Source organism: Dermacentor variabilis, chromosome 4 (genome assembly GCF_050947875.1).
Source record: "Dermacentor variabilis isolate Ectoservices chromosome 4, ASM5094787v1, whole genome shotgun sequence".
Lineage (NCBI taxonomy): Eukaryota > Metazoa > Arthropoda > Arachnida > Ixodida > Ixodidae > Dermacentor > Dermacentor variabilis.
In genome coordinates this window covers 123,599,912-123,888,269 of record NC_134571.1, presented here as the reverse complement: position 1 = coordinate 123,888,269, position 288,358 = coordinate 123,599,912, and the positions used below count along the sequence as shown (strand labels likewise).

General features: G+C 48.0%; 4 protein-coding genes and 1 pseudogene across 8 annotated transcripts; 1 reads left to right on the top strand and 4 right to left on the bottom strand.

Annotated features, from left to right (window-relative positions):
- Positions 1–4,682: 4,682 nt before the first annotated feature.
- LOC142577924 (uncharacterized) lies at positions 4,683–13,779 on the bottom strand. Its single transcript, XM_075687362.1, has 3 exons — positions 13,566–13,779; positions 11,160–11,449; positions 4,683–5,250 (listed from the first exon to the last, which is right to left on the bottom strand). The coding sequence occupies exons 1-3, from the start codon at positions 13,743–13,745 to the stop codon at positions 4,977–4,979; spliced, it is 744 nt and encodes a 247-aa protein (XP_075543477.1). The 5' UTR covers positions 13,746–13,779; the 3' UTR covers positions 4,683–4,976.
- A 5,190-nt stretch (positions 13,780–18,969) lies between these two features.
- LOC142578319 (uncharacterized) lies at positions 18,970–45,177 on the bottom strand. Its single transcript, XM_075687719.1, has 7 exons — positions 45,063–45,177; positions 42,604–42,648; positions 29,909–30,009; positions 27,528–27,618; positions 22,149–22,310; positions 20,209–20,347; positions 18,970–19,184 (listed from the first exon to the last, which is right to left on the bottom strand). Exons 2-7 carry the CDS (start codon positions 42,646–42,648, stop codon positions 18,970–18,972), a joined length of 753 nt encoding a protein of 250 aa, XP_075543834.1. The 5' UTR covers positions 45,063–45,177.
- A 33,931-nt stretch (positions 45,178–79,108) lies between these two features.
- On the top strand, positions 79,109–96,909 carry LOC142579712 (thymocyte nuclear protein 1-like). The gene is made up of 7 exons (XM_075690200.1): positions 79,109–79,309; positions 87,746–87,855; positions 89,374–89,442; positions 91,262–91,357; positions 93,271–93,332; positions 94,031–94,221; positions 96,714–96,909. Exons 1-7 carry the CDS (start codon positions 79,261–79,263, stop codon positions 96,758–96,760), a joined length of 624 nt encoding a protein of 207 aa, XP_075546315.1. The 5' UTR covers positions 79,109–79,260; the 3' UTR covers positions 96,761–96,909.
- A 3,286-nt stretch (positions 96,910–100,195) lies between these two features.
- On the bottom strand, positions 100,196–262,357 carry LOC142579710 (CD151 antigen-like). Of its 5 annotated transcripts, none has more exons than XM_075690198.1 (8): positions 261,900–262,357; positions 149,395–149,549; positions 112,608–112,799; positions 111,822–111,896; positions 111,286–111,384; positions 103,266–103,421; positions 102,581–102,664; positions 100,196–100,837 (listed from the first exon to the last, which is right to left on the bottom strand). In XM_075690198.1, exons 2-8 carry the CDS (start codon positions 149,482–149,484, stop codon positions 100,763–100,765), a joined length of 771 nt encoding a protein of 256 aa, XP_075546313.1. In that variant the 5' UTR covers positions 149,485–149,549; positions 261,900–262,357; the 3' UTR covers positions 100,196–100,762. The 5 variants fall into 5 exon arrangements, with proteins under 5 accessions (XP_075546313.1, XP_075546312.1, XP_075546310.1 ...); XM_075690197.1 differs by lacking the exon at positions 261,900–262,357 and adding an exon at positions 218,535–218,628; XM_075690195.1 differs by lacking the exon at positions 261,900–262,357 and adding an exon at positions 196,757–196,911.
- Positions 262,358–277,138: 14,781 nt separating this feature from the next.
- Positions 277,139–277,344, bottom strand: LOC142580576 (U2 spliceosomal RNA; annotated as a pseudogene).
- Between the last annotated feature and the right edge of the window lie 11,014 nt (positions 277,345–288,358).

The window sequence follows — 288,358 nt, the reverse complement described above, 5'->3', positions numbered from 1 at the left end:
TATTAATAGATTGAAGGCTGTACATACACCTTGTGTCAGCTTGGCACATACATAACGGGCGATTGACCGAGAATGAGCACATACCAATATCTCATGCGCAGTGCCGAAGTTCTCTGTTCGAGCCAATACCCATTGGCAGATACCTGCAGTCACCCGAGTTGTCTACTACGCCAGAGAGTAGCCAGCAGCAAGTTGTCTACGTATTCGTGCACATAGTCAGTGGTCATGTCGTCTGCTAGGAAAGACAACAGGCAGCACACACGAAGGGGGCGAATTTGAACCTTCTCCCATAAACGACCAGAAGCACCAAAAGCGCAAAGTTGTGGGACGCAACATTAAGTTGCTAGGCAGGCTGACAATGAAAACTCAGTGTAAACTGAAAAAATTGAAATGCGAAGATTATACATAGCGCGAAAATAGTAAGTTGCCCATACCATAGAACGGAACAAATGGCACAACGGATCTTAAAGTCTGCAAAAGAAATCAACTAATCAACAAAAAAAGATCTCTAATACACGCTGTGAAGGTGGTTAAATAGCGAAGCTGTAAACGACAACTAGAACAATTACCGATTGCGACGTGGCTTGAAATTTTTCACATGGCGACCTTCGCATACCCTTTACTTAATTGTTAACCTAAGAGGATTCAAAGGCCTGCGACTTGACTTGTGCTGCTACTTCGTGCACCTACAAAGAGTGGACCAGAGACAAGAGAAATGCACTTAACACAGTCGCCGCGCCTCTTATGCAAGCTGCTCTTTAGGAGTCCTCACTATACGTGGCCTTCCCATACCATAGGCACAACAAAAGTCAGTTGCTAGACGGGTCCTTCTTTTAAATCGAAAGTGATGTTACGTCACTCCTTCCTGCTTCGTATGCTACAGTTGCTGCTTCCTGGCAACTGCAGTTTATGCACCCTTAATCTTACCGGGAAACATTTGCGGCGAACGCTATGCGCGAAGGCGAGCTTTCTCATTCTTTTATTTCTTTCCCTCGCACGGCCGGCGCCGCCGCTGCGGCGCATGGGTGGAGGCGAGCGCCATCTGCTGGTGCTGCCAGAAACCCAACGGCGGATACGGCGCGCCCCTCCCGAGTTTTTGCCTACGGACGCGACAGACACATTGGGAGGTAACGTCTATGCTGCTTCGCGGTGAAAAAATTCGCAAGTTTGTGTCTGTTCGTCGCGTCGTAGACGTCGTTCACCGTGTTGAAAGAAACTTTCGTGTGAACGTTTATAAAGGAACGTATTAGCTTCCTACCTTCATGACATCGATAGTAACATATTAACTTCCTACCTTCAAGCGACATATTTTGACATCTGGTCAATATTTGTCGTTGGACCATTGACTGAAAAGATTCGATTGGGACCTTCGCCTGATCCTCGTCATCAGCCTGATAGTCTGAAGGCTCTCAACAAATTTTTATATGGGAGTGGACTGCGCAAGAAACTTTTAAGAGTCTTGGAGCTTGCAAGATTTTCACCACTATCTTCGTGCTCATAAACAGCATCTTCTCTATTCTTTCTGTCTACACCCCTTCTCCTTCCCACAACTCCGAGTAGCAGGTCAGAACATTGATTCAGGCCGACCTTTGAGCTTTTCTATCATAATAAATACCTCTCTCTTTCTCCTACCTTCATGTACGGTGAAGGGGCCTGAAAATATACACACACACACGTTAGTATACAGAGAATAACTTACGAAGGCTGTCAGCGCTTCTCAATACTCGCACTTCCAGGACGTTTGAGCGTGAGTTGCGAAGTAAACTAGATATAACTGCGAAGTGCAGCACCATGCACCAGCCTCTCCGACGCAAGTAAACCTTCCCGATGAAGTCCACCTTAGTAGGTGACTTTACCAAGTCAGCATCGTTCGGAGACAATCATAAATTAACCGTTTCGAAAGTAAAGCCTACCAATCCATCATGCACTCGTCACGTAATTAACTTTACTGAAAACCTGGTCTCCTGTGAGTATAGACGGGACTCATACAAAGCAGCGCTAATTGCTTTGTGCTCCCAATTCTGTAACCTTTTTCGCGTGCCCCGCGATGTCACAAACACGTGGGTCGGCACCGCGAGCGTTCTCCTCTCCGACTGCAGCTTTCACGAAATGTTGGTTCACTCAAATCAAGTCAAAGTAACGTAAAGCAGCTAAAGCAGCATAGCTACCCTGCAGGTAAGGAACGTGAAAAGATAAAAGAAAGATGCGAAGGAAGGAGAATCAGTGTGCGCAAACACGTGGATGAATACTGACTCGTGAATATATGCCACAAGCGTTCGTATAGCCCAGTTACCTTCAAGACCCGCATTAGCGCTTTTGCGGCCTTGTGTATACTATAGTTCTTCAGCCAAGATCCCAAGACCTTTGCTTCTGAAAAAGGTCTGTCGTCTAGCGGCCGAGCCTAGTACGCAGAGTATATCTTGAGAGTCGAAGGATGGACAGAGGCCACAGAATGTGTTCTATAGTTTCATCACATCCGCGAGAATGGCTTATAGTGCTGCTGGCTATTCCGGTGAGGAATGAGTAAGCGTTCATCGCAAGTGATCCCCAACCACATGTAGCACACTAAAGTTGTTTCACAACTGGGTAGCCCGCGTAAATGCTATTAATGGCTGTTTTTCAGTAAATACAATCAAGCTATGTTTACCAATGATTATGACATGGAAACTCCATAAAGTGACCATACCTACCTCCCTACAGTAAGGTGCCTCGATGGTTGATTCTCCTGTCAAAAGATTTACTGGTAAGGCTATCAAATTTACGTTGAGGACAGTTGCTTGTTTAAGGACGTGATCCCACAATCAATACAAGCTTCTACACGTCCGTTTACAAAATCTACAGCATGCACAGAGTTTGACTGAGAATTGGAGATGCTTCTACACGTCTGAGAGCGGGCAGGTGGTAGAGATGCTCAAAATCTATACGTTATACACCAGGGAAGACAGGTGCGTAGAAAAGAAAATTCAGAAAATCATGGAAAGTCAATTAAATATCAGTGAATGAAGATCTTTTTCGAATGGCGGGCCACTAGCAAGCCTTCATCTCTTGTGTGGAGAACTTCACTAACTTCCACAATAACAGCAACTTTTCACTGCTCTGGCTGTACATCAATCAATTGATCGCTTGACGTGGCTGGTGGATTTTTATTGTGATAGCAATTACATCGACATTCGAAGCGCGTTCGCACTATTAGCGCAAATCGTCACGTTTAGCGCCACCGTGTTATACCGGTATTGATGGTGCAAGCGCGTCTCACATGGAAGTGTTTAGAAGGCGTTCCACAATTTACAATGTCATCGATCTCGTGACCTTCCTGCAGCAGCAAAAATCTGTAAAGAGCGTCTCTAGGTCACGGTATTCCTACGTAAAAAGCTCGTACAACAATCTCACCTCTAAAGTCTGCTGAATTTGAGAGCCACTTCTTTATATAGGTTAGAAACAACCTTTCCAAGATATCTATGTTCGTGCTTACGAAAGCTTGCCCGACAACTAAGCATCTTTCGCGTCGTGGTAACCCAGAGCTGGTCGTGGTAACCCAAAGCTATTTGAGCTCGACTCTTTCTAATCTGGCTCTTGTAGGGCTCGCTGAATCGCTACCACCAGGAGGATAATATCGCGCTCTACGCCGATATATCCATCTGAGCCACTGAAGTGGCTTAGTTGTTTCCCCCACTGCAAAAAGAACATAAAAAGGGGGGGGGGGGGGGGAGGCCCGCACCACCATGAGGTATAATGGGCTTAGAAGCCAATCAAAATATAAAATATTGAGGGATCATCACGAATGATAATCCAAAACAAATTTGAATACAAAAGCCAATAAGGTAAGAAAACATTTTCGGAGCTGAAGCCAGAGGTATAATTAGGGATGTATAGGAAGAGGGAGTAAGTCTGCAAGATTATCAGCTTGGATCTACCAAGTATCTTGCTCCTGTATGGTGCATTGAGCCTTAGGCTCCGGTAGTGATGCGCTGTCATTTCGATGCTGCAGCTTTATTGCATAAAGATGCGATATTTTAAAAGGCCATTCATCTTCCGTCGGTTGTGCATCTTCTGGCCAGGGGACAGAACTGTGCGCACCCTTCCTGCTGCTGGGGTCCAGGTACATCGCATATCAAGGTGGCAGGAGGCTGGGTCCGTGGTAGGCCGAGAGCAGCATGATCTGGTGATGACCTGAAAGCTCTAGATCATACGTGCCCGGGATGGTCAGCGAGCAGGCAAAGATAAATTATGCATGCTAGTATGGGTCAGAAGGCAGTATGTTACGCAGCAGAGTGATAGAAAGAGATGTGAAGAGGTGGATAGGAAGGAGGGAGGTAATGTAGATGGAGCATGGAGTTAGTACCATAGGCAAGACCTCAAGCGCACAAGAATTCGGAAGGCCGCAATATTGACACCTATTTACCTACCAAGTGTACACTCTCCTTGCAGAAACCGGCTTCCCTTTAATTAAGAACTGCAATGTTCTCGCTGTAGTTTGTTATTAAAAGTATAAGTATTGTAAAGTCTACCAATTGAGATCAAATTAGGTATTTTTTCGTTTACTTATTTCGCCAAGGGGTATATTGATTAGGTACTGGGCCAACAAACGCAGTTCAAGCACGGCAGAGAAGCGAGTGCAAGCCTCGCCTTTTTTCACACACACTAGCACATAAAGGCAGACAACAAAATGCTGTTTGTGTAGGAACTTTATTCAGCCCCATATCACACACTCTGTTGTCTCATGCTAATCAATAACACTATGTGCGCGAAACATCAAATCTCGCTAAAATGTGCACATTACGTCATCTTCCGATGAGGCGTCGTCTTTGCTTCACTAGGCTCCGACTCCTGAATATGTTTCAATGCTTCACGTGCCATTCAAATTACAATCTAGTATAAATAACACCAGCCCTTTATGAACGTTCCCGACGAACCAAACCGGTATCATCAGGTTTCGCGGAAGTATACACAAGCACGCGATCCTTCGTCCGCCCATTTTAGCACAAAGGAGGTCGCTCTCCGACTAGGCGTCTCGCCCGGAGACCACGAATGGCTCTATGCGCTTCGATCAAGCGGTGAAGGAGCAATTCGCCGGCGAGCGCAGACAGTGCCGCACTTAGCCCCAGTAACACCATGTAGAACAGGGCCACGGTATCCTCTGCCGAGAGAGAGTGAACTTGAGACGAGGAAGGCCGCGTGAGGTACCAGGAGCGAGGCAGCAGCTGCAGCCGTTTCCTCTCCGTCAGTCCTGACTCGTGCATCCAACGGCACCTGCGATAAAGGGTGCGCACAGGTTGCAGAACAAAGCACGCTGTCGCTTTCCGCTTTATGACATGTGCAGGTAAATTCTCGAATATTTATGCAGTTTTTATTTTCTGCCCCAGTGCCGGAAGTATCAAAAACATACATAACAACGAATAAAGAAAATTAAACGATAGAACGGTATGCGTAGGTAAATGAAAAGGTAAATGTAATATTCACATATATTTATTCCTACGCATGTAGAAAAACAATTCACCAATCATTCTCCCTAATGATACTCCCTAATGCGAAATTTGAGCGCAACTCCATACTTGTTTTCATTTCGCGATATATTGGCTAGCGCGGAGAATCTGTCTCGTGCGGCACATTGCAAACGGAGCGAAGGTGGGATGCGGCTGCCTCGCTAATCGGGAGATCGCCAGAGGCAGCGCGCGCTTGACGCGTGGCTGCAATTCACAGCAGCTGCCGAAGACAGACCTCCGCTCATGCAGTACTTTGTTTCCGTATATGGTGTCGGTGGACGCGCTCGCCGCATGCCATCTGTGAAGCGACGATGGCGCGCTACTCTGGCGCCATCTCGTAGTGGTCGTCGCGCCAGAGCCCGTCTTGCGCTGCACTACGCTTTTCTTCTCACGCTTTCGCAATACCCCCTCCTGCTCTTTCCTTCTCGCGCTCTTTTCGCTGTCGCAGTCTTTCATCCCCCGCTGCGCTCCGCGTTCGTGCTTTCATCCTTTTCTGTGTTCGTTCACTCGGTTCCACAGAGGGGTGACGCCAACGCGAAATGCAGGAATGGGCGCCTAAGAGTTGCGATTTAAAACTGCACATATCAGTTATCCACGTATACCCCTGCATGACGATACACTCTTTGTAAAATTCAATCAGCTTCCGTGGCCCTTCCGCGAATAATTAAGGTCTCAGTGTTGCTCTCGAAGCAATGTCTGCATCGCTTGCTGAACCTCGTCCCCTGACCTTAACCTACAAGACCATGTAGCGCCTCCTTCGAGAGACCGCAGAGCGGAATAATCCGATGGCCCTGGTTCAGGTCTGTAAGGAGAGAGAAATAGCAAAGAGAGGAAAGGCAGGGATGTCAACCAGACGAGCGTCTGGTTTGCTACCCGTTACTGGGGGAAGGGAAAGGGTGAACAGAAAGAGGAAAGCGGGATAGAGGGAACACTGTCTGTGCATGCAGCAAAGCGCCTTGAAATCAGTCATGCCCAAGCAAGTGCCCCCCCGATACATTAGGCTGCCGCCATTCTGCTGTCTGAAGCTAATCAGGTGCTTCCCCATAGCTGGTGGTGCACGTTGAAGTAACCTGCGAAGACCAAGGAGCCACTGGTCGTCAGCAGTACGTTGCAGTACGTGTCATCATAATCATAATCATCATCATCATCATCATCATCATCATCAACCTGGTTACGCCCACTGCAGGGCAAAGGCCTCTGTCCAAATACCCGGGTCATGTAATAATTGTGGCCATGTTGTCCCTGCAAACTTCTTAATCTCATCTCATCCGCCCCCTTAACTTTCTGCCGCCCCCTGCTACGCTTCCCTTCCCTTGGAATCCAGTCCGTAACCCTTAATGACCATCGGTTATCTTCCCTCCTCATTACATGTCCTGCCCATGCCCGCTTCTTTTCTTGTTTTCAACTAAGATGTCATTAACTCGCGTTTGTTCGCTCACCCAATCTGCTCTTTTCTTATCCCTTAACGCTACACCCATCATTCCTCTTTTCATTATTACGTGTCAGTATGACAGTAGGTGCCAATATATCGTTAAAGTAAAACCCAGCCTTTTCTTACTTCAATGCGAATAGAATGCTGCGGGTGAGCCATGATGCCTACTCAAGACTTGCAAGCACTGAATTGACAGCATCCCCCCACCCAGCACTTGCATTGCACTTCGCGCTGACGGAGTGCGCAGGTTATTCAAGAGCATTCGAAAAGTATTCATCAGAGACCGAGAATCATAATCACTTGCCGTCTTCTTCGGGCAATTTGTCAGGAACCCGCGCTGTGCGCAGCTTTATCACTTGGCGTGGCTCCGGCTCCGGCTGTGGCATCGACTGTGACATCGGCTATGGCATCGGCTGTGGCGTCGGCTGCGGCTTTGGTTGTAACTTTCGCTGTGGCTCTGGCTTTGGCTGTGGCTTTAGTAGTGCGGACCAAGTTGCATTGGTCTCCGCCATGACCTTGTCAAATTTATATTCGATTCCGCCAGGCCTAGGGGGCAAAGGGGGAGGTGTTGTCGGATGGGGCGTACTCTTCACAGAGGCATCACCGTTCTTTCAAGTCGGACGGCGCCGGGAGCGTCGCTTTCTAACGGCCGCAACAGCTTCCCGACGAGACGAGCGGTCTCTCGCCATCTGCTTCAAAACCACCTTTTCCTCCTTCATTTTGGGGCACTCCTTCGAGGAAGCATCATGGGACCCAAGGCAATCGATACGCAAGAAAGACTCTGCAGCGTGGGGCTCGCTGCATCGTGAGCAAACTCTCGTATTCTCGCACACGGCGCCCACGAGTCCCAGCCACATAAACTTGTGCAATTGGAGTGGCCTTGGGATAAATGGTCGCATAGGGTTTCTAAAGTGGCCCACCCTAACGTGTGAAGGAAGAGCCTCGCCCTTGAAAATTATTTTGGCACAGCGGGATGTGTCGAGGTGATGCACATGGGTTATGGCGACGTCATAAATGGCAGGCTTCACTAGAATCGGCAAGTCAGCGCTGGAGACGATGGAGTTCACATCGTAGATGACACCAGTAGTGGAACCACTCACCAGTGGAATGTACGAGTGGAGCTTTATGCCACCAAGTTCTGTAGCTTTACTCAAATTTGTCAGCGCAGACTCATGTGTGCCGCCAATAGCTAACACATATTTTCATGGGTTGACTCTAACGTCTGTGATTTGATCTGGCGCTACTGCTTCGAGTCCCACCGAGACTAACTGTCTGTTGCATCGCCTAAGGTCGTCGATAGCGAGTTCTGGTACAAATAGAATCGTACTGCATGCGGTATACCGAGGTGGTCTTACAGCTGGCGTGCTCGAAAACATGGACGTCCTGGTGGTGTGCCTGCGTTTCGCCTTGCTACATCACACAAGCTCGAAGGCGTCATTGGAGAAGTCCTCAGTGCTGAGCGAGTAGACACTGGTGTCATCGCCGTCGGTGTCGCTCTGAAGACCGGTCCACTTCCTAGACGCAGCTACCGCTGAAGTCGTCATTCCCGGCAGAGGCACGGGGACGTCAACTTGCATCCGCGCCAAGAACCATGGCAGCTCTACAAAGTTGTACGCAAAAATCAGCAGAAAACAGTTGAGCTAGAGAAATAGCGTCCTGGCTCACAGACACTTCGATTTAGTCTTCGTTTGTTGGTTTCAGGGCTGTAAGGAGAATGTGGAAGCGCTAAGAGCTGACGGTGGTTGTACCGCCGACCACGACAAGCGTACTACGGCGCGCCGTTATTCGTTGGTGCATTGCTGGAGTGGTGCATCCATACATTAGCTCTTTTTCCTCCGCGGCACTGGATTTTGTGTACTCCTACTTCCACCCCACTCCAAGTATACACGTGGTGACATCTAACCACGGAGGAAGACATTTAGGAGGTGAAACTCCCATCAGCGCGAGCGAACGCGGGCGACTTCCTCCGTGCCCTCAATGGAAGTCAGGCGCGCGCGGCCGAACGGGAGCAACACGCTCGACCGGTTGCCCTGGCAACCGAAACGGCCGCCAGGTGCCGCCAGCATGATAGTGGCTCTAAAGTGGCTCCGCGGGCTTGTGACCTTTTCTAGTCGCCGCAAACAGCGGAGTTTCCACTCCTAAATGTTTCTTGCTCCGTGCATCTAACCCACCCAGATTTCGCGTATTCTCGCCAAGATGCAAAAATTTATTTTACTTCTTTATTTACCCTCGTAGGTAGAATAAAGAAATAAAATGTCAGGAGATTGCACATTCGTTTAGGAAATTAAAAACACTATATAACATGAGCTCGGCATAAATCTGCAAACTATCATAGAAGGCGAATGCAGACTCAACGCATGACCTGTGAAAAGCATGTGTAATCTCTGCTTATCCTGAATTAGTCATGTTCACAGTATATCACAAAAGAAGACACAAACGCGGAAGAGTAAAACATGTTATAATTACATTGAGATGAAAGAAAGAACGTCACGTCAAGGCACACGAAGCATCACTGACCCAAGAATGTCATGACGACATTACTTGTGTAAAGAATTATCAGCGCCAGCCGGAACCATATACGTAGTAAAAACTTGTATTCGCGATTTGCGCTTCCTCGGTGTCAGCTGAAAATGATTCGCCGGAGTGGTCCTTTGTCATGTGCTATGCAGACGCTTAGTTTACATTTTGTCGAGATGCAAGGGGGTTCCTAGTTTCACCATCTTGAAACGCCGAAAGCGCAGAGGGCTATCGGCCAACACAATCAACGACAATACCGATCGCTTTAGCAGGTGCCACTAAGACAACCTTGAGATTTTTTGAGAAGCCGCACATTACTGTTGTTAAACGAGAAAAGTTTGTTAAGGCTTTCAGCAACAGGTTATAAGATATTGGAAACACATATAATGGAAGTAATTGGGAAAGCGGAAATGTGCATAAATATCTGTTAATATATATATACAATGTGAGTCGATGAAATCATAAAAGTATTTTACGCAATACGTTACTGGTAAAAAAACCAGACCATTTCTGAAATAACATGTGCAGGAACAGTGTACAAACAGAAATGTTTACTATACAGACCGGACACCGCAAGAGACTGCTTGCATTTTTGTGCATACAAAGAGCTCGAGATAACAGCACCCAAAATTCTCTAGAATAAGCCAAATATATTCGTTAAGCTCGAGAAAATTTGGCATGAAATACTTCATCTCAAGCCAGCACGAAAAAAAGAAGGCTCGCTATCCACCCCGTGTGCATTTCCGCCGCTAAACAAGTCCAAAATCCACTACATCCGAAAAATCCGTTAACATGGAAGTATTTCTGCAGACAAGTGTCAGGCCAATTTATAGAACGAAATAGAATGGATGTGTGGTGCATGAAATCACAAATGCGTCAGGCATTGGGCGCGTTATAAGCTTACCGCAACACATACAAGGTAGTTTTACAGGGTTCAACATTCAATAAGTTTGGCATATTGCACCCCTCAGACTTCATCGGATAGTGTTCGCCGTTGTTATACCAGTCATGCTAGATAAAGACCTGGTGTCGCAATGAAAAGAAAAACACGTAGTGAAACGACCTTCTCCGCTGAATAACTTAAGCTAATTCATAAAAAATTAATTATTACGACTGACCAAAAGTGTAAAATGAACACGCTTGGTGGCATGCGCCACTATTCCGTTTCAAAACGGAGGGTAATATTGCGTTTAATGGGAACGGAAGATGTCAGCCCTGCTATAAGGAGGGATCGCCAATGCAGGTGTGTCTGAGATGACAGGGAAATGCGAACGACATAAATAAAGACAGAAAGCTAGGAATAAATCAACGGCACGGAATGAAACAAACACACGCAACCGCCCTCGCGGCATCCGTAATAATGAGGCATCGCGATCGGCGTACGCGTGAGAAATAGATCAAGTTTTTCGCACCGTCAAACATTAGGGCACGTGCATCAACCGGGTGTCGGTACAGCTACCAAGAGGCGAAATAGCTTTTATTGGTGGCCCACGCTATTGCTGTTCCTATGAAGTTGAGGATTTGTGTGTGTGTGTGTGTGTGGGCGCGAAGCATGGCTCATTTTACCTTTTTTTATTATAAAACTTCAGTTGATAGACAGCGCTCGTCGTGTGCTCTTTCCTATGCCCTCGTCGGTTCGCGCGCAGCTCAAAAGGAAAATTAACAAGGTTACTCGTTCGGAAAAGTAACGCACTGGATGTCACCCTGGGTGCTCAAATAGGTGGTACCTGGTGTGCAGAAGTTGCATGGTTTTCGGATCCAAACTTTTGCGCATGAACATGGAGAACTGAGCCGATATGGTGTGCTGCACGGCCGGGTAGATGATGCCGAGTCCCGGTTTCTGCGGATACAGGGACGCGACGAGGCTGTGCATCGCGTTGTCCTCCAAGAAGATGACCGCGCGCTGAGCGATCAACTCGTCGAACGTTGCGCGCGTGAACACAACCGATGCAGGCAGGATCGACCCCCGACGGCGCGCCGTTGCCAGAATCTTCTGGAGATCCGGTTCGGGAGACACCTGCGCAAACGCCCGTTTCGTGCACACAGATATTTAACTAACTCGAGTATCTGAATACAGCAACTTGCGGCTAAAGGAAACGAAACAATATTTTTTTTTCCTTCAAGGGCCCCTCGCCAGGCCTGGCCACTGCATACAATGTGCGCTAACGATCGTGTCTGCTAAGTATTGCATCCCTACGCGCCGCGGAGAGAGCTTAGATTTCAAACGAAACGCCGTTGGCCCTTCTCCTCACGGACTCCTCTCTGCCGGAGAGTCGTCGACGTCAATAGCACAGGTGCGCCTACGTACATGGCCGTGCTGTGACGTCACTCGCAGTGACACGCGACTTCGAAAATTATTCAAGGCAGCATCAGCTATTTGTTTACCATCTGTTGCTTTAATCGACCAACTATTGCTTAGTGAAATAATAAAACACACAAGCCGAACGTCTGCATGTTTTTGTTTTGCTTCGTACCGCAGCAAGAGAGATGTAGTTCCGTATCGTCTCTTGTTCCCTCGCCTGCACTCACAGAACGAAACTATGTCAGATAATTTTAGTGCTTCCGGTACTCCGGCAAGCGCGGGCGGTTTGCCGGCTGAGAGGGCGTGTAAACGTGACCAGCCAGATTGGTGGCGCCAGCTGACGGTGCAAAGCTCAACCACACAAACGCAAAGCCAATTACTATATTCTGCTTAGCTGCTGGTGTAAAATTTCGACAGCGGCGTAATCGTGCTCACAATTGCGCCCCTCCCGAAAATTTGCACAAGCAGCGAAGCAGGATATAGTGGGTTACTGCAATTTTAGGTCTGTGTTTGCCTGGTTGAACTCTACGCCACCTAGGCGGCTGCACCGCTCCGGGCGCTCACGTTTACACCCCCGCACATCCGGAAATCCGCCCAAACCGCCCCGTCTTCAGGAATAGCGGACACGCTAAAGGTCTCTATTTTCTACCGCATTCCAGCGAGACGATCATGCCCTTTCATCCCGCCGCGTCTGCCTCAGTGCTCGTAACTGTGACACTGACTTATACCATTAATCAGGTGCTCTTCAAAATCGTCCTCTGCGCGTACCGAGACAGACGCAACTGCTCGCGCACGAGACCGTCACAAGAAGTGCGCCATTCAGCAAAAACACGAGAGGGAGAAAAAAAAAGGAATGAGGCAGGACCCGTGGCGTATTCGTCATGCCATCTTCCGGCTCCGGTATGGGAGAACGCAAGGAAGGCATTTAGCCTTCGAAGGCTATACGCGGAAAATGGAGAGAGTGTCTACGTTGGCGATGATTCTCGCCTCCTGAAATTAGGGGTTTGCGGCATTTCAAATATTTATATCTCTTTTATTAATGGAACTAATCTGAAAAAATGGTCTAGAACACACCTTGGAGGGCAAGTAACAAGTTTCAGGGTATAACCAAAATTTGCTGTGTAGTCTGGGGAGCGGTCTTTGAAGAATGCCCGCAGGGCCATAATAAAGCCCACTTCGACTAAAAAAAATATGAGGCGAAGGTTGCTTTTGCACCTGTGTCTAGGCAAATTTTACCGTCTCTATCACATATTATAAAGGTGAAATCACTGTAAAAGTGACGCTAGCTGCCTCACTAGAAAATATTACCAAGAAACTTGACGGTCCGATGTAGCGAACTTCGTTACTCAAGCCGGGCAACTGCTTGCGCGAGCTTGTACAACGACTTCTCGTCGAGAGGCTAATTCTTTGCACAAACCGTAATTCTATAACAGTGGTTTTCATGTCCGCCACAAAGGAAATAATTCATCAGCGTCCCGAGCGGGAACCTTAACCTTAAGCAGCTTAGTCTTGCGATCCGTCCGTGGTACTTGTTTTCGTTTGTTTTTTTTTTTGTCCTCTTTCTCACGGCGTGTTAAAGATGTCGAGGATGAGAGAAATTTTTGCGCACCTACGTGTAGTTACAACGCTGTTCTAAGAGTTGACACCCAACGCAAAACCTTGTTATCACTGTCAATGCTTCGCCCTTTTTATTTATTTCTAGTACCTCAAAGGCCCCAGAGGAGGGGCCTTTGAGGGGCACTTAAACATCGCCAAAGTGGCGATTTTTTTACTTTCTCTTTAACGCTGGAGTGTATCCTTGACCAGGCAATGTAGCTTTCTTCTCCCTGACCTTGAACTGGTGCTCGAATGTAGTTCCTCGTACGATGATTGGTTTGAGGTGCGGCCTCTCGGCAACATCATGGAACGTCTCCAGGCGTTCGGTTGGCGTCTTGACGCTCATGCTGGCCTTCATTGTGCCCTGGAACGAGTTCATCAGCACCAACACCGCCAGCCACCAGACGGCGAACATTACGCGGCCAACCGCGTCACGCACGGGTCGAACTGTGCCTGCGTATACAGAAGGACTCTATGACACAACAAGAAGGACGAGGAACCTCGTCGGCAGCTGCGTTCCAGACGTTGTTGCGAGAAGAATAATCGCGAAGCGTTAGTCGTTGTGACTGTGAACTTCATCACCGCTAATCATTACGGCTGTAGCAGCTGCCCTGACGTCTGATTGAAGCATAAAGGGTCATTACCTTTGGAGGAGATTTCGGAGAGAGAGAGAGAGAGAGCAATACAGAAGTGATAAAGGGAAGGCAGGAAGGTTAAACAGGCTGGACCCGGCTGGCTACCCTGCACTGAGAACTGTGCAAAGGGCACTATAAGATGAGAAGTAAGCGTGGACACATGCAATGAAGCGTTCATCGTGCAGTTAATCACAAGTGGTCAGATAGGCTGGCGCATCTCAAGAAGCGCAGGAGTGCTTTTGGGACTTTGTATATCACGGACGCACGAGGCCACAGTCCCGGGAACTTTCCTTCTGTAAAAGCTTCTAAGTCTAAAGCTGTCCGAGGAGCGAGCCTTTCACCGATACACCACGGGCTGCAGTCACACAGCTGTTTTAAGGTTTATTCTACGTCAGGTGCATTACAATTGGCACTGTGCGTCATTCTATTAAGGAAGGAATAGGAGTCCGGTGGCAGTTGCCAGCCTGCTCCTCGCCTTCCCTTTCCTGTTAACTGTATATATGTGTATATGTGTTCAAAACAAATAATAATAATAGGAGTTCGCAAAGCGAAATCCTGCTTGGAGGAGGCAAAGTGCGAGTAACGTTTCTTTTTGTCGAGTGAAACTAGGTAAAAGTTGTAAACCGATAAATGGGGTCAGTTTACAGAAATTTAATTAGACTAGTGAAAGATACAAAAATATGCGCTGAAATCCTCACAGGGCCAAAGGACACATCAGAAACATATTTTTTTATTTGGTTCGTTTCACGGACTGCTATGTAATGAATGTCAAAAAATCTTTTTTTATTTCAGTTCTCACAGTTAGATGCCAAAAGCGGCATTCCCCCGGTTGTGTACACAGTAACCGCCTCTTCGTGTGTGCCTGCAGAGGCTTACGTTTAAGAAATTTCCGGCGAATATATTTTACGCATCAGCAATGGCAAAATAATAAGCCCATGCGGAAAGGAATATCGCCTGTGGAGTCCTTCGCTTTAAGATGATTGTGTTCACTTCAAAGGCCCCGTCTTAAAATCTAGACGTCCGCATCAGCTTCCACGTCACCTTGAGGCAATGTATCGTCAACTTCGATCAATAACGCCTTGTACCACCAACCCCTATTGGAATAAATCTGGTGCGTTGAAAACTGTGAATGTCCAGGTTACAGACGTGAGAGACCTTGTTATTTCAGCAGAATGGGCTCTACTTCCCAGGAATCACTAGGTCTAGGAAAAATACTAGGCTATATGACTTCTCCTTCGAAGCAACGCCAAGCTTTGAAATTTATTTTCATATTCTGTGAACATATTGGCCTAACTGACGAGCTCTAACCTGTTTACATTAACACCATCACTTTTGCTTCACCTATACTTACCATGATCAATATTTTCTTGTTTTGTTTTGTGTTGTCTTTCTTCCTTTTCCTACCCTGCTCCTTCCTCCTAGGGCTTTTCTGTCCACGATACAGTTCCCTATGCAGAATATCCCTTCTGGGCGCCTACATATAAGCCATAAAATTATCTGCATTTCAATAAAAAAACATTCTGTCTTTCTCTCTTTTCTATGCCATACTAAAAAAACTCTTCTTTCCCTAAACACTCAAACAAATTCGGTTTAACACGACAGGGTGGGCTAGCATTTTCATACTGCATCCTGTATTTTCATGTCGTCTCGCGATATTGGAAAACGTACATTGTGGATGCGTTGTCGTCTATGCAGATATAACAGTCAACCTCAACTTTGTCAATTTTCTCGACCAGCTGACGACAACAAGATCAATAAATCGCGTCCATACAGTTCCGTATGCAGCTGAGCACTGGCGAGTTAACTAAGGAAAATGATTGAGGGCATTGCAATGTACGAGAATATTTTGGAAAATAATTATACACTGCTAAGCACGAGGTCGCGGGATCAAATCCCGGCCACTGCGGCCGCATTTCGATGGAGGAGAAATGCGAAAGCACCCGTGTACTTAGATTTAGGTGCGCGTTAAAGGACCACCAGGTGGTCCAAATTTCCGGAGTCCACCGCTACGGCGTGCCTCATAATCAGATGTCGAATGCGCTTTTTCGCGACCTAGCTGTGCATTCCCTAGACGGTCGTCACGTGGTGCTTAACGGCCATATTGTGGGTTAGATACGCAAGCTGATGTGCTCGGTGAAGGCTGGAATCGACCTGACTGGAATGCGCGTGAGTCACGTCGTGTCGTCCAACACGAAATTTTCCTTGCCGGATGCACTTATAGAATATTACGCGTACAAGCATCTCAGTTTCATTGGACGAGCGTGGGGACTCGTCGTCTAGCAGGTTGGATCGTGCCTATTAACCGAGTATTTAAGCTCCGTACGCATCAAGGTCTGACAATTTGACTCTACCCTCGTCCCCTGTTATACTTTTGATCATCGGCCAGCTACGCTTCAAGATTCCTTCCCTGGTTTCTCGTCACTAAAGTCTTGGCGTCTAGACATCAGCGTTCTGTATGGCATGCGCTCACGTTTCGGCTTATCAAAATCCTTATGCGCCTCTCTCAATGGATCTGGCCCAGAGTCAAAGGCCGCGCTTAGGTGCCATGGCGTTTACACTGTTCCTTTGAAGGACGTGCCCTTGAAGACGCCGTATGTCAGAGGAGCTGGTTGACACTGCCGCGAAGCTCCGTATTGCTCTTCGAGTTGAACTACTCACCACATCTCTGCGGACATGGCAGCGGAATTTACGAAAACGTTTCGTACATCTCACCGCTCAGTTTGTCTTTATAGACCGCGGCCTGGAGGCGCAGACGTGATCCGTGTGCACAACCTGAGGTTCTGCGCTTTGCAAGAAACTCGCTTCTTAGAAAGTGGAGTACATGGGGTTGCGCAAACGGCGAGTACGCTTCCTTTCACGTCGCTTCCTGCGCGGCCTTCATCAGCCTTTCTGGCGAATTTTGAGACCATTGTGCGTATGACTATGACAATAGATCGTGGAGCTCCTCGATCCCATTCTATTGGGAGTGTGCGCATAGTGTTCTTTTTAGACCGAATCGAATGCGCATCGAATTGAGTATCGAATGCTTTTGGAATAGCTCTCGAGTAATAATTTGGCTTTATCACAATAATATAAAGCGATGTTCACATCCCAGCACTCTTAATGTTAGCAAGTTTCTATCATTAGATAGTACGTTATGAAGCGCTGTTTATGAGAGGCAAGCCTTACGAGCTAGGAAGTAGTTTCTTCGCATGCACAGAGCACGTCAGAAAGTGAGAATGATCACTGTACAAACTGTGCAGTATGGCTACCTGAATGACGTAGCCTGTTTCACTACGCAAGTTGTCATATTTTATGTCTATACTATGCACGCGGGGGTGAAAACTTACCAACTTTTGCTCGAAATTTTATGCTTATTTGGGTGCAGTTGACATTTTGGAATATTCGCAAAGTGTGCGCAAAATATTCGCATTTACAAAAGTGACTATTCGACTCGAAGACCGAATCAAATAGGACACTATTCAATTCGCATATTCTAAAGTTCCGAATATTCTCACACACCTACATAGCACGCTTACTGGGCTACCCCAGATTCCAACTGAAGGAGCTACCGTCTTTGTGAATGTCCATCAGCTGATGAGGTGAAGGCAGTGTTATTTTTTTTTTTTTTTTTTTTGAAGCGAGGGTCGACTCCAGGGCCAGACTGGTCGCCCGTTCAGTTTTATTTAACCTTCTGGGTGCCGCATTGCACCTCTGTTATTTGTCGCTGCTTTGAGGACTTCGATTTTCCGGCGACCTTTCGCGATGGTCGCATTGTACTAATACCCAAATTTAAGCCATAATCAGTTCGTCCTGACGGATGGAAGCCAATCATTCTTCTCAACGTTGACTAGAAAATATTTGCAACTGTTAACCCGCGGCGCTTGGGGAGCCCGATGCCTTCAGGCGTGTTCGATCCCTGGCAGATAGATACAGTCTGTCGTTTGTTAAGCTCGACATTAGGCGCACACACTGGTAAGATCGGTACGTGGCCTCTTGGTTTCGTTAGACCAACAAAAATAGTTTGATCACCTTGAGCATACTTACATATTTGAAGGATTATTTGGGTGCAATTGACGTTTTGGAATATTCGAAAAGTGTGCGAAAAATATTCGCATTTACAAAAGCGACTATTCGACTCGAAGATCGAATCAAATAGGACACTATTCAATTCGCATATTCTAAAGTTTCGAATATTCTCACACACCTACATAATACGATTACTGGGCTACCCCAGGTTCCAACTGAAGGAGCTACCGTCTTTGTGCATGTCCATCAGCTGATGACCAATTCTCGTCGCACTTGGTGTACGCCAGGGTGCTTTCTGTCGCCTGTATTGTTCTTGCTTAGCCTTGAGCCGTTTTTGCTCGCAGTGCTGAGAGATTCTCATGTACGGGATCTCCGATTGTCAGTAAGCGGTGTCGTGAAAGTTACAGCCTTCGCCGACGACAATACATTTCATCTAGCACAGGAAGAAAGCTTACCTCGTAGTATTTGTCTTTTCACTGAGTACGGTCATATATCAGGTGCTGCGCTAAATTTGGTTCCCCACTGTCCCGGCTCCAATCTATTTTTCCACCTTCAAAAAAAGCGACAGCATTCGTATTTTAGGCCTGCGCTAGAATTATTATGGTATAGCGGATTCTATGTGGTTTTCAGTTCTTGAGTATGTACGGCGAAATATTCAGAATGAGCGGTACTTGCCTCTGATAGAGAGAAGGTACCTAACACAGTCGGTATTTTGTAGCCAAGTATGGCACTTTTGTCACATTCTACAGCCTCTATCACGCGTAACTAGGTTCCTAAAGTCTCTTTGCTCTTTCTTCTGGTCCGCTGGTTCAGGATTGATCTGTCATGCGGCGCTCAGTCAACCGCGCTCTCGCGCTGTGTTCTCGTTTCCTTCAGTGCCGGCTGAACGCTGCTCGATTCGTGCTCGAGCTGTTGCATGGAGGTCAATGCCCTGAACTTGTTCTCATCCACCATTTTCTCGTTACTCAGCTTCACCACATGTTACCGTGCGTAAGCCTAAACTGCGAGCCACGGGCTTCTAACGCACCTCCATTTTATGGTATGGCAGTGGCACTCCATCGCCACATGCGGCAGGTCTGACCTGACGTAGATCTTCTGGATAACCACGTTGTGGCTACAACGGCAGCCTTGCTGCTTCAGCCTGGTCCTCCCAGCAAGCCTGACGCGCTCCAGTCGTGTGTCGTGGGGAGCACTAACGGCGTCCTTCTTGCCTGGCCACATCCGCGATTTCATGTGGCGTTTGGGGTGAGGTGTGCTCCCCGCGCATTTGAAATATTATTAATAAGGATGTTTTACTCTCTCTCTCCCCACGCATGATAGGCTCGAGTGGCGGGGCATAGTCCCAAATTCGGAGTGCCCAAACTGCTCACGCGAAGAGTCCAACCAGCATACGCATGAACAACATTGTGTCGTAATTAAGGTTCTACGGAGGGCCGTGCATGTTGGTTTCTATGGCCTTTGAATTGCCCGTTTTCTTATACATCTGGTTACTGCTCTCGTGGTCGCTTCGTGCGACTTCTAATTGCTGCGGGGGCCTTCTGACTGCGGCGCCACCGATGTGAGGCACTTTCTGCAGGACACCGTCGCATCGCTGTGTTTTCAATTTTGGAGCGGTTCTACTTAGAACTATACTATCTTTTTTTTTTTCGACGAACTGTTCTTCCTTGAAGGAAAATAATTTCTCCGGCAGTGGTCGTGCCCCTTCTTGTCGGTGGCTGATGGGTGTGTACGGCTTTTATTCCGGCCAACCTAGTTCTCCTCACCATTTTGTTTTGTTTGTTTATATGAAACTGTGTTCGTGTCCTTTATTGCTCTAAGTAGCAAAGTATAGTACACCGCGCCAACGGAGTGCAGCATTCCTGTGAACACTTGTCTCGTGCATAGTTCCCAGTTGCTAATATTTTACCGCCCGAGTGTTACTACGTCGTCACCGTCGCAGTGTTGGTATTGCCATTTGTTGCAATAATTTTGTTTCTACACAGAAACGGATACCAAATTACGGGAGTGATGGTTAAAAAAACATCGCTTTAGAAAAGTTAGTTTTCTTTGATTTCCTTGCAGCCACAGGTAACGGGGACGGCTTCCCCGAAGTTCATCAGCCCCAGGACGGCACATTTCTTAATCCAATCTTTAAAAAGAAAGCGTTACTAGTGGTACCAGAAAAAAACACTGTATTCTGATGCAAAGTAAGGCAACATCTCGCAGCCAGAAACAATGCTGTGCAAGAATGCTTGCCTTCAAACATCATGATCCCGAGGAGGTCAAAGAGGTTGTCAGTGATGGTGTCCCTGAAGCCCAGTGGAGACCGCGCCGCTTGGATTAAGGATATGAAGGCGCTCACCAGAGGCCAGCACAGCAGCAATCCCAGCCACACCTGCGAACAACCATTTGTCGCAATGAAGCGCCGTTATTCTCTGGTGTGAAGTGGCGGGCATGAAAAACACAAGGTTGATGCTACATTATGTACAGTGACGCTTGCAGAGATTGTGCATAGCAGCTACAGATTACTGGGCCAGACTTGTTCTTCAGATATATATAAGTACTATAAGTGCGGAACTTCCTTTATCAGTTGCTACGGAAATTATACTTGCGCTATATGAACTTTGTATTGGTTTTGTCATACTTTCTGTCGAGGAGCAATTAAGTATGATGCATGAGCACCATTGTTTTCATACTTCCGCCGAAATAGAAATTTGGGTAGAGTCAAGTGCAAAGCTAACTTGATGTGGCCTTATCTTGACTATCTTGACTATCCCACACCTCTTTATAGAACAATTTAGAAATTGTTACGTACTGTGTTCGGGATATATTAGGAAAACCCCAACAAATACCAATTGCTGCCATTATCGACAACATTTTAGTCTTCAGCATTACCTATTCTTTATCATGATGAAAAACCCGCCGTGGTTGCTCAGTGGCTATGGTGTTGGGCTGCTGAGCGCAAGGTCGCGGGATCGAATCCCGGCCACGGCGGCCGCATTTCGATGGGGGCGAAATGCGAAAACGCCCGTGTACTTAGATTTAGGCGCACGTTAAAGAACCCCAGGTGATCGAAATTTCCGGAGTCCTCCACTACGGCGTGCCTCATAATCAGAAAGTGGTTTTGGCACGTAAAACCCCATAATTTAATTTAATCATGATGAAAAGGAACAAACATATTTTGCTTCTAACAATGCGGTAAGTGCCACTTCAAGAATTAACGTTAACATTGTCCCACTGTGAGGAGCGAATTCAGTGTAGATTGTCAAGCACACAAACAGACGCTACGTTTCCATACCTTGAAAACCACAATAACAAATAACCTATTTTACCTTTCTATAGACACACATTTATCTATGACGCCTGCAGACGATCCAGAGACGATTGCTATAGAATGGGTTAGGCTAGGTTACGTTATGTTATGTTATTTTAGGTTAGCTTATGTTAAACTAGGGTAGGGTTTCAAGGTTGCAGAAAAAGTATCGGTTCGGTTCCGATTCAGCTTAAGGTAACAGTTTAGCTCCTGTTTTCAGTTCAGTTCGCATTCCGTTCGACGCTCTGGTAGACAGTTCACGAAAACATCTACAGAAAGTCTCGAAAGTATAGTTGCGCAATTTTCTAAGCGATGAACTGTTCTATAAAGCGGCGCTTCTCAAAATGTACTCCGGTAGTTTTTTTTCTTCTTCTATTTTATTTAAGACGTCCTCAAGGGACCAGTGTAGACACCCCTATCCGATGACTGTCATCTTCGGAATTTGAGCCAACGGGGCACTTGGCGAGACATTTGTGACATATATCCTCGGAGCGGTGCTCTCTGCACTTGTGCATGTAAATTCGGAAGCGAGAAGCATGCCTAGTGTAAAACCTGACTGGCTACATCGACGGCGCTTGAGTGGATGGCTCAGCAGAACATTTCGACATGCGCTCATAACGCTGCTGATGATGGGATACCGGTGAAGTACAAAGCAATTGAAATGCAACGTCGCCGGTTCGCACAGACTTTGTCCCCTCAAGGCCATTTCATACAGACATAGCCCCCCACCCCAATCGTATGGCACTTTTGTGAGGGCAGGTAACGTCCAACATGCGTGTCCGTTCCAAATCGCACTACCAACGTCGGTAGCGCGCTCAAGATTGGGCGCGATCGCGAGCCGCAGCGGCGGCACATGCATGCACGCTCGCGCAGCACCACTCGCCTCCAGGTCGAAGCTCATCAGGTATCCGAACACGCTGGTCATGTAGGCGTTGGGCGCGCCGGCGTAGTATCGCGGGTTGGAATACATATAGGCTGGTAGCGGTGTGCCGACTGTCAGGCGGTCAGCCGTCGGTATCACCGGGTGAGCCGTGATGTCAGACTCCTGCGAGCAAGTGCATGCATTTAGCTTGAGCACAACCGACGGAACCAGCCAGAATTTATCTACACCCGGAGGTCCAGGGTAGCGGGGCAGGATCGCAACCGCGTAGGAGCTTTTATTTATTTTATTTATCCTACCTTGGACGCCGAGACTCGGCTAATCAGAGATTGATAAAGAAGTGTTGATTTATTTATTTATTTATTGATTGATTGATTGATTGATTGATTGATTGATTGATTGATTGATTGATTGATTGATTGATTGATTGATTGATTGATTGATTGATTGATTGATTGATTTCAACAAATGAAAGCGCATGTGCGATGTAGGCCGGGGACTAAGGATGACGGGCTAATTTTTGCCATGCACCCATAGTTATCTAGAGAGGCCTGACGGGAAACTAATTTTAGCTGTACTTGTAGGTTATCTTTTCACAATAAAAAAATGATCAGGCGGCTTCATGTGTGAAAAAACGACACTAAAAGAAAAAGAACACGAGCGGTAGGTTGTCTTTTTGTTGCGTTTTTAATGAAAATAAAAGAAAGAGACGTAGTCACCTTATAATGGTGACGGCTACACCTTCTCTCATAGCGGAAACAACAATATAAAAAATATGTATGAAAATGAAAAGAAATCACTTCATACGTAATTCAGAAATCCGCAGCACAGTCCTATACGCCCATGAACATAACAGTATAAAAGTCAAATGTAAGTTGCACCTCAAGAGTTCGTAAACAAAGTCACAAACACACACAAATGGCCGTGATGTAGACATCGATGAGCGTATAAACAGATGAGGAATTACACAGTGTTAAAATTATTCACGCACAAAAAAGTATAACACGTAATATTCAAGCACTAATAATTACAAATAATAGGAGAACGTTAGAACATCGTGTGATTATTCAGTGCAATACCTAGTATTCCTTAAGAATGCCTGTTTATCCATAAAAATGTTCAAGTGCATTCAATGCTTTTCACTGTGCTATTTTCGATGGCCATGGGCTCAGCAATTTTGCGAGCGAGAAAGGCCGGTGAGGATCAGTGGAGCTTAGCTTTTGTTCTAGCTGCAGTCTTTGCATCTCGTATATGGGGCATTCGAGGAGTAGATGGCGAACATCGTCATCGCCTTGGCCACAGGAGCAAGCCGGGGAAGAAGCCCGTTTGATGCGATATAGGAAATGTTTGGTGTATGCTGTCCCAAGGTGCAGTCTATGAATTAGTGTCTCGGTACTTTTAGAAAGTTGTACATCCAGCTGGTATTGGAGTTGAGGGTCCACTTCGTAAATTATTGATTCCTTAGTGTTTTCATTAAACCATGTTGACATACACAAGTCTTTCTTTAGTACTCTCAATATTCGTTTAGTGTCCATTGGTGATAAAGGGATGAGTCGAATTTCTGCATCTTTATGGGCCGATTTTGCCAATGAGTCCGCTAGTTCGTTGCCTGCTATACCAGCTTGGCCCGGGACCCACTGTAATATCACTTCATGTTTCCTTTCATTAGCCTGAGTTAAACTGTTGAGTTAATTTTCTCATCAGCAATGCAAGACCAATAGCCCAATAATTGATTCTTCTCAAGCTATCAAATTTTCAGAACATTTACTAGGCCAAAATGGCGGAAATACGAGAGAGCACGTGAAATATCTCAGAAATTTGGTCATTGTTCCTTCAGCTATCCATCGAACTTCACCGTAGTGCACCAGCGTAACTCAGCTAGCCCACCAGTACGTCTTAATGAATAGGCGGGAACATTAAAAATTATATTTCAAAAGGCCACCCGAACTTGAACAACTTTCACTTAGAACAGTCGAGGGTGTGGGCCTTTCTAATATGATGCGTATTTACGGTACTTATTTGTAAATTTCCTACAACATTACATCAGTGTTTTCATTCTCACCAATACAATCCTCTAACGCAGCAAAGACGTTATGACTAAGTACCGTAAATACGCATGTTAATAAAACGGCGTACCCTCTCGACATTTCTAATTGAAAGTTGTTTAAATTCGGCCTGTCTTCTGAAATACCAATTATTAAAAACGCTGACCTTTGAGTTACGCTGGTGCGGATGCGGTGGGCTTTTACAGGTAGAAGAAGGGGCAATGTCTGAAATTTTGGGGCAAGTAGAAAGAAAAATCTGTACGATAACACAAAGGACAATGCCTCACTTGCTATTTGAGTCTCGAGCTCCTAAGGACAAAAACATATCGGAGAAAATATATGTAAGAGAATGAGCCGTGTCTCTGCTGCTGCAAAAACCCGCAGTCAACTCAGCAGATCCTAATAGAGAGCGAAGGTATCCAGACAGTTAGACCGGTTAGTAACGTTCACCTTCGAGCAGCGCTGGGATACAAAGGGGATGGAAGCTTTAACCGTTCAGCAGTCGAGATAAGAAGTTGTCTCAGTATTGGCGCAAAAAAAAAGAGGGCACGGGATTGGTATAGATTGGATCCGCTAAATCATTATCATGTTAATCATCAGGAAGGAGGATAGCGGGGTTGGAGAAGGAGGGAAAGCGAAGAGCCTCCGGCCTCCCGTCTGGGGTGCCCGAGTCTTGGGTGTGTGTTTTGTAGAAGCCGTAAACACTCGAGACTAGTAAGCACTATGCCTTACTGTAGCGTGAAAGAGCAACAAGATAACCGAAGCCAGGTGCGCGTAACAGAGCGTCAAACGCTGGAAAAAAAAAATCGCCGACGATTACGATATTCCCAAATGCGAAATTTGAGCGCAGCTTGATGCGTGTTTTCATTTCGCGATATATTGGCTAGCACGGACAACCCGTCTCGTGCGGCACGTCGCAAACGGAGTGAAGTGAGGCGTGAATGCCTCGCTAATCGGGAGATCGCGAGAGGCAGCGCGTGGGTGACGCGTGCCCGCGATTGACAGCAGCCGCCGCAGACAGACCCTCCCTCGTAATGCTTCAGAAGATAATGGTGTTTATGTGCAGAACAAAATATTTTTGCGGAAACTTCAGGTACAGCTTGAGCAGTAATTATGGTTGTGAACGATATAGCACGGATGAAGCAAGCAATCAGTGGCGCTATCGAAGGCGTTAGAAATGTAACTATGTCGTTCCGTTGAGAACGGTGACCAAATGATGTGTGCCGCTCTGATCGGTCTAAAAACGACTTTCGTCGCTTAGCAAAAGTTGCTGTGGTTGAACGCAGTTAAATTAAGTTTGACAAGCGATAGCTCGGTTTGCTGGCTTTGGAGAAAGGACTCAGAGGCGGCTCGGCGCCGTAAGCAACTGGCGCATCTACAATTGCACCACAACACACAGACGCTGCTCGGCGCGGCAGCAGCAGCGAGCGAATTGGCATTTATGCTGCATGTCGCTTCAACGCGAACTGAGCGTCGAAAGCACATCGCATACGAAGCTACTAGCACTTGGCGTAGTTTGTCCGCATCGCAGATTGCTTTCAAGATATGGGCGCCCACGCGACGTGCGCAGCAGCAGCCGCTAGTGGCCGGCCCAGTTTGACTTTAGCTGAGCTCGAAGGTCAGACTTACAGAACCAGGCGTTTTCTGGGTTTGTACCTGGAGTAGTAGAGCTATTGCTCTAAAAGCATCGCTTGTCGCAAGCCAATCATAATGCGAGATTACGAGAGAACGGAGGGGATAGAGCTAAATTTGCTGGTCGTTTCTGAGCACTCTGGAGCGCTCTCGCGAGTGGCGTTGTCTTCGGCTGGTTGAAAGAGGGTGCGCGCCCTGCGTTCGGCTGGTTCTTCTCGATTGCTCTCCTCTATCTTGGAGCGCACTGAGGCGCTCCGAGCCCTGTCTTCGGAGCAGTCATCGAGACTGAAACGTCATCGCAGCGCCGCGTCGCTGCTGTTGGCGACGGCCCATCGTAACCTTGGCAACTATAGGCCACTGCATGCTGGCGTCTCGACGAACGTTCGTCCCGCCGGCACGTCCGCCGGTTTTCCCGGCAGCGCCGGGAGCTTTGGATAGGCAAAACATCGGACGTTGGCAGTAGTCACGTGGTTTCGCATCAGCAATTTCCTCCTCTGAGAGCGAGTCGCACGTTCGGCTTGCGCGCTTGTCCCCTACCTTTGAGCTCGGGAAACGACCGATCTACCCGACTCTGTTTCGGGGCATTCAGGCGACCAGTCGAAGATATCATTAGTGTTCCTGTATATGCTCCCTGCGGGAGCATATAAAGGGACATTATTCTTTCTGGCCTCGCTGCGCTACCTAGTGGCGCTGTCGAGAAGTCCGCACGTGACCTCCGAGACGAGAAGCGTAGCGCGCCGGTGCCTGCAAACAATGACAATTGTTCCCTCGCTTGCCGCACACCCAGTGGCGCATACTCAGTGGCTCAAGTTAGCGAGAGATTCATTGAAGGACGATACAATACCCAGTGCATTCGTGGTGCAGCTTGCTAAAAAGTTGGCGCGAAAGACGTTCATTGAAAAGCGGCGCATACCCAGTGCACTTGTGGCACAACCTGCTAAAGCGTCGGGTGTCTTTCACTGAGGATTTCTTGTGACGTTCGTTCGATAACGCTGAGCATCGAAGAAACTTAAGGGGTCGTTTTCATCATTGTATAGCGGCCCGTTCCCAGTGGTTACGCGTACCTAGTTACCCAAGTTGGCGTCAAAGGCGGTCGTTGAAGACCAGCGCAGACCGAGTGACACGTACTCAGCGCTCCAAGTCGACGTCAAAGGGTTTCATTAAACAGTGGCACCTACCCAGTCCTGCATATACCAGTGACACATGTCGCCGGGAAAGAGGTTCGTTGAAGTGCGGCACATATATGCACACTGCCACATACTCAGTGGACCAAGTTGATCCGATAGTTGGTTTCGAGCCCTGTTCCCTCAGCACAACAGCCCGACCATTCGACCATGGTCTACCCAGTGACCCAGGTAGGCGGGAAAACATTTAAAAACGTTTACGCACATGCATACATACATACATACATACATACATACATACATACATACATACATACATACATACATACATACATACATACATACATACATACATACATACATACATACATACATACATACATACATACATACATACATACATACATACATACATACATACATACATCCCCCGGAAAGGGCGTGAGGTACCTAACGCTTTCATTTATTTTCGAAAGAATAATTTACAGGTGCAAACTGATGAAGTGTTGCCATATGGTTTCCTTTCAGATTGCACTGGGTAGGGCAACCATATCGACGAATACGTGCGCTCAGCCACTCACATTTCGCTCCAGCATTCCCAGTGGACCTCCCCACTCGCCGGTGGAACGTCGGCTGGACCAGATCTGTTCGTCCGTCGTTTGCAGCTGCGTCCTGTCGTGCGTTGCAAACCGTTCAACCAAAGAAAGACATACGTTTACGTGAGTCCAGGCGGAGACAAAGCTGATGCTGCGCTCCATGTGTTAAGTAGACGTAAGAAACAATAACCGGAGTGGTGATTTTAGCAACTCCGTACTTCTTTGGGCCCTTTGGGACCTTTACGCGTAATTTCTCCCTATTCCACGTGAGGCTAGCTAATACCAGCATCGTCCTGTGCACTTCTAGTCTCTCTGTGTGCGTCGAGTTGACTGGTTCATTTTCTTGTTCAATATGTACTAATTGACACGAGCACTTAGCCTTACTGGCTGATTCCTGACTCTGACATAGGTTCATCCGAAACTAAAAGTAGTTTTGATTTTCGGTCTGGTACATATTTGAGTCTACACAATGCGTGCAAGTGCCACTATTTTTCGTATTTTCTCATATTATTTATTTATCGATGTCAATTTAAATGAGACGTCTGCGTCTTCTGGTGTTCCCACTCTTCGTCGCAGAGTAAACGAAAAATAATTAAAACACAAGAGCCCTTCTAAAAAGAGCTAGAAAGAGATGGATGGATGGATGGATGGATGGATGGATGGATGGATGGATGGATGGATGGATGGATGGATGGATGGATGGATGGATGGATGGATGGATGGATGGATGGATGGATGGATGGATGGATGGATGGATGGATGGATGGATGGATGGATGGATGGAAGAGATGCCCGTTTATAATGAGTACTGAAGAGGTTTGCATGGCGGTACGCCTAGTAAGGTACTGGAGATAAATGCGATGATAACTGAAATGGCACTCACGGGACATATACGTCACTTAAGACACACATGACACAACATACAATGTTAAAGTAACTCGTCGAGACCAGTGACTCTCAGAAAAGTTAAGAGAACCTTCGTAGCGCGGGATGCACATGCGGCCACTAACCCATACCATCATATATGTTCTAGATATTACACGTGAGCCTTGAGGTACGTAATCACTGAAAGCTATTTAACAACACGAACCCGTGCAATGTTTTGCATACGAGTCAATAAAGACACAGTAGAGCGTGCAGTAAAAGATCGGAAACCTGGGCAACTTGGTATACGTTCATCTTAAGAACAAAGCGTCCACAAAGAAAGGACGAAGTAAAGGAGTGTCCGTCTCCTTCACTTAGTCCCTTGTCTGCTGGCGCTTTGTTCTGAAGATGAAAGTAAACTAAAGTTTGCAAACAGGCACATTTTCATAATCGAGACAACGTACTCAAAGACTCCGTGAACAGGCGCAGAAGTTTTATAACCTGCACCATTACAGCTTCTGCACCCACCAGAAGCCACATTTCCATAACAATAATGTTTATTCCCATGAACATGTACAAATTGACAGAGCAGGCAGGAATAAAAGCGAGAAAACGCTTGAAAAAAGCTCGCACTCTCTTTTGCAGTTCCTTTCTACATCTAACGGTATATAGAGAAAACAATTAATGAAATTGCACAGACAGAAAGAAAATGGAATGAACTACCCCTGGAATTAGCATAGACAGAAAGCTTAGTTATTGTTTTAAAATTCTTCATCTGGCTAATCAGTACTGCTAAACACTTATTTTTTTCTGATTGCAACTTTGTTATGTTGCTTGTTATATATTGTAGTTATGAGAATATGAACAGGCCTTTGTTGTGTTTCATTACTTTCTATTACTTATGGCTATTTGTTGCTACAGCTGATCTCCTTGATTTCCGTTTTCATCGAACAGACTGCTACGAAAGTAGGCTGTCGGTTGATAGTTATGTAATGTTTCTTGTTATTTAAGAATGCAGATTGATTGATTGATTGATTGATTGATTGATTGATTGATTGATTGATTGATTGATTGATTGATTGATTGATTGATTGATTGATTGATTGATTGATTGATTGATTGATTGATTGATTCCATTCTCCGAGCACATTTATTTCATACGTTCTGTGCCAACAATTGACCGATTACGACAATATCGAAACTCCGGTTTCGTGCGAGTCACTGGCGTAAGCTAAAGAGAGCAGAAACTGAGAATAATTTTACAAACTACGGTGCATGAGCGATATTTGTGGCACTTTCACAGAAAGAGGCTGGCAGTTAATGATAGCAAGCAGGAGAGTTGAAGTTTAAGTCTTTGGTCTTCTCGAGGAACTCGAACAATTTACTCATTTTGTAGCCGCGTGAAAGCTTGCAATAACATGACTGTATGACAAAAGTTAACTCCACATAAATCAAGATTGCCTAACAAAAGGCGAACACGCATGAATATCGAGAATGCTCACTTGAATCGGAGGGCCTGCTGCAGACATTGGATGATGTACCAAGCCAGACCGTCGAAGATGACTTTGCCGTCGACCACAGACACTCCCAGACTGGGCCTCATCTCGAAAATAAATTATCAGAACCGTTATTGGATGTACATTTGCGCACAAAAAATAAGAATACTTGTGAGGTAGCAGATTTGATCGTAAACTACAATCATGACAGCATTTCCGATATTGAAATTTATTTTTATAAACGAAAAAAGGAAAATACACCACAAAATTTTGATATGTCCGTACCAAACGTGCTTGCATCCTCGTGGTGAAAGCGACCTTCACCGCATTGCCTGTGATGCCCGTACTATTCCGAAGTATCATAAGAACGCAGATTCTTTAACGGCTGTTGCATTTCTAATGCAAGCTGTTTTCCTTTTTTTACATCAGCATCAACAGCAGCAGCAGCAGCAGCAGCCTATTTTGTGTCCTCTGCAGGACGAAGGCCTCTCCCTGCGATCTCCAATTACCCCTGCCCTGCGCCAACCGATTTCAACTAGCGCCCGCGAATTTCCTAATTTCATCGCCCCACCTAGTCTTCTGCTGTCCTCGACTGCGATTCCCTTTTCTTGGCACCCATTCTGTAACCCTAATGGTTCAACGGTTATCTAACCTGCGCATTACATGACCTGCCCAGCTCCATTTTTTCTCTTAATGTCAATTAGAATATCGGCTGTATACCCGTTTGCTACCTGATCCAAAACGCCCTGTTTCTGTCTCATAACGTTATGCCTAACATTATTCATTCCATCGTTCTTTGTGCAGTCCTTAACTTGTTCTCAAGCTTCTTTGTTAGCCTCCTGCTTTCTGCCCCATCTGTCAGCCTAACTAAAACGCACTGATTGTACACCTTCCTTTTCAATATTAATGGCAAGCTTCCATTCAGGAGCTAAAAATGTCTGCCATATGCCATCCAACCCATTTTTATTCTTCCATGAATTTCCTTCTCATGATCAGGGTTCCCTGTGATTAATTGACCTAAGTAAACGTACTCCTCCACAGACTCTAGAGGTTGACTGGCGGTCCTGAACTCTTGTCCCCTTGCCCGGCTATTCATCATTATCGTTGTCTTCTGCATATTAATCTTCAGCCCCACTCTTACACTCACTCTGTTATGGTTCTCAGTCACTTGTTGTAACTCATCTGCATTGTTGATGAATGGAACCAGGCCATCCGCAAACTGAAGATTGCTGAGATATTCGCCGTCGATTTTTACTCCTAAGCCTTCTTCAGTTTAATAGCTTGAATACTTCTTCCAAGCACGCATTGAATAGCATTGGAGAGATCATGTCTCCTTGTCTGACCCCTTTTTATAGGTATCTTCCTAGTCTTCTTGTAGAGAATTAAGGTTGTTGTGGAATCTCTGTAGATATCTTCCAAGATATTACCTAAGCGGTCTGTACTCATTGATTACGTAATGCCTGTATGACTGGAGATATCTCTACTGAATCAAATGCCTTTTTGTAATCTATAAAATCCATATAAATAGGTTGATTGTACTCTGCGAATTTCTCTATTACCTGATTAATGACATGTATGTGGTCCATTGTAGAGTATCCCTTTTTGACGCCAACCTTGGTTGACTAAAGTTCAGTCTTGCCTTTATTCTATTGAAAGTTATCTTGGTGAATATTTTATATAATACTGGGAATAAGCCAATGGGCCTCTAATTTTTCATTTCTTTAACGTCTCCCTGTTTATGGATTAGTATAATGTTTGCATTCTTCCAGTTTTCTGGGACCCTTGCAGTCGATAAACGCTTCGTATAGAGAGCCGCCAGTTTTCCAAGCATTATGTCTCCTCCATCTTTGATTAAATCGACTGTTATTCCATCTTCTCCTGCCGCTCTTCCCCGTTTCATGTCTTCTGAGGCCCTTCTGAGTTGAGTTTCTGTATCCCCGTTTCATGTCTTCTGAGGCCCTTCTGAATTGAGTTTCTGTATCCTGTTCATTACTATTTCAAATGTAGGTATCCTGACTCCTCTGGGTACTGTACAGGTCAGTATAAAATTATCCCGCTGCTTTTGCTATACATTCGAGATTGCTGATGATATTTCCCTGCTTATCTTTCAGTGCATACATCTTGGTTTATACTATGCCAAGTTTCTTTCTCACTGATTTCAGGTTGCATTCATTTTTTACGGCTTCTTCAGTCTTTCTCACGTTATAATTTCGAATATCACTTATTTTCACCTTGTTGATCAGTTTTGACAGTTCCGTGAATTCTACCTTATCTCTTGGGTAGGACACTTTCATTCTTTGTCGGTTCTTTATTACGTCCTTTGTTACTTCGGAGAGCTTGTCTACTGGTTGCCTTGGTGCCTTGCCTTCCACTTCAATTGCTGCCTCTGAAGCCAGCCTAGTTACGGTTTCATTCATTACCTCTATGTCATCTTCATCTCTCTGTTCTAAGGCTGCATATTTGTTTGCAAGCACCAGCCTGAATTTATCTGCTCTTACCCTTACTGCCTGTAGGTTAACCTGTTTCTTCTTGACCAATTTTACTCTTTCTCTCTTCAAGTTGAAGTAAAGCCTAGCCCTTATTATTATCCTATGATCACTGCATTTTACGCTCCCTATCACTTCTACAGCCTGCAGTATGCTGGGATCGGCAGAAAGTGTGAAATCAATTTCATTTCTTGTTTCACCATTAGGGTTTTTCCAGGTCCAATTTCTGCTGCTACGCTTCCTGAAAAAGACTTTCATTATTCGCAGCGTATTCCTTTTTGCGAATTCTATCAGCCTCTCTCCTCTAGCGCTCCTTGAATCGATGCCATAGTTGCCAATTGCTTGTTCACCAGCCTGCTTTTTCCCCACTTTTGCATTGAAGTCGCCCATTACTACAGTATACTGAGTTTGTGCTTTTGTCATCGCTAATTCAACATCTTCATAAAACTGATCTACTTCATCGTCATCGTGACTGAATGTTGGAGCGTATGCTTGGACTACCTTTAATATATACCTCTAATTAAGTTTCATTACGACTACTGCTACCCTCTCAATAATGCTGTAGAATTCATCAATGTTGCCCGCTATGTCCTTATGGATTAGGAATGCTACCCCGTATTGCTTCTTATCTGGGAGACGTCTATAGGAGAGTACATGACCGTTAGTCTGCACTGTATAAGCTTCACCAGTTCTAATCTCGCTAAGGCCAATGATATCCCAAACAATGTCTGATAGTTCCTAAAAGAGTCCTGTTAAGCAAGCCTCACTCGACAGGGTTCGGCTGTTAAAGGTTGCCAGGGTCAGTTTCCATTGGTGGCCTGTCCGGACCCAGAGATCCTTAGCACCCTCTGTTGCGTTACAGGTCTGATCGCCGCCTTGGTCAGGTGCTCCGTAGCTGCTGGGGACTCATGGCGATGGGTTAATTGTAGGAATCATGAGGGAGGGAGTGGCCGAATACTGCACCAGAGAGGCCAGTTCCTGTACTATTGAGGAAATGTCTTTTTTGAAGCTTAGTGGGCCTTCCTAATTTGGTTGTACCGGGATTAGTACAGCCCCACTTGCTCTCGGCATCTTTTGCCTGTGTCAGACTCCAAGCCTGCAGATGTAGTGCACCAGAGGAGGTCAAATTCAAGCTCACCATCGTCACATTAAAAAAAGATATTCATAGACGGATTCGAACTTCTGACTATGGTAACCGAGAACTCAACATAGCTCAGTCAGTCCCGCAGGCGGTGAGGCTACTTTATCGCCGAAAAGTACAGTTTGCTTACGGGCAATCATGTTGAGAAGTATACTAACCGCGAAATCAGAAGCTATAGGAGCGTTGTCTCAGGAGAGGGAAACCAATGTTACGTGCCTGCGTCACGTGTGCCCGAAGCACCCATGGCGATGGATGGATGGATGGATGGATGGATGGATGGATGGATGGATGGATGGATGGATGGATGGATGGATGGATGGATGGATGGATGGATGGATGGATGGATGGATGGATGGATGGATGGATGGATGCAAAACTTTAATGACCCATGGCGATGAAAATTTTCTTTTATCAGGAGCCATGCAACGGTAGAGCGCTGCACGGGCCGGTTTTTCAGGCCCAGGCCTGGCCCGAGCTCGAAAGTACCACGCGTTGGCCCTCCCGCGCCCGGCCTGGTGATTTTAAACTTGGCCCGTACCCGACCCTGCCCGGCCTCGTTCTGTTCGACCCATTAGCCCTTGAGCCTATGCGAAGGTAGGTCGACTTCTTGGTTGTTGTGAAGACACTGTCATATGATCAATGGACATAGGGTGGTCTTCAAGCTGCATCAAAGTAGCTTATTGCCCTGCGTCCCCATCTTACTGGCTACTTTGAGAGAAATAATTATTTCATTTCGTTTCGCTGTTAGCCGGACACGCACAGATTATTATTCGAATACTTCGTACGAGAACACGCATATACAATAGACGGTTAGAAAAACAGGGAGAGATCAAGGCGGAAACAGCCACAGGGAGTGGCACAAAGCCTGCTTTCATTTTGGGAGGAAGATATAGAAAATTGCACCCATTTACTACCATGCCCCTGCTTTAAACTGTGATATGAACAGCCCTACTATTTTCTACAGTGTTGCGCGGAGTATACTATAGCAAAGCCATAGGCGAACGCTCCCGTACACACCGCCATCCTCTTCGTCTCAGTATTGAATATCATACAAACATTGGGATGTACAAGGATGAAACGCGAACCGATAAATTTGGGGCGAAGGTAAATATAAATAAGCTGGTCTATTGGCTGTCAGGAATACCATAATACATGGCCACTAGCTCTTTTCATTAAACAGAAACTGGTGATCGCAAGGCTAACGCTCATGTGCAATCATATTTTCACATGTAACACGCCATTTTATAGCTTTATTCGGCTTCCTTATAATGGCGCCAGTTTTTTAGCCGACCATTCAGGTATCCTTGTTTCGCAATACATGCAAATTTGGACTCTGTCTACAACGTAGGCAAAGTAGTTTTTTTTTTTCTTTCGTCAGATTGAAATATGATCTCTTTTTCTGCTCCCGTAAGTTAGCAGGAAATCCCCCTAATCCTACAAAAACATATGCAAGGCTGCGAACACGAAGGTTGCGCCGCTTAACGTGTGAAAACAGCGTTTTTTTTTTCGAAGAGACAATAAAATTGTCTGCGTTTGTTTTCTTTTTCACATCCCTATCACCAACGTTGAGAAATTTTGCAGCATCCGCGTAGGCTTAAAGAATTTATCTAAGAAGTATGGACACTTGAAAGTCTAGCATTATTTGTTGGATTGATTTTGCGGTAATTACGACGGAAGAAGATGCAATTCGCCTGAAAAATTAATGAAGAAGAAGAATGGAAATCAGCAGAGAGCTGCACTATGCCTTAACTCACAAAAAATTATGAATTAGCGTTTCGAGAATTTTTTCGCCGCCACATTATTTACACACTCTATGAGCTTGTTCAGCATTTGTTTAAATTTTATTTTTCATTTGAATTGTTCCCCGAAAGCAGTGAAAAGCGAGACATCAGCGACCACTGTTGAAAATCTACATATTAATGTGCAGAAACAAAGTATTGGAGCCCACTATGCCTCTAGGCACGGCTTCTGCTCTTGAATAATGTAACCATATGTATTAAAGCTCCTCTCATTGAATAAAAAAATTAAATTTTGAGGTTTTACGTGCCAAAACCACTTTCTCTTATGAGGCACGCCGTAATGGAGGACTCTGGAAATGTCGACCACCTGGGGTTCTTTAACGTGCGCCTAAATTTAAGTACACGGGTGTTTTCGAATTCCGCCCCCATCGAAATGCGGCCGCCGTGGTCGGGATTCAATCCCGCGACCTCGTTTTTAGCAGCCCAACACCATAGCCACTAAGCAACCACGGCGGGTCTCTCTTCGATTCACCTGGTGGTTGCTATGCGATGGATAGCTCGGATACCTGAAGACAGTCTAGTGAATTTTATTGCAGCGAGTCTCGCCCCAAGCAAATAGTTTCCAATCTTTTTAACAAATATCTTTATAACGCTTCGTCATTTTGATTTGACTCTGCGATGCCTAGCAACTCTTGAAGTTCGCCTTTCGGTGCCACGCCCAACCACCCCGATGCGCCATTTCAATTTGTAGCATAACCATGGCGTGCTCGCAGTAACGCCAGACCAGTGAAGCGTCGGCGTAGTCAGTAGAACAAAATGCACGTTTATTCGAAGGTGTAGAGCGTGTTTATAGGTAGCCGAGTGGCAGGAAGATAGGAAGGAGCACGTGTTGGTAGTGATAGTCCGAACTCTGAACGATCGCCAGATGAGGCGATGAAAGGTGCGCGCACTTCGAAAACACGTGACTTTGCAACACAATTCCTGTTGGCTACGACGCATCGTTTCAATGACAACGCCGCGGAAGAGACAGCACTCGGAGAGAGAGAGAGAGCTTGCAGGAACAAGACGGATAGAAACGCAGTTTTCATTTCTTTTGTTTTTTTGTTTTAATTTGTGCTGCAGAAGTTTATTTGGATACCACTGATATGCTGCTACAAAAGTCAAGGGTTACCCATTCAATAAAATTAATGGTATAGCCTGTCTAGGTTGTCTGTGTTCTTCTTCGTGGCGTCTCTCCTGCTAATACGTTTGAATTGGCAGCCTGGCTTCTATGAAATGTTCGTGGTACTCGTCCCTCACCGTGCCGTATATATAATGTTCGAGGTGAGCTTCTGTCTGAATTTGGAAGAAATTACACGATCATCGTAAATGTTCAAGGAACACAATATTGCCTATTGGAAATTCAAAAAAAAAAAAGAATTGCCGCCCCCGCACACACCCGCACTTTTTACAAAGCCGAGTTGCAACCCTAGTTGTGCACGACTCAATCAGAATCAGTCACCTTTCGCCATGTTGGCGCTGGTATGTTCAGCCAATCAGGGAGGACGCGGGGTGGCCCCGTCAGCCAATAAGAATTAAGAATATGGCGAATTCGGCAATATGGCGGAACTCAAATATGTTCAGAATAGCACCCCTAGTGTTACAGTAAGCTCATGTGCCACTAGCGTGCCTGGAGGAAGGAAAGGCTAATAAACAGCTACGTCGATAAAGAGGGCGCGCGAAGCCTCTTTTATATTTGTGCCTGTTAAAGGTGAGCGAAATCAACTTTCTCGAATGCGAATCAAATCTATAAAACTGCGCCGCGGTAGCTCGATTGGAGAGAGCATCGCACGCATAATGCGAAGAGGTGCGTTCATATCCCAGCTGCATTTTCATTCACTTTCATTTCCATCGAATTTATAACTTCTTTAATTGATAAGTAAAAGTGATTTTCTCTAGACTGTCCTTGTCTGTTTGTTGGCGTCTTATGAGCAATAACACTCGGACGCCTCGGTTTCCTTTCTTCTCGTTATAAATATATATATATATATATATATATATATATATATATATATATATATATATATATATATATATATATATATACATATGTTGTTACGTGTGGAAAGATACAAACGAAAGATATTTACTCTCTATGTGCACTGGAGCCAGGCAGCCAGGCTGACACTCGCTCGTGCCAAGGGCACCGACCAACTTCGTCGTTCTCGCGGCGGCTCGTCTCTCGCAGCGGCATCGCTCAACGATATCGTAATATTAATCCCCGGCGGCAAAAGCACCGTCACGGTGCTGTTAAATATCCAAGGTGCATGGAGAGTTGTAGGGCTTGAGTCGGGCAACGTGGACAATGTCACTGGTTGTCACAGCGGAAGACGCAGTGGGTGTGGCTAGAACGATTTCATAGGTGACATCGGTCACTTTGCGTATCACTTTGCGTATCATGCGTATCACTTTGCGTATCAACAGGAAAGCAGTTTTTCACAAAGGCCGACTTTACGCGATGGTGACCAAAGCAACACGAGGGCGCCGGGCACAAAATGGACATCACGGTGACGGAGATCGTCGCGTTGTTTCTGCTTGTCTTGAGACACTTGTAGACGAGCGCGCGCAAGTTGGCGAGCATGGTCAGCATGGGCGATTGCATCACGGGCATAATCGCTAGTTGAAGCTGTGGCGGACGGAAGCACAGTGTCCAGTGGTAGCGTCGGTTCGCGGTTATACAAGAGGTAAAACGGGGAAAAGCCAGCAGTTTCGAGACGGGAAGAGTTGTATGCAAAGGTAATGTAAGGTAGAGCCAGGTCCCAGTCACGGTGGTCGTCTGAAACGTATTTGGATAGCATGTCTGTAAGGGTGCGGTTCAAACGCTCAGTGAGGCCGTTCGTTTGGGGGTGGTAGGAGGTGGTAAATTTATGCTGTATTGAGCAGGCACGCATGATGTCGTCAATGACTATGGCCAAAAAGGTGCGGCCGCGGTCTGTAAGCAATTGACGCGGAGCACCATGCATCAAAATTATATCATGTAGGAGGAAGTCCGCAACATCAGTTCCGCAACTGCTCGGAAGAGCACGGGTTACGGCGTAGCGGGTCGTGTAGTCCACCGCGACTGCAACCCACTTGTTTCCTTATGTAGATTCCGGAAATTGGCCGAGAAGGTCCAAGCCGACACGATGGACGGGCTCGGCAGGGATGTCGAACGGCTGCAGGTAAACAGCGGGGAGCTGGGAAGGCTTCTTGCGTCGTTGGCAAAGTTCACAAGCGGCGACGTAACGTCGTACGGAACGGGCAAGGCCCGGCCAGAAAAAACGGTGACGTACACGGTCATAGGTTCGATATACGCCGAGGTGTCCTGCCGTTGGTGCGTCGTGAAGCTCTTCTAGAACGGTTGAACGTAGGTGTTTAGGTATGACAAGCAGGAACTCAGAGCCGTCCGGATGAAGGTTACGACGGTACAGAGTACCGTCGCGGAGGACGAAGAGGCGTATAGCAGCATCGGCCGGAGAGTGTTCAAAACGGTCGATGAGTGCTCTGATGTAGGGGTCACGGCGTTGCTCGTCGGTGAAATGAAGCAGCTGGGATACAGCGAATACGCAAGAAGCACTGGCAATATTGGAGGAGTCAGAGTCGTCAACAGGGTAACGCGACAAACTGTCAGCGTCTTGGTGCAGGCGGCCAGACTTGTACACCACGGAATATGAAAATTCCTGTAACCTCAAAGGCCATCGACCAAGCCGGCCTGTAGGATCTTTTAGCGATGAGAGCCAGCAGAGAGCATGATGGTCAGTGACTACGGAAAAAGAGCGACCGTAAAGGTAAAGACGGAACTTCGCAACCGCCCAGACAACAGCAAGGCATTTGCGTTCCGTAATGGAATAGGTGGTGTTAGGAGGCGGCTCGCATAAGCAATAGCGCGATCCTTGCCACGCTGACGCTGGGCTAAGACGGCACCTACGCCATGACCGCTGGCATCTGTACGTAATTCTGTAGGGGCATCAGGGTCGAAGTGGGCGAGAATTGGTGGTGAGGTTAGAAGAGTGACGAGACGAGAGAAGGCGGTGGCTTCTGCAGTACCCCACGAGAATTGTACGCCTTTTTTCAAAAGATTAGTTAGGGGCCTAGCAATTGTCGCAAAATCTGGAACAAAACGACAAAAGTACGAGCACAGCCCTACAAAACTTCGAATGTCTGCGGCTGTCTTCGGAACCGGAAACTCTCGGACAGCGCGAGTTTTGTCGGGATCAGGCTGTACTCCGGAAGCGTCAACGAGATGGCCCAGAAGAGTAATTTGTCGGTGGCCAAAACGACATTTGAACGAGTTAAGTTGCAGCTTCGCCTTTCGAAATACATCAAGTATAATTGTGAGACGCTCAAGGTGAGTGTCGAACGTTGGCGAGATGATGATGACGTCGTCGAGGTAGCACAGGCATGTGGACCATTTGAAACCTTGGAGCAAGGAGTCCATCGTACGCTCAAAGGTGGCAGGGGCGTTGCATAATCCAAACGGCATTACTTTAAATTGGTATAGGCCATCAGGTGTGATGAACGCGGTTTTTTATCTGTCCATATCGTCAACAGCAATCTGCCAATATCCCGAACGAAGATCAATAGACGAGAAATAGCTGGAACCGTGCAGGCAGTCAAGGGCGTCATCTATACGTGGGAGCGGGTAGACGTCCTTCTTAGTAATGTTGTTCAGATGACGGTAGTCTACACAGAAGCGCCACGTGCCGTCCTTCTTCTTAACCAACACCACAGGTGACGCCCAGGTACTCGAAGAAGGCTCAATGCTGTTTTTATCTAGCATTTTGTTGACTTCATCTTCAATTACTCGGCGTTCCGACACAGAAACTCGATACGGTCGTCGGTGAATAGGCGCAGCATCGCCAGTAAGAATGCGATGCTTCACCGCGAGCGTCTGGCCTAAAGGGCGATCGTCAAAGCCGAAAATATCGAGGTAGGACGATAATACTTCGCAAATGTCTTCAGCCTGCGTAGAGGACAAGTCCGTTGCAACCATTTTCTTTATGTTGGGATCAACGCCCGAGGCTGGTGCAAGGGGCATGCTAAGCTCGCGAGAACCATCGGCCGATAACGCTGCCACGTATTGGTCGCCGAGACAATCAATGGTGGCAAGGCAAATACCCTGCGGTAGAATTTGCTTTGCCAATCCAAAGTTACAGACAGGCATGCGAGTGTGCTTCGCAGTAATAGTAAGTATACTGTGAGGCACGGTGACATCATACTGTATTGGGATGTCGGGCAGAGGAGTGACGAGGTACTCGCCATCAGGAACTGGTGGGAAAGACAACAGTTCAATGTAGGCTATGGACTTTGGCAACAGGCGAAGAAAGCCGGTGGAGCGTAAGCGGCAGTGGAGTGCGTCAGAAGGCTCTGCGAGCATCGGCAACTCAAGGCGAATGGTACTGGAAGAGCAGTCAATAAGAGCAGAATGGGCGGAGAGAAAATCGAGGCTGAGAATAAGGTCGTGGGGGCAATGAGCAATTACGGTGAAGAGGACAGGAGTGTGGCGGCCGGCGATGCTGACACGTGCCGTACACATGCCGATGATAGGCACAGTAGCGCCATCAGCAACGCGGACGACGCGTGCCGACGCTGGGGTGAGGAGCTTGTTCAGTCGTCGTCGGAAGGCAGCACTCATAATAGAAAGATGTGCACCTGTATCGATGAGTGCCATGACAGGATAGCCATCAACGTCAACGTCAAGAATGTTTCGGTTAGTAGGTAATGTGAGCAGAGGACTTGAGGGCAGGGTCGACAACGTAGCTTCACCTCCAGAAGCTGCAGTGCCTAGTTTTCCGGCTGGGTCCGGGAGGCGATAGGCGGCGAAGAAAAGCGGCGGGGTTGGAGCAAGCGAGACTGGTGGCGTCGAGGTGAGGGCGAGCGGCTGTAGCGAAGGTTCGGAGCAGGGGCATCAGCGGTAGTGGGTTCATGGCGGGTGGCATAGGGTACAGAAGGTCCAAAGGTGCAGGAATAAGCGGCGTAAGTCCGAGGAGGTGGCGGCCATCGGTTGCGGCAGTGACGGGCGACGCGGCCGATGCGACAGCAGTGGAAGCAGATCGGCCTGTCATCAGGGGTACGGCATTCGGACAGGTTGCGGCGAGATGTGGCAGAAAAGGACTGCCGGGGACGAGGAGGGCCGCTAGATAACTGGGGAACGCTGGGTCGAGACGTGGAACACACGGTGTTCAGACCCATGTTTTCAAATTCCTGTCTGACGACGGCCTGAATCATCGCAATGGTGGTTGCTGGCGGATCGGGAGGCGTCGTGGAGAACGCTGGCGAACAGGCGGCCTCGAGTTCGCGGCGAACAATACGGGTGACGTCGTCACAGGTGGTGGTCTGACGCGGTCGACCCTCACATGTCGACGTAGCAGCAGTGTTGGGTAGCCGCGCAATGTGGTGTGAGATAGGGCGGCTCTTAGCCTGTTCAAGGCGACGGCATTCTTTTATAATGGCGTCGATAGTCGAGACGTTTCCGAAAGCAAGCAAATTGAAAGCGTTGTCGGCGATGCCTTTTAGCACATGTGCCCCTTTATCTGCTTCGGACATATTATCTCAGCTTTACGGCATAGAGCCAAGACGTCGAGGATGTAGGAAACGTATGGCTCTGTAGATGACTGAACACGACACGCAAGAGCCTTTCTCGCGGCAGCCTTGCGCCCAATGGGGTCGCCGAACAGTTCCCGTAGCTTTTCTTTGAAATTGTCCCAACTGGTTATTTCGTCATCATGCGTTTGGTGCCACACGCGTGGGGTGCCGCCGAGATAAAAGATGACATTGGCGAGCATAATCGTTGGGTCCCACCTGTTATTAGTGCTGGCATATTCATAGAGGTTGATCCAGTCGTCGACATCCTGTCCCTCCAGGCCAGAGAACACACCTGGGTCACGATGTGGGGCAGCTGGGACGATTGGAGCAGTCGGACAAGGCGAAGCCATCGCAGAGGCGGGCTCGTCACCGGGAGGCATGGTGACAAGCTCGGTGTGCCGACCACTTCGGAGTTCCGTGGCGAGGACGGGGATCATTGACCTCCACCAGAAATGTTACGTGTGGAAAGACACAAACGAAAGATGCTATTTACACGCTATGTACACTGGAGCCAGGCAGCCAGGCTGACACTCGCTCGTGCCAAGGGCACCGACCAACTTCGTCGTTCTCGCGGCGGCTCGTCTCTTGAGCCCATCGCTCAATGATATCGTAATATATATATATATATATATATATATATATATATATATCCAGCCAACTCCTCCATTCATTACTGATAATCGGCTACTTAAACGTAACGCCCTATCAAAATGCCGCTACAAGTGTACTCACCGTAAGGCCGACGAATCGCAGAGTGACGTTTTGTAATTCGTACATCTGTGAAGGAAAACATAAAGAAAGGGAAAAGGAAAAAGGGGAACTTTAAGATAGGGAAGTAGGAAAGCTTATAGGAAAAGCGTCAGGTTAGCCTACCCTATAATGGCAAGAGGGGTGGAAGAAATATGAAGATTTGAAGAAAGAAAGGAAGAGGTTATGTTATTTTATTTTGCTTTTGTTTGTCGATTCATTTATTGCATAAACATACAGGAAGGCAATCATACAAGGAAATACACAAATGATGGTCCCAAAATCGCAAATTTCACCGTGACGCTCAACAGCAATTACAATTGAAACCCAACAAGCAACCTAAACTAACTGTAAGAATAAATGTGAACAGCCTCAAATAGCACACTAAAGAGAAAAACTTACTCAGTGCATACTGATCAAGTTTCCTTTCAAGGTCTTCTTCATTACTTTCGCGGTAATGAGGTGATTAGTAGAAGCGACGACGACGGCCGAAGTTCACTATCTTGAATTTAGCGCCGAAACACCAACGCCGTTACGTCTGTGTGACCTCACGAATTTCAAACCGTTTCCTCGTATTTGAGCACTTGCAGCGCAGTGAAAGTTTTTGAAACGTGTCAAATTATATCTCTCCGTTTCCTCGTATTTGAGCACTTGCAGCGCAGTGAAAGTTTTTGAAACGTGTCAAATTATATCTCTGGCTTCATTAGAATGCAGTGTAGTCTAAATTGACCGATGGAAAGTTTACTACTGCCCAGCAGACGTCGTCGAAGTCTATGACGTCACGGTGGATTGTTTCGGGAACCCTGAGTCAGCGTCGCCACCTGCCTATTGTGCTTTCGTCTATCCCGGGGTACGAAGCCTCCTCCCGCGTTAAGAGCGGCGTCTTGTTTGGTGTTGAGGAAGGTAATCACTAATACAGTTCAAATATCTTTTTCTCTCTTATTTGGGCCCTTTAAGCAGCTCAACGACAACTTTTTTTAAATCTTATATTATGCCATACAAACGACTAAAGGAGAGCACATACCAATGGACATCTAAGGAATAAAAAGTATTACAAACAACTAGCTACGTCGAACTGATTAACGTTATGCCTAATCTAAAAGGAAAGCTATAAGAGGCGATTTCATTGTAGTAAATCATAAGGATTTCAATGCATCTGGCAAACTGTCCTACAATTTAATTGCCTTAGATACTGAAGTATTCTTATTTCATAATTAGCACACACTGGAGTAAAAAAAAATTGGCAGCGCATCTAGTTGGTTTGGCATTTGTTAGTGGAGTACTATAAGTGGGTACACACCGAAGTTGGTCATTAAGTATTATAGAAGCTTACTTCTAAATCGTGATAAAAAGGCCCTTGTGCAGGCGCCCACAATGAAAGTAATACATAGAAGGCGATTACATGTGCCCAAGCCCTTTGCTCAAGAAATGCCATAGCGCTTTCAGAAATAACGCTAGCTCCTATTCCCGTTGCGGGGAATTTTGACAAACACGGAGAGTTGAAGTCTGCCTCACGACGCTACGTCGCCGTATTTCTTCCCTGGACTTATATCTGCCCGGTACAGCTCGCACACAGTGCAACGCGAGCGCTTCAGCGATAAGCATCGTGAACATATAAGTATTGCAACAAGAAAATAGCTTACTCTTTTAGCCAAGCATCGTTTCTTCGAGAGCTTGAAAGATTCTTCTGACCAGTGTACCCGAGCCGACAAATTAAGTTGAAATCACAGCTGAACAGTACCAGGAACACGTGAGTAGCCTCTTCACTCAAGGTGTACTCAATTGTGAATGCAACTCGCCCTTGCCAGTTCTGTCCAGTGGTATAGCAAAGAAAAAAAAGGCACGGGGTGTGCGAGTCATTTGAACCATAATTCATACTCAGTGCACCCTATTTCACATCACTGTGCTGTGCATTCTCTGTGCCTCTGAAGGCGCTGTAGCATGTTGGGCGTGATGCTCGATGTGCCACATTACGTCAACAGTGGCGGAAAAAAAAGTTTATTTCTCGTAACGCTGGCTGCCAACAAATGTGCTCATGTTGTTGGAACAGGTGATTGAATTCCCTTTATGAAAAACTCCAACACGACTAACTGCAAAAAAAATTGACAATAATTAGTTACTCTGTAATCATGAGGATGCACAAGAAATGCGCAAAGCATCAATCTACTACCCCTGATTTCTTCGCAATAGTCTCTCCAACGCATTGGAATAAATTATGTAACTTTTGCACATTCGTCGACAGTCCGTGACGATACGTAAGTGAACGGGATAGAAACGCAGAAGGACTGAGGAAACGTGCCTGGGAGAGGCAATAATTTGCGTAGCATGTGCCTATAGTATACAACCCTGTACTTTTCTTTTTTGCAACGAATGAACAATCCTTGAATCGGCTCAACGGAACGGACGTCCACCACGGCTCAACTATGAAAGCGCTTCGTACCCACCTTCGCCAGAGAATCCTTAGTGCGTCCTTCCTCGAGCAGAGAAGGTGGTCGAGGCTAATACAACACGCTTTAGCTCAACATAAGCGAGCAACAACTGCGCAACCTATGTGACACTAGGAGGGTGTACTCCAATTTTCTATTCGGGCGACCGATATCATTTGCAGAACGGCAACGTGCGCAGTACACACAGTCATCGACAGTTCAACCGTGACTTCGAGATAGGCGCAGCCACCGTTCACGTGACCTGTCGTTAAGCGCTGAAGGCTTAGAAGCCTTTCTTCGATTAACGGTGGGGCCAAAGAGATAAGGTCACCGCGCTCTCCCTTTCGTTATAGACAACCCTCCAATATGCGAAAACCACTGCGCACTGCATGAGAAGGGGACACGCGAACGCTTGTGTCAGCCCTTGAAGTCTCATCAGGGATAGACAAGCTGCGAAAAAGTCATTTCTTTTTGTCCGCTAGTTCTATCTGGATAATGTTGGAAACGTGCAGCTTGTATGGACACCGTAAGGGGCCTCTTGACAAAATAATATTAGAATATGTCCAGTCCAATATTTTAGTAAGTTCTGGCGCCTGTAGAAATGACCGAATTATGCTTGCTTACGAAATGTGTCGTTCAGAAATTAAGACCTAAACTGCACTGCTGCGGAATTTCCCATTTCGTTTATTTCCACTTTAAGGGCTCGAAAGGGCCACTTTATGCTTAAAGGGAGGCATTCGCATATCTCTCTTCGAATACTCGAAAAAAATTCATCGCGAGCCAATAAAAACCACAAACAACATAAGAAACGGATGAATGCAACTTTTCGCTAGTTACACATTACTAGTAAAAGAAGTTTTGTTACATTGGGGCAATAACTACACAGCGCTAGCGGCAGATTATATTACAGAACCCTTACTTCAGTAACAGTTCTGTGGAATACTAAAAGCAGTACATGCAACAATTTGCACAGGATTCCAGGCCTGTGCACCGTAAACTTCTAAACTATTTCGAAAGCGTACGTGCTTTATTTGTAAGGCGCATGCTTACGCGAAAATGCCGTGCTATTATTTCCGGGAATTTCTGGTGGTCTGAACATTTGACGACAGTGTCTCGGAGGGAGGGAGGGAGGGAGGGAGGGAGGGAGGGAGGGAGGGAGGGAGGGAGGGAGGGAGGGAGGGAGTTGCATAGGGTTACTGTTTGAAGGAAGAAGAAACTGTTCGTTGCTGGAGTGCGGCAGAAAATGCACGCTAAGGGATGGCTTTGACTAATTCGAGCAAACGTTAATCATTTCGTTAATCGTTTCAGCAGTGCGTCTTGATGGCGGGAGGTTTGTGTTGTCTGGTTCTCTTTTGTTGTGTCCGTGTCTGCACGGCTTACCTTCTTTCCCGAAGAAAGAGCGAAGTAGACAAAAGCGCGATATGAGACGATGGGATTCAAGCGACTGTGAAAACCGAGTGCGAGCTTTAACCGAGTGATATATGCTAGAGATTATCTTAATTAGTTTGAGGTGATCAATCTGGTAGCGCGGTTTCGGCTGGCGTCAGAATCGGAGGCGTGATATATTTGGGCAGGGTGCCCGAGAGATGAAGCAAACTTAAGTGTTAGTTTGACGAATGTTAGGTTAGCTAGCTTTTTTTTTTCATCTGTAGTGACGAATTTGTCAGGTTGCGGTACAAGCAGCCTAGCTTGCGCGATGTCTCGGAGCAAAGTTGTTTCGATGCGTCGTATCCATAATTAGTTCAGTAACGTGAAATGCACTCCGGGATATGTGTATGTGGACGTGGTGACGGAGTGGAACTGATTTAAGGTGATATGTACGTCATAATATGTTATGTAATCGAGAAAATGTCGCTGTTCTGCCCTTCAAAAGGTTTAATGACAATAACCATATGTATCGCACCACGTGGTTATGATGTCGAGGTCATGCTGGAGGTCAGGCGCATTGGTTTAATTAATTATTGCGCGGTAAATGACGCAGTCGTCAGCAAAGAGTCCTATAAAGTTGACGTAATATGTTAGCCGGTAGATTATGCGTATAGATTAGGAATAAGAACGGAGATAGTCCGGCACCTTAGGAACACCTGATGTTACGTGAACCAGGGGAGAGTTATGATTATTAGCGCGCCGGTATTGAAAGCGGTGTTTTAAGAAGTGTTCAGTCCGTTTCGCTAGGTTATGTGGTAACCCAAAACACGACAATTCATCGAGAAGGTGATTATGGAGGACACGGTGAAATGTTTTTGAGAAATCTAGGTGTCGATTTCAAGGTGCTCGCTCATATGCAGTAATAATCCACTCATACATTCGGCGACTTGGGTTTAGCGTGATCGGCTTTCTAAAACCGTGTTGCTTGGAGTGCAAGAAATTTATTGATTCAATATCAGCCATTAGGTTAGAAGCAATTATGCGTTCCACAAGTTTTGAAGAGATGCTGGTGAGAGAGTTGGTATTATCATCAGCGTCAGAGCGGTTTCCTCGTTTCACGATATAGGTACCACCTGAGCTTCCTTTCTGTCGTCTGGAACAATGGCTATGTCGAAGGAATGAACAGATATTAGGCTAAGTCTGACTTGACAGTGAAACGCCATTCTTACGAGACTTATATAACGTCAATGACCACAGCGCGGTTTGCGACGTGTAACGCGAAATGTACGCGCCGACGCTGTGCTGACGTCGGTAATACGCTTCGCGCGATGCGTCCTCATTCGCCTCCATGCCAGCCGGAGAGCCCGTTGTGGAGGAATATACGGAGGACTCAAGCAAGGCAAGGCTTTTGAATGCTTACACAAGGCACCATAGTAAAAGGCATCGAATTACCCACAAATGTTACTGCAGGGAACCGTGGCGCTAGTAGCTGGAGGTACGCCGGTCCAGTCAGTACGGAAATGACGGGTAGAATAGTAACTTGGCTGTATATATTTCGTCTTTAATGCTTCCAACGATTCTGTGACTTCGCAATTGGAATATTTTCAGAATATTGCGTTGTATAAGCAGCAGTTCGCAATGCTTATACATGTGCCCAGAGACTCACTGCATTTCCGTGTTTGGAAAATTGATTCCCTGAAAACTAAGAAGTACAAGGCATAAAAGCAACGCCCAATGAATTTCTGAAGCCACAGGCACAAAGTTTAGAGAAATCCATGTGCTACGTCCGTCGTTATCGTGGTAGCTGAACGACTGCAGCGCCACAGCTACCTCTAGTAATCTAGTAATATGTAGTAATGCATATTAATAATAATATATGATATAAGTAAATCTAGTGATATATAGAAAACTCTATATAGGGTGAAAGGGATTTATGAGACCAATGGAGGCACCGCGGCAGTGTTTATAGATGCACATGCGGAGAAAACCATTACTCTAGTTATCGCGTGTTCTGCATCAGTTGCGGGCTGTGGCAATGAGCCATTGAATCGATGTTTTCTCACCAACCATTTCCCGTTATCTGCTTGCTTATCTCTCAGTAGTTCTCCAGCGGTCAGCTACGACCCCCTTCGCTTGAAAGTTCGTTTGGCAGACCTATTCACTTTCTCGAGTCCGCAGACATCGATCTCACTCATTTATATAAGCTTACATGCATGCTTCAGCGTTGGCTCAATAGATATTGAGCGCGGATGCCACATCGCAATTGCTTCCGCGCTATCGACACTTTAAACAGCGACGATTATTTTTCGGCTCGCCATATACACGAAAACAAAGGCACAACACACTATTAAGCATGGACAAAGCGTTTGATAGAAACCACAGCTACAATTCTTCTGACGCGTGACCCTGATAATAACGCTACAGCAAGCGTGCTTTTTCAAGAGGTGAAAAACTTCAGAGGGGACAAGGTCGAGCACTAATTTACATTCGTGTATTCTCTTTCTTTTTTTTAATTTAGCTTCGTTGGTTTCAACTGTTGTCGCTAGTACACTCTATAGCGAGATTGAGTGCTAATTTGTTGAGAATACGGTGTAAAAGGCAAGTTGGCCGCACGCGAAGTTATAGGCCAGCTCGCACATTTCATGCGTAGAAGGTGTCTGCGCATGTTTTCGCAATAAGCACTAAGGAATAAAAGCTTATTTCCTCCACAGTAGCAAGGGTTCATCTCTCGAACACAGGAAGAACAAACGATTTGGAAAATTTGTCCTCATTATTGTTTGCCTCGACTCCATACGCTGGTGGGTCGGCAACTCGTCCTGCTCACTTAGACGAGAGAGAGAGAGAGAGATAAAGGGCGTTAGTGGAGTGTTGACACAGTTTAGAAGTCGTATAAACTACACCACACGCTTTTAGTATGCAAAAATAAAGATCGAACTTCGGAACTATAAGAAAGCTGGGAAACACTTATGTGAAGCCAGTCTCGAAATGCCGCCACTAGCGTAATGGACGCTACCGAGACGTAAGGCCACGGAACAAGTAAACATGTCTCTACGGTTTGGCTGCACTTTTTGTACTAGTACTGGTACTGGTAGTGCAGCACTTTTGTCCTCGATTGTACAATGCAGCGTGTGCAGCGCACGTCGCCTGCGCCAAGTTCTACACCAGTTCGCGGTTCCCCTCTGCTGTGGACCAGCGTGAAACAAACTTTCCTTTGCATGAGGCGGCTTTAAGGACAACCCAAGGGAGTCGCTTGGTGAAGCCAATGTAACGAAGACGATATGCGTAGCATTTTTGCTTATAACCTTTATTTTGTTTTATTTAACATACCCTCAAGCACGTGCCTAGGCATTGTAGAGGGGAGCGTAATCTTACTGTGCTCAGGCACCTTACTTCGATATCGCTTTGCAGAAGAAAGAAGCGATTACTCGACCATGCATGTTCCGAGTACGTAAGATGGCGTCGTCATCTCTTTACCCTAGTGCCGTACACCATCTGCAGCACTCACGAGACGTTTGCCTACGCCGTTGCGGCAGCGTTCCTGATGCAGCCTACCCCTTCTTTTACAGCGAAGCTGTTGCCCTCTCCTTGGTCGGCATGTTTCGTGTCGTCGTCCGTGGGCAAAAATGTGGGCCGATCCCGGAGGTTTTACAATACTGCGTGGACCAGCGGCGGAGGTGTAACAGGCTTCAAGCACTTGGCAAAGTGAAGCGAAATGTGCTTACATTCTTTGGAATCACGCACACAGCATACGGAACAGCACTCATTTCAATAAATAACAGGCACACAACAAGCATCCGAACCCCGTAATTCATGATAACGCGCTCCTTCTAAGTACGTAGCGCTCCCCGCATACGTTTCCCGTTAAAGATTACTGTTGTGCAAGCTGCCGCAGCGACGGCAGCTTGCGACAGGGGGAGTGAGGTCGCTAGCCTTTTTTATACAAAAGAACCAGCTTACCAACTAATTTCAGTGTTGTTGCAGCGCGGCTAAGGATAGGCAACACATAGTTAGGACTCCCGAGAAGCAGCATGAATACGAGGAGCGGCAAAGGAAAAAAGAAACGGCATTACGACCTGCAGCAGCATGCTGTCAAAATTACTATTAGTCCCATTACTATCATTACTCTAACGCAATAAAGCATTGCACACCCCTCTCAGCAGTCGTAGTGGCGGTTACTGGCAACACATTTGCTGGACATCCAGCTCATCAGAGTATCGGCATATCAGAGTGTCGGCATACGATAAGCCGTATGCCGACTCTCGGAGAGGATTGGGGTTTCTTTCCTATGTGCGCTTTCAGCGCCTCGCTAGCACACACATATGCAGGCGCATATATATATATATATATATATATATATATATATATATATATGTGTGTGTGTGTGTGTGTGTGTGTGTGTGTGTGTGTGTGTGTGTGTGTGTGTGTGTGTGTGTGTGTGTGTGTGTGTGTGTGTGTGTGTGTGTGTGTGTGTGTGTGTGTGTGTGTGTGTGTGTGTGTGTGTGTGTGTGTGTGTGTGTGTGTGTGTGTGTGTGTGTGTGTGTGTGTGTGTGTGTGTGTGTGTGTGTGTGTGTGTGTGTGTGTGTGTGTGTGTGTGTGTGTGTGTGTGTGTGTGTGTGTGTGTGTGTGTGTGTGTGTGTGTGTGTGTGTGTGTGTGTGTGTGTGTGTGTGTGTGTGTGTGTGTGTGTGTGTGTGTGTGTGTGTTTGTGTGTGTGTTAGCATTCTTATGGCACTTCATGCACTTTCTGGGGGCTAAGTGTGTTTGTGTATATGTACCTAACCGTTCTTCCGCCAACCTGGGTCACAGTGCTCTCAACATCAAAAATGGGAAAAGTCATTATTAAACGCTCGCTAGGATTGTCCTAAGAATAGCGATCTGTGCAAGAAATATGAATTGCCGATGTTCACGATCTCAACGAATTTGTGAACCTGGTGGTCTAGCCGGCATATCGCCAGGGTCTCATCCGAAGTGGGACAAAAATGTTGATGGCATCCTTCGAGGAGGTCAAGCCTGTAGTAACAAAAGACGTATTTCTCGAAGCTCGGATATCCTCATGCTCAGTAGATGTCTACGAAAACAAAGTGCGGGACGTGTTTTCAATGTTGTGGCACTAGTCATCAGTGAAAGCCTTGCCGACTGCGGCCGAACGCGGGATAATTATTGCTGTTTCTGATACAACGTAATTGACTCGGACACCACCTCTAAGGAAGCAATTGTTGTTGAGCTCTGACAACTTTCGGAAATAGAGGCTTCCAGCAACGAGGATGACCAAGAAAGCAGCATGCAAACCATTGGCTTCGACGTACTGACATTATATTTTCGACTGGTTATTTCTTGCTTTAAATGAAAGTCCGAGGCCTCCAAACCCTGCAAAAATCTAGGTAAACCACGGAGCAGCCTCAATAACTTTCCTAATATAACAGCTTTGCTACAGCCAGTTTCTGTTTCATTTACAGAAGGTGACTGTGTCATGTCCAAATACGTTATATACTTAGACTTCTGGGGTGGAGATGGCTCTTCAAAAGTAAACCCGGTTGCCGCCATCTTGCTAGAGACAAAAAGCGCGAACCGGCGTAGCCGTCGTTGCACATTTTGTAGTGCGTTCGTCGCATTTGTTGATTGGGCGCAGTTGGAAGAGTGCTTAACTGATCGTGGCATGCTCTCTGCGGGCTTTATACCATCTTAGTAGCTCATCACTGCAGCAGTCACAGAAAGTAGACGCCCCTGGTATAACGCGCCCACTGTGACGTAAGCTCGCCTTGCTTGCTAACGACCGGATCTCGTGCGTACGTTTGCTTCATTCGGGTACGGTGAGGAAGGTGCTTGTACATACGCGTATGAAATTCACGCGTAGAGTAATTTTTGGCACGTCACTGCGTTTTGTATGCTGTAGCGCATGTGGCTAGGGTTCCGAAGTGCGATGCGCACTTTCCACGACCTTCTCTTTTTGGTTTGCACGTATTGCGCAATGCCTGCAGTTCTGTAATAGGGAAACCAGTGAGACGTGTACACAAGAAAGACGAGCTCTCTATTTCCGATAAAAAAGAAGCGATGGGTTGCAAGTGCGACGCTAATTCATCCCGAACTACGTGATAAAAGCAGTAAATTGAAATTGAAATCCAGTCCAGTTCTTACCTCGTATACGAGCCTGCATGTCTCACTGGCTTCCTGTTTATTCACAAATACGCATAAACTCGCCCAGCAAAACATTCTAACTGTATTATGGCCTGAACACAAAAGCGGTTGTGCCCTGCACCAATCAGAAGATTGCAGAGTGGGATATGATATTTCGGATACACCACATCGCTCAGAAATCTGATCAGGTGCATTGTGAAGAGCGGGAACACTGCGTTCGAGACTTGTAGTATTTAAAAATCAATGGACACCGAAAGTAAGCTTCAAATTTAACTTCTAGAGTACGAATATACATTTTGAGAACTTCAAGCGCCACTAAAAGTGTTTCCATTGTTCCTGTTTGTGTAGCACTGCTGACATGTTTATGCTGTCTGAATATTTCCAACCGGCCCAGTGCATTGCGTAGGTTTAATTAGCAAATGTCCTCGACGCGACGGATGGGTGGCATCAATTTCTTTAGGTGCATAGGAATTATAAGAGAACATCCAGAGTAAATTTCAGTGATGCAACCTCTGAATTCAGCATATAAATATCAAATGTTTCAGGATGCTAAATTGGCTGATTTGCAGTGCCTTTCGTGAGAAAACCAGCTTCGCAGTTTCGTAGCAAAATTAAAGAGATCGTAATAAAGTATTGACGTAAATTAATGTCTCCAACGACGTGAGGGCCTTTCTGGAACTGCCTGGAGCCGATAACATATACTAAGTGCAGTCTCTTCACACGTCTACAGCCACGTGATAACCCTCACGAGACATACTGCACAATAAACCAGTAAATGAAGACAGTGGTCTCGCCGTATAATCAGAAGTTGTTGGTGGAAGGTGTATTGTGCATTTATAAAAGGTGGCTTAAAACCTTTTTTTGGCAGAAAGTGAGCAATCAGCATTGAATCATGAGCAGTCGCCTCCCACTAGAGACCGTTCTTAATTTAACACAGGGAAGTGCGATTTGCGAAGCGTTCCACCGGTTACTTTTATCGAGACTGCGGCAATAACTATATGCAGATTTTTTTTTTACAACAAAGAATTGTAAACTGATATACATCTTAAAGATATCTCTTTTCAAGTTTTTGTTGCGGAACTACAAATTCAGACAATTTCCACGCATATTCCGCGGCCGCCTGTGCGGGGGACGCGTCCTCTTTTGTCTCTATGGCCGCCGCTGCTTAACTCGCTCCCGTAGGCGGCGGCAGGGACTGCCACTCCAGAAGTTTTATATAACCTATTTGATCATGACGCAGAAGATGGTCACGTGGAAGCAGGATATCTGGATGTTTTGACACTCGCGCAGGTCGCTCAGTCGCATTATATGCTCCCACTCATCTGTCGTGGGGTCCGATGCTACCTCATAGCAGACAATGAGCGAACCGGAGCGTCAAAACATCCCGATGCCCTACTACCGGGCACGTGATTACCTTCTACGCCATATCCTCACTGCGCAGTCCATGGATACGAAGCCTAAATTTACCGTAAAATGCTGTATCACATTATTCCCTGTTCAGTGCGCTCTAATTGTCAGTATTATTTTGTTTGGGATTTAGAAGTCTAGGATTTCCATCTAACGCAAGAAAACAAGAGTCGAAAACATCATATATATACTATGTGGAAAAGACTTGTTACATGACTACGTTCACAGTCTGTCAAACTTGGAGAGCGCCGCTATCAAGTCGATACTATTGCAACAAGCTTTAATCAGTGATTTTAGCCAGTGTAATCGCAGTGTGCGTTATTTTTGGGAATAAAGATGTTCTGTACCACAATTTCGAACAAACTCCCCATACAGCGAACACATTTTGACCAACGAAAGTGTACGTTATATACGGACTCGACTGCTGAAGTCGGAGCTGACAGCTGTAGTTGGAGCACGCAGTATTTTCGTCGAAAACGCACGTCTCGAAGTGCAGAATTAGAAACAATTGCTTTTGTACACTTGGTAGAAGCATTGCGTCTCGCTAACTGCTATGTTCAAAACACAAGCCCCACATATTTTTCATCCCTGTGCAAATTAATGTTTATGTCGTCCAAAGAATTCGCGCGCACCATCACACGTCCTTGGGCCTCTTCGATTTTCGCAGTTCTGGCAGGCAGATGGCAGCCAGCTAGTTTCGGTCATGATAGGAAGTCACGTGGACTGGGAACCGGCCCATTTCGTAGTCGGCCCATTTATGCATTGCAAGCTTGAAAATTTATAGTGTGCCCGTAAAGCCATGGTGCACTTATGACCGGTCATACGAAATCAACGAAACAAGATAGAAATGTGAAATCTTCACCAAATAACAGGAAACCTCTCCATATTCACGTTGCACTCTTGTCACGGATTCGAATTTAGCAAGCCACAGGACACGCTGAACATACCTCTGTACCGTCCAGATCTCGACTGGCATGGACGTGGGCTGATCCGTTGCTGCGCAGTCTTCATCTGTGTGCGCACACCTTTGCACATCATACTACGGAAACTTGGAAAGCTTTCCTTTTATTTGGTGAAGATTAAACATTCCTGTCTTGTTCTGTTGCTTTCCTGACCGGTCAAGAGCACACACACCATGACTTTGCGGACACACTGTGGTTGAATTCGGGAATACGATCACTTCAGCGAGATTTCGTACAACTCGGCAAAGGACGCGCACTGGCCACACCACTTTGAACAGCGCAACAAACGGCCTCCGACGCGCCCGATGCCAAGGCGCGAAATCGTGCGTTAGTGATCGCCAAAGTGATCCCACGAGGACGCCTGTTCGAAGCGATCGCATCGTCCACCGGCGACGTTGATGAGTAGCCGTTTTCTGATCATTTGACGAGACACGAAAAAGCAGGATATCGGGTATGTCTTATAAGCATAAAATTTCCTGCAGACATGCTTGAATTCGATTTGAGAAAGTTTATTTCGGCGGATAGTGTTTGTCTTCTACCCTTTACTGAATGAAGGAGCTGAGGCTGTGCTTTACACACGAAAATGCACGCCGCCTGTCACCAGCGAAATGTTTCACACGAAAAATAGTATCAGTCTATTATGAGGGCAATAAGCTAATGTACGTGTGGCCATTACCCAACTAGTGTATTCTTCAGACACCAACGGCCTAGTTACAACCCATCGGTTTCGAGCTGCCACCCAAATGTACGAGGGAGAGATGGAGCGGACACTAGCTAGCTCCGACGCTTTCGCTGACTGCAGGAAAGGATTTACCACCGAATACACGCGACAGATGTCAAAAACGATACCACCAGAGAAAGAAAACTCTGAAAGGTACTGCAATGTATGGGAATGAGTGTCTACAACTTCGTGGACTACAACTTGCCCAGGACACGAAGCCGACAGCACGCACGCATAATCGAGAGCGCGGCGCGCTGTTCACGGCCGGGAAGAAGCCTTCGTGGGACGCGCGCGCACACACGCACACGCACACACACACACACACACGCGCGCGCGCGCGCATACAAAGAAAGCTTCATATCGTTCACCGCCGCTTGTATATCACCGGCTCACAAGGCAGAACGGTGCGTTAGAACCTTAGAAAGATAATGCTAGAAATAATTCAGTTTGGATGTGTCACTATCCAGTTGGCTGAGCGAGTTAAGAGTCCTCAGGCGCCCGCGTTGCAATCCAAGTCCCCACAAAGATGGCAGCGAGGGCTCATCGCCTTTTTTTGTAGTTTGCTAGGTAGATAACGTCCAGAGGGCAGCCAGACCAAAATCGTCCTGGCTGGTTCTGGCAGCCCACGAGTAGCCAGTACATTTCAGCACGGCTGAAACGAACTCGCGGCGGAAGTACGTTGCGGTGGGTGGAGCAACCAGAGAAAAACAAAGGCGCTCTTGCTGGCGAAGGCGCTCTTGCAGCCAGAAGCGGAAAATCGAAGAGGCCCACTTTTGTTCACAAAGTCTCTTTAACTTTTTCTCATCTACGACATCAAAAAGCAGCCATGCCTCGAAAGGCGCGAAATCCGCGGCATAATAACTGCGGGATCATGGCTAAGAATGGGTTATCAGCAATTTGGTTAAGAAAACGGTGTTCTCGGCCATCTGCATAAGAAAGTGCTTTTCAGAGCCATATGGAGTAGAAAGTGTTATTGACGAAGAATACATTATCAGCCATCTGGATGAGATTCCTGACAGAAAATGGGTTCTCGGCTATCTGGTTATGAAAGTGGTGTTCTCGGCCATACGGCTTAGAAAGCGGTGTTCTATGCCATCTGAACCAGGAAGTGGTGTTCTCGGCCATCTGGATCAGAAGGTGCCATTTTCGGCCGCATGGCTTAGCAAGTGAGGTTCTCGGCCATATGGCTTAGAAAGTGGCGGAAGACGGTGCGCTTCCTTCCCGCTTTCCTCCCTTGCGCACGCGAGATTGAGTCGCGACCGTCGGCTCACCCTCGCACGCCTTCACTCGCACATGCACCACACGGCGCGCGGCGACGGGGTTATCTCCTTTGGACTTTATAGAGAACATCACGGCAACGATGGCAGAAATGCGCATGGAGAGTCCATGTAACTGTTGTCTCAAGAAAAGGGGTCATGTTTCAACTGAGAATTTGTGAAGTTTGTGGAAAGTAAATAAGCTGGTAAGTCTCATTCTTGTTTGCAAGTCTGGTCTGTCAAGGCAAGTTTTAATTGCTGGGATGTTTGCTGTACAGGAACAAGTAGCTACAATAGTAGGCGAACGTTGGTTTTGCATGGCTTGAAGTAAATATGAGAGTTGGGTTCTTTGTAGATATATCCCAGATCGATTAAGTATACTCCATTTACGATCTTGCAAGCATCTTAGAAGCACTAGTTTAAGAGAAGCGGGAGCCCAAGAAAAATTACAACACACCAAGATTTCGTTCACCAGCATTAGTCACGTAATTGATGTCACTCTATCAAGACTAAATTAGAAACATGAAAACAGATTTGATGTTGAGAGATTATTAGGAATATGGGTACCTATCTACAATGTGGCAGGCTTGAAAAGAACAGATTCGATAATTTTTTGGTAAATGTGCTAAGAAGAGTAGCTTAAATGTGAAAACCTCTTCATTTTATCTTTACTGACGTTACATTTTTAACTAGTGAGTACATTCCGAAGAGAAATCAGCTTATTTGAAGTGAAAGGGGATCGCCAGCATTTGGTTGTTTCACGATAAATCACATGGGCACCAACAGAAAGATTAATGTTAGAGGTTAAGTTGTTTGGACGATCTAAAGTATGAAATATGAAGAGCCTAAACACTCAGCATTGTGGCATGAGAGCTTACAAGAGGCAGGTTTCTGAATTGGAGCTGTTAAGATATGCGAATTGTGCTTGGTCACGAAGAAAGCATTCAGTGCATTTTAGTAATTGCATACGGATCAACATTGGCTTAACTTCAGGAGGAGGCCGTGGCACAGAGTATCAAAGACCTCCAAAAGCTAAAAGGATACATTCATTGCAAGAACCATGGTCGATAATTGAGAACAAGCTGTTAGTGAACATCACAATAGTTGTGTTTCGCATGAGAAGGTGATCATGAGAACTCTGCTGACATTTGTTGAGGAAGATTTTTTTATTTGTGAGGATTATTGCGAGATTGGATAAGCATTATTCTGAGATTGAAAGAAATGATATGGTGGTGGTTTGTAGGGTTAAAGAAGGTTTGATCTGGCGATCAAGGCCAGCAATTGCTCCGCCTGAATGTCTCTTACAATGTTAGTGCGGTACGTCACCACATGCATTCTGTTCCAGCAAGCTTACAGGGAATGCTAATTTGTGTAATGGGTCTGTCCAATGCCGACCACAGTACGATGATGACGGAACGACAACGATGACATGATCGACGATGGGATGACTCTTCTGGAGTCATGATGATTGAGGCATAACATTCCTGTTTGCAGTTCCTGTTTACTGGTTTATTGGTCCTGTTTATTGGTCAAACTCTCCCTAGCTACTTCAGTACTTCCATCACGTTTTGCAATATTTAGTTGCCACATGTTTTTCTTAAATTCTGCCGCACTCAATGCTAAAAGTTTGAGAACCTATATTTTTTTTCATTCACTTCTTTCATTGGGAGGTGCTGCGGTCGCTTAGGTGTGCGGACGTCTTCTTATCGGCTCCGTCGTAATCAATGTTCTGCAGCAGTTTTTGGATACCGATCACCAAACTTTAATCATCGCCGTATCCGACTAGTCACCGTGAACACGTGGATTCCCTTTTTCGAGGTGGGCGACCTTTTTTTCATCATTTTGGAGGACTTTTCTGCCAGCGTCGTGCGGCGGCCGAGCTAAGCCTGGGTGCTCAGCAATTGAGCGCTGGCGTTCGCGACAGCTGCGGAGTTTCGCGGCGCGTTCCCTCATTTCGCCCTCCTGCAGCCACGTGTGCCATGTACGTACCAGTGTCGGTATGCGAAGAGGATGTCTCTCCTGAGGAACTTCAATGCCCTGGTTGGACCACGGCTGTCAATCGACGCAAAGTCAAAACAGTGCCCGATGGCACGGGCGAGGCGCCGAGCGCGAAGCCCGGCGTGGCGACGTTGTCGCAGCCTCGTCGGTCGCTCACGAAAGTGAAAAAAGCAAGTCATAGCTGCGTCAATAGTGCTATAACTTCCGATAGATCAACTGCGGATAACTGTCCGTCCTAGCAATGGCTTCGACATGAGGTGTGTTAGCCAAATCAAATTCATCAAATTCGCCTTCGCCCTGGCCAGGTCGGCGGGTCTGGGCGAGGAAGACATCGTCGAGGACGTAGTTTGTCCTAACGTCCATGCAGAACATTGCGGTGGTGAGCACCCTGGCGGAGAAGAACGCCACGGCGTATGCCAGGATATCCAGTATTGCCTTGGGCAGTGTGGAATACGAAGTCAACGCATATACGGCTGCGCCGGACGACACGTGCAAGGGGGGTCACACGAGGGGTAGACTTCGACATCGATCCAGTGAGACTTCAGGCGCTTCTTATTCATGACAAGAACCCAGCAGCTCTTACCGCAAGGCGAATCAAGATCTAGAAAACGGTGGTGATTCTTTTCGACGGCCTCAAGTTTCCAAATCAAGTTATTCGCAGCGCGAGCATGTTCCACTGCACACTGTTCCGAAAACAGATATTTGCTACGCTTGCGGTAAGGTAGGACATCGTGCTGATGTATGCCCTACGCCAGATGACGTCATATGCAGGGTATGCGGCAAGTAGTCCCCATCGGAGGAGCACTATTGCAAGCCGATGTGCAAGCTGTGCGGCGGCGCACACGTCACAGTAGACAGTAACTGCAAGCAGCGCTTCGAGATCCCATATGTAGTGCGTCACAGAAGAAAGGAGAGGCAAAAGCAAGATTCTAATCCGGGTTTCCAAAGAGGCCATGACGCGGAAGAAGACTTCACGCCACTGCACATGGTCAAGCCAGGGGTTACCAGCGTGAATGAGCGTGGGCGCTCCCAATCCAGGGGGGACGATTCCGATCCAGGGGGAGATCAGCCTCCATAGCAAGATCCCGCTCCAGGATTCCTGCCGTTCGCATCGCAACGCAAGGGGTTGACCAAGGAACTTGGGCCACCAAGGTCATGCAAATGGCACAGCCACAGGTTAAAGGGGGTGCTGCTTTAGAGCATGTTAGCTTTCAGCTAGTAAGTCGAATCCAAAAGGCGAACGCTGCTCTTAGAGGCATCGTTGAATAGCTCAGGGCTGAGATAGCAGAAATGAAGGGAGCTAAGGTGGCGAAGGTTACCCCTCCCTCGCGGCCGAACAGGCTCGTCGAGAATTTAGGGCAGTTGCCAGCAGCTGAGGTTCCAATGGATACCCATTCTGAGGTTAGGCCGGCAAAGAGAAAGGCAATTACTGAGCAAAGCCGGAACGAGGACCTCGATTTTCTGGTACAAATCACGGATTCCTTGGCAGAGATTAACGAGACTCTTAGGCAAATGGCGGAGGCTATGGCCTCTCTTAATGCAAGGACTTCCAAGCTTGAGGCAGAGGTAGGCAAACTGAGAGCCAAGAAGGGCGTCAAGCCGCTGGTTAAGAGTACGGCTGCTTCCTCGAAGGAGCCCCATGGTAGCACATAGGCTGAATTGACCGATATCTCCAATTATGGCTGTGAATAACGGTGTATTGAACTTTACGATCTGGCAATGGAACTGTTGGGGCTTCTCTCAAAAGAGGGCGGCCCTTCAGCAGCTCCTCAGATCGAGAGATTCGAGACCGCAGATTATCCTATTACAAGAGGTACTGGTGGATAGTGTTTATCTTTTGGGCTACAGATCGTTCGTAAAGAGCCGGAGGGTAAGGGGGGTCCCCACCCTAGTCTCTAACAAACACACTTTTATCGAACATGACTTAACCGTCGGAAGGTGCAAAATTGAGTACCTTTTTTGGCAAGATTATCCCGACTGGCGAGCTCAGGAATAGCGTGTTCATACTGAACGTGTACAGTTCCCCTAGAGAGGGCCAGCATCGCTTCACTTCATTGTTGACTAAGGCGGTTTCTATGGCAGGCAGGGCCAGGGCCTCTATTGTTGTGGCCGGGGATTTCAATGCCCAGCGTCTGGCGCACGAGGGTGAGAACCTCTGGCAGGTAGCGACGGGCCTTGGCCTCACGTTAATCACCGATTCCAACTTCTCCACCAGGATTGGCAACTCTGTGTCGCAGGATTCGACTCCGGACCTCACATTTGTGGGGTCACCAGCGGAATCATCCTGGGCTAACCTGGGGGTGGAATTGGGAAGATACCAATATATTGTTAGCACCGTGCTCCAAGTAAGCAGAAAGTATCCAAGGACATTCAGATACATAGAGTGGGATCATTTCTGTAAGATCAGGGAGGAAAGAGGGGGTGATTCTCCGGAGAACTTCCAGGAATGGTTGGATAGAGTCATAATGGACGTAGAAGAAGCGACCAAGCCGATACACACGGAGCTAGAGGTAGATAAAATGAATAGCAGATTAGTACACTTAATAGAGGCCAAGGAATCTCTGCTTGCTAGGTGGAAAGCACAAAAGCTCAATCGGAGGCTTATAAAGAGGCTAGCCGAGCTAAACAAGCAAATTATGGCACATTGCCAAGTGCTTGAGATACAGCAATGGCATGAGACTTGTAACGTGGTGGATGGGCAGATACGAAGAGGTGGGAAATTGAACCTACTCAAGCACCTGCTCCATGAGAATAAGATCAAAACCAATCAGAGTTGTGTGGTGGATAAAATTCTCCATGCGGAAAGGCAGCAGCATGAGGATGACGAAATCGCCACGCGCTTTGCACGGAGGTATCTTCCCCTGGCGGACGAGGCTGGGACCCCGGGCCCGGAGGCCCCACGATATCGGAGCAAATCCGCCGAGGGCCTAGACAGGCTGCTTCAGGGGGCGGACGTACGCGAAACACTACAGTAAATCACTGGCAGATCAGCCCCGGGACCGGATGGCGTAACTGACAAAATGCTGCGCAATTTAGATGACAGGTCGATTAAGGCCATAACGGCAGAGATCAACCGCATTTGGGAATCGGGTGTATTTCTATATCAGTGCAATGTCGTGTCCGTGGTTCTCATTTCCAAGCCTGGGCGCAGCCCCGGGGCTCAGAATCTCATTCCAATCTATTTCACGTCTGCTTTGGGCAAGGTGGCGGAGCATGTGCAAAATGATCGGATATCTAGCACATTGAGGACGAGGGTCTCTTATCCAACAACATGACAGGCTTCAGGCCTCACCTCTCCACGCAGGACGTCATGCTACTCATCAAGCACGGTATATTCACTAAGGACTCGAGGGCCATTATCAACCTCGATTTGGAAAAGGCCTTCGACAGACTGTTGCATGGGCATATTCTAGACCCGATCTCCCGCCAAAGCTTGGGGGAGAGATTCTACAGATTCGTGCAGTCCTTTCTCGGAAGTAGGAGGGCCACAATCGAATTGTGTAACCTGAGATCGGAGGCTTACCATCTCGGGCAAATGGGTACGCCACCAGGGGTCGGTTACCTCGGCTTGCACGGCTTGGCCGGCGAGCCTGACCAGATGGATGCTAGGTGGCTTTGATGGAGGGCATTGGCTCCGGAATCTATGTAGACGATATCGCCCTCTGGTGTTCTGGCGGGTCGGACGGCCACGTTGAAGACGAAATGCAAGAAGTGGTGCATTGCATAGAAAAACACGTCAGTCGTATGGGTCTGCGGCTCTCACCTTCTAAATGAGTTACTTCTATACCGTCCCACTAAAAGAGGACCAAAGCCTCAAGGGTGGAGGCTTCCCGAGAAGATTGATATTGGGGTGCGAACGTCGTCCGGGTGCGAGATCCCCTGTGTTTGTTCTCTCCGGCTGCTACGCGTCATCATCGAAGCTAACGGTCAGCATGGGCATGCTATAGATTATATACAGGGCATGCTGAAGGAATAATCAGACTTATTGTAAGGGTTTCGAACAGACAAGGGGGGTATAAGGTCGCTCTGATTGTTCGTGTTCTTAAGTGTCACGAATCGGCCACGTGCTTTGTGTATAGAGAGGGGGTTCACTTCCCCCCATGTCAGCCGGGCGACAGTTGCTGTGTTATGTGGGGTCACAGGCACCGCGCGGTGTTGGGTGACGCGTCGCGGCAGGTGCCAGGAGGGCGAGTGCCGATTCCGGGAAGTCGGCATTGTGCGCACGGTGTTGGCAGTCCGCCGACGGTCACACGAGTCCACACAGACCAGCCTTGAAAGGGACCGCTGTACAAGGTATTGTGGGTGTGGCTCCCGAGTGCCTGACTAATTGGAGGCGCCGCCGAGGTTAAGAAGGGCTTAGCAACTCTGACCCCGTTCCGCATGCAGTGAGCATGGACCTAATCTTCTACGCGTCCGGAACGCAATCGCCAGCCTTGTTGTTGGGTGCGACTGCCTGTGTGGTGTCGAAGGCCAGCTTACAGTGCACGCTGTAGGAATGCGGTGCACACGTAAAAAGTGCATTCGGACGACGGCGTCTTGGAAACACGCACTCGGAGAACTTTGTCTTGTTTGAAGGACAAGGAAGTTTGAAGGACAAGGAGGGCCATCAGTCTCCCACGCGGACAAACTTTGAGTACGGCCGCACTACGTGGTATCGATGCCCCTGCTTCCGAGACAGTTGCGGCCCAGAGACGCCGTTGGGATTTGAAACGGTCTAGCGATAACTTGTTCGGGCCTGGCGTGTTTTGCTGAGCCCGTCACTAACTACGGAGAAATGAGAGGGCAACGGAGTTTTGGCGAAGAAGGAAAAGAGCTTTGTTTTCCAATATGTTTATTTTTAAGAGTAAGCCCATCCCTGTGGGTTGTGGCTTAACAAACGGTTGACTCTGATTGGCAACTGAACCTGTGGAACGGGCCAACGGCCTTACCGCCTTTTTTTTCTTTGTATATTTGTGCTATAAAAATCGGGACGACATGCTGTCCCTCAGACTTGGCTGAAATCAGGATTGCTGATAGATCAGTGAGCCTCCGTACTATGTACGTTAAAACGAGTCTGGGCTCTAACAGTCATTGAGACAGTCGAAGAGTGAGACTTTGTTTCTCAATTGTTCAAGTTTGTAGTGTATTTGTTTTACCTGCCATGTATATAGAAAAGTTTACCTATAAATATTTCTTGTACATCTGATCTCATCGCTTCCTGCCTGCGTTTGATCAACAACTGCCGATCATCGTCCGAGAAGCTTCAAGTTCCAGCAGTGAAGCGAGGACAGAGAACGAACGAAACTTTACTGGGGGCTTAAGGAAAATAATCTCCTCTGGCTTTTTCATGCGTTCCTCATGAATCATGTGAATTATATTACTCCTATGTGCAGATGGCAGAAACAAGAAATAAACAAGTTTGAACAAACATGAAAGAAAATAGAAAATGAACAAGGAAGAGTATTAAGAGAGTCCTAGGACTCCCAGTGCGCACATATACAGACAACATAGCAAGCCTAGGCGTCTAAAACTCGTTAGAGAAAGTGATCGATTCACACCAGTCCGCACAGATTGCCCGACTCTCGTCTACGGTGGCGGGAAGGGGGATCCTGCCTAAGGTCGGGAGCAATCCGAAGACGTTAAGGGACAGGAACGTTCAGCTTTCAGGCAGTGTGAGGCTGGCTATTAAGGTCTCCCCCATTCCGAGGAACGTACATCCGACTTTGAACACTGGCAGAAGGACGGCTCGAACCTCTGCGCTTCTGCGTAACGCGCGTGTGCACGACGCAGAGTCATGTTTTCTAGATAATGTCCAGTACGAAGGCAACTCCAGTCGTTTAGTTGCTAACGTCGTGGACATGAAGGACCGAGTATTATCGACCGCGTCAATTAGGACGTCGTCGGCTTGCAAGGCGAAGCAGCTGGCCATTGCGCTGGCGCTCCTTGGGTCGGACAGGGAAGAGATTTATAGACTTGAGATCAGCCCTTCGAGCTTTCTCGACTGGGAATGTTTGTGAGGAGGTTGCAAAGGCACTTGAGGGTAAGGTGCTTACTCATCACGTCATTACATGGTTTCCGGCGTACGAGGGCGCCGAAGTGTATAGGGGGCTAGCCAACGTTAATGATTTGGCCCATGTCCGGGCGCGAGGCTGGTGTGCCGGGTGGGACGGCCGGTGGTGGGCTTAGTCCAACCTTCCCGGAGGCAGATCCCCCCGCTTCAGGGATATTCTCTCCACCTTCAACGAGATAACTAGCCACTATCAGACGAGACGCAGCGCTTTCCCCTTGCCACATCGAAATCTCACAAGGCCTCAGGCCGCGACTCTCAGGCTAACCGAAACGAACTCGTATCCCACTCTCTCCGTTGTCAGTAGGTACACGTAAAGCCCCTGCATCTACGCGCCACCGCCGCTTTCTTAAGTAGCGACAACCTTTGTTGTGCGCCGCATTTTTACCTCACACCAAATCCGGTTCCGGTATTTCCGGTTCCGGCATTTCCGGTTTAAAAATTTCCGGTTCCGGCGTTTCCGCTTCCTGGAGTTGCGCTGCGGGAATTTCCGCTTTGACTGCTGTTAGACGATGGTGAGACGCCCGCGCGTGCTTAGCAGAGCTGTGACAGTCACCATAAGAAAAATGCAAAGGGGACAAGCTGTTGTATTTCGCTGAAGTAGTAGTTCGCGGTCGCTGTTGTCCAAATGCACAAAAAAACGGCAGTGGTCTCCAAGCGCCCAGGCACTACATTCCACTGCACGTTGTCGCTCGTGCCACAACCTGTCGCAGGTTGACGTGAAGCAGCGAACACGAGGAGATCGCTAGTTACAGTAGGCGGTGGTTCTTGGATGGAATCGCATTCACAGTTTCAACCGCAGCTCGTGCAATTAAAGCCTCTCCAGCGACGCGAAAGTAAACAACGCTAAAAAACAAAGTGTCACTTCCACTCGGAACAGGAAGCTGCAGCTACGTAAGTTCCGCTTGACGCCGGAAGCTAAGGGGGTGAGTGGGAGAGGACCGTGGAGGAGGAGGGTAGGTTGGCGGTACTTAACCTGGTCGGCGGAAACGTGCATGGAGGGGCTTTAGGTACACGGAGGTATCCCCTCTATGTCCCGACTGCGGTGGAGTTAGCGACTTTAAGCACATGCTCTGGGAGTGCCCCTCTTTACAGCACCACACAGACCACGGATTTATGGCGGAAACATTTTATTCATTGGTGTAGAGCCACGACTGGATGATCAACTGCGGGCTGTCCAGAAGGCCCACGATGCGATTGTGAGGCTTGGCCTTCCCGTCCCAACATGGGTGCGGTCCGCAGCCTTGCCCTATAAAAACCGGGTGAATATTCTTCCGGACCTAAATAAAGTTTACTTCCAACCTACCTACCTACCTACCTACCTACCTACCTACCTACCTACCTACCTACCTACCTACCTACCTACATACCTACCTACCTACCTACTTACTTACCTACCTACCTACCTACCTACCAGTGGCGTAGCCAGAAATTTCGTTCGGGGGTGCTCACGTTTCAGCTTGGCCTCCTCCTTAAGAGGAAGCTTTATCTCGTATGCTCCTATCTGAATACACGTAGAAGGTGAATTAGTTTTTCTCGGCAACCACTGCACAAAATATGAAGAGGTTTGTTGCATTTTAAAAAAAACTAAAATGTAAACTAAACTTAAACTTAAACTTAAAACCTTTGTGCATCAGGTAACTAATTCACGTAAGATACAAATTGACATACCCAATTTGTTCGCTTTGACTCTTATAATAGATGCCGTTTGAAGAACCGCGATATCTGTTTTTGATGAAGAGCTTTTAGTTCGTTTTTATTCTATTTTATTATTCTATTTCTATTTATTCTTCTATTTTTTCGCACTTTCAAGTTTTTCAAAATATTTTAAACAAAATTCAGGCTCTGAATCGAACTTCCGCTTCCAACATATACTAGAAGTTAACTTTCTGAAATTCAGCAAATTCCATTAAAAGTGATCCAGGGGTTATCTCAGAAAAGCGTTTCTGCGTTTTTAATTTATTTGAATAGGCCGCGTCGGAGTTGGGCCCGAGCTAAAGGTTCCTCATAAACAATTTGTCGAGAGATCAAATACATGAATAATAACTGCATTGCCATTGCCCGAGATGCTGCAAACGAATTCTTGAACGCTACGCACTGTCGAAACAAGTAATATATGTATTTTTTAATAAAAATATATACTCGTATGTTCCGGAAATTGCGCTCAAAATAACTGATATCAATGCTTCCATGTTATTGTCTATTTAATAAGTAAATAAAATATCACACGATGCTTAGAACTATATCAATTCGAAAACAACAAAGCAGTGCATGCCACTGATATGAAAAATGTAAAGGTCATGAAATGAACAAGTTGAGGACAAATATGGTAATGAAACTTTGTAATTCAACAACCTTGTTTACATATTTGTACATATGCAACGGCCAGTGAAAAATCTCAATGACGCTGTCACTTATTCCAATGTATTACGCAGAAGCAGCTGTCACCGGTCATGTATCGTGAGTAATTGCACCGAAATTATTGTCCCAACAGAGAGCACCTATATAAGGCCGTTCTGCAAAATATACGAGAGCGAATTAAGTGAAAGTGAGCCAATGCAAATATATGAAAAACGGGGTACTTAATGTAAAAGTAGTCTCCATGAGCATTTAGACATTTATTCCATTCACTAACGAGTCGGGTGATTCCAGTCTCATAAAACTCCATAGATTGCTGCTTCAACAAATCTGCAACTGACTCTTTCACGTCATCGTCCGACACGAATTTGTTTCCCTTGTTTTCCCGAAAACACAGCTAAGCGGCTGTGTTTTCACCGCTTAACTCGCGCTGAAACGAGGGCCAGCACGAAGTTTAATTCGCTCGCTGCTGCTGCCCTCTTCCTCACGCCAGCGAGTGTCCGCGCTCATCGAGTGAGATGAGTCTCTTTGCCTGCACGCGCGTGACACAATGCTTGTTAATTTAGTTAGCAAGCAAATGACTACGAATTAATACAGCTGATAAAACTACTATCCTTACTTCGTATAGCTGTCTACTAATTTGCTATCGCAATCAATGCTTCGCCTCTCGGTCGAAACTGCGGCTCCGTATTCGAATTAGCAAATTGCACAATCATATACAGTTAACTTCCGTCAATTCCATCTTGACGGGACGGGCAGAACTGGTCGAATTATCTGGCGGGGAGAATTAAACAAAAGGTAGAAAAGTACGCCGAGACGCTTCATTGATTCACCTGGCAGTATTTGCCTTTAAAGTTAGCGTGTTATGCGGTGAAGCGTACCAAGCGGGGAAAGGGATCACTTTTACGAGAGAGAGGACGTGTTCCTTAATTTGCAAACGCACATGCGCCGAGCGCCAAGACACCTAATAAGTTTACCGGCAGGCCTTCAGACCTCTTGTAAGGACCCCCGCTCTTTTGTTGTCTTTAAACGTACCCTTGCCTTTCTTGTGTTTTTTTTTTCATCTTACTGCCTTCCTCTTCGCTGCCTTTCCCAAAACAGACAGTTTTTCCCTGATTTTCTGTGGACGGCGCATGCGAGCGCGTATAATTAAGGAATGGGTACTAGGCCCCGTTGACGGATACGAGACACGCATGGCGGGCAGAACGAGGGCTCAAATCGCCACAGCAACGTCAGCAACAGCTCTGAATAGCTGGCAGTATGCTCATTAGGCGTCAAGGTGCACGCACTGTGAGCGGAGATAGCGCGTGCGCGCCTGTACAGTTAAGAAACGTGTACTATGGCCCATGACAGTGGGCCTTTTCTAGTCTTAATATGCTTCACCGCATAACATGTTCGTATAGCGGCGAAGCTGACAAGTCAAGTTTGAATTATCCGGCGAAGGCCAATTTTGATATACAAATAACGGAAGTTTGGGCCTATATAAATGTATGGGCGGTGACCGGAACCTTCGATCGGGATCGAATTAACCGAAAAATTGAATTAACCCTTGTCGAATTCACGAAAGTCTACTATATAGCACACTTTGCATTTATTGAGCACAATAAAAGTCATTTCGCGAGCAAAACGTCTACTTTTGAATATCAAAGCTTATACTTTAGTGTGTGCCGTTCGTACACGATTCTTTACAACTACTTGACTATTACAAATGTGTGACGTAAAATTACTCAGCACAGTAGGCAGATTCAAGCTGTAGCAGAGTGGTACTTACCATGTAATGCAATATAATCATGCTTCAAGATTTTAGATGTGGATGCCAGGAGTACATATCAGTGGGTGAGGTGACTTTGGCATGAACACTGGTAAAGGAAGTACTATTGGCAGGGGCGCACGAATAATCTAGGTTTTGAATATGAATTCATTATTATACTATTCAAATTCTAAAGCGATTATAATGATTCGGTATTTTTGATTACGTATAACTAGCCATATAGTTGGAATAAACGTGCTAAAATTGTTACTGTTCTCCGTCTACCAACAAAGTATAACAAATTACCAGAATTTAAACAACAAATCTTTTCGAAACAATGCAGAAACAAACAAGCTTTGATTTTGGTTTCATGGTGGAAGCCTACAGACAACCCCTGATTTTTGCTTATAGTCTATCATTTAATATTATTGGCAGTCTAGTCATGCAAATTTTTAATAAGTTATTTTTCTTCTTGAGACATGTCCGTTTACATGTCTTTACAGCAAAAAAGCCCTTCAGCAGCTTTTGTTTTCCGTTTTCCCTACTTCTGATTTTTTTTCGCCAAACATTTTTTACAGCTAGTCATACAGCAGCAATTCATTCTTAGAGGCTATTTGTGCAGTTCTTTAAATGACAATTAGTGATCTTGTGTTTAAAAATAATCCCAATCTTACCTGGTACATATCAGTCTTCTTTTTTACTAGTCAGCACAAGCATGGTAGTTAATTTAGAGCTGAAAGTTGGGCTAGTCGGTTCAGTGTAAAGTTCGTTATGAGAATTTCCAGCGGATGAAAAAAACTAGGAAAGGAAGCAAATGGACAGAAAGACACTAGACTTTGTCGTGTATTTTGGAAAGATGTATTTTGCTTGCCTAGCGTCATTCTGTCCACTTGCTTCTTTTCCTAGTCTTTTTCGCTAGAAATTCTTATATTGTACTAGCCTGGTGGTCCACTATAACGAAGTAAATATGTCAGCTGAATGCGTCCGCATTGTACTATTCGACACTTACTATTCGTATTCGATTCGTATTAGAAAATTTTTATATTTGCCAATCTCTAATTGCTTACATTGAAGTAGCAAAAGTTTGATGGAAGCGCGCCTGGTCTGATCGAAAGGAAGCGAGGTAAGTAGTTGAAGATTGGATACCGACCGCACGATTAAAAATAAGAGATGGTTTGACTGGATCTTTGTTCACAATCATTGTGAACAAGGCTATCATGTGGGAGCCGAAACCATCATCATCATCATCATCATCAGCAGCAGCAGCCTATTTTATATCCACTACAGGACGAAGGCCTCTCCCTGCAATCTCCAATTACCCCTGTCCTGCGCCAACTGATTCCAACTATCGCCCGCGAATTTCCTCCATGTCACCGTCCCACCTAGTTTTCTGCCGTCCGCGACTGCGCATCCCTTCTCTTGGCACCCACTTTCTCACCCTAATGGTCCACCGGTTATCTAACCTGCGCATTACATGGCCTGCCCAACTCCATTTTTTTTTGTTAATGTCAATAAGGATACCGGCTATACCCGTTTGCTCTCTGATCCCAAACCACTCTCTTTCTGTCTCTTAACATTATGCCTAGCATTCTTCGTTCCATCGCTCTTTGCGCGGTCCTTAACTTGCGTTGTCCTCTCAAGCTTCTTTGTCGGTCTACAAGTTTCTGCGCCATATGTCAACACCGGAAAATGCACTGATTGTACACCTTCTTTATCAATGATTATGGTAAGCTTCCAGTCAAGAGCTGATAATGTCTGCCGTATGCACTCCAACCCATTTTTATTCTTCTGCAAATTTCCTTCTTATGATCAGGGTTCCCTGTGAGTAATAGACGTAGGTAGATGTCCTCCTTTGGAGACCCCAAAGGCTGACTGGCGATCCTGAGCTCTTGTTTCCCTGCACGGCTATTGATAATTATCTTTGTAGCCTGTGTCTTCTGAATATTAATCTTGAAACCCACTCTTACACTCTCTCTGTTAAGGTCCTCAATCATTTGTTGTAACTCGTCCCCAGTGTTGCTGAACACGACAATGTCATCTGTAAACAGAAGGTTGCTGAGATTTTCGCCGTTGATCCTTACTCCTAAGCCTTCCCAATTTATTAGCTTGAATACTTCTTCCAAGAACGCAGTGAATAGCAGTGGAGAGATTGTGTCTCCTTGTCTGACCCCTTTCTTTATAGGTATCTTCCTACTTGAGGAGAATTAAGGTAGCTCTGGAATGTCTGTAGATATTTTCCAAGATATTTAAGTAAGCGTCATGTACTCATTGATTACGTAATGCCTCTATAACTGCTGTTATCTCTACTGAATCAAACGCCTTCCGTAATCTATGAAAGCAATATAGATAGGCTGATTGGACTCAGCGGATTTCTCGGTTACCTGATTGATGACATCGATGTGATCCATTGTGGAGTATCGCTTCTTGAAACATGCCTGTTCCCTTGGTTGACTAAAGTCCAGTGTTGTCCTTATCCTATTGTAGATTATCTTGGAGAATATTGTTGCAAGCAAGGGGAAAGGGGGTTTATTTAGACGTGCGAGAGCAGGAACAGCAGGCTACGAAAGGGACACTAAAGGTTACCAGAAACTCAAGTTAAAGTGGTAGAGCAATGTTCTAGAACGTCTAAGGCGTCAATATAATCGCGAACAGAGCTTTAGTAACCGAGAAATTGAGGTAAATGCATGACACGATTTGAGACCCCCCAGCGACATTCCGGTACTAGCCCGATGACGAAAGGACTCCTCATAAATTGTGTTACTAATACTCAACTACTCGTATTAAAAATATCATTGCATTCGATTATAAGACGGAAAAAAATGCTACTTGTCTACGTCTATTCGATTCTAAGAAAAAATAACATTTTGACGTTACCCTTCAGTAATATGGGTGTTCGAAAGGTTTCGTTTTCGCTCGACTCTGCGCGCTCGACTCTGCGCCGCGCACGCTTTGGAGTTTCAGTAGTTTCGTTATCGCGTCGTGCTGTGAGGGTTCTGCTGGCTCGCGAAACTTTCATTTGGAACAAGCAGCGAGAATGCCACGTCCATGTGATGTCGTGGAAAGCCCTCGTTGCTTTCCCGTTCCGGAGAGCCGGTGTCGAGGCCGCCGTCGTAGTACGCAACGACGCCGGCAGTGCGAGCCCTCAGCAGCAGGTCGCGCTCGTCGGTGCTAAAATCGCTGAAGTTGAGCCCACCATCGCGAGCCAATCTGTCGATGTCAGGGTCCATTGCGACGAGCGTCGAAGTTAGCGTCATAGAATGAAGTACCAGCTTATGGGCGTCTTGCGCTGGAGTTTGAGGTATAGTAGCGGCGCCTGGTGGCGGTGCGGGAAACGACATCTGGGTCGTGCTAGCTTGGGTCGTATTGAGCCCTGGCTGTGGCGAAGCACGTTTCTAGGCCGAGTTTTGCGTCGATTCGCACATTTTTATGCCCTGTTGCGAGTGCAAAAAGGCTCGTCGCTTCTCATAGACCACGCTGCGAGCTCGCCGCAGCCTATAGTTTAACGAAAGCGGACTCTCCGTGTGCCATGGATGTGGGACGTAATTCGTTTCTCCTTCCGCTAGCCACCATACTCTCGCTTTCGCTCTGCTGTCGGCTCTGTCTTGGCTCTGTTTCTGGCCGCGCGTTCGCGTTTTGCGCAGAAAAGCCGTAGCGCCGTCTGCGGACGCCGTTCTACTCACCGATGGCGCAACGTCACTATGAGACCATGATGTCAGTACTCCTCGATCGGAGGGCGGGCGATTTGAACTGTGCTAGAGGTACGCGGACGCTTCAGAACGCATTTTCTCTTAAAATAAGTCTCTCCTTGGCACGAAACAAGCGTTTCGAGGTTTCTGTGATGGTATTTCAACAGTCCGCGTTGACTTAATAGTAACCTTTAGTGTCCCTTTAATTAAAACCATCGCGCACTGCGTGCCGCAAAGGGCACTCCTGCCGAAGCGCACCCGCCTTGGTTCGTCTCCTCCGGCGGGCCCATAAAACTAAGTGCGGGGATGGATTGTGTCTCCGGCGCCAGCCTGTCTTTCAAGAGACCGCGCATCGGGTCACCGATCACTCTGGCTTTAAGTTGCCCCTTTGTACCCCAAACATGCCCATTGACGCCCTAATGACGCTTTCCCCGTGGTCCGTCCCAGGCAGGGCGCCTCCGTCCGCGCTTACGGGCCAAAGGGCCCCCAACGCCGCACCCTTCCCACGTTTCCAGACAGCCCGTGCGACAGGTTAATGTCCCGAGGTGGCCACGCGGGCCCTTTGCCGCCAAAGAGCGCCTCCTGACTCGCTACCCAGCTGGTTTTACTCTCGGCGAAGCCCGAAAACGGCGATCTTCCACCATTCTGGGGCGAAATTACTTCTCAGCCACCAGGCCATTTACAGGCGGCATCTGGATTTCTTCAGCGGCAATCGATGCTTTTCTTTTCGTCGACCGCAACGCGCTACACTATTTCGCTGCGCTAAAAGGAAATGTTCATAACATTCGTATTAACACTGGTGCGCATTAATGAGGCTGAGTGTGCTCCATAGGAACTTTATCCTGTGAAACACACCGTAGGAATGTTCGTGCGATATTCGTACCGCCGCAAGTGGACTTCTCCGCATACCTTTACTGCTTAGTGGTGCAGGAAAGAAGGAACGGAAGGTCAGGGAGTGCGTGACTGCTACATCAGGTTGCGCTGGCATGCTGCATAAAGATGTGCTTAGAAATAAATTATTTGACTACTTACTGGAACCCGCTTCACATATATTTTTGTGCGCCTTTTCTCTTTTTCAAAGCTTAACTGGCAGCTCAACGCGGCCTGAGGCAGGGGTAAAATCGTAATAATCACAATTTTTCCAGTCATCGAAAAGTGCGCTGACATAGCGGAATGCTCTAGCACTATTATGCACATATTATTGATGCCTACGGTTGCATAGATGATAAAAACATAATTAGAAAACATAGGCAACGAAACAAGCTGTTGGCGATTTGCGAATATAAGATGAGAAACACGCTGCAACGGCACGGACGACCGGTTAGACTTTTAGCCAAAAAGCTGGCCCCTTCATTAACTGGTGCAAAAATACGAAATGCAATACCACTTGAAATTATAACAACTAACAACGTTTCCCTAACAATTAAAATGTTCTATTTCGGAAACATATGAAACTATTAATGTTATTTCATCGCCTGTCGCTATTTATCTTCTGCTTCAATAGCTTTCATATAATACGTAAATTCTTACATACGTAGTGTTTTTTAGATGTGACTTTTATTTATTTTTCTTTGTTTTGATTTTTAAATACGTTTTTATAACTTTGTCCATTTCTGCGCAGATGTCTTTGGACTGATTGCTTAAATGTAACTTGGTTGCTTTAATCATCACTTCAACGCGCTGCATACTATATAGGATAAGCACTGTGGTGCTTATCCTATATGTACAAAGACACATGTGCCAAAAAATTTTTTCTTAAAGTGTCATTATTCTTCTTGCAATGTTGTATTAGCGTTCTAGACTCTTGCGTGCATATTAATTTTACCAGTGCACCTCGCCCCTCCTGCTTGGGCCACGAGGCCTGTAGCGAGGTCTAATTTTTTTTTATGTGCTGTGCTGCCTGTTGTGCGTGATCACGGGCCTCCGATAGCTTCGGCTATTGACCCATCAGATTGCTGCTGTACTGTGCTTTTGGTGTGATCACATAAAATGAAATGAAACCTCTCTGGTACGTTGTAGTCGCCCCACTATGGTGTGAGAGGAAACGTCCACGTATTAAAAAAAAAAATGTGCGGATCCCACGCCCTGTGGGAGCCGACGTAAAAGCGACGCTTTCCGTGCTGTTTGCTCTGACCGACGGCAATTAGCGGTGATGTTGACGGCGAATGTGTAATTTCTTCAGCGTTTATTGCAATACGAGAGTGGCGAGTTGTTGGTAAATACTACTTTGCGTGCTCCACTGCCGTTTGTCTTCGTAGTACATAGAACACAGCGAGACGTGCTTGCTCGAGGCGTTGTTGTGCGCCATTGTTCATAACCACCGAGAAGGTTAGCGTTGTCACTGCCTCACACGGCACATCGCATCGGGGCAGAAGTGTTAAACAAATTTACTTGAATTGTGGTACTGTACGTACCAAAACCGCGATCGCATAATGAGGCACGCCGTAGTGGAAGACTAGGATAAATGTTGACCCGTTGGAGCTCCTTAACGAGAGCCTCTAAACCTAAGTACGCGAGCGTTTTTGTATTTCGGCCCCGTCGAAATGTGGCTGCCGCGGTCGGGATCGAACTCGCGACCTCGAGCAATTCCATAGCCGCAAAGCTACCACGGCGGGCACAGAAGTGTTCAATTGAACTGCGACGCCTAGACTCTACGGTGACGATGCCGCTTACAGACGCTACGGTGCTTTAATGCGGCTTTGAGTCTGCACGCCATGCGTCAGTAGTCCGCTTGACGAATTTGCATGATGTATATTTTTCAGAAATAACAGAAGCGTACCATTACTTGAACTTGAACTTATATAGTTTGCTTTCAACCGGTGTCGTTTCTATAGTCGGGTACAACTTTACATCACGGGCGAGGCCCCGCTGTTGCGTACTCAAGGGTAGCGTACCGTACTGCTGCCGAGAAGTAGCGGCGCCTGCCTAACGAAGCTCGACCGACATTACTTATTGGGTAGCGTGGCGTTGTCGGCGGGCTGCAGGCATCCGGTAGATCATGGCGACCAAGAAGGGGCGAGACGATTTGCTTGTGCGAAACTTGCACTGTTTATTCAAAGGTAGTTGAAAGAAAATAAGAAAAGCATGAAGTATGAAGTCTCAAGTAAGAAGTATATCAAAGTACATTTCGGACTCCCTTAAATAGCTCTCTACAAGTGCGGGCGGGATCTTGCTTCCATCGATGACACGTGACAGGCACGGAGAGAGTGCCCCTCCTCCTGCAATACCAAGCACGGGGAGGAGAGGTCGATCCTCTCATCGACGAATCCGGGGAGAAGGTCGGGTGAATGACCCCTCCGGTGCACGTGGGCTCCGGTTCAGGGGAGGGGTAGGGTGAATGACCTGTCGCCACGTGGTGTTAGACGCCAACCCTAACACCGCCCAGATGAGCGAAGCGAGGCTGCCGGTCGTCTTCGCTACTGAACTAATAGTCCCGCTCGAAAAATCGTGCGTCTAAAACGCGTAATTCTCAGCTAAATAAGACTTTTGCATCCTGATGACCGGTTTGGTAGAGCTCTCGTGATAGAAATACTACAGCACATGCCGGATCGCCACAGAAAAATCTGCGGATCCCACGCACTGTGGGAATCGATGTAAGCGAAACTTTCTGTGCTGTTCGCGTTTATTGACGATAATTAGCTGTGATATTAAAGACATTATGGCGCGAGTGATATCTTCATGATATAACCAAAATTCAAACGCCCCGCGGATACGTTCAAATAAGTATTCACGGATACGTTTATATAAGTATTGAATATCCGAAAGAGGTCCGTGAACTGTTGTGTGGAGGCACGTATGCTGGTTTCCAACGTTTTGCTGACAAACGCATATCGTGATCTTGTACGTGAAAAAAACAAGCCGTTGGGAGCGATGTATAAAGTTCATCTACAAACAAAGGGTTGGCTTTTCACGCGCCAGGAGGCGGGGGGTGGCGGTGGGGGCACATTGTGTGCACACTTCAAGAGAACCTCCACACTGGCCCATGAACAGAAATGGCGACCCTGCCAAATCTCATGTATATATACTCACAATGCCTGTCCCGCCCTTTAGCTGGCATGTAATGCATGATGTGCGCTGCACGGTAGTCGAAATCTCCCCATTGAATTGCGCTAACAGGCGCTGTTGCAAATATCGTAAATACACCAACTAGTCCATCTTTTTTTCCCCGCGCTTTCATTGTTCCTTCCAGCAGCTACAAACACTAATAAGTCATCATCGTCATCATCATCATCATCATCATCATCATCATCATCATCATCATCATCAGCCTATTTTATGTCCACTGCAGGACGAAGGCTTCTAAGGGTAAATTCTTATTTTCATTCTGAACTGACCTTATATAAAGAAAATTGGTCAAAAGAAACCGTACTGTTTCTAAGTGTGAACGCAGCCACTGCAAAAAGTTTCTCTAGCCTCCACAGCATCGCACCTGACGTTCCTGAACAAAACTAAACTCAATCGACTGCCGTGTGTCCAGCTTGTGCAGCTTCATAATGTAATCCTCTTAGTACCATGATGACCGAACGCGAGGCGTATGACGTACATATTCGCCTGAATAACGCGAGCGTCATGTAGAAACGTGCGCGATGAACGCGGAGCATCTAAGCTATTCTCGTCGTTTCGTCATCACGCTGGCATCTCTTCATGCAGTGAAACTGGTCCTACGCTTTTATGATAAGCTGGCGCCGTTGGCTCTGAAGTGCAAACATCACAGTGGAACCTGTACTTTACTTGTGAACAAAGCGCATGCAAGGACGGAAGTTACACATAGAAACGATTTCCATCAATGAGCACTTTACACCTTCGCGCAGTTCCAACAAACTCGCGCACCACTTTATCCTGCTGAGACGGCAAAGCAAAGAAGGCCTATTCACAACAATCTAACTCATTTGCACTGGTAGTGAACAGCTTGTCCTCGCAAAATATATTTGCAGCGCCTAACAAAAGCATGGACTGACAAAGCTACGCAGCACTACAACAATAACACGTGTTACGCTTCTAGCACGATATAGGCACTCCATAGCTTCATACACCAACAAATCTGAACGAGCACCGAGAATATAAGCACCCGTGCATAAGCTTACCCATGCCTGAGCTTCGTGCCCCGTCAACAAAGAAAAAGCGACGTTCGTACACGTTTGCACCTTTACCACTCTTAAAATTAATCCCTGGTGGTGACTCGTAAGCGCGCCGAGAAGTGAAGAAAAGTAGATGAAAGGCGCGAAACATACCACGTGACGGTGTTCAGCCAATTGGTAGACGGAGACCTTTTCTCCTGCCTCCTCGCAGCGACGACGGTGGCAAGATAAAATGTAACTCTATGGATAAAATCATGTCGCTACCTTTCAGCCTTATTCAGGAACCTTAGCAGTAGTGAGCCCTAGCCATCTCATGTAGCCTTCGCCCCCTCCCGGCCTCCTCACTGGACGGTTGCACATTACTAGAAAAGTAAGCGTTGCTGCAATGCTTTTGCGGGGAGGTCAGGAATAATTACAGCTGTCAAGAGGCTAACGTGGCGACGCCCAGGGAGCTCCAGAGGGCATTGTGCACATTCGTGGCGATGCAAAGGTGAAAGGTCCAAACGATCGAGTTTCTCGCGTCGGCTTTTCTCTCTGCCGCGCTCCTGTCATGTACACACACGCTCTGAACTAACCCCCGACACGGTGTGCCAGACAGCAGCAGCAGCAGCAGTGGGAAAGTCGAAGGAATAGGCAAAGAAAGTTTCGAAAAAAAGAAGAAGAAAATGAAGAGGGACAGGGTGCTTATTATGCTTATCCTAGACAAACAAGTCGTATTATTTTCGTAATGTTTCGCGCAGCATAGTCGACGATTCGCTCGTACCATATTTTGTACTCTTTCTTATTGTGCACGCTAAATTCAACAAGAAAATGAATCAACCTTTTCAGTTAAAACAATTTTACAAAACAAGAAAAATTATGAAGATGCTTTATTCAAATGTTTTTTGCTAACAAAGGAAGTATGGAAGATTTAGCGCTGATTCAACCTGAGGAGTTTTGGTTAACACGATCTGGAATTCGCGTCCCGGCTTCAGTTCACACGATTCAATCCAGCATGATTGGAGCACAGAGCGTTAGCCAATTTGCGCATTCGCTTGCGTTAGCTAACTAACATTAGCGTTAATTGCATTTCCTACAGCTGATCACACAGAAGTAAGGCTGGATGAAGTAGCAATGGTTTCGTATTCGTGCGCCTGTCGCTGAAGCTACGTGCGTCATCTCGTTTCTCTAAAACAAACTGCTCCGCAAAAAGCATGGCCTCCAAAATTACCTCCGCGCCCAAAGGTGATCTTAAAGGCTATGCAAAAAGAGGGTCAATAACACATAATGATACCGACAGACGGCAGCACAGTTGACACAGTGTCCAACGACGCGCACGAAACATTGCATGAGCGCGCGTTTGAACTATTCCATCTTTTACTGATCACCTGCGTTTTGAACTTTTTCTCCTCGAAATAGATCAGCATCTTCTTACTCGTCTCAAGAAATTTTCCCCAGTACATTCGGCTTCCAGATGCCTCCACGGAAAAAAGCAAAGATTGAAAGTGCTGCTGAGAAAGCAGGCAAGTTCGTTTGCCTTCTGTTTGAGCGGTTGATATCAACACAGAAACTAGCATAGCTATAAAACGAAAATAAGTATCAGGAGCGCGTTGACTGTCGAAGAACTCTTATGTCCTGTAGCTCGAAAGGACACCCGAGTTGCCCGTTCGCTACTTGGTAACACGTTTCGGCCCAACACGTGTAAATTTAGTTTGTTGATGCAAAGCCTCAGGTAGTGCTGTTTCATACGCAGCTTTTTTTCCCACAGTCACAGATCAGAAGAAGAATAGAACTCGCGAAACAAATCTTGCACTGCGTCCTCTCGTTCCCTTCGCGTTTCACCAACACTGATCGTCGTTGATTTGCCCGTATTTAGATTAGATTACCTCATTCTCGCCTTATTGCCTGTTTCACGGACGACATGTTCTGTGTGGAGCTTCTTATGTATTCATGTGGATGATATGTTATAACCAGTGGTTAGAGCCACAAACAAAAGACAAAATAGAACGTAATGATCGACTTTTTTTGTTTCTCGTAGAACAGCTGCAACTAAAGTGTGAATGCTATCAGGGGGCTCTCATAGGCATTATCCTCGCAAGGTAATTCGATTATCATTTGTTTAATGAAATGCTCAGATGACGTTAATTGAATTAACGCAAAGTAGCACTGAATTTTTTGGCTGCATAAAGTAGTCTAATTCTGTAAGTTTTATCTGCACCACTTCACAACCCTGTCAATGAATGTTAGCAGGCATCTGTGCTTTGCCTTCCGTGAATCATGTACTAGTAAGCAGAGGTGATCAATAATAGACTTACCTAGTGCATCACTTCACTGCTGCAAAAACAATTGCATGCTTTTGTGGCAAATTTTTCTTCTTCTTCTGGTGCATCGCTGGTTTTAGACATGAGCGAGTAGTGGGGCACGGTGTAAGAGATGAGGAAGAGGAGCTAGAAATGATGGAGTAGATCAAGTAAAGGGACGTACAAATAAAACCCCTGTGCTCTTAACTGTGCTTGGTGGTTCCAAAATTACTGGCGGCCTGGACTACGAACGCGACCTTCAGTGGGTCAAACCCAGACTCCAGGCGACTTCAACTCTGCACCTACTACTTCTGTAACCGGTCAGGTATCTTTTACCGCTGTTACAGGAGCTACAGCTACCATTACGCTACCACAGCTAGGGCTCACCGATCCCACATTATCATTCACACACGCTGAGAACTAGTTCCGCAGTCATCGCGTCACGTCATAGTTTCGCAAATATGAGCTCCTGCTTGATGCTTTGCCGCTACAGGATGTGGCCGAGATACACGACATCCTCGTACAGCCACATGAGGAAATGCCATATAGGGCAATCAAAGAGGCTCTTCTTCGCCATCTTGTTCCGCCTGCGCATCAGCGTATTCAGCAGCTCCCGAATGACGAAGAGCTTGGTTACCGACGTCCAACTCAGTTTCTGTGTCACCTGCAACACCTCATTGATGACCGACTAGACTTCTTGAACACGGCTGTATTAGTGAGTTGTTTCTACAAAGTCTTCCAGCCAATGTACTCATGGCTCTCGTCACAGCTAAGCATAAGCCCTTGTTGGAACTTGCCGAACTAGCCGACGATATGATGGACATAGCTCCGGCAGTCATAAACGCTGTCAGTAGCTCTCCACTACCTGAAGTGGATTCCGTGCGAGAAACAGTAAAAAAAAAGTCACATCTCAAATCGCTGATTTGCTTCAGGAATCGTGCAGCACTTGCAACTTCAATGACCAACCCTATCCAACTCATCAGCCTCTCACGCCGCCTTCTATGCAATGGCTGTTTCAACAACCTGAGCACAGTTTTTCATCACAGGGCCTGTGCTATTACCACCAATGTTTTCGCGCTGCAGCTCATCGATGTGTGTCACCCTGTTCGTGGCACTCGAAAAATGCTCAGACCAGTCAATAACAGCAGCGGGCGATCATGGCCGTACGTCAAGCCGCCTTTTCCATATAACTGACTGAACCATAGGACTGCACCCGTTGGTACACACTGGCGTGGAGGTCAGCATAATTCCTGCATTCAAAGCTGAGCGGCGTCTCTGCACAAAGTCAACCCCCCTGCCAGCTATCAAATCTGCCATCATCGCAATTTATGGGCAGAAGACTCTTGCCCTCGGTCTCGGTATTAAGAAAAGGTTGCTGTGGCTATTTTAGATAGCAGACGTCCGCTATGCCATCTTAGCAGCTGATTTCTCGAGCCGTTTTCATCTGCTCGTGGACATGAGCCACTGTCGCCTGGTGGATATCATCACAGGTCTGTCAGTCAACAGTTTTCTGTTGTACGCTACTGCTCTCAACCTTACTTTCATCAAACTGTCTACTTCACCATATGCAGCTCTACTCAACGCATTTCTGTAGATTATTACGCAGTCTCTGTTGGATGAAACTCCCAAACACACTATAACCCATCGTATTACTACTGCAGGCCCGCCCATTCAATGCCTCCCCCCCCATTAACTCGGTCCTGATAAACTTCGAGTTGCCAGCAGTGAATTCAAGCATATCTTGCAACTAAATTTCATTCGTCTTTCGTAAAACTTGTGGTCATCAGCACTACACATGGTTCCCAAGAAGAACGATGGTTGGCGGCCCTGTAGTGATTATCGCACACTGAATTTGGTAACTGTTTCCAAATGATATCTGCTACCCAATATTCAGGATTGCACTGCCTTTTTAACTGGCGCAACAATATATTCGAATATCGATCTTGAAAAAGCTTATCACCATATCCTCATTGAGCCAGCTGACATTCAAAAAACTACTATAACCACCCCATTTGCCCTTTTTGAGTATTTACGCATGCCTTTCGGTTTGTGCAACACAGCTTAAACCTTTCAGCATTTTATAGACGAAGTCACCAGAGGCTTACCGTTTTGCTTTGCCTACATAGATGATCTTCTCTTCGCCACCACCAATGCTGAAACCTACAAAGCACATCTATGTCAAATTTTCACTCGACTTCGTGCTTACGATCTCGTCATCAATGTTGACAAATGTCAGTTTGGGCTCCGGAGATCGATTTTCTCAGACATCACATCACCAATCATGGCATCACTCCACTGCCTGACAAGGTTCAGGCCATCGTCGATTACCTGCCACCAAAGTCCACACATAGTTTGCGACGTTTTCTTGGACTCGTCAATTTTTATTGCTGCTTCATCCTCGCATGCTCTAAGTTGGTGCAGCCCCTTGAAGCATTTCTTTCCGTTTCGAAAGCTGAGTCTACCGCACTTCCTTGGGACACGGTCGTTGATCAAGCTTTTGCCATTGTTAAGACCAAACTAGCACAAGCTGTCCTCCGGCATCGCCCTTCACAGGCCGTTGCCACTAGCCTTATGGTGGACGCTTCTTCGGAAGCCATGGTAGTCGCTCTTCATCAGTGGATTAATGGTGCATGGGCCCCCATCTCCTTCTTTTCCTCCAAGTTATGCGACACTGAACGCCGATAGAGTACATTTGGACAGGAGCTCCTTGCGGCCTGCCTTGCAGTGAAGCACTTCAAGTGTTTCCTTGAAAGGCGACAATTTTTTATTCTCCCCAACCACAAACCACTTGTTTCAGCTTTACGTTCATGCACTGCCACCCATACTCCTAGAGAGCTCCGGCATCTTGCTTTTGTTGCCGAATTCATGACAGACATACGTTACGTCAAAGGCACCCTTAACAAGGCAGTGGACATGCCGTGTCATCGGAAGCCCGTTCATCACACAAAGTGCGCATGCTCGACCAAACGCGCACTGCATAAAAGCAGCCATGCTGTCTACAATAAACTGTTATTTGGCTTGTGCCTACTGCATGTGTTGCTGTCACTCACATTACTACAGGCTCTCAGTCGTATTTCCATCAACGCCACGACAAGTTCTGTCCACCTTTCCTTGTTTTCACTTGCAGCGGCTCAAGCATCCGACGATGAATCTCCATGACTCCGATCATCTACATCCCTCTGCTGGGAGCAAGTCAACTTTCCCAACCACGACGTTTCGCCCGACAGTACCCACATTTATGTTCCTGTTCTTCTTCGTCGTGCTATTTTTGATACACTGCACTCAATTTTCCATCCATGCGTACATGCCAAGCAGCAGCTTATCACCAAACGTTACGTTTGGCCACCCATACGCGCTGATATGCGCAACTGGATGCGCACTTGTACAGCGTGTAAACGTATCAAAGTGCAACGACACACCAAGCCTCCACTGGAAAAATTCCCTCTCCCCAATGCACGTTTCGACGCCATTCATTTCGACATTGTTGGACCTTTGCTGCCATGCTGTGGTCATATGTATTTGCTCAAGTCTATTGATAGGTATGCACGGTGGCCTGAAGCAGCTCCAATGCCTGACATAATGGCGGAAACAGTTGCTGATACTTTTCTGTCTACCTAGATAAGCTGTTTTGGTGTGCCGTCAGCGGTGACCACTGATCGAGGCAGACAGTTTGAGTCGACACTTTTCATGACTTTAACATCCCTTCTGGGTTGTGAGCGCATTCGCACAACTGCTTACCATCCTGCATCCAACAGCATCGTCGAGAGGCTACATCAACACTTGAAAATTACACTCGCTGCTCAGCCTCACGCAGAGGATTAGATATCGTACCTTCCAGTCCTGCTGCTCGGCCTTCAGTCAGCACTCCGACCAGAACTCACCTGCTCTGTAGCTGAGATGGTTTACGGCTGCACCCTCCGTTTTCCCGGTGACTTCATCAACCGTGTATGTATGCTGAATGTTTCTGATCCATCTTTTTCCGTCCAGTGTCTATTCATTTTCATGCACACTTGTGCCCATCGCCAACCTCTGCTCACACAAATAAGCACAACATTTTCCTACCCTCAAACCTGCAAGCATCCTGACACATTTTTGTCTGTGTTGACACACCTTGTCATCCTCTTCAGCCCTGCCTTGATGGTCCTTTCTCTGTCATCAAATGTCCTGAATACCAATTCACAATCTTGTACAATGGGCATGAAGATGCAGTTGCTATCGCAAGGATCAAACTGCCTCCCATTATCAGCACCTCTGTCTGACCACCTCTTCAAGTGACCACGGCCACTTGTCCTCAGGGGGGGGCCCATCTGTGGCAAACTTTTCTTCTTCTAGGGCGTCGCTGGTTTTAGACATGAGTGAGTAGAGGGGTACGGCTTAAGAAATGAGGAAGAGGAGTTAGAAATGATGGAGTAGATCAAGTGAAGGGACGTACAAATAAATCCCTGTGCTCTTAACTGTGCTTGGTGCTTGGTGGTGCTGCTGGAAAGACGTGTGATTGCAGTCCAGTCAGCCTGATGGTAGCTATTGAATCACCAACAAACAGGATCGAAGGTCTCTAGATTTTTTTATTAATGCGGCCGTATAAGGAAGCAGCAGTGTCCACATCTTGATTTTAGTTGCAGAGGGCTGAAAGCTACAGTACGCAGCTATTGAACATTATCAATAAAGTTGCAAGTGGGGACAGCGTTATTGGTTACAGTGTAACATCGTGGTCGTACCCCGTTGCTCACATTCACCACTGACTTGCCGATTCCCTGTGGGGAGTTTTAAAATTAACTCTGTCCTCTGAAGCCATTGTACATAGGTCCGCCATAATTATTGCTTTACACTTTGCCCATGCACCAGAACTTTGGTTCGTGAAATTGCACCTTAGGCCTTTCTTCATTTTTTCAGGCCACTTCTAGCATGCAGACCGAGATCTTTGTACATATTTAAGGAAATAACAAGCCCCAGCCTCCACCACTTAAAAATCCTACCACTCAAGAAGGCTAGACACACTTTTTTCAAGATCACAATGTTGTACAGTAGGCTATTGAGCATGAACACTGAAGGATCCTGTCAGTCTAGCCATGTTTTCATACAAGTACCCAAGAAAGTATGGACTAATGATGCAGACATTAAAAATGGTCCTCTCTGTTGGTGCGGACTACTGGGGAGGAACACCCCACAATAACTTTTCTGACGAGATTTTTAAGGTACAGGCCAACTACATTGTTTAGTGGCCATGGTGTTGTGCTGCTAAGCACGAGGTCGCAAGATCAAATCCTGGCCACAGTGGCCGCATTTTAATGGGGGCGAAGTGCAAAAGCATTTGTGTATCTAGATTTAGGTGCACATTAAACAACTCCACGTGGCCAAAATTAATCTGGAGTCCCCCACTACGATGTGCCTCATAGTCAGATCTTCGTTTTGGCATGTAATGCACCATAATTTAAAAATTAAGGCCGACCATCACTCCGTACTCATGTGATATCCTTGTCACCACATCTAACTGAATACAGCCATTCGCACGGTTTTCATAACTCTCATGCAGAATTTGTTGTGGCGCAGTATGAGATACCTGCCACAGGCAGAATTCCTGTTGTTTTCACGTGCTGAGCAGGGTTCAATATTCACACAGTAACAAAACATTTTTGATCAAGTGCTACAACCTATTTTGCTTCCTGTGTTAGTGGAAAATGTTTGAATAGAGTATCTTTCCTTTTCTTTTCTTGTTTTGTAACTTTATTTTAACTTAAAAGTTTCATTCATTTTCTTGTTGAATTCGGCATGCATATTTGAAGAGAGCACAAGAGAGCACACAAACAGATACACTGACTCACAACTCATTATTTTTTTATTATTTCAGGGACATCATTGCTATTTGAATTAAAGAAGAGAGAGGGCATGTGGTACCCACCTATATGCATAAACGGTAACAAGCCTGTGAGCAAGGTGATATCCCCATGGGAAATTATTGATATCTTCTGGTGATGACAAGGCACAACAGCATGAAACCCAACATTAACATTCTGTTCCATATGGCAAACTTCTAGTGTAGCAGTGGTCATCTCATACTTTGTTCACCACATTGCTGCTGGTAATGCTTGTCAGCTTGTTTAAAAATTTTCATTCAGTTGCAATAGTTCCATGCACCTAATGATGGCACCACATCAATCCCATTAATTTCCCACAGATGAAGAATGTTGGCATTCCCTGCCTAGAAATACTGTTGGGGCTGATGAAAAAATTGGTAAACCTTCACGTAAATAATGTAACAAAGTAATCTGAGTATCCTTGTAACTTTCAAGTGAAAGTAATAGTTGGCTAAAAGAGAGAAATGGTGGAAATATTTCATTTAAAAATTTTTAGTACATTCACCGAAAAGAACTGATATTCTGTCTCCAGATAATGCCTTGAATGTGTGTCCATTTTCTTATATAGGGATCAAAGACCTTAGCCATGAACGACATTTGTGTCCCTTACCAACAAACTAGAGAGATCAATGCACTTCCTTTCCCCTACCCTGTGCACACAATGAGCTATATGGTAATGCGTATGTGTTTCCATCGCACTGCTGTAAATGGCCTGGAAAGCTTAAGAGGAGAACATTTTGGTTAGCCACATTGGACAGGGCAGACAACATTTAGAAGTGAAGGTGCGATATCAAATTCATAATAAAACAAGCAATATTTTGCAACTCTTTCCATCTGTCATTGCAACAATAGCCCACAGGCATTAAATATGTTGAGTATGAAGGGAAGCTAAGAACCCCCATGAGTGTTTTGGCAGCCGGGCATGCATTACAAAAAAAAAAAAAAAAAACTGAGGTTGGACAAGTGTTTCTTGCTTGTCTAGCTGGTGAAACATAACTACTAGAAGGGGTGCACAAATTGACACACATACACATGCAGAGAAGCAAAGACAAGAACAGCCTGTCCTTCCATGTATGTATCTGTCAATCTGCGTACCCCTTCCCACAGCCGAGGTTGCATTCTTCAAAGAGCTCACCATAGAGTGAAAAAACTCTCCTCGACATATGGAACATAGAGCACTTCCATTCAATCCCATGGAGGAGTTAATTTTTCTGCAATGACACTAGATTTTCAAGATAGAGTTTTTTCTCCTCCTAGTGAAGTTTTCAAGAGGCATTGATTTGTTAAATGAGGGAGGACATTTAACAGTACTTGCTAATCATCTCCAGTTGCTTAATATAGTAAGACTGGACCGTCCAGCGAGCGTGGGGTTGACACCTGGGAAAGTGCAGGAATTTTACCTTCCGTTCATCTCATTGCCTTGCTTATTCCTCTTGGAAATGGTATGGATATGGGACAGGCTGATGCCACAGCTCACTCTGCAGCATGCTTGACATTAAAATATGAGACACTCTGGTGGAGAAATTGCTGGAATAGGGAGCATTTGCGTGGCGCCATGTACACCATTTTCTTGTCCTATCCACAGCTTCCACTGTGTTGCTGGAGGTAAGAGGATCAGAATAGGCTTTGCAATGTGCTCACTGTACAACAATATGGTGGCTTCGATGATGTCAGGGCCATACCCTTGTACATCTTTACAAAGGCTGCATCTGCCTGTAGCTTGCACCACTCCTCTTTATCAGTCATGTGTGTATGGTGCGTGTGCTATACCTTCGCTTTTTTGGTTTCCTTTTCTTTCTTTAAGGTCAGCCCGATAAACAAGCATCAAGGAATACGCAAGAAGCAGATGAAGTGGTTCACTGGCTGCTGAAATCTGAACCAGAAAGTCGGATAGAAAATGGTATAGACATGAAGGTAGTGTCATGTTAACCTGCAATTTTTTTCTTTGGTGACCTTTCTCCTAATAGAGGTACCGTCTGATGTTCAACAATGCCATCTTCCAGCAGTGTCAGCAGGTGCAGCTTCTCGGATAAGTTACTGAAGCTTGGGCCCTAATAACACCGATTCCATTCCAATGCTCTTCCTCTTCGTCAGTGGCGCTCGGCGTACCAGGATTGGCAGGTTGTTACTGTTGAATAAGAATTGAATATAAGCCTCTGTCTTCTCCTGTTTCAATGTGCTTCTTAGTTGTGTTTCAGTTGCAGCTAGTTCTCTAGTTATGTTATTCTCTTCTTACATGAGCACTGTTTTACTTGTATTTATTACATCCACGTCTTCAGTTGCAACTTGTTCCTTTTTTGATTACTATTCTGTATAACCACGTACAACCAACTTTTTCTATATTACTTACTGCCCCCCCCCCCCTCTCATGCTTTACACTTACACTGGAAGCGTTACAACACCACACTTTTCTCACGGTATGGTTGTGAAGCCTGGAATTGACAGGTGCAGCACAGCTGTACACAAACATGAAGGTCTAGGTTTCTTATTCCTACGCATCGTGATAAGACCATTACAAAATTTACTTTTTTCATATCCTCCCTTCTTGAGAAAACTCTAGGTTTCTCATTCCTACACATCATTAAGACCATTACAAAGTTTACTTTTTTCATATCCTCCCTTTCTGAGAAAACTTTGATGCACGAAAATAAGCATTGCCAATAATTATTAACTTGATCGTTTTCTAATCATGGAGCATAGTTTCTGCTTTTGCATTGGTCTTGATTACAGCTGTATTGTGTGGTTTGCAGCATTGATAATGTTAACCGGGACAGTGCACAAATAGGTAGCAAAATCACAGAGAAGCATCAGAGTTTGTGCAGAGGGAACTTTCATGTTAAGAAATAACAGTGAAAGCCATGGTATTCTGCTAACAATTATTGTATCCACTTGTTCCCTATGTCTAAATTACATGCTAAAGTGCAAATGGTACTTCGACTAGCATGACCATATTTTGGGATCAATTCAATCTAATCAAAGGTCGTACACTCGGCTATCATTTGTCCTGTGTGTTCAACGTTTAAGACTTCTGATTCCTTTATTCTAAGTTAATCTTTGAATAATTACAGTGAACTATCACTGATGTTTCAGTTTAGCTGCATCTTGCTTAAATGTCAAAGCTCTTATTTCTCTACTACAGAAATACGTTACACTGCTAGACAAAGTCCTATCTCAGGAATATCCACTTTCCCTTGTCCTTTGTCAGCTGATGCTATCCAGTTCCCTGCCACCTTTGACTACGTTTCCCATTTGTCACCCATTCAGTTACTCATGATAGACCATAGGTTGTGCCTATATCCTACGCACTACATAGGTGCCCAAGCCCACTACGATTCCTCCTTATCTTAACTAATATATTGGTTGCATTTGTGTGCTCTCTTATCCACACTTAGGTTTTCTTTTTCTAATCACCTGTGTTTCCGCTCACTGCAGTTCAGCATTGATGACCTAGTTGAGTGCCCTGACAGGACATCATGCTGGGATGGAGTGAGAAACTATCAGGTAGGCCCCGGCTACAGGCGGCGCCACACCATGTTCAGTACTTGTGCAATTCGCCGTGTGTGCCGAATGTGAATGCTTTGTGTTACTGTATTTACATCTAACAGGTCGTCTACAGGGGAATACTTGATTTATAGGGTCTTGTAGCGCAATATTTCTCATTAAAATAAGATGTGCCTGCAGCGTAAAAATCCTTCTTGGCCACATTTAGGTTACATTACAGTGCAATATTTTTTTGGAGTTTAACATGGCTAAGAAAGTGGTTTATGTGGTACAGAAGGTTGCTTATCCTCAGCATCAAGAACTAACAGCACTAAGGCCCAAATTTTCATACCTTCATTACTTTAGTAAGGAAGCCTTCATTGCAGTTAGACTTCCTTAAATCAATTCTGAAAGCTTCCTTTTTGAGGCGTCCTTAGTAGAGGCTTCCTTGGCACTCCCTTACTGTAAGGTAACCCCGAAGCTACCTTCACGCTTCCTTTCCTCACCTTTTTGCCCTAAGTGGGCTTCTTGGCAATGCCTCTCCTCACTGATTTCACAAATGCATTATGTGAGGGCTTCTTCGCAATGCTTGCCCACGTGATGCTTGTCTGCGCATGCGCAATTACCTTCTGGTGGCCGGCTGGCTGGTGACAAGAAAACGGCGGCTGCAAGTTTGAGTGAAAGTTTGAGCAAATGGTAGTGCGCTCTATGCGAAGTGCAAAGTACAAGCAAACTTTATGTTCCTGGCTTCCAAGATACCGCAGTGCGTGCGGTATTGTTAAGCCTACAGCAACGAAAAATTGAGAACGTATCTGAGGAGCAGCACCCAACTGTCACCAATACCTTGTTGTCGAAGCATCATGACAGAAATCTAAAGCAAACACAACTATCACTTGAGAACGAAAGTGTGAAACAGCACAGAACGAAAACTTAGTATATACAAAGCATCCAGTATCTGCCACAAGGTGTCCACGTTGCCCTCCACAAGGTGTCCTTACATGCGTTAGTGTCGAATGTTAATCAAGAAAAAGCGCATGCGTTTACATAATAACATTACAACACAGGGAAAAGTATTGGACAAAATAACTTTTTTTGCTGAACAAAGACGTTCGGTGACACTTATGACGAATACCCTTGAACCCTGGTGCATGGAATGTGTTCTTTACCTTACGAAAGGGTTCCTTTCATGAGGGCAGGTAAAGGGAGCTTTCAGTATACACTTGCTTCCTCCATGAATCCATTGTGGTAAGGAAACATGCAAGGCTCCTCAAATAAGGTTGGTAAACGACCCAAGTAAAGAAAAGTTGTAGAACTTGGGCGTCAGTCATTATCGTAGTGATTTATTTTTTTCTTGCAATTATGTATTTTACTGATTTCAGGAAAACACTATAACCAATGAAAAGCACAACAAGGTACAGACTAACACTGATCTGCAGGGGAAGATTTCTCGACTCAGGATTGTCTGATTGTCAAACAAGGCACCTCGAAGAAATCATCATGTTTAAACCACAATATATGGCAAAAAGTCACACGAGCCAAGACCGTGATTTTGCTCCTGAAAGTGTTGCAGGCGGGGGCTCGTTATAGAACATTGCTTGTGAAAAAGGCTGTCTGCACCATTTGTTTAAAGCCCTGAGAGTCACTGATACTATATGATTTAATCATCCAAATTAATCAGACATGGTAAAAAACAATTATATTCTTCTAGTATTCAACACATTTCCATCGTAAATGCAAATTCTGAAAAAATATTTTTGCCAGTCTAAACTGATTTAGTAGTGCTGTTTAGTCCCCTTTAAAGAACTTCACTTCAATCTTCGCGGTTTCCTACCGTTTCCAGGCACGGAACATCTTGCGGGACCAGATGAAGGTCGGTCACCAGTGCTTCTTCTACCATAGCAATTGCAAGACTCCTGGAATAGTTGGCATTGTTGAGGTATGGACACACATGCGGAAACAAGGAGTGCGATGCAAGACACGCATGTCATGCTTACCTTCTCGCTTGGTTTGAACGAAGTCACAGTTTCACATCATCAACACTTTACGGACAACAGGTTGTGAGAAAGCATCAGCCTTCCTAGCAGTTTGCAACCATAGCCAGTAAAAGTGTACAGCTCTTCATGAAGTTAATTATCTCACAAGAGCATAGACCGACGTGATGGGTCAGCACCATGTCGTGGAACACAGCTAAAGATTAACGACGTCAGGTGCATCTGCACACAGCATACTCTTGTGCAAGCATTGCGTCTAAGCTATAGCCCCTGCTGCTCATCCGCTTCCAACGCAAGCAGAAATGTACACACATGCTCCTGTGGACACAATGGTTACAGTAAGTGGTCGCAAACTATTGGTGTGCTGATAAACAGCAACTGCTATGCTAGATTCATTGCAATAGCCTAGCAGACGATGCTCAAACACTGGAACGCTCTGCAGCCCGTGTGCCCACCCTCACTACTTTCGAAAGTGCGCTGCTGCATAACACGGCACTGACCGACATGCTGGTCGACGCTTCCGTGAGATTATTACAATGTTGGAGAGCTGTAAAACAATGTTGTTCTAACATCCTCTTCAGGTGCAGTGTGCACAATGGTGCACACCAGGAGAGTGCGCCAAAAGCAAGAACACTGATGAAAATGGTTATATTTAAAATTCGTCGCATATATCTTGAACCTGATTGGACCTGTGTCTAAGTTTGAATATGTGTAAAGTGTTTTTTGTAAACTGAGTTGGCTGGGTGTTTACTCTCAGCATCAGTGTGTTGTCATGTAGCAGGTTAACTTTTCATTGTTTTTCACAATGTTTTGTGAAAGGTGCTCATACCTCACTGTGCCTCATGCCTCACGTACTTCATGCCTCACGTCTTTCTCCGGCGCAATGCCTTCAAGGCACCTTTGATGAACAGCCTAGTTGCAACAATTTTTCAACATGGTTGTGAGGAGGTCTTCAGTCAGGAGCACATAAAACCCACCGACCTAGAAGCACCTCAGCACACCATACCTGTGGACATCGATGTCACAATGGTCACTTCCCCATGCACAGTAGACTTGACATCATCTCGCCGCCGTGTTCGTTTCGACGACCCATCTAGGTGGGGGGCCCTGTAGCACCCTCTTCTGACAGCTTAAGGGTGCGTGCAGGATTAGCAAGCATAAGAGTAAGAAGAAAATTAAAGAAGCACAGTTCGTGGCACGCACACGGGCATGACACGGCTGGCAGATAGGTTTCGGAGTCTTGTCCTGATGTGCCATTCCTGCAGACATAAAGAGTGTGCAGTAAAATCCCGAAGACCATAATTAATTACCAAAGGTACAATGAACCTTCATAAAGCAAGCAGAAGCCAATGGAGAGCCTTCTCAGTGTTTCTAATGGCCTTCCTATTGATCTCTGCAGACTTCATATGATCCCTGCAAAGACTCCAGCATCAGCATATGATTGCATTTGGAGATCCTTGTGGTCCTTTTGTGATTTTGTCTGAGCTGGTGGTGTTCTTGATGTGTACCTAACAGTGTGCTTATGTGTTGCCTGTGTGCTACCAGCATGATGTAACTTTCTCCTGCTTGACGGTGGTTTGTGACTGTATTGTGTGCCCAGGTGCACACCACAAGAGCTGCCATACATGAGCCATCACTGCCCTTGGTATCACTCTTCGTGTATGTGTCATAATGGCAGAGCTGGCTGTAACGATAATCATTATGTAAGGGCGACTGTGGTGAAGGCAACAACACATCACAATGCTGTAATTGCAGCTGTGTTGTCCCTTTAACGCCTATCACTGAGAACAACTGCGGGTTGTCTGGTGCACATGTTTGCTTATGGAAATAACAGAATATCTTTATTCGTGCGCGCTAGGTTGTCAGGGAGGGTTACCCCGACTACACACAGTTTGACAAGAAGGGTAATCACTATGACAGGTAAGCTGAGCTAGAATATGTGTATCGAATTCATTAACTGCTGATAGGAAAGTGATGCTTTGTCAAATCACTTAGAGTTGATTTTTTACGCCTTTTTTTTTTAAATTTTGTGCTTCATGTCAGCAAAATCAGCAGGAACATGTCACTTTTTAACTCTCTGCCTGTCCATAATTTTCTTAACCCATTTGTGTGATGTGGATACTATTTCAATGAACTATCAACTCGCCCAAGCTGTCTGAAGGGCTATTAATACTCTGAGGAAACTTTTTGGCAGCTCGGTGTCAGTGCATTAGCTTTGGACTCTTCTTTGTTCCATTCAGGAAACCCACACCTAATTCTTTTATGTATACCTTCTGTTATTGTAATATAGTCATATTTAACTTTGTAATGCACAAGGTGGGAAATGCAGTTACGGTGAAAAGTAATGCATCATCGGTGTCATACCAACCTGTGCTTTTATACTACATCTCGGTTGTCACTGTAATGTTATTTTTTCATTTGGTGCATTTATCAAGTGCTTCTAGCACCAATTCTTGATGATATTCACATAAAGGCAATGTTAATTGTTGAAACCTCTTTGATAATATTCACTCTTCTAACATTCAGGAGTGTCTGCATGTGTTCATTACTGCTGTGTCTGTTACTTTTCTTTGTTTAAGAAAGTTATTATTGTGGTACTTTTTTTTCTCTGATACAAGACTTAGCACCACTGAAAAACCGAGGTGGTTCATGGTCGACGTAAAGTTTGTCCGCAAACTGGATCGCCAGATCACTTTGGCTGAACTGAAGACACTTCACGAGAAACATAAGTCTCAAAATCCCAAGGGTCCTTTGGCAAACATGGCTCTAGTTGCGAGGTCACGTCTTTCAGTGCAGCCAGTCAGGAAAGGTATGTCAATGTTGAATTCCTAAACCTGCAGACTAATGCAAATGTTGGTCACAAAGAAGCATTGTGAGCATTTATATGAGCCTCATCTTCCTCATCTCTATATAATCATCATCGCATCGTCATCGTCAGTGCACAGCTCGCTTTTGGAATAGAGCTTTTGCACAACCGTTGCTTTTCATGTGGTGAAGGGCTCGTCTTGTGCCATGTTGATGAGCACTTGGCAAAAGCGGTGTCTTGAACACAGCTTTTAGGAGGAAATGAGGTGAGACAGACAATGGGGAGATCGTAGAGCACCTCCCCCCATTGAAAAGCAATGGTAAATTATAGTATATAGATTTTAACCAAAGCTGTTTCTTAAAGGGGCCCTGAACTAGCCCTCGGGCTTGATGAAAAAACACAGTCCGCAGATAGAATACGCTGCTGTGAACATCCCAACCAAATTCTGTAGTCGTGCATGGCACATGGATCTCACAAGTGGAGCGCGAAGTCACTGTTCTCTTAAATGCTCTCTTTTCAACAGCAGCCCTGCTCCTCACTCTTTTCTCTACGCTTTATTTCGTAATATAGCAGATTCCCATGGTGTGGCTGCTATTGGTCGATCGCTGACATCAATTAAGAAGGGTATTTGGATCAGTACGCTTCTTCCTACTGTTACTACTTATATTTATTGATGCAATTTAATAAACAGGCCAAAGTAAGCAAAAATCTGGTTTTTAATTTTGATAATAATTATGTACTTCCAGAAGAAACCAACTATCATCTGCTCATGCTTGACTGCTGCTGCCCGCGTCGGAATTGAACTTTGGCCACTCTGCTTATCGGTGTTGTAGTCATCGGGTTTTGATAATTTCAACTAGTTTTGAACACTCAACTAGCCTTGAATGCGAAACTTAAGGTCAGGCGACACGCACTTTCCAGTACACACTCACTCCTGGATGCTCCTGGTTAGACACCTTGGCAGACTTCGCCTCATAATGAACTTCAAGGTGTGCAAGTTGGATGTGGCTACTATGCATCGGTCAAGCTGGTGCAGGACAAAGCAGGTCCGCACCACGTCGTAACCACGTAACACAGCCAAGCAGGAGCATATGAATGCAAGAGCACACTCTAGCCCTGTCGTGCACAAAGCAAAAGCTGCAGTTGCATGTAGATGCGGTCTGCCACGTAGCGTAGACACTGTGGCCGCTATTGGGTGCTGCGACGAGTCCACTGGCTGGGTGCACTGCAGCTCGTTGAGGTCAACCGCATTTGGAATGTTGTAGGCGTCAAATCATAAATAGTGATGTCTACGTGAACACCCAAAATAAAATTTGAACTGCGCGCTGCTGTGACATTCAGTAGGTGGAGCGTTGTGGGCAAACCCTGCTCAACCATAGCCTTCGTAATGCAAATCATTCAACAAGGAGCATAATCACTGCGAACGGTATGTTTGATTGCCAATAACTCCACTTCTGCTTAACACATTGAAGAACTTCTTGCGGCAATGTATTTCTGAAATAGTGTAATTTAACTTCAGATGCATTTCTCGACTTCGATAAAAAGTAGTTCGGGGCCCCTTTAAAGGCTAACTGCAACAAAATTTTATTTTGGCTAAATTGGTTATAAACAAGTACTGTAGTAAGTACTGTCGTAAGTACTGTCAAGCCAGTCTCGGTAACGCTGCAAAGCTGGTAATTGTCTAATTTTCTTATTAACAGCCTTTAAATGGCACCTAAGCAGATGACACACGTATTTGGCATTTAGCGTATTTGACATAGACCTCAGAATGTTGCCTCCGAGACTGTCAGTGTGCCCTAGGCAGTGCTTGAGCTTGGAGGTCATGCATGGGCACCACACTGGACTGGTTTTCAATATTCCGGCTATGATGTCGACGAGCGGCAATGGTAGCGTTTCTGCATTGGTGTGAAAGACGAGTATTTTTGCATGGTTTTCATGATGCATACACTTGTATTCCAAATGCCAAATTTTGCAGCGAGGTTGCTCTGTGTCTACACTGTCTAAATGTAAGCTTTTTGCAGTCAAATTTTGCTGCAGTTGACCTTTAATAAAGCATTTGTGTTGTTGTACCTGCCCTCTGTCACTAGTCAAGTTCACTGCAGTTGTAAACGGTCACATCTGCACCCAGGATAGAATATTTATGCATGAAGAATTCTATCTTGGAAAGCATATTTAGTGCCAGCGAACAAGGACAGAAGGAAGACGACACAAGGGAATGAGCACAATATGTCTTCTGTCCTTGTCCGCTGATGCTAAATATGCTTTCCAAGTCAGTTTACCAGCACACCCCACAAATGGCAATGCTGAGTATGTATGTATGTATGTATGTATGTATTTATGTATGTATGTATGTATGTATGTATGTATGTATGTATGTATGTATGTATGTATGTATGTATGTATGTTGTGTATATATGTGTGATACGGTTCCGTGCACTGTGCCTTTCTTTTACCGTTTTTCTTTTCTTTTTATTCTCCTCTATGGCCTACCACAGAAGAATGGGACTTCATCCTTAGCCTTGAGAAGTCTTCACCAGAGTAGCTTTTGATAAATTGGATGAAGTTAACAACACTCACCTTCACACAATATAGCTGTCACCCGACAGTGGCTGTTTCTGCTTATAACATCTTAGCAGCATGACAATGTTTTAATAAACATATTAAAAAATGTTTGACATTTTTGCCTCATTATCAGTTTTACCGACACATGCTTCTGTAGAGGAGTGATATAAAAGTGCATGCCAAATTTGCATTGAAAATTGCTCATTATCCTTAGCTCGTTTGGTAGACTCTCCAGAACTACTGAGCCAGTAAACAAGTACTGGCAAGGGACATTTTACCTCTAGCACATTCTTTCTTTTTTCTTTATATATATATATATATATATGTACAATGAATATATGGACCGATAGCCTAAATTGGCTAGTGGTCGGTCCAGTGCAATATACAACAAATATGCACAGGTCAGCTAGAGGATAAAAAAGCATGCAAAAAATACTAAGAATCATATACATTCACACACACACACACGTATATACATATATATATATATATATAAAATCTGTGATCAAATATATGCGAAGGGTTCCATTTTATGTCCGCTCGTATACGGATCAAGAACTGCTAGCACATGTGGATACCACGTTCCTGTAAAGCCCCTTCAGGCTCTGCGTGCACAATTGTGCACGCCAAGATAGTGCATGAAAAGCAAAATTATTGACCAAGAGAATATTTGGAATTTGTTTTGGGCATCTTGAAACACTTCTGATCGGAATGTTGCTGTAAGCTTGCATAATATGTGTAAAGTGTTTAATATGTGTAAAACAAGTTAGAAGGTAGACGGCTGTGTGCTTGCTCTCGGTATCGCTGTGTCATCACACAGCAGGTTCCCTTCTTTCGTTGTTTTTGACAATGTTTTACGTCCGGCACATGCATATGTGCCTGGACAGGTGCTTTGCAAGTTTGCTGGGTACGAAATAGCTGGTGTTTTCATATCTAACGTTTCTGTAGAGAGTCCACACATGAAGTACTCATTCTGTAAACTTGGCAAAACTCATTGAAGACTTGAAAACTGTTGATTCCTACTGGTGCAGTATGCCTTTTATCATTCTGCAGATAAATGTGGTGAAGTTAAATTTTCAATGGACAGAATTAATTCACGCCTGAGGAAGATAAAGTGTTGACAGAACTGTGTGAAGAGGTAGAACTTGCGAGTTTTTCTGCAAAAAGGAAGTTTTAAATAATGGCGAAGCGACGCTTTTCTTTCCTTGCATGTTGAAACGCAACATGACTTAACTTTCTGTAGTATTAGTGGTTGACTAGTTTGGAAATTTTAAACTGGACATTTTATGTTATGTGATCTGGGTTCTGGCAACTTCACAATGGTAGTGCCAATTCTGTGCTATGTTTGTGTCATTTTCTCGCTTACCAAAGCTCTCCTCTCCATAAGAATGAAGCACTGTACACCTTGATACACTAATATGTCTCTTTAGCTTGTCGAATTTGCCTTCACGGTACTTTCAAGTGCACAAGCACAGTTTGAACATCAAGCAGCATGGGAGCACTGCCTGGATTGCATTTGCGTGGCCCCTATGAACAATCACTGGTCAACAGAGCATCCACTAGTATTCTTTATAGCAGCACCACAACGCCTGGTTCACCTATGTGAGCGAAATGCAGAGGGTTCAATATCGGCATGTAATATGTGGACTCATGAACTGGAGCATTGTAGTTCAGAAATTCAATACAGCCACATTTGAAAGAGTCTACTTAAACTAGGAACCCTGTTTATAGCATCAGATACGAGAGACTCATCTTCAAAATGTGCAGAGTATAGGCATTACACTTCATAGCATTCTAGAGCGCCTTCATCATGGGCTTCAGGAGAACATTAACCACAGATTTTGCAGATATCTCTTAACTAGTGCCTTTCACAGGGTACCTAGACAATGAACGTGCTTTCAACAATTACTGCCTATAAGTGACCAATTACGTGGCCTCAAATATCAGTAACCGAAAGCTGAATTAGGGAATGTCATGTCATTAATGCGTTTAGCACCATCAAGCAATTTCTGATGTACACTGGTGCAAACTGTGTGCTGCTGGAGGAATGTGTTCATCTAAACAGCGCAAAATTTTTGCCAGTCTTTGCAGGAACTTTAGGTATGTAGCAGGAAGAGATAGGTTGACCTGAAAGGTGATGTTTCAGATGCTCCACATTTGCACAGGCAAGGAGCGAAAAGTCTTTTTTTTTTTCCCCTCAAACCATTCCAAGGTGCTAGATAATGCAAACCCTCTCGTTCACCACATTGAGCAGCCAAGGTTTAGTAGTTGCATGCAAACCTGTTGGTTCTCAACAGTTCTATAAAGAGCAGTTTGATGGACATGCCAGATTATTGCTAATGCACCACAGTTGTGGTGTGTGGCCTTAAAGATTAGATAGCATAAACAGTCACCTGCTTATCATAAATAACTGAATGACTAGTGTCTGTAGAGTCATAGTATCTGTAGAATCATAGGCATATTTTTTTGCCTTGATGTCACTTTGTTGTCATATAGCTTTTCATGGTTCTGCTCACATCCACTTACCACATGCCAACACGTCCAGACTTTCTGTAAGGCTTACGAATTTGGGCTCGTCTTACAATATTACAAATTTTGTGTCATGTTTTACTAAAAATAAGTTCTTGAAAAAGATTTCGCTAGTCAGTCTCCTAAGCTTCCATTGGAGGTGTTCTGACGGTGCAAGCACAACAGAGTGTACTTGAGAAAGTTTATGCAGAAAAGTTCCTGAAGCAGGTGAAATCGGCAACAGCAAGTCACTGATCTAAAAGCCATGTATCGTGTGTCAGACTTTGCTTTTCCAAGTTTGCGTCTAATGGGTAATTCATCGTTAATAAAGTATGTATGTGTCCCTCAGAAGTTGTGTTCTCAGGGCTACCGTTACAAAGGGAGCATGCTGTCTATTGCTCTCCAACCCTTTCAGTCTCATGTTAAGGGATTTTTGAGAATTGTACAATTGACAAGTTGGCAGGTATGCAGATGGCAATGCAGGAACTGTTAGAAAGATACAATACACAGGGTAGTTGAACAACTTTTTCTTTTTTTTCCACATGAGTAGGAAATTTGATTTCATAAAATACATCTTGAACATTATAAGCAAAAGTGATTATTTTTCTGGGTGGGCCTCCTCTTTTATGTTCTGGGAAACACTGTGCCAGTGTTTTAGGTATGTTACATACTGCTTTTATATACATTTATTTAAAGCCTCACAGAAGTGTAAGCACAAAGTGGTAAGACTTTTTTTTTTCCTCTGTAAAATTCATGTACCTGTAAAAGGACCCTCAAGTGAAAATGAACACTATGTTTACAAATAATTACACCGAAATAGGGATAAATTTTAACATAGCAGGCACAAATTTGGCTTCGTAGTGAGATGTCAATGTAGCAGGGGACAAAATAAGACATTAACTGCAACTTTGAGGAAACAGACTTTATTTACAACCAACAGCCATTATCTTCACAGCAAAGCTACATAGCTTATAAATAGAGAACGGCACAGATGCTGTACAGAAATAGCAAGATGTGACTCCAATGCCTCAGTACACTGAGGCCTACTCTCAATCACTTTTTTTCAAGTTAATGGTTCTCTAAGAAAAAAAAATACACACACACTTGGAAGTTGTAATGAGTTGACCATCGATGTTGCCTTAATACAACCTTGACATAAAGCTTCACAAAATGCATTAACACTACATTACACATTGCATTTGACAGCATTGCAGCCCACACATATGTACAAGCAAAAAAAAATAAATGCGAACGAGCACAACATGACACAGAGATTCTTTCCTTGGCATAGAGTGGACCAAATAAATAACCTACACAGCTGCAAGTCCTGCTATGTACAGAACAAAGGCCCGAGAATTCTCCGTTCTTCCTTTCTATGGGCACAGCACCTTTGGTATTGTGCATTCTGTGCTGCACGAGTCCCCTCTCTCATTTCAAGCAATTACCCCCCTTTCGAAGCTCCACAATTGTGACATCAGTAGTACTGCGGATGCCTCCTGTAGTCCCGTAACCTCAGGTACAGACAGCAGGAGAATATCATGCCAAAAACCTAGAAAAAGAGAGAAAAAAACAAAACAAAAGTGGACGTGAGTTGTCCCACAACACCAAGCATGCCTAGGCACCAGTTGAATTGATGATAATATAATCAGATATTCTATTGTTTGAAAGCTATGAAACTATATAGTATACTGAGTGGACATAGCCATCAACACCTAGAAAACTTGGTTCGTGAAAAAGGAGCCATGTATGCACATTTCTGGGAGCTAAGACATTGTGACTTCACTATATGACTGTTATAGTCTTTCAATTTCTATTTTATTCACATTCATTCGACTTGCAAAGTATCAAACTGGTGATGTAAATGTGTTGGTTCATCTTCAGAGGGAAAACCAGTGTGACATGCATTAAACACAAATCAGCAGTCTGCGCTATCATGTCCTACTGCATTATTTTCTTGCACTATTTTTCTGTACAAACCATTCCTGGTTGAAATTTTATTAATTAAATGAAAAATTTATATTTCATCTGAATTACAAAAGGCGGCCTAAAATAAAATAAGCATTCCCAATGGAGTTTTCGGCAACATATTGAAGGCTTTTTCTCGTGAACTGCGAACAACTCAAGGCATTGGAGACTGTGTGGTTTTTCAGACTTATTAATTCATGATCCTAACCCCATGAAGTATGAACACAAATTGTTTGAAGTTTTTTCTGCCAACCAAGGTGGGGGCAGACGGTTCCAAAAATATGTCACCGAAGGCCTAAACTCAGCATGATGCGATGCATGGGCATTTGTGAAATATGTACCGGGAAGAACCGTGTTTATCAGTGCACCAAGCCGACAAATCATGTTACTCAGATTTCTAAGATTAGTTTTGATGTTCATTTTTCTGCATGTATTTCTTGCAAAGAGTCATTAGGCAAGAAAAGGTTAAAAAAGAGTATAAGAATTTGTTTGCTTTAGAGCCATGAATTTCTGACATCACTAATGACAGGGATCCTCTCCTATGTAACTTGATGCTGGAAGGTCTATGCTTGAGTCAGTTAGAAGCATCTCAGATGTTCCCCCTGTCAGGCTCTGTCCACAGGCTTTTGCAATACTCGAAACTTGAAGTCCAAAGAATATTTTGTCACTTAATACACGCAACTACTTGTGGCTCACTTCTGGTTTCCCCAATGAAAATAAATATCCATAATGATAGCTTCATATATTGCAAAATAATAATAACATAATCTTGAAATGTCGTGAACTTTTTATCAAGGTGAACCAATTCTTCGTACAACCTGACATAATCTGGTACAGTTGATTTCTTTTAGCTGGAATTTTCTTTTTAGCCTGAGCAGTATAAACTTTATGTAAATAAGCAACCACTGTGGTCTAAACACTTTCCCTACCACAGGAAATGACAAAAATTGTACCAACTTTCCCAACAATTTCCCAGAAATACGATGCATGGGCACCCATAATTCCTATGCAAGCATGAAGCAGCCCACAATAAATAAAGAAACTACACACAATGCCACTAACACTGACAAGCACCGTCATCAAGTCTAGAAAAATGCAAGTAAAAGGAAGTTGATGGATATACTACTTGTCATTGGTTCATAGTGCCAGGTATTTCTGCTCATGACAACATTACTTGTCATCAGTTATACTAGTCCCAATATAGCCGCTAGCGGTAAAGAAAGGCTTAATCAGCTAATCTGCCCCTTACAGCAGTTCTGCGAACGAATGTTGTGAAACGATCTGTTTAACGTGATGGCTGCAGTGACCGAATGCAGATAATAGTTACCTGAACAAGGCATATTCCGAGCCCGACAGCACCTATGATGATTAAATGCTCTCGAATCTGCTCGTCAAGTGCATTGATGCATCCCTGAAAAAGACATCAAATAAAACCATCTTTGTTACAGAACGAAACACTGCTCTTCAATGTAACAGAATAAAATTGCAATGACGCTAAAGCATTGGCAGTAAACATGCAGTTCTTTCAGGTTACACCAAGTGACATGCCGACACCATATGGTTACCTGTAAATTCTCAAGCTTATAGATCAGGTCTGCAACATGTAATACAGTACTGCTTAGCAATTAGAAGTTATTTTCTCACTGAACGAATGATCATCATCATCACTCCTTATGCCTAATCATAGCGACCACAACTAGAATATTTTCTCTGTCCTTTTGCAAATAAGCATTTCGTAAAAGTAAGCACTTGTGTGCCTTGCCGTCTTTTTTCTTTTCTCAGCTTTGTGCCATTACTCTTTTGGCACTTTTGGAACTTTTGAATGCGGTCAAGTTGAAAAGCAGGACAAGTTGCTGGTGTTGAATGAACACAAGTCAGCCATATTTTTTAATATTCATGGCATTTCCTAGCTGGTTGAACCTTGAGGCACACAGTAATTGCATGGCATGAGTTAATCTTTAATAGCACAATTTATGCTAAGGTCATCTTCTACTGGTTCTTGTTGCGCTTACGTCATAGTAGATGTTTGACGGGTGGGCCAACTTTCCACAGCCCAGGCCTATGGTCTTGCAGCAGGAGTCCGGAACCTTGTTGTTGGTACGCGAGTGCTTGCGAAGCCACATGCTGAGTTTCCAGTCATCGAAGCCATTGGCTCCGCAGCACTTGAACTGAAAGTAGAGAATGCACGGTCAAATTTAAATCCACCCCGTGTGAAATTAAATGGCTGATACTTTCCTTGAGAAACCTGGTGCATCTAGTGTGCACATCACCATGTGCGTTGTACTTTTTTTTATTGCTAGCTGCAACTGGGCATGAGACCCTTAACAATGCTGGAAGCCTACCTTGCAGGACAGTTCTAACTCGTAGGTTAATGGAAACATGCATACCACAGTGTAGAAAACTGTCTTGAGACCAGAAAACTTAAGATAAGTTCACTCATGTATCCTGCTGCTAAGGAGCGGTTGCCTCATGAGGATTTCATGGTGACCTTGATCAAAACCAGGTTATCGTTCCGTATATCTTCTGCCAGTATTTCTTACAACAGGTAATACATGATGTTGTAAATTTAGCCATAGTTAGATTGACATAGTAAGATGACATTATAAGTCCCAAACATTTGAGAAAGCCATGCGCAAGAGGAATAACTGTTATTATATGCCAAAATTCTAAATTTTCTTATTTTATGCAAGCACTTATAAATTTTTTTTATAATCAGACAGTACTGTCTCACAGCAGCATCTGTGGTTTTGGGAGCACACGTCATTTTAATTCAGTCATTATTTTTTTGCCACTTCGCATTTTTTGATGCACCGTGATATTTCAGTTAGTGGGAATCTTGACACAGACACTGCAGATTTACAGTGAATTAAATTAGGAAGATTGAGTCGTCTTTCAATATTGTACTCCTATTTTATTTTGTGCCAAATGGGTCATTAAAGGTGTCAAAACTTTCCTCCTAACACTTCATGCCTAAACTGTGAAGGTAACAACATCAGTGTGATGTCACAAAAATTGTTTAATTTCAGGTATTTCAGCCATTTTTGTACAGAAAAAGCTTCCGAAAGCTGACAGGTTCCATCTTTGCATACCTTCTAATGTAGTGCAATCCTTCTTTGTGAATGAACTATTAACAAATTTCAGGCAGACACTGTAAAAATCTATGACGTTGTGGTAACTAAGTGGTATGAGAGCACGACTGGCATTTCCACCTGTTCCTTGTTTTGCATCCACCCCAAAGCAATAGCTTGCTTTGGCTGTTCTCCCGACTTTACGGTTTGTCAGTTTGTGGCTATTTGCTACCAGCTTAGGACAATGAATTTTACTAGCTGCTACTAAGTGCTAAATGAAAGTACTAGAAAACAGGCTTTTATAACCCTTGCATGCTGACCAAGTATGCCTGCCCCTGTGGTGTGTAACAAAAACAACTTCCTACATAAAACCAGAATATATAATCTCACGTCAGAGGCATCTGTAGCATTTATCTCTTATTTGAATTTTGAATTATATTTAACAGTTTCCTTGATTTATTTGATTTGATTTAGCCACTCAGTATGTGCCAGTGGGTGTGCACCTGTTGGCCAATCTTCAAGAATCGGCCTGTCCCACTACAATTACTACATAAAACTCATTAAATTAAATTAAACCAAACCAATCTCTATATAGCATCAAGTAGGCATCACCAATAAACAAAGCTTCACTTCACATGAATTCCAACATCTGCATCAGATTTGCGTGCAATATCAACAGCGCTGGATTAAGATGTACCAGAAGAAAATAAGGCAAAAGAAATAAAGAAGGAGGCATGCACATTTAGTAAAGACTATTGCGGAAAAAATTTACCTGGACATATGTAAATATGTAAAAATTTGGAGCATTCAAAGATCCACGAGTGCTCCTGATGTTTCCTGGCAACTGCAACTTATGTAACCGTAATGTCCACCGGAAAACACTGGCGGCGAACGATATGCACGAAGGCGACCTTCGTGATTTTTTCTTTTATAGTGTGCAAGGAACCGAGGAGGCCGCGCTGCTCTTAAGACCGACCTCAAACGGCAGCTGGAAAACGCTATAGCGTTAAAAGAGGGTTTTGTTTGAGTTTCCACGTAAGAAAATTATGTTTTCTCCTATATTCAAATTATAATCCGATGCTATCATGTCTCTAGTTTGTGTGTAAGTCATACTTTACAATTTTTCTGTGTACTATTTTACTTTGAGAAATTCAATTAGTTCAGTAATTTTCTTGTGCCACATGGAGTACCTACGTGGTTGGGTATGCGTGGTTTAAATTCTTTTTGCCAAAGCGGCGTCCAATGCTGGATGTGATACACCGGATGCCTATGCCGGATTTTCTTCGACACAAGGCCCTTAACGATATCACGTTAACATGCACATATATATATATATATATATATATATATATATATATATATATATATATATATAGTAACGAAGAGTAGCCTGCTCCTCAGCAGCATCGCCACTGGCATGAGCTCGTGGTTGCTGTCCTTGGCAGAATGCTTGTGACTATTGCTTGTTCGCCTGTGTCTGTTGCTAATAAATCTCTTAGCAAGTGGTGGAAGTGCTGGGTTTCGAATACCCTATAACTTCGGAGTCGCACTCTACCCCCATCAAGCCCGACGATGCATGCAATCCTCCAACGGTGCCGCCCACCCTGGTTTGTGCCGGTGCCATGCGTCAGCGAGATCCCCCTATCTTCTCCGGCACAGATGACAAAGACGTTAAAGATTGGATCTCCTCTTACGAGCGAGTGAGTGCCCATAACCAGTGGGACGATGTTACCAAGTTGAGAAACGTCGCATTCTATCTCTCAGACATTGCGAAACTATGGTTTCTAAACAATGAAGCCGACGTCACTTCGTGGTTGGTCTTCAAGACCAGCTTTATCCAAGTTTTCGGTCAGCCAGCTGTACGAAAGCTTCGTGCAGAACAACGTTTGCGTACACGATCCCAAGAGATCGGAGTGAATCTCACGAGCTATGTCGAGGACATTGCTGACCTTTGTAAACGGGTGAACGCGTCGATGTCAGAGGAGGAGAAGATCAAACATATAATGAAGGGTATTGAGGACGACGCATTCCAAATGATATTATCAAAGAGTCCTCACGCTGTCATCGAAGTGACAGAATTATGTCAGAATTGCGACGAGTTGTGCAGGCAACAGCTTCCCACACGACGTCCCAGTATATGCCCGCCGACTATCTGTGAAGCCTTGGTGACGACCATGCTACTCCGTTCCTAAAAGTGTAGGAGTTCGTTTGCACTGAGGTATCTCGCCTGCTATCTTTGATGTCTTGTGTCTCGGAACCACCACCACCCGCTTTGCCACCTACGGTCCGCGACTTTATTCAAGAGCAAGTTTCTCAAGCAGTTGCTCCAGCCCATGAACAGACACCAGTCACCGCACCTCTCACGTACGTTGAAGCAGTTTCCCGATCTCGTCCATGAACGCTCTTCCGTTCCCTATGCATCAACCGCCAACATTTTTTCCGCCATCTATGCCGCTTCCAGACCGACAGCATTTTCCGACTTCTCAACCATGACTCGGACCTTACCCCCACCAGTGGCACACCTTCGATGACCGTTCAATATGTTTTGCTTGTTTTGGTGCTGGTCACGTGGCGTGCCACTGTCGTCGTTGCATGCTTCTTTTCGTTGCATCCGTCTCGGAGCAACGTTTCATTGACAACCAGGTTGCTGACATGCTCAAGTGTGGCGTTGTACAGCCTTTAAACAGTCCCTGGGTGTCCCCAGTCGTTCTTGGTAAGAAAAAGTACGGCTCTATTCTGTTCTGCAATGACTACCGATGTCTGAACAAGCTAACGTGCAAGAATGTTTACCCGTTACCACATATCGACAGTGCCCTCGACTGTTTTCAGGGAGCAGAGTTCTTTTCTTCGCTGGATTTATGTTCCGGATACTGTGTTGATAGGCGACGTGCCAGGCATAAAAGAAAGAGCAGGGCGCCGGCCGGAACAATTCTCGGGGAGCGTGGCTGAAGCCTGGTGCGCCCCCCCTCGCCCCCACTCTGGCTTTGCCACTGGTTACCACACAACATGATATGCTGGGGGCCGCTTACAGAGATATCAACCCAATGTTGGTTCAACTGGAATCTTTGTTAACACATATACGCATTTTACTTTGCAAGTGTGCATGTGGGGATTTGTGCCTGCAGGAGCACAACTTGTGTTTGGTACATGAGTGTTATTACAATATCTAATCAGTACAAAAATGCACAAGTAAAAGAGAACAGTGCAAATCTGGTACTAAAACAAATAAATGGCTACCTGGGCAGAACAAGAAAACATGCAAAACAATAACATTAGTTTGCGTTTTCAGAAAACCCAGATGAAGTGTAGCGTGAACCAATATTACACAGAAATAATAAATGTTGCCAAAGTTTCATAGCAATAGCAAGTCCACAGGCTGAAAACAAGATTTCTTCGACAAGCTTAAAGAACAATTAACCTATAAATTTTTCTCCTGGTGTGCCAAGCTTCTGCCCTCAGTATGACTGGCCTATTTGGTATTCCAGAATTTAAATCTACCAGTTTAGACGAACTTAATTCTCTGCAACTTTTGTTGTGTGTTTTGTTTACTTCCATGGTCGCTGCTGACTGGTACAAGCTCTGTTAACACGAAAATGTTTAATCAGATTTAGTGGTGGAGCAATTGGATTATAAGCTAGAGCTTTTGTTACCACTTGTTCTGATAGTCCAATACTTAATGGTTCTTGGAAGGTCAGAAGGGTAAAAAAAAAAATCATCATTTGTGGTCAAAAAATATTCTGCTGTAAGTAAACCAATGTAAACGAAAGAATAGCTTTGGTGAGTGGATTATCTCGCATTTAAGTCTAGTACATCACTGCAATCTATGTTTAACAGTGACTTACAGTTGAATTCTGCTGACACAAAAATTAATAAAATACGGAATGTTCTGTTGGCAAAAAATGTATGATTACTAGTGATGAAGCAATGAAACTAGCATACTGCAAAATATTTTTACTTCCTGAGACTTGAAAGACTAGATTGCTTGCTTTTCTTCACATGTGATGGCGTGATGAAAATTATGTTTCAAGTAAGAACTGTACCATTGCAGCATTATCATCACAGGTACCGCTGAAGTTCCCTGTAATGCCCAAGATTTACTAGATATATATATATGTTGTCCACTGTGCGTGCTTGCAACGACTAGATATATCAGGCAAACCGATACAGCTGCGCAAAATATCAAATTTTAACTGTTACGGTTAATAACAACACGGGGGAAGCGGTCGTTTGATGGTCATAAAATGAAGGGGTGGGTAGGAATAGTATATCTATATAACGCAGAATAAGTCTGCGCAATGCAATGCGACCGAAGTCGTAGGCCTGAAATAGGGCGTCGCACCAAATCCGCTACAGTGATGCGTACTCGCGCATGGCCGCCTGCGCGTGCGCCGGTACAACATGCTTGAGCGCATGTTTGAGCCATTGCCCCTAGTAACCGCAGCTGCACTCTCACTTTATCGCAGGCGCTTCAGTGTCCCCCGGGACACTGAAGCGTCGGCTTTCCTGCAGAGCTGCGTTGTCCGGTGGATCAGCCCGCCGATGCCTAAAGCGATGCTACACGGAAATTTTGAATTGCGCTTTTCGACTACACTTGGACACGGCAAAGGTCAGCCGTGCCGAGAACGCAAGCTTGATAAGCCATGAAAGATACAGCAAACGAAAGACGGATGGAGTTCATTTATCGCACCTACTATAGTGACGTAGTATATTTAGACGGCGTCCGCTCCGGATTGTTTACCGAGAGGTAACGGCTTCATTGTATTTTAATGTGAAAAAATTTTCTACCTTTGATATTCTGATAACCTTTTATTTTGTAAAATACCGCTCAAATACGTTTAAAGGCATTGAAAACCGCAACGGCATCCTGACACTAGATGCCTGCCACATGAGCCGAGAAGCTGGTTCCTGCCCATCTCTTCTTTCCTCCTCTCCACACGGGTCGGCTGCGAGCGCTAGCTGCGGTGACCGCCGCAAACCTAAACCACGTAGCCCTGCCTGCGAGATTTTAGCGGCGTCTCTTGCGATCCCTGAGGCTGGGCCCGCGGTCTCTCGTCGAGCCATTGGTCGGGCGCGCGCCAGCCTAGTAATAGCCACTCCCACCGCAACAGGAAGTGGGTCGGCAGCGGGCGCCGTCTCTCCGCGACTACCCCGAACTACGGGAACCTCCGCTCCAATGGGAAGATTTTTCTTTTTTATAGTAAAGGAGGCATTGCCCTGACGTACCAGCTCTGAAGTTTCGGCGCGGATTTCGAAAGAAGGAGTTTAGCCCTCATTTTCTTCACTACAATAGTAATGAACACCTTTCCTCCAGAAGAGTAGAAATGGTTCTGAAAGAATACTTTACCGCTGTCAACACAAAGAGTCGGAGACAGATCTCGACCGAAGCGCTCTTGATAGTGTTTTTCTCACAATGATAACTTGACAGCAATGACTGCGTAGCAAGGTTAAGCGTCGCGCTTGAACTTCTCGCACCCTTAAAAGCCTTATCACGCTATGTAGGGCCTGTAACGACATCTCACAGGCTCCACTACGCTGCCGTAAAGAGCGGCGCCATTAAAATTACATCACTTTCCGAGTTTGAGCTCCGAATTGTTCTGCACTTTGAATATTCAATAGTCTGGCAATATTTAAGATAAAAAGCGTGCGCTGCGAGTGTTATGTTTCATGACCTTTCTTTCTTTTCGTTTTGTGGGCTGCCATTCTCAAAATTCTGAGGAATAATTTAGTCAAAAAATGTAAGACCTGCTACGAGAAACCTTAGGGATAGAATAATGTAGCAATATAAGCCGCATATATACACCATGGCATCACATATACATATGCCTAAACATATGCAGGCCTTCACGGCAACGTCGACGGCGTTAATACGCTTGGAGTGTCCATATATTTGCTACCGCAATAAAGAAGAATGGGTAGTTTTGCACGAAAGGCGGAAAACATGACAGCAATAGCGAGGTTTAGCGTTGCGCGAGAACTGCTCGGACGGCGTCCTAACTGTACGCGGGTACATGTTGGCGCGACGCAGCGTGCATGACAACTCGTTGGGGTGCTATCTTAAAAGAGAGGTTCCTTTTCCGAACCATCACAAGATCGCACCCTTGCTGGGCAGGAGGAGATTAGAAGTGCCGCCAGATGGCGTTGCGAGAGTCACACGACGTTTACACACGACGGTGTTCGCTGCGGCAAAGCTAGGAAACGATGCAGCATGTTTTATTAGAATGTGAAGACATCTGCCCAGCGGTCGATTTAGGCACCACTGGCTTACTTGAAGCCCTTGGGTTCAGCGAGAGCAGGGGAAAAGTAAACATGTCCGCAATAGAGATTAGTAAGAGGCGATTGGAAGATTGGTGGAAGTAGGTAAACGACAAAAAACGGAGGCGTACAAAAGCAAAATTCGCAATAGGGGGTCAGAAAATTTGGTTGTGGGGGTTCGTTGTGTTTTTTTTTTCTTTCTTTTTTCTTTCCTTAACTTAGGTAGGACATTAGACGGTATAATTAATAGCAAGAGCTTGGTGTCGCAACCCACTGCCCCGTTCCACAGGGGACGCTCATAACATCCTCGGTGGGGTACGAGAGGAGACCGACGGGAAACCATCGGCATTAGTCGGCGCCCGCTGAAATATCAGATAACGTCAGCTTGACGTTCGCTGCACTGCTCGGACCACAGCACACACAGAGCGGCTGTTACTTATGCGTGCGAATGCTCATGCCAGCAGTGGAAGGCCGAATGCTGCCCACGTTAGTAGGAAGTCCTGTGGTCCACTTGGCTTCGTTGTTTTCGCAGCCAAGCGCACTCCGCGTCTCCGGAAGCGTAACCCTCCGCGCATGCGCCGTCACACTGAGGCGGCATGAATGCTCCTCGCGAGTCCGCATAGTTACTATCGCAATAAAGAAATCCCCGTTATATTCGTGCAAATGTTATGAGTGCAATGGCTCAATGCTGGGCTACGTAAAGTGTACGTACGGTGCGCTGCAAATCGTTGATTGCCTCTGTCCTGCTTGCGTCGATGCCGTAGCTCTCGACGAAAGTTGTGTTCAGTCCATCAGCCAACTCGTGCCACACCTGAAACAGTTGTGAAAAAAAAACATGCTTTACGCGATCGATATTCAGCAAAACAGCCTCATGTACATCTTTGAAGTACACGCGAAGCACGTGCAATTCCTTCTCATCTTCTGCACGTTTTATATTTTGCTAATATGTTTGTTTGCTCCTTTAATAGCAGGTAGACAACCATTACTTCTATGGCTATAATCGGCACGCAAATGTTACTACTGCCAACTTGTGTCAATATGTCTGTGGACTAAGACAAAAGAAAGAAAACAATTTATGTGCATCCAGCATGCCTTATTTGATAACACAATTTTTGTTTAATGATTCGAACACGTGGATGTATAATGTGCAGGACATATTAATGTGTACACTAACAGGAGGTTGCTGCTGTTGTTAGCAGTTAACTCGCTCCCTATAGACTGGCCAATGAATAAAGACTCTTGTTTCACCTGTTCTTCATAGACGTAGGCAATGATCCCAGCAACGGCTTCCATCAGGAATATCAAAAGGAGCAAGAAGGTGTACTGCAAGGAAAACGATGATGCAGCATTTAGTCAAGCGCACGGTGTGGTACATACACAATCATCCAGAAGCGTGGTGTGTAATAGTGATACTCTATGTATTCGCAACGCATCAGTGTCAGTGCACACTATTAACAGCTGATATCAAGTGACCATGCACGCGTTATTGCTCCGCTGGTTCTGCTCACAATTTGCGTCCGTTTAACGTATCACTCTGCGAGAACGGGATACCCAGTACAGTAAGTAACCATCGAAATGTTGGCTTTAGGCTGGAGCTCCCTTTTTTGCTCGCACTGTCGAGCAATCAAGTCTCAGTCATCCTCAGACCCCTATGATCTACACAAGCAAGCAATTTACAGGATAGAAATCACGCGAGGTTTCTTTCTTTCTTTCTTTCTTTCTTTCTTTCTTTCTTTCTTTCTTTCTTTCTTTCTTTCTTTCTTTCTTTCTTTCTTTCCTATGACTCCTGGGGAAGTGGTTTTCAAAATACAGCCTCAGACACACACACAAACATGGTGCTGCAAAACCGCTCCGCTTAAACGATACGCTGGGTACAGCCGGCGGATATTTTTTCTAGCAAAGGTCTTTTAGTAGCCAAGATTCTCGCGGAAAGGAAAGGAAACGGTCGCTGATTGGACTACGGCCGCGCCATGTTGCGACCCGAAAGCAACGCTTGCAGTGTCAGGGCAAAGTGTGAACCATCGCCGCACTCACGGCCAAGAGGAAGCATCGGTGCAGGCGGCAGACGGCCACGCACCCGAGCGCCGTGACGAGGATGACCAGCGCCCCGGCCAGGACCAGCATGTAGGCCGTCGACGCGTAGGTGGCCGTGGTCAGCAGGCTCAGGTGGTGCCGCTTGGCCACCAGCGTCCACACGCCCACGCCTAGCACCGCGCATCCCGACAGCTGCGAGGGAGAGAGAAGAACTCGGTCAACCGTTTGCTGCGCACACCGTGTAGCAGCAAACAACGCAAAATAGCCTCAAGGCCCGAAACCCCCGAGTTCCAGGTTAAGTTCCCTTACGTGGTAAGGACTGGCTTGCATCAGACACAAATGACGTCCAGAAAACAACGCATGAATGGGTGCGCCAATGGGAAACGTCCAATGGGTGCGCCTTGCAAACTCACCGGCTACAATTCGTAAATTGCAATATGTGCCTTTAAGTAATTAATTAATTTGTGAGTTTCTGTTAATTAGTTGCATATGTGTTTCAATTTGTCGTGCTAGTAATGCACGCCTCTTCGAATACTCCAGCTCAAGGACAAGAGTTATGCGATCTGCTACAGGCGATTTTTAAAAATTCCGAGAAACTTAAAGTTGACCACCCCGTATATAATCGCGCGTTAGGTTGAACAGAGGGTTTGCAGTCTCGTAGAAACTTGAGGTGAAGCGCAGATAGGACGCTCCATAGCTCGGCAAAATGAACGGAACTTATTCAGACTCACTCACAAAATATATTCTAACACTAGTGTTTAACAATAGCGTAGACCTTCACTCCGATCTGCACTAGCTCGCTAGTGCTATGTACATCACATCACTAGTATATCAAAATCCGTCTATCTCTCGCTTACGCCCGTTAAATGATGCAGGACTCAACAATCGGCATGTCATATAAATTCGTGTCGTACCTACGCAGTAGTAACAATGCCGCTGCCGTCATACGATCGTCGTCGCTGTTTTGCAATTGTGATCGCACACAAGTATACGCTCGCGTCACGCACATATATAGCTACTCGATTTACATAAATGCGTTGGTCCCTATGGTAACGCTTCGCGGCACCCCACGCAATGCTTTACAGCCAATGACAACGTGCACAATGCTTCACCTAACATCGATTGCAAAATTCGTAAGATTTTTTTTTCTTTTCTTTTTCTTTCTTCTTTTTCATTTGTTTTATGTGTATGTGAATACGGACCACCATCTGTACATGACACAGTTCCCTACGCGCTGACTGCTCGTCATCTCGCTGTGGAGTGGACAGCATTCCCGAGAGGTTGACCTGCGCCCTCCAAATGAGGGTCTATCCTCGAGCATCCGAGACGCGAACTTCTTTTTTCTAAATTTTGTTTAGCGAGTCCTTCCTCGACGCGACCTCTATAATGTGCTTGGGTTGTTGCTGAAGGCGAACACACTTCGCCCGCGTTTATCGCTTGTATACGAGCAAAGCACTCTGGCAGATGATGTTTACTCCCTAATGTGTTTTTTTTTTTCTATCTTTCCTTCCTTACTTTTCTTTCTTTCTTTTTTTTAGATTTCGCTCCAATGCCGCAATCACCTATCTTGCACTTCTCAAGAGGACCGGGCACCTCGCACACATCCGGAACGGGCCGCGCGCGCGCTCACGCTTGAATTCGGCGCGGTAACAGCTCCCGGGCGTGACCGGACCGTTGTCGTCGGCACCTTCTTAGTGCGGGCGCCTTCGATTAGAGGAACCGTTAATCACAGAGAAAGAGAACCGGCGGGTCAAAGAGAGGGCGGAGGAAAGCCGAGGAAGTAAAACGTGACCTCCCCGGCCGCCCCCCGTTTAAGGTGGGTGCCGCGCACCCAACCCACGCGCCGCGCGGATTCGTTCTTGGGACGGATGTTTCTCGAGTCCAGGAATGCGCGTAGTGTCAGTGCCGATAGATTGCCCAACTGATGCCTTCGTTACTGGAGCTGACGTGCTGATCGCAGCACCCTGTCCGGCAGCGTCTGGGGTTTCTGCAGAGCGCGACCGGATGGATCAAACAGTTTCTGCAAGCCAAGCTGTGAGCACGCGTGTGTGACGACAGCAGCGAGACGCATACATGACGATGCTGTGACGACAATGGTATGACGGCGACGAAGGCAGTGCTATTCCGAAGGCGGCACAGTCGCAAGGCGCCTATATACTTAACTATATATAGCACTAGCTGTACGAGGAGCAGACAGGGAAGTGCGGGCCCGATTGCGAAGGCGGTGCACAGTCTTAACACAGCGCCTTATATGCGATATTTGCATTAATATATTTGCATAGTTGACGTGCGCATTTCGCGCATAAGATAACGGTTATTCAACGTCTGCGTCCTTTCTAAGCGCAACGCTTTATAATTGCTGCTACTCGGAGAAGACGTCCCGGGTTGGGGGCCAATGAAAAGCTGAAGGAATCGTCCGTGTAGGATTTCCTGGCACTGACGTCCAAAGTGGCCTGCGCTTTCGATACGTACACCGGCACCTGTTCACTTCGTCAGCCAACGTCTGGTGGAGCGTTAAGACGAGGAAACAAAATACCCCCGGGTTTGCTAGTCTGAACGGGTGCATTCGCGAGGATATTTAGTATGTGTGGCACGATCTCGGGCGTCCTATTGTAGCTTTTCGCCGAATTCAGGTTCTTCAAAGCTGTGTCGCTTGTTACAGCTCGTCTCCTCAGTAATGTAACCGGCTATACGTGCAATTGGTTGCTGGAAAAAAGAAAATAAATTTATTTACAGTGAGCGTTACCGAGTAAAAAAAAATATAATTACATTACAAAATTACAAATAATTTCAATTGATTACGAGTAATTAATGACAGGTAATTTGTTGCGTACAAGTCTGGCTACGACGTATTCGTCACCCGTCGCACCCGATGATGCGTTAGAACGTTAGAGCAGTGCAGCATGACTGTATACTTGCGACATCGGCACGTTGGTCAAGTGCGTCGCTACCGCTGTCGTTAGCACTAAAGCCTCTCCATCCACGTTTTCGAGCTAAGTCGGTGGTGGCGCGTGGGTGGAGGGGCTTAATTTAGTTAGCACTAGAAGACAGCACACCTCGGTGACGTCTGCGGCTGGTGGTGCCGACACCGCTACGCTCTGTTCGTTGTAAAGCAACAAATCAGCCGTCGGGGACGCCTCAATTCCTTAGCTGTACAGGCAAAATAATTGTTGTACTTCGTTCTAGAGGCGTTGACAATGCGTATCAAAGATATAATTTCGGCCGGGACATAATCGATCCTTCGTTATAAATGTAATTTGGTTGGGGAGGCGTTCGACTGTATTATATATACAGTCGAACGCGGGAAGCGGCACACTGCCCCTCTGTAGCGCGACTGCTCGCACGAAAAACGGCTCTTTACTCACTGCCTCGCCAATGGGAAGAAAAAGAAAGTGCCGCGGTCATTAGTGTACAATCTGTGGCAACCCGCTGGGCGCTCTCGGGCGAAGTCCGAACGTCTAGACAGGCATTGTCCGTTTATGTGCTCCCGGCGCCACTTGGTGAATTCGCTTTCACGGTCACTTACGGGGCTTGCCGAGGTCGGCGCGTGATGCATGCGTGCACTTGTCCGAGTCGCTAAAACGCGCTTAATGTCCCGGCGTTAAAAGGCACGGCGCACGCTTGCGCGCCCAGGCTATTCCGCAGGAAGGACCGGAGATATATAGGCAGGAGTTTTCGCTAAACGAAGGGCATCGTCCCCGCGACTTGAAAGCACACGGTGTCTATCGCCGATGATATGTCGAAGTGGCGCCTCAACGTTCAGTCACCTTATAGTTGTGCCTTTAACCCCGGGAAACTATAGTACGAATGTGTTAGCGTATTCCACCTCCCATCAGCTGGTCCTGGATCGAGGACGTCGAAAAAAGTTTTGCTTCTTGTTTTACACAAACACACACAGGCGCGCGTTGAAAACGTTTCTAATATACAGCTGCTGTATGGCGCAATTTTATTCAGCTAAGAATAGCCAACGTCAGAGGTTCAATCCCCAACCATATATAGAACGTCCCTTGAACCATTTCAGGTGCGCGTTAAATAACAACCGGTGATCAAAAGTAATCTGGAGTCGCCTATACCGTATAACGTGTCTTATGCCATGACTTGGAAGGTTAAACCTCATCAGTTCAATATTACTGTTACCTCGGCGACAGTAACACCCAGACACAGTGGGCGAAACAAGTATCCGCCGGCATGCGTTTTTGTCAAGCAAAACGATCGAGCAGCACCTGAAATAAAACCCGGGGACCACTCCCCAAGCTTGGCGGTGTGATCAATTGCTATAGTAGCGAAAGTCGCCATGTCAATGCTGCTTTCAGTACATGTATAAGCCTGCCACCATCGCAAGGAGTCGCATCCTCATGGATGTCGCCGCTTGCCTGCAACAGCACATCCACTTTATTTCTATTTTATTTTCCTGGTACCTTAAACTTATAGTTGTGTTCCCCTGCGCGCCAGCATCGCGATAGTTTCCAGCTCAGAAGCCTCCTCCTGTTTCGTCGCTGCTGTACGAAAATTTCGTAGCCTATAGATTAGGGTTTGTCGTGCGCACACCAAAGCGCAGCGTAGAACGATAAGGCAATCGCGCAGGCAGGTCCCTACAGCATACAACATGCGCTGGCATTCGGAGAAGCGCCAGCAACCCGCCGCCCCCTGAAATCGCCCGCGCAGGCAAGCAACCGTCGCGGAGGCTTAGTCGGTCGACAAACCGGCCACTTGGCGCGTACAGATATAGGTAGTGCATATCGAATTCACATAACAAAATGTATACGTTCAGCGCTCGTCTTTCGCGCCTATATTACGACGTCGAGATGTCCGAGGCCGCGAACCCCTTTCAAGGCGTCGCGAAGTCGAGGGATTCCATCGCGAAACACGCATTTCGAAGCCGCTATATGCACAGCGCTGCCTGCTTATACAGCTACGTGAGTTCCATTCACAGCATGCCGAAGCGTCAAAACTACGCAGAGATCCACATCGCCGCTGTGCCACTGCCTGGGTGTGCATGTTTCTGCATGGGCCTGTCGTCTCCTCCCGATAACGTATATGGACAACAGGCAAGAGTTGCCTAATGCGAATTCTTCATCGGACAACCCCGAAAGCTCGGCTTTCTTTTTTTTTTTCTCGTCTTTCTTTTTTTAATGTTATTGTGGAGACGCTTGTCCATCGTGTCGATAAGTCGTATGCCGACACTCGGAGAGGATTGGGATTTCTTTCCTATGTGCGCTTTCAGCGCCTCGCTAGCACACACATATGCAGGCGCATATATATATATATGTGTGTGTGTGTGTGTGTGTGTGTGTGTGTGTGTGTGTGTGTGTGTGTGTGTGTGTGTGTGTGTGTGTGTGTGTGTGTGTGTGTGTGTGTTGTCAGACGTCGACCGATGCCTTTATTTTAGAGCAGCCGCTATAGAGGCAGAGCTGAAGCACCACACGAGCCAAAAGATGATGAGTCGTATATACAGATGACGACGACGATATACACCAACTGCCCCACCCCCCCTCCCTCAACGAAAGCTGTCAGCAAGATCGCAAGCTAGAAAGGGTAGGTATACGACGAATGTATATAGTTTCAGGCGAGAGACGTAAACAATTTCTATAGTGCGGCGGCGGCGGTCAGTAGCTGAACTGACAGAAGTGACGCGATAGGTAATGGCCGAAGTTGTTTGCATAACTGTGTATGGGCCGAGAAGTCTATGAAGAATTTTTTTTCACAGAGCCCCGGTGCGCGAACAGGTGTCCACAAAAGAACTTCGTCGTCTGGGCGGAACGAAGCAACACGGCGCGTCGCATCATCGGACTTTCCTTTTGTGACTGAATGGTAGCGGTGTTGTCGCGGGCAATTTCACGGCAGCGGGCGATGCGAGCAGCGAATTCTTTAGGAAGGGACGCGGATGGAGCAGCAGGCATGGCAGTATGGATCAGTACGTTGGAGCGAGACGAAGTCAGTAGACGGGAGAAAGTCAACTGAGGCCACCGACAGTACCGGGCTACTCAGCGTATGTGCTTGAACGTTTGGCTAGATGGCGACGTGCAGACAAAAGGTGAAGCACTGGTGTTTGGCGACAGTGCGACAAAGCATCGGCATCTTGATGTTGTTTGCCGGACAGCGCTTAACATTGAAGTCACATTCCTGCAAGCACACTACCTAACGGCCGAGCCGTCCAGACAAGTTTTGCAGCATCGACAACCAACAGAGAGCATGGCGGTCGGTCACAATTGTGAAATGGCGGCCCCTAGAGATAGGGTCAAATTTTTTATATTTCCCATTGACATCGACCCGCGCCGGCATACCTGTATCTCCCATATGTGAGACGAGTGTCCACGTGACGTTTTTGTTTTAATTCGGACAATTTGCCCTGCGGCATATGCGAAATTCAAGAGAGAGTGTGCAAGCCCTCCATATGCGCAAAGTTTAGTACCTTGGCATAACTTATCGTCCACGAGCCAACGCCTACACAAGACCAACGTCGACAATCTCGCCGTGTACTTTGTCGAGCAATGTGAATGTGAACACTCAAATTGCCTTCAAGAGGCCGTAGTGGATATAGATACGTATGCGTCGTATAGAAGTGTTCTCTGAGAATAAATCATCATCGGGAAAGGCACTTGTTACATATCAAGACGTCATATTCGAAACCACAGATCAGGAGCAATCGTTGCTTAGAAGGAATTAGGTGTTCCCTCTCATACATCTAACGACTGTGTCGACGATGAGCACTACAATGTAGTGCCTTAGGAGAACTTATAGCGTTCATGAGCCAACGCGTACAACTTTGTCTGATCAGTTTGTATATCGACACCATCCGAGAATTCTCTCTACATGAGGAAACGGAGTGGCACAGTGAACAGAAAGCTGAAACGTCACCGTTTGTTGCTCGCAAGAAAACGTTTCCGACCACGCCACCTAACCACATTCAGGAGGTTACGGCACGTAGCCAATAAATAATCGTTTCCGAAACGCGTAACTATACAGGAGCGACATGCATTGCTTCGAACATCGCGTTCGTCCCGTGACTTGGATGGGCTTTCCCACGCGTAACAGTAACCCTGCGCCAAGACAGAGATAGACGTAAAGAAAAGCAATACAAAGGAGAAAGAAACGCGCCATAGCCAGTCGCCGACCAGACGTAACTATACACCGCCGTTTCGTCGCGGTTCGTCGTCGCCTTCACCGCGTTTTTATGGCCGCCTCTGCGTTTATCGTGAAAGGCCGGGCTGGATGGTCCCGTCCGTGTCCGCGTCGTTTGACCTCTCGCTAGGGGGTGGGCGGTACGGTAGAGAAGAATAGAGACGGCGCGCCGCCTTACACACACACACACACACACACACACACACACACACACACACACACACACACACACACACACACACACACACACACACACACACACACACACACACACACACACACACACACACACACACCACCTCTCTCTCTCTAAACGACCTGCGGCTGCGTTTTTGGAAAGCACTGGGGGTCGTCGATCCTCCTTTCAGCGCAGATCTCGGCGGAGATCGCGTTGATTTTCCCACCGCGCCCGGCCTCCGCTGCAGCAGCTCGCGCACAATGGACCAGGAGCGGTCAGCGCGCCGGCGCTGTTGTCCTTCCCCGGCATCCAGGATTGCGCGGGCGGAGTCGTACGACGGGCACCTGAGTTAAGCGTGGCGCGGCGTCCTTTCATCGCGTCGCCTTCTCGGCGACCCCTGCCCCGCTCCTCGTGCTGTGCCCTCCCCTTTGTGTTGTCGCCTACTCACGTCGCTCCTTTTTCCTTAGATCGCTTATATTGTAGCGTGCTTCGCGAACCGCTCGTGCTTCACGCGGCCGGGCGTCCACGGTTGATGACGGGATGATGATGATGATGACGCACTGTTGTGCTCCGCTGGAATACATGTGAAAATACGGTCGCGCGGAACGCATTCCTCGCGGTGGAATTTCTGGCCCGACAATTCCCACGCAGTTACGTTTATATCCCAGCAGAACGCGTTTGAATGAAAAGTCGAGCGTCTCCGAAAATGCATTCTTACGGGTCTGGCTGTATGCACGTAAACTATAGTTACTATCGCGATGCTAGATATTTTCTCGCTCGATCAGATTCTTTCGTTTTGAATTACTTTTTTTCTTTCACTTACTGCCGTGTGGCGAGGAGCCGCAGAGGTTTGTTCGCAAGAAAAGCAATTAGCTAATCAAAAACGCCATTTTTTAATAAAGTAGGGTCCTGTCGCATTCATAAACAAACGAGAACGGAACCTGGGCAATAGACTCCCATACGCGATAATAGGGATGAAAATAAAGAAAAGAGAGGGAGAGGATGTAGGGCAGCAAACCGTACGCGCGTCTGGTTGACCCCCCTGCCTTTCCTTCCTTATTTTCCCATTCCTCCACCTGAGCGATAACAGCCAGAAATTCCGCTATATCTGACTGTGACGTCACTCCGACGACTTCGGCGCTGCGATTTGGGCGCACAATTTTAAAAAAAGAACGGTGTTCTTTTTTGTCCGCTTATTAACCATCGTTGCTCTTGCCTTTCTTTCTTTCCTTTCTTGCTTTCTTTCCTTCTTTCTCTCTTTCCTTCTTTCTTTCTGAAGAGTAATGTCCCGGTCACCCCGATGTAGTATTTTTCCTTTTTCAAACGTTCGCGCTTTCCTGTGACGATAAACAGCCCCATTACGTGCACGCATATGCTTGTGACTCTTCAGTGAAATGTACTGGGCTCGCGGCTTATAAAGCTAATAAGCATGTGACCTTCAGCCCCCTTCACACCACCGCGTTGTTTCTTATTTATTAGCTTTTTTAAAATTCGGTAACTGATGTTTCGAAACGCAAACTGCTGACACTTTTGTCCGTGCCATGCTTCGACATGTGTGGCGACACCTTCGTCTGTCAAGCACGTTTCTGTCGCCCCCAAACATCGCGACCTCCTCGACTCGGTGCCTGCCACGTATGCATCCATCCTCCGCATAACGACGACGATCGCACCGAGCCCCTAGACACGCGAGCAGATGGTTTCGACAAACCGGACGACGGATGCCTTCTGTCGACGCACTGAGGAAACATCCCCGCAGGCTGTGCCCGCAGTTACGCCCCCCCCCCCTCCCCTCCATGTCGCACCAGCGTACAACATACACCGCTACGATATACGCCGTTGGTGTGGGACGCGGTGTGTTACACATCCCGTGTACACGCCGCTTCACGTTCCCGACGACTGAAACGCATATACGTGCGTTCTTCAGCGTTCGCCGCCCCAAAATCTCAAGTTCGTGCTATAGCTATATATATATATATATATAATACAACACAGCGGAGTCGGGGGGTTGTGGGCGCGAAGGTCTTGCCGCGGCTGGTTTTATTTTTGGAAATGCCGCTGGTACGTGGCTCGCGCCCATACCGCCGACGCCACGCTGCTGCCTCTGTTTATCTTGGAAGCTATAGTGCTTTCGCTCCCGATTTGGTTTCTTGCCTTTTATCTTTTCTCGAACTTACACAGCTTGCGCATACACAGGCGCGTATAGGTGCGGCATCGGAGCGGGCGCGCCCGCTGGCGCGAGACGGTTTCGAAAATAGTAGCTCAAGCGGGCCCTGCCAGGTTCGAGAGTTTCTCCAGAAGCTCGCCCGACATACGCGTGCTTGCAGCGTAATCTGTAGTACAATCTCGTGGACCCGCAAGGGCACCTCTTAATCCAACGGCGCTTACGTGACGCATATCCGGTTATTCAAAACATAATTTCGGTGCTATCAATGAGAGAGAGATTAGAGATTAGAGGCAGATAGGTTAGCCAGGGTAACTGTCCGGTTGCATGGCTATACTCTGACGGGAAGGGAGAAAAGATTAGAAAGAAGAAAGGGGAAGGAATTAATAGAGTATCTACACAGAACACGGCGGAAGCAACTGACGACTACAGTTCTTTATTAATCCCTGATACATTTAAAACAATAAATGGGCGAACGAGAACAGCCTCTGCCTGTTCACCCACTGTTAGTCACTTCAAGTCCACATCTTGCTGCGAACTCTTTGTATTGTTTACAATTTTGATGTGTGTTACGCGTACACGGTTATCAGTTTCATGGCAGTTCGAACCTATATAAATGAAGTGACATCTGGTAGCGAACATGAACCGTGGTCTGTTCTTCCCTGTATACTGGGAACGGTTTCAACTTTCACGGAACGCATTTCATGCCGGCGTGTAAAGGGGGGAAAAGCGGCTTGGATAATGAACGTGATTCCTTTAGCGGATCTTCCCTTAAAGTGAATCATTTTCGCATTCGTCACAGAATGCCCATGCATTTTCCTTCTGGCCGGCTAAGCATATTGCCACCCCAAGGCTTACTGACGTCATACGCTGGCTACTAACGTGGTTCAGTACGTCCTTTGTTGGCCAAGATGGGTGTAGTTTTATACCAAGTTTACCAGAAGGAACTTTGACGCTGCGATCGTTCAGCTATATATAGGAATGGTTGTTGGTACATATAGATTTGTCTCATCTTCATGCTTGCGACTCCAGATGTTCTTGTGGCATATTTATTTATTGTGCTTCTTACACATTTATTGGCCTACATCATTTAAATCAATCATTTTTTTCTTAATTTTTGTAAGCGCAAAAGGCAATCTGGCTCTGAGAACACGCTTAATCATTCAGAACAGTTGCATTCCTAACGCGACGTTTAGCTGAAAGTAGTCAATTTCCAAAGTCACAAAACCACTTGAAGCCATTTGAAGTACGAAGTTTAGGCAAATCCATGTACCAACCAAAGAGGTTATACATTAATGATCAACACACAGTTGATGCCGAACCGCCGCTGCGTGAACTTCCCATAGACAATACATATAGCGCCACAGTTCCCTGTAGTAAATTTTTGTAAGAAGGCTGTATTGGGAGGCAGGTGTCAGTAAATCTAGTACACGTGACAGGCGCGTCAGCTATAATATATCTAACAATCATTAGTGCACTGAATGCTCCGGCCATAATGCAAGGATTAATTACCCGAGACGCGAAATTAAAGCCAATTAAACAGCACGCGGGCTCGAGATGACCGTCAGCGTTCGTAACCTTGCAGGGAGGAACGAAAATGGGTCGCGGTCGAGATCGTGGTTGCCTCCGTGAAACCAACTTCCGCTTTCTGCAATGAGCGGCGGCTCTTTAATTATCCGGCCGGAGCAGACTGCACGCGTGCGCAGCGCACACTGTATACAAGCTCAGTGCATCACGCCGCGCTCACTAATTAAGGGAGCGCGCCGTTTTCCGGAGCAATTAGGTGGCCGCGCGATTAAGGTCAACGATATTCGAACGACCGCCGCATTCTTCGGACTGACCTTGCAGATCGGCTCCATGAGACGCGCTCGATATGGGACGAAACGCGTAGCGCTCCTAATGCATGCATGCCTAACGGCAAAACGTGCACCAGGTTGTCGAAGGAGCGACCGCTCTAACGAAGCTGTTAGGGCTGCTCAAACGTTCGCGTACAGCATTTATTTATATGCAGACCTTGAAGACCCTTAATTACAGCCGCTGTAGCTCGGGACAGGCGATCGGCGATTATCTAATCGATTAGCGCCAGAAACAGCGACAAAGTGATGCAGCGTTCGTGCTCCATTTAGCGCACGCCACACCACAATATTGAGTGCCAAATGATCTGACTCCTGACGCTTCCTTCTTCATTGCCGGGGCGCTTTTTGAGGGAACGCGTTAAATATGGACGTTACGATGAGCTGGCCTCGTAAATTATGAAACACCGTAATGGTCAGTGCTCCTACCTCGAGAGGTGGCTTATGTGGTATACGCCAGAAGAGACGCAAGAATGAAAGGCGCGTGCCATCTTCAAGCCCCCTGTGACGTCATAAATTTTAAAAGCGAGTACTCGGGACTATAGTTCATTGTGCTAATGATAACGAAGGATGCCATCGCACGAGAGACCCAACCTTACAATATCGTCTATATACTAAAGAGCAGCCTACATATGCCAAAATTTGAGCACGTGAAATTCGTTACGTCACGATAATTCCACCGGAGCTGAGGACTGATCAAAAATGTGAAGTTTGGCCTTTTTGTGCCGAAGGGCAGGAAGTATGTTGGCCTGGGGTGAGTGCGGTTGACGCGTGATCAGTGCAATCTAAAGCACCCTGACAGAAGCTTTCGCCCTGCAGCGAACTTGAACGGGCGGATCATGACGGTTACGATAAAGTAAGTTTTCTCTGTAATAAGTAAATCTGCATTTCGGGATCACGCGGCGCCGTATTAAGCCGGCGGTGCACCATTTGGCAAAGCCCCGCGCATACGCTGCCAGAATCAGTCATTCGGTCAGTATACATACTTACTAAATTCTCTCGTCCGTAGAAATACATTTGCGAGCACATGACGTCGGCGTGATTGAGCTTACACATAAGTTTGGTGCTATACAACATGTTTGCACGGTAACGCCGTGTCCTGAAAGCGATGTCCATCACCCGTAATGCCTGTGTTGCCGCGTTGTATTCATCTGTATACGATTTCGAACATTCAGCTTGTGCACGCGTATACGTGCTGCTCAGACCCGCGGACTTCAAATAGCCGAAGTGCTCTATTAAATTCCCAGCACCGCTTTTTTTCTTTTCACGCAAAGGAATAAGACCTAAAAAGAAGAAAGACAGAGAGAAAGAGAGAAGATAAAGAAGTAGGAATAGAAAAACGGAATACTTAAAAGAGATCGCGTTGTTCAAACAACGTGACCTCATTTCTTGCTCTTTCTCTCTCTCTCTCTGGCTTTCTCCGAGCTGAAATCTCCCAGGGTTACAACAACACTCGAGGCCACGCGATATGTCTGCTTATTGCTTAAACCCGAAACAAACGGACCCAGATCTCGGAGGGAGCCGGGCATCTCCCGTGACGGTCGGGCGTCGATGTATGCGCAGATAGCCAGACGTCCTTGAAGTTTAGAGAGAGAGAGAGAAAGGCGCCGCTCCAAAAAATGGATGAAAAGGAGGAGAACACCCCGAGTCAAAACAAAGCGATCCGGACGTCAAGAGGACGGCGAGACGAAAGGAAAGGCCGTACGATCTCTTGCGGCCGATGCTTTTGAATCAACGTCTTTTCTTCGGCTCTCCACTTAACAGAGGGAGGGCAATGTTTGTTGCTGGTGCGCGTAGCTCATCTCGGTCACCACGCATGCACGGATGACTTGCAAGAAAAGCAAGCGCCCCAAGGAGCCCTCAGGCAAAGCCGAGGTCGAATCGGGGTCGCGGGGCGGGGTGTGTGTATGTGTGTGTGTAAGAATGACGCGCTCGCTGGAAACGCACGCACGCGAGAGTTGCGGGAAATTCGAGACCTCGGGCCATGTGAGCGTGTGTTTGTGTGCCGCGCCGCCTCTGGGTGGATTCTCCTCCAGGCACGCGGTGCATAGCGCGAGGGTTGTTGCGCAAGCTGCAGGCGCATGGCTTCCTCGCCGGCATCGGCGTTGTCGAACCTTACTTATGCGCTGCGGGTCACGCGCATATGGACGCGGGTTTCGGCACGGCGGGCGAGTAGGTGGAATTATGCTAATTGCGTACTACCGATGTAGCACGGCTAAGGAGAAAAGAAAAGGGGGGGGGGATGGGCGTGAGTAGTTGAAGGCATATCATAAGTTCTATAAGCTGTCTCAAGATCCTGCGCTTACGCTAGAGATATTGATTACGGATCGCCAAAAGAGAGAGAAAGCGAGAGGAAGTGAAGATGACACATTAATAATCTTTCACGCCCCAAACGAGGGAGAGAGAAGTGATGAGGGACAGACAGGGAGAATTAACAAGGCTGAGCCCGACTGACTACTCCGCACTAAAAAAGGCGGGGGGAGGGGGGGGGGGAGGGGCGGTTGCTGAACGGTTCCTGAATCGATTTTGGAATACCTGAATATTACTGCACGCGGCAGTAATTAAGTCTCGGCCCATGGGCGTTTTTCTACCGCCAGCTAGCCCCAATAAATCAAGAGAATCCCTCGACTCTGTATACTGCCTTATAACGACGACTACGAAGACATTCACCAGCCTCTTTTTGTTTTTCGTACGAGCGCGAGTAACACGTCTTGCGCTGTATTGCAACCGTAGATGGCTTGCGCGGTATTACTTATTTTTAAACAAGTATTTTATCACTTAGATCATTTATGCAATTTATATTCTTTACGAACTAGCGCTTGTGTCGTGTTCATTTTCGCTTTCGAGTCTTCGCGCTGCGCCCGCCACGTTACAATCACGCTATATAGGAAGTCGTCACGCTATAACTTCCAAGGTATAGTATCGAAATTCGATATACACGTTTGCCACTTGTGCGCCAGCTCGAACGTTTCTCCGAACGACGCTGCGCTATACTTTTGCGGAAGCCCACGAGCAGTCAAGCATTTCCGCGAACGATGAGCAGTAGTCCAGCCTCCGGGTAGATCCTGTAGCAGGCAACCGGATCGCCGCATCAGGGAAGGAAATAAACGTCACTTCCGGTATGACACCCGCTGCTGGTCGCGTCTATGCAGCAACACAAGGACGCGCGCGGACGGCACCAAACAAGTCGAGAGATGCGCCTTGATGCGACACTAAAAAATGGGAGACGCTAATACCCCATAGTCGCGCGGCTACGTTTAGTGACCCTTTGGGCGAGTGTATACTGTGTCACAGTAAGTGTCCCCTTGGCGGCGCCTGTTACACGGGAGAGTAATGCTAATGCGACACTGGGAATTGATGGAAGTGTCGATCGATGGTTATGTCATTAGGAACGTTATACAGACTGAGTGAAAGTTGAGCGAGTAGATAAGGATTCGTTTTACCAAGGGCACGCGTGCGAACACGGACACGAGCAAGAACAAAAGAAAAAAGACAACACAAAAGCGTCTGTGTTCCTTGTGTCCGTGTTTGCAGGTCTGCGTTTCGGTAAGATGAACGTTACCTATATGTAGTTATTTTACGCAGTGTTAGCAAAATAGTACTGCGTTCTAGCTCAGAACAGTATTTAACGTCACAGATAATGTAAATAGGGTTATTCGTTGCAATCACATTAACATGATCGAGCCTTATATAACCCAAGACAAGTCAGCAGTGCATCCGAGGCAAGAACGGCGCTCTACAGTGCAGATGCCACAGGGAGGCTGACTAAATTTCAAAGGACAGCAAAGTGATCTCAGAATTAATGCTGCTCATGAATTCAACGTCATTTTATTTTATTTTTTAAGCATTGTTATCGACGTCACACACTTCGACCCGGCGAAGCGAATTGAACAAACGCACACTCTGGCCACGTGCGTTCTACAACGAATGTCACTAAACGTGTCCGCTTGAAGTGACACTAAACTGTCCCGTCTGACTTGGGTATCAGATAAGATTTCACATGCTTCTGAAATAGCCCTAGGTGACATTAGCAGAGTGAACTGTTAGGTTGGATGTTACATATTCATCGGAAGAAAGAAAAAAATGGTTTCACTGCGTATTTCCACCGCGGAAGGCAATAGTTGTTGGCGCTCTCTCTTTTTCCTTTCATATTTAGCTCTAGTCGTTGCTGAGCACACGTCTAATCTGCCCTGATACGCTTACTGTAATTACATTAGTAATACTAATACAGTGGAGCGCATCTACAACGAACGAACGCTACAACAAAGTGATCTATATAACGAATTATTTCGGAGGCCCCCAAGCACTTCCTTATAAAGGCGTTTGACTGTAATAACAAAATAATAATAACCATGGATGGCTGTTAGTGAGGGTACTAATCCGGACTGTTTTCTTGTCCTCGCTCAATTCATATTGCTCCATTGTCGAGACATCGAATCGGTGACGCATTCACCGAGAGCATGTCAGTAAATTATGCGAAGAAGAGACAGACGTGCGGCGGTGACGACGACACTTTCGAACGCCGCACTCAGCCTCTTGTTACACCATAGGTCGCGACAACGCCTGACTCTACTGAACTGTCGACTGACAAAAACGGACTGTTTCATTGCGTTAAATAAGAGAAAATTTAACCTGGCGACTGTTACAAGCCTTGGCTGCGGATATGGCGCGTATGTACGAAAGTGTTGCAAGCGGATCAGTGACTCGTGGGTTATACGTGGCGGGTTACGTTATGCAATTCGTGAAGTTAAGCGAATCCGGGATGCTGCTCGGGCGTAAAGTGGGAAAATGGAATTTGGGGCCTTCATTTTTCTTCGGTCACAAACCACCTTTGCACGCCGACCAAATGTTCAAAGGCTTCCGAAAGAGTAATCTACCTATCTGGACTTACTCAGTGTTTGCAGTCGACATTCATTTAATGCGGTTTACGCTTGGTGTCAGACGCTAGGAGATACGGCGTTCTATGTGGCAGACAGTCGCCAGCAACCACAGCTACTAGCGCAATTCTATTGTCCTTCCCTGTTAGCGTGTTGTTACTGCCCTATACGATATACAATTGTGTGCAATATCAATTAATGATCAGTTATCCGTTCACTGTTTTCACGTGCTTTGTTGCCTGTAGACGTCACTTTGAGCTCAGCTTACTCGTGCGCTTTCCTTCTATAGTGCTTCTTACCTGCACATATTTTCTTAGTTTCTTTAATTTATTTATTTCATTGTGTTCCTAATGGGCGATTGCTTTTCTTTCTAAGTGTCACGTACAGCCAAACGCAAAAGCTTCCTGGCCACAGGAGGACGGCTGGGAAGACAAGTTGGAAATGTGCCAGTCGTACTAGCACATTCAAAGAACTTTTAGGTTTGAGGATAGAGGAGTTTGTATGCTTCTAGTGCTTTTGCAGGTGGAAGTGCCCCCTGGTACAGAAGTAACGGACCCCGGGCTCAGCCTCCAGTTTCGATCTCACTTCTAGCAAATATGTCATTGTCTCTACTTGAGGGCTTTCTTCGGACGTATTACTTACTAGGCCTTGAACAAAAATCAACGCCGACTGTTACGTCAAGTGATGTCTAATCGCGGTTTGAAAAATGTTGATGTTTCTACTACTTTTGCACGTGGCAGTACCTTGAAAAACAATCGTGACGCCTTTCCACGACGTCCGCCTTACGTTTTCTTTTTTCTTTTAACTTTATCACCGTTTTCTCTTTTGTCTTTCTTTTTTCCATTTAGCCTTAATTTATATTCAGAGCTGTTTTCCCGCGACTTGTGAGAGATGTTTCTTGGTAAAGCCATTTCTGCTTCTGCTTTTCTAAAAAAAGAAAAAAGAAACACAAGAAAGAACACCTAGACTGGGTAAGGCTATTAGCGCAGCTCAGGACGAGCAAAAAAGGAAAGAGGTAGGGGTAATCAAAGGGAGCGGAAAACAGGGTGAGCGCTCCCTTTGATTACCCCTACCTCTTTCCTTTTTTTTTTTTTTTTTTTTTACCCGCCGTGGTTGCTCAGTGGCTATGGTGTTGGGCTGCTGAGCACGAGGTCGCGGGATCGAATCCCGGCCACGGCGGCCGCATTTCGATGGGGGCGAAATGCGAAAACACCCGTGTGCTTAGATTTAGGTGCACGTTAAAGAACCCCAGGTGGTCAAAATTTCCGGAGTCCTCCACTACGGTGTGCCTCATAATCAGAAAGTGGTTTTGGCACGTAAAACCCCAAATATTATTATTATATCTTTCCTTTTTTGCTCGTCCTGAGCTGCGCTAATAGCCTTAAACAGTTATGACATACCAACTCGCCCAAACTGCCACGCTTTTGACCTAGACTGGGGACTATACCTAGACCTCGCGGAAAACCAGCTGCGCAAGCCAACCGCTTTCAACGAAGTTGACCACTAGCTATTGCGATAAGCCGACACATCAGCCGACCTGTTTGAGACGGCGGCCCGTCATGAAAAGCATCGTGACTATTGCGTAGCAGCTAGTCGTCGAAATTTCCTTCGCAGTCATACCTTCCTTGCAGTGCGACTCTACGGCTGCTGCTCGCCGACGTGACCGTTTTAACACGTCCGCTCCAAAGCCGCCCCTGTGCCGACGTGCGCGCGAGCCGTGGTGCGCGCTGACGCACTGTAACGACCGGATGCACGCGTTGGCATAGGTGTTTCGCGAGTGTATGCGCTGACTGACGCGCAGAGCGAAGCATCGGGCTGAACGAGCTGCCGAAAGCAGAGGTGTAGAGGAGGGAAGGGGGCTATCCTAGCAGCGCAGGAAGCAAGGCCAATGGAAGCTCGAACGCTGGCTTACACTGACCTTACATTGGATCAGCGGTAGTACCACTTGTAGTACTACTTAGGTAACCGATGTCCACAGCCTGCCGGTCCACCTTCTTTTTCTTCGAGACAGAGTGAGTGAGTGAGTGTGAGAGAGTAAAAAAAAGGGGGGAGGGAAGTAGAAATGTGAGAACTGCCATTTCATCACAGATCGCATCACAATAAGCATGTGAGTGTCGGTCGGCAAGAATGCTGTCGTGGACCATAAAATTACAACATATTAGCATACCAAGTCATACCATAGTGTTTGGATCGGACCGCTGGTACGATCTGTTGGGAACTCGGCGCTGACGCCCGTGGTTGTACCTGGGTCGCAAGCCCCAAGGGTAGCGTTGGCCTGGCGGCCTGGGGTACAACTGGAAGCATCCGAAGGTCCCGGCAAAGCATGAGTCGACTGGTAACAACGAAACAACTTGTTTATTTTAACATCGCAAAGAGTTGGCGGTCAGGTTTGACCGTAGTAGAGAGACGGGAGAGCACTTCACTCAACAGAAGAAATCGGAGCCCTCCCTTTGGCGTCCGGGGGCAGCTGTTTTTATACTCTCGCAGTTGAGGGCAAGAAGGAACCCCTCAAAAGACGAGCACGTGAATGTACAATGGGCTAATGGTGACGCACACTGTCGTAGCGATGCCGTAGCACCATGTCGAGCACGATCTCGTAGCACCCTGTCGTGGCGCTGCCGGTCGGACACAATGACTGTAATGAGAAGATGGTCCCTGCTTTGGCATCGCCTGTTTCGGGCACAATGACTGGAACGAGATCCCTGCTTTGGCATCGCCTGTTTCGGGCCCAATGACTGGAATGAAATCCCTGCTTTGGCATCGCCTGTTTCGGGCACAATGACTGGAATGCGAGGATGATCCCTAGGCGGTCGCATCGCCGCAGTCGCGCCTGGAAACACCTGGCGATGAGTGTTGCGGCGACGACGATCGGGCCAAAATGTCTGCCGCCCCGCCGCAGTCGCGCCGGCAAAACCACGTGTCGCAGGCGAAACGCAACAGACCGCCCCGCCGGGGGAAGGAGATCCCGATGGACAGGGGACTGCATCCGCTGTCCGGAGGGATGTCGCTCGATGATGCTCATAACCGAAGTCGGGCGTCCCTCGACGTTTCTTGAGCGCAGCGCACAGAGAAGGCCTCGTTCTCTCGTTCAGGTTCGCACGGGACACTGCAAAGTGACTTCGGGAGAGTTCACATTTTTGTTCTCGTTCCCGGCAAGCGTTAGAACTACGCTGAAACTCAACCGCTCAGTCAGCAAGCACGGCACAACCCTCACTAAGCCCTGCCAGGCTCTTTCCCCTTTTTATACCACTGCCTAGTTCCTTACAGTAGTCTAGCATCACTCAGAACGCGTCCACAAATTGAAAAATTGCACTAGAAAGCATATCATCACTTTGAAACACTAAACAAAAGCAATATGTTAAAAAAAATCCTGCCTCAGGAAGAAAACATCAGTAACAAACAATTTTGAGGCTGATTCCTACGTTAGGGGCTTCGACTTAAGCCATCGGCGTTACCGTTGAGACACCCCTTTTTGTAACGCACCTCAAAGGAATATTGTTGTAAAGCGAGGCTCCAGCGCAGGAGGCGGCCATTTTTGGGAGAGATGGTCTGCAGCCATTGGAGAGGGCAGTGATCCGTCTCAATGATAAACCTCGAGCCGGCTAGATAGCATGACAATTTCTGAACGGCCCACACGAGACACGCACACTCTTTCTCGGTGGCGCTATACGCCTGCTCACGACTGGTCAGCTTACGACTAGCATACAGGACGGGGTGTTCTACTTCTCCATTTTCCCGTTGGCACAGTACAACGCCCATGCCTCGCTCACTAGCATCGCACTGAACAATGAACCCTTTTGTATAGTCTGGCGATCGTAGCACAGGCTGGCTTGTTAGGGCACTCTTTAGGGCGCTAAAAGCTCTTTCCTTGGTCTCGTCCCAGACGACTGTTTGAGGCTCTGTCTTTCTTAGAGCATCCGTCAGGGGAGCCGCGATATCAGAGTACCTAGGGATGTACCTCTGATAGTAGCCGGCGACACCCAAGAACGACCGAATATCGGTCTTGGTGCGCGGTTGCGGAAAGTCTCGCACAGCGGCCACTTTTATTTCAGAGGGGCGGCGACGACCCTGACCAATCACGTGACCGAGGTAGACAACCTCGGCCTGTGCTAACTGGCACTTAGGAGCCTTTACTGTCAAGCCCGCTTCGCGCAGGCGGGTTAGCACTGCCCGCAAGTGTGTCATATGCTCAGACCAGGATGCGGAGAATATCGCTACGTCGTCTAGATACGGTAAAGCGAATTCTTGCTGTCCCCGCAACACTTTATCCATGAGACTTGAAAAACAGTATGGCGCGTTCTTCAAACCAAAACTCAACACTTTAGGACGGAATGTTCCCATTGGTGAAATGAACGCCGCATACCTACTAGCCTCTTCTGTAAGTGGAACCTGCCAATAACCCCTGACAAGATCTAGGGTGGAAATAAACTGAGCGCTACTAACTTTCTCAAGGCGCTCCTCGATGTTAGGGATCGGATAAATTTGATCCTTAGTGATGGAATTAAGCCTGCGGTAGTCGACGCAAGGACGAGGTTCCTTGCCCGGTACCTCAACTAAAATCAAAGGGGAGGTATAATCACTCTCACCTGCCTCAATAACACCGAGCTGTAGCATTTTCTTTACCTCAGCCTCCATAATATCGCTCTGGCGGGGTGACACCCGATACGCCTTGGATCGTACTGGCTCTGTGGAGGTAAGTTCTATATCATGAGTAAGTACAGAAGTCCTACCAGGCCTCTCAGAGAACAGACCTTGAAACTCTTGTAATAGCTGGTGTAGTTCGGTTTTCTGCTCGGGCGACAGCGGTGCTTTACTGATAAGGTCACTAATGACTTGACCGGTGTCTTCCCTGTTCGTCACTGAGCCTAGTCCCGGAAGCTCGACTGGAAGCTCTTCAGGAACGTTTATCATCATGCACACCACTGCTTCCCGTTGTCTATAAGGTTTGAGCAGATTACAGTGGTAAACTTGCTGTGCTTTCCGCTTTCCTGGCAGACTTACCACGTAGTTAACGTCCGACAGTTTCTGAACAATTCGTGCTGGGCCCTCCCACTGCACGTCTAGTTTGTTGTTTAGCGATGTGCGCAATATCATGACCTCATCGCCAACCTCAAAACGACAGGCCCTGGCTGTCCGATCATAATAAACCTTGGCCCTCTGCTGGGCCTTTGCCATTGCTTCACCTGACAACTCCTGTGCCCTTCTTAAGCGTTCGAGGAGCTTAAGTACGTACTCCACCACGACTGGGTCGTCGCCCCTACCTTCCCATGATTCTCGAAGCATGCGAAGCGGAGATCGAAGCGAGCGACCGTACACCAGTTCAGCTGGCGAAAACCCCGTAGCTGCATGCGGCGCGGTCCTTAAAGCAAACATCACCCCAGGCAGACACAGCTCCCAGTCAGTTCGATGTTCAAAACACAACGCTCTCAACACGCGCTTCATGACGGAGTGGAGCTTCTCAACGGAATTCGACTGTGGGTGGTACACTGAGCTGTGTAGCAGCTTTACCCCACACCTTTCGAGAAAAGTTGTCGTCAAAGCGCTAGTAAACACTGTGCCCTGATCTGATTGGATTTCCGCAGGAAAACCAACTCGCGCAAATATGGACAGTAGTGCATTAACTATCTCAACTGAGCTGAGTTCTTTAAGCGGCACTGCTTCAGGGAACTTTGTCGCTGGGCAGATCACAGTCAAAATGTGTCTGTACCCCGTGGCTGTTACCGGCAGAGGTCCCACTGTATCAATAACGAGCCGTCTAAAAGGCTCCGTAATGATAGGTACCAATTTCAACGGCGCCCTCGATTTGTCCCCTGGTTTGCCCACCCGCTGACAAGTGTCACATGTCCTCACGAAATGGTCTGCGTCCCGAACACCCTGGCCAATAGTACTCTTGCAAGAGACGGTCCTTAGTTTTCTTAACTCCTAGGTGTCCGGACCACGAACCCCCGTGTGACAAGCGCAACAGATCCTGACGATAGCATTGAGGCACGACCAGCTGATCGAACTCCACTCCTCTGCGGTCTAGATACTTCCGGTACAGGACTCCACCCCTTTCCACAAAACGCGCAGTTTTCCTGGCGATACCTTCCTTGACATTGCAGCGAATGTTTTCCAGGCTGCCATCCTTTTTTTGCTCGGCTATCAAAGCCGTCCGGCTGACTTTTAGCAACCTATCAAGTCCGTCTGACGTAGGCGCGATGAGCAAATCAGTAGATAGCTCTTCTAACTTTCCCGCGTCGGGCGTTTCCTCTCCAGTATCTGGCGCCTTTAACGTTACAGACTCAAGTTTATTCAGTTCGGGCGTGCTCGGAATATCAGCTTGCTGCGCCTCTGACCCTTTTTCGTTGTTTGATAACGTCGGCCCCGCAACTACCGCCTTTGCAGCGAGCTCCCGAACCTTCGATCTGGTTAAGGCCTGAACACTAGCTTCACCAAACAAAAGCCCCTTCTCGCGCAGGAGGTGATCGGACCTGTTTGAAAATAGGTACGGGTACTGGGGTGGCAGCATAGATGACACTGCCGCCTCTGTCTCAAGCGCTCCGAAAGGTCCTTCAATAAGCACTTTTGCTACCGGCAGACACACGCTATGAGCTTCCACGGCTTGCTTGATCCACGCGCACTCGCCCGTGAACATATGGGGTTCTACGTAAGACGGGTGAACTACATCCATCGTAGCTGCGGAATCGCGAAGCACTCGGCACTCTTTCCCGTTTACGAGGAGGTCTCGCATGTAAGGCTCGAGAAGCTTCATGTTCTCGTCAGTGCTGCCTATTGAAAAAAACACAACTTTTGGTGTTGTTTCCGGACACTGCGCCGAAAAGTGACCCGGCTTCTGGCACGTATAACAAACGCCCGCTCGCCTCATCTCGAACCGCTTTCTGCGTTCGGCTTCGGCCGTCTCTTTACGTTTGGTCGGACTGCTTTCGCTCGCATCCGCACTACGCGTGTCCCCTTTTAAACTCATGGGCGTGAACTTCGGCCTCTCAAACTTCGAGCCAAATTCACCCTTTTGACCGTCCTTAGCTCCGCGAGCTCGACGCGGCACAAACTCCTCGGCTAGCTCAGCGGCTCTAGCCACCGTACTCACGTCTGGCCTATCCAAGACCCAGTATCGCACGTTCTCCGGTAACCGACTATAAAACTGTTCTAGCCCGAAACACTGCAGAACTTTATCGTGGTCACCAAACGCTTTCTCTTCTTTGAGCCACTCCTGCATGTTCGACATAAGCCTATACGCAAACTCTGTATATGACTCACTTCTGCCTTTCTCATTTTCCCGAAACTTCCGACGGAACGCCTCCGCAGACAGCCGGTACTTTTTTAGAAGACTCGATTTCACTGTGTCGAAATCCTCTGCCTCCTCTCTATCCAAGCGAGCGACTACGTCGGCCGCCTCGCCGGGTAACAAAGTGAGCAAGCGCTGTGGCCACGTTTCCCGAGAGAACCCCTGCTTCTCGCACGTTCGCTCAAAGTTAACCAGGAACAAACCAATGTCCTCTCCAAGCTTAAACGGCCGCATCAGGTCAGTCATTTTGAACAATACGCGTTCTCCTGCACCGTGTGCCTGACTTCCATTACGAGCGCGTTCCATCTCTACCTCGAGACGCTTCATTTCCAAAGCGTGTTCGCGCTCTTCTTTTTTCTCTTGTTGCTCTCGCTCTTTCTGTTCTTTACGTTCACGCTCTTCTTTTTCTTTCTGTTCTTTAAGTTCGCGCTCCTGTCTTTTTGACCTCTCCTCAATAGTCTCAAGGCATTCCGACAGCTCGTCATCCTCAGCCTCTAACTCAAGAATAGCCTTTAGCAGTTCTGGTTTTCTGAGTTTGTCCGAGACATCCAGACCCAACTCTCTTGCAAGCTCCAACAATTTCGGTTTGCGCAACGACTTCAAATCCATGGCTGCTCTGAATGCTGCTTTCTCTACTGCTTACTATTGTCTTGCCGCAAACTAACCCGGCAGCAACGACAACCACAATTACCAGCTCTGTTTCTGACACTAACAAAAGCCTGGCAAAGCTCAGAAGAAGAAAGTCCCGCACTCACCAAACCTCGCAGGCAGGAATTCCGCGCAGTCGTTCCGCTGCAGGCAACCAGTCGTCACACAGGGCTCGTTGCACTGCTCCCGGATCGTCGTTGAGCTGCTCAGCATACAGTCAACTGCATCTCTTTGCTGCTGGCCTCCGTTGTCGCGATCTCACCGCTGGCAGACAGTTGTTTGAAGTCGTAGGCGATCTCACCGCTGGCAACCAGATGTTTGGATCGGACCGCTGGTACGATCTGTTGGGAACTCGGCGCTGACGCCCGTGGTTGTACCTGGGTCGCAAGCCCCAAGGGTAGCGTTGGCCTGGCGGCCTGGGGTACAACTGGAAGCATCCGAAGGTCCCGGCAAAGCATGAGTCGACTGGTAACAACGAAACAACTTGTTTATTTTAACATCGCAAAGAGTTGGCGGTCAGGTTTGACCGTAGTAGAGAGACGGGAGAGCACTTCACTCAACAGAAGAAATCGGAGCCCTCCCTTTGGCGTCCGGGGGCAGCTGTTTTTATACTCTCGCAGTTGAGGGCAAGAAGGAACCCCTCAAAAGACGAGCACGTGAATGTACAATGGGCTAATGGTGACGCACACTGTCGTAGCGATGCCGTAGCACCATGTCGAGCACGATCTCGTAGCACCCTGTCGTGGCGCTGCCGGTCGGACACAATGACTGTAATGAGAAGATGGTCCCTGCTTTGGCATCGCCTGTTTCGGGCACAATGACTGGAACGAGATCCCTGCTTTGGCATCGCCTGTTTCGGGCCCAATGACTGGAATGAAATCCCTGCTTTGACATCGCCTGTTTCGGGCACAATGACTGGAATGCGAGGATGATCCCTAGGCGGTCGCATCGCCGCAGTCGCGCCTGGAAACACCTGGCGATGAGTGTTGCGGCGACGACGATCGGGCCAAAATGTCTGCCGCCCCGCCGCAGTCGCGCCGGCAAAACCACGTGTCGCAGGCGAAACGCAACAATAGGTACCGTAAAATTCACCATTGTAGCTTCCTCCGATTGGGTCAGAAGGTGGTTACGTCCCCTCTGTTACAAAAAAGAAAAGGTTGCGAATTTCTCACCTAAAAAAGCATAGCACAGGGTTTCTGCTTCGAGGTGAATCTTGCTCGACTCCTTCGTTAGTTTCAGAAGGAGAAAAAGAATGAATAAAGCCTTTATTTTAAGGCAGCGGACAGCTCTCGACCGCTGTTTGGTATTAGATGGGAAAGGAATCTAGGTTCCCGGATTGTTAGCTGTGGCACCATCGTCATATCAGTCTTTGATCTTCCGCTTCATGTAGACTACACTACACTCGAAACAAGCCACTTTGTCTGCCCTACGTCGCGATGGCTTTCTGTGTTTCAGGGTTAGTTTGTATTCGATTGCCTATAGGGTTCTAATGTCTTCGTCGCAGTAAGTGTTGAACGTCGGATCTCTCTTACAAGGAGAACAAGAAACACAAAAGAACAACCTTATGAGGCAGACAGTCGAAACTACAAGGTGCGGAAATACGAAAGGCTTGGCAGGAGGCTAAAGTTCGATGAGGAGGAAAGTGAGCGTCGCGTTCGTGGCGTTGGTACAGAAGGAAGCGGCGGGCGCGTCCGCAGCCGGAAGGGTCCGTTGACCCGCGCGTTTTCGGCGTCCCGCCGTCTTGACGCGTGAATAATCACCTGCCGCATTTGCGCGTGTCCCTCTCTCTACTTCCCCGAAGACGCCCGATAGCTTTTGTCTTTGAAGGGCCCCCGGAGGGAAAGGAAAGAGACAGAGGGGGGAAACGCCAGCTCAGTGTCAGAGAGAAGTGCCCGAAGGGGGTTTTCGGTTTTCGCACGGGAAAGAGGGAACGAGGAGGGTGAGGGGGTACCCACGCAGAGTCTACGTAGCGTCGTTGCCTGCCAGTCGGCCTCTCCACAGTGCAGACGCGTTGCCGGAGCAGCAGCATACTGCGTTCGCTGTGCCGCGGTCGGCTGTCACTCGCTTGATGAACGCCGACGCTGCGTCACCTCGGGCGCGTCTATCAGCTCTGCCTGCCTGGCTTACCTGCTGCTGCCATTCGCATGTGCCGCAACAGGTGCCCCCCTTCTCCTCCGTTCTGCGGCTCGCGCACGCGCGGTCCTGTTTTCAATCAAGCAGCAGCAACGTTCGCCCTCGCCGCCCTGTTGTTGTTGCCGCGGCTGCTGCCTCGCTCCCCGACTCGTCGTCTCAAGCTGAGCGACTGCCACGGTCCCCACGTTTGTCGAAGGGCGCGCGAATGAACGGGCGTTCGCTGCTTGCCTGGGTGACTGCGTTCAAACGTTCTGTAGTACGCGGAGACTTACGGCCCCGAAGAGAGAGCGACGAGCTGCGGCCTCGCAACGACTTAATTATGCGCGAAGGGGAGAGCGGTCGTGTACACGAGTGCGCGCGGCACATCTGCGCGGCTTTCGAAACGACGTTCCTTCTTCTTTCGCTTTCCTTTTTCTCCTTTTCATCGAAAGCAGTCGTGGGCCAGCTTGCTTCATTGGATTGCATTTCCAAACGCATCACTTTCGGAGCCGTCTCGCGATCTCAGGCGTCTGTCTCTCTCCGGTTGCGCCTGATGACAGCGACAGCTTTTTACACGCTGCGTCGTGTGGCGGAAGCCAAGGTCACTTTGAGGCGCTTACATGAGGCATTGCGTAACTGCGGTTAAGCTGATATGCCTCACCTTGAACCCATTGCAGCTGCGGGAACCACATTTCGCCCTGCATAACTCGAGTGGCAGTGCTCGCACTGGCATTTCATTTTCTCACGGCTGGCGCCTCAATTCACGTCGCGCCAATCCGTGGTATTGTGCTTTGTAACCCGCTTTGCTTAATCACTACACGTGTCAGGTTAGAGATCAGGGCATGCCAACGGTTAGCAAGCATGAACGTGAGGTTCAATTGCGACGTTATGCGTGTGACATGAACAATTATACGTAGATGTATGAAGGCGTAGGATATGTGAGCCAGGAGCAAATGAGGCTGTTTTAACGCCGATGCAACTCAGTGGTTGGACGTTGTAAGGGAGGTAAAGTGAGGAAGCGGGTGAGTGAGGTGCAACGTTTAAACACATTACACTTCAGTTAGTGCCCCAAGGTTAAAGAACGAAAATTTAATCAAAGGCTCAGGAACTTGCCATAAATAATCGCGGAGTAGTGGAAGTAATTGGTTGTCTATTAAAATAATAAGTACAATAATTTAATCAATATAAATAAATCAATTAAATTATGGGGTCTTACGTGCCAGAACCACGATCTGATTAGGAGGCACACCGTAGTGGGGGATTGCGGATTAATTTTGACCACCTGAGGTTCCTTAACGTGCACCTAAATGTAATTATACGGCTGTTCTTGCATTTCGCCCGCCCCCATTGAGATGCGGTCGCCGTGGCCGGGATTTGATCCCGCGACCTCGTGCTTAGCAGCGCAACGCCAAAGCCACCAATCAACCACGACGGGTAAAAATTAAGGAAGATAATTATCGCTAACCGCACTGTGACCATCTAGCGCAGTTTGCCGACACCTGAACCGCGGCGGGCACTGGGAGGACGACGGTAGAGAAAAGAACAGCAAGAGATGACGGAGACATAGATAGACACTATTTACATAAATATGCGTGCAGCGACTATGTATAAAATCTCATCCGTAGTTCGATCGTCGAGTGACTTCCGCAAGAGTTTTTGTCACCCGGCCCCGCACACAGGCACTGTTAGTTGACGTAGAGAAGCCGTGTGACGAGGACCGATTGGTCGAGGGAGTCACGCGATGATCGCGGACACCCACGAGCGAGGTACAAGACCACGACGTCAGCTACGACAGATACTATAGCCTACCATCAAGGAACGCCGAACGGCGTTGCCAGACTCGTGTTTGCTGTGAGACAGCGCTTTTCTGTATCAGGAGTATGACCACCGTTGCAGCAGCTGGCACTGTGCATCTTCCGGTGGTGCTGCCTTGCAGCCGTGACGCCGAACGTTCACTCAACGACAAGGGACGGGTGAAGCGGTCCTCGACACACCTGTGTTAGCAGACGAACCCTCAACCGCAGATTGAATCCGGAGCAAAGTTTCAGCTGCGCACGATGCCTCAACGCCTTTCCCGAGTGGCGACAGCCGAAACGCCAGAGCGCTCAGGCGAGGCGATCGGCGCGCGCGAGCGATCGACGCAGCGTCCGGAAGTCGCGACCAGCGGGACACGCAATGAATTTTCGTCGGCCATTCTCTACAAATGTGCAACGCAGCTAGCGCTCGTTAGTTGCTTACTTTTTTTTCTTTGTTTCTCCTGTCGTTTTACGAAGTCAGCAGCTTAGGTGTGCAACAAGTCTTATGTGATCTAAAGCCCGACAATTATAAACTTCGTCGCCAAAGCATGCGGGGAAAGGTCCTCCGCTGCATACGCTAGGCAGTGGAAAATATATTCAAAATAATAGCCAGAAGCTTCTTGTCGGCAATGTACCGACCGTACGCGAATGATTATATATAGTTATCGCCAAACGTGGTATAGACTATATATACGCTGTACCAATGTTACACGGTCTGAACACAGTATACTGTGTTCAGACCGTATAACATTCCTAACTATACGATCTTGACAGTGTCCTTCAGTGGATATGGCGTTCTGCTGCTGAGAGGTTGCGGGCTCGATTCCTGGCCACGGCGGCCGCATTTTTGTGGGGCGGAATGCAAAAACGCTTTTGTACTTCGATTAAAGGAACACGTTAAAAAGCCCTAGGCATCCCCACAGTGTTTCGTTGTGACGTTAAATTACTGTCAATTAACCGATAAATTAATCGATCAATCAAGAGATGGCCTCAATATTCTGAACTTTACTACGTGCGGACCACTACAGAGACAGGAGACAAGCTTGTGCCATATTTCGCAAACTAGTGTTGCGTTTCGCCTGCGACACGTGGTTTTGCCGGCGCGACTGCGGCGGGGCGGCAGACATTTTGGCCCGATCGTCGTCGCCGCAACACTCATCGCCAGGTGTTTCCAGGCGCGTCTGCGGCGATGCGACCGCCTAGGGATCCTCCTCGCATTCCAGTCATTGTGCCCGAAACAGGCGATGCCAAAGCAGGGATCTCATTCCAGTTATTGGGCCCGAAACAGGCGATGCCAAAGCAGGGATCTCGTTCCAGTCATTGTGCCCGAAACAGGCGATGCCAAAGCAGGGACCATCTTCTCGTTACAGTCATTGTGTCCGACCGGCAGCGCCACGACAGGGTGCTACGAGATCGTGCGCAGCGCCACGACGGGGTGCTACGAGATCGTGCGCAGCGCCACGACAGGGTGCTACGAGATCGTGCGCAGCGCCACGACAGTGTGCGTCACCATTAGCCCATTGTACATTCACGTGCTCGTCTTTTGAGGGGTTCCTTCTTGCCCTCAACTGCGAGAGTATAAAAACAGCTGCCCCCGGACGCCAAAAGGAGGGCTCCGATTTCTTCTGTTGAGTGAAGTGCTCTCCCGTCTCTCTACTTCGGTCAACCTGACCGCCAACTCTTTGCGATGTTAAAATAAACAAGTTGTTTCGTTGTTACCAGTCGACTCATGCTTTGCCGGGACCTTCGGATGCTTCGAGTTGTACCCCAGGCCGCCAGGCCAACGCTACCCTTGGGGCTTGCGACCCAGGTACAACCACGGGCGTCAGCGCCGAGTTCCCAACAGATCGTACCAGCAGTCCGATCCCAAACATCTGGTTGGCAGCGGTGAGATCGCCTACGACTTCAAACAACTGTCTGCCAGCGGTGAGATCGCGACAACGGAGGCCAGCAGCAAAGAGATGCAGTTGACTGTATGCTGAGCAGCTCAACGACGATCCGGGAGCAGTGCAACGAGCCCTGTGTGACGACTGGTTGCCTGCAGCGGAACGACTGCGCGGAATTCCTGCCTGCGAGGTTTGGTGAGTGCGGGACTTTCTTCTTCTGAGCTTTGCCAGGCTTTTGTTAGTGTCAGAAACAGAGCTGGTAATTGTGGTTGTCGTTGCTGCCGGGTTAGTTTGCGGCAAGACAATAGTAAGCAGTAGAGAAAGCAGCATTCAGAGCAGCCATGGATTTGAAGTCGTTGCGCAAACCGAAATTGTTGGAGCTTGCAAGAGAGTTGGGTCTGGATGTCTCAGACAAACTCAGAAAACCAGAACTGCTAAAGGCTATTCTTGAGTTAGAGGCTGAGGATGACGAGCTGTCGGAATGCCTTGAGACTATTGAAGAGAGGGAGACTGCAAAAGAAAAAGAAGAGTGTGAACGTAAAGAACAGAAAGAGCGAGAGCAACAAGAGCGTGACCGTCAACACGCTTTGGAAATGAAGCGTCTTGAGGTAGAGATGGAACGCGCTCGTAATGGAAGTCAGGCACACGGTGCAGGAGAACGCGTATTGTTCAAAATGACTGACCTGATGCGGCCGTTTAAGCTTGGAGAGGACATTGGTTTGTTCCTGGTTAACTTTGAGCGAACGTGCGAGAAGCAGGGGTTCTCTCGGGAAACGTGGCCACAGCGCTTGCTCACTTTGTTACCCGGCGAGGCGGCCGACGTAGTCGCTCGCTTGGATAGAGAGGAGGCAGAGGATTTCGACAAAGTAAAATCGAGTCTGCTAAAAAAGTACCGGCTGTCTGCGGAGGCGTTCCGTCGGAAGTTTCGGGAAAATGAGAAAGGCAAAAGTGAGTCATATACAGAGTTTGCGTATAGGCTTATGTCGAACATGCAGGAGTGGCTCAAAGAAGAGAAAGCGTTTGGTGACCACGATAAAGTTCTGCAGTGCTTCGGGCTAGAACAGTTTTATAGTCGGTTACCGGAGAACGTGCGATACTGGGTCTTGGATAGGCCAGACGTGAGTACGGTGGCTAGAGCCGCTGAGCTAGCCGAGGAGTTTGTGACGCGTCGAGCTCGCGGAGCTAAGGACGGTCAAAAGGGTGAATTTGGCTCGAAGTTTGAGAGGCCGAAGTTCACACCCATGAGAGCAAAGAGGGACACGCGTAGTGAGGATGCGAGTGAAAGCAGTCCGACCAAACGTAAAGAGACGGCGGCAGCCAAACGCAGAAAGCGGTTCGAGATGAGGCGAGCGCGCTTGTGTTATACGTACGTGCCAGAAGCCGGGTCACTTTTCGGCGCAGTGTCCGGAAACAACACCAAAAGTTGTGTTTTTTTCAATAGGCAGCACTGACGAGAACATGAAGCTTCTCGAGCCTTACATGCGAGACCTCCTCGTAAACGGGAAAGAGTGCCGAGTGCTTCGCGATTCCGCAGCTACGATGGATGTAGTTCACCCGTCTTACGTAGAACCCCATATGTTCACGGGCGAGTGCGCATGGATCAAGCAAGCCGTGGAAGCTCATAGCGTGTGTCTGCCGGTAGCAAAAGTGCTTATTGAAGGACCTTTCGGAGCGCTTGAGACGGAGGCGGCAGTGTCATCTATGCTGCCACCCCAGTACCCGTACCTATTTTCAAACAGGTCCGATCACCTCCTGCGCGAGAAGGGGCTTTTGTTTGGTGAAGCTAGTGTTCAGGCCTTAACCAGATCGAAGGTTCGGGAGCTCGCTGCAAAGGCGGTAGTTGCGGGGCCGACGTTATCAAACAACGAAAAAGGGTCAGAGGCGCAGCAAGCTGATATTCAGAGCACGCCCGAACTGAATAGACTTGAGTCTGTAACGTTAAAGGCGCCAGATACTGGAGAGGAAACGCCCGACGCGGGAAAGTTAGAAGAGCTATCTACTGATTTGCTCATCGCGCCTACGTCAGACGGACTTGATAGGTTGCTAAAAGTCAGCCGGTCGGCTTTGATAGCCGAGCAAAAAAAGGATGGCAGCCTGGAAAACGTGCGCTGCAATGTCAAAGAAGGTATCGCCAGGAAAACTGCGCGTTTTGTGGAAAGAGGGGGAGTCCTGTACCGGAAGTATCTAGACCGCAGAGGAGTGGAGTTCGATCAGCTGGTCGTGCCTCAATGCTATCGTCAGGATCTGTTGCGCTTGTCACATGGGGGTTCGTGGTCCGGACACCTAGGAGTTAAGAAAACTAAGGACCGTCTCTTGCAAGAGTACTATTGGCCAGGGTGTTTTCGGGACGCAGACCATTTCGTGAGGACATGTGACACTTGTCAGCGGGTGGGCAAACCAGGGGACAAATCAAGGGCGCCGTTGAAATTGGTACCTATCATAACGGAGCCTTTTAGACGGCTCGTTATTGATACAGTGGGACCTCTGCCGGTAACAGCCACGGGGTACAGACACATTTTGACTGTGATCTGCCCAGCGACAAAGTTCCCTGAAGCAGTGCCGCTTAAAGAACTCAGCTCAGTTGAGATAGTCAATGCACTACTGTCCATATTTGCGCGAGTTGGTTTTCCTGCGGAAATCCAATCAGATCAGGGCACAGTGTTTACTAGCGCTTTGACGACAACTTTTCTCGAAAGGTGTGGGGTAAAGCTGCTACACAGCTCAGTGTACCACCCACAGTCGAATTCCGTTGAGAAGCTCCACTCCGTCATGAAGCGCGTGTTGAGAGCGTTGTGTTTTGAACATCGAACTGACTGGGAGCTGTGTCTGCCTGGGGTGATGTTTGCTTTAAGGACCGCGCCGCATGCGGCTACGGGGTTTTCGCCAGCTGAACTGGTGTACGGTCGCTCGCTTCGATCTCCGCTTCGCATGCTTCGAGAATCGTGGGAAGGTAGGGGCGACGACCCAGTCGTGGTGGAGTACGTGCTTAAGCTCCTCGAACGCTTAAGAAGGGCACAGGAGTTGTCAGGTGAAGCAATGGCAAAGGCCCAGCAGAGGGCCAAGGTTTATTATGATCGGACAGCCAGGGCCCGTCGTTTTGAGGTTGGCGATGAGGTCATGATATTGCGCACATCGCTAAACAACAAACTAGACGTGCAGTGGGAGGGCCCAGCACGAATTGTTCAGAAACTGTCGGACGTTAACTACGTGGTAAGTCTGCCAGGAAAGCGGAAAGCACAGCAAGTTTACCACTGTAATCTGCTCAAACCTTATAGACAACGGGAAGCAGTGGTGTGCATGATGATAAACGTTCCTGAAGAGCTTCCAGTCGAGCTTCCAGGACTAGGCTCAGTGACGAACAGGGAAGACACCGGTCAAGTCATTAGTGACCTTATCAGTAAAGCACCGCTGTCGCCCGAGCAGAAAACCGAACTACACCAGCTATTACAAGAGTTTCAAGGTCTGTTCTCTGAGAGGCCTGGTAGGACTTCTGTACTTACTCATGATATTGAACTTACCTCCCCAGAGCCAGTACGATCCAAGGCGTATCGGGTGTCACCCCGCCAGAGCGATATTATGGAGGCTGAGGTAAAGAAAATGCTACAGCTCGGTGTTATTGAGGCAGGTGAGAGTGATTATACCTCCCCTTTGATTTTAGTTGAGGTACCGGGCAAGGAACCTCGTCCTTGCGTCGACTACCGCAGGCTTAATTCCATCACTAAGGATCAAATTTATCCGATCCCTAACATCGAGGAGCGCCTTGAGAAAGTTAGTAGCGCTCAGTTTATTTCCACCCTAGATCTTGTCAGGGGTTATTGGCAGGTTCCACTTACAGAAGAGGCTAGTAGGTATGCGGCGTTCATTTCACCAATGGGAACATTCCGTCCTAAAGTGTTGAGTTTTGGTTTGAAGAACGCGCCATACTGTTTTTCAAGTCTCATGGATAAAGTGTTGCGGGGACAGCAAGAATTCGCTTTACCGTATCTAGACGACGTAGCGATATTCTCCGCATCCTGGTCTGAGCATATGACACACTTGCGGGCAGTGCTAACCCGCCTGCGCGAAGCGGGCTTGACAGTCAAGGCTCCTAAGTGCCAGATAGCACAGGCCGAGGTTGTCTACCTCGGTCACGTGATTGGTCAGGGTCGTCGCCGCCCCTCTGAAATAAAAGTGGCCGCTGTGCGAGACTTTCCGCAACCGCGCACAAAGACCGATATTCGGTCGTTCTTAGGTGTCGCCGGCTACTATCAGAGGTACATCCCTAGGTACTCTGATATCGCGGCTCCCCTGACGGATGCTCTAGGAAAAACAGAGCCTCAAACAGTCGTCTGGGACGAGACAAAGGAAAGAGCTTTTAGCGCCCTAAAGAGTGCCCTAACAAGCCAGCCTGTGCTACGATCGCCAGACTATACAAAAGGGTTCATTGTTCAGTGCGATGCTAGTGAGCGAGGCATGGGCGTTGTACTGTGCCAACGGGAAAATGGAGAAGTAGAACACCCCGTCCTGTATGCTAGTCGTAAGCTGACCAGTCGTGAGCAGGCGTATAGCGCCACCGAGAAAGAGTGTGCGTGTCTCGTGTGGGCCGTTCAGAAATTGTCATGCTATCTAGCCGGCTCGAGGTTTATCATTGAGACGGATCACTGCCCTCTCCAATGGCTGCAGACCATCTCTCCCAAAAATGGCCGCCTCCTGCGCTGGAGCCTCGCTTTACAACAATATTCCTTTGAGGTGCGTTACAAAAAGGGGAGTCTCAACGGTAACGCCGATGGCTTAAGTCGAAGCCCCTAACGTAGGAATCAGCCTCAAAATTGTTTGTTACTGATGTTTTTCTTCCTGAGGCAGGATTTTTTTTAACATATTGCTTTTGTTTAGTGTTTCAAAGTGATGATATGCTTTCTAGTGCAATTTTTCAATTTGTGGACGCGTTCTGAGTGATGCTAGACTACTGTAAGGAACTAGGCAGTGGTATAAAAAGGGGAAAGAGCCTGGCAGGGCTTAGTGAGGGTTGTGCCGTGCTTGCTGACTGAGCGGTTGAGTTTTCAGCGTAGTTCTAACGCTTGCCGGGAACGAGAACAAAAATGTGAACTCTCCCGAAGTCACTTTGCAGTGTCCCGTGCGAACCTGAACGAGAGAACGAGGCCTTCTCTGTGCGCTGCGCTCAAGAAACGTCGAGGGACGCCCGACTTCGGTTATGAGCATCATCGAGCGACATCCCTCCGGACAGCGGATGCAGTCCCCTGTCCATCGGGATCTCCTTCCCCCGGCGGGGCGGTCTGTTGCGTTTCGCCTGCGACACGTGGTTTTGCCGGCGCGACTGCGGCGGGGCGGCAGACATTTTGGCCCGATCGTCGTCGCCGCAACACTCATCGCCAGGTGTTTCCAGGCGCGTCTGCGGCGATGCGACCGCCTAGGGATCCTCCTCGCATTCCAGTCATTGTGCCCGAAACAGGCGATGCCAAAGCAGGGATCTCATTCCAGTTATTGGGCCCGAAACAGGCGATGCCAAAGCAGGGATCTCGTTCCAGTCATTGTGCCCGAAACAGGCGATGCCAAAGCAGGGACCATCTTCTCGTTACAGTCATTGTGTCCGACCGGCAGCGCCACGACAGGGTGCTACGAGATCGTGCGCAGCGCCACGACGGGGTGCTACGAGATCGTGCGCAGCGCCACGACAGGGTGCTACGAGATCGTGCGCAGCGCCACGACAGTGTGCGTCACCATTAGCCCATTGTACATTCACGTGCTCGTCTTTTGAGGGGTTCCTTCTTGCCCTCAACTGCGAGAGTATAAAAACAGCTGCCCCCGGACGCCAAAAGGAGGGCTCCGATTTCTTCTGTTGAGTGAAGTGCTCTCCCGTCTCTCTACTTCGGTCAACCTGACCGCCAACTCTTTGCGATGTTAAAATAAACAAGTTGTTTCGTTGTTACCAGTCGACTCATGCTTTGCCGGGACCTTCGGATGCTTCGAGTTGTACCCCAGGCCGCCAGGCCAACGCTACCCTTGGGGCTTGCGACCCAGGTACAACCACGGGCGTCAGCGCCGAGTTCCCAACAGATCGTACCAGCAGTCCGATCCCAAACACTAGACAGATGTAGCGACGGCCATTCAACGTCACTGACCACGTTGTTATCGATTACGATGTGGTGCGACTACTTCACACACTCTCGCCACTCAAGAGGTGTGCCACAGGTTTTCCTTTATAGCTTCTGCTTAATTATTATTCGGAGAGCTCAATACTGTGGCGATGCCGGTATTGTCGGTCGACGCGTTACCCTTTCCATGCTGCCTGATAAAGGGCACAGGCTTTGCCATAGAGTGGCGTAATGGATACACTGTCATGGGTGGAACGTCAGGGACTGTACAGGACAATTCCAAGTAGCAATGCAATGACGGGTCAACCTGCACCCTGAAGTGCGAAAACCACATGTGTAGGAACCATACAATTTGTTGCGCACCACTAGTGCAAACAACACATCAAACAAAGAACGACAGAACGCTGAGCTAATTGGTAAGGACTCATAATGCAAAAAAAAGGAAGGGAGGGAGGGAGGGGGTAAACCATGCAGGCACGAACACATGAGAAGTGGTTCGTGTTGTCCACTTCGCTTGTGTCCGAGTCTGCCGGCCTTACCCCCGCCCCCCCCCCTTTTATTTTTTTGCATGGTACATCAAACGAAATTCCATCACAGGTTTCCAACATTCCGAGCAGCCGTATCTTTCCGGCGCATCGTGCGACTGAGCGAACGGTTCGGAGATGCACGTGTTTACTTTGCAATGGCGCGCGCAGTGCGTACGCATGCGCGCATGCGCACGCTTCCCATGACGCTTCCCACGCGTCGCCCAAAGCGTGCACAGAGCATCCCACTCACCAGGAAGATGAAGTTGAACACGTGCAGCAGGCACTTGAGGAATCCGACGCTGCAGCAGCCATCGTCCTTGGCTCCCCTGCGGTAGGTCATGGCCGCACCTCCTCCTCCCCCTGCTGCTGCTCCAATCGGTCGCCCCTGGCGGTTGTGGTGGTATCCTGAAGAAGCAGACGCACGGGAAAGGCCGTGCGGCGTGCCGTTAGTGAAGCGGTCCGACCTGTCAGCGGCGCTACGACCACGGCCGCCGCTACCGCCGCCAAACACGTTCCCGGCCGCCGGCGAAGCCATTCCTGCCGCGAAGAAGCAGGGAGGCGACGGCAAAGGAAGGCAGCGGCCACGCCGCCCCTTCCTCTCTCTCTCCCTCTCCGCAGTACACTATATACGTGCGCTCTCTCGGGAATTAGCCTTGGCTGGCGATCGCCGGCAGACTGACTGCAGACGACGGACGAGATGCTGCTGCTGCTAATGCCGCGGCCGCACGTCGCTCTCTGGCGCGATAGAGATACGCCGCTGATGCTGCGTCAACGCCGCAGCACACTTCGCGGCGTTGACGCGGCCGTCACGAGGCCGCCGCTGTTAAGACAAAGCGTAACGCTAAACTGCGTCTCGGGCGCTGCGTCTAGGGCCCGCCCGAGAGCGTCTTTCCGAGCTCCCGCAGTTGTTTATCTTTATTTGTTTTTTCTTCTTTTGGCGGAACCGGGACGCGAGCTGGCTGTATACGTTGGCGCGACTGCCGAGTCATTGATGCGGCTCGAGCGTTCCGTTCCAACGGCAGCGCACGCAGTAATAATCGTATTACGCTTGCGGCGGCGTTCTCGGCAGTGGTGCGAATAATCGGGAGTAGAGTTGGGAACGGTGCCGAGAGAAATAAAGGTGGATGAACTCGTGTCCGATAACACTGAGCACTGCGCGACTGAATTGCGTGCAATTTTTTTTTTGTTCACTTTATTGCCGCTGAAGCTTACGTTCGTTTGTTATTTTGCATACTGCGGCATATTGTCGCGAAGACAATGTAACGCGGCCTTCTTTGCTGTCTTTCGGGGAATTTTGTGGGGTCCTTGACGCGGGGCAAACCTTTGTACACAAATGACCTCGACGGCGCCGCGGACAGTGCTGCCGCGCGGCCGCCGCCCCCGCCGCACCTGACGTCACACCTGCACATGTCGCGTCGTCTTCTCACGCTCGGCTGTCAAAGGCCGATTAGTTGTGGTCAGAGTGCTTTTGTGTAGGGAGTGTTGACGCGACCATTTCTTGACCCCTTGAACTCTGCCGCTTATTGGATGATGTCGGCTTGCCTGATTGGTCGGAGTAACGAAGTAGCCCATTGGTGGAGAAAAGTGTCTCTTGGATGCTGGGGAAACTTATTTAAGGAATAGTTTGGGGTAGTTTTAGAGTGAGCAAGTAGACAGCAGCAGACGGCGCATCTTCACCAGGGGAGACCAGGCCGGTCAGGCAGGCCGACGACGACGGGTATGACATCGTTTTGCTTGTATATATTTTGTACAGTTTAAACTTAAGGTAAATACCAAGAGAATAAATCTAGTTCAAATGCTACTCTCGTCGTCGTACCTGCGGATTTGGACTTCCCCTGCCGGAGCTCATCCCCATTCTTCCGTCTCCCTGGTGAGTTGATGCGTCTGATATCTCACGGCTGCGTCACTTCGCTACAAAGTGGTGGAGTGTGCTGGGTACCGAAGTCCACGCTCTAATATCATGCGCCGTGGCAACAAACCCGAAGAACCTAGCTCTAACAGCTCGAATATAACCGAACCCCCTACTGTTCTCGCTACCATGTCGACCCCTCAAGCTAAACCTTTCGTCGGACCGCCAGTCTTTAGAGGCACACCGGAAGAGTCAATAACCGAGTGGCTGCTTTGCTACGAACACGTAGCCTCCCTCAACAACTGGGATGAAGGGACGAAAGCAAAATTTTTATATTTGGCATTAGATGGCAATGCGAAAAAGTGGCACACCACGCAAATTCTAACGGGTGCCCCTAATACATGGGAAGAGTGGGCGACGCTCTTAAAAACGTCCTTCACAAGTCGTCACTCAGTTGAGATCGCATATTTGCGGCTCCAAAACCGAACGCAGCTGCCATCAGAGTCCCCCGAGCAATACTACTATGACATTGTGCAGCTGTGCGCCAAAATTAATCCCTCTATGACAGAAGAGGAACGGCTACGGCACCTCATGCGCGGCCTGCGTCCAGACGTGCAGGAGAAGATAATCATGGCTAATCCGGACAATTGCTCAACTTTCCTGCAAATTCTGCAGCGGATTAATCAGGCGGCTTTGATGGCACGTGCATACCAACCAGAAGCGGTCGGCACCCACCTCCCTGCCGGCCAGCAGTCGTGGTACCCACTCGCCGCGGCACCCTTCGCGGGAGTGACCCCCGCCGGGGTAACAATGCAGCCGCCTCCGGCATGTCTCGCTACCTGCGCTGCGGCAGAACATCTTCGCCCGCGAGAGGCCACCGACCGCGATAGGGACTTAAGGGCGATCGCGGACTCTATAGCCACATTATCGGACCGCCTGAAAGCTATTGAAGATGCACGTCGTCCTCCGATGCCTTGGCCAGCAAGAAATTCCCGCGCCGACGACGGGCGTCCACGATGCCAGCTATGCCGTCGCATCGGTCACGTCGCGCACCAATGCTGGACGCGGTTTCGAGATGACAGAAACCAACAGAGAGGGCCCAATAATAATCAGGGTGGGCAACCCAACCCTTCGGGAAACGAGAACGGCCGGGCCTAGGGAGCCAGTCCGGCCGTCCCGTATGCACTATGTCAGATAGTCAGCTTTTAACAGTACCGATACGAGCAAATGGTACCGACACAAAACTCGTAATTGATACTGGCTCCTCGGTAAATGTCATCTCGTCGCATTTCGCTGAAAAAATATGTGCTTCATCAAAATCAAGAAAAGATGTCTTCATCAGAGGAATCGGCGGAAGCTTGCTCTCCCCCCAAGGTGAAACTGAAATAACTCTTGATTTCGACTCCACAACTGTTCGCGAGAAGTTTTTGATTGTGAAGGACTGTCCCTACGAGCTATTAGGTGGTCTCCCGTTTTGTCGAGCAGTGCGTCTTTTAATAGATTTCTCCAAGAGTGAGCTCCAACTCAACGGTGAAACTTTTCGGTTGCATGTAAATTCGAGCACCCTGGCACACAATGATGCACTCAGTGCGCGGTGCCACGAGCATATTCGCATTGAACCTCGCACTGAAATCGCTGTCCAAGTAAATGTCGCAAGGGACGGAGTCCATCTCATCGAACCGAACAGCACGCTCAAAAGCGGACTTCACGTTGCTCGTACCGTGACCAAGGTCGTGCATGGGACAGGTGTGATTCGGATCGCTAATCCCACCATGTCGCCAGTAAATTTGCTCAGCGGAACAAAGCTAGGATGGGCTACTTCTATCCACAATGCACAAATGGCAGTCATCGCCCCCGAAGACACGCAAGACTCTCGGGATTTTGACGTGGAGACTGGAGACCACTTACGTCCAGGTGAAAGGGCTGAGTTGCTTTCGCTCATTGACAACTTCCGCCACCTATTCACTGGCGATAACAACCCCATTCAGCAGACGTCTATGGCAGAACACGTTATCGACACAGGCGATTCTCGACCAATTCATCAGCATCCCTACCGTCACTCCCCTTTTGAAAGGAACCTGATTGAGAAGCAAGTAGAGGAAATGCTGCGCGATGGAATAATAAGGGAATCTCGCAGTCCCTGGTCATCACCTGTCGTCCTCGTAAAAAAGCCGAACGGGTCATGGCGTTTTTGTGTCGACTTTCGAAGGGTGAATGAAGTTACGAAGAAAGATGTACACCCACTGCCGCGAATTGATGACATTCTAGACGTGCTACAGGGCTCAAAATACTTCACAACCCTTGATCTTACATCGGGCTATTGGCAAGTGAAAATCAAGGAGGAAGATAAGCCGAAGACCGCGTTTGCCTGTGGGCCCGGCTTGTATGAGTTCAATGTTGTTCCCTTTGGTCTGTGTAACGCCCCGGCCACGTTTCAGAGAATGATTAACAAAGTACTCAGTGGTCTGCTTTGGAAGGTATGCTTGGCTTACTTGGACGACATTGTAATTTTCTCTAAGGACATGACCGCTCATTTGCAAGATTTGAAAAGCGTATTCTCGGCCTTGGACGCGGCGAACTTGCGGCTGAAGCCGGAAAAGTGCAGCTTTGCGCGACAGGAGATTAAGTACCTTGGTCACATTCTCACTGGCGAGAACATCCGACCGGACCCAGACAAAGTGGTCGCGATTGAAAAGTTTTCCCCACCAAAAAACAAGAAAGGTGTACAGAGCTTTCTCGGAATCTGCAACTACTATCGGCGATTTATCAAGGATTTCTCTCGTATTTCTCGGCCACTCACTAACCTCACTAGAAAGGATGTCCCTTTCGTCTGGGATGCGGCTTGCGAAGCGGCTATGCAATCCCTCAAGGAGAAGCTGATCACGGCGCCCGTTTTGCGTCAGTTTGAGCCGGGGAAGCCGATAGAGGTGCACACTGATGCCTGTGATTATGGAATTGGTGCCGTACTAGTTCAGAAAATCGGATCCCAAGAGAGAGTCATTGCCTATGCTAGCCGACACCTTAATAAGGCTGAGATGAACTACAGCACCACTGAGAAAGAATGTCTCGCTGTCGTGTACGCCTGCGGACAGTTTCGTCCGTACATTTTTGGGACTAAGTTCACAGTCGTGACCGACCAAGCTAGCCTGGCCTGGCTAATGAAAGTGAGAAATCCGAATGGTCGCCTTATGAGATGGTCTCTGTTGCTTCAGGAGTTCGACATAACGTTGCGACATCGCCCTGGCCTGAAGAATGGAAATGCGGACACGCTTTCCCGCATTCCTCATGATCCCGCACCAGCAAGCGAAGAAAACCCATTACCGTTGCTCGCGCTGGATCATGTGGACATCGGGGAAAGGCAGAGAGAGGATTCCTGGATGCAAGAAATCATACAGCACCTAGAGCAGCCGAGTGCGCCCGTTGTCAGAAAAACGAAAAGAACGGCACGGAGCTTTCGGCTGGTCGACGGTGTATTGTACAGAAGAGCGAAAGGCTTTCAGGAAGATCGCGCAGCACTCGTTGTCCCCAAGTGTTTGAGATCGGAGGTTCTGAGGCACTGCCATGACGACATCACGGCAGGCCACCTCGGTGTCAAGCGCACATGGGAGAAAATTCGCAGCCGCTATTTCTGGCCAAAGATGTTTTGCCACGTCACCAAGTATGTCCTCTCCTGCCCTGACTGTCAGACGAGAAAGCTACCACCCGGAAAGCCGACCGGTTTTCTCCAGCCGATCCCACCTGCAGGTCGCCCTTTCCAACAAGTGGGCATGGATTTTCTTGGCCCTTTCACTAAAAGCAAAGCAGGAAACCGCTACATCCTCGTGGTTACTGACTACCACACGAAATGGGTCGAGGCTGTCGCGTGTACAGCGGCCACTGCTGCAGAAGCTGCTAAAGCCTTCGTCGAGCAAATTGTCTTACGCCATGGGGCACCAGAAAAAGTGATAACAGATCGAGGGCAGCATTTTGTCGCCAACCTGACTGAAGAAATTTTCCGACTTATAGGTAGCGAGCATGCCACTACTACAGCGTACCATCCTCAAGCAAACGGCTTGTGCGAGCGCTTCAACCGCACGTTGGCCGACATGCTCAGCATGTACGTTTCTTCGCACCATCGCGACTGGGACGAATTTCTTCCGTACGTGCTCTTTGCATACAATTCGTCTACCCACGAGACCACCGGGTTCACCCCGTTCTTTCTTCTTCACGGACATGAGCCCACACTTCCTATAGATGTAGCGCTAGGCGCGGAACGCGGTTTTGACTGCACACTGGACGCCAGGAAAGTGGCCCTCCGGCTGCAGCGTGCTCACGAGCTAGTGACCGCACGGGAGAGGCGTCAGCAAGTAAAGAACAAACGTAGTTACGACGCTAAACGACGTAGTGCAGTCTACCATGCGGGGGACTTGGTGTATTTGTGGACTCCCTTCAGAGCTCGGGGAAAGACAACAAAACTCCTTCACCGATACCACGGGCCTTTCCGTCTTGTTAGGCGAATCGGTGAGAACAACTGGGAGGTAGTGGATAGAACTGGCAAAAAACGCGACCTTGTTAATGTTGCGCGCTTAAAACCGTGCCACGTCAGACAGTGCTCGGATAATGACGACGCGGACGACGAGTCTGTTGACGGACATCGAGAGGAGGTGTGTGATCCAAGTGGTGCTGTGCGCGAGTGCGATTTGAATGGTGGTGTGCGCGAGTGCGGTTCGCGTAGTGATCGTGCGTACGAGACAGAGACTTGTGAAAGAGTGCGCGTCGTAGAAGACTCGGACGATGGGACTGAACTTTACTCCGACTGGAAGACATTCCACAACGAGGCCGATCCGAGAAATATCACTGCTGACGACACGGACACTGATGTGTATCACAACGCCAGCGAATAACCTTCATTGTTAATTTTATTGTGTAGCGCGCACGAATGAACTTTGTTTCTTGTCTGGTGCATTTTGTTTCCATTTTGTCAAAACTTGTTTGTTTTGTTTTACGTGATGCTAAATCTTCCTTACGGATACTTCAGTTCATTATATGAATCCCTAATGTGCGCGTTTAACTTGTTTTATTTGTAACCATGTTTTATTTTGTAGTAATGATTTGTAACGAGTGGGACACTCTTTTTCGTAGGGGGGAGGTGTCGCGAAGACAATGTAACGCGGCCTTCTTTGCTGTCTTTCGGGGAATTTTGTGGGGTCCTTGACGCGGGGCAAACCTTTGTACACAAATGACCTCGACGGCGCCGCGGACAGTGCTGCCGCGCGGCCGCCGCCCCCGCCGCACCTGACGTCACACCTGCACATGTCGCGTCGTCTTCTCACGCTCGGCTGTCAAAGGCCGATTAGTTGTGGTCAGAGTGCTTTTGTGTAGGGAGTGTTGACGCGACCATTTCTTGACCCCTTGAACTCTGCCGCTTATTGGATGATGTCGGCTTGCCTGATTGGTCGGAGTAACGAAGTAGCCCATTGGTGGAGAAAAGTGTCTCTTGGATGCTGGGGAAACTTATTTAAGGAATAGTTTGGGGTAGTTTTAGAGTGAGCAAGTAGACAGCAGCAGACGGCGCATCTTCACCAGGGGAGACCAGGCCGGTCAGGCAGGCCGACGACGACGGGTATGACATCGTTTTGCTTGTATATATTTTGTACAGTTTAAACTTAAGGTAAATACCAAGAGCATAAATCTAGTTCAAATGCTACTCTCGTCGTCGTACCTGCGGATTTGGACTTCCCCTGCCGGAGCTCATCCCCATTCTTCCGTCTCCCTGGTGAGTTGATGCGTCTGATATCTCACGGCTGCGTCACTTCGCTACAATATACAGGATGTTTCAGCGAACACTTTCGAAAATTCTTAAATGTTGCCTGTGACAGCACAATTCTAGTTCATGAGGCGGTCTACTCGAAGCGGCGGACATGTACTACTTGCACCAAAAATTCAAATCCATACTCGACTAACAAAAACTCACTAATTAACTTCTTTAACTAATTACCTTATGGCCCATGTTGCAAGTCACAAATTCAAGCCGTGGAGAAATGCATTGGCGTTCCAGTTACTTTCTCAACAAAACGTTGTTTTATGCATTCAAGCGCGACATGCAGTTCTACGCAAAGTTCGGGAATTAATATCTCGAAACTGGTGTCATCCCGAGAACTCGTTCCAAGCGGATCCGCCTTAATTGCGACCTCCGCGGCTAGAATTTTTAAATTGCAATATGGGGCCATAAGGTAACTTATTTCAAAGGTTATTTAGTGAACTATTTTTAATTAGTCGGTTATTCATTTTAATTATTTTTGCAACTGGTGTCCACCGCTTCTAGTCGACCGTCTCATAAACTAGAATTGTGCTATATGCCGCAGGCAACGTTTAAAAGTTTTTTTGGAAGTATGCGCTGAAACACCCGGTATATATAGCTAGGCCCGAATTATTCGTCGACCATTTTCGGTGGTAGCTTGACTACTTTGTGCACCTTTATCCCTTAGCTTTCTTTCTTTCTTTCTTTCTTTCTTTCTTTCTTTCTTTCTTTCTTTCTTTCTTTCGTTTTTTCTTTCTTTCTTTCTTTCTTTCTTTCTTTCTTTCTTTCCTTTTTTCTTTCTACAGCTTATCAAGAACATTGCTATTGGCTATACGTTAAGACTTTCATTCCAAAAGAGGATTTTTGAAGTATCAAACTTAGCGTAGCATATGCATGATACGTTGGGCATTACGAGATTAATCAAGTCGCAGAACGGGCGTCCAGCCCAATAAATGAAGTCCACGGAGGGAGCGGCATGCAATGTGGGTCACGTATCCAGAGCGTTTGACGAACGTTTATAGCACGCATAGCTTTCAGGCGCCGCAGTCTACTATACTGCACGTGTCGCGCTCTAAATTTCGCAACGACAGATTGGGAGAGGAGTGCCTACACGTTACGAAAAAGCGCGTTCCTTTTTTTCTTTTTTTTTTTCCTCGTATCGCGTCAGGATGGGTGGTCGCTCTGCTACAGGAAAACAAGTTTCCGCCTTAGCGGCGATAATTAAGAGCGATCGTTTGGGCGAGCACGTGCAGTACAGGCTCAGTTTCAACTGCATCTGTGAAAGATCTCCATCCAGCTTATCTCTGTTGCTCGCTCAATGGTTTTTATGCGCGCTGCATCTGACTTTTTTTTCTTTTTTTCGTTTTGCCTCTTATTTGTCTCCTAGTACCCGTATAGTGGTAGACGACTGGAGGTCAGCGCTGCGTTTGTGTTGCCTTCGTGCCTTTATGCTAAGCCCTGCGGGTATTGCGGCACTGTTCTAAATTTTTGGCGATGGAGATGCTCATCTTTCACTACATGTAGCTACGCGATAATCGTCTTCGAGAAAAACAAAGATCTAACCGATGCCTCAGTTATGCGGACAATTTTAATGAAGGTAACGGAGCACAGGGGTGTGTGTGTGTGTGTGTGTGTGTGTGTGTGTGTGTGTGTGTGTGTGTGTGTGTGTGTGAGAGAGAGAGAGAGAGAGAGAGAGAGAGAGAGAGAGAGAGAGAGAGAGAGAGAGAGAGAGAGTTGGGAGGGAGCAGTCGGGGCCGGCTTTGGAACAGACATGTTGCTTGAGTGATTTGCGATCGCGCAGCTGGCAACCAACCGTAACATGCAGTTCGCTATAATCAAGAAAGGAAATACTGCAGCGGCCACACGTCGAAACTCCCGGTGATCTTCCGATACGATCTCCCGGTGATCGCTTCGCGAGAACTGTCCAACCTTATCCCGTTATGCACTCTCGTTCAAGACGCGATTTATGTTGCATCGGAAACTTCGCCAACATTGTCGCCAATTCGGTAGCCTGGCAGTCCTGTCGCATCAGACTGTACTCGCTCGAATCCGTGTGGGCGCCACCACCGGCTGCTCCGGAATAAACGATGGCGTATGCAATTAATAGCAGACAGTCTTGCTCAGTGGGATTCGATTCAGCGACCGGGTCGGCCATACTCGTTGTTATCACTTACGCGTTGCTTTACATTGTGCCCCCAGGTCGCGACACGATTCTTTCTTTCCCTCCCCTTTCTATAGTGTTTTCTACACTTCTTCGCCGTCACATACGCCGAGTTAATATAAAGACAAGCAGAAATAGATATTTGTGCAGTTATCGAATGCCCATTACGCGAATCAGCATTCCGAAACGTGTCGAGTTCCCATGTTGTGAACTCACGCAGCCTGATTCGATCCTTCTGTTTTAGCACGTGCCCGCAGACACGGATTAAAGCTTCATCGACAAAGAATCCTGTTTGCACGTTGGCTTCGCTATCATCGTCATTACGAGCCCAATTAACCGCTCTGTATAATAAACCTAACCCCCATGTCCAACTAAACCCATGTTCTACGTCAACCGCTACCCAACCAGTGCAAATTATTTTCGATATCTCTCCCGCTCCATCTAATGCCAGCCCCAGAAATGCGTTTCCCCTTCACCTGGTGTCCATTCCGCTCTCGCAACAGAGCACCGGTTACCTGCCCCACGCATTACGTATGATGCCCGCATACGTTTCACTAGTCGTTCGTTTTCGTTTGCGTTCGTCGAAACAACTGGAGTGCCTCAAGCGCGAGCAGGGAGAGTCCGGGCAACCAACCTTGCGCCGGAATTCCGAGAAGATGCGGCGCACCCGCGTCTCTTCTGGTCTTTCACTCCTTTTCTTCGAATGGCGTTTAAACGCGCTGCTGCTTCTAGTACTTCGACGCCACATTTTTTTTTTTGTTTTTACCTTTCTTTCGCGTACGTTCATTTCCATACCTAGCCTCTTTCTACTTTTCTTTGTTGTTGTTGTGGCTCTTTTCAATCCTCCGCGCGACTTTGTCGCCGGTAGCAGTAATAGCAGCTGCTGCTTCCCTCTCAGCGAGGTGCCCCATGATCGCCACCCCGTGCGTATGTATGTATATACACGGGAACTCAGCCTATACGACAGAGCTCCTCGCAAGAAAGCAAAAAAAAAACACAAAAAAACAGTCACATAATCAGACGAAACGAAGCCGGCGGTGCCCCGAAGGATGCCGGCATGGCGCCCAAGCGGCGGAGAGGAAGGAGGAGGTCATCTTTCTCGAAGAGGACCGAGAGCTTCGAGGAGACGGATGAAGTGGCGCCGGGACCCCCCGCGGGGTGTTAATCGAGGCGGCGCGGCCGGTGCAGCGCACACACGCGCATGGAATGCTCGCGCCCATATAGCAAGTGCATGTGTCCACTCCACACGCACTCGCCGCCATCAGATCTCTGCGAGTTCCGTGCAGTATGGCGCCGTCCAACGTACACACGGAGCGGGCACGTGCGCGCACACGCGTTCGAGTGTGTGCGGGCCACGCGAAAGATACACACAGACCGTCGCGGGTGCGAAACTGATGGTCGTGTGTTACAAGAACGGCCCGCTTCACTTGGGTATATAGGTGGCTCGGAGGCTGCGGCGCTCTGTTGCTGAGCGAGACAAGATGGCGGGCTCAACTCCTCCAGCCACACTATAGCCACCTTCCCACAGTTGCGGATTCTGAACCAGAAAAGAATCAGTTTACGTATGTAGTTTGAGGCACACCGAAAAGAGCCATAGTCAAAATTATTGAGCTATTTTCTCTCTCTCTCTCTCTCTCTCTTCCTCTCTACAGCATCTGTAAACGTTTAGGACGCCGACTACTGCATCCAACCAACAGCAACTTTCGGGGATACCGTGTTACGCCGCGCTGTGATTGACTGAGTAACTGGAAGTGGACGTAGCGAAACGTTTCTATAGTGCTGAGGTTACGTGAGGCTTCAGCCTTGCGGAGCTTCTTACATGACATGAGAAGAATTTTATTTGAGTCCTGAGGGACTGAGATCTTGGGGAGCCAGAACCGAAGGCTCCCGAAGGTCAAGTCGGCGGCTCCACGCACGATGAAGATGAAGTCCCACGGGAGATGAAGTCCCCCCGCAATGTCGTGGGCCCTCTGGACAGCCTGGAGTTGAATGTGGAGATGGCTGCTCATGAGAGATTCCTGCCATTGTTCTCTCGTGCGGAGCTTCTGTAGGCCATTTTTCGTCGCTCAACTCATGCTAACTAGTTAGCAGATGAACAAACATTCGCCGTAAACAAACAAACAAACGGCACGCCGTTCCACAACTGCTTCACAGTCCCTGTGAAATCCGAGAAACCGAAGCAGGAGGCGTGTGCTTTCGCGTATAGCAGCTCGAAAAGGCCGCGCGCAACACAGGAAGCCATCAGGAGCGCGAGCGTTGCTGACTGCATTGCGCAACGTCTGTGTACCTCTTTGTGAGCTTTGCGCCGGGAAGAACTGAGTTCACCTGCGCATCTACATCTTTCAAGCCACGGTATTGCGCGCAACTGTAGGCTCGCTGGAAGTTCCAAATAGGTCACCCGCACCAAATGAGCGCAGTGGCTTCCTTTGTTCCGACAAAGGCTGCACCTTGTTTCTAAAAGTGGGCAAGCACGACTAGACATATAACAGTAATGTCAAGTCTTCGAACGTCGCTCTCAAGTCTTCCGACTTCACTTCTGCATTATTCCGCAAGAAGGTATTTTCGGTGCTTGCTAGCGCTCTGCATGCACTATATTTTGCTGCAGTTCTTACTCTCTATATGTTAAAATCCTTGCGCTTCGAGGACGCAGAAACTTTGCAGGTCCTCGCAGGGAACGATCGCTAATGGCGAGCAGAACTCTCTTCGCACGCTGCCCACCACTGCAGGTGCGACTCTGTTGCACGGAATTATATGACTCGTGAAACGGAAGTTTACGAGACTTGGTGCGCGTTGTGTGCGGTACGTAAAATGCATTCCAAGCGATACCCCGCCGCAGTATGTACGGCAATTGCTCGCGTCTTCTCGATCGCGCGAGCGCGCACGAGCGATTCTCGCGCAGTTCGACGCGCGTACACCGTCGTGTCGCCCTTTTTCATACGCACGCTCGCGCGCTCGCCCGTTTACCATCGCGCTTGACCGCATGGGTGGTCTCCCGTCGATGAGCGGCGGCGAGCCTGTTGCTCCGCGTTTCCGCCGTGTCTCCTAGCTCTTGTAGCGCACTGCTCGCGTGAGCAATGGTGTCGAAACGGGGTTCACGCTGAGAACAGCGCCCTTCTCCAGTGACTTCGTGCTGGGTATAGTATGCATTCACTTCTAAGTCGCATTCGGTAGTCGGCGAGTTCATTCGTAGCGGTTGGCATATATGCGTGGTGCCGCTGCGCGACTATAAGGCAGAGAGGGCGCGCGCGGGTCACCTTTGAGAGGGTCTTTAACCTGGCTTCGCTGCAGGTTCCAGGGACCGCGCGCTGTTGTATACGCGCGCGCACATCGCCACGTCGAACCCGAAGTATTTAGCCTTACACCACCAGTCACTTAGATTATTTCATATTGAATCAACCGCGCATTATGTTATGCCGTCCTTCCATGATACGTGACCGCTTGTACTGTTTAATCCAGGACTGAAGTGGAGGTGAATAACCTCGCAGGGAGCAGTGCATAAATGAGGGGCCGAAGGCGTGGGTTGATATCGCTGTTTTGGGCACTGAAAGAACGCGCTTAGAATAGTTGTACATGCCTTTAGAGAGCGCCATAATTTGCTTCTGCGCAGCACGCAGCCGCGCATCACCTGCCTGCTGTATACATACGCATCCGCAAATGCCCGGTATCGAACCCAAACCTCGAGTTCGCCGCAACACCCAAGCCGTGTCACGCTCGACAACGCAGGAGCAGCAGCTCGCAGACGCAGTTATTCTTGCACCGTAATCGGGAAGAAAAGGACCGGGACACCGAGCACGCGCGAACGCGGGTTCAAGTGCTCGTTCGTGCTATTTCGAGGGAACCAGCGAAAAAAAAAGGGGGCACCGAGCAGCGGCCTCTGCAGAGAGCCATCAAGGAGAGAGCCGGAGGCCCCTCTGGTGGGGCTTAGCGGCATCTCGTCGGGCCCTGGCGCCCGAAGTCGACGACCGGGCTTGGAACGACAGCGCGACTCTCGAAAAGGACAGGTCGACGCTTCTGGCTTCCGCGGCACGGGTGGGCAGAAACTTGAGGGCTTTCAGGCGACCAGGAAAGCGGTGTGTGTACGCGGCCGATTGGCGCCGCGCTTATAAAAGCCACGCACAGAGAGTGCGCAACGAACTCTGGACGACTCTGACGCGAGCGCCTGCGTTTTGGTGCGTCGATCGCGTTCGTCCAGCAGTCTGTGTGGCATACGAAACTGTGGTGGTACGTGCGCTAACGTGCGATCTATAGTGACGGCTCGCCTGTACCGAACAGCTGTTTGTGGGGAGATCGATTTGGTTATCCGTGGGGTAATTAAAGCGCACTTGAGTGCACTTGAATGTGCACTTAAAGTGCGTTTGAGCAAACACAACGGGCCTACATAGACAAAAATAACCGCGGCGCTTTGTGCCTGCCCTTACTTTTGTGTGTACAGGGAGGCCCATTGTTAAAGAGAACGTGCCGACAGCTGACTCACATCTTGCGAGTGCTGCAGTTGTTGATGCCTGCGGAAGAGTGCTGTCGATGCACTGTGCAGGTAATATACGCATACAGCGAAGAGCTGCACTGTCACCTTGCGCATGTCGTGCGCCGCAAACCTGCACATCTTCAGACTTGCCACAGAGGGGAAAATCGCTCTCGCTTTGGTAATGTGTGTTTCCGTTAACTAACTAACCTGCCTGCGTGTCTGCTTCTTTATTTACCGTACGTTTTCTAAGCACCCTGTTTGGTCTAAGTATCTCTTCCTCTTTCCAGCTGACATTATCTCTTTTTATCCTTTATAATTACGTAGAACGGACCGGGGCTCAGTCCCACATCAACTAATTACCTTCCTATTGTCCGATGTATCTTTTATTTCTCCTACGTATCGTCCAATTTAAGCACTTTCTATATTCTGTTAAACTGTCCTTACATTGTTAGAGAACGCTTTTACTCTATGCTTCCGAGTCATGTGAAGCTCTTTATATTCTTAGTAACGTGAACCTATCTAATCTTGGTATCTCGTTTATTGGGGCGACCAATAATTAGTTTATCCAGTTTCTCTCTCTCTCTCTCTCTCTCTCTCTCTCTCTCTCTCTCTCTCTCTCTCTCTCTCTCTCTCTCTCTCTCTGTCTGTCTCGCTTGTGTCTCAGTGGTCGTCAGTGATAGTTTAAAGCCGGAGGAACGAGATTTTTACTTACGGGGCTGAAGGTTTCCTTCGTTTGTAAACCACTCAAGCAGGTTGCCGGGAACAACGTTTTATAAACTAGCACGTGAAATAAAACCTAACGGAGCAATGTGTCTCTGTGTGCGGGAACATTCTCTCTTCTGTGTATATTGCCAGAAAGTTGGCTTTTACTTCAACTTCTCTCCCAATTCTCGCTCCGTCTTGTGCCGCGAGCGGCTGCAAGCTCGTTTATCAAATTACCGGCGTGGATTGCCGCGACGACGTGCGGAATGATGCACTTACGTATACGGGACCTCCGTCGTCAAGGAGGAGACGGAAAATGTGCGCACGTCGCCGCCTCGACACCGGATGCCGCGCGGATCACTTGTTCGCCGACGTAAGGCTTCCGGGATGCAGACGCTGCAGATCTCCCGGCTCTCCAGCCTCAGCAGCGCCACATAAACACTACGGCGCGCCTGCGTGGCCTTGAATTGCCCAACGGTCGGTCCGTTGGTCGGTCGGTTGCCGCTCGCGCCTTGAGTTATACGCACGTCTCCTCGGAATCGCGCCGCCGCCACCGCTTTCCTCCCAGGAAAAAAAAAAAAAGTTCTGACGCAACGCGGCCAGCTATGCCGGCTCGCCGTGTATACACGGTGAAAGCTGCCATATTCTCGTCGTTTAACTTTCCTTATTTATTTAAGTTTTCCAGGGACGGGGGAGCGCTTGGTCGGTACGAGATTCGCCGGCGTTGAAGTGAACCTGCAGATTTGTCCGTGGTGCTCGCGGGAACTGTGTGCTCAATGCGCGGACGGACATCCTGCTTCGCCGCTTTTAAAGTCTGTCGTCACTTCCTTCGCGCTGGCTAGATGTGGCGCAAGGCGCGAACGTCAAAGTCACCGTGACCTCGGCGAACGAGCAACGTTAGCTGTCTCGGTAGATGCCTCCTTTTCAAAAGCCGTTCTCTTCCCTTTTCTTTCTTTTTCTCTTTCTCTGTCTCCAATAGCTCTTAGAAGAGGTGGAGTTTTACAGTTGAAGAAAAGCCCATCAATAATTGAGTAAAAAAAAAATTGATGCCGATACGTTTTGTATTTCATGCACTTCTATATTACCACGCCCATGACGTCAATGAGGCGTCATAAATTTCGTAGCATTTTCGTGTGTATCATTTGCCGCTTCTTTTCTTTTTGTCTGTGAGTATGTGTGTGCAGGCAAAAGGTTATGGAATTTGTCGAGTGGAGTCCTTGCTCGCGTCCTTTTGCATGCAATGCCTTAGTTGATGCGTCTTTGTTAATAAACAACGTATTAACCCAGGTGCAGCAGGCTTTTTCAAATTTCGTGACGTCACATTGAGCTGGTGTTCAAATGCAAAGGTGGCGTATCCACCCGTCTCTCGTCGTGTCCTTTCTATTGCTTATAAATAAGCTTCCGCTGCCATTGAGACTCTATAGCTTCTTCAGTAATCCAGAGCCGTGAATTATTAACCTACTTTCTCTCACACAGCGTATATGACGTGAATGAGAACATTCCCCCAATGGCTTAGCATCTGACGGGATGATGTGTCTTGCAGTTTAAGCGCGAACTCCCACCATCGATTTGGCTCCGCCAAAAGGAGGTAAACACCCCTGCCAACAGAAGCCTTAGGGGCATGCAAACTGATAAGAAAAATATATTAAAATTCGCCACAGCCATCGCGTCCGCGCCACAGGAGTCGCCCGTGAAGTCCAAGGTGAGTGCTAAAACCACGAGAATTTACCACTTTTTTCTTAATTTCCGGGTCCTTACGGTGGTCGTGTGAACACACCGGCCTTGAATAGCAGCAGCATATATTTATTTTTCTGTTAATATAGTGATTTCACGCGGAGATGGACATCTTTCATGCATCTTCCATGCACCCGCTCGACATCTGCTCAGGAAGTATTGGAAAGTGTCGATACCTACGATGTGGTAGAACGCAGCCGGTAAAAATACGCTGAAATAGGCGATCATCAGTATAGGCGACTCTACATTGCTGGCGACGATGATGACAAGATTCAAACGTAGTAGTATCCACAAAGTGGGATAGGTCAAAGAGAGAGACAAGAGAGAGAGGAAAGGCAGGACAGTCAACAGGATGTAGCTCCGGTTGTCTACCCGGCACGTGGGGAAGGGGGTAAGGCGATAGAAAGAGGGGTGAGGAATACTAAAGAAAGTAAATTGCGTATAGAATCGTGTTAGGGTAATTGGGTGGCTGGTAGACATAAAATAAACATACATAAACGCAGAAATGACACAAAAACGGTAGCAAAAGCAGAATAGGAAGGAACAGAATAGGGCGTATTTGAGAAATCCGACCGAATGAGTGGACAGTTAGATTTAAAAGAAAGAGAGAAGATTCATACAACGATGCAGACTATCGGCTGCTCTCTTCTTCTTTCTCTTATTCTCCTCTTCTTCAGAACAGTGACTCGTTCGAAATCTCAACAGTATGCCGATTCAGCTACCTAGCTTTCGTTTCCAAAACAGCAGCAAAGCTGGAGGAGCCCTCAATGGATCTCCTTTCGTCAGGCATTAGGCAGAAAAAAAAAAGAAAGAAGACGTGTCTCCCACATCGTCGCTGTCGAGCAGCGACCGATGCTCCGACGACCTCGCCGTCCTTGGGCTCAATGTGGGAGGCTATAGACGGCTCAATCTACGGCACGACAAAGACCGCTTCTCTTGCCTCGTGATCATCCAGTTCGGTGAGACTGAATAATGAGAAAGCTCGCGACAAGAGTGCGCCCGAGCGCGGACCCCCGTCTCCCCGGTCCCGCCCCCTGCTTCCCTTTTTTGGCGTGGTGCCTTACTTCTGAAGCGAATCGGCGCCACTGAAAAAAAAAAAAAGAGTAAGGAAGAGAAGAAGAGAAGAAAGGCGTTATTGGCACCAGTCCAAGCAGTGCCGATACAGCGTCGTCAAGTCGGCGATGAATAGCCGTCGCCGTCTTCGCGATCGATGGGACCGGACGCGACCGCCTCTCTTTTCTTTAGGCCTACACTTCGCTCTTTTCAATTTCCATTTCGCGCCGCTTGCAGAGTGTATATAGTTACTGCAACGCAGAATCTACGGGAAGCCACACACAGCCGGCGGTTTAAAGGTTAAACGGAGCAAGTTGGCTGCAGGAAACTGGATGTACGTTATACGTATACGGTGGAGGATCCGGTGTTGCGTGTGTGACACATGCAGGCGGTGCCGAAGTGGCACGCTTTCGCTGCTCCGGCAGGCAACCGTGGAAAAACGGAGACCGCTGCTGTGCGAGCGTCCTGAATCGAATTTCAGCTCTGACGTCACATGGCTCAGAGGGGGCCCCTATATCTTGCAAGCGACGCATACCCTTTTGCGGGCTAAGAAGCACGCTGTTTGTTCTCAGTGGCGTATATACTGACAGTACTTGTTGCATAGAGTTATTTAGATGCGCTATTGGCTATGGCGCTGCGACACTTAACGTCAGGTTGCGGGTACGATTCCGATTGGAGCGGAATGCGAAAGCGTTCGCGTGAACGCTAGACTTCTAAAAAAAAAAAAAACAGACACATATAAGAAAAATACACTATTGCACATGCAGATAAAGCTACGTCTACCGGATTCCATGCTATATGTAGTATCATTCGCTTAAAGCTCATTTAGCGTGCAACTTTTAATATGTTAAGATATTCATAACATGGATTGTTCGGCTGAAGCATTTATATAACATGTGATTAAGGCGACGTGCATATGTAAAAAAAAAAAAAAAAATATAAATACTGATCAGTGCCGAAAGCTGTAAGTCTCAATCCTCTTAGGTTCACGTTAATTACCTACGCATGTTCTCCTCTTCTATCGAAGGGCATTGCATTCCACAAGCCACCAGTTTGCGAATAATCGCGCCATTACATGCTCCGTGGTTATGCGCACATCAGGTCATGATACGTTAGTGTTTGCGCAATAAGAAGCGGGTATGCTTAGTGATGTTCATAGCCTGTGCATTAATAAATATTTTCCTAAACAGAAAACATATTATTTTATGGGTGGCTCGAGTCCTCTTTGGGGAAGGAGTGAAGAAAAATCGCGCTAATTATGGCTCACTATGGAGGCTTCACATGCGATGATCCATATAGTGAATTGAGTACCTAGCCTGTAGCACCGTAAAATAATTTGCACCCTCGTTCACTTTTGAGCGCGTAATTAGTTCTTTTACAGTATGGCCGGACCCAGTTCTCGAAGGACGTCACCCTCTTAAATTGGCGCTCGTTCAAGAATGTCCTTATGTTTGCAGCGAGCTCCCGCGCTATAGGTGATGACGCGCGCTTGAGGCTGACTCACTTGCGCAAGCTTAACATTTCATTTTCGGCGATGATTGCATTAGGACTGACCACCCAACGACATCGACATCTGCGGAACTAGCTGCTCTTCGCGCTGCATTTTGTTTCGTCGATCGAGAACCACCTCGACAATGGTCAATCTTCAGCGACTCAAAGGCAGCCCTACAATCTGTGCTATCAGCTCTGCGTCGCGGGCCATTCGAACAGCTCGTATTCGATATTAGATGCGTACTCCATACATCACAGGAGAAAGGACACCACGTGACTTTTCAGTGGCTGCCAAGTCACTGTGGCGTCATAGGAAACGAAAACGCCGATAATGCCACTCGGGCAGCTCTTGAAGACACACAGGAAGGGACCATGCCACTTTAACGGTCCGACGCAGCCAGCAGACTTCGAGTGCTTGCACAGGAGACCACGCTCTCTCTATGGTGCACACCAAACAGCCAGACCAACCGGAGCAACCGCCAATACCACCTGCCCTCTTCGATGCATCTCTGTATGCCAACTGGACTCCGCCGAAGAGAGGCCACTCTGCTTTATCGCTTATAGCTAGGGGTGGTTTTCACGAAACCTTACTCATTTTCCGTTGGAATTGCCGACAACGCTCTCTGCAATGCCTGCCTTTGCGAGGAGACGCTAGAACACATTCTGTGCGACTGTCCTGAATATAATTAATGTTCAGCGACAGTCCCTGGCATTCGTTCTAGCGCACCTTGACACTAGACCATTGTCACTCGAAACGATTTTCACATGTCGCCGACAGAAGACATCGCAGCTGAAGGCGACGAAGGGACTACTTCGGTTTCTCAAAGAGGCGGGCTTTAACAAGCGGCTGTGACAGTGATATCACGTAGCACGCAAGGGTGATGGACTCTAACTGACGATATGTGTGCTGTGCTGTGGGCTCTCTCTCTCTCTCTCTCTCTCTCTCTCTCTCTCTCTCTCTCTCTCTCTCTCTCTCTCTCTCTCTCTCTCTCTCTCTCTCTCTCTCTCTCTCTCTCTCCCTTCCCCATCTTTCATCCCCCTCATCCCGCTCCCATCTGTAGGGTAGCAAACCGGTTGAGCTAAACTGGTTTACCTCCCTACCTTTCCTTCTCCCCTTTTTCCTTCCTTCCTTCCTGCGGTGATTGTAGACGGTTGGTGCAGTTGAATTGCCCTCGCCACTGCCATTATGCGACGATGTCGTTCGTCATGGCGTACCTTGTCCAAGACAGACGCCAGCTTCCTATACCGTGCTAGAGTACCCAAACATGGCGGCCATAATGACGTCACTGCACCGTATTATCACGCGCATATGTATATTTTCTTTCGGTATGCCGTTTCATCACCAGATTAAACTGTCATCGATTTGTCACTGCGCAAGACGCGCCTGTCGCGCTGTCATGTTTCTCGTTTACGCAGCTTCTCAACGTGCTATACTGCCCCTATATAGATGGCGGCCACGATAGCGCCTCAACGCAAAACTATCCATAGTTTACGTGCGCGCTTCGTCTCAAAAAAAACAAACTTTCGTTCTGGGTGTGTTCCGGTCACACCGTGGTCCTTTGTCGCGTATGTGCGTTATCGGCAAAGATGGACGCAATAAGAAGCTTCTACGAACACGTTGGTAAAACAGGAAGCACATCTTCGAGACTTGCCTATATCCACACGGCTAGTTGTCCTCGAGAACGGCAAATATTTGGCCGGAAACCAAGCCTGCTTTGTTCTTCGGGGATGGAGAAAGCTTGAGTGAGCACACGAACTTAGGCCATACCACGGTGAGCCTTGCGTTAAACAAGGTCCATATGTAAGGCGAAGGGGGGGGGGGGGGAGGGGAGTTGCATGGCAAGGAAGTTAATGTTTGCTCACTGTTCCCCTGAGCGTGCCGAGGTAATTTGACCCAGTCTTGAGACAGACGCAAAAATAAAAGACAAAAGAGGACATGCGTAGCAACAAGGTCCAGACATTGCGGCTTTGTACATGTGTACTTTCCGATATCCTCTAATAGCCAACATGTTATTTGAAACTGAGAGTGAGAAACGGGTGTTGGGCGTAATGCGTGGAGCAGATAAGCGGTGGTCGAATACAGAGTTACAGAATTGGTGCCAAAGAGGGGAAACGTTGTCGAGGACGGCTAAGAGGTGGTGTGAGAAAATTAGCAAATTTGCGAGTATCAGATGGAGTACTTATAGATTGATTCTGTATATAGATTTATCTAAGACTTTTCATTATATTAAGCACAATAATATTATCCTTTGTTATTTTTTATTTAATAATTATTATCATTATTTTTTTAAAAAGCTCGAGTGTTACGGTATTGTTGCGCCACACTATCACTGCTAAAAACGTTGTCGTCCAATATACAGTAGCTTGTTGTTGATGATCGCTTTTCTAAACATATATTATTACCCTGTTCCCCAAGGGTGTATTTTGGGGCCCCTTTCGATTTTAGCCTACAACGATGATTTGCCTTACTGCCTTTCGCGCTCTAAGTGTATTCTGTAGGACTTGCACCTCTATCTTTTCTCTCAGCCTTATTCTCGATCTGGATTTCTAATTTACAAGCAGACTTGAATTCCCTTGTGCGCTTGCGCTCTGCGAACCGGCAATCGATTAAACATTCGAAATCGTCTTTCACGCTTTTTCGTTCGCCAAACAGGAAAACTATGTCTCCTCTTATTTATATCAACTACCAGCCCCTCACTTTGTCAGATCATGCTGCCTTTCTTGGAGTCATTGCTGACACTCATTTTAGATTTCACAAACACATTTGTTTAGTCTGAATTATAGGATATCTTTTGGCATACGTACCCTCTCTATAGCCAGATTGTATTTCCCCCTCCATGTATTCGCGCCATTATATTACGCTTTATACACAATCATATAGACTACTGCCTCGCATCGCGGGGTCATTGCACTCCGTTTACCTCGCCCCATTGATTAAACTACAGAAACAAGCCGGTTGCATAATTAATTTAGATCCACGGCTGCCAATATCTTTTCACGTATTTATTGATCCTAATATCTTGCCTTCGTCTAGCCTTTACTTTTATATTATATGAATTATGTTCTTTAATATTTGCTCAGTTTAGACATTCCCTCATGACATGCTCTCTAATTTTAATTCTACTCACTTCGCCGCCCATTATAACTTGCTCTTTCCTAGTATCCGTACTAATTATGGCGAATTCAATTTGATTCTTGAAAATATAATTTTAGAATAGATTAAACACGTATATGAAATCTATAACTGTCTTTCGAATGTTTAAGAGAAAAAGAACTGTAACCATAATTAATCATTACTACCTGTGAACATTTCCATATTTTGTCTTATTAAACTGTTCTGTTTTTGATGCAGTTACATACGCATCTTACTTTTTTTTCATTGTAACCTCTCTTACGTTTGCTTTGTTATATACTTTCCATTTTACTCACTTTACCTGTATATGAGTTCCCACCCACGCTGATTAATCCTTAATTGGGATCCCTTTCTGTGTATGCACAACTCTGTATTATTTCTATTACGTGCAGTACATTTGAACTTGAAATTTGAGTAGCCGACGGAGGACAGGGTAATTAAAGGCCCCTCAGAGGCATTCGTCATGGCAGTGCGCCTCAAAAAATTAATATGCTGCTGCTGCTGTAGCTGCTAATGATGATGATGATGATGATAATGATGATGGCGACGACGATGATAATAGGGAGGAGGGGGAGGGGGAGGGCGTCGACGACGACGACTGCTCTGTGGCAGAGAGACTGCGATGAATCCCAATTCGGCTCTCCCCCACCAAGCACAACAGCCTCCACACGCCGTTCAGGGTTCAGCGTCTTGCGGACCAAGGTTCCGTCAGGGCGGCAGTTTCAGTATTGCGGTTGCCACGGACATCAGAGGTGGCGTGCTCACGACTTCACTCTCGGCCACAGCTTGTACAGGAAAGGTCAGTGAACCGCAATAAAGGTGCAGCGTACATGACGCACAAGGAAGTGAGTCCGCGCGAGGTTTATCTCGTACAACGTCGACAACGCGCGCGCGTATACGACTACGCGTAGCCCGCTTTCTCGGCTGTTGTTGCGGTCATATCAGCGTCGTCTAGCTAATAGTCTTTAAGAGGAGGGTTTCCCTCGGCCTCCGTGCAGTCTCTGCGTCCTCTCGGAAATAAGATCGCCTTGTTTGTTTCTGTGAGCTTGCGGCCTTGAGATCGGGCGTCCTGAAGTCGCGACGAGGCAACGTGAAACTACCTTATCGAAGTGGGCGCGTGGCGACGCTATTGCGTTTCGTGCCAATGTACCCTGTCATACGAGGCGCGTTGCAGACGGATGGTCGTGTACATCGGCAACGAAAAATTGTGCGGCCGATTTTGAAAATATGAAACCAATAGAGAGCGAGGGAAGGGGACGCCCAAGTCTGGTGCCAACGTTTCGACAAACAAACAAGCAAACAAACAAACAAACAAACAAACAAACAAACAAACGAATGCTTGTCTTTATGAAGTGCTCTTTATTTTTTTCTGACTTCCACCTTCCAAGCACCTTCTGGCCTTATGTTGGATCGACCCTGTGAGTCACTTCTCCACGCAAGTCGTATGCGTCACGGCATACCGCGGTCATTGCAATAGTAGGAGGAAAACTATTACAGATATCCATAGAGTCGATAGTTGTAAATAATTGTATACAGCTTTCCTTCTATTTACTCTGTTATTTATTCTCCCTGTCACGTAATCCTATATCCGAGCGCCCCATTGCTGACCGCGGTGCAGTGTCAGCAGGCAAAACTAGACAGTTACAGAGCGGTCAGCGGTAATTTACTTTCTTCCTCCTTCCGCTGCGAAATAAAAAAACAAAAACAAAAGACAAGTACTACAGTTTACAAAGGGTGCTCTGTGTGCTTACTACACGTCGCGCGCGGTGACGTATAGAAGCGGCGAGGCCACAATCCTCGCTACACGCACTCGGCCAATGGCAGCTACCACCACCGCGTTCTGTCTCGTCGTGTTCTTCTGTCGTACAGACACGCGTGACGACACACAGCGTCGCACGTCGCGCCACTGCAACATGTCCAGCGCTTACGCAAAAACAATGCGTGCACCGACGCGCGTCCTTTGAGAAGCGAAACTGTCTGGTCCATCAACTCGCTCGCCCTTCTTTCTTTCTTTCCATTTCGTTATATCCAGTAGGTCCAACGCGCCGACTTCGTTAGCGCCGCACCGACGAGCCGCGCGGGAAGACCATTCAGTGCCGTTCTTGCGTGCGAAGGCTCCGGCCTGCACAGTGGCCGACCAGTCAGAAAGACCGTGCTCGCACATGCGAACGTGGGCCGCAGGCTTCCTCCTTCATCTTTCCTTTTGTTAAACCCCCTCCGTACGCTGCAGGGCGCTTTCGCCCAGACGAGCAAATAAACAAGCGCGAGCCGCGGCACCTCGCCTGCGTCGCCGCCAGCTTTGGCGGCGCGCTGTGAGAAAGCCCAGCGGTGTGCGTGTACACCGTGTCCGTCACGCGCTCCCGACGCGCGTAGGCACCGGACCGTAACCGCGTGGCCAAAGCGCATGCGCGCCGAAGGTCCCCGGGTCGCGTATAACGTACACGAGTCTGTTAGCCGCCACGCCACGTAATATGCAACATTTGTTCCGCCCGAGGCACCTTGTGATACGCCGAGTGCTCTTTTTGCAACCTGAAACGCTCCGTTTGGTTACTTGGCGCTCGCTTTCACGGCTGTGCCAGTTCCCCTCGGTACAGAACGGACGCGGCAAAGCTGCGGCCCGCCAGCATCTGGAATTCAAGATTAAGGCCACGTAACTGAACGGGTGGCCATGAGTTGATACTCAGTTCACCAATATATGGCGTCTCGGCAGTCACTGGTGCGTGAAAGTCCAGGTTCGAAGCGCGCATTCTATTTGGCAGGAAATGCGAAATAGAGCTCGGTCCTGTACTGACACTTACGTGCACGTTAAAAAAAAACCACGGGCAGTCGAAACGAATCCGGACTTCCCCACCACGGCGTGCTTCTTATATATCGTGGGTTTGGCACGAGAAGCCCTTGAATTAATTGATTAAGATTATAGGCAAGCTACCCGCGTAGCCCTCCATCATGCAAGGTTTCCAGCAAACGACGAGGCCCCAAGGTGTCCGCCATAGCACACGAAGAAAATCCTGGACTCTATCCCAGAGCACCTCTGGGAGACGTCTTTGTCCGCGATATATTTTAACTCACCCTGTCGAAGTTCACTTTTCTCTCCCCCTTCATCATCACATGGTCGCCACCGAGACGGGAGGTCGCACTCGTTTGATACAAATAAAACGTTTTCAACAACGAAGCTCTTCGTAGTACGATCCTAGTAAATCGTTGAACCAAGTTGAAGAACATCTGTTTATTTTAAAGGAGGAAGCCGTATTCTAGGGCGTGATCGAAAAATATCTTATTCAGGTTAGTCCTCAATATTTGTAAAAAAAATTGGGAAAGATTAAAGAATGGCACCATTGCTTTGTAAAACCGTCCCCTCACTTAATAAAGAATATGTATAGCATTCCAAGAGTTGGAGGTTTCGGTTTGTTTAAGCTATAGCGAATTACTTTTCCACAAAAATGCCGGACGCTTACAGCATATCGAAGATGAAACTTAGGGATGAGTGATGCCCGTAACATAGGAAAAGGAAAGTGACATCCTCGTGTTTTATATACGTGCGCACATGTCGTTGTTCTTTAATGCTCGCGACAGTGACAGAGAAGAAGAAGAAGAAGGCGCTTGACATATTCCTGCAACCCTGCGCATGCCAGGTCAGCGGCCGATGCTACCGAATTACTCCATCGGTGACCCGCAGCGAAGCGATCCATCAAGAGCTGCCCACGTGGAAGAGGTGCGCCTCTGACCACGCAGGGAACGGCGTTCGCATAGCCTGCGGTATTTAAAGAGAAAGAAAGAAACAACTATGGCACGGAAGGCTTGCGTACCGGACAACGCCCACCATCATCTGCCCGCAGGTATATGCTACACACGTGCTACTTACGTTCTACATACATACAGACAGACATAGAGGTCGTTGCGTCGTATAGCGCGCACATAGATGGGGCGCTTCTTTCGCTTTTCGGGACGCGAGAGCGAAGCTTTCTGTGTAGTTTATGCTGCAGGTGGTTGCGGTGGCCATATACGCATGCGCTACACGCCAGCTTCTTTGGCTACAGAGTTCAAGGCCGCCAATTGGTTCCTCGCACCGGTGTACCGTTTCAGGGCGTGTGCGTATTCAAAGAGTGCACGTCCGACTAAGTGCATCCATTATAGCGGTCTCTATACGAGCGCTAAAAGCCGGTATTCAAGCTGAGCGGCTCGCCTTACTCATTGGGACAGGTGGTCATTTGATGTGAGCTCGCTACTGGCCTGAAACTTATGGGTTTGCTCTTCTGGTGCCTGTAGTGTAGACCGTACGGAGACGAGAGTAGAAAGTATAAGATACGAGAAAAACAAAATAACGGTAATAATTCGCAGACATCTTTTATTTTTTTCGATGCGTTTAGTAACCCTTCCGCGTGCCATGGGCTCGTCCGCGATATCGCTTGTTCGTTGTTTTGGAACCGCAAAACGCTGCTCGTAATTGGCGAGCTCACTTTGATGTCCGTACACACGTACAGAAAGCCGCGACCCTCTCCGGCACTCCTCGCTGAAGTGGTTCGGCTGCGGGAAACGCTCTGTGCGCGCGATATTTCAACCTTCTTTGCGCGCGCTTCCCTAATCTGACCGGCCGTGCCCACTCGTATCTCCGTGTTCTCCTGGTGCCGTGCTCTATACGCGGAAGTGTGCGCAACTCGGCGAAGGCTGGCACTGCTTGGCACACGAAGTTCTTAGTCCAGGCATACAGGAAAGACAAATTGCATGGAACTCCGAACATTGCCATATATAGTAACACCACACGGCAATCATTCACCAAAGGGCCGCCGATACGCGTTTCTGTAATAACGTAAACAGCCATCATTTATACTCTGTGAATGGTTTTTTCCGTGAGAAATGCTCGTCATTGTTGACAGGTGTCAGTAGACGCGCCGGAAACTGTAGTAAACGCGCTCCCTAGGAGATGACGTGATTGTACGGGAAAGCACGGCGGATGTGAAAAAAAAATAATAGCAACAAAGTTGACTCGCAAATACGTTTCTATACAGCCCCATGTCCGGATGGCATGAAAAAAAAAATGAAATTCTGCGCTTCCAAGCAAACCCAAATAAATTTCCCTTATTTGAGGTAACCTTTTAAGCCGTTAAAGTTAACCTGTAAACCTGTAATAAAATGAGATAATTTATTATAGAAAAGGCAGAGAGATAGGTTAGAGCTAGTATGTTCTGACGTTCTATGCTCCTCACAGGGGTAGGAGGAAAGGGAACAACAAGGAATGGTGAGAGATGACGAGGAAAAGAAGAAGCGATGCGTAAATACAGTAACCACGTAATACAGTGGTCTCCCTAAAGTTTCAAGTCTAGGCCGGTGCTGTGTAAATAGTCCATAACAGCCCTCGTAGCTGATTCTGAAACCTGTGAGTCGCTGCTATGATAAATGGTCACCGACCCGATAAGCGCACAAGAAGGCAAAAAACGAATGACGTAGTAATATATGCACTCCTTCGCGGGCGCGCCAGCATCGCAGCATTAATTAACGACGCCTCTCGGTCTCGGCGCAAACGGAATTGCATGGCGACTATTGCCCGTGCGTACAGATGGAGGTACGGACGCAGCACTTTCAGAGTTTCGCCATTGGCTGAGGTGAACCTTCTAAAGCAGAAGGCAAAGTCGGCATGGGGTGTTCTCGCTTCTGAATGGGACAAAAGCAGTTTTGCAATCTCGCTTTTCTTTTTTTTTTCTCTTTCCATCGCCCTATCTGGACTGCATGGATTCTGCTATCGTAATTGCCTCCGCGTTCACCTGTGATAATATTAGTCCGTTGCGTCTTCCGGTCTGCGCACACAAAGCGGACGATAACAATAAAGCAAACAGACGCAATATCAACCGAGGAAGAAAAAGGGGGATCGGCCGTGCCTGCCCGAAGGTGCTGATGACCGCTCTTAATGCAACGGCGCGCTCGGCGATATTAATCTCTCGCCACCGTACGGTGTGGGAAGTGATTTCGCAGCCTCGGAACAAGCTTTGTGTACAAGCCCGCTTCCTGCAAAAACTACGCAAGCCCCTCCCGGTCGATGGCTTCCAGCTGCCGAAGATGAACGAGCCGGGCCAAGACGATCCAGCCGTATATAGCCGAAGAGGCGAGGCCTCTCCGATACGCATACAGCAACATGGCAGCTCCCTACGCGTACACATACATGCGCGTGGGGATATCTGATGCTCGGAACGACTCTTCACGCACGGTTGACGCTTTTGCCCAACTCGCGTCTTAGCTGCGGCACGCCCACCACCTTTGAGTTGGGTGCGCACGCTAGCATGCGCACATGAAGTGTCTTGCGGGAAGAGTTGTGCGCACAGGTGGCGCTAATAGTTCGCCGCAGCATCAAGCTGTGAAATGGAGCGAGGACCACCGACGGTATTCGGACAGCAGAAACCACGGCTGTTCAGCCAAGTGTATGCGCTCGGCCTTATTAGGTGAGGCTTATGAATGAGCGGCCGAGAGACTGACTGGGAAGCGGTGCGAGGCATTGTATATATATATATATATATATATATATATATATATATATATATATATATATATATATATATATATATATATATATATATATATATATATATATATATATATATATATATATATATTTATTTATTTATTTATTTATTTATTTATTTATTTATTCAAAAGAACCTTACAGGCCCTATGGAAGGGCATAAAGTAAGGGGGGCACATTGAACAGTAAGAGGTATAAAAAGTACAAATTTCTAATAGGAACAGTGCTATAAAAAGATTACCATGTTACACAATATTGAAGGCACTAGGAATACAAAGCAATATCTGAAGGCACACGAACACTTGTTACTGTTAACAGAGCAAAGGAATACCGTTTGTGAAAATGATATACAACATGGCAAAAATGCACGATAACATACACTAGATTGGTCACTCGTGAACGGTATTAAATGGGAAAAGCATGAGTAACTGAGAGCGGAACGTGTCGGGATTAGATATGGAGGCTATGTTATCAGGGAGGTCACTCCAGAGACGGATGGCACGTGGTAGTGCCGATGAATTAAATGCATTTGTTTTACCGTATATGCGCATGAAACTGAACTGATTATGTAATCTGCGTGAAAAGGAGTGGGGTATTTGTAGTTGCAACCGGGTTCGTTTATTAGTGTAAATATATTTGTGGAATAAGCACAGAAGAGCGATGTTACGGCGGATATCTAATGGCGGCAACAGTAGGTCTAGTTTAATTTGTGTAATGCTCGAGTTTATACTGTAGTTACGCGATATGAACCGGGCTGCTCTGTTTTGTATCATTTCCGTCATATTTATTAGGTAATTTTGATGAGGGGACCAAATTGGGGAGGCGAATTCTAACTGTGGCAAAATGAATGTTTGGAAAGCGAGTTTTCGAATGTTTGGCGGGGCATTTCGCAAATTGCGCCGTAGATAGCCCAGAGAACGTGATGCTTTGGCGCATGTAGAAGTGATGTGTGGGGTCCATGAAAGATTCTCTGTAAGAACAACACCAAGGTACTTATATGATGAAGTGTGGGAAAGCATAGTATTATTAAGATGATACGAATATTTAGAATTTACACATTTTCGGCTGAAGCACATCACCTCGCACTTTGTAAAGTTTAGTGTCATGAGCCATTTGTTACACCAGTTAGCGATAAGGTTAAGATCTGCTTGAAGTTTCAAGTGATCGTCAGTCGTGTGAATAGGACGGTAGATTATACAGTCATCGGCAAAAAGGCGCATGCAGGAAGTAATCTGGGTGGGTAAGTCGTTAATGTAGATTAAGAAGAGCAAGGGGCCGAGGACGCTGCCTTGTGGCACACCAGAGCTAACAGAAGAAGGCGGGGAAGAGAAATTGTTAACAACAGTAAACTGTTCTCGAAAAGAAAGAAAATTACGAATCCAGGATAATGTTAAAGAGTCAAGTCGTAGGGCAGATAATTTAGATATTAGGCGACAGTGGGGCACTCGGTCAAAAGCTATATATATATATATATATATATATATATATATATATATATATATATATATATATATATATATATATCGCATCTTCTCGAGGCAGAATTCCAGTGGAAGATGGAAGCTGGAGGTGACTAGCAGTGGTCTAACGCAGGAATGTTGCTGGAGCCAGCGTTTCGACACGCGGACTCGATGCCCAAGCTTGTTCGACCACTCTTAATCAATTCTAGGGTATTTTGAAATCCATCGGCGACAAGATTCGCGGCGCAGACTGTATTCACTTTATGATAAAAACACCCACGTGCGTGTTTTTTTAACTATTACCGCGGATATTGATACGACACTGCAGGTATCGGACATACCCGCGCGGTGCATGGTTCCGTGGAGGAAGCCAGACTTCTTACAAGGTAAGCCTATAGGCCGCCTGGCTTTGCCTACTATAGGAGCACCAGGAGCGTAATCTAAATTGCGCTGCAGCCACGGAAGCAATCTCAAATGTATTCGGTTACACTTCCAAAGTTTGCTCTGCTCTATTTAAAAAGAAAGACCTCAGTCGGCTCAATTATCGTTTGCAACCTCCCGTGCACTTTTTTTACAACCGCGTGGTTTCTTTCTCTTATATGTGCAACTATACAGACGTCGTATGTGATCATGCAGTTTGACTCTTCGCGCGCTTATACGAAAAATGTAGCCGGTGCAATACTGCGACCCGCCAGGCGCAAGGGCAGGGGCATGAGTAGAGTGAGGGTGAGAGAGAAAACAAGTGCGCGGAAGTCGGTGACCGGTGCCAATGTCCTCGTTGCATTGCTGAGACGGCCGAAATGTCGCCAGTGAATTCACAAGTCAGTGAAAACGAATAAAAAGTTTGTCTGAATCTCGCTTTATGAACTCATTCAGGTTATAGAGTATACGCGCACTCGAAAAGAGGCAGCATTCTTTGCCGCATTTTACTATTTTTGTGGAGTCCGCATCATAGGCAGCCTCCAACAATCTGAGGAGCCTCGCAGAACTTTTTTTTTTTTAATGCGACGATGTTGTGTACACTACACGCACTTCATAAATTGTACTCACCCGCCGTGGTTGCTCAGTGGCTATGGTGTTGGGCTGCTGAACACAAGGTCGCGGGAATGAATCCCGGCCACGGCGGCCGCATTTCGATGGGGGCGAAATGCGAAAACACCCGTGTACTTAGCTTTAGGTGCACTTTAATGAACCCCAGGTGGTCGAAATTTCCGGTGTCCTCCACTACGGCGTGCCTCATAATCAGAAAGTGGTTTTGGCACGTTAAACCCCATAATTTAATTTTTTTTTATAAATTGTACAGTGACAGAAAGTGAGCGAGGCTTAAAGGGGAAATGCCTAGACCTGCACCACTAATGCATAGCAAGGGTTGCACGTACTGACAGTAGTAGTGTAGAAGCTCCGCCTGTATTCAACCGCACCGCGTTTTCCGTCTGTGCCTCCACGCTTCGAAACATATACATGTATAGTTTTCGGGAGACGCCGATATTGAAAGGAGTTCGTAACCGCCGCGGCGTCGTGACAACAAGTGAACGTTATAGACAGTTTTCATGCAACGGCACGGACGCAGCTCTTACTGCGCTAGTACCCAAAGCTGGCGGCCATGATGACGTCAGTGCATTGCATTAACATGCGCACATTGTTTTGCATATTGACGGTGACTGTTTTACACTGGTTTATCACTGTTATCGCTTTGTCGTTTGACGCAAGATGGGCCCATCGTTCCGTGATGCTGTCACGTTTCTTGATTGCACTCCTTCACGACTTGCTAGTACCTAAAGATGGCGGCCGCGATGACGTCTGTGGAAACTATATATTGGCTGGCGTACATACACAAAAATTTGCGTACAAAGTTTGACAGCGGTGTATTTCGCACTGAATTCTTAGGTTGTAACCAAATTATACAGAGTTACAGCGTAAAACATTAATTTGAAGGGCTCTACTTCGGAAAACCGTTTTACACTCTTGCGATTCGAAGGAAGAGGTCTTCATTGCGTTGCTTCTCAAAGACGCCATTGGAGGTGAGTGTCAGAGTGGCTGGCGTCTACGTTTCTCGCCGGCGCATCTACAACCAAAGGACCGGATCCAATTCCCGTGACGCAACTATGCAGCCTCTCCCACTGAGGAGTGTTTGACCTCACTCATTGCGCGTGTCCTGTCCACACCCAATCGCGCACAGAACTACAGACAAACCGAACAGACGACACCGCATGCAGAGCTCTCGAACGATGCCGCGCTCGACGTTTACGGAGTTAATTGGTACTGACAGCGACTGCGCGAGAACGCGAGCATCCGCTCCGTTCCACTACATTTAAGAAGAGTCGCACGCAGTCAAGCAAATCGACAAGCAAAAGAAAGAAAAGCGAGAAGAACCAGAACTTGGTACACGGAGGCACAAGCGTGGAACGTCCGGCTCGCCAGATGGAGTGGCTACACGCACACGTACGGCCCACACGTTGAGTGTGTCGTGTGCGTATACGAGAACAGCGTGCGGGGGTCAACGCGATGTTCCGCCCCGGTGAAACCCCTCCCGCACTCTGCGTCACGGTAAGGAGCTGCTGGAGCAGAGCGCGCGCGCTCGCGCTGTGTTAGCCGCCGTTGCATGCACACCGCGGCTCTCCCTGCGCGCCTCTCTCTCTTCTTCCCACGCGACCTGTCAAGGTCAGTGCTGGTTCTTGTACGCTCTCTGTCTTTCCGAAGACCCCCTCCGAATAGCGGGCCGGTACAAAGTGCGCAGAACAAAACGCCATGTGCTTTGACGCTCTCCAAAGCGCGCGCCAGATGCGACGCGGGTTATACGACCGACCGCAGTATGCCGCCCACCCAACGAGGAGGCGAGGCGCCGCCAGCGCGACGCATCGCCCGTGCTGCTTCGTACCTTCGCGCGGCCGAGCCGAGACCGACGACGAGCAGGACGACGGCGAAGGGCGGCGCCGGCGGGACGGGGGCCCACACGTACGTGCTCGTGCGCGATGTGGTCCGCACTGACACTCCCAAGTCGCGAGAGCAAACTTGCCAAAGTTGAGGACTGGGCGTGTTGGTATAGCATATTAGAGGCTCGATTGCGCAACATTTGGACGTCACATACACAGAAGAGAAACACAAAACAAAACACACAGCGCTCTGTGGTGTGTGTTTCTCTTCTGTGTGGGTCGTCCAAATGTTGAGCAATCGAGCCTCTAATTCGCGAGAGGAGTTGTTGGCAATAAAAAAAACCATAACTGCAAACAAGAACTATACTGGGATGATGATTTCTTCGTTCATTCTTAAAGCGAAGCTTTCTTTGCTTGCGCGAACATCTTACATACTTAGAAGCTGCACGTAATGTAGCTATCTCTGAAGCAAACAAACCTCCAACAGCGTCTTCGATTTGTTTGTTTTTCATTGGTTTAGCCATTCGCCATGTGCCTCCGGGCGTGTTCCCCATTCTTGGCCGATCCTCCAGAAGGGGTATGTGCCACTGCTGTACCAAGAGCTATACAGAATCACTAAATGTGGCTAGATATGTGTTCTATACTTCTCTGCGCGCACACCTGTAATTGCTGTTGTTCCCTCGACTACATCGCCCTCGTGCCCGTCACATCGCCGCGTAGACGTCTCACACTGCGCATCCACCTGGCTTGGTGGTTGCATTTCGCCTAAGCTCGTGAACGACATTTTTTTTTTTTTTATTGCGATAAGGCTTGCCCTTAAGGCATAATTCTTGGACTGTATATGTGTATTATATGTGTGCTGTGAGGCCTGTGTTGTGTATGAATTGGAGCATTGTTTTGTGGAATCTGTTGTCATGTATCCAGCGGTCATAGCTGGTTGTCACACTGTAGCGGAGGCCGGCTTCCAGTAGGAGACGCGAGCGTTCCGATTGTAAACCCGTACATGTCCATATTAGGTGGTATGCATCTGGTGAACGACATATGTAGTGCATAAATACCAAAAAAAATGCACCAAATTGAAGTTAATTTTGTCCTGCATGCGCGCACACATTGTATGGAATCACACGTTGAATAGGATGAAAGTATACCCACAATTGTACGCATCGCCATTAGTTGCACGGCATTTAATTAACCCAGCGCTTCAATAAAGCTTTGCTTCACATAGATTCCAGCATGTGCGTTGGACGCACATTCTTTGTTTTTATTTTTTTCTCATTGTTTACTGAAATGCTCGCAGTTTGGCAGATATTACGATGAAACGTTCGGATCCCTCTCGTCCACTATGTTATTCCTCAACCACCAGCGTTAACGGGCCTCGCAGCAACAGGTGTTCTGCGCGGCGGAGGGCGGACGATGAGGCCCTGGTTTCCGAGCAAAGACAGCGTGCCTCTGTGTACCGCTGTCGCCCGCCCGCACGTCCTACGTATATACGTATATATCTTCGCGTGGCAAACAGCTCGGCGGCTCCCCTCAAAACAGGCGGGCGTGCAGGCGATGAAACCGCGGGTAGAAGAACACGCGTGTGCACTGTACACGCAGCCCCCTTTGTATGTATACGTGGTCCTGACGCCAACGCGCTCAGCGACTGGGTGAGAGAGAGAGAGAGCCGAACGAAGGAGGCTGCAGAACCGAGCCTGTGTGCCCAGACTGTGCGCGTACGGAAACAGCAGGCAGTGAAGGAAGAAAGCAAAAAATAAGACGTTAAACGAAAGGTCGAGAAAGAACAAAGACGCGAGGGATGTACGGCGGCGTTTCCGGTTGGCCGTTCCGCCGCGAAACCTGGCCGTCGTCGCGTACGCCGCATGCAGGTGGGACGCGGCGACGACGGCGTTTCCTCTGAGGCAGAGCGAGTTTAGATTGAAAGTCCAGTCGGGCGAGAGAGAAGTCGGACGACGCTTTCACCATAAGTCCCCCACCAACCATGACAAGAGAATTGTGCAGTGATTCTGCCACTCAAAGCGCCAACGAGGCCTGTGTAAAGCACAGTGCGGTTTGTGAAAAATCGATTATTTGGAAATGGTATCAGTGTTCTTGCTTGTGTGGTGTATTTCTCATGGACATCATAGTACGTTGCGTTTGAACAATGACTCTAGCTTAAATCTGCGGGACATTCTTGGCTTGAGTGTGTGTACATGTCGGTAGTTATGTGCCATTTGTTTGTTTGTCTTGTCACTGCGTATGTATGTATGTATGTATGTATGTATGTATGTATGTATGTATGTATGTATGTATGTATGTATGTATGTATGTATGTATGTATGTATGTATGTATGTATGTATGTATGTATGTATGTATGTATGTATGTATGTCTCATCACGGACATACCTGCAGAGAGAAGAAGCGAAGAGAGAGAGAAAGGAAAAGCAGGGAAGGCCAATCAGACGAGCATTAAGTTTTCTACCCTTCACAAACAGAATGGATAAGGAGAAAGGAATGGATGCACTGTACCGGTGGACTCTATAGGTGAAAGCAGTTCTCCTGATCGAGAAGACACAAGTATGGAAGATCGACGTTGCTATAGAGTATATGTTCAGAGTGGTCGAAATCTGAGAGGAAAAACGCAGCAGAAGCCCCAGGAAAACACACGGTTCGATCTGTGATTCACTGCGGGGCGTCACAAATGAGCCGAGAACGAATAAAACAACAGAAGGGATAAAAGCGAAACAAATACAACTGGCATCAGGCCGTGGCTTCTTCTAGACGTTTTGACCAAACACAGCGTCAGCCCCATGTATGCGCTTGGAGTTTTAAGGAAGAGCATACTTGTTTTTTGCGCAGCCCCGGAGCTCTGGCACTGGCAACTCGCTCCGTGAGTAACGATTCATAAGTGCTCGTCAGATAGAGAGAGAAAGAAAGAGAAATAAAGAGGGCAAATTACATAAGCAGGAAACGCACCTTAGTCATTTCAATTTATCGAAGGGATCTTAGGTCATTACGAGCCATCTGATGCTCGTAACACCAAACACGCTAGGTCACACAAAACAAAGAAAATGTCCGGCTAATCGCACATACGTGCTACCATTACGCCGAAATAAGCTGCATCGTAAATAACCCTAATTGGAACGGCTCACCATTTCAGAAGTAGAACCGTAACAACCGCACTTTTATCGAAAGAAGTTTGCACCAAGTCACGCGCCCCAAGGCCGCTAGGAAGCGCATTACAACACGCGTTAAGTGCAGGGGACACAGTGCAGGAGCTATAAGCGGAAACATTGTAAGCAGCGGCAGTTCAGTTACCGCATATATGGCCGATTAGAGAATTTGAACGAGAAAGACAGGGATAGCATTATAGTACACGCATATACAGTATCAGCGCGAACGTGGACGGTTGCCGAATATCCGCGCAACTTGCCCGTCGGGCGAGAAGCAATTACGCCGAACGCCCCTCTTTTTCGACGTTTATATTTTTCTCCCCCATTCCGGCCCGCGTTTTCCACCATCAGTCAACAGGTTTTCTCAAAAGAGAGAGGTAAATAAAAAGAATTGAACGAATAAAACAAAAAGAAATAATTCCTGGGGTGTGGAGATGCGCTCTCCGTCCAGCGTATACTTGCTCAATGGAAAGAGCGAGATTACGCGCGTGGGAAGATGACGTCGACGGCGCACCGTCTCTACCACGCACATGCGCACACGCACACACGAACACGGACACATACACTCGAGCACATACACATGCACACGCTATCGAGGGAGAGCGAGAGATGCAAGCGAACGAACCTCAAGCGACTCCGCGATGACGCAAAGCCTTTAGCGAACAGGAACTTGACTTTGCCATCATTGCGGCAAGCTTGCCCTTCGCTCTTGCCTCAGTGAGCGTGAATGAGAGAGAAACGCGCGCACGCACGCACGCACGCACGCACGCACGCACGCACACACACACAAACGCGCGCGCGCGCGCGCGCGAGCGCTGCCCGCTCGCCCACGGGTCTCGCAGTTCTGCAGCGTTCTATACACAGCAGCGTCGGGTGGATTTTCCACTGCCACTTCTGCGGCAGCTTCTGCCGTCGAAGCAGCTCGGCCATTATACGGCGCGGCCGACGGGCGTACTATAGTATAATTGTGATAACGACGGAGGCCCCCACAACGATTACGGGGAGCCATGCACCCCCTTAAGAGCAGCCCCACGCGCGATAGCCGCCTCTCGTGAGCCACACCGCACGAGGCGTCCGCGTGTATGGGGGCGGGTGTGCTTCCTATACACCTATACTGCAGGCGCGATTGCGTTTCGTATATCTGTACTAAGCGAGCGAACGATCTACATGTTGCTTTCTTGTGTTTCAAATGCGTATGTATTTTAGCGGAGAACACACGACAGACTGCGCGACTGCCTCGTTATCTACCCACTTTGATCGCACGAGAGAGGGTAGGCATAGATGAGGGAGATAAATAAAGCGAGAAGTGAAACGATTTGGCAACTGCAACCGAGACGGGAGACGCAGCGATCTATAGTCGAAAACACGCGATACAGAGAAGAACGAAGAAATCGGAGGGAGAGCGTGACTACGGCACCTCCTGACGACGGAACCGTGCTCCTTATATTATAGCCCCGCAGCGACGCAAAAGGAGACCTACCTGCACGAGCCGAGGTATTCCGGGAAAGCAAACAAGCGAACTGTTTCGCCAGTGGGAAGTCGAAGCTCGAGTAGGAAACTGGAGGCCGCTGTCGTGCGTTCTGACGGTGGATGTGCGTGTATACGGGGCTTGTTGATGGCAGCGATATAGTGATTCACCCGGCAGGTTTTCTCACGATGAGAGCGAAAAAGGAAATAACCGTCTGGCCGGCTCACACCGCGCGATCGGTTGTCGTTTGGCGTTATGACACACTTCTCTCGTGTGGCTGGACGCAGTCGTCATCGTATAAGACATCCGCAGGGCCATGGAGGCTGCTTTATGCACAGGGTAATCATATTTAACTTTTACGGAATTTTTTGTAAAAAATAGCCTGCTGAGGATAACGTAATTCTAGTCTTTGAGCTGGATTATTCAGAGAGGTGGACATTACTTGCGCGAGAAATCGAAACACATGTTCAACTAATTAACCAAAATTCACTAATTGTCTTCTGAACAATATCACATTGCGGCACATATCGCAATTTACGAATTGTAACCGGTGAGTTTCAAGATTCAAGATTCAAGATTCATTTTATTTCTCCAAGAGGAAAAGGCCGGGGACAAAAAGCTGCCTTGAAGCAGCTTGACGGGGTCCGGGGCCCATTTAGTTTGCAAGGCGTATCCACTAGGAATGAATTTCTAGAATGACGGAAGATTGGAGATGTGTGCCATAAAACTCGCCGTAATAATGCGCTGATGTTCCACTCACTCTTTTAACAAAACGCTCTCTCGTGCATTGTGGCACAAAAGTACCTGGGACGCCCGTGTATTTCGTCCCACGCTTTGGGAAATAATATCTCCAAACTGGTGACATCCCGGAAATTCAAGTGGATACCTCTAGCAAGCTCACAAGTTACTGTTCATGTTCCGTAAATGAAGTAATTAGAAAGTTAAATACCGAATTTTTGGTAATTAGTTGAATACGTGTTTCGATTCCTCGCACTATATATATGTCACGAGGAATCGAAACACATATTGAGCTAATTACGAAAAAGACACTAATTAACTTCTTAATTACTTAATTTACGGTACCAATTCTGTAACTCTAATGGACCATCGGTTATTTGCCTTACGCACTACATGGCCTGCACAGCTTCATTTCTTTATTTCTCTCTCTCTCTCCCTCTCTTAATGTCAACTAGAATATCTGCCTATTTTCATTTGCTATCTGATCCACACCGCTATCTTCCTCTATCTTAACGTTACGCCTGACATATTTTTTTTTTCATTCCATCTCTCTTTACGCGCTCATTCCTTAACTTGTTCGCGAGCATCTGTGTTAACCTGCAATTTTCAACCCCATATGTTTGCACCTGTTGTTGAACGTATGTATATGTAAAAAAGATGAACCGTTATCGTTCACCACGTTATGGGCTTGCGAAGGCGAAGTCGATACTCATTCACTCCCTTGACACATGACATACGCAGAGAGCGGTGCAGCTTCTGACAAACGAGACAACGGTCAGTGCTACACTAAAACGCGAGGATAACTTGTCAGCGTCATGTTTGCGTGCAACAAACTTATATTTCGGTCAACAGTATTCCTGTCATCAAGTTTTCTAAGAGCAGAACCGCTTCTTCTTCAAGAAAGATACGTTAGAGGCAAGAACGCAACGCGGCTGCTTTTTCTTCGCCCGATATTACATTTAGCTTTGGAATTCCTGTGAACGCCGAATGGGCTATTTTTCTTTTCTTTTTTACTTTATTTCATTAATGTTGCCACTGTCGCTTGCATATTTCTCGCTCTTTTAAATGAATAAAACGTATATTTTCTAAGCAATAAGAGAGCTATTATTCTGCGAGAGATGTGCGGTCCATTAAAACGAAACTATATCTTCTGGTGAGTTTAAAAGACTTCTTGTCGAGCAATAAGAGACGATTCTTTCTGGCGTTGTTTGATTTCTTTCAGAGCATGCGCGAGTGCGGTACTAGGGGAAGCTTGTTCCCAATGTGTTGTTCACGGACCGTTCACGTCTATCAATGCAATTTCGATGGCACAATTAATTTGTCATAATGTCGATCACGACTATCTGAATTAAGTATATCTTTAAGTCCACTGACACAAACGTCCCCCTATGGAACACGTTTAGTTGTACGAATTCTATGGCGCCACATTCTATGCATGTCGTGGCGTCACTGTCACGGTAGGCAATTAGCACTTGCGCTACACAGAAGTGCTTGCTCACTCTCAAGTGCGCTAGATGGACTCGATAATTGTCCCTCGTGGGAGAAATTAATCTTGTTAAACTGGTCCAAGCCGTCCTGGGCATGAAAAGCCTTTTAAACGTTCTTACTGCTTTCTGAGAACATGGGGATCCGACTAAGCGCTGGACTTTAAATTTAGAGTTGCCACGCAACGCATTCCGTTTATGTACGCAGTTTTAATTTTATTATTCATTTATTTTATCTCATGTCTGATTATATCACTTATAATTACCTGTGCCCGGGCACAGGGTAGCCAGGCGGCGCGTACGCTGGCTAACCTCCCTCCCTATCTTTCCCATTCTTCTCTCTCCCTTTCTCTCGTTTCCTATATTATAATTATGGTTTACATATATTTAGGCGAATTATTAAAGAATCAGCACAAAAAATATTTTGACGGATTGTGATGGAATTTGCGCGTTGCGTTCTAAAGTAATTTTTTGTTTCAATCAAAATTTCAACAGTGTGCTCACGCACAAACAGCCAACGCCGACGGGGCTATACGCTCGTCTGCCGCTTGTTACGTTTCGCCTACGACGCGCGGTTTAGCCGGCGCGATTGCAACAAAGCGGCAGACATTTTGGCCCGTTCGGCGTCGCCGCTACGCTCCCCGCCAAGCGTTTCCAGGCGTTTCCAGGCGTTTCCAGGCGTTTCCAGGCGTTTCCAGGCATGTTCCGATGCCACGTGTCTTCATGTGCGTGTGTGAGTGTATGTGCCATTGTGCCCGACCGGCGGCGATGCGACAGCAGGGGGTCACCTTCTCCTCCCAGTCATTGTGCCCGACCAGAGGCGCTACGAGAGCCGAGGTTACCTTCTCCTTCCAGTCATTGTGCCCGACCAGAGGCGCTACGAGAGCCGAAGTTACCTTCTCCTCCCAGTCTTTGTGCCCGACTGGCGGCGCTACGACAGTGTGCGTCACCTTAGCCCATTGTACAATCACGTGCTCGTCTATTGAGGGGTTCCTTCTTGCCCTCAACTGCGAGAGTATAAAAACAGCTGCCCCCGGACGCCAAAAGGAGGGCTCCGATTTCTTCTGTTGAGTAAAGTGCTCTCCCGTCTCCCTACTTCGGTCAACCTGACCGCCAACTCTTTGCGATGTTAAAATAAACAAGTTGTTTTGTTGTTACCAGTCGACTCATGCTTTGCCGGGACCTTCGGATGCTTCCAGTTGTACCCCAGGCCGCCAGGCCAACGCTACCCTTGGGGCTTGCGACCCAGGTACAACCACGGGCGTCAGCGCCGAGTTCCCAACCGATCGCACCAGCGGTGCGACCACAACAACTCGCGCCATCGGTGCGATCCAAACAACCGTTGCCATCGGTGGGATTCAAATAACTGTCTGCCAGCGGTGAGATCGCGACAACGGAGGCCAGCAGCGAAGAGATGCAGTTGACTGTATGCTGAGCAGCTCAACAACGATCCGGGAGCAGTGCAACGAGCCCTGTGTGATGACTGGTTGCCTGCAGCGGAACGACTGCGCTGAATTCCTGCCTGCGAGGTTTGGTGAGTGCGGGACTTTCTTCTTCTGAGCTTTGCCAGGCTTTTGTTAGTGTCAGAAACAGAGCTGGTAATTGTGGTTGTCGTTGCTGCCGGGTTAGATTGCGGCAAGACAATAATAGGCAGTAGAGAAAGCAGCATTCAGAGCAGCCATGGATTTGAAGTCGTTGCGCAAACCGAAATTGCTGGAGCTTGCAAGAGAGTTGGGTCTGGATGTCTCAGACAAACTCAGAAAACCAGAACTGCTAAAGGCTATTCTTGAGTTAGAGGCTGAGGATGACGAGCTGTCGGAATGCCTTGAGACCATTGAGGAGAGGGAGACTGCAAAAAGACAGGAGCGCGAACTTAAAGAGCAAAAAGAAAAAGAAGAGCGCGAACTTAAAGAACAGAAAGAAAAAGAAGAGCGTGAACGTAAAGAACAGAAAGAGCGAGAGCAACAAGAGCGTGACCGTCAACACGCTTTGGAAATGAAGCGTCTTGAGGTAGAGATGGAACGCGCTCGTAATGGAAGTCAGGCACACGGTGCAGGAGAACGCGTATTGTTCAAAATGACTGACCTGATGCGGCCGTTTAAGCTTGGAGAGGACATTGGTTTGTTCCTGGTTAACTTTGAGCGAACGTGCGAGAAGCAGGGGTTCTCTCGGGAAACGTGGCCACAGCGCTTGCTCACTTTGTTACCCGGCGAGGCGGCCGACGTAGTCGCTCGCTTGGATAGAGAGGAGGCAGAGGATTTCGACAAAGTGAAATCGAGTCTGCTAAAAAAGTACAGGCTGTCAGCAGAGGCTTTCCGTCGGAAGTTTCGGGAAAGTGAGAAAGGCAAGAGTGAGTCATATACAGAGTTTGCCTACAAGCTTATGTCAAACATGCAGGAGTGGCTCAAAGAAGAGAAAGCGTTTGGTGACCACGATAAAGTTCTGCAGTGTTTCGGGCTAGAACAGTTTTATAGTCGGTTACCGGAGAACGTGCGGTACTGGGTCTTGGATAGGCCAGACGTTTGTACGGTGGCTAAAGCCGCTGAGCTAGCCGAGGAGTTTGTGACGCGTCGGGCTCGCGGAGCTAAGGACGGTCAAAAGGGTGAATTTGGCTCGAAGTTTGAGAGGCCGAGGTTCACGCCCATGAGATTAAAGGGGGACACGCGTAGTGAGGATGCGAGTGAAAGCAGTCCGACCAAACGTAAAGAGACGGCGGCAGCCAAACGCAGAAAGCGGTTCGAGATGAGGCGAGCGCGCGTTTGTTATACGTGCCAGAAGCCGGGTCACTTTTCGGCGCAGTGTCCGGAAACAACACCAAAAGTTGTGTTTTTTTCATTAGGCAGCACTGACGAGAACATGAAGCTTCTCGAGCCTTACATGCGAGACCTCCTCGTGAACGGGAAAGAGTGCCGAGTGCTTCGCGATTCCGCAGCTACGATGGATGTAGTTCACCCGTCCTACGTAGAACCCGATATGTTCACGGGCGAGTGCGCATGGATCAAGCAAGCCGTGGAAGCTCATAGCGTGTGTCTGCCGGTAGCAAAAGTGCTTATTGAAGGACCTTTCGGAGCACTTGAAACGGAGGCGGCAGTGTCATCTATGCTGCCCCCTCAGTACCCGTACCTATTTCCAAACAGGTCCGATCACCTCCTGCGCGAGAAGGGGCTTTTGTTTGGTGAAGCTAGTGTTCAGGCCTTAACCAGGTCGAAGGTTCGGGAGCTCGCTGCAAAGGCGGTAGTTGCGGGGCCGACGTTATCGAACAATGAAAAAGGGTCAGAGGCGCAGCAAGCTGATATTCAGAGCACGCCCGAACTGAATAAAATTGAGTCTGTAACGTTAAAGGCACCAGATACCGGAGAGGAAATTGCCGATGCGGGAAGTTAGAAGAGCTATCTACTGATTTGCTCATCGCGCCTACGTCAGACGGACTTGATAGGTTGCTAAAAGTCAGCCGGTCGGCTTTGATAGCCGAGCAAAAGAAGGATGGCAGCCTAGAAAACATTCGCTGCAATGTCAAGGAAGGTATCGCCAGGAAAAATGCGCGTTTTGTGGAAAGAGGTGGAGTCCTGTACCGGAAGTATCTAGACCGCAGAGGAGTGGAGTTCGATCAGCTGATCGTGCCTCAATGCTATCGTCAGGATCTGTTGCGCTTGACGCACGGGGGTTCGTGGTCCGGACACCTAGGAGTTAAGAAAACTAAGGACCGTCTCTTGCAAGAGTACTATTGGCCAGGGTGTTTTCGGGACGCAGACCATTCCGTGAGGACATGTGACACTTGTCAGCGGGTGGGCAAACCAGGGGACAAATCAAGGGCGCCGTTGAAATTGGTACCTATCATTACGGAGCCTTTTAGACGGCTCGTTATTGATACAGTGGGACCTCTGCCGGTAACAGCCACGGGGTACAGACACATTTTGACTGTGATCTGCCCAGCGACAAAGTTCCCTGAAGCAGTGCCGCTTAAAGAACTCAGCTCAGTTGAGATAGTCAATGCACTACTGTCCATATTTGCGCGAGTTGGTTTTCCTGCAGAAATCCAATCAGATCAGGGCACAGTGTTTACTAGCGCTTTGACGACAACTTTTCTCGAAAGGTGTGGGGTAAAGCTGCTACACAGCTCAGTGTACCACCCACAGTCGAATTCCGTTGAGAAGCTCCACTCCGTCATGAAGCGCGTGTTGAGAGCCTTGTGTTTTGAACATCAATCTGACTGGGAGCTGTGTCTGCCTGGGGTGATGTTTGCATTACGGACCGCGCCGCATGCGGCTACGGGGTTTTCGCCAGCTGAACTGGTGTACGGTCGCTCGCTTCGGTCTCCGCTTCGCATGCTTCGAGAATCATGGGAAGGCAGGGGCGACGACCCAGTCGTGGTGGAGTACGTGCTTAAGCTCCTCGAACGCTTAAGAAGGGCACAGGAGTTGTCAGGTGAAGCAATGGCAAAGGCCCAGCAGAGGGCCAAGGTTTATTATGATCGGACCGCCAGGGTCCGTCGTTTTGCGGTGGGCGATGAGGTCATGATATTGCGCACATCGCTAAACAACAAACTAGACGTGCAGTGGGAGGGCCCAGCACGAATTGTTCAGAAACTGTCGGACGTTAACTACGTGGTGAGTCTGCCAGGAAAGCGGAAAGCACAGCAAGTTTACCACTGTAATCTGCTCAAACCTTATAGACAAAGGGAAGCAGTGGTGTGCATGATGGTAAACGTTCCTGAAGAGCTTCCGGTCGAGCTTCCGGGACTAGGCTCAGTGACGAACAGGGAAGACACCGGTCAAGTCATTAGTGACTTAGTCAGTAGAGCATCGCTGTCGCGTGAGCAGAAAACCGAACTACACCAGCTATTACAAGAGTTTCAAGGTCTGTTCTCTGAGAGGCCTGGTAGGACTTCTGTCCTTACTCATGACATAGAACTTACCTCCCCAGAGCCAGTACGATCCAAGGCGTACCGGGTGTCACCCCGCCAGAGCGATATTATGGAGGCTGAGGTAAAGAAGATGCTACAGCTCGGTGTTATTGAGGCAGGTGAGAGTGATTATACCTCCCCTTTGATTTTAGTTGAGGTACCGGGCAAGGAACCTCGTCCTTGCGTCGACTACCGCAGGCTTAATTCCATCACTAAGGATCAAATTTATCCGATCCCTAACATCGAGGAGCGCCTTGAGAAAGTTAGTAGCGCTCAGTTTATTTCCACCCTAGATCTTGTCAGGGGTTATTGGCAGGTTCCACTTACAGAAGAGGCTAGTAGGTATGCGGCGTTCATTTCACCAATGGGAACATTCCGTCCTAAAGTATTGAGTTTTGGTTTGAAGAACGCGCCATACTGTTTTTCAAGCCTCATGGATAAAGTGTTGCGGGGACAGCAAGAATTCGCTTTACCGTATCTAGACGACGTAGCGATATTCTCCGCATCCTGGTCTGAGCATATGGCACACTTGCGGGCAGTGCTAACCCGCCTGCGCGAAGCGGGCTTGACAGTCAAGGCTCCTAAGTGCCAGTTAGCACAGGCCGAGGTTGTCTACCTCGGTCACGTGATTGGTCAGGGTCGTCGCCGCCCCTCTGAAATAAAGGTGGCCGCTGTGCGAGACTTCCCGCAACCGCGCACGAAGACCGATATTCGGTCGTTCTTAGGTGTCGCCGGCTACTATCAGAGGTACATCCCCAGGTACTCTGATATCGCGGCTCCCCTGACGGATGCTCTAAGAAAGACAGAGCCTCAAACAGTCGTCTGGGACGAGACAAAGGAAAGAGCTTTTAGCGCCCTAAAGAGTGCCCTAACAAGCCAGCCTGTGCTACGATCGCCAGACTATACAAAAGGGTTCGTTGTTCAGTGCGATGCTAGTGAGCGAGGCATGGGCGTTGTACTGTGCCAACGGGAAAATGGAGAAGTAGAACACCCCGTCCTGTATGCTAGTCGTAAGCTGACCAGTCGTGAGCAGGCGTATAGCGCCACCGAGAAAGAGTGTGCATGTCTCGTGTGGGCCGTTCAGAAATTGTCATGCTATCTAGCCGGCTCGAGGTTTATCATTGAGACGGATCACTGCCCTCTCCAATGGCTGCAGACCATCTCTCCCAAAAATGGCCGCCTCCTGCGCTGGAGCCTCGCTTTGCAACAATATTCCTTTGAGGTGCGTTACAAAAAGGGGAGTCTCAACGGTAACGCCGATGGCTTAAGTCGAAGCCCCTAACGTAGGAATCAGCCTCAAAATTGTTTGTTACTGATGTTTTTCTTCCTGAGGCAGGATTGTTTAACATATTGCTTTTGTTTAGTGTTTCAAAGTGATGATATGCTTTCTAGTGCAATTTTCCAATTTGTGGACGCGTTCTGAGTGATGCTAGACTACTGTAAGGAACTAGGCAGTGGTATAAAAAGCGGAAAGAGCCTGGCAGGGCTTAGTGAGGGTTGTGCCGTGCTTGCTGACTGAGCGGTTGAGTTTCAGCGTAGTTCTAACGCTTGCCGGGAACGAGAACAAGAATGTGAACTCTCCCGAAGTCACTTTGCAGTGTCCTGTGCGAACCTGAACGAGAGAACGAGGCCTTCTCTGTGCGCTGCGCTCAAGAAACGTCGAGGGACGCCCGACTTCTGTTATGAGCATCATCGAGCGACATCCCTCCGGACAGCGGATGCAGTCCCCTGTCCATCGGGATCTCCTTCCCCCGGCGGGGCGGTCTGTTACGTTTCGCCTACGACGCGCGGTTTAGCCGGCGCGATTGCAACAAAGCGGCAGACATTTTGGCCCGTTCGGCGTCGCCGCTACGCTCCCCGCCAAGCGTTTCCAGGCGTTTCCAGGCGTTTCCAGGCGTTTCCAGGCATGTTCCGATGCCACGTGTCTTCATGTGCGTGTGTGAGTGTATGTGCCATTGTGCCCGACCGGCGGCGATGCGACAGCAGGGGGTCACCTTCTCCTCCCAGTCATTGTGCCCGACCAGAGGCGCTACGAGAGCCGAGGTTACCTTCTCCTTCCAGTCATTGTGCCCGACCAGAGGCGCTACGAGAGCCGAAGTTACCTTCTCCTCCCAGTCTTTGTGCCCGACTGGCGGCGCTACGACAGTGTGCGTCACCTTAGCCCATTGTACAATCACGTGCTCGTCTATTGAGGGGTTCCTTCTTGCCCTCAACTGCGAGAGTATAAAAACAGCTGCCCCCGGACGCCAAAAGGAGGGCTCCGATTTCTTCTGTTGAGTAAAGTGCTCTCCCGTCTCTCTACTTCGGTCAACCTGACCGCCAACTCTTTGCGATGTTAAAATAAACAAGTTGTTTTGTTGTTACCAGTCGACTCATGCTTTGCCGGGACCTTCGGATGCTTCCAGTTGTACCCCAGGCCGCCAGGCCAACGCTACCCTTGGGGCTTGCGACCCAGGTACAACCACGGGCGTCAGCGCCGAGTTCCCAACCGATCGCACCAGCGGTGCGACCACAACAACTCGCGCCATCGGTGCGATCCAAACAACCGTTGCCATCGGTGGGATTCAAACACGCTCTACAGTGTGAGACCCACGTCCGAGCCGCACTCCGTGAGACGGCGTTCTGCAGCCGGCCACGTCTGTAAACGAGCAGCACCTTGGTTGACGCGAGGCTTGCCGCCCCTGTCGACACAAGCCAGTAAAGATGGCGGCCGGTTCTTCTTTCTTGTGCGCCAACGGAGCCGCAATTTTCTCACGCTGCCACCGCGGCGCTCCATCCCCAAGAACATTAGAAGCCTGAGAGTGCGCGGGCGTCTGTGCGGGATTAAAACAAAAGGTGCAAGCGTGAGCGCTATAGGTGGTAGCGGTGGTTGAAGGTGGGGGAGGAGGAACAGAGAGAAAACGAGGGGGGGGAAGAGTACACAAGAGCCCTTGCATGGAGGGAAGCTGGGTTCTAATTCCATCTTTCCGCGCGCCGCCGGAAACTCTATATTCCGCGGGCTCGTTCGGTGCCTCCCTCACCGCAGCAGACCTTGCGGTGGGGTCGTCGTTCGAGCAAGGATGCCTTTGCCTGAGCGTCTGCCGCGCATCGGGAACTGAAGCCGATGCATTCATGGCCGCCTTTACGAACGACGCATCCAGTATACGCGGATGTTCGCATTACCGGATCGGTGCCGCGCTACGAGCCTCCGGATGCTCCGGCTTGTCTCAGATGCAGCACGGCAAGCGTCTTAAGACACGTAGTTTTCTAACTGCTCTGAAGAGGGGACTGAAAAGCCAAATTCCGTATAAAAGGGAAACAATTCAGTGGCAGCTTAATGAGCATAATGTTGACTGTTTTTATATATGGAGGGTGTTACTATGCATTTGCGAATATTCAGCGGAACTGTACTCGATTCTATATATGTGTATGTATATAGGTCCGCTGGACTAATTGGACACTTAGTTTCACGACACTTACTGTTCGCATGGTTACGTTTCATATTTGCGTCTCTATCTATCTTTCGCTACACTCAGGCGCGTCAAGTTATGAGCATTCTTGAGTACAGTGCAAGCATAAAGTGATAGCGAGCTTTGGAGAGCATATTACGTTGCAAGAAGAAAGAGAGAGACGAAGACGCAACTTGTATAACGATCGGAGGACCTGCATAAGTTAACTACATCGTTCCTTTTTTAGACAACACTGCCGCGGTGTATATATAGAGAGATTGAACTTTTTTGTTTGACCAGGCTTCTTTGACTTGAGCGCAAAGGTGGGTGGTCTCCTCAGTCCAGGTAGCCATGGCTCGCTGCCTCCGCCCGAGCTCTGTTCACCAACCGTAGCTAGTCTTCATGGTCTTGTATCACCAACAAAACCTCCCACTGGTGGCTATGACATTGCGCTGCTCAGCTCGAAATTGCAGGTTCGATTGCAGCCGCCGCAGCCACTTTACTTTCACACGCTATATAACAGGAAACACTCAGAAGGTGGGCGAAATGCAAAACACCCTCGTGTACTTAGGTTTAGGTGCATGTTGATGAACCTCAATTAATCCGGAGTACCCCTCTACGTCGTGCCTCATATTATCAGATCGTGGTTCTGACACGCAAAACCTCACGATATAATTTTTTTTTCAGTTTTCTTATTTTTTAAACGTCGCACTGTCAGCAGCACAGTTGGTAGCATAACTACTGTCGCACAAACTTCAGCAGCGCATTCATTTTTTTTTATTTGTGCTTTCAGCGGTGCCCGCACCCGCGTGACCTTAATATCCTTCATCGAAACGCAGCCACGGTATGGTTGAGCATCCCATGCGCAGTATCCATCGCAATGAGTCCGAACGCAGGAGACCGCCGCAGAGTTATCACAAGCCGCGTTGATGAGGCGTAAAAGGTTCAAAGGAGCGCGCGCCATATAAAACGAGTCGAAGATTCTTTCTCCCGACCTACGGCGAACGTTGGCTTCCTGCGCGAAGCGTCAACGGCCTTGGCAGACGTGACGTGACTAATGGCTTCATTGTGTTCGCGGCATGTCGCATTTATCAGTCCTTCTTCCTCTCTTCTTTAAAAAATAATACAGCGAAACAAAACTGCGCACACGCTCTGCGTGCCAAATGAGGCGTTCCATCTCCCGTAAGTCTGTAAAGAAACCATCTGGCGAGGCGGAGGTGCCAAGTGCAATTGTTATACGTCCCACATTAACCACGGAGGTATGTGTGAGGATGCCCGTATACGAAGAACTCGAAGGCGTAACCAAGTTCCAGCGCGATTCCTTCTGTTTATATCGACGATGATCGTTGTTTGTTTGTTCCGCTTAGAGATGCAGCTTGCAATGCGTGCAGGTTTCTATACAAGCGTTCACGCGAGAGCGGGCCACCAGCGTGGCGCGCTGCGCCGTTTCGTGAGAAAAATTTGCATTTCTGTGATGAACGACCTCTGTAGCTACGCGAGCGCGCCTAGGCCGACAGCCGGAACGATGAAATGAAATGTATTACGACGATGATAAAGCGTATATGTTTCACCTCGCCCACAAGCTTTTGCGCGGTGGATCGCCAATCGGGGTTAGCTAGATCGCAATATTTACGACATTTTGGTGTCAATCGTACGGATGCGAACGCTATCGTCGCTGCCACCTGTCGCGTTCGCACAGGCGCCGCGAATGCGCATGGTATGCGCGGCGCGGTTAAGATATGTGGTGCGCAAAGCTGGCAGGTGGCTCGCAATCGGTAACGCCATGGAAGCAGTAACGCTACGCTAAACATCGCCATCAATGACAGAACGCTAGTCAGAACCAGGCCCTCTCAGGTTGCTAGTCACGATGTGTGTTTGTGGAGGTTACTTGTAAGCGCACGTTGTGTGGGTGTATGTGCGTGGGTCGTTTGGTGCGTCATGTATTAGCGCGCTAAGCCAAACAAACATCTCCAGCACCCATCCCCATCCTTCATCCCTCCCCCATCTTTCTACGACCCCATCCCTCTCCCACGTGTAGGGTAGCAAACCGGTTAAGCTAAACTGGTTAACCTCCCTGCCTTTCCTTCCTTCCTTCCTTCCAGCACCCATAAAAGAATATATATATATATATATATATATATATATATATATATATATATATATATATATATATATATATATATATATATACTGCTATTGATGAATCTTTGGCATGTAAGGCTGGTTCAGAAGCTACTTCACGCCCGTATGGCTCTTTAACGAACCATGTCGAACAATCAGTCGCGACTGCTCGCTGTACGCCATGCTGCGTGCGCTGTCGTGTCAAACCACCTGTTGCGCAGTTCGCAGCTTCCGCGTAACGCAATTAGCGGTTGCCAACGCGAGAAGGCCGCGGCGCGAAGCCTATAGCTTCCTTGGCTTTGGCGACCGTGACGGGAACGTGCATCACGCCCTAACATCATCGCAAAGAAAATGAAATAACCAACAAATACAGAACAATAAAACTTCGAGACAAGGAAGGAAAGAAGCACATGAACCGCAGCAGACACGACGGTGGCCTAATCGATACGGCAGCCGCGTATCGAGTAAAATAAGATTAGATGCGGGCATCGCCGAGCGAGCGAGCGAATGGACTTTGGGAAGAAAGAACGGGCCTTCTGTATGGGCACGGTTCGGCATCGCGCACGAGCGAAGCTTTGGCCATCCTTGGTCGTCGCGCGCATTACACACACACACACACTTCGCGCGTGTGTACACATACACGTTCGCGGTTGGCTCCCTTCCTTCCGGAAGGACGCGCGGCTGGTGCTCGTGAGACGGTGGTCGACGCGTATTGGCATCGGTCGAAGATTTCGTTTGCCAGCGTGGTCCGCGGGTGGTCGCCCGTCCGGCCGGTCGCACGACGCCACACGCCATCGGCTTGCGAGGAACCACGCGCGCGAACGGGGGGCAAACACGCTTGCGATTTTCGCGGCACATGCAGCGTGGTGTCCGGAAGAACGACCGCGGCAGGTCCCTGGCGAAACGGGACGAAAAGCGAGAGATCCACTCGGACGCAAGGAGGGGAAAAGAACTGATTAGACTAGCCTGGAGGGGGACTGATAATTTTGTCGCTTCCATGCTTCGTGCGTTTCTTTCTTTATGTATGTGTATTTCAAAACGCCGCAGCTGTAGAGCTTTCTGTTTTTCCCTGTTCCGTCGCGTCGTGCTTAACGCGTGTCTAGGAAATATAGTCACCTGCGAGCGTCCTGCTTTTACAGTTTAGAGAGGCTGCAGCGCCAAGAACAAAAAGCAAAGTGGCATGCATATAACAAGCTGTGGTGTCTGGCCCGAAGCGAAGAGAGGCCTATAGACGGTGGTCATTTGACCGCAAGATACGTGTTCGTATAGCTAAAAAGGACTAACTATTGGACTGGTTTGTCTTGCATATATCTTGAAAGGAATTAGCGCAAAAAGAATAGAAAAGAAGAAGAAAGACGCACACACAGGACGAAGGGACGAAGACGAGCGCTTGCGTTCGTCCTCCCTTCCTGTTTGTGCATATCATTCTTGTTATTTCTTTCATTCTGATTTTTTTTCCCTAATTCCTCTCAACAGATATGCGCTCAGCTCTCCTGCTATAGCTGCATGTAGTATATTATAGCGTTTCTTTTTTTTTTCGGACACCCCTATTGAGGGATCTTAAGAAGAAGGCGTGCATTCTAAACCGAGCGGTGTTACTTAGTCACTGGTATGCGATAGCTAACCATGAAGTTCGTGATGGCGGTCGTTTTCCAGCGCGTTTGTAAACCGGTGTTCATGAAGAACACGTCACCGAAGTCAGAGGCAGACCCGCCGTGGTTGCTCAGTGGCTATGCTGTTGGGCTGCTGAGCACCAGGTCGCGGGATCGAATCCCGGCCACGGCGGCCGCATTCCGGTAGGGCCGAAATGCGAAAACACCCGTGTACTTAGATTTAGGTGCACGTTAAAGAACCCCAGGTGGTCGAAATTTCCGGAGTCCTCCACTACGGCGTGCCTCATAATCAGAAAGTGATTTTTAGCACGTAAAACCCCATAATTTAATTTAAGCCAGATGCCGCATTCAATGTCGTTATGGGAATCTTCTTTACCTAGCAAAGCTTGTTGAGGGAGTTGGTGTTTAGCTGCCTAATGGTATATAATCAGCGCGAAGAAAGCGTATAAGAACACGGGAGTTTGTTCGTCTGTTTTTCTTGTCCACTTTCCCCCTGCCCCTTCTTCTTTGTCGAGAATGGCTGCCTAACGGTACAGCAACAACAACAACAACAAAAAAGAGGACAAGACAAACTTATCAATATGAATACAACACGGTGTCGTGCAGTAAGTAAAGTGAGGCCCTGTAATTATACGGCCATGTTGAAGTCAGCCGGCCGGCCATACCGGGCACGCCCTCCCTACTGTTTGAAGTCGTAGGCGATCTCACCGCTGGCAACCAGATGTTTGGATCCGACTGCTGGTACGATCTGTTGGGAACTCGGCGCTGACGCCCGTGGTTGTACCTGGGTCGCAAGCCCCAAGGGTAGCGTTGGCCTGGCGGCCTGGGGTACAACTGCGAGCATCCGAAGGTCCCGGCAAAGCATGAGTCGACAGGTAACAACGAAACAACTTGTTTATTTTAACATCGCAAAGAGTTGGCGGTCAGGTTTGACCGAAGTAGAGAGACGGGAGAGCACTTCACTCAACGGAAGAAATCGGAGCCCTCCTCTGGCGTCCGGGGGCAGCTGTTTTTATACTCTCGCAGTTGAGGGCAAGAAGGAACCCCTCAAAAGACGAGCACGTGAATGTACAATGGGCTAATGGTGACGCACACTGTCGTAGCGATGCCGTAGCACCATGTCGTGGCGCTGCGCACGATCTCGTAGCACCTGGTCGTGGCGCTGCCGGTCGGACACAATGACTGTAACGAGAAGATGGTCCCTGCTTTGGCATCGCCTGTTTCGGGCACAATGACTGGAACGAGATCCCTGCTTTGGCATCGCCTGTTTCGGGCCCAATAACTGGAAGGAGATCCCTGCTTTGGCCTCGCCTGTTTCGGGCACAATGACTGGAACGAAATCCCTAGGCGGTCGCATCGCCGCAGACGCGCCTGGAAACACCTGGCGATGAGTGTTGCGGTGACGACGATCGGGCCAAAATGTCCGCCGCCCCGCCGCCGTCGCGCCGGCAAAACCACGTGTCGCAGGCGAAACGCAACAGACCGCCCCGCCGGGGAAAGGAGATCCCGATGGACAGGGGACTGCATCCGCTGTCCGGAGGGATGTCGCTCGATGATGCTCATAACCGAAGTCGGGCGTCCCTTGACGTTTCTTGAGCGCAGCGCACAGAGAAGGCCTCGTTCTCTCGTTCAGGTTCGCACGGGACACTGCAAAGTGACTTCGGGAGAGTTCACATTTTTGTTCTCGTTCCCGGCAAGCGTTAGAACTACGCTGAAAACTCAACCGCTCAGTCAGCAAGCACGGCACAACCCTCACTAAGCCCTGCCAGGCTCTTTCCCCCTTTTATACCACTGCCTAGTTCCTTACAGTAGTCTAGCATCACTCAGAACGCGTCCACAAATTGAAAAATTGCACTAGAAAGCATATCATCACTTTGAAACACTAAACAAAAGCAATATGTTAAAAAAAATCCTGCCTCAGGAAGAAAAACATCAGTAACAAACAATTTTGAGGCTGATTCCTACGTTAGGGGCTTCGACTTAAGCCATCGGCGTTACCGTTGAGACTCCCCTTTTTGTAACGCACCTCAAAGGAATATTGTTGTAAAGCGAGGCTCCAGCGCAGGAGGCGGCCATTTTTGGGAGAGATGGTCTGCAGCCATTGGAGAGGGCAGTGATCTGTCTCAATGATAAACCTCGAGCCGGCTAGATAGCATGACAATTTCTGAACGGCCCACACGAGACATGCACACTCTTTCTCGGTGGCGCTATACGCCTGCTCACGACTGGTCAGCTTACGACTAGCATACAGGACGGGGTGTTCTACTTCTCCATTTTCCCGTTGGCACAGTACAACGCCCATGCCTCGCTCACTAGCATCGCACTGAACAATGAACCCTTTTGTATAGTCTGGCGATCGTAGCACAGGCTGGCTTGTTAGGGCACTCTTTAGGGCGCTAAAAGCTCTTTCCTTTGTCTCGTCCCAGACGACTGTTTGAGGCTCTGTCTTTCTTAGAGCATCCGTCAGGGGAGCCGCGATATCAGAGTACCTAGGGATGTACCTCTGATAGTAGCCGGCGACACCTAAGAACGACCGAATATCGGTCTTTGTGCGCGGTTGCGGAAAGTCTCGCACAGCGGCCACTTTTATTTCAGAGGGGCGGCGACGACCCTGACCAATCACGTGACCGAGGTAGACAACCTCGGCCTGTGCTAACTGGCACTTAGGAGCCTTTACTGTCAAGCCTGCTTCGCGCAGGCGGGTTAGCACTGCCCGCAAGTGTGTCATATGCTCAGACCAGGATGCGGAGAATATCGCTACGTCGTCTAGATACGGTAAAGCGAATTCTTGCTGTCCCCGCAACACTTTATCCATGAGACTTGAAAAACAGTATGGCGCGTTCTTCAAACCAAAACTCAACACTTTAGGACGGAATGTTCCCATTGGTGAAATGAACGCCGCATACCTACTAGCCTCTTCTGTAAGTGGAACCTGCCAATAACCCCTGACAAGATCTAGGGTGGAAATAAACTGAGCGCTACTAACTTTCTCAAGGCGCTCCTCGATGTTAGGGATCGGATAAATTTGATCCTTAGTGATGGAATTAAGCCTGCGGTAGTCGACGCAAGGACGAGGTTCCTTGCCCGGTACCTCAACTAAAATCAAAGGGGAGGTATAATCACTCTCACCTGCCTCAATAACACCGAGCTGTAGCATTTTCTTTACCTCAGCCTCCATAATATCGCTCTGGCGGGGTGACACCCGATACGCCTTGGATCGTACTGGCTCTGTGGAGGTAAGTTCTATATCATGAGTAAGTACAGAAGTCCTACCAGGCCTCTCAGAGAACAGACCTTGAAACTCTTGTAATAGCTGGTGTAGTTCGGTTTTCTGCTCAGGCGACAGCGGTGCTTTACTGATAAGGTCACTAATGACTTGACCGGTGTCTTCCCTGTTCGTCACTGAGCCTAGTCCCGGAAGCTCGACCGGAAGCTCTTCAGGAACGTTTACCATCATGCACACCACTGCTTCCCTTTGTCTATAAGGTTTGAGCAGATTACAGTGGTAAACTTGCTGTGCTTTCCGCTTTCCTGGCAGACTTACCACGTAGTTAACGTCCGACAGTTTCTGAACAATTCGCGCTGGGCCCTCCCACTGCACGTCTAGTTTGTTGTTTAGCGATGTGCGCAATATCATGACCTCATCGCCAACCTCAAAACGACGGGCCCTGGCTGTCCGATCATAATAAACCTTGGCCCTCTGCTGGGCCTTTGCCATTGCTTCACCTGACAACTCCTGTGCCCTTCTTAAGCGTTCGAGGAGCTTAAGCACGTACTCCACCACGACTGGGTCGTCGCCCCTACCTTCCCATGATTCTCGAAGCATGCGAAGCGGAGATCGAAGCGAGCGACCGTACACCAGTTCAGCTGGCGAAAACCCCGTAGCCGCATGCGGCGCGGTCCTTAAAGCAAACATCACCCCAGGCAGACACAGCTCCCAGTCAGTTTGATGTTCAAAACACAAGGCTCTCAACACGCGCTTCATGACGGAGTGGAGCTTCTCAACGGAATTCGACTGTGGGTGGTACACTGAGCTGTGTAGCAGCTTTACCCCACACCTTTCGAGGAAAGTTGTCGTCAAAGCGCTAGTAAACACTGTGCCCTGATCTGATTGAATTTCTGCAGGAAAACCAACTCGCGCAAATATGGACAGTAGTGCATTAACTATCTCAACTGAGCTGAGTTCTTTAAGCGGCACTGCTTCAGGGAACTTTGTCGCTGGGCAGATCACAGTCAAAATGTGTCTGTACCCCGTGGCTGTTACCGGCAGAGGTCCCACTGTATCAATAACGAGCCGTCTAAAAGGCTCCGTAATGATAGGTACCAATTTCAACGGCGCCCTCGATTTGTCCCCTGGTTTGCCCACCCGCTGACAAGTGTCACATGTCCTCACGAAATGGTCTGCGTCCCGAAAACACCCTGGCCAATAGTACTCTTGCAAGAGACGGTCCTTAGTTTTCTTAACTCCTAGGTGTCCGGACCACGAACCCCCATGTGACAAGCGCAACAGATCCTGACGATAGCATTGAGGCACGACCGGCTGATCGAACTCCACTCCTCGGCGGTCTAGATACTTCCGGTACAGGACTCCACCTCTTTCCACAAAACGCGCAGTTTTCCTGGCGATACCTTCTTTGACATTGCAGCGCACGTTTTCCAGGCTGCCATCCTTTTTTTGCTCGGCTATCAAAGCCGTCCGGCTGACTTTTAGCAACCTATCAAGTCCGTCTGACGTAGGCGCGATGAGCAAATCAGTAGATAGCTCTTCTAACTTTCCCGCGTCGGGATTTTCCTCTCCAGTATCTGGCGCCTTCAACGCTACAGACTCAATTCTATTCTGTTCGGGCGTGCTCTGAATATCAGCTTGCTGCGCCTCTGACCCTTTTTCGTTGTTTGATAACGTCGGCCCCGCAACTACCGCCTTTGCAGCGAGCTCCCGAACCTTCGATCTGGTTAAGGCCTGAACACTAGCTTCACCAAACAAAAGCCCCTTCTCGCGCAGGAGGTGATCGGACCTGTTTGAAAATAGGTACGGGTACTGGGGTGGCAGCATAGATGACACTGCCGCCTCCGTCTCAAGCGCTCCGAAAGGTCCTTCAATAAGCACTTTTGCTACCGGCAGACACAAGCTATGAGCTTCCACGGCTTGCTTGATCCACGCGCACTCGCCCGTGAACATATGGGGTTCTACGTAAGACGGGTGAACTACATCCATCGTAGCTGCGGAATCGCGAAGCACTCGGCACTCTTTCCCGTTTACGAGGAGGTCTCGCATGTAAGGCTCAAGAAGCTTCATGTTCTCGTCAGTGCTGCCTATTGAAAAAAACACAACTTTTGGTGTTGTTTCCGGACACTGCGCCGAAAAGTGACCCGGCTTCTGGCACGTATAACAAACGCCCGCTCGCCTCATCTCGAACCGCTTTCTGCGTTCGGCTTCGGCTGCCGTCTCTTTACGTTTGTTCGGATTGCTTTCACTCGCATCCTCACTACGCGTGTCCCCCTTAAATCTCATGGGCGTGAACCTTGGCCTCTCAGACTTGGAGCCAAATTCACCCTTTTGACCGTCCTTAGCTCCGCGAGCTCGACGCGTCACAAACTCCTCGGCTAGCTCAGCGGCTCTAGCCACCGTACTCACGTCTGGCCTATCCAAGACCCAGTATCGCACGTTCTCCGGTAACCGACTATAAAACTGTTCTAGCCCGAAACACTGCAGAACTTTATCGTGGTCACCAAACGCTTTCTCTTCTTTGAGCCACTCCTGCATGTTCGACATAAGCCTATACGCAAACTCTGTATATGACTCACTTTTGCCTTTCTCATTTTCCCGAAACTTCCGACGGAACGCTTCCGCAGACAGCCGGTACTTTTTTAGCAGACTCGATTTTACTTTGTCGAAATCCTCTGCTTCCTCTCTATCCAAGCGAGCGACTACGTCGGCCGCCTCGCCGGGTAACAAAGTGAGCAAGCGCTGTGGCCACGTTTCCCGAGAGAACCCCTGCTTCTCGCACGTTCGCTCAAAGTTAACCAGGAACAAACCAATGTCCTCTCCAAGCTTAAACGGCCGCATCAGGTCAGTCATTTTGAACAATACGCGTTCTCCTGCACCGTGTGCCTGACTTCCATTACGAGCGCGTTCCATCTCTACCTCGAGACGCTTCATTTCCAAAGCGTGTTCGCGCTCTTCTTTTTCTTTCTGCTCTTTAAGTTCGCGCTCCTGTCTTTTTGACCTCTCCTCAATAGTCTCAAGGCATTCCGACAGCTCGTCATCCTCAGCCTCTAACTCAAGAATAGCCGTTATCAGTTCCGGTTTTCTTAGTTTGTCTGAGACATCCAGACCCAACTCTCTTGCAAGCTCCAACAATTTCGGTTTGCGCAACGACTTCAAATCCATGGCTGCTCTGAATGCTGCTTTCTCTACTGCTTACTATTGTCTTGCCGCAAACTAACCCGGCAGCAACGACAACCACAATTACCAGCTCTGTTTCTGACACTAACAAAAAGCCTGGCAAAGCTCAGTAGAAGAAAGTCCCGCACTCACCAAACCTCGCAGGCAGGAATTCCGCGCAGTCGTTCCGCTGCAGGCAACCAGTCGTCACACAGGGCTCGTTGCACTGCTCCCGGATCGTCGTTGAGCTGCTCAGCATACTGTCAACTGCATCTCTTTGCTGCTGGCCTCCGTTGTCGCGATCTCGCCGCTGGCAGACCGTTGTTTGAAGTCGTAGGCGATCTCACCGCTGGCAACCAGATGTTTGAAGTCGTAGGCGATCTCACCGCTGGCAACCAGATGTTTGGATCCGACTGCTGGTACGATCTGTTGGGAACTCGGCGCTGACGCCCGTGGTTGTACCTGGGTCGCAAGCCCCAAGGGTAGCGTTGGCCTGGCGGCCTGGGGTACAACTGCGAGCATCCGAAGGTCCCGGCAAAGCATGAGTCGACAGGTAACAACGAAACAACTTGTTTATTTTAACATCGCAAAGAGTTGGCGGTCAGGTTTGACCGAAGTAGAGAGACGGGAGAGCACTTCACTCAACGGAAGAAATCGGAGCCCTCCTCTGGCGTCCGGGGGCAGCTGTTTTTATACTCTCGCAGTTGAGGGCAAGAAGGAACCCCTCAAAAGACGAGCACGTGAATGTACAATGGGCTAATGGTGACGCACACTGTCGTAGCGATGCCGTAGCACCATGTCGTGGCGCTGCGCACGATCTCGTAGCACCTGGTCGTGGCGCTGCCGGTCGGACACAATGACTGTAACGAGAAGATGGTCCCTGCTTTGGCATCGCCTGTTTCGGGCACAATGACTGGAACGAGATCCCTGCTTTGGCATCGCCTGTTTCGGGCCCAATAACTGGAAGGAGATCCCTGCTTTGGCCTCGCCTGTTTCGGGCACAATGACTGGAACGAAATCCCTAGGCGGTCGCATCGCCGCAGACGCGCCTGGAAACACCTGGCGATGAGTGTTGCGGTGACGACGATCGGGCCAAAATGTCCGCCGCCCCGCCGCCGTCGCGCCGGCAAAACCACGTGTCGCAGGCGAAACGCAACACTACCCGCCCCCGCCTACGTATTCTACCTTTTAAGGAAATTCGATCCACCGTAGAGCTCACCCTATTTCCTCTACGCCCTTGAACTCACTCGCACAGGCCTTTCTACATCGGCACGGCCATCTCCTCAACCTGCGCTTAAACCAGCCATCCATGTATATCACCCTATACGGGAGCATACATAGAGGAACGCTACATCGATACAAGCTGATGCACTGCCGCACGTTCATGGCGCGCCAGCGCGAATAGGAATATACAGCAAGACACGAAGAAAAGACGCGCGAGCGTTGTTCGTTTCCCTACACGACCGCGACACATCTCTGACAGTGGACGCCGCCGGCTCTCCGCGTGCGTGTGCCGCACGGTGCGTAGAACGGCTTTCGCAAGCACCCGCGAACTGTTGCTCCTTGCCAACCAGCGTGTTTTTTTTTTTATGACGCCGCCCAACCAGCCCGCAAAGACCGCATCGCACTGGAGCGTTTCTGTATACGCTCTCTCTCTTCTCTCTCCCTCCTTCCACCGACACTGCTCTGTGGTGCGTTTCGTCTCTCACCTTTGTACCCTGACAAAAAAAAAATAATAATTAGAAAATAAGTAAACGAACAACAACAACAAAAAAAAAAAGGTGCGCGCGATGCCTCAGGCATCGCGGAGGCATGCCGCCGCCGGCACCGCCGGCAATGCAGCGCCGAAACCGGATTCCAGCACGACCCGGGCCAGAGCGGCACGGCCCGCGCCGTTTGGCCGGGGACGCGTATACCGCCACCACACCGGCGTCCATCCTGTTTTATGAGTGCCCCCGCTGCCGCTCATAGACCCCCCCGCTCCTAATGAAGCACACCGACGCCCCACACGTATACAAGAAACGGCCACGCCGAAAGAGTTGCCGCCGTCCTCGTCGTTAACTCTTTCGGTCCCCGCGAGTAATATTTCTCGGAGGGGGCGGCGAGTGGGACCCTCTGCTTGCATGCTGCGCGGACCCCCGCCTCCTTGTTGCACCCGCGGCCTTGGATCGTTGGGGCTGCTGAGCTGCTGCCCCGTTTTGTCGTTATCGGTCGGTGTATAGTGGGATGCTGTGTTTCTACTGCTGCTGCCTGCTCTTTTTTTCGGAAGCACCCGCTCTATGGCAAGGCACGGCGCACCCGGAGAGTTTTTGGAAAAGATGCGCTGGCCAACCGTGAAACTCCGGCGAAGCGGTACGCGCGAAGAACAAGCGAAGCAATGACGTGGCGTCGAGATTAGGACGGTAATTACGAGCTCTGCGTTGGTGGCGATAAAAAAAAAAAAAGAGAACAAGAAACGAAAGAATGACTCATGAGCTAACTGACGGAAATTTTTCTTACTATCCGCACAGCTCAGGTGATCCCGGTGAGATCCCGTAAGCCATTAATATAACGCTATAAAACAACACCAGGCTGCGCGATGCTCTGCTTAAAGGAGGTCGGAACAGGTTGCCTGTCCTCTGGCAGTCGGTGAAGGAGGCTAAGTTATCTCGAGGCAAATCCGAGGAAATCGATATGCCCCGGATGAACGGACAGAATTAATATACTTATAATTGCTTGATTGCTGGTTGCAAAGAGAACGTTTAAAACAGCTAGCGTTCGCGCATCCATTATATAGAATCTCTCTGTACGTATGCGCCTACGGTATAGTGGACAGCAGAGCAAGAAAAATTTGTGAAAGGTACCCTGATGGCTCATTAGTCCACCCTCTTCCATTCCCTGCTTCTTAATCTGGCGATTGCTATATACTGTCTGATCAACACGGCGCTTTTGACTCGCGACAGCAGACGGCTGGGGTCAAGCTTGGACGCGCCTGTTATATTAAAACATGCTTCCTTTGAAAAAGAGGCGCGGTTCCCGTGCGCGTGAGTGTGCATGCATGTGTTTAGGCGCCTGCGGCAGAACGCTGGGCGGAAAAGGGTGAAGGGGGCGTGCAAGCACTGAGATAACCATCGGCTGCGGTACCGCACTCGTGCGCACCGCTAATGAGAGGGTACGTGCATGCAGTGCGCTCACTGCTTCCCGCTCCCGGTAGCTCCCCGGTTTCGCGAGACAACTTGCTCCGTGATATGGAGACCATGGCCGGTTATGGGAAGCTAACGGACTTCAATATATAAATATAGATTTAAAGGCTAGAAAATTTAGCCCCGAAAGAAACGTTTTTGACAGTGAGAGAGACAGACGCTCATCGACGCCATTCCAAGCTCATTTGCAGCCTCAGTCACTAAATGATGTCCCACTTCCGCTTCGCCATGTCCCACTGGCCAAAGAGATCTGCTATGCTGCACTACATCTCGTTTCCCTCTCCGCTGCTCTTCCCTTACTCTTTCCCATCTGCAATCTACATTAGCCTTTTGTGTGCGCCTCTTGTGCAAAACCGCATTTGTGATTTATTTAACATTGCCTTTACAGTACGGGCAAAAGAATAGCCTGCAGAAGCACCGATGCGTGTAATCGCGGCAGGGCAGCCAGAGAGGTTTTTCAACCACGAGTTCGAAACTTTATATATTGTATTACGCTCAGTACGAGAACTCGTGCAAAGCAACATCTGCCGCAGTAGAAAGTAGCTTTCACTAATTGACAATAATGAAGAAATTTCAATTCATTGAGATGGCAGATTCGAGTTCAACTTCTTGTACATAGATATGGGACAGCCGGAATTCCAGCTGAATGAAAATGGTAGGATACTCAAGGGCTCAAAAGACATTCAGTGCTACTGGAACCGCCTATTTTGTGTTGCTTGTCGTTCGTAAACCACGGCAAGTCTATATAGCCTTCAGATTCCAGCAAAAGAAATTAAAAAAAAAGAATCCTACAAGAGAGAAACAAAGACTGGGGGAGAAAGAAAGAAAGAAAGAAAGAAAGAAAGAAAGAAAGAAAGAAAGAAAGAAAGAAAGAAAGAAAGAAAGAAAGAGAGAAAGGAAAAGAAGTCTTGACGAGGATAACGAACGTGTACAGGCGCTTACTCATGTTGAAAGGCCCGTTTTTGAGTTTACAAAAAAAAAAAAAAAAAAACTTGTACCAACTATGGCCCGAATATCCTTATATTGATTATATGATTGGTTATATAGTTATATTGATTATCCGCTGAAGCCCACCCGGAAACGGACCTGATTTCTTTCCTATATTCTTCTGTTTTTCATCGACGAGTCACACCGCTTCAGTAAGTCATATGTGCGGACTGAAACCAAGACGAATGCGCGCGACCGAGCTCCAGCGCAAGCAAATCCCCAAAATGCCCCCAAACCGAGCAACACGCAAGGAAGCGTGTAATACGCAGTTGGCGAGGCGGCGTTTTAGGCAGGCCGATTTTCCTTCCGCGAGCGCTAGTTCGGACCGATCGGTCGCGGCCGGCCGAGTTTCAGCACCGTTACACACACAACGGCGATCCCTTGTTCGCAGCTCGCCGGCTTAGGAGGCCGATTATGATCGAACGCCGCCGCAAGGTCCCCGAAAAGCCGCTTTGCTGCCCGCCGCTGAAAGATTGCGGCGAGCCCGCACGCAAGCATGCGTGCGTAGAGGAATAATGCCTGCGCACGACTGTTTTGGCACAGTTCGGTGCATCAACGCGGACGCTGCAGGAGGCCATGAAGTCCGACGAGGACAGCGCCTGAGATGCACAGAGCTAAATGAACGCTAAATGAATGCATAAAACTTATTTCGGGGAAGGGAGACGGGTCTTGGCCGCTGCTGGGGTATTTCGGTGGCAAGGGGTGCGTCAGGTTTGGGAGATTGTTAAGGCATGAGGGGAATGCCCATTTGAGCCTTTCTTCTTCTGGCCTATGTGGACATGTGTACTTTCTTCCTAAGTTGGAAACTCTAAATATGTTTAGACTGATAAAGTGTTCTTTCAAGAGTTTATTTTCGCCAGTTTCACGGTAGCAGGATGTTTACTAGAAGGTATAAAGTATTTACCTGTGTTATTTCCGTTATGGCGCGGTAAATGTTCTGGAAACTTACTAAGTTGAGCCTTTGGCTCATTTAGAATATACAGTGTTGTCCATCTTTAATGATAAAAGGTTAGCTAGTAGCGAGCAGGTGCCGTCGTTAAACCATGGCGTCATGGAGAACTGGCTCGGGAATTTTCGTCACCCACCTTTGTCCTGGCGCCTTTCCTGGCTTACACAGCCGACAGTCACGGTAGGAGGAGCTTTTTTTGTTTTCCAGTTTTTTTTTTGTATTCCATAAAGACAATTTATTAATGCAGCTCAATCTGCTGTTTCTTTTGAGTGCAGACCTTCTCACCTGCAAACTTCCATGTATTGGAAGAAAAGCAGCGCTAACAGTACACCAGGAAGACAGAGAGAGAGAAGGAATTCAAAAGGCAAGGAGGTTGATTAGACTCTTCCTAATTTGCTACCCCAACTTGGGGAGGATGAACGTGGGAGCGAAAGTGAGAGAGACAGAAGACGAGAGTTCAGAGTATACATGTGCACTGAAAGAGGCATGGCGTTTCTACTGGCATATGCGAGCGCTTCTTCAGTTCATGAAAGCAACCTGCTTGAATTCTCGAGAAGAAGAAAAACAATAAGCACGAAATGGAGCTGCTACGCTAGCAAGTATGTTCTGAAGTCAATTTTCTATCATTTCGGCGTATACAGCATACATATACGGACCATACTTGGAGGAAACACTTATAACTATAGCTTTTCAATTATCGTGCTTCAACACTGCACTTAGTCAAGGAAAATACATAACACGCTAGGCACATATACATTTCTTGAGAAAGATTATCGTGGAGGCACTATTGTCAAATCCAAGTTGTTAGTTTTCGATTACTGGCTCAGTTAACTGCAAGCTGTACGTGCAGTGTGCGCGCATGCACACACACACACACACACACACACACACACACACACACACACACACACACACACACACACACACACACACACACACACACACACACACACACACACACACACACACACACACGCACACACACACACACACGCGCACACACACAGACAGACAGACAGACAGACAGACAGACAGACAGACAGACAGACAGACAGACAGACAGACAGAGGCGCGCGCGCGCTATTACACATGGCCGCACGGGCATAGGAGCAGAATGTAAAAATAAGTAGAGAGAGAGATAATTTAATTGAAAGAAGGCAGAGAGGTCGGCCTGAGCTAAGGTGCTCTAGCCTGCTACTCTGCACAGGGGGAGGGGGAACGGGGACATAAAGATGTGATGAGAGATGATGATGACATAGCAAGAAGGATGCGCAAAGGTGAAAGCAAGTTCAGCACTCTGATGATAAACATTCACAAATGTCGTCCATGAAGCCACAATCAGGTTTCGCTTCAAGTCTGTAGTCATCAATTCGAGTGAACTTAAAAATAGAGGCACTAGGACGAAGCTGGGTGTGGGCCTCCCCTGCGTGAACAGCACAAGCGCCAAACAAAATCTTTATAGCATATAAAGACCTGCAATAAGCGGCTCTAGCACGGTGAGCACTTGTAGGGCACTTTTAGCGGCCGGAGTCTCGAGACCACCGAGAATCACGCGTATAGACTCGACTAGGTGCTTTAGCATTTTTTGTACATTCTCCTTCTCATTGTGTTCATATCCTTGCTTGTCCGTAGTGTCACCGGTTTCATTGGCCCTATAATTCTTGGCTTCATGGCGCAGAGGACCGCTAGTGCCCGCTGGCATGGCCGTGGGCCTAGAGGGCAGCAAAGGCCATTCCGTGTCTGTATCAGCCGGAGGAGGTGAATGTTTGCCGCGTGCTCTCGTGGACCTTGAATTATCAGTACACGCCGTTACCGTCTTTGATGCACGCACAGGCAGAGGTGGTCGTGGTACTTGCGACACGCTAGGTAGTTCTCCTGATATGGTTTTGTGATGCTTCTGTCGCGAGCGTTGGTCACTTTGGCGAACAGATTGAGCAGCCTCTTTACGTGAAGATTGGTCTCTGGCCATTTTTCGAAGAATACGAACCTCTTATTTCATCTTCGGGCATTCCTTCGAAGTCGCTTCGTGAGAGCCAGTACAGTTGGGACAGTTATATGAGGACGTCTCACAGTCGGTGGTATCATGCTCTCCGCCGCAACGCGAGCAGGTGGCTTTGCTTCTACAAACAGCGCTCACGTGTCCTATCTTGTGACATTTCCGGCACTGAATAGGCCTCGGAACGAATGGTCGTACTCGGTGTATAACGTAGCCCACTTTGACAGACGCTGGTAATGTCGAAGAAGCAAATGTTAACTTGATACATCGAGACTGCCCCAAGCGGTGAATCTCAAGAATGCGCACCGATGACCTCAAAAGACTCTTGAGGTCCGCATCCTTGATTTCAAGCTCCACGTCGGAAATCACTCCAGTTGTTGTCTCCTTCCCGTAAGTAATAAAGGAGCGGACGGGGATTGCGCTTAATTGTGGAATGGTCTTTAACTTCTCAAGTACTACGGAATTTTTTACATCTATTGTCAGGATGTTCTTGCGGGCGTTGATCCTGATCTCGTTAATTTGCCCAGGGGCCACACTTTCAAAATATTCGGTTAGAAACTGTCTGCTGAGGGAGTTCATGCTGTGTGACGTCGAGAGCGGCACGTAAGAAACCATGAAGGATTCTTGCTCACTCTGATGCGATGAAGTCGCCTCAGTCGGCATACGTAAATGTGCTTCATAAACATTGATAAATTCATAAATATATGGCGCGCTTTAAGCTTGTTGTCCTTGCTCCTTCTCCCTATCCGAGTAATATTGATCAGGTTGTTACTTACAATATCTGAAACATGAGCCAGTCGATAAGCCCTTATTGTTAAAACAGCGCCAAAATGAAACTGGCACAAGGAGACAGCACCGGCGACCATGCGGACTAACCATTCTTTAGTTGCAACATCGACAACTGGCAACTGCAGTCTAACCGTCGATCCTGCTATGAGTATTACTATAGTGTAGTAGATGCAGAGTAGTATTTTAAGGTCATGCAGTGACTGCAGTGGAGCGTGAAGTAGTGTCGCAGGATTTCACAGACAATACATTACATTTGTGATGGAACAGAGACATGCATACCTGAATGGCCTGATACGTTGGCTGCAGTGTCTGACGACGGTTCACGTGTGTATATCATCGAACGCAACCTCTCTTCTGAATGACCGTCAGACAGCGGGTCTCGGTGGTTTCATTTCAGTGCACGGAATTATGGGCGGGGAGAGCAAGTCGTGCAGGGTAATTTGCCGGCTTAGTCTCGACCTCGTGGACACGGCTTTCCGCAGCTCTCCTACGGTATATACACAGACGGCTAATCCCGACGCCACAGACACGCGATTGCAAATACAACGTTGCTTTGCGTTGCCATTGTACAGACGTAAGAAAAAACAAACAAACAGAAAAAAAGACAAAGTACATACATCGATATATTGTTTTCATCTGCAAAGTATGCGTGGCCGAGGCTATCGATCATCGATAAAGCTAACAATAAAAAAAAAGTTATCCGTGTTAGCTGCATGCCTGGAATACCGAATTGCAAATTTCATCGCGAGAAAGACGATCAGTAAACAAGATAAAAAAAAGCAGAATGCTGGCGGCAGCATTTCTTTTACATTTTTGCACTGGCAGCCAGTAACCTCATATATGCACTGTATGAACGCAACACTGAAACTATACGTAGTTGTTCATTGTTAAGAGCGTAATTACGCCGTGTTCTAGGATTTAAAAAAGAATGAGGAAAAGTCGACTTAGAAATGCAATTTTTTCCTGCACAAACAAACATGCAATAACGCCGTCAAATCCACGACGTGAAAAATCATCGGCTATGTTCGAAATCGACGCAAAAAAAAAAAAAAAAAAACTTGCCCGTAACTCTGTTCATTAAAAAGCACTCTTTTTTTTTAAGGCCGTGTAAATGCTTAGATACTTCAAGGGGCACTTAGTTATCCCTACGTGGATGAGTGCGGAAGCATTGCGACCACGTTACTCGAGCGGCCACGTCAGAAGAAGCACTGCAACCTCACGTGACCAATGGTGTTCGTCGCAAGGTGAGCGCAACGCAAGTCATGGGTTCGACTCCCGACGAAGGTTGTGGGTTCGAGTACCTTAATTAACTCTACATTAATTAACTCTACCTTAATTAACTTCGCCCTAACGCGGGTTCGCTCTAACGTAAGGTCGTGGGTTTGACTCCCACAAAAGGTCGAGGGTTCGATGACATTTTGGACCATCAGTGGTCACGGCAACGCTGGCAACTACGCCGGATTATCCGTCTCTTGAGCCATATAATGCTTTCGCATTAATAATATACGAGCCTCTAAGCAAGACAAAGGTTGACAGAAGGATGGAGACTTCAGAGGTGAACAGCAGTGGTCTAATAAGAGATGTCTACTTCAATACAAAGACAAGACGAACACAAGACGAAGACGAACACAGATCCCCTTATCGAAACGTCCGCCTCAGCTTTAGACATCCGTTGTTCCAACTTCATTGATCGATTCGAAACCATAACCATATAAGTGGTGGATCTATGCGTGGGAAATCGTGTGCTTAGTATGGTATGCTACTGTGATGTGCGGTGATAGTATGCGGTGACAATGACCGGCTGTGAGTGTGTATCTGTGTTCGCTTTACTCCTCTCTCTCTTTACTTTCCTGCCACTTAACCTTCCCTCTCCCCTCTCTCCCCAGCGTAGGGTAGTAAACCAAGTCTTCCCGACTGGTTCCAAGGCTTTCCCCTCTCTCTCTCTCTCTCTCTCTCTCTCTCTCTCTCTCTCTCTCTCTCTTGTTTTACTCGCCTTTTCCCGAGGTGGTTCGGCCGGCGACAGAGACTTCGATCTTGAAGCCGAGCCAGCTATCTGTGACCTGCGCAATTGCGTGGCGGATGGGGCTCGACGTGGTAAGTATATAGGCGCGGCGAGACGTGGGCAAGGCTGCGGCGGCAGACGCTTGGCTTGTTTTGACTAGACGCGGGGGCGACGGAGGCAAGTGCGTTGCCCCGTTCCATCCACACGCAAGCGCCGGCTCGAGCTACCCGGCGGAGAATCTCTTAACGAGGCTTACGAATGCGGATACCCCGCGGCCATCTCGCTGCCTTGACACATGCACGGACGACGATATAACGGAAAGACGGCATCAGCCGAGCTGCCAGGGGCCAATTTCGTCGTGTACATATGCTGTACACATCGCGCCCAAGGCTGCGCCTGTTACCAAATGACAGACGGCGCCATTTCGGTCGCGCGCGGGTTAAATGCCGCTGGAGTCGCTGACAAAAGCGGCGAATCAATGGCGACAGCGCGTCGAACGCGGCCGCAAGTTTAGTATGCGAGGCGGGCGAGAGCCTATTCACCCCTGTATTCTAGAACGCTGCTGCACTCGGCTCGGTGAAGTATGGAGCCCTCACACACATGGGCTCGTATAGGCTGGGCGTACGTACGTATAGGCGCTTTAATGTGAAGGTCTTCTGCGTACATGTGATGACGATGATTTACATTGAAATCTCTTTCTATACAGGGCGGCGGAAAATATTCACCTAGCCTGATTGAGCTAATCAAATTATACTACGTCTATTGCAGTCTACCGTTCTGCGTATCTCTATTTTATATTCTGGCTCTTCTTTCAAACCTATATCGGCATATATATATATATATATATATATATATATATATATATATATATATATATATATATATATATATATATATATATATATATATATATATATATATATATTTATCACTATGAAGATAATTATGCTTGTAAACACTCCGGTTCTGTCAAACTCTTACCTGCTTTTTTTTTCACCATTTACTCTTTACGTCTCTTGCTTATGTCGACCGCTGGCCAGTTAACGCTTCCGTCCACTTTGCATCCCAGTGCTTCTGGAAGATGAGCGTTTCGTACGGGTCGTGCTGGAAGAATATCCAAAAGCACTCCATTACGATGTGCTGAGTCGTCTGCAGACTTTTGCTGCGGCAGGCTTTGTCTTAGCGTACAAAATTTCTCTCCTGATTTCTTGCTTTCAGTTCTTGTAAATCTCCGTGAACGTTTTTTTTTTGTTGTTGTTTCCATCCTTCGCGCACAATTTATCGCGTCCGCTTCTATCACCTTCTTTATTATGACTCTAGTTGTACTCCAAATTACTTTTTACTTGTTTGCCGACTTTCTTTACCTCTTCCTTCAATATGTGTCCGCGCTTTCGAGGTACAGATATTTGTTCACTTTAGCGGCCCATTTCCCTTCATCTATGTCTTACAACAAAATTAATTTTGCTCTGTGCTTGTTTGGCTTCAAAGCAGGCCAAGCTCATGTCACTCTGTCCTGCCTCACACGTATTTTTACATTGAGCCACACAATGCCAATCGGCCACCACCTTCCAGACCTGACAAGATCTTTTACAGGCACGAAATGGCTGGCACTTGCGAAAGTTAACGCTGGCACCATTACTCCTCTCCAGGTTCATCGTACCACCTCATATTTATAGCAGCCCCAAAGTGATCTATATGTTTCGTAGCAGTTGCAGTTTGCTTCCCCCTTTATCGTCAATTTTTCTTGATGCATAGGTGCTTGAATAGGTCTTTCCTTCGGTTGTGTATACACCCAGGTGTATATTGCTTGACTATGTGGGCATTACTCGATGTTGCGTTGGTACCACGCCATTACTTGTCTCTTCATTAAAGCTCATAATTCCCTATTTCTCTGCTCTAAAAGTAAGGCCTAGCTACCTCTTTTCACTGCCACATGTGTTCGCAGGTCTCTGTAAGATCCCTTGCATTGTCCGCTATAGAAGCACAATGTCGCTGCCATCGACAGTAAAGTCGAGTGAATGCTGCCGGCTGACTGAAATGGTTACTGCGCTTTAATTGCACTCCATGTTGATTCATGAACGGAAACTTTGTAAGCAGGTGCTTGATATCGAGACGACATAGTTGTTTCTATTGGGAGCCTACACGCTTGCACGTAGTGCTACAGCATGTATGGGCTTCCTACTTGCTGAAGTAGAGTGAGGCTTCGAGTCACGTACCGTTCGTCGTACATTTATAAAAGCAAAAGTTGGGCGAGTATAACGCCATTGACGCCGAAGGGCAGGTTTTGATTTCTCCAACCGCTTTATCCTTTCTTATTTTCGTAGGCCACGATGCGTCTACAAAATTTAAGGAAGCTTAGCACACTTTTTACCATGAGAAACCTTATGCGCGATGCTGCGAAATATTTTTTGATAAGCGCCACTTTATTACTAAATGAATAAACGAATGTTCTGGCAACCGTATTGCCAGGCAGTGAAAAAGAGTTCCGTTTCAGAGTTTTGTAAGGGTAGCATGTCAGCGATGTGTATACGCCGGCTAAACTCGCTGCCTTTCATTAAAGGGTTCTCGCTCGATCCGTCTGAAAACAAAAATTAAGCTTTATTACCCAGACAAAGGATTTCGATACTGTTGCCCGGGTTTTGTAAACAATATAAGAGCGCGCTTAATGTCACAATGGAGCTTAGTTACTTTGTTAAACGACATTTAAAGCTTCTGAGAGTGCTCCGAAACAACTAGTCGAATGCGCTATTAGAAATATGGAGCAAAGGAATTTTGACGCAAGTAAGAGTGATGACTGCCAGTTAAGATCTCTGTTAGACATACGTGGGTTGTACTGATTGCAGCGCCATTCATCGAGCGTTTGTTATCGCAGCGACATCTTATAGTCGCATCATTACCGAACGCTTCCTAAGGGCACGAAGTCCGAGTATACGTGATGCCGGCAGTGCAGTCTTAGTACGCCCCTTCCACGCAACATAAACTGATATCCGCACTTACAGAGAGGTAGCCCAGTTCAAAGACCCGTAAGAAGGACATTTATCAAACGGAAGGGGGAAAATAATCAAGTATGTAATTGAAGAAGAAAAAAGAAGAAAAGCACGTCATTCATTCGAGAGCACACATCTGCTAATGAGCTGCTGACGATGTAATTGCCGGGGTGAGAAACAGGTTGGTCATTCTCGACTGATTTATATGGCGCATTAATTCAACGCATGCCGCTTCGACGTGAAATGGCCACGCCATTATACGTAACAACCGCGCGATGCTTCCCCAATAGCTTTCAGTGGTGACACAGAATTATGATATATGACGTACATGAAAGGACAACGGCGCTATGCACCGCAGGAAAGAGATGTTTTAGCTCAGCCACGCGGCCTGCACACACCAGGCTCAGCGAAAGATACGAGACGGCATATAAGCGGCAAACAAGTATGCGCAAGGGACCCACCACAGGCTCACGCACGCATGTGCACAACACAAACGCGCACTCATAGGTAAGTAATTGCCAAGTCTACTAAGTCGTGTATCCCAAAGGCTAGATGCGCTCTTCGTTGCGCACAACGCGAAGACAGTTATTGCTTGCAGGTCAAAAACGTCCCCGCGACTCAAAGCGCGTGTCGTGACGCAGACGTTGGGCTTCCTTTCCAAACAATAATGCGCAGGTGCGCTCACGAAGTCCTCGACGCGAAGGCGCGCGTGGCTGTCTGCTAGGTAAGTGAGAAAAGAAAGCAATAAAAGGAACAAAAAAAAAAACGAAAGAAATAAAGAATGGAGAAAAAGAAAGCGTAATCTGATGTGGTTTAATCTACGTTTTGAATCGTCTTCTGCGTTGTTCTGAAGATGATAACGGAGCTCCAGAATCTAGGCAAGACAGTGACGAATGTGAAGCCGCTTCAAAGACTTGAACGCGTCTTCCCCCCGAGCAATGGCGCGGAGTCACGTTTTCCGATGTAGACGGGGCGCGAAGGGAGGTTAGAGGTAGAGTCGCCCTCTATTCTGCAATGCATAAAGTGCACTGAGGATTATACATTGCAGAAGCGCTCGCACGGAAAAGCTAATTGCTCTAGTGAAAATTCTGAATCGTGTTTTCTCATTTTAACAGGTACAATTTTCTCAATTGCGGTTCTACCCGGCTCTTATTTTTCTTCTTGTCCAACGCCTCTTAGGTAGCACAAGGCCCGTGCACTTCGATCCGTGACGTCATACTACTTTGTCCGATTGCCATAGAATCTAATGGGGACGCTCCCAGGTAAGCCGCGGTGATCTTGACGCCACCGTTTTCGTAACGCCGGGCTTTGCAAAAGAAATTTGGTCCAAGTAGCATAACGTAATAAAGCAGATTGCACAGGCCTGCTACATCTAGAAGGTGTTACTTGTTCTCGCTAAGGACATCTTTCAAGAAGAGAGAGAGAGAGAGAAAAAAAAAACGCAATTGAAAGCCCAGCTTTCCGTTTGCAATAGCTCTCGCGTCATACTGCAGGATCACTGACGTCATTTGGTGACGGCACAAATGTCACTCTTTTACGCATTTGGGCCTTAAACTCTCCTTACACGAAAAGTGTGCGATATACTTGATTTTCTCGTTACTTTTGAAACATAATGCGAATCTGTCGTAAGCCAACAATTAACAATCCTCGGCTGGCCGCCGGAACAATTGATATGTGACGTCAAAGGAAGCGCTTCCGGGAACACGGCCGTTGCATGGAACATTGGCGAATTTTGTTCTGCGTGCTAGTATTGCCTCACCGAGTGTTAAGAATGAACATGCTTCTAATTTACCGCTCTATTTCTCGCTGCGATATATATATATATATATATATATATATTTATCGTACCGCACCCTCTAACAAGAGCTCCCCCAGACGGTGTGGCTTCAGGACGTTGTTCTCTAATAACGTACGTGTGCGCGATATTTGTACATGGAAACTTCAATGCACTTGAAAGCTAGAAAAGTCAAGGTGGCGCCACGTCTTTCATGACTAAAACGTTTCTGCATACCCGACTTCTTCATTGACTAAGAGCGACTGATTATCTACCTGGGTTCGTAATATGCTAATCTATATCACGAACTGTTATTCTTATTTTACGCACCTTTGCAGTACGCACTGCTTACTGACCCATAGCTGGGGTCACTAAAGGAAAATTCGGCTCTACAACAGTTCAGGCGCAATCCGCCACAATAGAATCGCGAATATTTCATATATATTTTTAAGATTTCGCCGGGAGACTGGGAGTGGGGAGGCAGGGAGGAGGGAGTACGGGCTCAAAGCATGCTTCAGCATCTTTCATTGTTATTTGTGGCTAAATTGTGTAGCATGCTAGGCTCAGAGCAATGCATTAGAGTCGTTAAATGTTGTATTGTGGTAGAACTTACAGGTTATATGAGCTCTAGAAACATTAAGGCTTGAAGGTGGAAGAACGAAGTTTTGGCAAATCTATGCGCTGTCCCTCATTCGATCCTGCGGCGGAAAGCTGCCATACTGGCACTGCACAGACAATATAGCGTCAGATTTTCCTCCAATATTTGTTGCAAGAAACTGCGTGATTACTGCATGGCGTCCTAGATATGGCAGCGCACACGCACCGCAGCTCATGATCTCAGAGGTCATGCTTACTGGTATACCCTCCGTATACGCAAAGGCCTCTTAATTTTGCTGGCTCTACGAAGTGGCTTGGATGCTGACGGCGGGACGTTATATGCGAGCAGCAAGTGGTGATTGACGTTCACTCTTTCGGGAAGCCTTAGATAAAGACACACAAGCTCCGCTGGAGCACGTGCCGGCTTAATCACCCGGAAATGCGGACGGTCAGGGTGCGCGTCACCGCACAGCGGAAGCCGTATATAAGAGCGCCACAGGGGGCCTTCCCTTTCCGCGAAGCACTCCGCTCCCTTTTTTCACTCCTCTTCCGTCGGCCAAATACAGCCACCCGCGCATGAAGAGTCAGTCAGTCATGATGCACGCCCTTTTCCAATCTTCTTCGCGGGAATTTGCTTTTTGCCTGAGCAGTTCTGTGCAGTAGACTCGCACACTTACGAGCAGATTCCAGCACCGCGCTACTTATAGCTGCCTCGTGTTATCCTTCGTCGGACACGCTGCGTTTTCTCTTATCTAAATTGCTGTTCGAAACTGGTGCTGCCTTTGACAACAGAGAGAATGTAAACAAAGGCCGGGAGACTCTGGTTGGCTACCCTGCCTGGATGGAGATGATAAGGGAGCATGAAGAGAGGAGTGACAAACACGAAAACCGTGAATAAGAAAGCGTGCATACGGTCTAGGGGTAGCACGCAACGTTCTAACAGTATGTCACGGCGCCTCGTAGACTTTAGGTACTGAAGCAGCTCAGAAATATTGCCTTTATGCGGAGTACCTCTGGGAGCAGTCGTCAATTCCAATGAGGAAGGCGTAGACGTTATTGGTACAGCCTTCGACAAAACGTACCAAGGCCACGACGCGACCACAAGCAATGCAGCCCGGGTAGTATAGTACTGTTCTTGCTGCAATACTGCACCGAACAAGCTAAAGTCAAGTGCCGCGTAGCGCGGTTTCCCCTCCCAACGGCGCGGCGTGCGCGATCAGCCTGCTGTGATGGGCGATCAGATTGGTCTTTCGCGTAGCTTGGCCCCTTGCATTCCCTATGCGTGACCGCGCCTGCATCAGTTTCCATTTGCGATCCACTTGCGCCTGGCTCCTGCATGCCTTGTCCTTCTGCTTGAATGCCTCTCCATCCATGGGGGAAGAGGAATGCCTCTCCATCTACTCATAGCCATGCTTTTCCGACCAACCCATTCCATTTATGAGAATTAAGGCATCTTATATCTATACATTGGCCGTGCACCAATGTAAGAGAAAACTATCATATTAAGTGTACGCATGGCAAATCGTGTGATCACCTGCGATTACCTTACTATAGAGAAACATATCCCCAGTAATCATTGCTCAGGCGACCCTATATCCTAGAGGTCGTCTTCGTAACGTGGCCTTAGCAGAAACAGTTTTCAGCATAGGGACATCGCACGAGAAGTCCGGCACTGCAGGTTATACAAGCCACCATACGGCCTCAACTCGTACTGTCTATTGCGAGCTCCAGGTATGCACCCATGCCCAACGACTGAAACTGTTCTCAAGAGATTCAGACACCACCACCTACTCTATAACCGAGGGTGAAAGAAAAAAAAGGAAGAAGGAAAAGAAACTAACGGAGGCCAACCAGACGAACGTCCGGTTTGTTACCCGGTGCACGGGTGTGTGAGAGAAAAAGAAGAGTAGAAATAGGAAGGGAGTGAATACTGCGCGCACGCTCGAGGATGCGTCACTGAGACCAGTGTACTGCCAGAGTTCACGAATAGCTTTCTGACGCCTCAGAAAAATTTTCTAGAGTGCAGCCGCTTCAGTCCAACACATCTCTATACAAATCCCAAACCGAGAGTTGTGAAAATAAAGTCTTCCCCTACAAGGGTTCTGTTCGCACCGCGCCGAACGTGCTCAAGCATCCCTGTAGGATTCCGCACACACGCGCACAGATCATGTCCATGGCGAAGCCCTCGTTAAGAGGCAGCTGCAGCGTCAATAATTCCCCAGGCTTTCCTCTTCGCCAGCCGCAGCACTTGCGGATGTGCCCCCCTCCCCCCCCCCCCCGCAACACACACACTTTGACAATCCACCGTTCATCGTGGGCTCCCGGGCCAAATGCACCCCGCGGAGTCATTGAGCATTCCCCCGCCCGCATCCCACGGCATCCCGCGGGTAGCCAACAGTGTGCCACCGCTGCCTCTTCAGTCCTCTGTGGACTTGCAGCCAGTGGACACTGACGTCACCGAGTGACGGGGGCCTGTCGCAGCCTTCTAATAAGACTCCCAGCGTTGGTCGCTCAGGCGTGTGTGCTTAAGCCGGCGCGCTAAGCACGCAGCTACAGCGTCGAGCTGTTGCACCGTTCGTTCAGAGAGCCGCACGTGACTCAGAAGGGTCGCGCGGGAACCATGGCGGAATATTAATCGCGAGCAACATGCAGTCGCGCGGTCAAGTTGGCGAGAGACGCTTATACGAGACCTGACAGAGACAAATGAAAGCACTTCCGGCGTGTGCGGTCATTTGAGAGTGTTTGCGTGCTCCGTTTGTGTAAGAGTTTACAGTACTCAACGATTCAAACGCGATTTTTTGCAACCTATAGAGAAAAAGCAAATGGCGCGAACATGCACATGCATGCCCAACTTCGATGCTACGTGGTGCAGAAATCAGACACTCACGCACACACATCATTTGTTTCTTCTTATCTTTTTCGCTTTTCTGCAAACTTCCAGTGGGTGTGCCACGAGACCCGCATGCTCTCACTGCAGCTACATCAATTGAATACATCATACCTAGAGAAATATGCGTGCCGCCAAAATTCCAGGAACAGAAGAAAAAATCACGCAAAAGCTCCTCTGGGAGTTATTTAAGTATGCGTAAACACTGTGCCACTTGCTCATCTTCACGCAGCCCGGTGTTACTATTATTGTTATGAAACTTGACCAGACACGAATAAACAGCGCTGCGGCGACACGAACTGCTACGGACGGCGGTGCAAGGTGGATTGATGACGCAAGCAAGCTACTGCAGGTGGCGGCGCCAGGTGCGCTGATGACGTTCCGATCATTATAAGCCGTTATCGCTCTTTAGCCTATCATCCATCGGCGTCGAACCATTATCAACCGCGGTCAACCGTACTGCGGCGGCGGCTGCGTATACGGCCAGGCCACGCGGGCCCTATCTTGAAAGCGATCTGAGATGGGGACAGAGGGCGCCGAGTTTTGATAGCTTCGTGTGCGCTGTGTTTTCGCCGCTTAGTTCGCGTGCAAGCGAAAGGCAACACGAAGGTCAATTTGCTCACTGCTGCAGGCCCTATTTTGAAAGTGATCGTCTTACGTGACGGAGGGTCGGATGCACGGACAGACGAACGGACTGGTTTCCTTGTTCGGTAGACATAGAACTGCGCTTCCGCAGTTAAAAAGAAAGAAATGCTGACAAGTGACGTCAGACATGTTCTCGACGGGGAAATGTTTTGTCTCTCTCGTGACTATCATGATTTTGTCGCTATGGATCAAAAGCATCTTCGCACCTCTTAGATGACAAACACACGTACGGTAACAACCTGACAAATGCTGCCTTACAAACAGTTGTATGATGCATGTACGATCGTCCATAGTGCGTAACTGCATACGAGTAACCCTGACTATACTCCCTGTGCGAAAACGCTGATGCGTCGAGCATAAGATATATCCCCACGGCTCACGAATTTGTCCTGACAGACTTATTGCTGAGCATATATAACGCTTTCGAGTCCATCGCATCTCATATGTGAACGACGGGCCTTTGCACCAGCTATGTGCTATGCTTGCAGTGCTGAACAGTCGTGTTGAAAGTAAGCTCCCGTTCATGCGAGTCCGTTTCAGTGGAGGAAAGCCCAGTGATTGATGGAATGTGGTTCCTTGCCAAATCGCAGTGACTTGCCCGGTATAATAAGAAAGTGGGCCAAGAGGCTCTGATGTATGGGATAAATACTGCGTGCAGCCAGAGGGTTCTCCTTTCGTCTATTCTGTGCGCGCGCTCGAAATGCCAGACTATTAGCGTAGTGTCCAAAAACGCCGCCGGCGCGTAAACAAACTCGCCAGTAACTCGGCATACCAGTCGGAGCTACTGCTTACATTGTGCATCTCTGCCTTCAGGCGTTTTGGAGGCCTGTGTACCCTGGCGCCAAGCCAGGCGTACGCGACTCAAGCGCAGCGCTCAAACCGTGTTTACCATTACCGAGCGTGTTTTCACTATAGAGGCCCGCCGGCAAACACACTTGCAAGTCGAATATTTGTGCCCAGGAATCCTAGGCGCACACGCTTCTTTTTGAATTTTCGCTTTTCCTGTAAAGGAAGGTTATTATTATTGCAACCATGGCGCGAGACATGTTTGGCCTGTACAACCACCCATACATGACTCACGCGCTACGCACGTGCGTATAGTTACAACCGTCCCCGCGGTGCTGGCCTGATTGCCAAACGCTGTATAAGGTAACCAAACGCCCTGGACGATATCCAGATATTCAAACGAGGATGGCGCCTCATCACGCGCGCGCATGCCAACAGCATCTGTCTTCGCTCTATTTGTCTCACCATGGCTTGAGAGAGTGCCGCCCCTTGCATGGACAGCTAGCCGATCTCGCGGATCCAAAGCGCGATTGCGCAAGGCACGCGCGGGCTTCGCTTGGCGAACGAATCGGGCGAAATGCGGTGCACATGCCGCGGAAAACAGAACGACACGTGATTAAATTGGCGTGGTACATTTTTTTATGGCGTTCGCCTGGAGCCACGTTTTATGCTCCGTGTGCTCTCACGAAAACAGCTGGTTTCATCGGTCGATTTGGAGCAGCCCTTCTCCAATTACCGGTCGAAGACGTAGGTTATACGTCCTTGCATGTCTCGTATGCTTGGGCAACGAGCGTATTTTCTATTGGTTGATTCGGGTACGTCTAATTCGAATACGATATGCACCCTGAAAAACACATCGCATACTCGAACCGAATGGACGGAAACGGGCCTCCTTTCACATCGTCCGAAACAAATTTAGAGGCTGCTTCAGATCGACGACACGGGACTAGAGGTAAAAAAAAAAAATTCAGCCTGTCTCAGACACCGAGGAGACGGCGGAAAATAAGTCGCGAAGACTCTCTCGACAGTTCACCGCGGCGCGTGGCCGCTTCTCCCGTTATCTGCAGTCGAGATAGCGGCGTCGATCCCATAACGGATATGAGCACTCGCGGCCACTTCCGCATCCATAAGCGCGCGGCCAGCCTCGGCTGTCCCTCCCTCTTCTGCGTGGCGAACGCCAAGGCCACCTCATCGCGTAGCGTGCCGGTACAGCTGGGCTGGCAGGGGTCCCTATACATACCCAATCCGCCTGGGTGGCCCACCGCCGCGATAGGGGAAACCCGCCAGGCAAGTTGGTGTGTTTTGGACGCCGAAGGTCGCGAGCAGAGTGTTGCGTCACTCCAGAGACACCTCGAGGGCGAACGAGGCACTTGTTGTGCGAAGCGAAGCGAGTTAATGTCTTTTGACGCTGCACGCCGGATCAGTGGACGTCGGATCAACTAGAGATCGGACAGCTTGTTGGGAGAGCTGGTTCAGGCGTACATGCTTGATGGAACTTCATCTAAAGAAAAAAAAAAAAGACCAACGGCACGTAGGAGAAAGAGACGGATACAAGCACTCATTTACAAGCCGTTTATCGTAGGCGAGAAGATATCGAAATTCGTCAAATGCGTCCCTTTTGGGGACGCACGCGAAGAGCCCGCCAACCACGGCCGCGTACTAACAGTTAAGTCCACGCACGCAGACGTCGCACTCAAGCGTTCGAAAGAGACATTTCGGCTAAGTGCTGTAGCTGATAAAGTGAAATATATATCGCTAATGCATTAGCTAAGCCAAGGGCACCGTCCCCACTACTCGAGAGTGATGGATATCGCCGATGAGATACTGGAGTGGCGCCTAAACGTTCAGTCACTGTGTCTAATTGCGATTTAATCTGGGGAGACTAGTTCGAATGTGTTTGCGGATTCCCCCTCTCATCCGTTGTCCGTGGATCGAGGATGTCGAGAAAAAAAAAAAAAAAGGTTTCGCTGTATGTCTCTCCACACGCGCGACGTGCCCGCGCGCGCTTTGACCAGAGATACGTGCAAATTAGCAGGCGTCAAGTATATAAAAGCAGTTCATAGCATTATGCAAATAAAACACGCACACACGCACGCGCGTACGCGCACGTGGGCGCGCATTCAAGCACTATAACGTCAAGTTGGAACGTGAAATAGCGCCGAGTCTGGCTTGCCGTCCTTCTGACAGAGCAATTTAATGCTAGCCACTGAGCACAGGTCTTGCAGGAACCACGCCGTCTATCGGAGAACAACGTCCACAATTAGGGCAACGGCAAGAACACATATTCCTATTATTTCCCTCTACATTTCCGGCCGTTTTTTTTTTGTTTTCGTAATACGAACCACCGACTGCCACTCCTCAGGCAATCGGTACAAAAGAAACGACTGCGCCACGCGTTTGGTTCAAGGCGGAGCAGAGCACAAAAGACGTGTCTCTCGGACGGCGCAGTCCAGGTCCACCCCGGCGAGCTGAAAGTGCGCAATTAGCTGCCTGGTATTACAGTGTTGCACATGTGTTCCGAGCAAAAGCACCGGCGCGAGTCAAGAACAGTGACTCCTTCAGCCGTGCGTGAAGCACGTGCTACGACTGTTAACGAGTGCGCTAGTGCGCCAGACCGTGACGGATGCACGTGCGCGTCGACAATCCAAGCCGGCAACGGTTTGACCGGTTTTGACCGACCGCTGCTCGCAGTTCCTCGGCGGCGACAAGGCGGCTGTCTACAGGGCCTCTGAGATCCGACGGCACGACGGAGGAAGCTCGCGCAGCAGCGCCAGATCACGGAGGCAATGCGCTCTGAATCACGCTGCACGCGCTAGAAAACGAAGAGGGCAACGCGACGCCAGCTGCGGTTCAGGGTGCAGGCAAATGGAGCAGACGCACGGGCGGCTTACTCTGTTGTTATACTACGCCGGCACTCTTTGTCTTTGAGGCACTCACCCGCAACAAGAACGCCATCCCCTATGTGGTGCTTGAAGAAGCCTCCAGTGTACCTTGCTGTTCCAGGAATAGTGAAGAAAGCTAGCCTGACCACCGCGGCTCTCAAGCAGATCACATTGGAACTTCTGCATTGTTCATACGCTAACCGGATTCATGTTTACACGGATGGTTCCGACTCGGAAATTTCTACAGGCGCCGTTGTTCTACCATCTCAATCGGTCGTCATCAAGTTTAAGACTTCACATGTAACGACATCTACAGGTTCTGAACTGGCCGCCCTTCGCGCTGCTGTCGAATACATTGAAAAAGCCCCGCCGAACAAATGGGCAATATTTTGTGACTCGAAAGCAGCTCTCCAGAGCTTGCGAAGTTTACGACGTGGCAATTATGAACAGCTGGTGTCACAAATCAACGAAACCTGCCATTGTGCATCTGAAAGAGGACATTATATCATATTTCAGTGGCTGCCGGGACATTGTGGCATCGTTGGTAATCACCTCGCCGATGACGCTGCCCGACGTGCCCAGGCTGGCTCACCGACACTCCTTATACCTTTATCCAGAGTCGACGCTGCAAGAGAGCTTCGCAGTCTCGCTCGTACAATCACGTTAGGTTGCTGGCATACACCACAGAACTCTTAAGTGTCGTTTACACAGCCTCGACCCATCACTGAACCTTACATTACCAGCGAACCTTCCACGACGTGACGCAACACTGCTGTGTCGGCTGTGGGTAGGAGTAGCATTCACCAACTCCTACAGCTATCGTATTGGAATGGCGGATTCACCAATGTGCGCTAAGTGCAAGTGTGAAGAGACCATCAGTCACCTTCTGTGCCACTGTTCTCGCTTCGATAATCAACGTGCGACTCTCCAGTGTGCCTTGAATAGACTGGATGACAGGCCATTTACGGAAGCGAAGATCTTGGGAGCCTGGCCTCACAGCTCATTGGCCCAGAAAGCAGTTCGAGCGCTTTGTCGCTACCTGAGGGCAACAGACTTGAGTGCCCGACTATAGACATCCTACACCTAAGTTCTCTCTCTCTCCCTCTTTCACTCCCCATTCCCCTCCCCACGTGTAGGGTAGCAAACTGGACTCAGTCTGGTTAACCTCCCTGCCTTTCCGTCTTCCCTTCTCTCTCTCTCTCTCTCTCTCTCTACGCAGTCCAGAAAAACTACTGCCGGAAAACAAAGCTATAGTGCGTAGGAGACTGCTTCGAACCTGCCGCCATAGCCTGGCTTGTGGCTTGGCTTGTGGTCCCATAACACAAGCTTTTGGCTTGTGTTATGGGACCAAAACGGAAGTAGCCCTCGTACGAGGCTTTTTACGCCTCTGTCTCCACTTCTTGACCTCTGTTTTGAATTTAAATGATGATCACCAGTATGAGGAATTGAATGACTAAATTAATAATTGATAGTTGGAGGACGAAATATGTATGTTGCCAATAATTGCCGATGCACGTTGCGTTAAATTTTCTGAGAAATGTAATATCATTCTCTTCTTTGCTCCATTTGTGGATCCACGATAGTGCTCATCTTTCGTCTGCCGACATCGCGTCATTTCTGAACACGAACATCTCTCTCTCGCCCTGTCTCTCACGTCCTCTCTCTCTCTCTTTCTTTTCTTTTGTTTCCCTCTCCTGACTCACCATTCGTTATTGTTGCCTAACTCACTCGCGGTCACGGTCGGTCGCGTAAATGATGCTCGCATATATACGCGGGCGCGCACACACACACACTGCATGCCCGACGGTGCATGAACTCGCCTCTTCCATTGTTCCACTCGCGCGTCAGATACGGCGGGCGTATACTTGGCATCGGCCATACTCCGCGCGTCATTGCACCCTTCCTCAGTCTCGACCGCCCATGAGGAGACCCGCGTTCGCCACCCCCTATAATGGTGCCTCTAAGCGGGCGGCGACGCAGGTGGCGTCGCAGCCTCTCGAGGTCGCGGGCATTGTGCTGACACGCGCACATCCTGAAGAAGCAGCGAGCTCCACCAGGCAGTGGCGTCTGTGCCACGGCATCCGTTTGCCACTGGCACAGACCGGTGTGATGATGCAAAGCAGGCGCTTACAACGAACATCCTAACAGTACCGGCGCGTAACAGCGGTGGTGCCTCGTGAGCCCGTCTGGCGTCCACTGGCTTTTCTGTCTCCAGCGCGAGAAGAACAGGTGTGTCAGGATCAACGATAACCTGCCGGGTTGAGCTTTTAATTCAAATGTACTGTAACTATAACGCCGTCGTTGATGGGACCCGTTTGTATATAGCGAGAACTTTGAGGAGATCTGAACAACTTCTAAGAGCTATATGTACTTATATGAATAATAAGCAACAGCAAGGGAAGTTAACCAGGACAAATCGCGGTCGGTAAACCTGCAAAGCTGCACGTTACACGAGACAGCAAAACGCTGTCAGTGTATTAACCTCACGCTGATGTAGTTTAAAACTGCAATATGCACCTCGGGAGGGCATGAATACACATTGACTGCTAAAAGAGAGAGAAAAAAGCAAGGATAGGAAAGGCAGAGAGGTCAACCAGAAGAGCATCAGGTTTGCTACCCTACACTGGGGGTGGGGGGAAAGGGGGATAGAAAGAGGAAAAGGGTAGAAAGTGAGCACTGAGTGCGTGTGGGCGGGACACTATGCACAGGGACACTATAAACGGTCTCTTAAGCCGGTGCACTTCAAGTATTGCACTAATGCACGATTCGCTTTTCGTGCCAGTGACGGGTGTGGCCACGGTCCGAGTATCTTTGACTCGTTGAACGGTCTTAAGTCCAGTCCGTGTAAAGTTTCCCGCAGAGAGAGGCGTTGTACATCGTAGCGGGGGCAGGTACACAATAAGTGCTCGATGGTCTCCTCGCACCCACAGGAATAAGATGATTCATCTACTGGGGCCGTATTCTTGAAAGGATCACTCTCGAGTGTATGGGTATTTTTGTCCGAGTTGATTGGTTGAAACAGTGAAAAGGATCATCGCCCCCTCTTCAGTGAAGCGTCGTCCTGGACGTTACGTGATGCTGGAGTGAAAGTATGCGTGACAGTAATCGATCTTGAATGCCGACATAGTGATTCTTCTTCATAATCAGTAAAGGAGACGATGGACGAGCGTGGGTTTTTGAGACGCAGACAGAAAGCGGACGAGACAGGCACCGAGTTCGTCAAAGCTAGCTGCTCGATGTACTTACTTATAGTGCCGTACTTGAAGCTATTTGCGTAGCATTAATTATGGAGCTTTGACTTGGTATACCGCCGCTCAAGATATTCAGAAAAGCCTCGTATAGGCAGATTTGAGAGGTCGCCATTGGGACATTGGTTAAATAGAAAGTACATATGAAGAAATATTTTAAGTTTTAATAATTAATTACGCTTTCGCAATAGCAATACGGCGACTCTTGTCGCGAGGAGAAGGCACCGCCACGCCAGCTTGCCGTGACGTCATAAATTTTGACAGCACCTATATGTGCAGGTATTCAACCCAGAAGTTTAGAAAACTTTCACTGCACCCAAAACGGTCCTGTAACAGAAAAATACATTCAAATTCGTGACGTCATGCTGACGTACAAAGCGCTGGCGTGTCGGAACGAAACTCTAAGAAATAATTTGGCGTTCAGTTTCTCCGTTACCGGTGAATCTTTTCTACCAAACTAAAATAGACCTTTGAAGGAATGCTTCGCCAGTATATAAACTGATTTAGCGTTGCTATATTAACTCATTGTTCCGGCGGCAAGTTCCTTTTGTGGCTTTGCCGCCGTGTAAAGCTGTTGCTAAATTCTCCGTTCGAAACCCGCCTAGTGTCATCAACGGTATGTACCCATTTTTGTTGCTGTGCTGCATCTTTGTTGCGCGGAGAAGCTGAGTACAGGGCTTGCAGCAACAAACAACCAATGTCGGGTTCCGAGCAGGAATTCTTCTCCTGCAGCATCACCGGATGACTTGCTCTGATCAAGGGAGGGATCAAGCTTGTTATCTCCATTCCGATCGTGGTTCCGCTCTTCTACGTCATAGCCGCCAGCAGCAGGCAACCCGCTGTTCCATTGCAGGCGTTGTTTGCGACCCCCCTTATTAAACTCTCGATAAGACCAGACGAGGCTCTCACGGTGTGTATTTAAAGACTCGCACGCGCTATAGTGGCGCAGGTCCCACGCTTTTCTTTTCTTTTCACTTTTGCTTGCTGATTGGTGGAATTCAAAAGAGACGTGCTCTTTTCTCCCCCGGCCTGGCCGTGAGAAACGGAGAACGGGCGCGAAGTTTCAAGTGGGCACGTGCACCGAAGTGGCGCGGCCGCGGAAGGTATATATATATATATATATATATATATATATATATATATATATATATATATATATATATATATATATATATATATATATATATATATATATATATACTAGCACGGAACATCCCGCTGTTCTCTCAGCCACTATGCAGATCTCCTGCGTCTTCATTACGGTACGGATACGCTCACAATGATGCAGGCGCGGCATGACGGCTTTTCCAATTTCCCAAGACTACGCTCGTAAGTGATGTCTTCGGAAGAAAGCCGGCGTCTATATACTTATTCAATGAAGATATACCGCATATACCTCCCGCACATCGACCGTGACGGCTGTGGGCCGCTGTGGCCGACTCTTGAGCAGCGCGGATAAGGCGACCTGTAAACTGCTTCGCCACATCTTGCGACGGCGTTCTTAATTAGCACGGTCAGCGAATTGATGGTGACGCGAACGCTTTTATTTAGACGGTTGGCTCGAAGGCCTTAGGTGGTGGAACGGGAAAGCGCGGGGCGTTTTCAGTGCCACCCTATATATAGGAGCTGCGCGTCCTTTGGCACAGGTTGAGAACGAGTGTATAGGGTGACTGTGGGTGCTATACTTCTGGGAACTGTCGAATTCCGCCATGTCGATGTTTTGAGCTTATCAGAGACAGCAAGGTGTCGAATTCGACAATATGACGGAATTTAGACAGGAACTTGGATTGCGCTTATCCGTGTCGCTATCGAAGCCTCGTGGGACCTTGTTCGCGTCGCCTCCCCGCTACGTGACGGTCCCGGTGTTGAGCGTGGCGTCGTCGATGAAATTCCCAAGTTTCACGTCTCTCTCTCTCTCTCTCTCTCCTTCTGCTCGTCCCTATCTTGGAGGCCGTTAGTGGCGCAGCGCCACGCGAACGCAACTTGCCTCGACGAGTGATGTATGGGCGCCGGAAGTGCGATGTTTTGTTTAGTCGAAGGCTGGCGCAAATGAATGTGACGGCGCCCACGCGTCGCGACGCGCGCGGCGTTTTCGGAGAGGGGGTTTCTTCGCCGGAGACACGCTCCCACAGTGCACAGGAGGAATCGCAACATATATATATATATATATAATACACAAGAAGTGAAAGAACAACAGCAAGAAAAGAAATAGGGGGTCGTCGGCGTCTTCTTCAATCACTCTTCTCTGGCACCGTGACCCGGCGTTTCCCGAAAGGGTCGCAAGGTCGGGAAACCGAACTGCGCGCAGCGCTATAGCAGCAAGCGTGGGAGTAACGTCCCCCTCCCCTTCCGACCATAAGAGCTAGCTAACGACCCGACTGCTCTGCGCCGACGGGCCGCGAAGAGCCAGCATCTGCCACCGCTGCTTTGCTGCTGACGCCGCCGTGGCTGGCGCCTTCGGCGCACACTGGATGACTGGCACCTCTCCCTGCCTTGTCCTCTCAATCTCTTTGTCGGGCGAAACGAAAAGAAAGGTCGCAGCGACAACAAAAAAGTTGCGAGCTTTACGAAATTCTTCGCGTGAACTACGAAAAGAGCGTAAACACCTGTTCATCACGGCGAAAGTTTCAAGTCGATATGTCTCAAGTTTGCAGGAGGTGTCCGGATCGAGTGAAATCCCGAGCAAACCATTCAATTAAGCCAGTTGCGCTGAGAAAATACTATCACTTTACACGTGCGCGGTACAATCTGCTTTCGCAATAAAGTGTACAGAGTCACGTTGTGCGAAGTCGAGCGCCGCCTAAGTATCGCAAGACCTACACAAAGGGGACCGCAGTTTCCTCTGCACCTCTTGAGGCCGCACGCCTGAACGTACGGCTCACAACAGGAGGCGAACGTGTGGCTCTTTCACGCGCGTCGAAAGTGGGGCTTACGTGGCGCTTATCGAGGGGCTGACCGAGAAGGTGCCGTATAACACTCGGGACACATGCTCACTGCAGGATCAACAGCAGCAGCAGCAGCAGCAGCAGCAGCAGATGGCGTACATGCAGGAGCAACGCATGTTTCTTTCATACTGACGCCACGCCTTACACGCACAGTGCGCGAAGCTGCTGCCTTCGGGCGTGACTTGATGCCTCCCCATGAGTGACGCCATATATCAAAACTCCGGCGGCGGCAGCAGCCGTGCCAACAGCACAGATGCGGCTGCTGCTGCTACCACCGACATCTGCACGGCGATACCGCCTATACTCTCTCGCTCTTCTTCCTCAACGGCGTATCGGAGCCAGCCCGAGATCTTGGCGGGAAAGGCGCTCAGCGAATGTATGCCCGTGCAGTATATCAGAGTGGCTGTCATGTTTACGTCGCAGGCACCGGTGCCCACGCCACGAAAGACCGTGCACGCTCCTGCGTGTCTTGTGCGCGACGCGCGGGGCTATGCGCGATATACGAGAGACTGCGAGGGCCTATCAGCACCTCCTTCAATCGCCGCCAACTCCCGCCGCCGCAGTCACGGACAGCGACGTCTCCATCGTGGGTTCGTCTCTTGGCTTCGCTCAAGTTGATTCGCGTGGACGGGTGCGTTCCGCTTCCGGATGGGACCGACGAGAGATCGGCGCGAGGGTGCGTGCGTGGGTGCGGGCTATATTCACTGGGTTATCGCGCCGTGGTGCGTCTTTCGCATTTTTTTTTTTTTCAGGCTCGGCCCCTCCTTTCTTCCGCTCCGTTTGTCACTTCCGCGTGTTTCGACGCCGCTTTCATCTGTCATAGTGCGGACGCTGAGCAATCCCGAGCAATCGCTCGCGCTGTTTCGTTGTCCATGTGTTGTACCTATGCGAAACAACAATCGCTCGCCGAGGTGGAACTGACTCTCGATCCCGTCTCGAAGAGACTCTTCGAGCAGGAAGAAGGAAAACTATGCACACTGGCGTTGGGCCCACGCCTCACTGCGCTCTTGCACGATGCAGTATACAGACTTCCACACGATTGGTTGCGTTCTGGACTGCATGTCTCTGCGGGGCCGGCCAGCGAAACTCCGCTCTTCCGTTTCATTTAATTTTCGCCCACTTTTGCCGATCGCTTCCGTATAGCGTGCCCGCGCCAGTCGGGTAGCTCGAAATGCTCGGACGCGTGGTGCCTGTTCGTTGTTTAGACTGAGCGCACTGCTAATTGAAAATAAAGAAAAATAAAAAACGGCGCGAAAACGTGGAAACATTCGAACGATGAGTCGGCCGGTATAAGAAGCACTGCTTATGTATGCGTGATCGTATACAAGACATCGCCGAACGAACGATGGAGTAGGCATAATCTCTTCAAGAACTGACTGTGGTATATAATTGCCCTTCAGCATTGCAAATGTCGCATCCATGAACAGTTTTTGTTGTTGCGTTTCGCCTGCGACACGTGGTTTTGCCGGCGCGACTGCGGCGGGGCGGCAGACATTTTGGCCCGATCGTCGTCGCCGCAACACTCATCGCCAGGTGTTTCCAGGCGCGACTGCGGCGATGCGACCGCCTAGGGATCATCCTCGCATTCCAGTCATTGTGCCCGAAACAGGCGATGCCAAAGCAGGGATCTCATTCCAGTCATTGTGCCCGAAACAGGCGATGCCAAAGCAGGGATCTCGTTCCAGTCATTGTGCCCGAAACAGGCGATGCCAAAGCAGGGACCATCCTCTCATTACAGTCATTGTGTCCGACCGGCAGCGCCACGACAGGGTGCTACGAGATCGTGCTCGACATGGTGCTACGGCATCGCTACGACAGTGTGCGTCACCATTAGCCCATTGTACATTCACGTGCTCGTCTTTTGAGGGGTTCCTTCTTGCCCTCAACTGCGAGAGTATAAAAACAGCTGCCCCCGGACGCCAAAAGGAGGGCTCCGATTTCTTCTGTTGAGTGAAGTGCTCTCCCGTCTCTCTACTTCGGTCAAACCTGACCGCCGACTCTTTGCAATGTTAAAATAAACAAGTTGTTTTGTTGTTACCAGTCGTCTCATGCTTTGCCGGGACCTTCGGATGCTTCCAGTTGTACCCCAGGCCGCCAGGCCAACGCTACCCTTGGGGCTTGCGACCCAGGTACAACCACGGGCGTCAGCGCCGAGTTCCCAACAGATCGTACCAGCAGTCCGATCCAAACATCTGGTTGGCAGCGGTGAGATCGCCTACGACTTCAAACAACTGTCTGCCAGCGGTGAGATCGCGACAACGGAGGCCAGCAGCGAAGAGATGCAGTTGACTGTATGCTGAGCAGCTCAACGACGATCCGGGAGCAGTGCAACGAGCCCTGTGTGTCGACTGGTTGCCTGCAGCGGAACGACTGCGCGGAATTCCTGCCTGCGAGGTTTGGTGAGTGCGGGACTTTCTTCTTCTGAGCTTTGCCAGGCTTTTTGTTAGTGTCAGAAACAGAGCTGGTAATTGTGGTTGTCGTTGCTGCCGGGTTAGTTTGCGGCAAGACAATAGTAAGCAGTAGAGAAAGCAGCATTCAGAGCAGCCATGGATTTGAAGTCGTTGCGCAAACCGAAATTGTTGGAGCTTGCAAGAGAGTTGGGTCTGGATGTCTCAGACAAACTAAGAAAACCTGAACTGCTAAAGGCTATTCTTGAGTTAGAGGCTGAGGATGACGAGCTGTCGGAATGCCTTGAGACCATGGAGGAGAGGGAGACTGCAAAAAGACAGGAGCGCGAACTTAAAGAGCAAAAAGAAAAAGAAGAGCGCGAACTTAAAGAACAAAAAGAAAAAGAAGAGCGTGAACGTAAAGAACAGAAAGAGCGAGAGCAACAAGAGCGTGACCGTCAACACGCTTTGGAAATGAAGCGTCTCGAGATAGAGATGGAACGCGCTCGTAATGGAAGTCAGGCACACGGTGCAGGAGAACGAGTATTGTTCAAAATGACTGACCTGATGCGGCCGTTTAAGCTTGGAGAGGACATTGGTTTGTTCCTGGTTAACTTTGAGCGAACGTGCGAGAAGCAGGGGTTCTCTCGGGAAACGTGGCCACAGCGCTTGCTCACTTTGTTACCCGGCGAGGCGGCCGACGTAGTCGCTCGCTTGGATAGAGAGGAGGCAGAGGATTTCGACACAGTGAAATCGAGTCTTCTAAAAAAGTACCGGCTGTCTGCGGAGGCGTTCCGTCGGAAGTTTCGGGAAAATGAGAAAGGCAGAAGTGAGTCATATACAGAGTTTGCGTATAGGCTTATGTCGAACATGCAGGAGTGGCTCAAAGAAGAGAAAGCGTTTGGTGACCACGATAAAGTTCTGCAGTGTTTCGGGCTAGAACAGTTTTATAGTCGGTTACCGGAGAACGTGCGATACTGGGTCTTGGATAGGCCAGACGTGAGTACGGTGGCTAGAGCCGCTGAGCTAGCCGAGGAGTTTGTGACGCGTCGAGCTCGCGGAGCTAAGGACGGTCAAAAGGGTGAATTTGGCTCGAAGTTTGAGAGGCCGAAGTTCACACCCATGAGAGCAAAGGGGAACACGCGTAGTGCGGATGCGAGTGGAAGCAGTGCGACCGAACCTAAGGAGACGGCGGCAGCCGAAGCCGAACGCAGAAAGCAGTTCGAGATGAGGCGAGCGGGCGTTTGTTATACGTGCCAGAAGCCGGGTCACTTTTCGGCGCAGTGTCCGGAAACAACACCAAAAGTTGTGTTTTTTTCAATAGGCAGCACTGACGAGAACATGAAGCTTCTCGAGCCTTACATGCGAGACCTCCTCGTAAACGGGAAAGAGTGCCGAGTGCTTCGCGATTCCGCAGCTACGATGGATGTAGTTCACCCGTCTTACGTAGAACCCCATATGTTCACGGGCGAGTGCGCGTGGATCAAGCAAGCCGTGGAAGCTCATAGCGTGTGTCTGCCAGTAGCAAAGGTGCTTATTGAAGGACCTTTCGGAGCGCTTGAGACGGAGGCGGCAGTGTCATCTATGCTGCCACCCCAGTACCCGTACCTATTTTCAAACAGGTCCGATCACCTCCTGCGCGAGAAGGGGCTTTTGTTTGGTGAAGCTAGTGTTCAGGCCTTAACCAGATCGAAGGTTCGGGAGCTCGCTGCAAAGGCGGTAGTTGCGGGGCCGACGTTATCAAACAACGAAAAAGGGTCAGAGGCGCAGCAAGCTGATATTCCGAGCACGCCCGAACTGAATAAACTTGAGTCTGTAACGTTAAAGGCGCCAGATACTGGAGAGGAAACGCCCGACGCGGGAAAGTTAGAAGAGCTATCTACTGATTTGCTCATCGCGCCTACGTCAGACGGACTTGATAGGTTGCTAAAAGTCAGCCGGACGGCTTTGATAGCCGAGCAAAAAAAGGATGGCAGCCTGGAAAACGTGCGCTGCAATGTCAAAGAAGGTATCGCCAGGAAAACTGCGCGTTTTGTGGAAAGAGGTGGAGTCCTGTACCGGAAGTATCTAGACCGCCGAGGAGTGGAGTTCGATCAGCTGGTCGTGCCTCAATGCTATCGTCAGGGTCTGTTGCGCTTGTCACATGGGGGTTCGTGGTCCGGACACCTAGGAGTTAAGAAAACTAAGGACCGTCTCTTGCAAGAGTACTATTGGCCAGGGTGTTTTCGGGACGCAGACCATTTCGTGAGGACATGTGACACTTGTCAGCGGGTGGGCAAACCAGGGGACAAATCGAGGGCGCCGTTGAAATTGGTACCTATCATTACGGAGCCTTTTAGACGGCTCGTTATTGATACTGTGGGACCTCTGCCGGTAACAGCCACGGGGTACAGACACATTTTGACTGTGATCTGCCCAGCGACAAAGTTCCCTGAAGCAGTGCCGCTTAAAGAACTCAGCTCAGTTGAGATAGTTAATGCACTACTGTCCATATTTGCGCGAGTTGGTTTCCCTGCGGAAATCCAATCAGATCAGGGCACAGTGTTTACTAGCGCTTTGACGACAACTTTTCTCGAAAGGTGTGGGGTAAAGCTGTTACACAGCTCAGTGTACCACCCACAGTCGAATTCCGTTGAGAAGCTCCACTCCGTCATGAAGCGCGTGTTGAGAGCCTTGTGTTTTGAACATCAAACTGACTGGGAGCTGTGTCTGCCTGGGGTGATGTTTGCTTTAAGGACCGCGCCGCATGCGGCTACGGGGTTTTCGCCAGCTGAACTGGTGTACGGTCGCTCGCTTCGATCTCCGCTTCGCATGCTTCGAGAATCATGGGAAGGTAGGGGCGACGACCCAGTCGTGGTGGAGTACGTGCTTAAGCTCCTCGAACGCTTAAGAAGGGCACAGGAGTTGTCAGGTGAAGCAATGACAAAGGCCCAGCAGAGGGCCAAGGTTTATTATGATCGGACAGCCAGGGCCCGTCGTTTTGAGGTTGGCGATGAGGTCATGATATTGCGCACATCGCTAAACAACAAACTAGACGTGCAGTGGGAGGGCCCAGCACGAATTGTTCAGAAACTGTCGGACGTTAACTACGTGGTAAGTCTGCCAGGAAAGCGGAAAGCACAGCAAGTTTACCACTGTAATCTGCTCAAACCTTATAGACAAAGGGAAGCAGTGGTGTGCATGATGGTAAACGTTCCTGAAGAGCTTCCGGTCGAGCTTCCGGGACTAGGCTCAGTGACGAACAGGGAAGACAACGGTCAAGTCATTAGTGACCTTATCAGTAAAGCACCGCTGTCGCCCGAGCAGAAAACCGAACTACACCAGCTATTACAAGAGTTTCAAGGTCTGTTCTCTGAGAGGCCTGGTAGGACTTCTGTACTTACTCATGATATAGAACTTACCTCCACAGAGCCAGTACGATCCAAGGCGTATCGGGTGTCACCCCGCCAGAGCGATATTATGGAGGCTGAGGTAAAGAAAATGCTACAGCTCGGTGTTATTGAGGCAGGTGAGAGTGATTATACCTCCCCTTTGATTTTAGTTGAGGTACCGGGCAAGGAACCTCGTCCTTGCGTCGACTACCGCAGGCTTAATTCCATCACTAAGGATCAAATTTATCCGATCCCTAACATCGAGGAGCGCCTTGAGAAAGTTAGTAGCGCTCAGTTTATTTCCACCCTAGATCTTGTCAGGGGTTATTGGCAGGTTCCACTTACAGAAGAGGCTAGTAGGTATGCGGCGTTCATTTCACCAATGGGAACATTCCGTCCTAAAGTGTTGAGTTTTGGTTTGAAGAACGCGCCATACTGTTTTTCAAGTCTCATGGATAAAGTGTTGCGGGGACAGCAAGAATTCGCTTTACCGTATCTAGACGACGTAGCGATATTCTCCGCATCCTGGTCTGAGCATATGGCACACTTGCGGGCAGTGCTAACCCGCCTGCGCGAAGCGGGCTTGACAGTCAAGGCTCCTAAGTGCCAGTTAGCACAGGCCGAGGTTGTCTACCTCGGTCACGTGTTTGGTCAGGGTCGTCGCCGCCCCTCTGAAATAAAAGTGGCCGCTGTGCGAGACTTTCCGCAACCGCGCACAAAGACCGATATTCGGTCGTTCTTAGGTGTCGCCGGCTACTATCAGAGGTACATCCCTAGGTACTCTGATATCGCGGCTCCCCTGACGGATGCTCTAAGAAAGACAGAGCCTCAAACAGTCGTCTGGGACGAGACAAAGGAAAGAGCTTTTAGCGCCCTAAAGAGTGCCCTAACAAGCCAGCCTGTGCTACGATCGCCAGACTATACAAAAGGGTTCATTGTTCAGTGCGATGCTAGTGAGCGAGGCATGGGCGTTGTACTGTGCCAACGGGAAAATGGAGAAGTAGAACACCCCGTCCTGTATGCTAGTCGTAAGCTGACCAGTCGTGAGCAGGCGTATAGCGCCACCGAGAAAGAGTGTGCGTGTCTCGTGTGGGCCGTTCAGAAATTGTCATGCTATCTAGCCGGCTCGAGGTTTATCATTGAGACGGATCACTGCCCTCTCCAATGGCTGCAGACCATCTCTCCCAAAAATGGCCGCCTCCTGCGCTGGAGCCTCGCTTTACAACAATATTCCTTTGAGGTGCGTTACAAAAAGGGGAGTCTCAACGGTAACGCCGATGGCTTAAGTCGAAGCCCCTAACGTAGGAATCAGCCTCAAAATTGTTTGTTACTGATGTTTTTTTTCCTGAGGCAGGATTTTTTTTTACATATTGCTTTTGTTTAGTGTTTCAAAGTGATGATATGCTTTCTAGTGCAAGTTTTCAATTTGTGGACGCGTTCTGAGTGATGCTAGACTACTGTAAGGAACTAGGCAGTGGTATAAAAAGGGGAAAGAGCCTGGCAGGGCTTAGTGAGGGTTGTGCCGTGCTTGCTGACTGAGCGGTTGAGTTTCAGCGTAGTTCTAACGCTTACCGGGAACGAGAACAAAAATGTGAACTCTCCCGAAGTCACTTTGCAGTGTCCCGTGCGAACCTGAACAAGAGAACGAGGCCTTCTCTGTGCGCTGCGCTCAAGAAACGTCGAGGGACGCCCGACTTCGGTTATGAGCATCATCGAGCGACATCCCTCCGGACAGCGGATGCAGTCCCCTGTCCATCGGGATCTCCTTCCCCCGGCGGGGCGGTCTGTTGCGTTTCGCCTGCGACACGTGGTTTTGCCGGCGCGACTGCGGCGGGGCGGCAGACATTTTGGCCCGATCGTCGTCGCCGCAACACTCATCGCCAGGTGTTTCCAGGCGCGACTGCGGCGATGCGACCGCCTAGGGATCATCCTCGCATTCCAGTCATTGTGCCCGAAACAGGCGATGCCAAAGCAGGGATCTCATTCCAGTCATTGTGCCCGAAACAGGCGATGCCAAAGCAGGGATCTCGTTCCAGTCATTGTGCCCGAAACAGGCGATGCCAAAGCAGGGACCATCCTCTCATTACAGTCATTGTGTCCGACCGGCAGCGCCACGACAGGGTGCTACGAGATCGTGCTCGACATGGTGCTACGGCATCGCTACGACAGTGTGCGTCACCATTAGCCCATTGTACATTCACGTGCTCGTCTTTTGAGGGGTTCCTTCTTGCCCTCAACTGCGAGAGTATAAAAACAGCTGCCCCCGGACGCCAAAAGGAGGGCTCCGATTTCTTCTGTTGAGTGAAGTGCTCTCCCGTCTCTCTACTTCGGTCAAACCTGACCGCCGACTCTTTGCAATGTTAAAATAAACAAGTTGTTTTGTTGTTACCAGTCGTCTCATGCTTTGCCGGGACCTTCGGATGCTTCCAGTTGTACCCCAGGCCGCCAGGCCAACGCTACCCTTGGGGCTTGCGACCCAGGTACAACCACGGGCGTCAGCGCCGAGTTCCCAACAGATCGTACCAGCAGTCCGATCCAAACAATGTCAAATTTTTCGAAGCCACTCCGCCAGCGAAAAGATCTACACCCTGGCACCGGACCCTGTGCGAAGCTCCTGTAAAACACCCTTCGCTATAGCATGGGGCTCCGAAGCTGAGGAGAGCGACAAGCACTCATGCAACACAGCAGGCGCAAGCGATGCAATAGTGTGTCGTTTACGCCTGGGCGTTGCATTCACCAATGCATATTCATTTTTTGATTGGGGTGGCCGATAGCGCCGTGTGCAGTGCCTACGGTGTCGAGGAGACACCTCCTCTGAAAATGAAAGGCATGACATACACAGCTCTAAATCGGTTGGACATAAAACCATTCACCTTAACCAAGATCTTGGGACCATGGTCTCGCATATCGCAGCTACTCAAGGCCACAAAAGCGCTGCCACGATTTCTGAAGGCTACCGGACTGACTGACCGTCTGTGATATAAAGCAGATAACTGTTGCTACGTCGGCGATATACTTTCTCTTCTTCTCTCTATTTCCCTTCACCTTTCCCCTTTCCTCAGTGCAGGGTAGTCAACCGTGATCAGCGCTGGTTAACCTATGTGCCTTTAAATTATCCTTTTCTCCTCTTCTCTCAGACTCACGGACTTTGGAACAGCGAAATTTGCATGCAAAGCCAAGCACGTAGCGAAGCGACAAGCCCTGTAACGAGCGTAGTAGTTCAAAGTTCTGGCAATAAAAGACTGCATTACCGCCGGAGTGATGAAACCTGAAACATAAAATTCAAATTCTAGCATAAAAATACGGTACATACATGGTGCTTCAGACACAGGGGGCGCATTTGACCCCATTCCCACTGTCGCGTCTGTGCGTTCGCAGCGGCCACGCAGCTGGTATAGTCTAAAAGTTGTTTTCAGTAAGTCTTGCGTTATTCAATTCCTATAAGCTCTACGAGCGGAGCCGCAGAGCTTCCGAATAAGCACACCAGACGCGTGTTTTCTGTCGCATTGTTGCGTTTATTTGCACGACCCCTCGAGCTAGTCATTAATTTCGTTCGCCATGTTTATTAGCCACCCGGGACTTACTTTTACGTCTGCGGTACCGCAGAATCGTCAGTGACCCATATTCCCCGTTTCACGTCAACGAGCACCAATAACGGCTCGCCACTATATATACTCTGTGAATTGGGTCTGTACAACTGTAGGACACCGCACCGGTTCCCGCTCAGTTTTCTTCGTAATCGCGACGCCCGGTCCTGCTCCTACCCGAGTCTGCCTGCCCAAGGAGTCGGCGTTCCCTGCTGCTCAACAGGAACAACAGCAACAACGAAAAAAGGACCGCGCGCACATTCTTCACCGCCTTCGCGCAGGCCACAGCACAAGCACGTGCGGGCGGCGGTGGCATCGCACACGTAGGAGGCCGCGTGCGGCGCTTCCGCGTAAACGCCCGCAGTATATCTCCGCGGCTAACAAGGCTTCCTTGCCCCTTTTGTGAGGAACGAACAACACGCAAACCCAAGCTGAGCCAACCAGGCCACCGCGCCGCAGGTGGCGCGCGCGGTTTACGGAGATGGAGGCGCGGGCGTGGGGTCGTTTGCGCGATCGTCGCCGACGCACCTCCGCGGGCGTTAGCCCCGAGTCAAGGGGGAAGTCGAGGAATCGGAGGTGGGAGGTGGGAGACGCCAGCGGAGGCACTTGATCTGTTGTGGCAGCCACGCGCCGTGCTCTGCAATCTATTGTGTAGGTTTATTTAATCCAACTTGGGGAGCACTCATTGGTGCTTCTAGAGAAGCGCGCGAAGATGAAGCGTGGTCAAAGAGAAAAAGGAAGAAGAAAGACGAGAAGAAACAATAAACTTTTAGGAGGCCTATACGATCCCTCATTTGCAGGGAAGAATTATTACCTGACGCTTTTATTATTATTATTATTATTATTATTATTATTATTATTATTATTATTATTATTATTATTATTATTATTATTATTATCAGCCTTCCGTCAGTTAGCGTGTCACAAAAGCGACACTTGTGTTATACATAAATGAGAGGCCCCGTATATAAGTGGCCGCATTAATTTTGACCACCTGACATTCTTCAACGTGCACCTTAACCGAAGTACAAAATAGTTTTCTTTTCTTTTTCATTCCGTTTTTATCACAATGCGTCCACTGCTGCCCTTAATTGCATCTGCGACTTCGTGTTCAGCAGAGAAACGCCATAGCCACTCAGCGCGGCGAGTCATCGACGAAAGCGTCCTCAATCAGGATGCCATCTGACACTGCGACATCGGAGCGCGCGCACCTCTACTGCGGCTCGGTTTTGGCGAAATGCGAAAAGGAGCTTGCGCTAGCCTTTCCGATTAGTAGCAGGGTCCTTCAATACTTAGTAGTGAGACGGTCAGCAAAGACCTCGACACAGATGCGTAGCGCCTGAGCAACAATGTGCTCGTAATTCGTGCGGAAGCTGGCAAACTGCTGCTCTTCTCTGAAGGTTGTTGGCAGAGACACCCAGTGCAAATACGCCGACGGCGGCTGCATATCTTACAAAAGTCGGTTCCGATCCAGATCAAGGAGGAGAACAGGAAACCGATTGTGACCTCACTTTAGACGCCCCGACGCCCCACAGTAAAGGTTCGTATACTGCTTCTTCCTCTATTTTAATTGTAATTTGTTTGCGCGACTGTCCCGCAGAACCAATTGCGATTCCATGATGTCGCCGTGAACATGCCCAGCGTGTTGTCCAGGGCTAATTGGTTCTCCTCATCTTTTCCAGAATGGAATGTGTGTCCATGAGGCACGTTTCGACTTACGCACGCACCCCCCCCCCTCCACAGACACACACACAAAACCATTTCATAGTGAACCGGAAAAATATTAACAAGGAAAGATAATAAAAAAATAAAAACAATCAAATTGAAACAAAAAGCAAGCCCGTTCTTGTCACGATGGATGTAAACCTGCTCGTAAATACCGTGAGCACAACACGTGAAATCAGCAGATGCATACAGCTCGCGTAGAAAATTTAAAAAAATCTATAAAATAAAAGCAAGGAAGGAGAGAGGCATGAACATGTAGAAGCGCGCAGAGTCCAAATCACGTTATGGATACACTTATACACTGCGTGACTGCCGAGTCTTCTAGTGGCGTTGCACAGAACTACCACTGCGACAGAACGGGAACACTTAACGACTGCGACGCTGTCCCAAAACTGCGATTGTACGTATATACACAGGCTCCCCTCCCCCTCCAACCAAGCGACAGCTTTCACGCCGTCGCAGCGCGAGCCACCAAGGGAGCGAACGTCATAAATCTTCGCCTCGGCCCAGTCAACCCCCCCCCCCCCCCCCGCCCCCAACCTCACCCCATGAGATACGGCCCCGTACGATGGGCGCGCGTACACGGGAGACCGCTAAAGAAAACTTGCGATAGCAACGGCGGCCGGTATGAGACCGCCACAGGGAGCGTACGGGCGCCATGCTGAGAACGCTTTTTCTTCGCCAAAGCGCTATGCCGAACACGGGGCGGCGTCATTGAGTGTGCCGCGGTGGCTGCCGGAATTCACCAAGGGTAAGCGGGGAGCTCACAAAGGAAAAATAGCGCTCTTTCAAACTTCTCACTCGACTTCAAAGCACACCGATAATTACGCGTACGGCAACTAGTGAAGCCCTCTTTGCTCCACCCCATTTACATTCTTGCAGAGGAGAGTGCGTGTCGTTAAGAGGCCTTCTGCTGTGGTTGTTTGTTGTCGCCGTTGTTGTTGTTGTTATTGTTGTTGTTCAATGAGGCTTGGTGCTTTTCCGTTCCGCCAGAAAATGAGTGGCAGAGACCGAAATACTCCTTTAAAGACTGGAATAACGCAAACCTCCCTATAACAATAATAAGAAAAAGAGAAATAGCTTACTCCAAGCGATAAAAAGCTTCTTTTCAAGGTGAACTTGCGTACGTACACATGACTGTGGAGCAGAGATATTCGATGTCACAAAAATGAAGTCGAGTAAAGCTATTACCGTGACCCCGCCGCGATAAAGCTGGGCTGCGCTGGCGATTCTCCTACGCGCTGTTGAGACAAGTGACAGGCAATAATAAGTTCGAAATTATTTACGGTCCACCGCTCAGCGGACACTGCACCTGCGTTCGGTAGCGAAACAATGGTCGATTACTCCGGTGGGTTCGTCAGCCTGTTTCCTTGTGTAGTGGGGCAAGGATTTGTTCTTTATATTTTCCTATTCTCACACTTCAAAGCCTCAGGAGGTGCGTGGCGGCGTTTAATTGCGCTACCTATCAGTATCAATGTATCATCGTTTCTCTCTCTCTCTCTCTTTCTCTCGTGTAGCGATCATTTCGGCTTCCACCTGTGACACCTGCTCTCTTCAATACTCAGAGCTTTTAACCAAGAAGATTCCCGTGTGCTTATTTAATAAAAAAAAAAGAATTTTGTAAGCAGTAGGCGCCGCTGCGTCGCGCAGAGTTTTTGAAGAAAGCCTAGTGTGACGTAGAACAGGTGTACTCAATGAAAACAGATGTATACGCTGGCTGTTCACATGTTTTTGACTGTTGGCCGCTTAGAAGCCTTTTTGTGATCCCGAAACTGAAAGATGAAAACCACACATTTGCGCCCATTCGCGTAGCCTGCTTCACTGCTGTGCCACCAGGCGGTGCAAGAGAAAGTTGCCACAACCAACAACTGCGACACCGCGGTTTGGGCGTGTCCGCAAAACGCGCGCACGCCAAGGAGACACGAAAGCGTCCTTTCCCTCATTGCCTCAGAGTACGCCGGTGAAGGTCACCGCCGCCCGCGAGAAAGCGCAGAAAATAGCCCGCGCCGCATGCACAGGCGATGGTGATGTTCCGCCCTGCGGCGTCCCGTCTTTCCTCGCTCCTTCGTTATTTGATACGGGGAAAGTACTCAGAAAACAATCTTTAATCTTCTAGTAGGCTTATAGCCGTGATAGACCACTACTGTTCCAATTATTATCGCTGGAATGTGCTTTATTTCTTTCTTTTTTATTTGAATTCATATAACGCAGCAACCACTTTACGGAATGCCGTATATAATAATCCGTTGCGGTTTCTGTCGTTGTCGTTGTTCATATCGCCGTCGCTATTTCTATCGTTGCTAATCGTGTCGCTGTTACACTCTGTTGCTCTCTTGTCGTTGATGATGTCAATGCGGTAACGGTTCTCGTCACTGATGTGAGCGCAGTTTGTTGTCGTTGTTCGTTCCGCCTGTGGTTACGGCAGTGGATTCGGCCTTTAGTCCAGTTAATTTTAAATGCGTGTTTGTGCAAGAGAGAGAGAGAGAGGGGCAGAAGAAAGGGGAAATGCGGGGAGGTTAACCAGAGGGGAAGTTCCGGTTTGGTACCCTACGCTGGGGAGAGAGGGGATGGGGAGGTAAAGCGACAGGAAAGTAGAGAAAGGAAGCACAGGTACACAATCACAGTCGGTCACTGTCACCACATACAATCACCACACAGCATAGTAGCACTTGTAACGCTATAAACATCACTCCAAGCTACAGCCGCTTGACCAAGTCTGTTGTCCTTAAAGACTGCAACAGAGCCCTCGTCGCCTTCCGCTGCTATGGCTTGTGACGTCGGCATTATAAAATGATTTCCTCTGTTACACGTCTTACGTCTAAGCGCGCTATCGCGATTGCGAGTGATCGCATCTGTAAATTGTAGCGAGAACAGTCACAGAGAAGGTGTTGCAGAGTCTCCTAGCTACCACATGCAGTCATCACACGAGACGTCGTCGGCCCATCCGATCCGGCAAATAAAAGACTTTGTAAAGGTCACTCCTAGCCATATTCGACAAAGCAGCCTAGCTTTCCGTCGGCACAGTCCAGCTGGAATGCAAAGGCAGAGAAAAGTTCTAGGTGGTGCAGCCGGTTCCTTTGTAAACTTCGTGCGTTTCATGTGGAGAACGTGATAACCCTGGTGAGCATTCTAAGCCTTCTAGAAAGCTTCTGTCCTTGATAACGGTGTCGACTCCTCTTTGTTGCCTTGAAGAGCCGACCAAGCAGCGTTATCGGCGTGTTTGCCGCCTGTGACACCGGAGTGACTTGGAAGCCGCTGAGATATCACGCGGTGTCCTTTCTCCGCCAAGGTGTGGATTAGTTCTCTAATCTAGAATACCAGTTGTTCGTGTGGTTCGAGCCGCAAGGCTGATAGTAAAGACTGCAGTGCTGCCTTGGAGCCACTGAATACGGACTATCTTCTAGGTTTTTCTTGGCTGACGAGGCGAAGTGCAGCGCGAAGACCTGCAAGTGCCGCAGCGTCGATGTGGTTGGGTGACACGTTTTGAATCTGATGGTGGTGGCTCTAGCTGGGAAAACCACGGCTCCAGAGGAGCATTGGAGAGTTGCTGATTCACCTATATAGATATGTACGTGGTCGGCGTACCTCTCGTGTAAAAGGAGCAGAGTTAGTTGTTTAAGAGCAGGTGATGACAGCTCAAAATTTTTTTTTTATGATTCCCGGTACGGTGAGGTGCACTGCAGGTCGAGCCAAACACCGTGGAGGAATCGATGCCTTAGTTGCGAGAGTGAAGCCTGACTTGGTTTTATGGTTAATTAGAGTCGCTGCGCTGTAGACGGCGAAGTGGGAGAAGGATACTAAGAACAATGAGAGGCAAATGACAGAATGGCCTTATGATCCATGGTCTCATGTGCGAACCTTACATGTATAGTTGTTATAGTTGCAGTGGTCCTTGTTTTGATGTAAGCGTACAGTTTGTCGTGGTTTATGACGATGATCGCGCAAATACAGTTACCGTTGGTTTGCGATAGCGTGATTTATTTTATGTCGTTTGTTTTATGTATAGTACACTGCGAACCACGTAGTGGAACGTAAACAAAACATTCATATGCATGTTGTGCAACATGATCAAATGAATGCGGCGAATGCCAGTAATTCACGTAACGCACAAAAAAAAAACAGACTGCTGAAACACCTCTGTGCGTGCAAAATACGGGACCAAAGAGCATGTGGTCATAAGTTTCGAGTTTGTCTAGACGTTAAAGGTTTAACGTGTACTGAACTGTGATTATTTACTTCATTGCTGACCATTCAAGAAATAAAGTCAAGGCAAAACTTCACCCCCTCCCCCCCCGTTTTTCTTTTGCAGAATGCCAGCGACTGTATATCCCGTTTGCGAATGTTATAGGAGAGTATAGGTTTAGGATCTGGGCCATTTGGGGATAACATCCCCATCAGTTTAAGCCTGCGAGGTTTGCTTGTGTGGAAAAAAAATTGAACAATGAATGCGAGGATTATTCCCTTCAAGGAACAAATACGTAAATTTAATTCCTTCCCCGGTATTGCTTCGAGCAACGCCATCGCACGCAGGACATCAACATATCATCTACACACCGTAAACAAACGGCGTGCGCATAACGTGACATAGTGTATGCATTAATGTAAGATCAGATAACATCAAAACATTTAGCATTAACATAGTGCGCCTTGCTGCTGTCCTTCTTTTTCTTTTTCAGCGCTCCCGACAGCCTCTAGGCTCACGTGGCTGTCATTCCACTCGCGCTTTCTCGCGGTTGCGCGTAGACGCGACATTTCGAACACGGGCATCCCCTCCGTCCACCTGCGCGAGCCTCGCACCGCGAACGACCGCGTGCGACGACGACGTACGTACGTAGTATACGTACGCAGAGAACACGCAGGCACGCAGCTGTCCCTCCCGCACAGACTGTCGCAGCGGCATCGCTCGTGGAGGATCGCACACTTGCGCGTGCTCGCCGCGCGTCGCTCCCCTCCCACCTCTGGTCACGCGCGCACAGCTGCGCTCTCGCATCTGCGCCCTCGTGGCGTGGAGCATCGAGCGCCGCAGCGCGTACATGTCGGAATGCCAGAGATGACGCCTCGAAGCTAGTTCCATCCCCCCACACGTTCTATTTCTCTAATTTGCTTACACAGGGACAGAGATTTTCGCATTGAAGGGCGGGGTTGCCAGATAGTGTGCGTGAGCGCCGTTTACAAAAGAAAGCAGAAGAAATCGCAGGCAGTACTCAGTTTGCCGGTTGTGTGCACATTACTTGAAATACGGGGTTCTGCGTTCCAAGGTCGCGATGTGGAGGTGAGAGACGGCGAAGGTGGCGGGAAACGGGTTAATTTTCACCAGTTATACAGTGTTCTTTAGCGCGCATCCAACGCTCGGAGCACGAGCACGTTTTTTTCTTCTTTCTTTTTACCGGTCCCGTCGGAACGCGGCCACGCGAGCTGGGTATCGAATCCACGACTTGCATGCTCTGCTGCGGAACGCCATAGCGATGAAATAATATTCCGGCAGGTATGTATACCCACATAGCGAAACGGTGCGCCGAGATTACACTTTGTCAAACGTGCTCAGTATATTTGACCGACTTTTACAACTTCCCATGACCGCATCCGGGTTATTAGAGAAGCCCAAACTTGTTCAGAGATTCGGGTTAGCGTTGAATATCGATCTGTGAGATCCTTCAACGTGCAACAAAACGTCAGGACGCGGTGGCTGTTGCATTCCGCCTCCATCGGAGTTAACGTTGCTGCCATGACGAGACATCGAACCCTCGACGTTCGTTACTCGCGCATCGCCGCAGTCAGTGAGCCACACGCCATATCTATACGGAAGACAACACTCCATCCGCTTCATTTCTTTAATGTCGCACGGGAGGCACCTGTATATACGTAGCAGCGCGCCGCATCTTCTTGCGATATGGTAACGCCCACGTTACGAAATATGTCGATTCCAGCGCTGATTGCGCATCATCGGTGCGCAGACTTCGACAGCAGCTATAGCCCGCGAACTGAACAAATCGAAGACAAACATCGCGAGATCGGCTCCTTCCGAACGCCCGCGTATAATATGACTTTATTCAAAGTGTGAACAGCGGATGTCCTCACGCGCAATCGCGCGACAGGAATGTCATGAAAAAGAAAGGGCGGTGCATCCGTCCTACGAGATGACTGGCGACGTTAATGCGACTAGCAACCTATATTATCGTGGGTGTGTAATTGGTCGTGATATGTTATGATGATTATTATGAAGAGCGGCACACAGCCAGAGGCACATAAGCAGTGACTCAAGTTGGCGTGGAAGGAAAATGGTTAGATCCGTACATAGATACATAGATACCGGAAAGATACCGTGAAGTTTCCTATAAGAACACTAATCACATTAAAATAAAGGAGACCACGGTCGTCGAGGATGGCGCGCAGCACATAGATAAAGTTCGTCTTAATTACGCTGATTACAAATATGAAGTGATAAATTTTATTCGCGAACCATCCGACATTTGTAGCTCATCAACGGAGTTCGCCCTCCGCTTCGTATACAAACGCAGCTGTGAAAGCGAAGCGGTGGTTTGTGCCGCACGAGATTAGTAAGTCATTCCTCAGAGGAAAAAAAAAACAAAAGACGAGAGAAACAATGAAGTCGGTGTATGTTCAGTTTCTGAACGGCAGTAAGTTCGTTAATTAACCATGTTTTCGCAGTAGCCCGTACGCGTTCAGGTTAACGTTTCTGCACGGCCCTTGCGGATAAGTGAGCGTGAAACAGAACACTAAGAAGCGTGCCCGAGATGCGCTTTGGCAAGCACGTGCGTGTCTGCTTACGCAAGCATGACGTAAGCGCGATCGCTTCCTTGTAGAAGCGACAAAGCTTCCGCGTGCGCTGAGCGTCGCTTGTGTGGCGAGACGACGCATGCCACCAGCGAGGAGGATCAATTGTCCCCCGTAGCGGAAACAGGTATGCAAGGGATCTCGTTTCTTTTCTTTTTTCGAGAGACTTTAGAGTGCGTATGCGGGCATTTCGCAGTCTAAAGTTTCGTTTTCCGAAAAACACTCGCGAATTGCCGTAATGCCTGAAGACTCGCACAAAATCGCTAAGAGCAATGTTGCTACTCGGGCCTGTTCCTATAGACTAGCGCGTTACGGGCAGGGACATCAAAAAGATGCAAGCTTATGATGATACCTACGCGGTGCTACCTCGCAACAATATTATTTTTATAACTCACGACCGTGAGAGTACTCTGCCTTGAAATGTATAAAAATTAACAAGAGTACTCGCAATAAAATTGGGAGCCGCGTTTATCATTTGTTTCTTTATGTTATCATAGTATACGTAACGCGCTACGTAATCTGTATACCAAAATCACTACGCAGGAGGTATTGTTACGAGGAGTCGGTAACCCTGCGCGGCGCAAGGACTCATGCGCGCTGGCCAGGAGTATTACGAGTTCATTATTCTTTTCTGCGTGTATCTTTTTTTATGCGGAGCGCTGTTATTTTTCTGCTCTAATTTATTAGACACCGCGCCATACCGATGATGACAATCCATCTGGGGTCCCCGTTTCTGGAGACTCTCTTCATGCGAGGCGCGCGCATGCGACGTCGAAAGCGGAACAGCGCGACGACGCCGGCGAGAACGCGTCTCGAGTGTCCATACAATTGTTGTCGCAATAAAATTTTATAAAATGTCGCCTTCATCGTTTTTGGCTTCAGGTATACTCGCGCATGTGACCCGACAAGTCGTACGACACAGAGACGCGCGATTTCGCGCGCCGGATGAGGCGGCTCTCCTGACAGCCGCGTTTGGCGCCGTGCCATGCGACTTCGCGGGAAGCGTTTGCAATTTCCAGTTAAAGAAAAAAGAAAACATGCAAGAGTGACTTTGCATGCACGTAGAGCGCGAAGTTGTTCGACGATTAAACAGGCCACCGTATAGTCACGGTAGCTACTGTATAGTGGATAGATTTTGACTTATCAGGCTTGTAACTGATAACTCGGCGAGCTATTCGTTGTTTGAGGTTGTAGTCACACGGTGTTCCCACAGTATTTGCACCAGACTGTACATTGATACAAAAAAAAAAAAAATGTACCAGCACATAATTGTAGGCGTAGGTTGGAGAACCCCAGGTGGTAGAAGTTATTCCGTAGCCACGTGGCAAGATGACGCAGCCCTCCGAGCGAAGGGAAATATTTTATGAACGACAGTGCAGTAGCCACGCCCATATATATATATATATATATATATATATATATATATATATATATATATATATATATATATATATATATATATATATATATATATATATATATATATATATCTGTCATATGGTGAGGTTGGTTCAGCTAGGTTCTTGTAGCACACGCGGGCAGGTGTGTCGGAGTGCTCGCGCGTGATAACCACTTGACCGCAAGCTTCCTTCCCGAAGAGCACCGCCCCCCTCGTTCTCTCTAATCCCTGCCTTCCTATAGACCCCACCGAGGGTCAATCCGGTTCGTTTGTGTGCCTCTGACTCATCCTATAACATCGCCAAACGTCGGGAATCAATTACGTCGCCGCAGGCAACGTTATTTTCGATCACGTAGTTGTCGCAAAGGGCCGCACGGCGATTGGCCGTTATAATTAGCAGGCAGCGATGGCTGTCGCAGCCAGTGACCGCACATATTATAACATTAAAGATGCGGGCAATGTAACATTAATGCATATGTCGCGAAGAGCTGTAAAAACTTGTGTCATTCAAGTCCGAGAGGTGGCGCTTTATGTAATAATAATAATAATAATAATAATAATAATAATAATAATAATAATAATAATAATAATTATTATTTATTTATGCACCACAAGAAACAATACATAGTAAGCGGGCCTGTCGAAGCCTAAATGGCTTGTGTGACTAGGCCCGGCAGCGCCGGCAACAGCGGTGAGGTCAATGTATGTACATACATGCGTAACCTTAGTGCTGACAAAACATTGTGCAAACAAAAGGAAAATTAAATGCATGTTAATACAATGTAGCGTGAGCATATTTTCACGCTTATATAGATCAAAAAGAAATTAATACATGGTGGTCCAACGTAGTGAAAATTTTTTTCATGCTTATATAGAACAAAAAACAAAAATTAAAAACAAGTTATGGCAACGTAGTGAACATTTTTGCAAGCTCATATAGATATACAGGTTAAGACAACCAAATTACTTCAAGTAAACACATACCCATACATAAAAAAACTCAAATGGAAGATGACATTTTCTTTAAAACCTTTTTTGACTGAACCGAGAAAAATTCGTCAGGTAGATCATTAAAGATTTTGGGCACATAGACGCATCGCCGTGCCTCGCCATACCTAGTTGATGAACGAGCAATATGGAAACGAATGTTGTCCCTCAAAAGTCGAGGGGCTACATATTTTTCTCTGAATAATAATAATAATAATAATAATAATAATAATAATAATAATAATAATAATAATAATAATAATAATAATAATAATAATAATACATTGCTCGCTTTTTGCTCTTCTCGATGGCAGTGTCGAATTGACACTGCCATTGAAGTCCACTGCGTATAAATCTTAATGGGCTGACAATATGAGCTTGCTTATACGTCTGGGTCTTACGTCACAAAAAACATTGTTCACTCAAACGGTTCTGGTAAGGATTTTAAACCCCGATTTCAAACAGGAACACATAACTCACCGCGCGCTACGGGAAACATTGCGTTTTGTAGAACCGTACTGCAGCACAAGATTTGGTACAGCTAGTAGGTAACCTTATGTCCCAAGGATATTCAATGACCTACCCGATCATACATTTACGGCAAGTACGAAAGAAAACTTGAGAAAATTTGTTGAAGGCTCTATAAGCTGTGCATAATACTAAATATTGTTGTCTTCTTTCTCGTTACATTCTTTCTTGCTTTTCTGTCGTCACTGATTCCAGCTGAATTTCTGCGTTACTTAAACTTCATTTTGTTGTTGTGATGAGCTTCACCAGCTTTTCATTGCTGGACGTGTTTCCATTTTGTTTTTGCTTGCCGACGTGCCGGGCCTAGTCACGCAAGTCTCTTCCTTGGCTTTGATGGGCCTGCCTTCCGTACAAAGATTGTAAGATGTCAACAATTATTAGTATTATTATTATTATCATTATTATTATTCCCTTGCGAAGCGCCGAAGCCTCCACTACTCGAACCATTCTCTTACCGGAAGTTTTTGCCACGCCTCATACTATGCGGCCCTTAGTAATAACCCGGCTTACGAAGGTCACTCCGGTCGGCGCCAAGAAAAATGGCTTCGCTTTGCGCGTAGCGCAAGACACGAAAAGACGCTTGCACGACGCCTGTAAGCGTCACGTCGAACTTGTACATGCATGCGTCACCATTGTCTTTCTCTCTCCACTTCCCAACCCACCTCTCTTTCTAAATTTCTCTCTTAGGCTCAACAGCATTTCTTATATCGTGTAACGAGAGGTGTTTATAACGACAATGGTTTCGATACTCCTGTTGCGCGGAAAAGCAAGCAAGCAAACAAACAAACAAACAAACAAACAAACAAACAAACAAAAATGACAATCAAACGAACGAATAAACGAACAAATAAATAAACAAGCAAACAAAAGGACACGTTTTTCTGGGACGCGCAGTATCAAGGAAAGGTAGAGTGCCTTCTATTTTTTTTTTTTTTAGTTCACCGGCGTTACGTGTCAGTCATATAGCCAGCTATTTCCAGAGGCATTCAACTAAATAAGCTTAAAGCTCTTTTAGTTAAAAAAAAAACAAATCCTTATATAACGACTCCAGGTGAGACCACATCTATAACGTGTGTCAACCACCGCGATACGACAAAAACCACGTAAGTAACGTTTAAAGAAATCATAATGAAAGGTAAGAGGGAGGGAATTGAAGCTTGTCAAATGGTACTTCAGCCGAAGTAGTGAAAAGCGTAGTGTAGTCTTCGTGCCTCCAACACGCGAACATGAAAGAGTGGGGAGAGAGAGAGTGAAGGAAAACAGAAGAAGGAAATAAAGGAGAAAAAGCGATTTTCAACGTCAAGAATTCCCTCCAGCTGTTTACGTCTAACTCACAGAAAAGGGTCCTTCACGAAAGCACGTTTAGACAAAAAAATAACCAAGCAAGACAAGCTAAAGAAGGTTGCTGCTCATTCCGACGCAGTTTCCGTGCACGATCGAGTCGTGACCGCAACGATTACGGACTCATTTGGCAAGGCCCACGTTGTTACATTCCCTCTCTTGGGTGTTTCTTCGCGTTTCTCGGCCTCACCGCCCGCACAACAGTGTTTCCTTTAGGTGTCCCATGTTGAAACTTGACAGCCTTATGTAGCCAGCAAGTTACTCTATACTCTATATGCCAGGGGCCTAATTCACAAAGCGTTTCGGTGGTTTAGAGTTATTTACCATTGTCTGGACGCTTTCGATAATAATATGTCCAGCATCAGGATTGACTGAAATATTCACTCGCTCACTCTTGTAGCGTAAGAGGTTTCTGCGAACCAGATTTCTTAAATGTATTTACTTACTGTCGCACCAGCGATTAGAGCATACGTAATAAGTGTTGACCCCAGTCGCCATCTGTTGGCTTGGACCGCGCGGGGAACGACGGGTTTGATGAATGGGACAGCTGACGACAACTAAAAGTTATTACGAGCGAGCTCGCAGTGCGCCAAGTATGCGAGAGGAACAGGGTGGGCGCTATGCCGGCTGGTCGTTCGGCCGGCTCCCGCAGTCCCCGGAAAGATATAGGTGCCACCACCTACAAGCCGTGTAAATGCTGGTCTATAGACATAGCTTTTGTAAAGGTGGCATATTACGGATTAAACAACAAGTAAAGCTGCATTAGCTAATTACGGTTCCGCGACGGCAGCACGGTCACCGTAATCGTGAGAGGAGACTTGGCAAGGCACTGAGAAAGGCGCAATGCAAGGAAGGTAGCGACGCCGTTCTGATGTTTACGCACGATCTCATCGTGATGTCATGAATTTTGACAGCTTCAACTCGAGCCTGAATTGCCCGCCGGGTCTGCCGGTAAACAAGGGCTATACACTGCATCCTAAAGAAATCTAAGATTCAACCTTCGCAAAATCGGAGGATTTTCATGCACCAAAGCGGCCAAAATATGAGAAAATGCTTTGAAATCCGTGACGTCATACGGCAGGCACTGACTTCCCGGCGCGAAATTCGCGACAAGTCCGTGGCTTGCATTTTCCATATCCGCACTCACGCGGTTTGTTAATCATTTTACAAGTAAATGGGACCGTTGCCTATGAAACGTGAATAAGTGCACACTTTATGCAAAAGTTACTGTCTTTTTATTGCACTACTGCAGAGGTCACGTGTTTGCTTTGAACTCGTCACGCAGGATCGCGAGGAGGATTTCATAAGAGCGTTGCATCCACTGAGAGATGAACGGAGGCAGATTTAATAGAAGGCGTAGGAATAATCGATGTCACAGACAAAGTGTGTGAACTCAAATATTACGCTCAAGCTGAGCATTCACGGGGAAGCTTGAAGTTTTAATACTAAGGAATATCAAGCTCTAACGAGTCTGCTGTCACAATCGGATGCTTAGGGTATGGGGTCTGGTTAGATACTCATAAAGAGATACTCGCAATGTGAGTAGACACCTAGAACTAGTAGTTTAGCGACCATGATAAAACAAGATGGTTTTGATCGTAGGCTCCTCAAAACAAACATGCGCTTCAATGATATTACGCTCCACAAAGCGAACAATGTGTAACTCCTATAAGGACTATACCGTTCGTACTCCCGAATAAAGCTCGAAGATTCAAATGCGTGCCAGCGCTGACCGACTTTCCATTGCATACTTCGATAAGAAGTCGTCGGAAGACCCCTATATATAGTACTAAAAAGAAAATCTAATCGCTTCTGCTTTGGAAATGCCGAGCACGAAACCAGACACACAGCCATCGAGACGAACAACGTGCGAGTCGTGAGGTGAAGCGGTAGAGGAGCTAGCAAAAAAAAAAAAAAAGAAAAAAAGAAAAAAGAAAAAAAGAAGTAACTTGTGCCTAGCATAATTTTACTGACTAATTGCGCCTGGCTAATTAGGTGCACGCAGTTGAGAAACAGCCTTCACTTCGTATCTTCACAACTGATTAAACTGTCTGCCCAGGTACGATGTAAGTTCCGTTACAGGTTTTGCAAGGAAGCTGGCGGAGACACAGCAAAAAGGAATAAATAAAAAAAAAGACGTTTGCGCATTAAAAGAACGAAGACGCATTAAGTTACAAAGCGAAGCGGCAAGCCATATACACGAAGCTTATCGGCGGTCAACGCGTAGGACGGGTTAAATGAGAAAACGGAAACAATATATCGCTCTCGCTCTCTCTCTGACTAGCAGCTGTTTCCCGCCAGCTGCACAAAGTTGCCACATAAAAAAGAACGACCAGACAGCTGAGTCCACATTGGTCAACCGCTCTTTAGGTAACAATAACGCGAGGAAAGGTCACGCTGAAATGAGGCTCGTGGAAGGAAACATGTAATTTCCCGCGCGCGCAGCCAATGCCACAAAAGCGTCTGCAAGCCCCTCAAACAGTTCGGGACGAGCTACTTAGCCGGTCCCTATACTGGATCGCTCACCACAGCCTTAGGTTAGTTATCATAGTTGTATGACCCACGTGGATGATCCTTCAAGAAGCGCCAAGTGGCAGAGCGGACCCGCGAAGAGGAACGCATCACAAGCGATATGACTTGTGATCTTGTTGGGGCTTTGCTTCTGCAGCAGTCTCGTCGCAATAAGGTGTTTACTCGATACCGTGTTTACCATAGCTGTGTCAGATTGTATTTACATAGGAAGGAAATCACTGTGCTTGTGATGAGTGCGATTTCGTCATGCGAACAGCGGCAGTTCTGGCTACGCTCGGAATCTTAAGGCACTTATATGCCATAGCAGGGCAACGATTTTTTTTTGTTTTCCATGTCTATATGTGCGTCACTGCTGTATCGCAGCGTCTACTCGCGCTGTGGGAAAGCGATAAGCACATAGGACGCTTGGCAATTCGGGCGGCAGCCAGGTCGCCGGTTCGAATCCCGCTGCCGGAGGAACGCCGAACGATGTTTGATAACTTTATTTTCTTGCCTTCTGGCTCAGCAACGGCGATGGACATGAATCTGACCTTTTTGTGTGTGTGTGTGTGTGTGTGTGTGTGTGTGTGTGTGTGTGTGTGTGTGTGTGTGTGTGTGTGTTTTTGGTATAAGCTAAGGACAAGAAACCATGATTGCAAGCCAATAATAAATTAAATGCCGTCGCATGATGGAGAATAATCCACTGCTGGGAAAACAAGCGTCTGATCCGGATTGGGACAACAACAGGTAGTTACTCCCGTTCACTGTACTAAAACTGCAAATATTGCAAGACGCGGGGCGCAACACGAGGCTACGGAAGTGACGGGCAGACTTTCACCTACCGCATTCAAATCGCGAATATTGCAAGGCGGGTGGCACGCATTACTTCGAGTAACACTTTCAATTGAAGCTTTCGTGCCTAAAACCAACATTTTGAAAATTTAAAGCGGGAAGTAACGCTTACCGTTTGGTTGAATGCCTGATGGAGTGGTGCCGCTACCGTCGCAGGCGCAGGTAGTACGATCCTCTCGCAGAGAACAGGGCGAGGGCGGTACGCTTCAGCGCGAAGAAATGGGCGCCAGCTGTTTACGCGACACGGGAAAGCCGCCGCAGCTCACGGCGCGTGGATGTACGCGGGGAACGAGAGAAAAAAAGAGAAAGAAAAACTGCGCCGCAACAAAAATTCCGTCGCTCGCTGGGCGCGCGAGCTTTCACTTTCTCAGCACGACGTTGCGCAGACACACGGCGAACCAACACGTCGACGACTGCGGGTCGCGCGCCCGCGCGCGCACGAAGGAAGGCGCCGGCACCCCCAACGGGACACGCCTCCTTTCTCGTCGTCTTGGAAGCGACCACGAGCGCGCGCTTTCGGCCGCCGCACACGCCACCGGCGTCGTGTTTGCAGCAGCGCGGGCCGCGGCGCGCCCGACGCGTCGGCCAGGGCCAGGCGGCAGGCGCGGCGCATCGTCGCTCTCTCTCCACTGCGTCGCGCCCTTCTCTTCCCTCGTCGTCGTACGAAACGAGGCCTCAGAGATGACTGACGAAAACCGCGCACAGCGTCTTCCTTCTTGGAGGCCATTAAAAGAAGGGGCGCGGTGCGCGAAGCTTTCGAAAGGTGGCGCTAACATATAGAGCGTGTTCGAAGCGCTACGTTTTGAGGACAGTAGTGTGAAACATAAAAAATAATCGGCCGGGTAAAAACATAATCGTTTGCTGGAAGAGGGTTGGCCACGTGGGAGGCACAAAGGCGCGGAAAACATGCAATGAAGCAAGCTTTCTGTCGTGAATAATGCAGCTCGCTGTATAAAGCTATTTTAAGAGTAGGATGCGCCAGAAAGGTTGAGTGAACGAGCTTGGTGGCATGCGCCACTACCATGGCCACCATCCCGTTTCAATATGGATGCTCATATCGTCATCATCATGCTTACGGCGGCGCTGGTATCGAGGTGCACCAGAGACATATTTCTCTGCACCTTCTGCACCTATTCACGGTGCACTGCATCTAGCCCATCGATTCCCCGAGGTGCAGCAGTGCACCCTGCACCCCCGTGCTCGATTGAACGGGGTGCAAGGCAAGGTGCCGCCGTGGTGCACTGCACACTTGAACCTTGCAGCGAGTGAGTGCAGCCTGGCACCCCCTGCACTTTTTCGTTTCAGGTGCCGTGCACCTTTTTCTGAATCGAACAAACCTATAGGCTCCTTAGGACGTGATACTGGTGCGCATGGTATTTTAAGAGATAACGATGACTTCACGAATAACAACGATATACTTCTAGCAAGGACTTGGAAATTGTTTATTTCACTGCTGTTTTCAAAGTCTGTTGATGAAGTGTCCCAATACCCTGACAAAGAACACATAAACGAAAAGCAATACTTTGTCTGAAATAGAACTGTGGTTCAAATGGTGCCTATCGATGGTTTTATTGGTAATAATAGTACCTATAACCAAACTAATCCACTAAATGGAGGCACCTCGCTGGATGTACCACAGGGGTTGCCCTTCATTATTTATTTATTTACTTATTTATTTATTTACAAACTGTTACTCCCTGTCTCGTAAGTCTGTTGAACAAAACCATCTTCAGCCTCAACTATCGACTGAATTCAGCGTTGATAACGGCTCTGATAATGCTCGGATCAGAAAGCGCGTGTTCAAGTTGCGCAGTGCCTTCACAATAGCAGAGCTTGGCGAGTTTCTACATTTAGCATTGCATGGCTGCCTGTTAGTCTACCTCTCAGTGGCGTTAGCCACACATAGCAGCGTGGCAGGTTTACTTTACTGGGGAACTAGGGAGGCCATATTTAGCTGCCCATAGAAGTTCACAGCCAGCCACTCCAGAGTCGCACAGGAGCTATGGGAGCAAGAAAATCCATTGTTTAGGAGTGACGCCTAAGGACATATTTCACAGAAAGCTTGGCTGCTGATTCTACCATTCGAAACTCCTTGGTAATGACCATGATTGGCTCTTCGGGATTTTCACCCAGTATGACCTCGACCTGCTGGAGAGAGATATAAAATTTTATTGTGTCCTTGATGGGATCCAGGGGTGTAGGGGGTTGGGAGACTAACTTCCAGTTCCTCCTTCCTCAGACGGCGGCCAGTCCTTGCTTACTGGTGGCTTCTTCGGCCATCCGTATGGCCCAGAGCTGCTCTTCTGAGTCCAAGCTGAGCAGCAATGTCTCCCACTGCTCACCCGTAGTTTTTATGCGTGTAGTGTTAGTGCAGTGGGTGTTCGTGGGTGGGGCTTTGGGGCATTGCCAGATAATGTGATCGAGGTCAGCGCGGGCCTCGCAAGCTTTGCAGAGTGGGGAGCATGCATAGGGGTAAATGCGGTTGTATAGTACAGGGTTTGGGAATGGGTACATTTTCAAGGATAGAATCTAGAACTACTCACTTGGAAAGACTAAACAAAGGATCCCTAGCTAAGGCGTCACAGGCTCATAAAGGGACGGTCCCGCGTGATGGCAGTATGGGTGCCAAACCCATAAGCTAGTAATAAAAATGGCTGGAATCACTAAAGAATCTTTGAAAATTTGGCAACGGAACTGTGCGAGCTTCCCGAAACGCAGGCACTCCTTTGGGCAGCTTGTGAGGTCGGTGAAGCTCAAATCACAGGTCATCATTCTACAGGAAACAGTGTTGGATTCCCAGGTCTTACTACCAGGTTATTGCACTGTGGCATCCAGAAATGAGAAAGGACGGCGTATTGCTACATTGATCATCAACGATATGTCCTTTATTAAACATCAGGTTTCGAAATATGACAGGGTTTGAGATCCAGCTCACGGAGGCAATACCTATTAGGGCCCAGGATGCGAATGTTTTCATCCTCAATGTATACAGTTCACCCTCAGACGAAAGGAGAAATTTCAGGCACGCACTAACTTCAGCAGTCAAGCTAGCCGGGAAAGCCCCGTTAATAGTGGCAGGGGATTTTAAAGCCCCGAACCAGGAATGGGGCTACGGTTTTGGTAGCATCAAAGGCACGGAGCTTGCCACATGTGCCACAGAGCTCGGCTTGATCCTTGTCACAGAGCCAAGATTTCCTACCAGAATAGGAAACTCGGTTTGCAGGGACACTGCCTTAGATATAACTTTCGCACACGGAGTAGATGAGGGCTGGGACAACCTTCAGGAGAGTCCGGACAGCGACCACTGCATTGTAGAACTCGCCCTTCGAACTATAACCAAACGCCTCAGAACATTCGAATTCACAGACTGGGACCTCTTTAGGAAAATCAGAGGAGAGCAGACTCCGGAAGGAGAGACATACCAGGAACTCTTAGATAATCTGAAAAACGCGGTAAACGAGGCCACGAAGACAATAACTACCGACTTCGAGGCCCCTGTAATGAATGCCAAAATGGTGCACGTGCTTGAGGCTAAGCATAGCATAATTTCTAGATGAAAGACGCAAAAACTTAATCGTAGGCTCAGGGCTGAAATTGCAGCTCCAAACAAGGAAATTCACTCATACGCTGCACTTTTGTCGCAGCAACATTGGAAGGAAACAAGTGCGGAAACGGATAGTCGTATGAGAAGAGGCAGTAAACGGAGCCATATCAGAAATCTATTTAATAACAAACAATCAAAAGGGACAGCTAGACTAGCTTTAGACAGGATGATCAAAGGCCTAACTAGGTATGGTATGACGGGAAGCAATATCATTCAAAGCGTGCTATCGACCTTCCTTCCTTGGAAGGACAATGACGCATGCAGGGAGGCAGAGGTCCTATACCCGGAATACACCGCTGAATGCCCCACTTCTTGATGAAGCCTTCTCTGTGTCAGAGGTTAAACAGGTTCGCTTTAACTTCAATAGCAAGTCCGCTCCACGAACAGATGGCTTCACAAACAAACTTCTAAAGAACTTGGATGACAAGGCAATAGAGATTTTAACAAATGATATTAATCGAGTCCGGGAGTCAGGGCAAGTCCCTGATGAATGGAAGGCGCCCAAGGTAGTTTTCATCCCCAAGTCGGGAAAGCCTACCAGTATGGAGAACCTCCGACTCATCTCGCTTACTTCATGCATTTGCAAAGTCATGAAGCATGTAGTTCGTAATCGCAATCAAGTCACATCGAGCGACATTGCCTCTTTCCTCACAACTTGATGGGATTTCAACCTTCCCTGTCCACACAAGATGCGGTGCTCCCATTGAAGAAATCAATATTTGATAACCGCACTAGAGACGTGATAGGTGTTCTGGCCCTAGACATGGCTAAGGCCTCTGACAGGGTCAGACACCAACACATCCTAGGTGAGCTATCCCAGCTAAATCTTGGCAGCAGATTTTTAAATTTTACTAAATCTTTCCTTGGTGAACGCATGGCGTTCATCAGGGCTCGGACAGTTACCGAAGGGCCTTTCCCTCTAGGTTGTCTCGGCACACGCCAGGGATCGGTGCTGTCACCCCTGCTCTTTAATATCGCTATGAACAGGCTCTCCGAGAGGTTCGAATCGCTGGCATCCCAAACGTACGGCATTTCATCTATGCGGACATCACCATCTGGGACCCTGGAGGGTCGCTAGCCAGATTAGAGGAAAGCTTACAAGAAGCTGCTAACATCACAGCGGATTTCCTCGCTAGCACGGGGTTGACGCTCTCTCCCACAAAGTCAGCTCTCTACTCCTGTACAGGCAAGTGAGACAAGGAGGCAAAATTAAATGATTAGCACCACTGGTCTCGCTTCCTATTCAGATACAAACTAAAGTGGGCACCTGCATACCCGTAGTTGATTCTGTTGAAATCTTAGGTCTCACTATTAATTCCAAAAGGCATAATATAGAAGCTCTGAGTCGCCTAGCAGGACAGGCAAACAGTGTTCTGAAACTCACCGCTAGGGTAGCTAGCCGAAGGAAAGGATTGAAGGAGGACAATCTCATCTGGGCCTTCCAGGCGTTCTTCCTAAGTCACGTATGTTAGACTTCACGTTATTTAGAATGGATACGAGCTGAAACAGCTAAGCTTGACTCTCTCATTCGAACGGGACTCAAAAGGGACATTGGACTGCCACAGTCTGCTAGCACGGAAAAGCTGCTGGCCTCGGGAATCCACAATACTATTGATGGGATTATTGAAGCACATTGCATAGCCCAAACCACTCGGCTCTCTGCCACTAAACCTGGCCTTAAAATCCTGGAAGAGGCCGGCATTACACCCCCGTATAGCCCCGAACCCACTAAATCTCTCAGCAAGGACACCAGGTCTCACTTAGTAACAGACCGTGTACCCCGTACACGGTCTGTTATTTTGGGTATAACGTGGGCCGGAGGAACGCACGAGCAAGGACAATCCTACAATATTTACATCAACACAAGCTAGATGCGCTTTTTGTTGACGCAGCACAGTATCCCACAGGGGAAAGATTCTCCATAACAGTGGTGGACGTAGAGAGAAAAATCATTAACGCAGCTTCTGCAAGGGTCAAGACGTCGCATGCGGCCGAGGAGGCTGCTGTCGCTTTAGCTATTAATAGTCGTAAGAAACCAGCCTTTATATACTGGGATTCACGCTCGGCTATCCGCTCCTTCTCATCCGGATTGGTACCGGAAACACCAAGTAAGATCCTTCGGGATCGGGACTTCACTATCAGAACTGAGGAGTAGAGATATCACCACATTTCTTGGTTCCCTGTCCACTTAAAGGGCATCACTGGACCGAATGGGATTAACCCGAATGAGGTTGTCCATAGGTTTGCGCGTGACCTCACGAACCGCGCAGCCGAACCTGCGGCCTCATTGATTCCCATATATCTAGGAAAAGACTTGCTCCATACATATAATGAGATTACCACTCATTATAAGCTTAGCCGTAAACCTGCACGTCACTCCTGATTGTGTTCAGGGTGCACGTTGCAAGGTATGGGCGGGATAACTAGCTGAGCGCGAATGTTTGGAGGGACGTATACTTTTGGTCCGAATTGGGTGGTGTAGGTTATGCCTAGGTAGGGTGTCTACCAACTGGGAAAACCGGGAAAATCGGGAATTCTCAGGCATTTTGAGTAATCCGGGAAAAACTCAGGGAAAACTCAAGGAATTTACGCTTCTATCAGGGAAAATTAGCTGTAATTTTATTGAAAGGGAACGGAAGTCGCGGTAATGCAGTCCCGAGTAACACAGAGGTATCGTAACGAATGGTCTTTGACGCCGCGTCGTCGGCTGGAGTAGTTGCCAGAGTACAGTCAACGAGCGACTTTCCGGACGCTAGATACTTCGGACGGCTTCGCGGGACTACTGCGTACCGCATAGGGACAATGTATATGACATTTCGAACGCAAGAACCCTTCGCCGTCCAATTTTCCGGACCTTTTGCCGTGACCGCAGGTCCGAAACTGCATTAATAAAAGCCACAACCGCCGCAATTTTGATAACCTCGCCGCTTCGCACTGGCACACTCGCACGCAGGTCCGCTGGCAGCCGTAGCCACCACCGCGACAATGCTAGGCCTAGCTGCTTCGAGGTTTGATATTAAGCGTCTTGCCGCTCACTGCCGTGTTTTTCATTGAGAGAATTCGCCGCTGTCTGCAATGGGACCGACACCGCCTTTGTGGTCATTGCGATTGGCTTCGAAGTTCGGAAAGCACGGCGCGTTGCATAATGCCGGTTTCCGAAAGTCAGCTTCACCTTATTACAGAAATGTTACGCTGTGAAGCATAACAAGTGTGGGAAGGGGCAACTGTGACGGGACACAGTATGTATTCCTTTATTATACACGCGTGCACCCGCCATCTTCTGTCACAGTACGAGCACCGATATGCCTATTAAGTGTACTAGCAGGCCTTCAGTGCTTTTTCTGGCGTGCCTGTGGCGATTTGAGCCCTTAAGGGCTGAAAAAGACATGCATTCATTTTTTCGGACGTTTTCGCGGCCCCTAGGGAGTCCGAAAAATCGGACGCTGACTGTACAACTGTCCAAGAGGATGCTTCAAGTAGCCCATTTGGCGAACGCGCAGACGAAGGAGAACAAGAAGACAAAAGACCTACGCATGCAGAAATGAGCGGGAAAGGAAGCATGCCGCCGCTTTTTTGGAGGAGCTTGCACTCTAAAAGCAAAGCGTTACCTGGCACCGAGATGCAGGTGTCCCTCATCCAAGCAAGAAAAAAACTCTTTAAAACAGTGAAACGGAACACTGAGGCGTTGTGCGCAGGCTGAGAGTATGTCAGGACAGTTGATGCTGACTTAGCAGCTGCTGCGAGAGAATCTCACTTGTGATAAAATTCGGGCCTCATACCAATTATCTTGCTATGAGTTGATAGAAATAGCTCATATTCGAAAATATTCTATATGCATCTCTTTCTTCTTCGTATTTGAGAATGTTCGATTCAATTTGCAATAGGTTTTACTATTTCTTTCGAAGATATTTTATTCACTATGCATTTTACTAACCCCTTCCTTCTGTTTTATTTTTGAATAAACACTACCCCTTACTATTCAAACTGTTATTAAGTTTTGTTTCTTTAACATACTTACAGAGAGTGACACCGTTGGGCGACATGATGTAGGGAGCCCGTCTTGACATTGTCGGGCCCTTAGGACCTCTCTGTAGCGCGCACGGGGGAAGCCTTTGAAACGCGCGCCACAACGGCACTCTTCGCATGGAGCATGCGCACCGATCGCGTTATCGTAAGAACTCGCGCGGGGACTGCCGGGAAGGGAGCTGCCCGATAAGAAGGCAGCGAAGACGGCACTCGGGGCTTTTTGCGGGGCGCGGGCTTGGGGAGGCGCTGGTGGGGCGTGGCCCGTCTAGGTTTCTGTCCGAGCGTGCTACAGAGCAGGGGGAAAAGCGTCTTTGTATTGTGTCTGCATGAAAGAGTGCTCTTGTTGTTCGCTTTTGGGACTATCTGCGCGCCTGGTTCGGTGCTTGCTTGCTTTCTGCGCTTTATGCATTCTGTTATCGCCCGAAAGATTGTGTTGGTTGATGGTTTGTAGCGGCCGTTCTTTCGTCGCTCCCTTTGGCTTGTATATTTTGTTGCCTCGCTGTTTTGTTGCTTGCTTCTTTGCTTTTGCTGCTTTTTGCTGCTTTGCTTCTTTACTGCTTGCTTCTTTGCCTTGTTCTTTTCTGCTATTGGCCGCGAGGCTGCGGTAATTTTGAGTGTTACATTCTATCGTAAATTAAAGCGGTTCTTGTTCCTTGCGCCTTTGGTCCTTTGTCGTGCTGGTCGCGGCTCGCGGACCCCCTGAGCGAAGGCGAGGGGCCTTGAACATAAAGCGAAGTTCTGTGTCACTCAGAGAATATTGCAAAGGCACTCACGGAATATTGCAATGGCACTCAGGGAAAACCTGGAAAACTCAGGGAATTTGGAAATGTCAACTCAGTAGGCACCCTGCTAGGGTGCCTATAATATGCCTGTCCATGGTGGAATTGGCGAGTCGTTCGTATTGGCTAATAAGCTGAGCTTCAATGAGCTCGTCTATGGTGTTGTGAATGCTGAGAGCTTCCAGTTTCTCGTTAGAGGTGGAAATGGGAAGATGCAGGGCTTGTTTATAGACCCTCTTGATCATGGTATTAAGTTTGAGCTTGTCAGTTGCACTGAGGCTAAGGTATGGTGCGACATAGGTGATCCGGCTGAGGGCGTAGATGGTTAGCAGGCGTATCATGTTTTCTTTCATGCCGTGATGTCTATTTGCGATGCGTGCCACGAGGCGAGTGGTTTGGTTTACATGAGTATCTAATTGCCTGAGTATCTGTGTTTCTTCCGTTTTGTTGGATGCGTAAGCCAGGGATACGGATGCTAGGTACAGTAGGTATGCGTTGCTGATGTACGTGGAGTTGTATCTCCGGGGGGAGGGGAGGAGGACCTGGACGTTGACCTCCCAAATCAGGCTTGTATCGAAGGAGGTCCGATTTCTGTGGGGAGCACCCCAGGCCGCGCGGTTCTACGTATGCAACAACCTCGTTGATGGCTTGCTGCAGCGTGTCTTGGACGTCACCGTCGCTGCACCCGGTGACCTACAGGGTAATGTAGTCTGTGTAGAGGCTATGCTTGAGGTTGGGGATGCCAGCTAATGCAGCCGGTAGTCCGAGCAAGGCCACGTTAAACAGAAAAGGGGACATAACCGATTCTTGCGGCGTGCCTTTGCTACCGAAGTGAATAATTGGCGACTGCGACCCTCCGATGGTGATGGTGGCCATGCGACCTGTAAGAAAATTCGTAACGTAGTCGACCTGATGGCATTATTAATAAACTACATAGCAACCTAGATGAGGATTCTATACTAGCCCTGAAGGCCTATTTTAACGCGCACTAAGGAACTGGACTCCTCCCCTCACAATTGAAATGAGCCGAAATCATCGATACCTAAACCCGGGAAGCGCCTCCTGCTCAAAAACCTCCGCCCTATCTCCCTTACTTCATTGGTCGGAAAGGTCTTCGAACACGTCATCCTCACACGCTTGCGCAGACGTATGATCCACCTGCTGGAGGAACCCAACCGCCTGAATGACGAATGACATCTAGCCTTTGGAAGAGCTTACTTCTCTTTGTCACATATGAAAATTGGCTATAAAATTGTTTTACACTCCCATACATATAAAGACTTAGGTGGCGTTTAAAAAAGTGGCGACCTCCAAGTCGTTATGACCGGCCTTTAAAACGGCAAGGACAGCCTACAGTTTCTAATGTATCATGAAGCGATATAGTAGTCGTAGGACGAAACTTTATTAAACTCTTATGGCATGTGCTACATAGGTGACAGAAAGGTTGGTGAAGGTGAACTTAAGCTCCTGGCCAGATAGTATGAAAATGTTAATATCTATGGGGCTTCGAAATCGTGTCATCACACACCTCGCGTACCCGGTATATTGACACTAGTGCAGTGTACACTGCAGATCGATGAGAGGCTTTTCGGAAAACTAGGACTGGGCGCGTATGGAAAAGCCTAGAAATAAAACAGTACAGGGAGACATATGCCGGACGTCCTTCGAAGTTCGGAAAGCTCAGACCAGAATTATTCAGAACGCTACTGACGGATATGAACGAAAATATATGTGCGGCTATAGGCTACTTAAATGTCAGTATTGGAAAAATATGGAGCTCGAGTGGATAAACATGATCGGGAAGCTAATCAGTATCACGCTAGCGGTGACAGGCAGCTTTTGTAAAAGGGTTTTAAACGTAAAGTCAGAAATGCAGAAACAGTATACTGGACTGGCGCACTGGAGAGGAAGCCAGCTTTTAAATTATATCGAATATAAAAAGAAATGAAACCAGAAGATACAGATTTATAAAAGTCCTAAGTGCTATTGTTTGAAGTCAGAACATGGTGTTTGGTCAGATGAAGATGATTCGTGCATAGCGTGTGGAAATCGGGCAGGAACCATCGAACATGTTCTCGTAGAACGTTTTCTTATCTATCCATAATCCAGCTAATGATAATGGTTCAGGTAACAGAAACCTCAAATAGCCACCGTTAACTAAGAATGCGTAAGATCAACCAAAATTTGGAGGACGCTTCAGCTTCGCCTTTAAGAGTGGAACCCCCCACCCCCCCATGACCTTCAGATATTCCTGACCGCTTCGCACGTTTCCCGGCAACTGCAGCTTACGTAACGGTAATGTTATCCTAGTGAACGCTATGCACGAAGGGCGAGCTTTCTGGTTCCTTTTTTTTTCTTCTCGTTCATTACATAACGATGGTCTCGAATCCGGCAAAATTGATGCCTTCAGGTAGGACTTATGGGTTTATTGAACAGTTGCCTTCACCCAAAACGATAACGTAATCGTGACGCCTGCGGCAGAAAGGATGTTCCACATCCGCCGCCAAGGTTTGTGAGTGGTGGCGCTCGTTAACACTCCTAGGGTTAGTTCTAGTAGTAACACATAAATACCCCAGAAAGTGGAGGGGAAGACAACGCCACGGTAGCTCAATTGGTAGCGCATCGCACACGTAATGCGAAGACTAGGGATCGTTCCCCACCTACGGCAAGTTGCTTTTTCATCCACTTTCAATCCCATTAATTTATAATTTCTTTATTTCAATTAGTGGGTACAAGTAATCTCCCCTGTGCTGTCCTTGGTGTCTTTGTTTGTTGGCTTCTCATGATATGATTAATAAAAATCGAGCCCCTCGGTTAACCCCCTTTCTTCTTGTTCATGGGACAATATAGTTAATTGTGTTACGCCGAAGAAACACTTCTTTAACTTAAGCTGCAGGCCAGCTTGCGTAAGGCACGTCGAAACTTGTTTCACGCGTTGGACATGAGTCTAAATAACAGGGGCATATTTGTCACTTCAGGCCACGCATATATAGTGTCCATCATACGTTCAAATATGGCCGGCGCATTACAAAGGCCGAACGTCATGACATTAAATTTATATAAGCCGGCCGGTGTGACAAATGCGGTAGACAGCGATCAGCGTCGACCATGCGCACCTGCCAGTATCATGCATAGCTAAGATCTAAGGAAGAAAAAAATTCGGCTCCTTGTAAGCATTCAAGGGCGTCGTCTATGTGCGGCGAAGGATAGACATCCTTTCACGTGATCTTATTTAAACGACGACAATCGACGCAAAATCGGACGGAACTATACTGATTGATGGCTTAATAACGCCGCGAGTGAGCATGTCGCTCACCTGCTAATCGATAGCCCGCCTCTCTGTGACCGGAACCCGGTATATACGGTCGCTGCCGCAAAGGAGCGTGAGAGCCAGTGTCGATGGTGTGGGATACTACTGTCGCTCGACCCTAAGAAGTAGAGTTGCAATCAAATAAAGCCCTGAACTGATGAAGAAGACGGAAAAGCTCGTCGCGCTGCGTCGGAGTAGAGAGAGAGAGAGAGAGGAGAGTTCAGGAAAGGCAGGGATGTTAACCAGTCAATAGTCTGGTTGGCTACCCTACACTGGGGGATGGGAGAAGGGGAAGAGAAAGAAGGGAGAGAGAAGGTGTAGATACGTGTACGGACAGCACTTCAGTTAAGAGTCGCTCGAGCAAACCAGAAGTAAGGTTACGGTCGAGGAATGGGGGTAAAGAGGTGCGGTGAAGAACTCGAAGGAACAGGGTCTACAGCGGCGACGTAAGCGGTAAGTGGGTCTCCGTGCGTGCTGAAAAGTAAGGGCACTGGCTCAGCACGGCCGAGGCACTTGTGACGTAACAAATGAAGCGGGAGCGACGTTGTTAGAAACACACATGGAAGTGGCGCCAGCAAGGAAATTAATCGAGCACAGCGAACGGCAGAGGAAGCATTCGGCAACGGGCGAAGAGGTCAGACGGCATAAAAAGAACACTACCGTCAGACAGGAAGTCGCACGACAACGGCACGATCACAGACTACCACGGAGGTATACGTCGGTGTCTTCTGTGACGATAAGTTTGGCAGGAGGCTGCTCTTCAAATGACGTGTCACTGAGAGGTAGGAACGCCACCTCGGCGCGGGCGCAGTCAATGACGGCATGATGTCTTGAAAGAAAATCCCATCCCAAGATGACGGCGTGAGAATAACAGGAGGGGACAAAAAAGATAACATAAAGCACCTCTTCAATAACGACTCGAGTTGTGCAGGCTTCTAATGGCGCAATGCGTTGCATAGCGCCATAGCGCCATAGCTGTGCATAGCGAAAGACCTGAAAGCGACGTCATCACCTTCCGAAGTCTGTGGCAGAGGCGGGCATGCACTACCGAAATCGCAGCTCCTGTGTCTAAAGTGCTAGTGTCCGAACTCTTTCCACGATCACTCAATCACGTTACGAGGGGAAATCGGAGGCCTTGGACGATTTCGCAGGGCACGCGGTTCTCGCCTCCGGAACTGCGGCGACTAGTTTTCCTGGGTACGAGTGGTAGGCCGTCGCCTCATGGGCGAAATGAAGCGGCGGCGAGGTGAAGACGGCCGACGACTGGCGAAAGCGGATTCGTCCGATGGGTTCATAGAATCGAAAGGCGGATCCCGTGAAGCAAGGCGTTGAAATTCTCTTGGCGGGTAGTTGGAAATTGGTTGCCAGAAGCGAGCAGGTAGGTGGCATCCGGCGCCGGCAGAAACGCACCATGTGCATCCATTCCGCAGGAGGACCAAATCGGCGGGTTGTCTGGGGTGCGCCATGGGTTCTTTGCGCGGTGATACTGAGGTACTAACCGTGCGGAAGACGTTGGTGTCCGCGTTGATGCATAAAACATGGCACTGGTTGGCGTTATCGTAGCGGCGCGTGCTCTTGCGTACTCCAGGGTAGCGTACCGTACTGCTGCCGAGAAGTAGCGGCGCCTGCCTAACGAAGCTCGACCGACATTACTTATTGGGTAGCGTGGCGTTGTCGGCGGGCTGCAGGCATCCGGTAGATCATGGCGACCAAGCAGGGGCGAGACGATTTGCTAGTGCGAAACTTGCACGGTTTATTCAAAGGTAGTTCAAAGAAAATAAGGAAAGCATGAAGTATGAAGTCTCGAGTAAGAAGTATATCAAAGTACATTTCGGAGCCCCATAAATAGCTCTCTACAAGTGTGGGCGGGATCTTGCTTCCATCGATGAAACGTGACAGGCACAGAGAGAGGGCCCCTCCTCCTGCAATACCAAGCACGGGAGGGAGAGGTCGATCCTCTCATCGACGAATCCGGGGAGAAGGTCGGGTGAATGACCCCTCCGGTGCACGTGGGCTTCGGTTCAGACGGTCGGGTGAATGACCCCTCCGGTGCACGTGGGCTTCGGTTCAGTGAAGGTCGGGTGAATTACCCCTCCGGTGCACGTGGGCTCCCGTTCAGAGAAGGTCGGGTGAATGACCTCTCCGCCACGTGGTGTCAAACGCCAACCCTAACAGTGCATAGCTGAGCGGAGTAGCAACGGGAGTGTTGTGCCAGGCAGATGGAATGCACTCAGCGGCTCGTTCCTGGATGGCGTGCTGCAGCGCGGGCGTCAACGAAAAAGAGGGCGTCTCTTGCGTCAGAGACGCCAATGAAAGTCGGCCGCCATGTTGTCCAATTCTCTTGTGACCTTTTTTGCATTATATGAATGAAAGTAAGTTGGCGGGCAACCTCTTGGCGTACAAACTGCTTGAAGGGGCCCTGAAACACTTGTTATCTAAGTGGAGAAAGGTTTTTGAAGTGAAGATAAGCTATTTTTGAAGTATTTTGTCGCAAAAGGTGTTTAAATGCATTCAGCAGAAGTGGGGGTATTGGCAATTAGACACAGCCTCCGCTGTGCTCCCGTTCTTTCTTCAATGTCTTACGCTGCGAAGGCTACGACGGAGTAGGGCGTGCCCACTACGCTCCACTTTCTAGTATAGTGAATTCCAATGGTAGATTCGTAGTGGCCTATAGACTCTGTGCCACAGAACTCTGCTACGGCGGAGGGCAGCAGGATGAAATCTGCGAATTAAACTCATGAAACACAGCACCCCCGCCAGAGCAATTGGCCGGGGGCGCTTGAGCACATCCGCTTCTGCACTCTGGTGAAGCCGAGATTCAGCCGAAGGAGATGGCTCTGCGACAGGCTTGGAGGAACACAGTAGTTGCGGGAGGTGGCCCTGGGGATGCGCAAGGCTTAGGGAGCCCACATGCAAGCGCTTGCATGTAGGCTCCCTAAGGCAGCCAGGCTCATTAGCGACTTAGCTTAGGCCACCAGAAATGAAACGGCGCTTGTAGGCTGGATAACGATGGCCACTTCGGACGTTGATGTCAAGGACCTGAAAGATGAGTTTTAATTTTTTGTTCACTGGCCCGATTGGGAACGTGTTCACAACGCGAGCATCGTGGCGTTGGGTAACCACACCCTTGCGCGCAATGTGTTCGTTCTTTACAACACAGCTATTCCCTCCAGCGCGTACATGGAGCGAGTTTCTAGTGTAGTTGCTGGTGCCTTCAAACGAAAATTTTTAGATGCAATTGCTGGTGAAGATAAACAAATTGTGAAGCTTGTTCTATTTATTCTATTTGTGCAGTATCAATAAGCGTTGATAGGAAAGTAACATAAAAAAACGTAAGCAATTACTTTTGGGGAGCAGTAATTGGTCGCTGTAATCAATTAAAATTTTGAATGAAGTAATTGTACTCGGTTAGTTTTTTTCGATAACGTGTACAAGTATACTAAAGCCTGGCCCTCCTGAAGTTGAAGGTGGCTTTCCCCGCAAAGCTTTGTCGTCGAATGGCTAAGCTTTTCAAGTTTTACGGGGGGCAATACGGTCGGAAGCCGCGTCGATACCAAAAATGCTGGTACCTTGTGAAATGTAAAATGTCATATAAATCTAATTTTATATTAAGGTTTTCTCACCTCCGTGGAGGTGAGTGGGCCGATCCCAGAGACAGTGCACTACCAGGCCAACCCATGGCAGAGGTGAAGCAAGCTTCAAGCACTTCGCCCCTTTCCAAAAATAAGTTTAATAAGTTAGGTCCAAATAGGACCCGTACCAGATATTAAGCTCATAAGAACAAATAGTGTTTAGAAAAAGTTTATTTACAATATGTACAAGAGAGCATAAAAGGAATCATATTGTCACGTGGTCGTGACGTCAACGAACACAGTAGCAATACTGTGAATGGTAAAACTAGCTTTTATTGGGCGAACCTGTGCCCACAAAACAGGCTTCACTTAAAGCACAACGACAGCGGCGAACACAGTCGGCGATCGTCGAAAATCTGATCGGCGGGTCAAGCGCGTCGGCTTTTATACAGCAGTCGTCGAATGTTCCAGACTAATCGTTGGGACCCGCGCGCTTTCCACAAAGTTCTACACCATTCGCGTCAGGCGATGAAATCAGATAACACAAGGTTCGGCGACAACAGACAGCGGATAGAAGCATCGATAACTTTCCAGAAACTTCGGATACATGCAGGCGCGTCCCGCGCTGTGCGATTACATTTGTTAGGCGGCGAAACGTGGTCGCCCGATAAAGATAAGTACACGTGTCAAAATGTGCAAAACTATGTAAACGGCAGTACAGAAACAGACATTTTACATAAATGAATATTGAGAACATTGTGTATAAATACAAGAAGGTGAAATTGCAAATGGGATGCAGAAGCGATATTTGAGAGTCGCTATTATCGCCACTCAGGGCGGAAGACTAGATGCACTCGGCCATTCTGAACCCGAACAAACGGGCACGACCAGTGGCGGAGAAACTCCTGTTCCCCGAGGAAGAAGAGTTTGTCCGAAAGGAAAGCCAACATTTCCCACCTCAGGCGGCCCGGTATAGGCCCCATTGCTCGGCGGCGACAGTTGCCTGACACCGCTTCACAGCGATTACGCCGAACGCTGAACAAGATTACTACGAGCAGAAGGCCCGCGAAACGCCCGCACGGAAACCTTCCGCCCGATACAAATTCCCGAACACCCTGGCCTCGAAACCCTGCAAGGACGGCGCGCCAAAACACACGTGTAACCACAACAGTTCGTGTTTCTTCTTCCTTTATAACTCTAGCTCCTATACTTTAGCCCTTCGATGTCTTAAAGCTTGTGATGAATCTTCCATAATATCCTTCCCACCATGGAGCTAACTCTGCAATAAACTTCCATGTGACTTGCATGTTGCTGGTGTATTCTTGCACCCATTCATCTTCTATCCTTGGGATTTAGTTTACCTCTTTTTCGGAATTCTTTAATGCTCTTGCGTTGTCACTGTAAATTGTCGTATATAATCCTCTTCTGGCTATAAAATATCCGAAAGGCTTCTATGAATGCTTCAGATGAGATGCTCTTGACTAACTCCAGCTGTACAGCTCTTCTTACTGCACAAGTAAATATAACAACACAAGAAAGCCAACCCTTGCATAAATGACCAGTCGCGGCGGTTTACTACAAACCAACTGAGCATAAACTTTCACTGCTCCTGCAAACTTCCCAAGCTTACTGAAGAAAGCTCGTATCTTAAAAACACTGATGCGCGCGTGTGGTGCTGATATCATAGGTACAGAAACGAGGCTCATCGAGCACATTGCTGATAATGAACTATCGTTGCTAAAATCATTTGCTGTTTTTCGCAGAGACCGAAATGTGTCGCGGGAAGGTGGCGTAGCAATTGCTGCCAAAAAGGAATCGCAGCCGTCTCTTATACCTATTAACTCGTCGCTTGAAATTATTTAGATTGTTACGCGTCACTGTCATGTGAACTGCGCTATTGGTTCGTGCTACCGACCTCCTGATAGCCAGCCCGATTGTGTGGTTCTTTTCATCGGTGCTATCGAACAGGTCACAAATAAGTTTCCGAATGCCCTACTTGTTTTGGCCGCCGATCTTAACTATCCGGAACTAGACTGGTTGACACGTTTTATTCTAAGAGTAACAATAATCGCCAAGAATACCTTCACTTTCTGCATAATGTACACATTGATAACCTTTCCCAATTGGTAAAAAAACACTGCACGAGGCGAAAATATTCTAGATGCGATATTTGCTAACCATCCTGAACACGGAAGCGCTCGTGTTCTTGAGGAAATAAGTGACCACAGAGCCGTTGGCTGCACTATAGAGGTACCACGCCCAGAGATAAAAAAATGAGAACAATACTTGACTATGCTCACGTACATATTGCCAAAATGAAACGCATGTACACGACTTTCGAGGCTGAATTCCTACACAATATCGTAAGCCAGTCAGTCAACTGGAAATGGTGCTTATATAGAGAAAACCTTAAATAATGGAAGACTGCTGCCTACCAAAATGAACTCTCCCGTCCAAAGCAGACGATCGTTGGTTCACGCGTTCAGAAAAGCTTCCACATCAAATACCGATATAGACTGGGAAAACTACAAAAGGCTATCAAAGTTTACGGTGACCTCAATCAATGAAGCTTAAAACAAATACTTTAACCGTACTTTACCCAATCTCATAATACTTACTCTAGAAAATTTTGGCGGGTAATAAACCCGAAAGAAAAGTCAACCAGTGTACAACTCAAATGTGAAAATGGTGCCATACTGTCGATAGAAGAATCTGTTAAAACTCTTAATCAGCATTTTGCTTCGGTTTCGTTAGGCGAGCTGCCGCTACAATCTACTATGCTTCAAGTGCAAGCACTTTCGCACGAGCTTTCAGCTATCTCGATAACAGGCGTAGCACTTGCAATAGAGAGGCTTCCATGCCAAACCTGCCCTGGGCGGGATGAAATCAGAGCAAAGCCTTTCAAGCTAACATCAGATAATTCATGTTTTCTTTTATCACTAATATTCCAGCAGTCACTGAACACTAGGTGTCTTCTAGATGACTGGAAGATTGAGCATGTAATTCCTTGCTTTAAATCTGGAGACAAGCACTTCGCTAACACTTACCGTCCCCTTTCTCTTACATCTATTTGCTGCGAACTGCTTGTACATAACATATACAGTCACATGATGTACGTCTCACATTGAATCTAATAAATTACTTTTTGAAAACCAACACGACTTTCAGAAAAACAGATCCTGTAACACACAGTTGCTTGAGCTAGTAACCAATTTACACAACTCCATCAATGGGTTATTTTTCATCGACGCAATTTTGATTGACTTCTCTAGAATATTCGATCGCGTTCCTCACCAACCTCTAACAAAACTGCGCAGCCTACAGTCAGATGAGAAAACACTTATGTGGATTAAGAGATTTCTAACTGACAGACTTCAGAACGTTAAAATCAATCACTACGTATCGCACCACACGCATGTCAAGTAGGGAGTCTCACAAGGATCAGTTTTGGGACCCCTGTTATTTTTATTATACATAAACGATATCTTGACTAACATGCAGCGGTGCATACGTCTCTATGCAGATGACTGCGTAATGTATAAAGAAATAACCAACCAGAACAACATTTTAACCCTGCAATCCGACTTTACGACTCTTGCAGAACGGCGTAGCAAATGGCAGATGAAAATTAACACCGAGAAAACTAAACACGTCAAACTTGTTCCCAGTCTGAATTTATTGTCTAACGAATACATAATTAACAATTCTGCAGTCAAAACAGCTTCTTCAATTAAATAATTAGGAGTCCAGTTCAATTACAATTTTACAAGTTTTAGAACGCCAAGCATTTAGAAAGCTTGCTCAGTGCTTACTCTCTCCCTTTTTCCCTCTTTCTCTTCCCCTTTCCCCCACCCCCAGTGTAGGGTACCAAACCATGTGCTCTTCTGGTTGACCTTCCTGCTTTCCTGTCCTTGCTTTTTCTCTCACAGGTGCTCTAAAACGTCGCCTAGGCTTTGCTAATTCAGACAACACACTTTAGGCATTGAATTCGCTGATTAAACCATCATTAAACTATGCTTTTAACATATGAAAGCTACATCAAACTTACCTTACTAACATGCTGGAATCAATTCAAAGTAAAGCCGCTAGCTTAATCTCGGCCTTGTATCCTTATTATCACAGTGTGTCATCCATAAAACGGATACTTGGCATTTTACATCTCGTAATACGCAGAAAATATTAACGATTGTCCTTTTTTCACAATGTTTATTACCATAACAGTGGCTTCTCACGCAAATTCATTCGTTCAGCAGCCCACATCTCCGCCCGTATTGACCACAAATGCAAGGTATGCCCACCTTTCGCACGGACTAAAACATATTTACACTCACCTTTAGTCTTATAAATAAATGAGTCGAAGGCCCTTCTGCAATTCATTGCCAACATTAAGGGATTATCTTTTTTTCCAATCGGCTTTGCTAACCTACCTTAATGAGCAAAGCTGCCATACGAGAAAAGTGGCAGTTGCCTTGATCAGCACTCAAGCAACTTACTTTACTCATCTCGTATGAGAAATACAGCGACTGCATACATTTCTATACTGATGACTTAACTGCATCAGCCAGTTCCGGTGGAGTTGTAGTTATACCAACAAGGAGAACAACCCAACGGTTCCAGACTTCTCACGCAACTACGTCAACAGCTTCAGAGCTCGCGGCTCTCCACGATGCGCTTCATGTGATCAACACAGAAAGTCCTGAAAAAATGGGCATTCTTCTGCGATTCAAGGCCGGCCTTACAATGTCTACAGTCACTTCTCCGACATGGAACTCACGATCAATTGACGTGCCAAACGGTGGAACTTACCCATCACTTGAGAGAAAAAGGCCACTTTTCAAACACTTTTCAATGGATACCAGGCCATCGCGGTATCATAGCAGAAGAGAGACAGATAGAGAGAGAGAGCAAGGACAGGAAAGGCAGGGAGGTCAACCAGACGAGCACCCGGTTTGCTACCCTACACTCGGGGGAAAGGGGAATATAAAGAGGAAAAAAGGGAGAGTAAGCACTGAGTACACGTGGGAGCATGCACAGGGACACTATAAACGGTCTCTTAAGCCGGTGCACTTCAAGTAGTGTACTAGCGCACAAATCGATTTTTGTGCCAGTGACGGGTGTGGCCACAACAGTCTGAGTATCTTTCACTCTCGGAGAACAGTCTTGAGGCCAGTCGGATTAAAGTTGCCCGCAGAGAGAGGCGTTGTACGTCGTAGCGAGGACAGGTACACAATAGGTGCTCGATGATTTCTTCGCATCCACAGAAGTCGTACACCAGGCTCTCGGCCATTCCCATACGATAGGAGTAGGCGTTCGTGAACGCCACTCCCAGCCACAAGCCGCGCAGCAAGGTTGTTTCGCCGCGGGAAAAGCTAGATGGCATTTTTAGCCGTAGCGTGGTGTCCAGTTTATGCAATCGGCAATTGAAGGCACTTGAACTTCAGAAATCTTGAGACTTTTTGGGTGCAAGTAGGCGAAGTTCCCTGGCAGCGTGGCACCTCGCCAAAGGTATTGGACGCATATGGGTGTCCTCGTGGGCAGACCAGGCAGCCTTGTCACCAAGGTTGCTGCTGACGATACCACAGAGAGCAGGAATCCATTGAAAGATAATGTTGTGCCCCGTTTCCAAAGCATGGTGGTGTACTTCCCTGGTGTCAGATATCATCTGCTGCGTCATCATTTCCTATGACAGCGTCTGTCATAGGTCTCATAGGAAATGATGACGCAGATAAGGCAGCTTGAACGTCCAACCAAGAAGACCGCTGCGTCCCCATTCGTCTCTCAAGGACAGACGCTGCGAGACAGCTTTGCGTTCTAGCACGCACACTCTTGTTAGCTGAGTGGAACACCGAACATACAAGGTGCACCAGATTGCACAGACTCAACCCTTCGCTGCAACTCAGACCTCCGGCCGGACCACACCGACGCGAAGCGTCTCTTCTGTGACGATTGTGGTTGGGAGATGCGTTTACGAAAGCTTATTCAACACTCATTCGAATGGCTGACAGTCCTGCATGTGATGTCTGCGGCTGCGAGGAGCATTAACCACCTATTGTGCCACTGTCCTCAGTTTGAAGCACAAAGACAATATATGGCCAACGCATTCAGGAAACTGGATGATCATCTGCTGAGTGAACAGACAATATTAGAACACTGTCCCCACCGATCATCGGCTCAGAAGGCACTAAAGGCACTTCTATGCTTTCTGAGAACGTCTGGCTTGTGCGAGCCCTTTTGACTCTGTAATGCTGTTCGTGGACGTCTCTCTACCCCACATCTCTCTCTTTCTCTCCCTTCTTTCTAATCCCCTACTCCCTTCCCCCAGCGCAGGGTAGCCAATCCGACTCTTTACTGGTTAACAACATCCCTGCCGTATCTTATATATATATATATATATATATATATATATATATATATATATATATATATATATATATATATATATATATATATATATATCCCCCTTTTTCTGCCTTACCAGGTGGCCTTTTCTAAACACCCATGTTATCTTGCTACCTTTGCTATACTAACTACTATTGATCACAGTCATGTATTTGTTGCATTACTGTAATAGTGTTGTAGCTCGATCTTTTGCCTATTGCATTATATAATCATTACTTCATGCTACTACTACGTGCACTGTATATCCTTAATGGTGAAACCATTTCTGTTCTTTATTTGTGTTTTGTTCTGCATGCTTATAACCCCCTTTAGAAGTTTCTTGTTGTCGTTGTTCCCCCTTCCCCCCCATGTAATGCAAGATTCTGGGCCCTTAGGGTAACTGACTTAAAATGTAATGAAAACTTCGTAGCTTTGCTGTCCTCTTCTCGAGCATTCAGGGGTCCAGCGAAGTCTATACCCATGACCTTGTCTTTATCATCCTGTCAGGCGGGAGTGGTGCCATTTCTTGTACCATTGGTGGGGAATTAAATCTCATAAATTATAAAGAAATGTGGTACATTTCTTTATAATGTATCTGACTAACTGTCGGCCACGCACAATCCAAAACTTTTTGCCCAAATGCGTCAATGTTAAGAAAACTCCACCACGCGTGGTTATTTGGCGCGCATGAAGCACTAAGAGTTCTGACAAGAGACTCTGTCTCGGCAATACAATGGGATGCTTCTCGTCAAAGATGAAATCGCTGTATTGAAGCCTCCCTTACACTCTCAGCACGCATTGATCGTATCTGAACATGTCCGTGCCGTACAGGTTCATCTTGTCATTTATTTTTGTTACTGTCTTTTCTGACGTGTGCTGCTCTTGTTTTATGAGCACCGACTTTGCCATGTCCAATTCTTCTACCTTTAGCGAACCTGCTTCTTTTCTGAGATTTCCGACGCAACACGTCATCCACGCTGCAACTCGTAGTGTATTTCTGTACGATCTGAACCTGTTACGGTCGACTATCTTTTTCTGACTCGTGATGGTAGTCATGCCTGCCACAATCTCTTCTTTGCCTTCATCATACGATTTTAATTTAATTTCATGAACAGCCTTTGTTTCTCGCTCTCGATCCACGTGGAACCCTTCCACCATAATCCCTGCTCGGCATATGCTTCATCTTAATGCCTCTTGTCGTCAAATCCGGAGGATTTTCCTCACTTTTAACATAGCCCCATTGACTCTCGTTGGAATTATTCTCTTGATTTCTTCTGTGCGATTACGAACAAATTGTTCTTTCGTCTTGGTTGGCCTAATTCAACAGAGCACAATTTGAGAGTCAGTCCAGAATTTCACTGTGCTTGCTGATGATGTTATCAGTTATGTAACTGCCAACCTGACGGATACTGAGCCAGCCAGTAACTCGAGTCTTGCCAGAGTAATTTGTTTGATTAGAGCTACTCTAGCTTTGGCGATGAGTAAAGTGACTCCTTTGCTTCGATCTGAGTATTCTATAACATGGACCATTACTTGAATACACCTTTTTGTGTACAGTGGCTTCTCAATTGCGAGTCAGCATAGATGCTCAGAATTACCTGAGGCTATAGATACACTGATGAATTTGCCACCTATATGAATCACTTTGCACTTTCTCACGCAAACAGCATGTTAACACTTCCAAGTCAGTGGGCAATATTATCTTTTGATCACATCATGAGATACTTTCAACTTTGTTTGACGCATCATCCAAGGTGTTCCGTCATTTGTGTGAGGTATTGCCCAAAGCCAATTAGGGTCACATGAAAATATATCAACAAAAGTGATTGATCCAGCTAGGAGTGTTGCTTTGGAACACTACTTTATCACCAGTCCTCCTTTGCATGCTACCTGCTTACTCTGTACTGTGTCATGTTTAAGTTTGAAAGAAAGGCAACAGCTAGGCAGCGCAAAATGCCAAACTTGTTTTTAGTTCAACAATATAAAATGCTATTTAACTTTTTAATTAAGTTAGTACATCATTTACCTGCAGAGTGAATTACTGTTTTAAACTGATTATATCTTGCAGGAAGCTTCTCAGACTTGTTTGACAGGTTGATAAGTGGCTTTTTAGCCACCCCCCCAAAACACCATACAATAAATTAAAGGCTGACTTTGACTCTGCTATGCAACTTAATGACTATATGCCAGGAACAAGGTCTCTAAGTTGTGGCGCTGGCTAACACTCCCAGCATTCTACTAGGACACATAAATACCCAAGAAAGTGGATGGGAAAACGACGCCGCTGTAGCTCAATTGGTAGAGCATAGCACGCGAAATGCGAAGGTTGTGGGTTCAGTTCCCACCTGCGGCAAGGTGTGTTATCATCCACTTTAATTTACATTAATTTATCGTTTCTTTATTTAATTTATTAAGCACAAGTAATTTCCCCTATGTTGTCCTTGGTGTCAGTGTTTGTTTGCTTCTTATGATAGGAAATATGCTAGTCATATTAAACATCATCGCATACATACCTTAAGATACCCGTAATTTAAGAGAAAGGAGTGCTTAAATTTATTTTTAATGTGAGCCAAACTTCTTACTTAGCACATATTGGTAATTGAAGTTCCAATTTCAACATTCCCATTTCTTCCCTTGCCCTTTTCTTCCTCTTCTATGCAGGTATTGCGTTCCTATGTCTACAAGAACCGTCACGCGTGGCCTGTGACAGCAAGCTTTTGTGGGCAGCCAGTGCTCTCCTGCGAAGGCTGGCCTACTCTGGCAGCGGCGGCAATCATCTTCAAGATTTATCCATGATCACCTTTGCTGCTATTTGTCACTCTTGTTAATTACACTTTCTGCATCTTTTCTAATTTATTAGGTAATAAAGTAGGAGTATGTGACATGGTGTGAAGTTGATGCCTTGCTGCATTTTCGCTTGCAATCACCTTTTATGCATGAAAAACTCATACAGTTTATGAAAAAAAATAACAGCATATTATGATTTATCTTTCAGTTCTTGTAACATGCAACGTACAAGGAATTCACTAATGGATGGTATGCCGAAGAACTCGCCATTATTTCTGCGTGATGCTGTGCAAGCATGTGGCGTTACCTTACAAGAGGCACCCAGAAAGTAAGTTATAATTTACTTTTAAATGAAGCATGGACATCACAAAAAATATATTTATATTGCTAGTTAGAGTGGTTCGCAGAGTGTTTTTCCAGATGTGTACTATCCTTTATTTCTTAACTCATTGCAGCACAGTGTTCTGTTCCGTATAATGGTGTAAGGCTATTGTGCCCCCTGTAGCTGAAACAAGGATGCAATTTTTGCCTGAACTGCAGCATCACTGACAAAATTTTTCTTTGCTAGAAACTATTTCAATTTGGTGGAGACCCAGCAGGGCGAAGTTAATTCTGTCAATAATGACGTGTTTCATGCAGAGATGTTCTTGTTTAGGTCAATGGGCGAACATTGGCATGATAGCATACGATAAAGATCTTGTTTTATTTGCAAAATAATTCTGACAGGTGGCATTCAACTGATTGGTCAAATTAAAGAGTGCTAATTGACAAATGAGGCTGTACTACACTATTCCCATGGTTCACATCTGGAAGAACTACCTCTGCATCACTCTATCCGACAATATAAACTGTTTTTTTCTGATGCCCATGCCTCGTTTAAAATAAATTGTAACTGTGGGCAAACGTCGTGTTACTGTAACAGCTGCCGCAAAAATTTGAGGGAATGTCTAATAAAAGTCTTCAGTTGTTCTTGTCAAGCTGTCCATTAGCCAACTTTTAGCGTAACGTTATCGGGGCTTACTGCAGTACTTCTAGACGTCCATGGCTACAAAATGTATTGATCAAGACAGCTACTAGGCTTTTGAATTAGCCGTTCAAGACATCTTTTAGACATCAAATAGCTGCTTGCGTGTTTCGTGGGACGGGTTGGAACAGGATAGTTGATTACGGCCCCTATTCGTTCAGGAAGCGGCTGTACACCGGGCTGTAAGCCATATGGCCAAGAACTCCACTTTCTAAGCCATATGGCCGAGAACAGCACTTTTTAATCCATACGGCCGAGAACTCCACTTTCTAAGCCATATGGCCGTGCGCTCCGCTTTCTAAGCCATACGGCTCAGAAGAGCACTTTCTGATCCAGATGGTCGACAACAGCACTTTCAGGTTCAGATGCCTTACAATACCACTTTCTAGAACTACACTTTTTAAGCCATAATGCTGAGAACTGCACTTTCTAATCCAGATAGCGGAGAACGTAACTTTCTGGTCCAGATGGCGTGCAACGCTACTTTCTAAGCCATATGGCCGAGAATGCCTCGTTCTAAGCCATATCGCTGAGAACAGCACTTTTGATTCAGGGGGCCGAGAATAGCACATTCTGGCTCAGATGGCCTAAACACCACTTTATAAGCCATATGGCTGAGAACAGCACCTTCTAATCTAGATGGCAGAGAACGTCACTTTCTGCAAGTTAAAAGCTGGGCGTTGCAACAGTGGCCGGGATAAAATGTTAACGACGACTTATCATACCGCATGTCCAAGCTAGCGTTACCCAAGCTGTTTAACGAAAAAAAGGTTAAGCAGGGTGTCTACCAAGCTGAAATTTCCGAATTCCCTGAGTTTTCCAGGTTTTCCCTTAGCACTTTTGCTAAATTCCCTGAATGAGCCAGAACTTTGTTTTATGTCAAGACAGGCTGACACCATGTTGCCCGATGCTGTCACTCTCTAGTAAGCATGTTGAAACAAAAAAAATGACTTAATCCAGTTTCAATAGTAAGGAGTAATATCTATTTTATTTAAAAAGAAAACAGAAGGAAGGTGTTAGTAAAATGCACAGTGAAAAAAATGATAACACCCATTGCAAATTGGGTCGAACATTTTCAATACGAATGTAAG

Excerpts from the sequence above, each read along its gene's own strand:
- LOC142577924 (XM_075687362.1), bottom strand. The coding sequence starts at position 13,745 with ATGTTCGCCGTCTGGTGGCTGGCGGTGTTGGTGCTGATGAACTCGTTC. Across the intron at positions 11,450-13,565 it reads CATTCGAGCACCAGTTCAAG|GTGTCTCCCGAACCGGATCT; the intron begins GTCAGGGAGAAG and ends GCGTTTGCGCAG. Across the intron at positions 5,251-11,159 it reads ATGCAACTTCTGCACACCAG|GTGCCGTTGGATGCACGAGT; the intron begins GTACCACCTATT and ends CCTTTATCGCAG.
- LOC142578319 (XM_075687719.1), bottom strand. The coding sequence starts at position 42,648 with ATGTACGAATTACAAAACGTCACTCTGCGATTCGTCGGCCTTACG. Across the intron at positions 30,010-42,603 it reads TGCGATTCGTCGGCCTTACG|ATGAGGCCCAGTCTGGGAGT; the intron begins GTGAGTACACTT and ends TTTATTTTCGAG. Across the intron at positions 22,311-27,527 it reads TGGGAATGCTGGAGCGAAAT|GAGTCTGACATCACGGCTCA; the intron begins GTGAGTGGCTGA and ends ACTTGCTCGCAG.
- LOC142579712 (XM_075690200.1), top strand. The coding sequence starts at position 79,261 with ATGCCTCCACGGAAAAAAGCAAAGATTGAAAGTGCTGCTGAGAAAGCA. Across the intron at positions 93,333-94,030 it reads AAGGGTAATCACTATGACAG|ACTTAGCACCACTGAAAAAC; the intron begins GTAAGCTGAGCT and ends CTCTGATACAAG. Across the intron at positions 94,222-96,713 it reads AGTGCAGCCAGTCAGGAAAG|AAGAATGGGACTTCATCCTT; the intron begins GTATGTCAATGT and ends GGCCTACCACAG.
- LOC142579710 (XM_075690195.1), bottom strand. The coding sequence starts at position 196,889 with ATGTTCTTGGGGATGGAGCGCCGCGGTGGCAGCGTGAGAAAATTGCGG. Across the intron at positions 111,385-111,821 it reads CCTACGTCTATGAAGAACAG|GTGTGGCACGAGTTGGCTGA; the intron begins GTGAAACAAGAG and ends CAACTGTTTCAG. Across the intron at positions 103,422-111,285 it reads TCAACGATTTGCAGCGCACC|TTCAAGTGCTGCGGAGCCAA; the intron begins GTACGTACACTT and ends CTCTACTTTCAG.